Source organism: Hemitrygon akajei, chromosome 2, assembly GCF_048418815.1.
Source record: "Hemitrygon akajei chromosome 2, sHemAka1.3, whole genome shotgun sequence".
Taxonomy (NCBI): domain Eukaryota; kingdom Metazoa; phylum Chordata; class Chondrichthyes; order Myliobatiformes; family Dasyatidae; genus Hemitrygon; species Hemitrygon akajei.
Window position 1 is genome coordinate 40340154 of NC_133125.1, and position 288358 is coordinate 40628511.

Here is a 288358-nt window from a genome sequence, read left to right on the forward strand (position 1 = left end):
TTCCCTCCACCAAAAACTTCCCACAGTCCTCCGAAACCTCCTATCATCTTATCTGAAGGGCTGTGAGTCCTCAGTTAATGCAGGTCTCCGTGATTCTGCAAGGGGTGAATGGTCTCGGCTGCTACCGAAGGTGAATTACAAACCAGGGGCGCTTTCCGACTTTTGTGTTGCGATCTCATTAGATTTCCCTCCGGGGTGACGTGCCGATGACGTTTCGCAGGGGGCGGGCCTCCCGGCGCGCACAAGTCTCGCGAGATCTCGGGGTGCCGGAGATGATGCTGGTGCTGATGGGCGTGAGTGGCTGCGGGAAGTGAGTGAGACCGGGTTGGAGGAGGGAGGGACCGGGACCGGGAGCGGGAGAGGGCAGGGGTTGGGGTTCGTCGGAAAAGGCCCGTCATACCCACCTGCACCAGCCCCACTGGCCTGCCTTCATTCCTTATCCCTCTGCGTCCTGTTTATGTCCCTGCCCCCTCTGACAGCCCATTCCAGATATCACACACTATGTGAAAAACTTAGCCTTCAACTCCATTTCACTGTCTCAGACATCCCTACCATGGGAAAACAGACACTCGCTGTGACCACATCACTTTCATCATTATTAGTTTATTTGTGCCAGCAGTGATGACTCCTGTGTGCATTTGCGTAAAGAGCCTTTGATTTGATCTTTTTGCATTCTCTTTGTTTCTGATGGAAGTATACGTTTACATTCGCGTGCACTGACTGTCCCTTTCTGCCAGATTCTGGTTATCATTACCTATTTTGCTGTCCTGTCACCTATTTGCAGTACTATCTTCTGCTCTAACCTTAAAAATGGCCCTCTTGCCGAAAAGCTTTGTTTACCTCTGATCTAAAAGAAGAGGTTATTTATTATAGCATTTATGGAGGAAGTCTGTATTTGGTATAACTTTCTTGTGACCAGCTTTTAAAGAAAGAATTTTAATAATGACCTGCATTGATTAAAAATCTGGTCCTATTGGTTATTAAATAGTATTCTGTGTTAACAGTGTGTTAAAATATTAATATCTATTAGAAATAAGTACACAGCATGAAAGTTGAAATCACAAATTATTATCAATTTATTACCATATAATTGATCAAATTGAGTTGGATTCATATCACTGTATGCACTGGTCCCATGCTTACACTCTGGCAGGTTCAGAAGGCCAATTAAGCTGGGCAGTTGGACCCAGGAGGTAGCCAATGAAAAATAACTATCTATACTTCAGTGGCAAGTAGACCACAGTGACCACAGGTGCAGCCTCATCCTTCAAAACTGTCCAGACTCTTCATAAAAAAAAATTACTAACGTTCAAAATGTTTAAAATCTATTAATATCGGCCTGAATAATTAAGTAAAATATTTTAAACATATTCAAACACATTTAAAATAAATAACTTGCCTTTTTTATCCTGGCCTTGGAGGCCTACAATTACTGTTCAGATGAATGACGACCTCCAGTCTTGTACAAGGTTTGGCAATAGAAGATGTGGGAGCTGGGCTTAGGTTTACCATGAGGAGTCCAGTGACATCAATCACATTAGAGGGCCTGGGTGGAAGTTGTTTCACATAAGTATGGTACTTGCTAAACACAGAATCCTTTTAGAATCATCACCCACAGTTTGCGCAGTTTAGCCAAATATATATTTCAAGCAAAGAGTTGTAGACATTCTTAACCTGATGGACCTGATCATTATTTCTTGCATTTCCTCAAAAAACAGAAAATACAAGGCATAATCATCAGATCTGTTAGCATTCGAGGAGGAAGAAAACAGCATTAACATTTCAGGCCAGTGATCTTCCATCATAATGGCTGTGATCAAAAATAATCCATATAAAACTCTATGTTTGTCTTCACAAATGCTGCCTGAGCTGCTGATTGTCTCGAGGAATTGCATTTCACAAGAGTTGTAATGCCAAAGCCAACTTTGTTTTGCAAAACCATTAAACAAGATTGCTTACACTTTACTGGCTGGACTGGTCTGTATCATTGGGTGTGAAAACATGATAATGTCCATCTGGCATCACCTGGTGAACTGTACACTGAGTAAAACACAGCTTGGTGTATGGGCAATATGTTCAACTAACTGTCTACCAAATTTTAAAAAAATGTTTTTCAACAATAACTGTTGTGACAGGCTCTTGAAAGGAGATTTGAATGAGCCATTGGAACATTTTGTAGTAAAACAAGATTTCAACTACAGATGTACCATTCGTTCCATTCACAACCATGTTACTATAAGTTTTTATGGAATTCTCTACACTCTGAATGAACAGAAAAATGCTGAAAGTATTGTATAGATCTCTTACAGAAAGAGAAACGAAATCAACATTTCAGATTGATAATTCCTCAAGTGAACTGGAAAAATGATAGGACAAGCATATTTTAAATTCCAGGCCAGCAGGAATGGTGGGGGGAACAAAGGGAATATCTGAGACAAAGTAGAGAACAAGAGAATCCAAGTGACAGGCACCTACCTCAGTGCTGGTGAAGACTTGTTCATCACTGCTGATGCCTCTGGATGAAGTATAAATGGATGGATATGAACTAGGGCAGAGGAGAGGAAGAGAAACAACTGAAATGTGAAATGTGCCGGTTGTTTGATATCTGCAATAAAAGGAAATACTGGGAATAATCAGCAGATTGGGGGTATCTTGAAGAGAAAGCTGTTTCAGGTGCAGGATCTTGCACCAGTTGTGATATAGACAGGAAAGGTTAGTTATCAAAAATTGTTGTATTTATTATTGACTCCTTAAAACTACCACACCTTTAAAATAAAAGTGAAATGTTTTCCCTTGAGCTTTCACGGGGCTTCGTTTGGAATGCTGTGGGAGGCCAGAGACATAGTAGGAGTGGAATGAAAAGTTAAGGTGATGAGGAACTTGAAGATCAAGGTCACATTGTGGGCTAGACAGCAGTCACCCAACTTGCATTTGGTTTCTTAGAAACAGAAGAGATCCCATTGTGGGTAACCAATGCAGCTCAGTAAATTGGAATGTACAAGTCCATTGCTAGTTCACCTGGCATGACAGTTTGGATTTTTGGATGGTGGGACAGAAAGGAGTCAGCTGAATCAGCTCCAAGTGCATGGGAAAATATCATGAGAAAGAGATAATGGAAAACAAATGGTGAATGTTCCCTTAAGAATGCTGAGAAGAGTGTATGTCTGCTTGTAATTGTCAGGATTTAGAGGATGAACAGCGGAATGTAGAGATGGTTGGGATGGAAGATGAAGAATAAAAGACTTGTAACCAGTTATGAACAAGGAGCCTTCAAAGTCTTCTCTCAGACCATGATTATAGCTGCACTTGTGCTCTAGTCTAGCAGACACTCCCTATATTCTCCCCACCTCTTCCTCCTTTGCAACTTAGAGCATGCTGTTTCGTCACTTTTCAGTTCTGATGAAAAGTTATCAACCTTCTCTCTCTTCACAGATCCTGCTTTTCCTGCACTTTTTCAGCTTGCACAATATTTTTGTGAATCACATCACTAAGAACTTTCCATCAGTTTCTGAGTTTTATGCTATTGGAATGTTACACATGAATCAGAATCAGTATCAGGTTTATTATCACCGGCATGTGGCGTGAAATTCGTTAACAGCAGCAGCAGTTCAATGCAATACATAATCTAGAAGAAAGGAAAAAAATAATAATAAATAAGTAAATCAATTACAGTATACATATATTGAATAGATTAAAAATTGTGCAAAAAATAATCCATATTTAAAAAATGAGTTAGTGTTCAAGGGTTCAATGTCCATTTAGGAATTGGATGGCGGAGGGAATGAAGCTGTTCCTGAATCACTGAGTGTGTGCCTTCAGGCATCTGTATCTCCTACCTGATGGTAACAGTGAGAAAAAGGCATGCCCTGGGGGCTGCCTTTCTGAGACACCACTCCTTGAAGATATAACCATATAACAATTACAGCATGGAAACAGGCCATCTCGGCCCTTCTAGTCCGTGCCGACGCTTACACTCACCTAGTCCCACTGGCTCGCACTCAGCCCATAACCCTCCATTCCTATCCTGTCCATATACCTATCCAATTTTACTTTAAATGACAATATCGAACCTGTCTCTACCACTTCTACTGGAAGCTCATTCCACACAGCAACCACTCTCTAAGTAAAGAAATTCCCCCTCGTGTTACCCTTAAACTTTTGCCCCCTAACTCTCAACTCATGTCCTCTTGTTTGAATCTCCCCTATTCTCAATAGAAAAAGCTTATCCACGTCAACTCGATTCTTCCCCCTCATTATTTTAAATACCTCTATCAAGTCCCCCCTCAACCTTCTACGCTCCAAAGAATAAAGACCTGGGTACTTTGTAGGCTAGCACCCAAGATGGAATGGACTTAATTTACAACCTTCTGCAGCTTCTGTTTGTCCTGTGCAGTAGCCCCCTCATACCAGACAGTGATACAACCTGTCAGAATGCTCTCCACGGTACATTTAAAAATCCACTTAATTTGAAATTTATGAAATAGGACTGACAAGAGTTGTAATTTAATAAATTATATTTTGCAAAAATTTTAGCAAACTTGATTGTCATAGCTTTGTTTATTTCAAAAGGTTTTCAATAGCCTTTAGCTTGCAGGATTAAAATGGCAGTAATATTCCCATGACAGGGTTGCAGTATTGAAATGACAACTAATACTATGGTAGTCTGTATGACAAACAAAATATTTCTAAGTTGCATTTTAAATTTGTCTTTCAGACTTTGTACACAGGTATTATTAGCATTTTAAAATCAGCTTACAGAATTGACAAACTTTTTGCTGAATGATTCTGAAAGTTATGCTTATTGTCATATAGTATCTAATAAAGATATTAAATTTAATTCAGTTGGATTCATTGTTTTACACTGGGAGTAGAGGATTTTTGTTTGGTTCGCTTGAGCTTGATATTAAAGAATAAGCTTTTCAAGGGAAAATGTGGTGGATTAAATCAAACAAAGTCAAATAAATTTAAACACAAATACAGTAAATCAAATACATCAAACTATTTATAACAATTAGGAAGGAAAGAGCAAATGCCAAAAGATGAAACAAATTTATAAATTCATATTTTTGAAACTGTAAAGATGTCATAATGTCAAATAAGTGAATGACCTATTTCCTAATAGGCCCAATACTTGGAGGAAAAGTTAACAATATTCCAACTTTTTTCTCCAGTCTCTCACAATTTTCACAGGGGTATACATTTCAGGATAAAGGAATAATACAGAGTATTTAGGGCAGATGCAGAGAAAGAACCAACCTCATTTACAACAAAACAAAGGCATTGTTTAAATTAGTTCATTTTCTTATTGGAGCAATGATGGTCCTGGTGCAGGTGGATGGGAGTAAGCAGTTTAAAAGGTTTAGCATGGACTAGATGAGCCAAAAGGCCTGTTTTTGCTCTACTTCTCTATGACTCTATTGTAGGACATTTTATTAACCTGCTATGTTAGGCCATGCCACAATACATTGGGGTTTTAATATATAATGACACACTTAAGGAAATTTGTAATTTTTGGAATTCCACATTTTATAACATACTTTTGTTTATTATTAACATACGTATTGAGTAAGAATTTAAGCACCAACATATTTTTGATATTAGGTTTATTTAATTTTATCCTCTTTCTTCTAGGACCACAGTGTCTTCATCTCTTGCTGAAAAGGTATGTGTCAATTCTGAGAACTATTGGAAAAACATTAACTTTTGTTTAATTTCATTTACTTTTGATTTTTCTTTTTCAATGGACAAGTCTGTTAGATTTTAATCTACTAAAGATGATATACACAAATGAACACAAAGAGTTTTTCAAAATTGAGAGATTAGATCAAGGTTAGAATATTATTTTGTGGGAAACATGAAGGTTTTAAACACTGGGGCAATACAGGAGCAGAACAAATAATACTGTTGCCATCTCTGAGTTTGGTCCTGACCTTGGGTTCACTCTGTAGAGTTTGCATGTTCTTCTGTGGGGTTCCCCTGGATGCTATGACTTCTTACCACATCACAAAAACTTCCTGGTAGGTCAGATTACTCCAGGTATAGTTAGGTGTCTGTAGAGTAAGATGAGGACTTGATTATCACAGGAGATTAAATTAATTACAGGAATGTAAACGAGGAAATGGGAGTGATGGGACATTCTGAGGGACAGCTTAGAATCAATGGGCTGAAAGGCCCTTTTTGTAAGGACGTATAAACAGTAAAAGTAAGAATTAAGCTTCTTACATAAAAAAGCAGCATCCATCATCAAAGATCCTCACCACACGCGCCATGCTGTATTCTCACTGGTGCCTCAGGTAGAAGGTACAGCAGCTTCAGGACTCATACACCAGGTTCAAGAGCAGTTACTACCCCTCAACATCAGGCTCTTGAACACTCATTTAAGAACTCTATTATTTTGTTATTTCATGCTGATTATTTATTGCCATTTATTTATATCCGCATTTGCATAGTTTGTTTACAGTTTACAGACCCTGTTTACAGTTACCATTCTATAGATCTGCTAAGTATGCCCGTGATTGAGAATCTCAGAGTTGCATGTGGTGACATATATGCACTCTGATAATAACTTTGATCTTTTTGAATTGGATGACATGAAGCTTGGCTTTTTGATGTTTGGAAATTGTTCCAAGCAGAGCACAGAGATTTTGATTAACTCTGCCATCTCAATTTGGTGGATGAGAAGTGGTCTGTGATCTAGTGACATATCTTGCACAAAGATTTCACTCAGATAAATTTACGTAAGAGGGTATGCCACAATGCCAGACATTGGCTCTAAAATATAAGGAGGTTTTTTTTTATAGTTTAGATGATATTCTTGGAGCACAGACTTTTCCTCCAAAAATAGTCAGATTTCCTGTCTCTCTCTGTGACCATGGGAGAGGGGGAGGGTTTGCTGACTGTTTGGGTCTGCAAAATTAACTGCAGACTCAGTCTAGGGTTTGAGGGATGGGTGAAAAATGGTCCAGTGAGTCAGGTGCTTTGAAGTATTCAGTTCCCCACAACTGTTTACATAAATGGACTTGCTGTTCATGGAACTTTACGAGTATAGACATTGAGGGATTACACGCAGGGGTGTCAAACTCATTTTAGGTCACGGGCCGGATTGAGCAAAATGCAGCTTCATGCGGGCCGGATCAGTCGGACGCGTGCGAACGCAGCTTTCGTTGCCTCCGTTTTTTCAGCCTGCTCTCATGTGTCTCAGTCTCTGCTATAACTACAAAGTGTTTCACTTTACAAATTCCGTTTCATATGAAGAAGACTACCGAGCAAGACTGCCGAATAAACACTAAAAACCCTGAAAACCTGGTACCTGAATAAACTCAGCATTAGCCATATCATACGCCATAGGCGCTTCGATTACTGGGGCCAGCTTCAATAGTAATTAGATATTATCTCGCGGGCCTTGAGTTTGACATATATGGATTACAGCAAGTATACAGTGTCTATAAAAAGTATTCACCCCTCCCCCCCCCCCCCCCGGACATTTTCATTTTTTATTGTTTTACAACATTGAATCAGTGGATTTGATTTGGCTTCTTTGACACTGATCAACAGAAAAAGATTCTTTCATGTCAATGTGAAAACAAACCTCTTCAAAGTGATCTAACTTAATTAGTAAAATACAAAATAATTGATTGAGAAGTATTCAGTCCCTTCAAGTCAGTATTTAGTGGATGCACCTTTGGTAACAATTACAATAGAAGCAGCAATTCTGTCAGATTGCTTGGGGATTGTAGGTGAACAGCCCTTTTCAAGTCCAGCCACAAATTCTCAGTTGAATTGAGACGTGGACTTTGACTTGGTCACTCCCAAGTTTTTTAAGCCACTCCTGTGTTGCTTTGGCTGAATGTTTGGTGTCATTGTCCTGCTGGAAAACAAATCTTCTCCCAAGTCACAGTTCTCTTCCAGACTGCATTAGGTTTTTCTCCAGGATTTCCCTGTATTTTGCTGCATTCATTTTATCCTCTACCTTCCAGGGTCTGCTGCAGAGAAGCATCCCCACAACATGAAGCAGCTGCCACCGTGCTTCATGGGAGGATCGTGTGTTTTTGATTATGTGCAGTGTTTGGCTTAGGCCAAACATAGCTTTTAGTCTGATGGCCAAACAGCCCAATTTTGATTTCATCAGACATAGAACTTTCTTCCAGCTGACTTCAGAGTCTCCCACATGCCTTCTGGCAAACCCTAGCCAGGATTTCATGTGTGTGTTTTTTTTTCCCAACTGTGGGTTTCTCTTTGACACTCTCCCATAAAGCTGTGACTGGAGAAGCACCCAGGCAACAGTTGTATGTGCAGTCTCTCCCATCTCAGCCACTGAAGCTTGTAACTCCTCCAGAGTTGTCGTAGGTCTCTTGGTGGCCTCCCTCACTAGTCCCCTTCTTGCACAGCCACTTAATTTTTGAGGACGGCCTGCTCTAGGCAGATTTACAGCTGTGCCATATTCTTTTCATTTCTTGATAATTGACTTAATTGTACTCCAAGGGATAGTCAGTGACTTGGAAATTTTCTTATATGCATCATCTGACTTGTCCTTTTCAACAACCTTTTCACAGAGTTGCTTGGAGTGTTCTTTTGTCTTCATGGTGTGATGTAGTTTTTGCCAGGATACTGACGCACCAGCAGTTGGACCTTCCAGATACAGGCATATTTTACTACAAACAATTGAAACACCTTGACTGCACATTGTGATCTCCATTTAAATAATTATGAGGCTTCTAAAACCAATTGGCTGCACCAGTGATGATTTGGTGTGTCATATTAAAGGGGGTGAATACTTCAGCAATCAATTATTTTGTGTTTTATATTTGTAATTAATTTAGATCACTTTGTAGAGATCTGTTTTCACCTTAACACAAAAGTGTCTTTTTCTGTTGCTCAGTGTTAAAAAAGCCAAATTAAACCCAGTGTGATTCAATGTTGTAAAACAATAAAACATGAAAACTTACAGGGGGGCAGTGAGATGAATAATTTTTATAGGCACTATAGATTCAACTATTTAATGCAGAGTAGTCAGAGAGTCACCACCTACATTTTGTGCAGCAGTAGAATCCAAAGTTGCTGTAGTTCTTCAGCATTTACACTGGATAGACTAAGGATGAGTGCTAATTAATTGTAAATTTTTTGAATTATTTTAGTTTGCTTCATTGTTTTCAATTGTTTATACATTTTATTTTTGTATAATGTCACATTGACAAGACATTCAAAAAGCCTTTAAAATTGGCATTCAGAACATTCATGACCATTGAAAGTCCTTAGAAAATATATGTAATTAGGCTGAAATTGTAAAAGTGCAACAATGATTCTGGGTTGATAGAGATTGCAAGGGTGAAGTGGGAGCATGTAGTGGTTTAGATTCATGAAGCCATAATGCATGGGAATAGGCCATTTGGCCCAACTCATCCATGCCAGTCCAGATGATTAATCTTATTTGCCTGCCTCTGGTCCACATGCTTTTAAACCTTTCCTATCCAAAGTAAACATTGTATTTTACTACTGCTTTTACTACCTTTCTGGCAGCTCGTTCCATATAAATGTCCACAACTTTCAGTGTGGAAGAACATATCTCTCAGATCTCCTTTTAAGTGGAAAGGAAATGGTAATGTCAATGGAAAGAATTTTTGAAATGCATTCATTAGCGGGGAAAAAGGATGGGAGAACTGTAGATGATGGCATGAAAAGACAGACATGCGAAGTAAATGGGACAAGGAATAGGATGTAGATGGTAAAATTTAGTTAATACAGAGTTAGTAAAGGAAAAAATGAACAGAGAAGATGACAGGAGATGACAACGGCAAAAAAGTTTCAGTTGTGATAGGGTGAAGTAAGTTTATCAATACATGATCCTCTCTCAAGATTTAAAAAGATGTGCAACCTGAAAATATATTTAATAAATTTTAATAGCTGGGCTGGAAATTCTATGATGCAGATGACTACCATTCTGAAGAAAATAAAGAAAAAATGGCTAAAGGAATACCACTAAATGATGAGGTAATACTTTTTAAGATTATGCTTACCCATCTTTTTTGTCTGAAATGCTTTCAGTAAATGTAATAAAATTTTTATCCTGACAAAATGAGGAAAGTATTTAACACAAAAAGATAAAATCTACACTTTTGTCTCTTTTTAAAAGCCTTTTACAAGTAGCTGTCCTGTCTAATGTTACTGTTCAATGTTCCTTCTAACTAGCTATACAAGGTGGTTTAAGATGCTTTAACAGCTGTATAGTAAATCTGGCTATGTAACTCACCTGTCAGCAAATCCAGTTGAATCTGGAGATCCAGAATTTTGAATGATCAATGAAGAAGAATTAGCAATATCATTCAAATCAGGATGGTGTGTGACATGTAAATACAAACCCCATTTCCAGAAAAGTTGGGATATTTTCCAAAATGCAATAAAAGCAAAAATCTGTGATATGTTAATTCACGTGAACCTTTATTTAACTGACAAAAGTACAAAGAAAAGATTTTCAATAGTTTTACTGACCAACTTAATTGTATTTTGTAAATATACACAAATTTAGAATTTGATGGCTGCAACACACTCAACAAAAGTTGGGACAGAGTTAAAATAAGATTGAAAAGTGAACAGAATATTCAAGTAACACTGGTTTGGAAGACTCCACATTAAGCAGGCTAATTGGTAGCAGGTGAGGTATCATGACTGGGTATAAAAGTAGCATCCATCAAAGGCTCAGTCTTTGCAAGCAAGGATGGGTTGTGGTTCACCCCTTTGTGCCAAAATTTGTGACAGAATTGTTAGTCAGTTCAAAAGGAACATTTCCCAACGTAAGATTGCAGAGAAATTAGGTCTTTCAACATCTACAGTACATAATATTGTGAAAAGGTTCAGAGAATTCAGAGACATCTCAGTGCGTAAAGGGCAAGGTCGGAAACCACTGTTGAATGCGCGTGATCTTCGAGCCCTGAGGCGGCACTGCCTAAGAAACAGTCATGCTACTGTGACAATTATAGCCACCTGGGCTCGAGAGTACTTCGGAAAACCATTGTCACTTAACACAGTCCGTCGCTGCATCCAGAAATGCAACTTGAAACTGTATTACGCAAGGAGGAAGCCATACATCAACTCTATGCAGAAACGCCGGCGAGTTCTCTTGGCCCGAGCTCATCTCAGATGGACTGAAAGACTGTGGAACCGTGTGCTGTGGTCAGATGAGTCCACATTTCAGCTAGTTTTCGGAAAAAACGGGCGTCGAGTTCTCCATGCCAAAGATGAAAATTACCATCCTGATTGTTATCAGCGAAAGGTGCAAAAGCCAGCATCTGTGATGGTATGAGGGTGCATCAGTGCCCACGGCATGGGTGAGTTACATGTATGTGAAGGTACCATTGACTCTGAGGCATATATTAGGATTTTAGAGAGACATCTGTTGCCATCAAAGCGATGTCTCTTCCCGGGACGTCCATGCTTATTTCAGCAGGACAATGCCAGACCACATTCTGCACGGGCTACAACAGCTTGGCTTTGTAGACACAGAATGCGTGTGCTTGACTGGCCTGCTGCCAGTCCAGATCTATCTCCTATTGAAAATGTATGGCGCATCATGAAGAGGAGAATCAGACAACGGACTGTTGAGCAGCTGAAGTCTTATATCAAGCAAGAATGGACAAAATTTCCAATTGCAAATCTACTACAATTAGTATCCTCAGTTCCAAAACTATTAAAAAGTGTTATTAAAAGGAAAGCTGATGTAACACAACGGTAAACATGCCTCTGTCCCAACTTTTGTTGAGTGTGTTGCAGCCATCAAATTCTAAATATGTGTATATTTACAAAATACAATTAAATTGGTCAGTAGAACTATTGAAAATCTTTTCTTTGTACTTTTGTCAGTTAAATAAAGGTTCACGTGAATTAACATATCACAGATTTTTGTTTTTATTGCATTTTGGAAAATATCCCAACTTTTCTGGAAATGGGGTTTGTAGTTCTGCTGCATATTGGAGTTATAATTTGTGGTTTTGAGAGGTGCTGTGATGAATCCCAGCACCCGAGAAGGAAACTAGATTATCCACTCAACACTTCTAGCTAAAGGTAATTGCAATGGTTTTGTTGAGAATGGGGATGTTCTTGAACCACCACCAGTTAGTTGCTTAATTTTTTTAAACACTGATGTGCTTCACGAAGAGCTGATCTGTTGATTGTGTATGTACAGACGGCCTCCACACCCTGTGTTACAAAGAGTGCATTCCTGCAAAATGTATTGCAGTATTCCATAACAGGAAGCTGCATCATCTGTGCTTGCGTCAAAAAGCATGAGCTGAATATAAACATAAACCTAGACATTTTTAATCTCTCCCTCTCCCAGTGTAGAGTGCCCTCTTGCTTCAAATCATCCACTACTGGTCCTGTACCCAAAAAAGACCAAGGTAACATGCCTGAACAATTGGTGTCCTATCGCACTCACCTCAATAATAAGCAAATGCTTTGAGAGGCTGGTCAAGGATTACATCTGCAGCTTGCTACTACCCAAACTGGACCCCCTACAATTCGCCTACCTATACAACCAATTGACAGATGACGCAATAGCCACTCTACGTACCGACCTTACACATCTGGAGGAGAAGGATGTTTATGTGAGAATGCTGTTCTTGGACTACAGTTCAGCATTCAACACCATCATTTCATTCAGGCTCAACAAGAAACTCAGAGACCTGGGCCTTGTGCAGCTGGATCCTGGACTTCCTGTCAGATCGCTGGCTCCCTCACCTCCACGCCTCTGACTTTCAACCCAGGAGCCCCTTGGGGCTGTGTATTAAGTCCCCTCCTTTACTCTCTGTATACCCATGACTGTGTCGTCACCCACAGCTCTAATCTGCTAATTAAATTTGCCGACGACACTACATTGATTGGCCTGATCTCAAACAATAACAAGGTGACCTACAGGGATGAAATCATCTCCCTGGTGTCAAGAAAACAACCTCTCCCTCAATGTCGCAAAAACAAAGGAGCTGGTTGTGGATTACAGGAGGAATGGAGTCCGGCTAACCCCTATTGACATCAATGGATCTGGAGTTGAGAGGATAAACAGTTTTAAGTTTCTCAGCATCCACATCACTGAGGAACTCACGTGGTCTGTACACACCAGCCGTGTGGTGAAAAAGGCACAACACCTCTTTCACCTCAGATGGTTGAGGAAGTTTGGTATGGGCCTGCAAATCCTAAGGACTTCCTACAGGGACACAATTGAGAGCATCCTGACTGGCTGCATCACTGCCTGGTATGGGAACTGTACCTCCCTTAATCGCAGGATTCTGCAGAGAGTGTTGTAGACAGCCCAGCATATCTGTAATTGTGAACTTCCCATGATTCAGGACATTTACAAAGACAGGTGTGAAAAAAGGGCCCGAAGAATCATTGGGGATCCAAGTCACCCCAACCACAATCTATTCCAGCTGCTGTCATCCGGGAAATGGTACCGCAGCATAATAGCCAGGACCAATAGGCTCCGGGACAGTTTCTTCCACCAGGTCATCAGACTGATTAACTCATGGTGATTTGAGTGTATTTCTATGTTATGTTGACTGTTATCCACTTACAAGGATAAGTGCCAGGAGGGAGATCGGTGGGAAGGGAAGGGATCTCTCCCATTTTCCGCACAACTGCCCTCACCCCATCCGCCCGCCACCCCACTCGGGATAGGGTTCCCCTTATCCTCACCTACCACCCCACTCAGGATAGGGTTCCCCTTATCCTCACCTACCACCCCACCAGCCTCCAGGTCCAACGTATAATTCTCCATAACTTCCGCCACCTCCAATGGGATCCCACTACCAAGCACATCTTTCCCTCCCCCCCTCTTTCTGCTTTCCGCAGGGATCGCTCCCTACGTGACTTCCTTGTCCACTCATATCCCCCCCCCCCCCATCCCTTCCCACCTGTCTCCCTCCTGGCACTTATCCTTGTAAGCAGAACAGGTGCTACACCTGCCCTTACACTTCCTCCCTCACCACCATTCAGGGCCCCAGACAGTCCTTCCAGGTGAGGTGACACTTCACCTGTGAGTCGGCTGGTGTGGTACACTGCGTCCGGTGCTCCCAGTGTGGCCTTTTATATATTGGTGAGACCCAACGCAGACTGGGAGACCGTTTTGCTGAACACCTACGCTCAATCCGCCAGAGAAAGCAGGATCTCCCAGTGGCCACACATTTTAATTCCACATCCCATTCCCATTCTGATATGTCTATCCATGACCTCCTCTACTGTCAAGATGAATCCACACTCAGGTTGGAGGAACAACACCTTATATACCGGCTGGGTAGCCTCCAACCTGATGGCATGAACATTGACTTCTCTAACTTCCGTTAATGCCCCTCCTCCCCTTCTTACCCCATCCCCGACATATTTAGTTGTTTTTTTTTCTCTCTCTCTGCCCATCACCCTGCCTGTTCTCCATCTCCCTCTGGTGCTCCCCCTCCCCCTTTCTCCTGAGGCCTCTCGTCCCATGCTCCTTTCCCTTCTCCAGCTCTGTATCACTTTCGCCAATCACCTTTCCAGCTCTTAGCTTCAGCCCACCCCCTCCGGTCTTCTATCATTTCGCATTTCCCCCTCCCCCCACTACTTTCAAATCTCTTAGTATCTCTCCTTTCAGTTAGTCCTGACGCAGGGTCTTGGCCCGAAACGTCGACAGTGCTTCTCCCTATAGATGCTGCCTAGCCTGCTGTGTTCCACTAGCATTTTGTGTGTGTCATTAGTGAGCAAGCTCACTCTTCATACTACTTATTCATTGCTTTGAACAGATAGCCGTGAATCAGATTTTATATAGAAATTCCAAGCTGTGTAGTTCTAATGTCAAAACATAATGGCTTTTCTTATAGCTGTTATTCTATCTATAAACTGGATTGATTAATACTCCTGGCCTTCTGTCAGTTGTGAAACATTAGGCTAGGAGCAACAGGAAATTTGGACATGTATGGAATATAGTCAGTAATCCTGTATGTGGGTTGGTAAACTTGGTCTGATGATGGGTATGAGCTAGAGTAAGTGTAGAGGATCAGGAGACGACACTCTCATCCATCAGGCCCACAAGCAGTTCTATAAACCTGCTTCTGAAAAGCAATTACACCTCTCAGTCTGGAGCATAGACCATGGCTTGAAAAACATCAGAAGCAATGTCTGAAGGATGGGTTCAATGTGAGTTGTGAAACTAGTATGACATTCGAATAGGTGTCCTGCTTCTTGAGAGCAGCCTATTCTACACCCTTCTCTCTTTCTCCTTCCCTATACTACCTATTAAAACCAGAGTGGCTTGATTTTGATCAGGCTTGATTTCTTAAAAAGTCATTTTCACATATGCATATTTATCTAGAACCCCTGAATTTTTGAAACATCTCAAAAATTACAATGGAAACATTAAATAAGGCTAATCTTTGTATTAGTTGAAGTTGTTATATTCAAGTTTATTTAAAACAGTGGCCAAAACACATTTTTTGGTGGGAGATCTCACCTAGAATTGCCATTCCTGGAGATCACTCCCAGTATTTCCATATTCCAGTAATTCTAAACATACTTAGTAATATCTTTTGGAAACATATCATATCTGCTGTAATCCGTCTCAATTTTTGTCCACTAATGCTGCCAAAAATGCTGGGCACTTCCTGCAGTATTGATGTGCATGTCTTAGTTTTTAACATATTCTTCTTTCTCTTATCCTTGAATCTCTGCTGAGCTGCAGAGTTATTTCCAGCGATTTCTATTTTTTATTGCTTATTGCCTCAAACTGCTTTATAGTCAATGAAGTACTGTCTGAAGAGTGGTCCCAGTTGTAATTTAGGAAATGGAACAACAAATCAGAGTACTGCCATTTCCCACGTAATAAAGAAGGATAATTTAGTGATAGATGTACAAGTAAAGGCCCGGATACCACTGGCAGTTCCCCTGGTCTTTTTGGTACCATCATCAGCTCACCTGCATCCTTCTCCTGAGGTTGCAGACAGGCCTTTATCTCCATCAAATACAAGACAAATCTTTCAAATAGTTTCATCCTCAGTGTTGCACCAGAGCAGCAGTCCAGATTTAAGAATCTTGAGGAATCTGAAATAATTCTCCATAATTTAAAACTTCCTTGGATAAGACTAATCGGAAATAACATTTCAAGTTACAATTTCTTTTTCTTCTGAAATGTACAAAACATAAACCTTAAAATCAAGTATTAGGATGGGCGCAAAACAGAATTAGCTAAACTAGATAAAGATGGCTTTTCAGTTTTGTTTGGTAACTAAGATCAATTGTTGAGAGGCACTTGGGCTTTCAAGAACTCAACTGGCTGTTAAAGGATGACAATGAGCGAAGAATCCTCTCAGGTGAGTAAAGGCAAGAATAAATTGACTTAGCAAGCTCCATGTACTTTATATAGCACGATTTATATAGTGTGTTGTCTTTAGCTACAAGCTCAAGATGCTACTACAAGCAAGGTTTTCATTGTACTTTATGTAATTGTGCACATGACAATAAACTCAACTAAGTTTTTCAGCTAAAAGTGTATTTTGTTCACAGGAGAGAATACCATGGCTATGCACTTTGCAAGAAATATTGTTGAGGTAAATTGAAATTAAATGCATCTTACATTGTTTAATATTAAAGATAGCCAAAATTCAGATCAGATATACCCTGAGGGGTAGTTAAAATTATTATTTTACTATGCCATCACCCCATCCTTTTAGAAAGTAAATAAATACTTGGCAAATGATGAATGTTTGTAGTTTTCAAAATCTTGTACATCACTTGCAATTGTTCTATTTCCTTGGGTCCACAGTCTCCTTATTCTCACCTCATTGTTGGCCTACAGTGAATTTTCTCTTTATAGACAATAGATAATAGGTGCAGGAGTGGGCCATTCGGCCCTTCTAGCCAGCACCGCCATTCACTGTGATCATGGCTGATCATACACAATCAGTACCCCGTTCCTGCCCTCTCCCCATATCCCTTGACCCCACTATCTATAAGAGCTCTATCTAACTCTCTCTTGAATGCATCCAGATACTTGGCCTCCACTGCCTTCTGGGGCAGAGCATTCCACATATCCACCATTCTCTGAGTGAAAAAGTTTTTCCGCATCTCAGTTCTAAATGGCCTACCCCTTATTCTTAAACTGTGGCCTCTAGTTCTGGACTCACCCATCAGCGGGAACATGCTTCCTGCCTCCAGCGTGTCCAATCCCTTAATAATCTTATATGTCTCAATCAGATCCCCTCTCATCCTTCTAAATTCCAGTGTATACAAGCCCAGTCGCTCCAATCTTTCAACATATGACAGTCCCGCCATTCTGGGAATTAACCTTGTGAACCTACGCTGCACTCCCTCAATAGCAAGAATGTCCTTCCTCAAATTTGGAGACCAAAACTGCACACAGTACTCCAGGTGGGGTCTCACCAGGGCCCTGTACAGCTGCAGAAGGACCTCTTTACTCCTATACTCAATTCCTCTTGTTATAAAGGCCAGCATGCCATTAGCTTTCTTCAATGCCTGCTGTACCTGCATGCTTGCTTTCATTGACTGATGTATAAGAACACCTAGATCTCGTTGTACTTCCCCTTTTCCTAACTTGACTCCATTTAGATAGTAATCTGCCTTCCTGTTCTTGCCACCAAAGTGGATAACCTCACATTTATCCACATTAAACTGCATCTGCCATACATTTGCCCACTCACCCAACCTGTCCAAGTCACCCTGCATTCTCATAACATCTTCCTGACATTTCACACTGCCACCCAGCTTTGCGTCATCAGCAAATTTGCTAATGTTACTTTTAATCCCTTCATCTAAATCATTAATGTATATTGTAAACAGCTGCAGTCCCAGCACCGAACCTTGCGGTACCCCACTGGTCACAGCCTGCCATTCCGAAAGGGACCCGTTAATCGCTACTCTTTGTTTCCTGTCAGCCAGCCAATTTTCAATCCATGTCAGTACTCTGCTCCCAATACCATGTGCCCTAATTTTGCCCACTGATCTCCTATGTGGGACTTCATCAAAAGCTTTCTGGAAGTCCAGGTACACTACATCCACTGGCTCTCCCTTGTCCATTTTCATAGTTACATCCTCAAAAAACTCCAGAAGATTAGTCAAGCATGATTTTCCCTTCATAAATCCATGCTGACTTGGACTGATCCTTCTACTGCTATCCAAATGTGTCATAATTTCATCTTTTATAATTGACCCCAGCATCTTTCCCACCACTGACGTCAGGCTAACCGGTCTATAATTCCCTGTTTTCTCTCTCCCTCCTTTCTCGAAAAGTGGGACAACATTAGCCACCCTCCAGTCAGCAGGAACTGTTCCTGAATCTATAGAACATTGGAAAATGATTACCAATGAGTCCACGATTTCTAGAGCCACCTCTTTAAGTAACCTGGGATGCAGACCATCAGGTCCCGGGGACTTATCAGCCTTCAGTCTATCCAACACCGTTTCTTGCCTAATATAAATTTCCTTCAGTTCATCCTTTACCCTAGTTCCTTTGACCACTATTACATCTGGGAGATTGTTTGTGTCTTCCCTAGTGAAGACAGATCCAAAGCACTTGTTCAACTCATCTGCCATTTCCTTGTTCCCCATAATAAATTCACCTGTTTCTGTCTTCAATGGTCCAATTTTGGTCTTAACTATTTTTTTTCTATTCACATACCTAAATAAGCTTTTATTATCCTCCTTTATATTCTTGGCTAGTTTACCTTTGTACCTCATTTTTTTTGGCATAATACCTTTTTTGTTATCTTCCGTTGCTCTTTAAAAGCTTCCCAGTCCTCTGGTTTCCCGCTCATCTTTGCTATGTTATACTTCTCTTTTATTTTTATACTGCCCTTTACTTCCCTCGTCAGCCACGGCTGCCTTTTACTCCCCTTAGGATCTTTCTTCCTCTTTGGAATGAGCCAATCCTGCACCTTCTGCATTATTCCCAGAAATACCTACCATTGTTGTTCCACTGTCTTCCCTGCTAGGGTATTGTTCCATTGAACTTTGGCCAGCTCCTCCTTCATAGCTCCATAGTTCCCTTTGTTCAACTGTAATACTGACACATCCGATCTTCCCTTCTCCTTCTCAAATTGTAGGTTAAAACATATCATATTATGGTCACGACCTCCAAATGGTTCCTTTACCTCCAGGTCCCTGATCAAATCCGGTTCATTCCACACTAAATCTAGAATTCCCTTCTCCCTGGTAGGCTCCAGTACAAGCTGTTCTAAGAATCCATCTCGGAGGCACTCCACAAACTCTCTTTCTTGGGGTCCAGTACCATTCTGATTCTCCCAGTCTACCTGCATGTTGAAATCCCCCATGACAACTGTATCATTACCTTTGCGACATGCCAATTTTAACTCTTCATTCACCTTACACCCTACATCCAGACTGTTGTTTGGGGGCCTGTAGGTAACTCCCATTAGGGTCTTTCTACCCTTAGAATTTCTCAGTTCTATCCATACTGACTCTACATCCCGATTCTATGTCCCCCCCTCGCAAGGGACTGAATATCATTCCTCACCAACAGAGCCACCCCACCCCCTCTGCCAGTCAGTCTGTCCTTTCGATAAGATGTATATCCTTGAATATTCATTTCGCAGGCCCTGTCCACTTGAAGCCATGTCTCTGTTATTCCCACAACATCGTACTTGCCAATTTCCAACTGAGCCTCAAGCTCATCTACTTTATTCCTTATACTTCGTGCATTCATATATAATACTTTTAATTCATTACTCCCCTCTCCTTTCATATCAATTCCTATTTCACTTGGCCATACTGTATGATCTCTTCTTGAGCTTTCTACTCCATTGATTCTGTTGTCCTTATTAACTTTTCTTATTTTCACTTTCCCTTTAACTCCATCCTTATATTTCCAGTTCATCCCCTCCCCCCACTACTTAGTTTAAACGCATCTGTGTTGCAGTGAACATTTTCCACTACATGTGATAATCCAATTTACTAAGTTCTTTGTTTTTCATTCCAATTAGAATTGCACAAGACTCATTTCCATTATTTGTGTAATTAGTACCTTCTGTATAATCTGTCAGCAGTCATATCTTTGTGGTTCTGATATTGGCAGTAATTATTGGATGAGTTTTTCTTTAGAATCTGTAACTTTTTGGTCACAAAATTTCCATTATATTGTTGGCTATATACCTTATTTCTTGGTTTTCAGTCCATTTTAAATTGATTTTTTTTTTCAAAAATGTGAGCAAAAATTAATGCTATTGAATGAACTCCATCAAACTTTGAGGAAAATATGCAAGTTATTTGAAAATATCTCTACTTTTTTTGTTCAAACACAGAGAATACTTACTTGGTGCAAATGTAATCCTAGCATGTTCTTCCCTGAAGAGAATGTATCGAAGAATTCTAATGGGCGAGCACAGCATAATCAAGAGAAAACTGATAAACCTCGAAGAGCAGAAATACTCACAATTTGACTTTAACAAGGACATTTTGTTTGTCTATCTTCATGGTTCCATAGAACTGATCATTAAAAGGTTAGAAACCAGAAAAGGACATTTCATGTCAGCTTCTTTGCTGCAGTCTCAATTTGATACCCTGGAACCACCTGAAGACACTGAAAATTTCATTAGGATAAATATTGAGAAAAGCATTCCAGAGATAATGGCTGAGATTGGAAAGTATCTGGGTATAAATCTTTAAATTTTAACAGGGCATCTGAAGGAATGGTTGTAACTTAACTGTCTGAATTTGTAATTAATGGAAGCAAAACTATTAGCTTTTACATCATAACACTACAAACTTGTCTGTTCCTTCAGTGTTTCTGCAGCTGTATCATTTAATATAAATGCCAAAGTTGCTCTCTTTAGTTTTGCAAATTTCTCCAATACAAAAATGGAAATTCAGTCAAATTGATGCAAGGATCAGAAATTTAACTACTTTCTGTAAAATGCCTTTATGTTATTTATATAAAACACTTAGTAATCTCTGACCTTATGTTGGTATATAGTTGATCGTGAATTCCAATTTTCATTTGAACCTCAAATATTAAAACTAGATAAACTGGGTTTTGTCATTCCTGCTGTGCATTGAGAATTCTTTAATCCCATTTGTTGTTAGACACTAAAAGACCAATGGTAATCCTCGACTAATGAAACAAACTCAGGAGGATTCCATGAACTCAAAACACCATTTGTATAATAGCTCCAGGCTTTCTTAACAAAAAAGTCCTCATAATGAATTAACCAGTGGTTCTTGTAGGTGTCTTTCAAAATAAGAGAACAATTTATTTTTCATTTGTTTAATGATCTATGTGCATAACTAATTACTACTGATAAAAATTGACAGGTTAAATATTTTGTACAAGGCAGTTCAGAGAAATTAGATTAATATCACATGACACTAAAAAGAAACAACATCCCAAATTATAATGCACAAATGCACATACAGTATGCAAGAATTTTACTGGCCAAAGCCTATCTGCTGTAGTCAAAGCACACTGTTTAGATTAAGGTGCTCATTAAAGCTGCACAAAGATTTGATGTCATCCAGGATTAGGAAGCTCAAAACCACTGCAATTGCACTCAACAAGATCACTAGAAAGGTTACTGAATATTTTCTGGTGAAATAATATGTAATGCACTACATTTCTAGGCATTATTTGCATTTAAAGCAAAATAAATATTAGATTCAGTGGTAGTCTGTATTTAATCTTTTTGATGTTATTTGCCATAATACATGCTTCGTTCACAATACACAAGTCGGTCAGACATTGCAGCTTTTGATCACTTTCTAATGCATCTCTTGCACGTCTTTTTTTCTATACACATTGCTATCAAGAATTACTGGTTAAACAGCAAGGCTTGATTTCAACAGATTTTCAGGGCAGACCAAAGAAATATATTCACATGAACTGAAATCCAGTACTTGGTTGCTTAAAAATTACAAACTCAAAATTGTTACGCATGCAACATCTTCCATCAAATCCTAAGGCTCATGTACTGTACAAATGCCTCTGAATTCACTTATAATAATGCATCAATTATCTCAAGTCTCCAACTACAACCCAATCTTAAAAGTCAAGCTGGAAAGAGTTTAAGATTTAACTGCTGTTATATCAAAAATAAATTACAATTTCTTTGCAAGCTGCAAAAAGATCGCTAAGATGGTTGGGAACCCAGTAGCCTCTCAATGGCAGCATTGACATCTCCACCAGTCGCTATAAGGGCTTGAAGATTGGCTTCACGGTTCAGAAATCCCATTGCACTGAGCTGATCAAGTTGTTGCTGAAACTGAACTTCAGGGTTTGTAGTCATAGTCTATTCAACAGACACATGCAAAAAAAAACATATAGAGAGGCAAAAATTCAACAGGTGTTCTCTGGTAGAAATAAAACTTATCTTCAAGTGACCATTATCATGGCAATGAGTGTTAATAAACAGGTTTAGAGAGAATTACAGTGAAACCCCGATTTTACGCACCCCAATTTAACGTGAATTCGGATATAATGCGATGAGTCATTGGACTCCATGTTAATCCATACTCCCCCTTCTCCAGCCTTGTATCCCTTTTGCCAATCAACTTCCCAGCTCTTAGCTTCATCCCTCCCCCTCCTGTCTTCTCCTATCATTTCAGGTCTCTCCCTCCCCCTCCCACTTTCAAATATCTTACTATCTCCTTTTTCCGTTAGTCCTGACTAAGTCCAGATGCTGCCTGGTCTGTTGTATTCCACCAGCATTTTGTGTGAGTCACTGGACCTTTTTTTTTTGCTCAAAATGGAACAAACTGCTAGAAGAAGAAAATCTTTTTCTGTGAAAAACAGGTCAAATAGGGTGAAAATAGGGGTGTTTTAGGTCAACATTGGGTCAGTTTGAATGCTGATTTTTTTGAACCCTGATTTAGCACGACCCCGCTTTTTTCGCAATGACATTTTATGGACCCAAACGATCGCGTTATAATGGGATTTCACTGTACAACTGAGGTAATTTGATCCTTAGCCACTAATAGATAGAGATGTATACATGGACATTTTTGATTCATAAGTGAACAAGGCTGTTGCTTACAATACCAGCATTTAATGATGTCCAAATTCAAGTGATATGCTATCAGAAAATTCATGATCTTGACCAAGCAATGAAAAATCAGCAATATTTCCAAATCAGAAGAACTTGTAAACAGCAGTACTCCAAAAGCACTTGTTGCCCATGTCCTAACTGGTGGTAAAGGCCACAGAATATGGAGTTGCTGCCAAATATGCTTTGTCAGCTTGCGTAAGTGCATCATGTGGCTGGCACATACCTCTAGCCAAAATAACTTTATGGAGCATGTATTGTGTACCAATCAACTGACCTTTAGTATTAAGTCTGAGAGTTATTCGAGTTGCACATATTCAGGAAAGTAAAGAAAAACACTCCCAAAAGATCCATTAACAGAGGCACAGAACAGCACAGCACACAATATCTTCCAACCATTTAACCTACTCCAAGATTTAATGTAACCCTTCCCCACCTACATAGCCTTGCAGTTTTCTTTCATCCTTGTGCCTATCTCTCTTAAATGACCCTAATGCACGTGCCGCTACCATCATCCCCGACAGTGTTTTTTACGGACCTACCACTGTATAAAGAAACCTGGTTCTGATATCCCCACTGTACTTTCCTCCAATCACCTTAAAAGTATGCCTCCCCTATTAGCCATTACCACTCTGGGAAAAAGGCACTCACTGCCACTCTATTCTATCAAAATAAATACAATATATCTATGCCCCATCATTTTGCATATCTCTATCATGTTACCTCTCATTCTCCTCCATTCCAAAGAGAGAAGTCATAATTCAGTCAACCTTTCCTCATAAGGCATGCTCTCTAATCCAGGCTACATCCTGTTAACACTGTTCTGCACCCTCTTCTAAAGCTTCCTATAATGAGGTGACCAGAATTGAATACAATACTCCAAATGTGGTCTAACCAGAGTTTTGTAGAGCTGCAACATTACCTTGAGGCTCACTTGCCTCACAACTTCCTGAATGAGCCTACCACAGGGAACTTTTTTTAATAAAATTTGTACACAGCAGATCCACCGCTCTACCTTTATCAATTTGTTTTATTTCTTCCTCGAAAAAGTCAATCAGGCTCATGAGGCATGCATTAGGGTTCACAAAACCCTAATCAGATCATGCTTCTCCAAACGCTTGTAAATCCTGTCGCTAAGAACTCATTCCTGTAGTTTGCCCATCACTGATGCAAATCTCACTGGTCTATAATTCCCAGGGTTATCCCTTTTACCTTTCTTGAAGAAAGGAATAATATTTGCTATCCTCCAATCTTCTGGTGCTGATCCTGTAGCCAGTTAGGTCACAAAGATAATTGCCAACAGTGCAGCAATCTCTTGCTTTGCTTCCCTTAATGACCTAGGATACAGTACTGTGCAAAAGTATTGGGTGTGGATGTGTGGGGACATGTCACCACCAACATCCTTTGCTCCCACTAGATTTACAAACTTGTTCTCCACTCCACATTGACAAATACAGTATTTGTGCAAAGTACTGTATATCCTGTCTAGCTCTAGGGGTTTAACTATCCTGACATTTTTCAAAGGTTCCAAAACATCCTCTTTCTTAATCTCACACATTAACCTGTCCTGTGCCGACCCTGCATCAAGGCACCTCTCAATAGTGAATATTGAAGTGAAGTAGCCATTAAGGACCTCCCCTACCTTCTCCAACTCCAGGCACATTTCTTCTTTAAGGCCTGATTGATGCTACTCTAGTTATTGTGCTATTCCTCACGTACGTATAGAATGCCTTGTGTTTTCCTCAATCCTCACCAAGGCCTTTTCATGTCCCCTTCTTGCTCTCCTGCCTCCCTTCTTAAGCCAGCAGCAGTTTGATAAGCTTGTTTAGTAACCAGCTGACTTTTCCTTTTGTGCCTCCAGCAGTCTTTGTTTTACTCCAAGAATATCTTTTTACAAAAATAAATTAATAGTTTTCTCACCATAGCTACGACCAGTTACGTGATTTGGCCAAGTTTTGTATATTCATTAGATAGGAATATAATGTTAAATATTATTATATAATTAACATTGGAATGTTTAGAATTTAACTACATTTTAATTGTACTTTAAAATGGTGGGAATTATTTATCTGCAAAATTTACCTTACTGACAACTAGATTTTCACAGGGAAGTTAGCTCAGCTGGATTTTATACAACACCACAATGACAATAACCCCTCAGTCTGGTGTCCTTGTTGGATTAGAATAACATACTAAATTTATACTACCTGTGTGTTTGTTCCAGCCAACGCCTGCAACATCTGCTGCACAAAATACTGTTGTCCAGCGTCAGTTCCCCCTGCACCGCCTGTGCTTTCATTGGTACTGGGGGGAGTACTGCCAATTCCTCCAATACCACTGCCATATCTTTAAACATAAATATGAAAGATTTGAATGTAAAGATTGCTGACAACATTGACAGAAGGATATTTATACTCATTTCACAGTACCAGTTAAATTTCCAACAATTGAGTTAGAAGCAGTCTGTCTAAAATTTTGTCCGAGCATATTGGTTATATTTTCATTAATCATAATTTTCATGAAAAACAGACACTTAAATTTTCTGAGCAATTTATATATAGAATAGATTGCTGAAGAAATAGTTACAGTTTAAGTGTTTAACTCAACAGTTTAACCAGCAGTTTAACTCAAGTGATTTGATAAGTTCTAAGCACAAAAGCTGCAAAGGACTGTCTTGCAAAAACATCAGCTGGATGATATTCAAGTAACCATTAAGAAATTCAGGCTCAAGTTCTCTGAAACAACACAGCAATGGATGAACATCCAGGCCACTTTGAAAAGGAAATGAACAATCATGGTCTCTCAAGAAATAACACCTACAAATGGTGATGGCTTGGGGTTGAGGGAATTGCGGGGAGGAATACAGAACCTAATCCTGTTCTAATGTTCTTCTATATTAAAGATGGCTAGCTTTCCACTGATATTAGTAGAAGTATATCAGAAGGAACTGAATATAAATTTAGAAGAGGTTAGATGGAGATCAGCAGGCTTCTGTGGAGCATAATCACTGGCATGCACTTTCTAAGCCAAATGCTCTACTTCTCTGTTATAGATGAACTGAAATGTCACATGTAACTCAGTTCTAATCTAAGCGGCATAAAACCAGTTTGGGAATTAAACTCTTACCCTGGTAGGAGCCCTGGAGCCTCAGTAGACAAGGTTTGCAGACCCTGCTGAATCTGTAACAAAGCCTGCATAGCTCTTGGGTTTGACATGGCAGACAATGTTTCAGGGTTCTGCATCTGCAATGACAAGAAAATGGTCCTCATGTTTCATTTACTTATTAGATCATGTTCTTCTGGAAACTATAGAACAATAAAATACCTGCAATTATGAGCAAGAATAGAAGTGGAATCAACAGCTGAGATTCTCTGCACAAGAACCTGGGTTTGCAGTATTCTATCAAAATCCAAGGATAAAACATCGGTCTCCACAAACTGCAACATGCATCCCACTTTCCCAGCCACCATTATCCCTACTGTGCCACACTGTAACTTCAAAGGGAGAATTGAGAGAAGTTCACAAAGATGAAATTTGGATCTTAAAAATTCATGCCAGAATCAGGAAGTGGAAATGGACAGAGCTTGGATTTAAAGATATACCACAGGTGTGGCATAAAGGAAGCTGCTGAAATGAATGTGGCCAGAGAATTGCTGAGGAATGGGAAGAACTGGCAGCTCCACAGAAGCTACAGATGTGGTAGAGGTGAAGGTAAAAGAGGAAGAGGAAGTTTTTTTTTGACTAGGAGCTCATCATGGTAGTACTTAGGATATTCCTGAGGGATAGTCCAGTGAGGGTAGAACTTAGAAATAAGGGTTGATCACTTTGATGGGATTGTACAGGAATTTGAGGAGCAAATATTTAGGGAGATTATATGAATAACAGAGTTGAAAAGGAGGAAATTTAAGTGTGTCCAAGAAATTCTTCTCATGCAATAGATGCCTCTATTAGAGAGGCATTCAACCTGCTGTTGGGAAATGAGGGAAGGAAACTGACTGAAATGTTGGTGGGGGGGGGGGGGGGGAAGAAGAGCACTTTGGGATCAGTGGACCTTAATTTCATTAATTTTAAAATAGTTAAGAAAGAACAAGTCCACAAGTTAAGATTCCTAAATGAGGCAGATTTAATTTTGATCCTATTAGACAGGAACTTGCAAATGTTGATTGGGAAAGGCTGTTTGCAGGTAAAGGGGTGTCTTTCAAGTGGGAGGCTTTTAAAAATGAGATAAGGGGAGTTCAGTGCCAACATGTTCCTGTCAGAATGACAGGCAAGGCTGGCAACATGAAGGAAATTTGGCTAATGAGAGAGATTGGCTCTGGTCAGGACAGACATTGAAGCAACTGTGAAATGTAGGCAGCAGGGATCAGGAAAATTCATTCAAGTATAATGGATATAGGAGTAATTTAAGAGGGAAATCTGAGAGGGAAATCTGAAAGGCAAATCTGGAAAGAAATAGCTTTGGTAGCTGAGGTAAAGAAGAACCCTATGAGCTTTTGTAAGTATATTAAATGGGTAGCTAAGGAGAGAATAGGTTTCCCTAAGAATCAATGTGGTCATTTTTATGTGAAGCTACAGAAATGGGCAAAGTCTTAAATGAGTATTTCCTGTTTGTATTTACTATGGAAAAGGTCAAGGAAGCCTGGGATTTCAGGGAAGAGAATACTATGTCTTGAAAATATCCACATTAGAAATAGATGCTGGTAGTCTTGTAGTGCATAAAGATGAACCAAATATATAGTTTTGTGTGTGGGAAAACTGTGTCTCATGAATATAGTGAGTGTCTTTTTGAAGACATGACCAAGACTGTTGAAGTTGGATGATGGAGGCTGTCAACATAATCTTTAGCATAATCCCACATGGCAGGCTGGTCTGAAAGGTTAAATCACATAGGGGCCATGATAAGCTGTCCAACTGAATACAAAATAGGCTTAGTAGTGGGAGTCAGAGTGCAACAGTAGAGGGTTCTTTTTCAGGTTGCTGGCCTATGACAGGAATTAGTGCTAGACCCACCATTGTTTGTCATTGATATTAACAGGTATCTGGCATGGTTAGTAAGCTTGTGAATGACACCAAAAGTGGTGGTATAGTGGATATTGAAGGTAATTAATTAAGATTACAACAGGATCTAGATCAACTTTGAGAAAGCAGGTCAAGGAATTTAACTTGAACAAGAGCAAAGTTTTTGGGAACTTAAGCCAGGACAAGTCTTGCACTGTAAATGGTATGGCTCAGGACAGTGTTGTAGAACAGGGACCTGGGGGTATAAGTACATAGATCCTGGGAAGTGGGAACATGGGTAAGACAGGGTGGTAAAGAAAACATCTGAAACACTTGCCTTCATCGGTCAGAGCACTGAGTATAAGAGTCGGATGATACGTTCAACTGTACAAGACATGGATAAGACCACACACCTGCAGTAATATATGCCATTCTGGCTGCCTGGCTATAGGAAGGATTACATTAAGCTGGGTAGGGTGCAGAAAAGATTCGCAAGGATGTTACTGGGATTGAAAAGCTTGTGTTACAAGGAGAGAGGGGATAGATCGGGGCCTTTTATCCCCTGAAGTTCAGGAGGATGAGGGGCGACATTAGAGATATACAAAATCATGAGCAGCATAGGCAATGTGAATTATCAGTCATTTTTCCCTCAAGGCAGGGGAGTCTAAAACTAGAGGGTGCATGGTTAATTAAGATGGGAAAATGTTGAGGAGTACCTGAGGGGCAGGTTTTTCCACACAGAGGGTGATGGGCATATGGAACAAGCCACCAGAGAAAGTACTAAAGCTGGGTAGAATTAGAATGTTTAAATGACAGGCACACAGACAGCAAATGTTTAGAGGAATAAATAGCAAACGAGTCACTATGGGCAAGTTGGGCCAAAGGGCCAATTTTTGTACCATATAATCTCTGGTCAAGTGTTCTTAAAACAATGCATAATACAAAAACTACAGACAACAGCAGCTTTAATTCCCATCGAAGATTAATTCACATTGGGGTAGCTCCTGATCTAAATTATGTTACAACAGATTTTATCTTACAGAATTTATATTATGTATTTCAGCTCAACAAAACTGCTATTCATAGAGAGAACATTTGTCCCTCCCAGTTTCTCTTTCAAGCAGCAATCCTTTTAAAAGGCGTAAAAGCAAAAATACTCACTTGCTGCAGAAAGTTTGGAATCTGCTGTCTCATTTGATCTTGCAGCTGAGGGTTTCCCGCAAACAAAGGATTGTTCAGCATGATCTGAAATATACAAGAGCTTCTATTGGTTGGTTTTTGAAGGAATGGATGCTAGTGTTATCATTTCAAAATATACTTTAGTTATAAAATGTTGAAGTGCTCTGTAGTTTGTACATTTCAGTCACTTTCAACTGTTCTTTGTATTAAGTTTTTAATACTCCCATCACTATTACAATAGAACTTTGATAGTATTTTGGCAAATTTTCCCTTCAACTTTGCTTGCACTTATTATAAAAATATAATTGTTCAGCTATAATATTTAAATTTATAACATAAATAATACTTCCTGTTGAAGATAGTAAGAAAAAAAATCTCAAGGTTGTCTAAGGTGACATATACATATTTTGATAACAAGTTAACTTTTAACTTTTGAATAGCTGACCAATTGTATTTTATAGCATGTCATTAAACGTTAATCCCTCACAATGAACACCACCGAAGTTTTGAACTGCCAAATTAAAATGCCTCGTATATAAACATAAATTAGGAGCATGGGTAGGTCACTTGGCCACTAATAGTGATCTGAGCTGATCTATTCCCAATTCTACTTTAAATTCTGCTTGCAGTAATCATTCAACTGTGCATCGAAAATCTCCACCTTCTTCAAAGAACGTAATTTCCCTTCCTCTGCCACTGATGCTGCCCTCACCAGCATGTCCTTCATTTCCTGGACAACTGTGCCCAATCCATCTTCTCGCCACCTTAACAAGGATACAGTTCCTCCTGTCCTCAACTAGCACCCCACAAATCTCCACGTACAACACATCATTCTCTGCAACTTCTGCCACCTTCAACAGGAGCCTACCACCAAACACACCTTTACCTATCCCCCACTTTCCACTATCTGCACAGACTGTTCCCTCCGTCATTTCCTACTAATCTCCCTCCTGGCACTTTTACGTACAAGTTGCCAAAGTGCTACAACTGCCTATTCGCCTCACCCTCACCTTCACTCGGGGCCACAAACAGTCCTTACAGGTGAGGCAACACTTCACATGTGAATTTGCAGTTGTCCACTGTTTCCGAATACTCACAATGCTGCCTCCTCTATGCTGGAGAGATCCAACATAAATTGGGAAGACTACTTTTTTGAGCCCCCCCCCCCCCCCCAAAATCCATCTGCACAAAATGGAATTACTTGGTGGCCAACCATTTCAATTCCTGTCCCCATCCCTATCCTGACATGTCGGTTTATTGCTTCTTCTGCCACGATGAAGCCACTCTCACACTGGAGCAGCAACACCTCATATTCTGTCTGAGTAGCCTCGATCTTGATGGAATGAACATCGATTTCTCCAACTTTTGGTAATTTTTCCCCTCCCCCTTCATCTCCCAACTCTGCCCTTACCTCTTCTCCTCACCTGCCTGTCACTTCCACTTGTTTTCCCTTCTCCTTCCCTTTCTCCCATTATCCACTCTACTCTGTCATATTCCTTCTTCTGCAGCCTTTGCCTTTTCCATTTAACACCTCCCAGCTTCTTACTTCATTCCCCCCGCCACCCACCTGGTTTCACCTATCCTCTTCTTCTGGCTTCCTCCCTCTTTCTTTTCAGTCCTGAAAAAGGGTCTTGGCCTGAGACATGTACTGTTAACACATTTCCATAGATGCTGCCTGACCTGCTGTGTTTTGCCATCATTTTGTGTGTTTCAACTGAATTTACCCATTTTCACCCTTTGAGGAAGTGTTCAATATGCCTCAAAGTATTTGACCCCATTTAGAACATAGAACATAGAACATCAAGATTTACAGCACTTTACAGGTCCTTCGGCCCACAATGTTGTGCCGACCGTGTAACCTACTCTAGAGACTGCCTGGAATTTCCCTAGCACATAGCCCTCTATTTTTCAAAACTCTATGTACCTATCTAAGAGTGTCTTAAAAGACCCTGCCTTAAATTCAAGTTTGATGCAAATTATATGAAATATCAGATTTGTACCTGTGCTGCGAGGTCAGGATTCTGACTCAGAGACTGCATTATACTCCTCATATAAGGTGCTGAGAGCATGTTCTGCATTAGCTGAGGGTTCTCTGTGATCTGTTGTAAAAGACTTTGCATACCCGGTGTGTTGAACATACCAGATCCTGCTGTGGAAAAATTATCATTTAATTAGAACAAGATTTCAAAAGCACAAATTGGAGATCAACACTGTAGTGAGTTTCCCATGGCAGTAAGGTTGTATTTACCTTCTACCACAGGAAGAGTTATATGAAGGTAAAGCAAAAAGGAAAATAAGATGGATTAAAGAAAGACAAACAAGAAAAGAGGAAGGGTAAAGGGAAAAGAAAATTAAAAAAACATTGCCTTACTAGGGAATACAGGAAAGGTAACTGACAGTGGAAGCACTTTACCACATCTCTTCACAATATACCAGGCTTCCACTCAATACCTACTGTTGCCTATCAATTTGCAGCAACGATACAAGTCAATTTGTTAAAAAACTACAATATTTTATGTCAGCATGTCTTCTTCCAGTACGTTTTGGTCTAATTAAGCGGCTGCCCCAATTAGCTGAAGTTTCCTGGAAATAAGTTAAAAAGGTATAAAAAAAAGACAAACTAATTTTAACTCAGTGACAAATTATGTATTTAACTGAAATACAGAATAGATTAGACCACCAATACTACTTCAGAATTATAAAACTGTGTTTTAGTTCCCAATAGTTATCAACAGAGGAATTAATCTAGTGTACGCTGCCATATTCTTTTGAATAACTATAAATGAACAAAACTTGGAATAGGCCCTTCCCACCCTTCAAGCCACACCACCCACCAATTCCCCAATTTAATCCAAGCCGAATCACAGGACAATTTGCAATGACCAATTAACCTATCTACCGGAACATGAACATCTTTGGACTGAGCAGGGGAAACTGGAGCATCTGGAAAAAAACCCACGTAAGTCACGGGGAGAATGTACAAATTCCTTACAGACAGCAGCAGGAATTGAACCTGGGTCACCCTTACTGTAAATCATTGTGCTAACCACTACACTACCATGCCACTTCAAATAGAATGTCTTCATCAATATCTTTAAATTCTTTGTAGTTCCCAATTTGTTGACACAGTGAAATCATTTCACTTTCACTCCTGGCCATTTCTGGCATTACCAAGCCCGAATGCTTGAAGCCACAGTGAGCAAAACAGTTCTGAATTGTCTTATTACTTATTTCTCGCTAACTATCAGTGACAAAAGTCACTGTTTTTGGAATACAAACACGTGCAACTGACGCTATTTAAAAACTGTTCGCTCTAAGCAAGGTATAATGTATAATGGTATACAAGTGCGTGTGGCTGACGCTAGTTAGAAACTGTATGGCAACAGTCTCTTTGTACCAATTAAGCAGTGTCCCAAATAAATGAAGGGAATGCCAGCTATTTTCTTGATTTTTTTTCCTTTAAGAATTGTCCCAAATAAGTGGCTGCTTCAATTAACTGATGGCCCAAATCGACCAGAATCTACTGTACTGAATTTAAGACATTGTTCATGCTGATCAAGTATTTCTTTCCCAAACACAAACATTTAACCAAAACATTAATTCTACTATTTTACCAGACGTATCTCCACCTAGCACCTGACCTTCAGAAGCTAAATCTAGCAATGAGAAAAGATATTTTTGGTGCAACTGAATTAAGTGACATTTATATTCTGCAAAGCTCTTAAACCATGACCATAGGGATCCTTACCTCCCAAACCAACTCCCAGACCTGACGTTGTGAACTGAGTAGTACTTCCACTTGAGGTTGTACTTGTAGTACTTGAAGGCGGAGCCCATGGATTGGGCAGGGGGTCTCTATTCTCCATCCGTGATGGCTGATTGCCTGCATCAGGACTATTCACCAAAGTTGCAAAGGGGTTGCCTCCAAACTGCAGTGAAAATGAAACACTAGCACAGAATATTCAAGAGCTCCCATTGATAGAAACAATTTGTGCCCCCTATTCCTTAATGATCTGAGATTCTTCTAACAATTATAGATCAAGTGTATGAAGTATGTAGCTGTTTATAAAGTGAAAACTAAGCTTAAATATTTTATTTAAATTCTCAAAACCTATACTAAAATTTGAATATCTTAAAGAACATCTGAGAATGTTTTTACTAAACTTGTATTGGCAACAGCATTTCCTTCTTCAGTCAATTCTTTAAAATAAAGCCAAAGAACTCTAGAGGTTTTTTTTTATTAATTCAAGGACACAAAATGGCAAAACTTTTGTTTTCTTCTTTGGAATAGGTTCCTAACTCTGTGAAAAGACTTGTGATAAAATGCAGATTTTGTAATTTTAAGAAAAATTAAAGTCATGAAGGAGAAAGATGGTTGAAATTGATTATGTACCCCTTTATATTTCAAAAAACAGTGTCAAGACGTCCCTGGTAGATGCACTACACCTAGTACAGATTTCTCCAAGTTCCCCACAAAGAATGCTTCCTAATGAGATGCTATTTTTGGGATAGCATTATGTTAAGACCATAGTTAAGGTGACCTAAACATGATACAAAAGACTATTACAACACAGGTGAAAGCTAATGTTTAAGTACTATACAAGTTTACACCCATGATCTGCTGCCATTGGGAAAGAGGTATCCAGGAGCCTTGGGTCTTACGCCAGCAGGTTCAGGAACAGTTATCACTCCTCAACCATCAGGCTCATGAACCAGTGTGGATAACTTTACTCAACTCAACACTGAACATATTCCACAACCTATGGACTCATTTTCTCAATATTTATTATTATTACTACTACTTATTTTTGTGTACTCGCAATGTGTCTTCTTTTGTTCTCTGTCTTTGTGTGTAGTTTTTCACTGATTCAATTGTATTGCTTTGCAATCTATTGAGAGTACTGACAAGAAAATGTATCTCAGGGTAGTGTATGGTGACTAAAACTTCGATAATTAAGTTACTTTGAACAACCTGTCTTTAGACTACTATGAACCAGTGTTCAGGAAATAGAATGCACAAATAGAATACACTAGACATACACAAGTATTGTGGGTAGAAAGGGGTTACCAGTGCCAGTATTACATGAGAGAATAACTAAACAGGCACTACTAAGAGAAACTAAATGCAACAAAACCAGGGATTTTAGTAAAATTTATTCATCAGAGTCAATTATAATGAATGATTAGTTTTTAGACATGTTCCACGCCACTACATTTGCTCACACTACTGTTAACATCAATGCGATTTTATTAATAACAGCAAATATGACATCACCAATGCAGATCCCATTTTGGTAAGGTACCCTGCCATGCCTCAACATCATTCATTCCTACCTGAAATAGTTGAAATTGAGCCACTGAATTATACAGTCCACTCACCATCACTCTTTGGGCAAGCCAAGCAAAGCTTCATTGATGTGCATCTAATAATGAGTGCCTATGACAAACTAGTATCTTTTTTTTTTGCATGTTCATGTCAGGCAGGGCTTAAAAGTGACGCCTGAAACATTTACTTCCACAGTTACACCACAACTTATGGGAAAACTGATCTTGGGAGTTTACATAATACTATGATCCAACTAGCTTTTACTAATCTTCTTAATCAGTCACTCGGAGCAAGGATGACTTACTTCCAATCAATGGGCTCAGAGAAGGCTGAAGCAAAAGTCAGAGCTAGAGAATCTAGCACAGTCAAGGCAAGCGGATGGGTTATTTGAGTGGTGATGCACTTCTTCCATCGTTTATGCTGACTTTCAGCATTCTTCTGATGAAGGGAATCAAGATTTTCAGTACCATCCTAAACATTCTTTCTCCATTTAGAAGAGTCATGGACCAAGGACTCCTACAAATCAGTGAGGGAATGTCTACTCAACTCCCACCCCTCCAAAAGAAGCTGCCAGAACATTGTTTATTTTACATCTTGGAATACAGTGTCTGTTACAGGAGATAATTGTCAGGTATGTGAATGATATGGCTGCCTCAATAAAACCAACCTTGTGATCGAATGGTGCATATTAGCCACGTAGAGGATGCTGGTGTGGATTAGTTTACCTAGCTTTTAATAGGGCAAAGGGCAAATCAGATTAATGGAAAAGCAATGTGGTTACTAAAGAATCTCAAATCTTAAGGCCAATGGTAAAGGAAATTCAGAAATGGCAAATATAGATTGAGAATTCAGGTTAAGTTTGTTCACTCTGAAGGGTAAATTCATCTTTCATTTAATCATAAAGCATGAAATCTCTGAATGTCACCAAAACTACATCTTATCCACCACAGTTTACAATGGTCTGGTGACTATGTAAATTGTCTTTTGCTGGAACATAATATCAGTTTATGAACGTCAATCAATGGAACTGGAGACAACATTCACGTCAGAAGATAAATAACAAGGAACAAAGATATGTAAATAATTAAAATTAAGATATGATATTGATTATTAACAGGTTTAGGTTTAAAACCTAAACCTGTAATTAAAATAATTAGAATTGAAAAGAGTTATTTTTAAAAAATAATTTATATTGTAATGAACAAATCAGGGGCTCCCATATTCCACAGTAAATCCTTTAATCCATTCTATACACAAGTATTGTAAAACTTCTAAAAATCTGTTTAGTTTCCAATAGGAGGAGGAAATATGTCTGACAGCAAATGTCTTTACAAAACTACAATGTTCTCCACTGAAGTTGTGGAATTATACAAGAGTTAGTGCTGTTGTTTATAGTGAGGAGAGCAGTCATAAAATACACTATGATGGTAAATCAGAAACAGGTTTATTATCACCTTTATATGCTGTGAAATTTACAGCAGTGCAAAGACAAAATTACTATAAATTACAAATAAATGGTGCAAATATGAATAATGAGGTAGTGTTCATGGATCATTCAGAAATCTGATTACTGGGAAGAAAAGCCATCTCTGAATTGTCTTCTTCGGACTTTTGTACGTTCTCCCTAATGGTAGTGACAAGAAGAGGGCATATCTCAAATGGCAAGGGTCCTTAGTGATCAACCCCTCTTTGTTGAGGTACTCAACGGTGGGGAAGGTTGTGCCCATAATGGAGCTGACTGACTTTACAACCCTCTGCAGACTCTTGCAATCAGGCAAGAAGGACAGAGCAATGACAAAATTGAATCAAATGCTCATAATACATGTAGTGATGCACTCTGAGAGGATTAATAAGGATTGGACATGCACACTGAATGGCAGGATCTTAAGAGAGTTCTGAGACCTTGATGTACAACCAAGGATTCTGAAGGTAACAGCATGGGGAGATAAGGTGTTACAGGAAACTTACCTTAACTAAATGGGGTATTGAATATAAGAGCAAGTTGGTAATGGTACCACATTGATCAGGCCATAGCTGGAATACTGTGTAGAGTTTGGTCACCATATTATATGAAGGGTATGACTGCATGAGAAAGGGTGCAGAAAAGATTCACTAGAATGTTGCCTAGGACAGGGAATTTCAATTATTGGAAAAGATTGGATTGGCTGAAGTTGTTCTCTTTGGATAGGGTGTGGTTGGTGGGGGTGGGGGGGAGGAAGAGAAGGGAAGAAGCAGACAAGATTGAGGTATACAAAATTATGAGGGACAAAGACAGTAGATCATAAAAAACTTGTTCCTCCCACAGCGGTTCCAAAACTAGGGGATAGTTTGGAGTAAGAGGCAAGGTATTTAGAGGGGATCTGAAAAGAAATATTTTTAACCAGAGAATGGTTAGTACTTAGAGCACACTGTTTGAGGAGGTGATGGACGCTGTTATTCTTGTAACAGTAAATATTCACACAAGTACTGAATTGCCAAGGCGTGTAAGGCTACGGACCAATTGCTGGTAAAAGCAATTAGTACAGATGGGCATTTGATGTTCAGCATGAACACGTTAGGCAGAAGGATATGTGCTATATGATTCTGTAATTTATTACTGCCTACTTACCTGTTCTTGGGCAGCGTTCAACATTGGCTCCTGAATGTCCGTGTACATGCGTCTCAAGGCATTGTAACCACCTGGTATACTTTCCAGGTTGCTTAGAGCCCGATCTTGATTCCGCATCATTTCTTGCATCATTGCTGGGTTTCGAGCAAGCTCCAGTGTCTAGTTTTAAAATATTAATATATTTATTTTAAATTAACCAGGCAGACAACAATAATGCACCCAATACCATTCAATTCGGAAAATGTGACAACATTCCAAAAAGAAAGATGTGAAGCTCTTTACCACAATATTTTGGTTTAGTCTAATATTAATTTGATACTAAATAATTATTAAATAAAACACTAATTTAGAAGGTTTAGGCTGCATGTCCCTTCCTGAACAGAACCTTTATACTACCAAACCTACCAAAGTCAAAAAGCATTTGAAAACAAGTAATCAAATAGGAACCATTGCATTAAACAATAGACTTTAAAACAGGAAAACAGAAAGGTACAAATTCAGCTATCAAGCCTGCCCATCTGCCCCCAACTTTCTCTCCCTACCCCAATGGCTACAAGTAGTTTTCGATACAGCCTAATGTCACAGGTAAAGCCCTCTCCACCACTGAGCACATCGACAAGGAGAATTGATGCAGAAAAGCAACATCAATCATCAAGGAACCCCACCATTCAGGCCATGTTCTCTTCTCACAGCTAGCATGATGGTACAGGAGCTTCAGGCTCCCATACCACCAGGTTCAGAAAGTTATTTCCCCTCAACCATCAAGCTCTTGAAGCAGAGGGGATAACTTCACTCACCCCAACACTAGACTGATTCCACAACCTATCAACTTACTTTCCAGTACTTTGCAACTCATGTTCTTGATATTTATTGCTTAAGATCAGAACACTTAGGAGCAGAAATAGGCCACTACGCCCATCAAGTCTGCTCTGCCATTCCATCATGGCTGAGATGATATCCCTCTCAACCCCATTCTGTCTTCTCCCCACACCTTTGACACCCTGACTAACCAAGAACCTATCAACCTAGTCTTTAAATTTACTCAATGGCTTGGCCTACACAGCTGTCCATGGCAAAGAATTTCACAGATTCTATGCCCTCTGGCTGAAGAAATTCCCTCTCATTCCCTATTATAAATAGATGTCCCATTATTTGAAGCTATGCCCTCTGGCCCTAGACTCACCACTACAGGAAACATCCACTTTACCCAAGCCTTTCAATAGGTTTCAATGAGATTCCCCTACCCCACCTCATTCTTCAAGTGCAGGCCCAGAACCATCAAACACTCCTTTTACATTAACTTTCATTCCTGGAATCATTCCCATCAACCTCCTCTGGACACACTCCAATGCCAACACATCTTTTCTTCGATATGGGACCAAAAACAGCACACAGTACAGTCTGACCAATGCCTTATAAAGCTTTAGCATGACATCCTTGATTTTATATTCTAGTCCTCTCAAAATTAATACATTTTGCTTCCTTACCAGCAAGTTAAACTTTAGGGAATCCTGCATGAGGACTCCCAAGTCCATTTGCACCTATTATTTTTGAATGTTCTCCCCATTTAGAAAATAACTTATGCTTTTATTGCTTCTGTTAAACAGCATAACCATACAATTCCCTACAATATTTTACCTGCCACTTCTTTGCCCTTTCCCTGCCCCTCCACCTATCTGTATCATCTGCAAAAGTGACCATAAAGCCATGAATTCCTTCATCCAAATCATTAATATATAACATAAAAAGAAACGGTCCCAGTATCAACCTTTGCGTAACACCACTTGTCACCAGCAGCCAATCAGAATAGGCCCCCTTTATTCCCACTCTTTGCCTCCTGCCAGCCAATCTCAATCAATGCTAGTATCTGTCCTGCAATACCATGGGCTCCTACCTTGTTAAGCAACCTCATGAGTGGCACCATGTCAAAGGCCTTCTAAAAATCTCAGTAAACAACAGCCACCAATTTACTTTTGTCTATTCTACTTGCTATTTCCTCAAAAAATTCAAAGAGATCTGCCAATTTAGCTTGAACCCTCCCCAACAGCTCTAACAAACCCTGCCCAGAAGGATACTGTTCCCCTCGGGTTGAGGTGCACCCATCCTTTTTGTATAGATCATAGCTTCCGCAGAAGAGATCCCAATAATCCAGAAATCTGAAACCCTGCCCCGTGCACCACTTCCTCAGCCACTCGTTCATCACCCTATTCCTGCCCCAACCAACCCATTGCACTGGGAGCAATCCAAAGACTACTACCCTGAAGGTGCTGCTCTCCAGCCTCTTCCCTAACTCTCTACACTCACTGTGCAGGACCTCTTCCCCTTTTTACCCATGTCATTGGTGCCAATGTGCACCGTGACCTCTGACTGCTCGCCCTCCCTCTTTTGAGAATGTTCTACAGCTGTTCTGTGACATCCTGGGCCCTAGCACCTGGAAGACAACACAGCATCCTGGCTTCCCTTTTGCAGCAGCAGAACCTATTGTCTGTCCCTCTATCAGGTCTCCTTTCAGTATTGCTCTACCTGACTTTACCCTTTCCTGCTGAGCCTCAGAGCCGCTGGTCTGGCTGATGCAGCAGTGCTCTGATAGGTTATCCCTCCAGCAGTATCTAAAGGGGTATACTTGTTACTTATGGGAATAGCCACAGGGGAACCCTGCACACTAGGTGCGACTACCTCAGTAAAAAATCTCCTCTATGACGTTTTCAGCCTCCCAAATGGTACTGAGTGCATCCAGCTACAGCTCTTTGACCTTGTCAGTCAGAAGCTGAAGGTGGGTGTACTTCCTGCAGATGTAGTCATCAGGGACACTGTACTTATTTATTATTATTTTGTTTAGTTCCTATTTTTTGTATTTGCAGTTTGTTGTCATTTGCACATTAGCTGTTTTCCCCTCTTTGTTTTGTGCTGTTTTACATTGATTCTGTTGTGTATCTTTGTATTTATTGTGTATAGCCACAAGAAAATGAATCTCAGGTACTATATGGTGACAAACATGTATTTTGACAATAAATGTATTTTGAACTTTGAACTATAGCAGTGCTAGACTCAATATCTTGAGAACAGAATTTCCATCACTTCCCACGTGCCACCATACACCACTTCAGATTCCCACACCCAAAGGACCTATTTAAATAAATGGGAGAGAGATCCCACCTCAACTTACTTGTCTCATAATATCTGGATTATTGAGCATGTGACTGATCTCCGGGTTTCGCTGGATCAACTGCTGCATTTGTGGGTTTGTCACAATTAACTGTCTCATCATCTCTGGGTTTGACAGCATATTCTGAACAAATGGGTTTTCCATGATCTGAGCCATCATTTCTGGATTGGACATTAGTTGCCGTTGCATCTGATTTTGTAACTCCATGAAATTGGATGAATTTAATCCCAAACTGCTCAAACCTGCAAGTCCTCCTAATCCACCTGTAGCACAAGATAGGATTACTGGATTACAACATATCAAATGCTTCATGGAAGTCATAACAAAATAATTTATTTTATAGCCTCCCTGTTTTAAATATTATAAGCACTATCTTATGCCTCAGATCTGCAGAATTGAAAGGAAACTGTTTTTAAGTTTATTTCTTCACTGGAAGCTCCTGGATGTAACAGCACCAGGCAAAAGTGATTTCACCTGATGTCCAAATGCAATCATTACACCAGATTAATATGCAAAGAATAAACACATTCACAATTTTCCTGTAGCAAAATCTTCTGGAAAGATAGGCAATTCAACACATGAGAACAGGAGGAATGAAACAGAATGAAAGCAAACAAGCATTTAAACCATAGTGTAGTTAAGTATTCAACTCCTTGCTCCAATTAATATTCCATTCTGCAAAAATTTTTAACTGGATTAGCCACTGATTAGCTAAATAAGTGGTCAGAGGTCTACTCGCAAAACTTGCTGCACTATCACTTCACTGTTTATGAAAAGCTATTATTATTCCTCTGTGATTGTGAGGGAGCTATAGATCTTACTGGGACAAGCTTCCTGTGGTGTACATGTATGTGCATGTGTGTGGAGGAGAAACAGGAAGGAAATTTAAGCAAACTGCTGTGGCTGTGACCATATGCTGTTGTCAATAAATCACTGCAATTAGTTAAATAATACATACTCTTTAGCGCTTTTGGGGAACGTGGTAAATAGTACATTTCATTTTATAAAGTAGTGAACCTCAGTCGTTTTGACTAAAAAGCATCAACTTTGGAGTGATGGAAATTATGACTTTATAAAGGATTAACAACAGCTCATCTGTGCATCACCTTAACTGATACCCATGCAATACACCACCTTGGACATACATCCTTTTCATTCTGAAAGAGAGAGCAATTGCACCAACATTTGCCTATTAACTAGTCAGCCCTGGTCTGGGTCAGAAGGTTATCAGCTACTCTCCTGTACACTGGTTGTGGAGAATAGGCTGAGAGAGATCAATCTCTGATATGCCTTTTAGACTTACCTACCAGCTACTCACACTTCGTATAACCCTAATACAAATACTATACTAGCTTGTTCCTTAATGTGGCAATACATTTAGCCAACATGGAGTGTCTAGAAATGCAAATCCGAGCTCTCGTACTAAATGAATTCTCAGTACAGTCGGCCCTCCTTATCCGCGAGGGATTGGTTTCGGGACCCCTCATGGATACCAAAATTCGCAGATGCTCAAGTCCCTTATTCAACCTGTCTCAATGCGGTGGATCTTAGGACCCAGCGGAACCCCAGACCTTATTCAACCTATCTCAGTGCAGTGGACATTAGGACCCAGCGCAGAGATCTGAATCCGCAGTGTTTCTGTTCATGAAAATAATCACAATCGCGATTGAAAATAAAGTGGAAATAATAAAGCAATCAGAAAGAGGTGAATCGTCTTCGATCATTGGAAAAGCATTAGGCTACAGTTGGTCAACGATCGGAACAATTTTAATGGATAAAGTGAGAAAGGCTGTGCCCCGATGAAAGCTACAATTATTACTAAGCAATGCAGTGGTTTAATTATTTGGGTTTTGGGGCTTTGGGTTTTTGATTCTCAACCCAGCACAGTGGAGAGCGCACTCAATAGCGGTCTGTCACTGGATCGAACTCGGAAAGAAGTTCCCAAGCCTGGCACTGAGACATACGTTCTTAAGTGTTTTATATGCATAGAAAGGTAAAATATATACTAAATACTAAGACAAACGTTTGACTAACTGACACTAAATACCGGATGTACCTGTTCCGACTTACTGAGTAAGAGAACTCCCGATTTTTTTCGATCCTGATCCATGATAACCCACGCACATCCTCCCGCATACTTTAAATCATCTCTAGATTACTTATAATACCTAATACAATGTAAATGCTATGTAAAATAGTTGTTATACTGCATTGTTTAGGGAATAATGACAAGGAAAAAAAGTCTGTACATGCTCGAACAACAAGTGCTGGAAGAGAACTTCCGGGTTTTTGCAATTCGCGAATGCGGAATTCTCGGATAAGGAGGGCCGACTGTACTCAAGTGATAGACAAGTATCCCAGCTCTTACCAAGGGTGTTGGTAGTTGAGCCTGTGCTGTTTGAAGTTGCTGAAGTGGTAGCAGTGTTCCTTTGGCTATCTGATTGACTCTGCTGCTCTGCAGGTCTGTACAACAAAAAAAGATAAAGTTTTACAGCAATATTTAAGTTTTTTTTGAGGTAGTGATACAATTTTTTTTAAAATGTTGGTTAGAGTGCAATATCGGTATACAAAAGTAACTCAAGTACCTGATCTTAATATTAGGCATACCAGGTCAAGTAAAATACGCCTCTCTTGATTCTGCTTCTCTACAGGTACATTTTAGCCCATTGTACCTGTACTTGCATTGGGAGCTTTCCAGTTGGTCACAAATTTCCTGTTCGTACTACCACCCTCACCCCATTCTTCATCAAGTCCTGCAAAGTTTTCCCTTCAATTATTTGTCAGCTTCCTTTCTGCAGCATTGTTGAATCTCATTTCACCACTTTAGATTATCATAGCATTTGTCCCCTCTGAATCTGGTCTTTCAGTTTTTTTCATTGTTATCTTAAAGCAGCTGATGCTGTCCATTCGTCCCCCAGTATTTATTTTAAATCCAGGGGATGAATAAATAGCCAGGGTACATAGTTGTTTATGATATGGTAATGTTTAATCCCACACGAGGCTACATCTCATTGATAACGGAAACTGAAAAAAATTAAGTCTCCTCCTGGTATGAGAGTTACAATTCTGATAAAAGGTCTGACACAGTGGATGTAGCGATGGTGTTGTGGAAGAACCCAACAATAAGGAATTAACATTTTAAAAAATATATTGGTTTTAAGACTGGTGAGATAACCAAGCTAACTATCCCACCCCCCAAAGGGTTGTCAATCTTTGGTACTTTGCTTTCATTAGCCTTTGACGAGTCTTCAACTGTTTTTAGAATTAATAGATTATTATAGTTTACTTATGGAGTACTTGGTGACACAAGATAGGACAAAGTCAGCATTGTTTCCTTCAGGGAAAATCTTGCCTGACGAACTTGTTGGAATTCTTTGAGGAGACTGCAGGTAGGATAAAGGGGATGAAGTGGATGTTATATATTTGGACTTTCAGAAGGCCTTTGACAAGGTGCCCACATGAGGGTGCTTGCCAAGTTAAGGGCCCAAGGTATTATAGGAAAGTTACTGGCACGTGAGGCAGCGAGTGGGAATAAAAGGATCCTTTTCTGATTGGCTGCCAGTGACTATTGGTGCTCCACAGGGGTCAGTGTTGGGACCACTTCTCTTTGTGCTCTATATATCAGTGATTTAGATGATAGAATAGATTACTTTGTTCCCAAGTTTGTAGAGGATACTTGGTGGAGGGGCAGGTAGTGTTGAAGAAACAGGTAGGCTGCAGAAGGACTTGGACAGATTAGGAGAATGGGTAAGAAAGTGGTAAATGAAATACAATGTTGGAAAATACATGGCCATGCACTTTTGTAAAAAAAAATAAATGTGCAGACTATTTTCTAAATGGGAAGAAAATCCAAAAATCTGAGATGCAAAGGGGCTTGGGGGGAGTCCTTGTGCAGAATATTCTAAAGGTTAACTTACAGGTAGAGTCAGTGGTGAGGACGGCAAATGCAATGTTAGCATTCATTTCAAGAGGTCTAGAATACAAGAGAAGGGATGTGATGCTGAGGCTTTACAAGGCACTAGTTGAGTCCTCACCTTGAGATATTGTGAACAGTTTTGGGCTCCTCATCCAAAAAAAAAATTTGCTGGCATTGGAGAAGGTTCAGAAGAGGTTCATGAGGATGATTCTGGGAATGAAAGGGTTATCATACAAGGAACATTTGATGGCGCTGGGTCCATACTTACTGGAATTTAAAAGGATGAGGGGGTGGGGGGGATCTCATTAAGACCTCTCGAATGTTGAAAGGTCTAGACAGAGTCGATGTGGAAAGGATGTTTCCCATGGTGGGAGAGTCTAGGACAAGAGGGCACAGCCTCAGGATAGAGGGGTGTCCATTTAAAAAAGATGTGGAGAAATTTCTTCAGCCAGAGGGTGGTGAATTTGTTACTATGCAGCTGTGGAGGTTAGGTCGTTGGGGGTATTTAAGGCAGAGCTTGACAGGTTCTTGATTAGTCATGGCATCAAAGGTTACGGGGAGAAGGCTGGGAAGTGGGGCTGAGGAGAGGAAAAAGGGATCAGCCTTGATTGAATGGTGGAGCACACTTGATGGACCAAATGGCCTAATTCTGTTCCTATGTCTTATGGTCTTATAATTGACAAGCAAATACATGAAAAATTATCAGTGTATTTAAGAATATAGAGCAGAGAATACTACAAGGACAGCCATTATATTAGAATGACAGAGCAGGCCAAAGGAACCAAAATGGTCTATTTAAATGTACATAAATTGTATATTTGTATTAGATTATATCATGCAAAGAAAATTTATTAGGAATTAGCTTCACTATCTAGAGCCTGCTAAGTAATAATTAACATTCCTTCTAAAACCCACTTTAGCACACTTTGATTTGGCAATTCCTTTATTACAACGCAGGGAAGGAAAAATGCAGATGCTTGAAATCTAAAACAGAAAATGCTGCAAATATTCAATGTCAGGGGACACCTATACAGAAATAAACAGAGTTAAAGGTTAATAACTTCCTCAGTAAATACCAGTCACTGAAAAACTGTCACTTTCTACAAAGATGCTCTATGGCCCTTTTACTTGAAACATTTCTGTTTTAGTTGGCTTACTACAGTCCTTATTGGTTTCGTTTTTCAAATACGCATTACCTGCTTTGAGTTTTGATTACCAGGTGAACTGTGAGCCCATCTTGTATTCCATGTTGCGCAAGTGTATCTGGGTCTTTAAGGATTTTTCCAGCAAAAATCAGTACAAGCTGCTCTGGCTGTGTCTTGAAGCGTTTGGCTATATCTCCCTTGAACTGTTTATTGAAAAAAAGAAAGTTATTGTAATACTCTCAGATTGTATCTGGTTAATTTCACACTGAGGAAACAAAAGTGTAGTAAGACCGTTAACATAGATTCAGATGTTTTAACACCAGATAAGGTATTTGTAGTCTTTCTTCAGTTATAAACTTCATCCATGGGGACCCTACAGGAAATGTGTGTTCTAAATTAACCCACTTGTTGCCACACTATTGGTAAACCATTTACAGAAGCTTGGAGATACTGTTGGTCTTGCTTCTCCAATAATTCCCCAAATAGCACATCCCTGCGTATACACCTTTCAATCAGGCAGCAGGAGCATGGCAAGGAAACACTATAATGATGCATGCAAGTGAGACACATAGGCATTTAGAACTGATCCTGAACAATGTTAACCCAGGTAAATGATCTGAACAAATAGCATTGCTGATACACTGGTAGACACAAAGTCCATAATGGGAACTTGCTCCAAAAATGAGAGAAGGGGGCCTGAAATAAGCATGTGGATTACAGACACACTCACTTGCCACCACTTTTGCATATACCATTTAACACTGCATGCATTGTGTAGCCAAAAGTAAGAGTACATCTGTTTGATTTTAGAACTGCTATGTCCACCATATTCTACAGATATCAACATCAATTTAACGGGGAGGTGGGAACTGGAATGATAGGGCTGAGGATGGAGTGGCTGAAGATGCAGTATATAGTGAGACTGTGAGGAAGGACAGGCAGACGATAGGACAAAATTGCAGACAGTGGGATGAGTTGAAGTAGAAGATGGGGGCAAAATGGAAAATGATTATGAATACAGAACTGGAGGTGTTATTTGAATGTGTGCAGTATACAAAATAAGGTAGATTATCTTATAGCACATTTAGTGACTGGTAGGTATGACGCGGTGAGCATCAGCAAATCTTGGCTGAATAAAGATCATAGTTGGGAGCTTAACATCCAAGGATACACCTTGTATTGAATGGACAAGCAGAGGGGGTGGGGTGTTGGTAAAAATTGAAATCAAATCCTTAGAAAGAGGTGACACAGATGTCACATAAGGAAGATGTAGAATCCTTATGGTAGGAGTTCAGAAACTGCAAGGATAAAAATACATTGATGGTAGTTATATACAGCCTCCCTCGAGTAGCCAGGATGTAGGATACAAATCACAATGGGAGATAGAAAAGGCATGTAACAGGGGCAATGTTACAATAGTGTTGGCAGATTTCAATATGCAGGTAGATTAAGAGAACAGGTTGGTGCTGGATCCCAGGGGAGAATCTGTAGAATGCCCTGAAATCTACAGCTTGTGGATGAGCCCACTGGGGGAAAGGCAATTCTGGATTGGGTATTGTGTAATGAACCAGATTTGATCTGGAAGCTTAAGGTAAAGGAATCCTGAGGAGACAGTGATCAAAATATGACAGAATTCACACTGCAGTTTGAGGGGAACAAGATAAAGTCAGATGTATTAGTATTACAGTAGAGTAAAAATAATTACAGAGGCATGAATGGGGGGTTGGCCAAATTTGATTGGAAGGGGTCACTAGTAGGGATGATGGCAGAACAGAAATAGGGGACAAACTTAAATATTTTGTGTTAGTCTTCAGCGTGGAAGACACTGGCAGAATGCCAGTAATTCAAGAGTGTTGGGGGAAGAAGAGAGTGTAGATTCTATTACTAAGGAGAAAGTGCTTGGGAAGCCTCCAAGGTCTAAAGATAGATAAATCACCTGGACCAAATGGATTACATCCCAGGGTAGCTGAAGAGGTTGTGGAGGCACTAACAGTAATCCTTCAATAATCACTATAATTTTGAATGGATCCAGAGGACTGAAAAATTGCAAATGTCACTCTACTTCTTAAGAAGGGAGGGAGGTAGAAAAGAGGAAATTACAGGTCAGTTAGTCTGCCTTCAGTGACAGTGAAGATGTTCAAGTCCATTATTAAGGATATGATATCAAGGTACTTGGAGGCACATAATAAAAAAAAGACAAAGTCAGCATAGTTTCCGTAAGGGGAAACCTTGCCCAACAAATTTGTTGGAATTCTTTGAAAAACATAGGTATATTAACTATTTAACATACATATATAAACTTACTGTAATTGGTTTACTTTTTTCCTATATTATCATGTATTGCATTGTACTGCTCACATTTCATCAAGTCTACTTTTATTGTCATTTCGACCATAACTGCTGGTACAGTACATAGTAAAAATGAGACGTTTTTCAGGACCATGGTTTACATGACACAGTACAAAAACTAGACTGAACTACGTAAAAAACAAAAACAACACAGAGAAAGCTATACTAGACTACAGACCTACACTGGACTGCATAAAGTGCACAAAAACAGTACCGGCATTACAATAAATAATAAACAGGACAGTAGGGCACGGTGTCAGTCCAGGCTTTGAGTATTGAGGAGTCTGATAGCTTGGGGGAAAAAACTGTTATATAGTCTGGTCGTAAGAGCCCGAATGCTTCGGAGCCTTTTCCCAGACGGCAGGAGGGAGAAGAAATTTTATGACGGGTGCATGGGGTCCTTCATAATGCTGTTTCCTTTGCGGATGCAGCGTGTAGTGTAAATGTCCGTGATGGCGGGAAGAGAGACCCCGATGATCTTCTCAGCTGACCTCACTATCCGCTGCAGGGTCTTGTGATCCGAGATGGTACAATTTCCGAACCAGGCGGTGATGCAGTTGCTCAGGACGCTCTCAACGCAACCCCTGTGGAATGTGATGAGGATGTGGGGTGGGAGAGGGACTTTCCTCAGCTTTTGCAAAAAGTAGAGACACTGCTGGGCTTTCTTTGCTATGGAGCTAGTGTTGAGGGACCAAGTGAGATTCTCCGTCAGGTGAACTCCAAGAAATTTGGTGCTCTTTACGATCTCTACCAAGGAGCCGTTGATGTTCAGCAGGGAGTGGTCGCTCCGTGCCCTCCTGGAGTCAACAACCATCTCTTTTGTTTTGTTCACGTTAAGAGACAGGTTGTTGGCTCTGCACCAGTCCGTTAGCCGCTGCACCTCCTCTCTGTAAGCTGACTCGTCATTCTTGCTGATGAGACCCACCATGGTCGTGTCATCGGTGAACTTGATGATATGGTTCGAGCTGTGTTGCAGCACAGTCGCGGGTCAGCAGAGTGAACAGCAGTGGACTGAGCACACAACCCTGGGAAGCCCCCATGCTCAGTGTGATGGTGTTGGAGATGCTGCTCCCGATCCGGACTGACTGAGGTTTCCCAGTCAGGAAGTCTAGGATCCAGTTGCAGAGGGAGGTGTTCAGGCCCAGTAGGCTCAGCTTTCCAATCAGTTTCTGAGGGATGATTGTGTTGAATGCTGAACTGAAGTCTATGAACAGCATCCGAACATACGTGTCTTTTTTGTCCAGGTGGGTTAGGGCCAGATGGAGAGTGGTGGCAATGGCATCATCTGTTGAGCGGTTGGGACGGTACGCAAACTGCAGGGGGTCCAGTGAGGGGGGCAGCAGGGTCTTGATATGCCTCATGATGAGCCTCTCGAAACACTTCATGATGATGGATGCAAGTTCATGATTCTGATTCACAAATAACAGGCTGAATAGACAAAGGAGGGTCAGTGGATGTTGTTTACTTGGATTTGTCATAAAGCCTTTGACAAGGTGCTGCAAGAGGCTGCTTAACAAGATTAGAGTTCATGGTATTACAGGAAAGATACTAGCATGGATGGAAGATTGGCAGAATGGCAGGAGGCAAAGAGTGGGAATAAAGGGGACTGCTGCTGCTGATTAGTGGTGTTCCACAAGGGTCAGTGTTGGGACTGCTTCCTTTATGTGTCTTTAATGTTATGTGTCAATGATTTGAATGATGAAATTGATGGCCTCGTAGCCAAGTTTGCCGCAGATTGGGGGAATGTGCAAAGAAGCGGCAGATGGAATAGAGTGTAAGGAAGTGTATGGTCATGCACGTTGGTAGAAGGAATAAAGCTTTAGACTATTTTCTAAACGGAGAAAATTTAAAAAAAAAGAGATGCAAGGGGCTTGGTAACCTATGTGCAGAATTCCCTAAAGGTTATCTTGCAGGTTGGGTCAGTGCTAGGGAAGGCAAATGCAAAATCTAGCAGAAACTTTAAGATGTCTTCCAGAGAAACCAGAACAGGGCAGAAATACAATTACAGTACAAATATGCTTGCATTTTCATGCAACAACATTCCTTAAGAAATAGGAAGTCATTCAATCCATTGAGTCTATGCTGGTTCTCAGAGCAATTCCAACCCTCACTAATCTTTCCTGTAACCTCTTCTTCCCACTTCTCAAATACACCTAGATTCTGCCACTCAACAGGGCAAATTTACCGTGGCCAATTAAGCTATCAACAGCACAGATTTGGGAAGTGAGAGGAAATGGGCGGAATGGATGGGGTGGGGGGGGGGGGCTGGGGAATTTGTAGATTTGGGGAGGATGCCCAAGTGCCCAAGTGGACACAGAGGGAATGTGTAAACTCTACATAGACATAGCTGAATTGAACTACAGTCACTGGAACTGGAAGTTGCAGTTCTTTCAACTGTATCACCTGTAACATAAAGCATTTTATTGTAAATGTTAAAGTGTTCTGATCGTAATTTCAAAACATTAAAGGTTCAAATTGACTATTTAATTACTGTTAATATTTCATTCAGAACACCAGCACCTTTTTACAACTAACATAATTTAGAGTCTAAAGCGTTGGCATAATAGGACCACTCTTTGCACAGGTTTAATCCTGACCTCCAGTCTTGTTTCTAAGGAGTTTGCACATTCTCCCTGTGATGGAATTCACCTAGCTGCTCTGGTTTTATCCAATATCCCAATGATGTACTGCTAAGGTAACTTAACACTATTATTTACCTCAGTGTAAATAAATGACAATTAATAATAAAAGGGAAGTTTACAGCCACAAGAGAGTCGCAGAGGCATGAGACTCATGGACGACTTCTGGGAGCTGGCATTTTCACATTTCCTTGACGTAGGAGGACAACATTACAGCCCACTGAGCCCATGCCTGTTCACAGAGCAATCCCATTCTCTATTAATTCTATGAACTATTCCTCCCATCAACTACTACTAAACTCTAGAGATTTGGGGGAAGTTACAGATTCCTAAAACGATATATTTTTTAAAAAACACATCAGGCCTATACTCCCTTGGAGTTTAGAAGAACCAAAAGATATCTTGAACCAAGAAGCATTTCAGGGGGAGGGGTAATTGGGAAAGAGTACATATTGACAGAGTAGATGCCAAAAAACGAGTATCCTCACCCTCCTTGTGAGAATCTAGGCTTAGTTTCAGAGTAAGGGGTCACCACTGAAGATGAAATAATTCTCTAGAAAGCAATGGAGATTTCCATTTATAAACCTACGGCAGTTTCATTAACAAACTGATGCTCATCCAAGTAACTGTGAATAAAGTTGTACTTGATTAGTTTTTCTAAAAGCTTTCTGCCAGAAATAGGAGTTGAATGGACAGATCTGTAATTGCTGGGTTTATTCTTAACACAATTTCTTGGACAAGCTGTAACACTTACAATTCGCTAGCCTGCTCACTCCATTGCCTGGAAATATGATTGGACCCATTTTAATGTGCTAATATACCAGTTCCAGTACTCACTCATTGTTCAATAGTGCAGAAAGACATCTGAATATTTCCTATTTTAATTATGAGGTGTGCTTTTCCAGCAGGTGCACAAGAAGCTCATAATTGCTGCTTTTTGCCTTGTCACAGAGCTTCATCAAACCTTACAAGGTTTCTGCTTGCGGATCGTAGAAACCAGCTATACAAAAGGCTTGCCATGGCAGTGAAGGAAAATGAAGGAAATGAGTGCATGATTTCTTCTTTCAAATAATACTTCCACTACTAATCTGTATGTGATTGGAGGCTGTAATTTACATTTTGATAATGTGTTTTTGGGCTGACTGAGCGACCTGGTGATTTTGCTGTCTCTGAGGGAATTCAGTGTGGTTGAGAACAGAGTGTGCAGCCTAATGGCAGAGCACAAACTCACAATCTGCTTCAATTCTCGACCAACTTGGCGATTAAGGTGTCAAGCAAGATTGAAATAAACAGAGGGAGTCAGCAGGAGACGCTCATGGAGTGAGCACTGTTTTCAGATTCGCTCCATAACCTTTACTTTTTTTAACCTATGATCACCCTTATTTAACTTATTTTTACCTACACCAAAAGATTCTTGCTACTTTTTTGGACTTATCCTTAAGAGGTTATTGTGAATTTTTGAAGAAATGGCTCTTAGATCTAAAGCGCGAGAAACTGGGAAAAATCCTAACGGAAACGGGAAAAAGCAAATTGATCCTAAACGTACGGAATTAACATGAATTGTTATTGGAGGTCTTAAATGAAAAATTTGAAGAACAACGACTAATCTTTAAACAAGATATAAAGGCTTTTCAAGATTATATGGATAAGACGGATTCAGTCGTTAACCAGCAGCAAGCTTTAATCGCAACTCTGCAAGAAGACGCTCGGAAGCGAGATTTGATAATTGAAAAACTGGAGCAGAACTTACTTTCGGTGATTAAACAAGTGGAAACACTTAAAGCCAAGAGTGTTGACTTTGAGAATCTGTCCAGAAGACAGAACCTACGCATACTTGGTCTCTCGGAAGGTACTGAACAAGGGGACCCCTCGAAGTACTTTGCCCAACTTTTAAAGGATGCGTTCCCTTCCGTTTTTCCAGATAGCCCGCCGCTACTCGACTGCGCTCACAGAATTATTCATCGATCACCAAGTACTCCAGCTAAACCACCTTGTAATTGTCCGATTTCACTACGTGCATGTTAAAGAGCAACTTATTCGTGTGGCTCGGCGTGTAGGGATGGTCAAATTTCAAGATCACAGTTTCCGTTTGGTAGAAGATTTTAGTCCAGAGGTAATGAAGAAAAGGCTTCTTTTTAAACCTCTGATGTCTGAATGTTATGAGAAAAATCTAAAGCCTGTGCTCTTATACCCTGTGAAGCTCAGAATATCGCCTCCGAATGCACCACGGCAGGTCTTTCTTTCAACTTCTGATGCAAGAAGTTTTCTGAATGAGAACTTCCCTACTACTACGGATCCTCATTCCTAATAAATGAGTGATTTTGATCATGCAAGATGGTTTTTATTTCCAAAAACAGTTTTGTTTTTGGCTATTGGTGTAGGTTTACTTTATATTTTATACTCTAGTTAAAGTTTTTTTTTGACTTACTCATTTTGTTATTTTACTTACATTAATCACTGTACTTTATCTTTGGTTATTATTATTAATCCTTTGAAGGTCAGTTATTTTTTTTACTAAGATGGCGGTTTCTTCTCAAATATTTTTGGGTTTTTTTTATTTCGCCATTTTTTTGTCTCTCGTCTTCTTCCTATAATGCACCTCTTATCACAGTTTAAATTTGTTTTGGTGTTTGTGTTTTTAACCCGATTTACAAGTTATTAGTGATTATATTCTTTTTGGCTTTTTTTTTTACGATTAATTATATTAAGAAGTTTGGTTTTAGTATAGTGATTTTTTTTTTTAAGAGTTTGGGTGGATCTTTTTTTTTATCCTTTATATCCGGAGTTATCTTCTACTGACATGGGGGTAGAGTTAGTTTTATTTTTACTTTTTCTCGGCCTATCTCTGGCTGAGATGGTCTTTCTTTTTCTTCTTGGGCGGGGGGGGGGGGGGGGGTGGGAGGTCTTTTTCCAAATCTTATGGTTTTTATTCTAGTTTTTTTCAGTTTTTTCACTTGGGCTGATTTTGAACTACAATAATGTCCGCTATGTCGTCACTTCCTGGTCCGCCCCTTATTTTTGTTCCTCTTCCGGGTACATGAGTTCATAATTTGGTTAACCCTTTATATATCAAAGGGTTGATTTCAGTAATATGGCTCAAAATATTAATTTTGTCTCTTGGAATACTAATGGTTTAAACCATCCGATTAAATGGAAAAAGATTTTCAAAGTATTCCAAAGACTTAATGCTCATATTATTTTTGTACAAGAAACTCATGTGAGGAAAGAGGACAAATATCGCTTTTTTAGGTTTTGGAGGGATCAACAGTATCATTCGAATTCGAATGCCAAAGTTAAGGGAGTTTCAATTTTTATTGATTCCTCTATTGCATTTGTCCAACATGATACCTTTTCGGATCCGAATGGTAGATTTTTGTTAATTACTGGTTTACTTTTCAACAAGAAGGTTGCTATGGTTAATGTTTATGCTCCAAATGTTGATTGTCCCGATTTTTTAAAGTCCTTATTTACTTCCTTACCTAATCTAAATGAATATAAGTTAATAATGGGTGGTGACTTTAATTGTTGTTTAAATCCTTTGATGGACAAATCTTTATCTACTCAGACTTTACCTAATAAGTCGGCTACTTGTATTAACTCCTTTTTGACTGATAATGGAATTTTTGATACTTGGAGATTTCGGCATTCTAAGGACAAAGAGTTTTCATTTTTCTCACGTTTATCATTCATACTCGAGAATTGATTTTTTTTATTGACTCTTGTTTTATTCCATCGGTAATTGGTTGTAATTATGATATTATAGACATCTGACCATGCTCCATTAAAATTTTCTATTAAATTTACGGATACAGTTTCTAGTGCTAGACAATGGCGATTTGACTCTACCTTATTGCAAGATCCGGATTTTATTAAACTTATGAAGGAACAGATTGATTTCTTCTTTTCAACTAATTCCATGGATGATATTTCTTGCGGAACACTTTGGGACACTTTTAAAGCATATATACGTGGACAGATTATCTCCTATTCTGTTGGTCTGAGAAAACGCATCAGGATGGAAACTCTTTTATTGGTTGATAAAATTAAAGAAATTGACAAGAAATATTCGATTACTCCTAGCAAGGAGCTTTACAAACAAAGGGTTGAACTTCAAACAGAACATAGTTTATTACTTACATCTTCAATTGAAAATCAATTAATGAAAACCAGATCTGATTTTTATATACATAGTGATAAATCGGGTAAACTGTTAGCTAGTCAATTGAAGAATGCTTTGGTTAAACGTCAAATTACTAAGATCCGTCAGCAGAATGGGGATCTGACAGTTAACCATGATGAGATAAATAAATCATTTCAAGATTTTTATACCTCCCTGTATCATTCCTAATTCCCTAATGATCGTAATACCATGTGTGATTTTCTTGGGAAATTGAATTTTCCAAAATTATCATCAGATGATCTTTCAATATTAGAAACTCCTGTTACGGATGCAGAAATTAAAGGGGTTATTTCTTCTATGAATTCTGGGAAAGCACCAAGTCCAGATGGGTATACAGTAGAATTTTAAAAATGTTTTTCCGCTACTCTTTCTCCTTGGCTATGCAGGGTTTTTGAAGAAGCAATTAGTTTGGGCAATCTGCCACAATCTTTTTATAGAGCTTCCATTTCTTTAATACTGAAGAAAGAAAAAGACCCTACCGACTGTGCATCCTATAGACCAATATCTTTATTGAATGTAGATTCCAAGATCTTTTCCAAGTTACTGGCATCCAGGTTGGAGAAAGTATTACCCCAAATTATTTCGGAAGATCAAACCGGTTTTATTAAAAATCGCTATTCTTTTTTTAATGTTAGGAGGTTATTGAATATTGTTTATACTCCTTCACATAGCACTTCAGAATGTGTTATTTCATTAGATGCGGAGAAAGCATTTGATAGAGTTGAATGGCCATACTTATCTTATGTGCTTGAGAAGTTTAATTTTAGTCTGACATTCATTTCCTGGATTAAACTGATATATCATACTCCAGTAGCCTCGGTGCTTACTAACAATCTAAGATCTCCCTTTTTTCGTTTATTTTGGGGTACTAGACAAGGTTGTCCTCTTAGTCCATTATTATTTGATATTGCTTTAGAACCCTTGGCTATTGCTATCAGAGAATCACAGAACATTTTTGGCATTAAGCATGGGACAGATATACATAAGTTATCTTTATATGCAGATGATCTATTATTATTTATTTCTGATCCTGAGAAATCCATTCCTGCAGTTTTATCACCGTTGGTTCAATTTAGTGATTTTTCCAGGTACAAATTAAATCTTAATAAGAGCGAATTGTTTCCTTTAAATAGACAGGTTCCAATTTATGGAAATTTACCTTTTAAATTAGTTAATGACTTTTATTTATTTAGGGATTAAAATCACAAAAAACTATAAAGACTTATTTAAGGTTAATTTTTTACCCTTAATTGATCAAATTAAATGTTTGTTTACTAAGTGGTCACCATTATCTTTATCTTTGATAGGTTGGATTAATGCCATTAAGATGGTTATTTTACCCAAGTTTTTATATATATTTCAAGCGGTACCAATTTTTATTCCGAAATCTTTTTTTTCTAATGTTGATTCAAAAATTTCCTTATACATATGGCAGAATAAAAATCCTAGGTTAGGTAAAATACATTTACAGAAGGCAAAGAAGGAAGGTGGATTGGCATTGCCTAATTTTAGATTTTATTATTGGGCAGTTAATATCCGATATTTGATATGTTGGTTAAAGGATTGGGATATATCTTTTGGTCCCCATTGGGTGAACTTGGAAATTAATTCTGTACAAGGATTTGCATTGGGTTCTATTTTAGTTTAGGGACTTCTCTTCCCTTTGCTCTTTCTAAATTGCCGAAACGAATTGACAACCCGATAGTTAAACATACTTTACGTATATGGTTTCAATTTCGGAAATTTTTTGGGTTGACTCAGTTTGTTTTAAATATTCCTATTGTATCCAATTGCTTTTTTTTATCCTTCTACTATAGACCAGGCTTATTCAGCTTGGAGGACTAAAGGATTATTACGTTTTTCCAATTTATTTTTAGATAATTGTTTTATGTCTTTTGAGCAATTATCTAATAAATATAATTTGCCTAGATCTCATTTTTTTTTTAGATATTTACAGATTAGAAATTTCTTAAATACTGTACTTCCTACTTTTCCAAATTTTGTGTCTTCAGGTATTTTGGAAAATTTGTTTGAACCAAATCCTTTTCAGAAAGGGCTAATATCAAAACTTTACAATATAATTATGAAGATACATTCAAAGCCCTTTCATAAGACTAAAAATGATTGGGAAAGAGAACTTAACCTTATTATCCCTATTGAGAATTGGGATAAAATTCTTCAATTAGTTAATACATCATCTATATGTGCTAAACATTCATTAATACAGTTTAAAGTTGTGCATAGGGCTCATATGTCCAAGGATAAATTGGCTCGCTTTTATTCCTATCTAAATCCTATTTGTGACAGATGTCATTCTGAGATAGCGTCTTTAACTCATATGTTTTGGTCGTGTCCGTTTTTGAAAAAATATTGGAAAGATATTTTTGATATTATTTCTGCGGTATTGAACATTGATTTACAACCTCATCCTATTACTGTAATTTTTGGTTTACCAATGATGGAGTCACTCCATTTATCCCCTTCCGCTTGTCGAATGATTGCATTTCTCACATTAATGGCTAGAAGATCTATTTTGTTGAATTGGAAAGAAATTAATCCTCCTACCGTATTTCATTGGCTTTCTCAAACAATGTTATGTTTAAATTTAGAAAAAATTAGAAGTGTGGTATTTGATACTTCTATTAAATTTGATAAGATATGGAGACCTTTTATTCAATATTTTCATATGATGTAAAATGACCCTGTTCCAAGCCTATTTGTTTTTCCAGTTTTGATTGTATATATGTTGAGAGGATCGGAGTTGACGACATTGATGATTTTCTACTGTTGTGAGATATTATAAACAGCCCTTTTTTTTTCTTTTTCTCTTTTTTCTTTTTTGTTTTTTTTCTCTATTAGCTATTAGATTATTAGATTAGTTTTTTTTGCATAATTTCTTTTCTTTTTTTTCAATAATATATATTATGATATACCTAGGTTTGACTTGTTTATTTCTATATTGTATTGTTTATGATTTGGGAATACTCATTTATATTGTAATCATTGCTTAAGTATTCTCTTATGTTTAGTTTGTAAGTGTATGTTTGTAATCCCATTGTCTATGTAATACTTTATTTTGCTGATATTAATAACAATAATAAAAAGATTGAGAAAGAAAAAAAAGAAATAAACAAGGACGAAAGCGGAAGGCAAGCGGGTGTTCAGCACCCTCTGCCTGAATTTGACTGGTCTCACTCTAGTTCGCTGCTGTTGGAAAGGTGCAGGAGTCTTAGGTCTTGAACAAGGTTTGATCAGGATTGAACTGATTTTTAGAGGACTCTGCATTTCATGTTATGTGTGTTTCCAGTTACTCTTTTTAAAAACTTGATATTTTGCACAATTTTGATTAGGAGCGGGCAGGTTCTGGTGCAGTCAACAAATGATACAGTGCTAAACTGAACTACACTGAACATTCCTGGTCTATTTCAAGGACTCTGCAGTTTCATGTTTAATATTCTGTGTGTTAGTCACTCGTTTTTTGCCATTAGTTGCAAAAAAAGTTGCAACTTTTTTTGAGCATTGGGTGTTTGGTGCTTTCTTCGAACGGGTTTCATGATGTTTGTTTCGTGGCTGTCTGTGGGAAAATGAATCTCAGGGTTATATACTACACACATACATTAATAATAAATATACTTTTGAGTCTCTGAACTTGGAATGTCTGACCACCCCCCACACCATTTGATTACTTGCTTGAAGGAGTCCTGCACCCACACACAGCAAGATGCAGGATGATCACATTGCTCAAAAATAGTCAATGGTTGCAAATAAGCATTGGAGAATGAGGCTGGCAAATGTTCCTCACAATAGAGTACTATCACAACGTAGAGTCTTTAAATCTCAGAAGTTATAGATACTGAAAATCTGAAACAAAAACAGGAAATGTTGAAGATTTATAGATCAGGCAAAGCCTGTGGTTAAATGCTATCTGTCCTGCAGAATATAACCAGCATTTTTTGCTGTCATTTCAGCCTGAACTTCATATCTCATTAGAGAGATTAACAGATTTCTGTTGCTTTTTTATGACCAACATTCTGTCAATACAAAAGGCAAAATTTTAGTCAGGAGGGGACCCACTGGTGTACTGCTGCCATTATTATATCATTAAATGTGGCTGATGCTGTGTAGTCAAATCTCCTAGCAGAAATGCCCAGTCCAATTTTGAGATTTTGTCTAGAAATCATTACCAAATCAATTTTTGTCTAATTCATACCTGAAAAAGCAGGTATTAATTAATCCAACATTTAGACCTAAGATTATGGCCTGTAACAAACCTATCTCCATACAGACTTTCCTCTCTATACTACTATGACTCCTACACAGATGTAGCAATTTGAACTACATTAAGTAATGCTCCCTCTACTTCAAGTACAATCCAGCAAAGTAATTGGTCGGAAGACCCATTTTTAACTGCACATTTGTATAAATATAGTCAGTGGTTATAAAATTTGAAGCAGAGGATTAGATTGCTGCAAGGTGTATGTTTTCCTCTTCTGTTTTGTTGGTACCCTAAAAACATGGTGATAATAATGGTTCCTGAAAACTGAATATCTGCCCTTAGGAGGATGACAATATGTACTACATGTAACAACAATAATCCCAGTCATTTTTACAAATTGTTTATGGAAGCTCTTCTGCCTTACCAAGTACAGCTAAAATGAATAAACATTCCAGACTGGAAGTAAACTACAAAGTCTGCAGTAGACCTTGGCTTCAATCCCTCCTTGTGCAATTGGATCCTCAATTTCCTCACTTGCAGACCCCAGTCAGTTCAGATTGGCAGCATCTTCTCCACAATCTCTATCAGCACAGGTGCACCACAAGGTTGTGTGCTTAGCCCCTTGCTCTACTCGCTTTATACTTATGACTGTGCGGCTAAGCAGAGCTCCAATACCACATTCAATTTGCTGACGACACCATTGCCGTAGGCTGAACCAAAGTGGTGATGAATCAGCATATAGTAAGGAGACAGAAAATCTGGCTTTCTGGTGCCACAACAACTCTTACTCAATGTCAGCAAGACCGAGGAGCTGATTATTGACTTCAGGAGGAGGAAACCAGAGATCTGTGAGCCAGTCCTCATCAGGGGCTCAGAGGTGGAGGGGGAGGGAAAACAACTTTAAATTCCTTGGTGTTTTCATTTCAGAGGACCTGTCCTGGGCCCAGCACACATGTGCAATTACAATGAAAGCACGGCAGCTCCTTCACTTCTTTGAGAGTTTGTAAAGATTCAGCATGACATCTAAAACTTTGAAAAACTTCCTTTGCTGTGTAGTGGAGAGTATATTGACGAGCTACATCACAGCCTGGTATGGAAATACCAATGCCCTTAAATGGAAAATTCTAAAAAACTAAGTAGTGGCTATGACCCAGTCCATTACGGATAAAGCCCTCCCACCAACAAGTACATCTACACAGAGCATTGTCGCAGGAAAGCAGCATCCATTATTAGGGACCCCCATTACCCAGGTCATACTCTCTTCTCACTGCTGCCATCAGGAAAGTGGTATAGCAGCCTCAGGACTCACACCAGCAGATTCAGGAACAGTTATTAAATCTCAACCATCAAGCTCTTGAACAAAAGAGGATAACTTCACTCGCCCTATCACTGAAATGTTCCCACAACCTATGGACTCACTTTCAAGGACTGTTCATCTCACGTTCGATATTTATTGGTTATTTATTATGTCCTTCTTTTCATACTTGCAGTTTGTTCTCTTGCACACTGTGTTGTACGTCCAGTTGGTACAGTCTTTCATTGATTCTATTATGATTATTGAATGTATTATGCCCATACGAAAATGAATCTCGATTGTGTATGGTGACATATGTGTACTTTGATAATAAATGATTAAACTTAGAAATGATGCAAATAATGCTCCTTAGTTCATCACTTACATTTCTAAAAATGAAATATAGGTTTAAAAAGTTTATCACACATTTCCCCTCAACCAAAGCAAAACAAACCCACTTCAACTAGATTATGCCTCTGCATCACAAAACAACTCATGCATCCTCCAACCTTCACAGCAGATCAATCACTAAATGCCAATTTTTAAAAATCCTTGTTTTAAAAAGTTATAACTAGCATGAAGTATTTTGTCCTAACTTCCACTAAAATACTGTATTTTAAACTTTTACCAAATGGAGTGAACTAAAATGGAGTTGAATACAAAAGAATCCTGTTTCATTGTATTACATACTTCCCTTCAACAGACATGTCCAGCACTTTCTTTGAAATAATACAATTCTTCCCTACAGCAAATTTTGTACTATTGTTTGCACTTAGAGGAAAACAGTTGTTTCCAAATCCACAACACCATGGAAAACAGATACTGCAACTTTTACTACCTTCCTCGCAAGCAACTAAAACTGTGACTTTCATTAAAGCAATATAAGCATTATAAATCAAAAAAACAAAACGTAAGTGTTGGAAACCTACAATTTTTAATACAATTAAAAGCAAAAAAAGTGTTGAAAATACTCAGCAGGCCAGAGAAATAAGAATTAATGTTTCTGGTCTACCACCCTTTGAGAGAATTGTGAAGCAGGGCAGCACAGTAGCACAGTGGTTAGCAGAACACTTCACAGTACCAGTGACCCCGGTTCAATTCCTGCCACTGCCTGCAGGGAGCTTGGAGGAAACCCTGTGGGTTTCCCCCCAGGGTTGGGGGGGGGGGGAGGTGTGTGTGTGTGTGTGTGTGTGTGTGTGTGTGTATAGATATAGATAAATAAATAAATAGAAAGAAAGAAAAACCATTAAACTACAGGGTGGGTGGAGATGCCTCCAAAACTTCAGTAACATGCGTATCAACTGTGTACAAGGTTATCCAGTGAATGCATGGGAATAGTTAGAGAGGAAGAACATAGAAATAAAGAATGTGGGAGCTGCAAAATGCATAGCAGAAAGATGTGGCAGGAAGTTATGTTTGGAACATCCTTCCATTTCCAGAAGAGAAGAGGAAAAATAACTAAACAAGTTGAGCCAAAATTCACAGACAGACTACTGATAACAGACAGAGAAATCAAATTACTCAAAAGTCATAGAATTCAATATTGTGGCCTGACCTGCTGAATATTTCTAGTGTAAATGCATCACTTTAAGACAACTGGTAAATACAGACAAGAGGCACCAAAATTAATTATCTGGAACTATTTTCTTACAGTTGCACAAAAGGAAAATGTCAGCCAAGCAAAGTTTTACCAAACAGGATCCAAACCAGTGAATTAGGCAGAAGGAAATTAGATGGATGTTGTTGCAGTGTAACTCTCATTCCAAGTTGCATCCTGTAAAGTGAAGCTCCAATGCTACACAGTCCAATTTAGAGGAGACTGTGACCAACTGAGCCAAACTCATACAGAACAAAACACTAACTGACATGTACTGTTACATCAGATACAAAAGCTATCCAGAATAAACTGATTCAAACTGGAAAACCTACATTGGGTTTTAGCCTTCGTCCCGTATTTCATTACGCAAAAAAGAAACTGTTGATATGCTGTTGACATATTTGTGAGGTCAAGCTCTAAGATTATCTACCAGATGACTTTCAAAACGTTAATTCCTAACATTTTAAAGCTATGAAAAGAGGAATTTTATACTCTGAAACCCTTTTTATATATTAAAAAAAATCCTACTTTTGGGTTTCTAGTTTTACATTAGTTTCTGATTACTGACAGAAGAAAAAGTGGACAGAATAAGTGAACTAGCATTCTCAGGATATCTCAAACTATTTCACACCAAAACATTTTTTGAAGTTCTTACAACATGTTAAGCAAAAACCTCTGCCTACCATTCTCCATACAGAAAGCATTATGTGCATTATAAATGCTGGCCAGAATCAGACTTGCTATCACTGACAATACATGAAATTTGTTGCAGCAGCAATGCAGTGTAAAGACAAAATTAAACTATAAAAGTAAAAGTTAAAGAAAGAAATATCAAAGTAGTGATCATGGGTTCGAGGACTGTTCTGGGTCATTGAGTGTAGGTCTTCAGGCTCATGTACCTCCTCCCCAATGGTAATAACGATCAGTGGGAAATCTCCCTGCTTGCGTTCAAATAGTGCAATGACCCTTGCATTCATTTACATGTACCCGGTATTCTTTTCCAATGAGGACTTTGACCTCAAAGTGAATTAGTTTCTTTTCTACAGATAACATGTACACTGCAAATCATTTCCAGCATTTTCTGTTAAATGTCACAAGGCCTTCATTCTAACATCTTACTTGAAATCCAGGAACTCAGCACTTTAAGTGCTGACACACCAATGAATTGAAGTACTGGAGTGAGACATGAGCCTAGATCAGTAAATGAAGAGTGGTCAACCTACCACAAACACAAGTGCTTGGTACTGAGTCTATCTGATTATCAATATTAAGTCATTCTAATGAAATATTACCCTTAATTTTACATCAATGACTTTTACAAACTCCAGATCAATTTCACAAATTTTAACTTAGGAACAACTAGTGAACCCAATACAAAATTCATCAGATCATGTCTCACAGGATTCAAACAAATGTTCCAAAAACATTCCAATGCAACACATTGGACTTGTTTTTCAATCCTTATCTAACTTAAATAGTTTAGAAATATTATTCACATCACGCACAAAAACATCAAAAGTGGGAGGCAAAAGCTAGAATAGAATCAGACTTTCAAAACCATTAAGTGTGTAGAAATAGAAGAAAACAAGAACTAGGTTGGACTAAAAAGAAATTTACAGAGTTAAAAGCCGGGGGGGGATAAAATCTTAAAGATCACTGACTACCAGTACAATACATTAAAGTGAAGTATTAAAAAAGAGACAGGTTGATGTAGATTGAAGAATATTAGCTAAAGGCTTTGCTCTGGTTGGTTTGCCATTAAACAACACTATTTATTTAGAAATACAGCACAAAATGGGCCCTTCAAGGCTGCACCACTCAGTGGCACCCGACAACCCTGACTTAATTACAGGACAACTTACAATGACCAATTAACCCACCCGATACATCTTTAGTCTGTGGAAGGAAACCAGAATAACCAGAGAAAAGCCACGCATTCCAAAGGCACAACATACAGAGACACCTTATAGAGGACACCAGGATTAAACTCTGCACCCCGAGCTGTAAGTGTCATGCTAACCAATGTTTAATGAGCCAAAAATAAAAAAGGTTCCAGTAATATTAAAAAAATACAAGTCTGCACACTGCCTCAATCAAGGAAATGCTGGAAACTGCCTTCTATACCTTAACAAATTCTAATTATTCATACATCATCCTCCCCCAACCATAAGCAGCATAACACAAAATTGAAGGATACATCACAATTAAGTACTACCCTAAAGTAGCAAAAGACATCTAAAAACCAATTAGTTTAGTCTTCATTCTTAATTACATTGTAGAAAACTATCATTCTATGTATATTATATCCATTTAGAAACTTAAATGAAAATTTCTCAAACATACACACACAAAACCCTAACCCAATTTTCAGATCTTAAGTAACTCTTCTGTTCTGAACTCTGAAAATGAATCCTCTAATTTGAACCAACAGTTTTAAAAAGCTTCAACATCAGAATCAGCTTTATTATCACTGTCATATATGATGTGAAATTTGTTTTGCATATAAAGTTGCAAAAATAAATAAACCATACAAAGCAAATGGAATAATAAATCTGATGGTAGAGAGGAGGCAGCCATCACTGAAGGGGATCTTCAGGCTCCTGTACCAGCTCCCTGATGAGAGTAAGAAAAGGGCATGTCGTAGATGGTGAGGGTCCTTAATGAAGGACACTGCCTTCCTGAGACACTACCTCTTGAAGATGTCTTTGATGGTGGGGAAGAATCTGCACATGAAGCTGGCTGAGTCTACAACCCTATGAAGCTCTTTGCAATCCTGTACACTGGAGCCTCCATACAAGGCTGTGATATTAATAGTCAGAATTCTCTCCACATCATACATCTATAGAGATTTGCAAGATTTTTTGTAACATAATCTTCTCAAACTCTTTTAGTACAGCCACCAGCATGTCATTTTCATAACTTCCTCAATGTGTTGCACCCAGGATAGATTCTGAGATGTCGACAACCAAGAACTTAAAGCTGTTCAACCTTTTCACCTTTGACGCCTCTGTGAAGACTGGTGCATATTTTCCCCGACTTCCCCCTCCTGAAGTCCACAATGAATTTCTTAGTCTTGCTGACATCAAGTGCAAGGTTGTTGATGCAATTCCACTCAACCAACCAATCTATTGCACTCCCATACACTCCCTCGTTGCCATCTGGGACTTTAACAACAGCAGCGGAGCTGAGGGGAATATAATGGGTCACAGGTGACAAATATTGTTCATAATAGAAACTGTTCTACATAATTGGAAAACATTGTCATTGAGTTGTTGTGTTCACTTTAAGGGAAGGTGTCTGACTTAATGACGTCAAGGTAAGTGACTGCTTTTGGCTTGCTCGTAATGGAAAAGCTGTAAAATGACTTGCAAGCTTTAGTCACAAAGTTCTACAGTGTTATCTGTGAATTTATAGACGATGTTTGAGCTGCACTTAGCCGCACAGTCACAAATGTAGAGTAGTGGGCTTAATGCAGTAATTAGCAGAATAGGCTTGAGGTGGTGAACAGTAAAACCACAAAAGCTACAAATAGTTAATAGTTAAATAGTATCCATGGTGAAACTAACAGAGTAGATCTTTTAGCTAATAACTTTTCATCAGACCTTTTATTTATTTTTCACCTGTACAAACATTTAAAACTTTCACACAAATCCTGGATGAACATAATCAAGTTAATCCAAGGTCAAGAAGCAAAACCTGTAAATACTTAAAATTTGAGGACAGGTTAAATTTTTAATGAGAAGGGAACACATTAACTATAAACGCATAGATTTCTTAACTTCCAAGGATAACAACTGAATTTTTTGAAGAGGCATGCAGAATCAAATGGAGGTTACATGGATTTAAAAACCATTTTACAATGTCACTCATGGCACACTGCCCAGAAAAGTGGCAGACTGGTTGAAAAATAGGAACGGTAACAGGAAGGTAATGGCTGATGGAACTTTAACCAGTGAGGGTTGTTTGCCATTGAAATCTGTATATCTCAAAGAAAAATCCCTTGTTTTGAGTACAAAGGTAAAGGAAACAACTGATTCAAAAATTGGCCATACGATTGACAATGAAAAAGAAGTTTGTTGACCAGGAAGACCCCCGTAAATGGGATCAATGGATACCAAATTGGGAAGTAGAATTCAGTATTGAGAAATGAGGTTAATGCACTTAAAGGGCAAACCAGGCAAGCAAATACATTATCAATGGTAGGATACTGTAAAGGAATGGAAATATCTGTTCCTTCCTACTAGCTTTGTATAGGTCTCTTTATACTTTTTATGCCATAATTGACCTTGCTGCTTGGCTCCAAAGAAAACAAAACACAGCCTAATTGATCTTTCCTCTTAACTAAACTGCTATAGTCTGGCAGCATTCTGGTTCAACACCTATGCATATTCTCTAGTGCTGTTAATCTAATATGACTAGAACAGTATCAAGTACTGCTATCACAGCCACTATTCTAGCGTGATCTTGCATTTCTTAAGTTTCATCTAGGCCAATAAATATTAGCAATCCACAAGTTTTTAAGAGCACATTATCTACTTGTCTGACCTCAGGAACCTGGAGTTTTGGAGTTTTCACCCACCATAAATGACTGATGGTGACGGATTGATGGATGGTAACCCATGGTTCCAGAAAACTTCTGACACCCGATCATGCTATGGAAGAACTGTATACATCTCTCATCATTATAAAATCATGAGTACAGGCCCAATTGGCTTTTCTCTCCTTAGAAAACAAACTTGCCATTTCAGGACTCCATCTGCTGATCCTCAAATGCAATCTCTCCACTACAATAATCCTTCTTGGGTAGAGAGACTAGACTTGTCCATAATATCGAGTAATACTTCACTTTCAAATCCTTTTCTTTAGTAAAGGCCAAAATACCACTTGCCTTCCTAACTACATAACTCATCTACAATTTTTAATGATCTGTGTACTAGGTCCCTCTGAATACCGACACCTCAATATTAAAAAGTTAAAAAGCCCGAAACATCGACAGTGCTTCTCCTTATAGATGCTGCCTGGCCTGCTGTGTTCCACCAGCATTTTGTGTGTGTTGTTTGAATTTCCAGCATCTGCAGATTTCCTCGTGTTTGCTCTAAAGCTCCAATGTGTTTTTCTTTTTTGTCCTCTCCCTCCCTCCCCCCAACTCCTTTCTTAAAGAGTGTTGTATTTGTTACCGTTTAATCAGTGAAAACCTTTAAGAATCAATAAAATTTTAGAAAATGATAACTACTGCATCCAGTATGTGCTATGCTTCATTCTTCCAAACTTTGGCAAACAGGTCAGCAGGTATTCAGCTCCACTAATTCTTCCCTTTTTACTGAATGCTAATCTTTTTCAGTGCATTATCTCTCGACCTGTGGTTCACCACAATTTCTCAAAGATATTTTGTGTCTTCTGAGAAATCACTCTTTTCAGGCACAAGCAACTGGCCTCTTATCCTGAGACCACGTCCACTTGTTCTCAATTTGCACATCATGGATAGGTTTTCACAGCTGTCATACCCTCTCTATCTTCCGTTAAGCTTTCCAATCATAATTTTGTAGCTTAACTCATTAAAAACACAGACAATGTTAGGTTACAAATACTATCTTGGAATTATTCCAATCATAATTAATAAGAGAATCAAATTATTGTGATCCACTGGGAACTCATTAAAATTAAGTATACCATTCTATCAATAATATATATACTTTTGTGGAGTTTGAGTCTTCATTGAACATTTTCCTCTGCTTTACAAGCTGCAAAGACTAGAATTATAATTAAGTTAGATGTACAGGACAGAAACAATATACCAAAATTTACACAAATCCCTTTTAAACACATTCAAGTACTTGCCTAGGTGCATCTAAAATATCTTGAGAGCATCTGCCTCCAATGCCTTCTCAATCATTGCATCATCAGACTCCAACCGTCCTCTATGTGGAAATAATTCTGCCTCAGAAAATATTAGTCTCTTGTCTTAAACACATGTCCTTTGTCCATGGGAAAATATTTTCTATATCTACCTTAACTATCCTCCTCACAAACGTCCTCTTCTGCTTCAGCGAAAACAAGTTCAGCCTATCCAGTCTTATAACTGAATGAGCAAACAAATGGCAAAAGTGATGTCTGAGATATATTCTATACGAGACTGAAAATTTCAACATTAAACAGTATCACTTTTAGAAACGTTTTGGAGGTTTATTTGTGGGATGAATCTACATAACATCAGGAATATTTGGAAGAAGATGGTGCCAGCAAATAACATGAGGGCGACATCCTCCGGATGGTTCACAAACTGTTTCTTTCACTTCTTTTATGTCTTTTCCTTTCAAATGTGATTCTGCTACTGTTGGAGCCTGTGATCTACATTTTTGTGGTGTGTTTTTGGGGCGATTGAGCGATCTGGCAGTTTGCTGTCTCCAAGGGTGTTTGGTGGAGGTTTCAAGTGAAATGTGTGGCCTCAAGGCCAAGAAGCCAGTAGATGGGATGTGAGCCCATGATCAACTCCATTTCTCACTAATTACAATGCCGAAGAAGACTAAAACCATCAAGGTAGGAACGGAAAGTGAGCTGGTGTTCAATGCCATTTACCAGCCTCCCACTCACTGCTGCCGGAGGAAGGTGTCTGTGTGTGCTGTGTTGTTTTTCTCTCTCTCTCTCGCTGCTGGTCCCAGAGGAAGATCCCTGCATTCAAATGGTCTCTCTCCCATTTAATGTTGCCAGAGTCCTGGGTCTTGGGCACAGCTTAAATGATGTGGTCTGTAGATTGGACTCCTTAGTTCACTCTATAATGTGCTTCTGGTTGCTCCTTTTTTCTGTTGCTATTTTGGGCGATTTCAATCAGGGTGGTCTGCTGATAACAAATGACACAGTGCTAGATTGAACTGAAGTAAATATGCCTGGACTCTTTCATTTTTGTGTTTTATGTTCTCTGTTTTTTGCTCTTTTTTTGCCTTTTGCACAATTTTTGTGTGTGTGCTAGGGGGCAGGGTTTTGTTTGTTTCGTGGCTGTCTGTGGGTAGATGAGTCTCACAGTTGTATGCTGCATACATACTTTGAATCTTTGAAGTTACTTGAAAATAAATCAAAGCTAATTCTGTACACATCTAGTAAACAATAGCCCTTATGATAACAGCAATTCACTGGATTTGATATTTGCTGAAGAGTTAGGAATGTATCAAAATCAACTTTCAATTTGTTTTATCAGCAAAACTTTTAAAACAATTTGGAACATATTTTAAATTTACTTACTGAAATTATGAACCATGGAAGAGAAGATTAAATGAAACTGAACAATTTGTCCCATCAACCTACACTGCACAGTACCAATCAACTGTAAATATAATTTAGCAGCCCTCAAAGCTTCGGATGCATTTACAAGTAAATCAAATGTTCCGCTGTGCAAATATACCACAGTAGCTCAGCTAGTCAAGCAGCTATCTCAAAGCCTGAGGCCTGAACCTGACCTTCTGTGCTGTCTGTGTAGTTTTCATGTTCCACTGTACTTATGTATGTTTCCTCTGGTGACTCTGCTTCTCCCACATCTCGAAGATGTACGGGTTGGTGGGTGAATCAGCTGCTTCAAGTGTGTAGGCAAGAGATGAACTCCAAGGACAGCTGATAAGCATGACGGGAGGAAGAAAGGGCATTAGCGTAAATAGATGTCTGATGGTCAGCATGAACTTCATGGACCAATGACCCTGTTTCCTTGCCAAACGGCAAACACAGAATTCAGAATTAGCTTGACAGCACACATGGCTTTTCAGGTATCTTCACCAATGGTGTTTTGACAGTGAGCCTACAAGGATTTAACATGCTTTCCATCTGTTTGATGATAAAATGGCAAGTACTAATGAAGAGCTAAGCAAATTATTCTGACCAGGAATACAAGATGATCACTTGAACACTAAACTACATACAAGCCCAACTACCTAACCTGAACCCTGTGGCACACCACCAAATATGTCAGATATTATTCTGATAAATAATTCAGGTTTGGTGTATGGCCTGACCTCACGCCAAGTGAGGACAAGTTATGCCAGAAATGCTTAGCAATTTTCCTGGTCAGAATGATTTGCTTAGCTCTTCATTAGACAATACATGACTGATTTTCATTTGCAACAGTTCACAGAATTAAACTTTTACACTCAGCCAATAATACAACATTGAATAATGCTAAACTAACAATGATGAATGCAACTGCAAGGTATATCAAAATATTTCTATGGGAATACTAAGAATCTTGCTGAATAGTAAATTTATAAAAATTTGTTCAAATATTGGCATATCGTCAGAAGCCTTTTAAACCAGTAATTTTCTTAAGAGAAATACCTCTTCAAAAGAAAATGAGAAATAACTTTAAGAAATCAATAATTTTAATTAATTAACAAAAATAGTCTTGATGATCTCGAGCATCCTGTTAAGATTCCCAGGATCCTAGAACCAGTTTCAAAATACATTCCTTAAAATTTTGATAACAAATAAAAACGAACACATCTCCTGATTCTGAAAGCACCCAGTGTTTTCTTATATTAGCTATGCCACAAATCCCTTTTCATACCAGCTTCAAAGAAAACTCAGACCATTATTGACTGATTAATAACTGCAGAGATATAACACAAACTCTACTTAAATCAAAATAGGGTCTACATATGCTTTTGATTGTCAAGAACATTAAAAGAAAATCTTTACAACCAAGGATTCTAAAACGGATATTAATTATATTGTTTTGTGAACCAAATCAAAAATTGCAACTATCTGCAATGAAGATTCCATATTGCATCAGCTTCCCCCAAACTGATGAAGTTTGATGACATGATAATCCCTCAAATTCTCTTTGGACTCCCGTTTTAACTTTCTATTTACCTGTTACAACATATTAACAAATAAATTCATTTCAACACCTGAGGACAACTCCAAACAATATTTTTACACTTATTTTTCAGTTTTACCTAGTACCATCTCATTTTTGGACAACACAGACACATAATTATCCTGTCCTGACAAGGATGGATTTCCTTGCCTACTCTTTTAGTCATTAAATACTTACCTTCTGTAAGTCTCTACCTAACTCAGACATTTTCCATAAAACTACTCAAAAATTGTGCAGCTAATACATGACTCTCAGCTTTCCATCTGCTTCTTTCATCAGATTTTGAGATACAACCATACCAGAGACCCAGTATGGAAATAAAATGAACGTGCCAATTAGTGACTTCTACTACACAGATTATGGCTCAGAAAAAAAACTAACAATTAATGTATGCGGACCAAAAATAATTTACTAAAATCGCTGTAACTACGCCATAACCTCGCTTTGGTCTGTTTTTTCGGGAAATATTAACATTGCAGTACAGTGTTAGATAACTGCCTCGCCAAAATGCGCTTACAATGTTACTAAATCTTCCTAAACATTATGAATATGTGGAAAGTTAACTATTAGGTATAAACTGTTTTCTGTTATAATGTTTCTTAATTATTTACTGCTAAGCAGCTCGGGAAGGCGGACTGTCATGATGACGATGTTTAAAGTCTGGGATGACACAGCGTGACTGGGAGATCCTGGCGTTGTATTACCGAGGCTTCGCAGAAGAAAACGCAAGCGATTTACTAGCAAGGAGACCGAGCGCGGCTGCCCGCCAGCACAGCCATCTGCCGCGGCTGCTGACAAGGGCCGGGGTCCATCCCAGGCCGGCACTGAGCTGCTGCCCAGACCCATCCCCAGTGACTACCCTCCCCCCGGGGCAGCAGTGCCAAGCCACTTGCCTCTTTGATGGTGCAGTCCTGCGCCAGCTCGAATTCCTCCTTATCCTTCGGGGTCTTGACGGTAACCCTGATGGTTCTGGTTGAAGCCGCCGGGCCTGGCCCACCGCCAGCCGCCCTCTCCGCCATCCCGGAGCCTCCTGTCAACAAGCAGCCAGCTTCCTCATTGCACCGCGGCACCACGGGAAACGCACGGGTGGGCGGGGAACGTCCTCACAAAAACCGCAGGAAAAATCAAACGAATGCACAGGGAAGTCAGCGGGCAGTCGCACCGCTGCTGAAATAATATTTCTGCCTCACGGGTCGACACCGACCGCTGGCGACGTTACCGGAGCTCCGCTTGTGGCGATGACGCAATGTGCGGGGCAATAGCCAGAACCGGAAAGTGGAACTTAGGATGCCGGGAGAGGGAGGCCATGGAGACAGGAAGTGACGTTGACTGGCTACTCAGCTGTTCTGGGGTTAGGGAATAACGGGGGGTTGCCGAAGGTGTTTAAATTCTGGAAACATTATTATCATATCTTGACCCATCTAGGGTTGGATCAGATGAAATGTTAAATTGGAATTGATGCTGAATTGTATACTAATCCAGTTTGATGATTGATTTAGAATCTGCTATAATTTTTCAATTATCAGAATTGATTTTCAATACCTTACAAGTAAATGCTCATAAACTGATAAAAAAAAACTTGATTCTCCCTCTCTATTAAAATGCAAAGCGTGGGACACTGAGAGAAGTTGACAATTGATTTTATTGACTCAGCAAACTGAACACATACATTTGAATGCAACCACCAGCCAATTTTAACCAAATGCATTTTCTCCTCGAATGTATAGTACATTTTAGGCAAATAGCATTGAATCATATTCCATCTGGTACCTCTGGCCAATGGTGACTTGGAGCTTAGACTTGAGCAGCAGCAAAAACAAAGCATTGTCTGCATTCTGAAATCTGGATAGCCTTAGTTTTGGGAGAGCTGCCATAGATTGACTGGTTTACCCTTAGGGCTGAAGATAGTTGCAGTCCTATGGGAATTTTGATGGGAGTGGGCTGGGGAGATGCAACATCAATGATAGCCTTCACAGAGAATGATTTTGTAGTAGGTAATGTTAAATAGCACAGCTTGCATGCCATCATGCAGCATGTAAGATGGGGGTGATTTTGTGAGCATCTGTAGAAGAATTTGAAGAGGGTGGTCCAAAGTCTTTCCTGACTGTTGGTATCAAAAACTTCGGTTACATTTTTTAAAAAGGCTGTATATTGTGGTTCGTGCTGCTCAAAGCATTTTTCTTGGAGCTGTGCAGTGAAGATCATGTCCATTAGGTCTTTGGATTGGGGACTGGGGATTTGCTCTTTGCCCACTGAGCGCACCTTCCCATCTTCTCATAATTCCTACTGATTCATCAGTGCCTCATTTTTGAAATCAGGCCAGTTTTACTCTCAAAGGACAATCTCATCATGCCCAAAATTAGAACAATTGCAGGTGTTCAGGTAAAGTATATTCTTCCTTAGGTGCAGAGGTTAAAGCTCCATGGTATTTCAAAAAAATGCCTCATCAAATTCCTGTACTATCTCCCCAAGTCTCTTGCATACCAACCATCTTCCAAATAAAGGCCAAAATGCCATTTCCTTTCCTATCTTTTTGCACTTCATGAACCAACACGACATTTACTTCTCTGTGGATTGTCACCTTGTCATGGTGGAGAAGCTTGTGTGGTCCTGAGATCCCAATAGCGATGGGGTCTCCAACCAAGACCTCAACGGTGGAACAGGCAGACGAAGTTACTTCAAACTCAACAGCTGTGAAGGCAGGTGAAGTCTGCAACAAATCCATCAGCTCCAACTGCCGTGGTTTCCATGTCATTGTAATTAGTTAGTTGATTTGTGAAGTATCGTGTGCTTCTTGGAGTGCAACATCAAGTACACGTTAAACAAGTACATGCACAGTCGTCTTCACTCTGTGATAGATCAACAGAACGAAGACCATCATCTTCGACCTTGAGGGATAGCTACGATGACATTTAAGTTCCCAATGTATTTCATTTTCATTAGAGACAGAGTTACACAGCAATAAATGGACCCCAAGCTCAACTCATCCATACTGACCCAAGTGTCTTCCTGAGCTGGTCCCTTTTCGTCCCCATTTGGCTTCTATCCCTTTAAACCTTTTCCATATACTGTGCAAGTCCTGCCCTGGTTTAACTTCCCAAAGTGTCTCTCTTTGTAATTGTCTGAGTTAAATTCTATCTCCCATTCCTTTGCCCATTTTCCCAGTTGATCCAGATCCTGTTTCCATTTTCACTGTCCAACACACCGGCAATTTTGGCGTAATCCTCAAATTTACATTCTCGTCAAAATATGTAGCTAACTATAGTGGATCCAGCACTAATCCTATCTGAGTGCAAGGCTTAATGTTTTCCTGTCTCCTTGTTACCCACTCACTAAATCCGTCTTCCCCTTTGGAGACTTTGATCTTCCTCACAATTCACTTTCCCTCCATTATGAGCTGGAGCTGCACATGTCCTTCTCTGAAGGATATCAGGAAAGCAGATATGTTTTAAAATCATTCAAGAGTTTCATGGCCTCATTATTAACTCTAGGATTTTAGAAGTCCACTCTGCTCTGAAGCACCTAGAAAACACGGAGTCATCTGAAAGATGAATGGAAGCCAAGTCACGCAATGTAGTGGTCAGAGATAGACTAGTACATGAAAGTAGCAACAAAGCTAAATTCCAGCCGTGGTTTTACCAGGTGGCATATCTGGCATGAAGGGTCAAATGGCCTATTCCTGCTTCCATTCCTTTTGTTCAAATGATAAATTGTTAAGAACACAACCTCGACATTACCAATACCTCGTCTGGTCTTACAGATACATGGCCACACCTTTAATTACTGTTCTGAAACCCATTGTCATCATCCGAGTGAAAGACCAGAAAGAAGTGTGCATCTCTGGACCACAACTGATGCCAACAGTTACTAATCTATTACTCAAAATAGATGCCACCCAAAATGCCACCCTGGGCCACGCCATCTCCATCACTCTAGTTACAAAATGGCTGATAACAGGAATATCATTATAAGAAAATCAAATCACAAACCTTACAGAGATGGTTCTTGTTCCACATTTGACAGCTAATGTGAAAAATCACAAACAACAAGAGCCAAAGAGCATGCACTAGCTTTTATCTGCTGGTCTCTGAAACAATTAGTGCCTAATTTTAGATTCTTGGCTTTTCTGCTAGAAAACTGGGTTGAAGAAAGTAACTGGGAGCAAATTGGCTTTCCAGGCTTGGGTAATTCCTTCAAGCCTCAGAGAGAAAAACAGCTTTACAGGCATCTGAAATTAGAGCTTCAACAAAAGACTCAAACCAATGAACAAACCGTGAGAGGAAAACAGCTGAGACAGAAAAGTAATTTGTGGACAACCACGTCTAACTTCTTCAATGCAGTGAAGACCATCTATGGCCAAAACATCTGACAATAAACAAATTCACCAATTGTTCATTCTGTAAAGAGCCAAGACAAAAAAGGAGAGCTCTTCAAGGAGAGGCAACCAACACTTCAGGGAAAAACTCCTCAAGCAAGACTGAGGTTCAAGTTCTCTGTTTTGCTGTGCTCTGTCCAGTCCAATCTTGATGCCACCCTGGGCCAACAAACTGAAAAGGTTAAACATAAAATGAAAAAAAAAATTTATTAACCCAGCTGTTTTCAGTCTACCAGGAAACAGAATTCAAAATTTTTTATCAGTTCTGCTGTTAAATTTGACAGGACCAGAGAAAACCCTTTTCCTAAAAAAAAAAGGCAACTTGAACCAGTCTGGCCATTCTCTGCTGACGTCTCTTATTAATAAGTCATTGTCACCTACAGAACTGCCACTCACTGGATGTTTTTTTTTTGTTTTTCGCACCATTCTCTGTAAACTCTAGAGACTGTTATGTGTGAAAATCCCACAGGAGATCAGCAGTTTATGAAATACTCAGACCACCGTCTGGCACCAACAATCATTCTGCCGTCAAAGTCACTTAGATTACATTTCTTTCCCATTCTGATGTTTGGTCAGAACAATGACTGAACCTCTTGACCATGTCTGTATGCCGCTATACATTGAGTTGCTGCCAAATGATTGGCTGATTTGATATTTGCATTACCAAGGTGTACAGGTGCACCTAATAAAGTGGCCACTATGTGTATGTGCAAGATCCTCTTGGGTTTGGTTTGGGAAGCCAAGGTATTGGTTGGAAAGAAAGGTGCATGTTCAAAGTAGAGGTTGAGGTGGTCATTGGTGGGGAGAGGAAGCACATCAGTGTAAATTAGGAAGGAACACTAACTTCAGAGTAAGTAAATTACATAAATACACATCAATTTCTCTGTAGTAATTTAGACCTAAGACTTGCACTATTCTAAAGAAAAACACAAAATTACTTTACTTGATTGCATGGATAAACAAGTACCCTCAAGAACTTGCAGTGTTGGTAAATGTGGTGAACGTAGTGGTGAGCAAGTGAATACTCAAGAGCATCAAGAATAATTAGTGTACCACCACATACTCATCAGAGACCAAATATCACAGTCCGTTCTCACTCAGCCAAAACTAAATAAATGCTTGAGATAAATGGGGAGCTTATGTCTTCTTCAGTACAAAAAGCTATTACTGTTTACATAAGCCACTGTACAATTTTCTTTAAATTACCAGGCAGTGTATAAAACCAATAACTTTTTTGTTGCTTTTGATTTCCAGATAGATTAAAATTAGTTCTAAAAATATAAAATTCACATCTTTTTCATTCGGAAGAGGGATATTTTTGTTACATTTAAGATAACATGTCACTTCCTGCATGCATAATTAAGTCAACAAGGTCGCTGCACAGTGTTTCAAAGAGAGCGTGTTTCAGTTGCCAAAAGGTCCTGGACGAAAGAATGTGAGAGTTTTTCTACAATTACAGAATGTTCAGTTTTATTTTTCAAATTTCCAGCATGGTTTAGTCACAATTAATAATCTGCAATCTAAAACTAACTTTAAAATGAAATCAGAGTTTAGAGTTCAGAAGCACAAAATGCCTTAACACAATTAGAAAAGTATACACATATAAAAAAAATGCCAGGTCCAATTGATTTAAATTTTATTGCAAGTCATTGGAAAGTAAGAAAAGTTTGGCATTTTTGTGATTCAATGCTGATCAAAGTGGAAACGATCTGTATTTCAAAAACAACTCTGGGTTATTTACAAATATTATTATTAGTACATCTTCATAAAGCTAATAGCTGGTAAACAATATTTTAACCCAGGGTCAAATATATAAAGGACCAAAGAAGCAGATAGTGAAAATATTGCTTTCATTCACTTGATGAGCACACCTTTCCATTCATTTTGCACTGAGGATCCCAAATAGGAACTCAACTGAAGCCTCACAAACTAATTTGTTGGCAATTACTTCTTTCAATTCCATCTCAATGCGGCCCAAACTCTTCCACTCTCCTCACTTTTGTTGAGACCAGTCCTTGAGGTTCAGAATGAAAAAGAATCACCTTACTCTTTATAACCACAAGTTCATTTTTTCATTTCCATAAAGTGAAAAAATGTATTTCCATACATTTGCAACTAAAACAAGATGGTGTAATTCTTCACTTAACAAGTTATAGCATGTCATTGATTACAAATCAAAATTAACTTCTGGGAGAGAAAAGATATTACGTTTAGGTTTCTGAAGCCTAAAGGGAAAGCTTTGAATTGTCATTCATCACGACATTACAGTCTTCAGTACCTAGTCCATTCCATCAAAAGTGCAAAATTAAATTTCCCAACCAACTCTTCCTGGGAGGAAGTGATATGGAGGAGAAAAGCCTTCACTAAAGTTTTATAGAGTTGCAGAACGAATCAATTGCGAAATCCAACTATGCAATAACAAGTGTCTACAATGGCACCCTGAAGAAAGGATTCCTGTGGGGTTTTCTTTTTTTGCCATGGGCTTCATAGTATGTAAATGGTGCAATCTTCAATGATCAGATTCAGATACTTTCTTTCCTTTCTTGCCTCCCTGCAAATTCGATGAGAAAGAAAGTGAAGACAATTAATTTTTTCACCTAAGAAAAACTAAAAAACAAGTCTTCTGTTACACTTAGCAGAGTAATTCCACCCCTCTACAAAATTCAGCTTGAAGAACTAACATATAATTTGCTTTGCTGCTCACTTTTTTGATCATCTCTTGCTGGTTTGAGACAATTGAGGACAAAGGTTATAATGCTTAGAGAATAATTTAATGTCATTCCCTTTCCCTAGTACTTAGTATTTTTGGTATGGAGAGAAAACCTTGCCTAGCACATGAATCTAGATTTGAAATGAGTACAACTTGGAATTTTTCCGGCAGTTTGATTTTCTTTCCCAGAGTCATTTGCAAAAGCAGCATTTATTCCTTATTCATAGTCACTCTATTTAATGGTAAGCTGTAATCCTCCTGGTAAATGTACTCCCACAGTGCTGTTGAGTGGGAGTTTTGGGATTTATACAGTGAGAATAAAGAATCAGCCATTTAGAACCAAGTTAGAGCCTCATGCACCTGCTGCTCTTGTCTTTGAAGGTGCAGGTCACGGGTTTGGGAGTGCCCAAGTGAGCCCAGAGTCTATTTTGTAGACTGTATGCTCTACAGCCACTGTGGATGAGCGAATGAATACTGATGGTGGAGGGATGCCATTCAAGTGGAATGCTCTGAACCAAATCATTTTAAGCTTCTTGGGAGTCACTACAGTGGTGCTCATTCAGGGAAGTAGAGAACATTTCATGATGGTCCTGACTTGTGCCTTGTCGTGGGCTACAAGTCACTTACTGCATAATACCCAGTCTCTGACAGGCTTTTGTAGCCACAACTTTCCATTCCAGTCTCAATAGACAGCAAGTTGTTTAACGCGGTAAGATACCATCATAGACAGATTTCTCCCGAGCATAAGACACGCCCGCAGAACAATCCGAGCATCTAGGACACTGCTGGAATATGTTAAAAGCCTGCTGGATGATTCGAAGAGTTGAATGAGATCACACCTCAAACCTGGACTGTTATCCTAAGCCTAAACTGAAAACATAGTTCCCTTAGCCACTTAACTGTCCCTTCTCTTGAAAGAGTTGGTCAAAGTAAGATTGGTATAGGGCAAATGACAATAAAGTATAATGTACACCATTGTAATTCAGTGGGTACAGAAAGAAGTGAAAACTGCTTAAATTGGCAACAATCACAATATTTCTGCATAATATACAGAAAAATATTTATACTTAAATTGCAAGGATGCCATCTTTAGGAGTGTAGATTAACTTAATATTCACCAAGTTCCTGCTTGGTTTAAAACATACATAACTGTTAACTATTTGATCTATATGTACAATATCTAAAAGACAATCTATTTTAAATGAACATTTTACCTGGAATTTTGTTAACTCAGCCTGTAGAGTTTTGACTTTTGACTTTTCTTGTTCCAGCTCTGCATGTAAACCAGTAACCTAGGCAAAGATAATTATAATCTTCAGCACTGCACAACAGTTAAAACATGGTCTGTATTTAGATAACAACAGTTCACTGACTGGAACTTTAACAAGCAAATTCTGATTGCCAAGGCAAATCATCATTGCCATCATTTAGTGCATCAAATTTTGTTGTGATATTTTCCTATTTCTTGTTCTGTTTCCACATGCTCAACTTCAACTCTGATTGTTATTTAACCCCCAATTATGGTGTTTTGACTGAAGAGATAAAAACTAAATCTAATTTTATCCTCACCAATCTTCTGCAAATCTGGGCCAGAAATTATCAGAGAAAGATGGGTTGTCTATTTATGCTAGCTACTCCAGTAATCTGAAAACCAATTATAGCCTGGAGATTATCCTTTACCTGTTCATCCTTTACCTGAATCACCACTCTCCCACATCTGCACACCCTCCCATGCTATGATCTGAATCTTAACTAAATACAAGTTACGTAATTTAACTCAAGTTGCTTTTGTACATTCCTTTGTTTTCAAGTAACAGGTATACTGGTTTAATAAGCCTTGTAAATACAAAAAGATATTATCATTAGTATCACACACAAAATGCTGGTGGAACGCAGCAGACCAGGCAGCATCTATAGGAAGAAGCACTGTCGACGTTTCGGGCTGAGACCCTTCATCAGGACTAACTGAAAGGAAAGATAGTAAGAGATTTGAAAGTGGGGGGGGGGGGGGGGGGGGAGAAATGCGAAATGATAGGAGTAGACCGGAGGGGGTGGGGTGAAGCTGAGAGCTGGAAAGGTGATTGGCAAAAGGGATACAGAGCTGGAGAAGGGAAGGGATCATGGGATGGGAGAAAGAAAGGGGGAGGGGAGCACCAGAGGGAGATGGAGAACAGGCAGAGTGATGGGCAGAGAGAAAAAAAAGGGAGGAAAAAAACTAAATATATCAGGGATGGGGTAGGAAGGGGAGGAGGGGCACTAACGGAAGTTAGAGAAGTCAATGTTCATGCCATCAGGTTGGAGGCTACCCAGACGGAATATAAGGTGTTGTTCCTCCAACCTGAGTGTGGCTTCATCTTGACAGTAGAGGAGGCCATGGATATGGGACGTGGAATTAAAATGTGTGGCCACTGGGAGATCCTGCTTTCTCTGGCGGACACAGCGTATTTCCAGCATCTGGAGATTTCCTCGTGTTTGCTTATCATTAGTATTGCAGTTTCTTGAAAACAAACCAAAACTGCTGAGAGACTGAGTATGAGGGGTTGACACTCTAAGATGTGCTTCCAAAATATTTAAGCATCAAGTCAATAAAGGTACATTCGCTCCTTTATTATGAAACCAGCAAAGACAAACTATCTAATAGTGATAGAAAACTAATGCAACTAAAGTTAGCAACATAACAATCTTAGCATTCAAACTAGTGTAACTAGTGGTAAAAAAAAATCATCCCCCGCTCACTGCCTGGCTCTAACTAGAATAAACTGAACTAACCAGGACAAAGTTTGAAGAAGTAAATATACTCATCTGCTTCGACCACACCCCAACCCAAGTGACAAATTACTGACAGCACACAAGACAAAATACAATACATACAGAAAATAGATACTGTACATGGATCCAACATCCCAGCCCACAATTACACAATAATAATTACAACTACATACCACAAAAAAACGACATTTTCAAGCATAAACATATTAACATTTATGCAAATATAACCATATAACAATTAACAGTATGGAAACAGGCCATCTCGGCCCTTCTAGTCCATGCCAAATGCTTACTCTCACCTAGCCCCACCGACCTGCACTCAGCTCATAACCCTCCATTCCTTTCCTGTCCATATACCTATCCAATTTTTTTTAAATGACAATATCAAACCTGCCTCTACCACTTCTACTGGAAGCTTGTTCCACACAGCTACCACTCTCGGAGTAAAGAAGTTCCCCCTCGTGTTACCCCTAAACTTTTGCCCCTTAACTCTCAACTCATGTCCTCTTGTTTGAATCTCCCCTACTCTCAATGGAAAAAGCCTATCCACGTCAACTCTATCTATCCCCCTCATTATTTTAAATACCTCTATCAAGTCCCCCCTCAACCTTCTACGCTCCAAAGAATAAAGACCTAACTTGTTCAACCTTTTTCCATAACTTAGGTGCTGAAACTCAGGTAACATTCTAGTAAATCTCCTCTGTACTCTCTCTATTTTGTTGACATCTTTCCTATAATTCGGTGACCAGAACTGTATACAATACTCCAAATTTGGCTTTACCAGTGCCTTGTACAATTTTAACATTACATCCCAACTCCTATACTCAATGCTCTGATTTATAAAGGCCAGCATACCAAAAGCTTTCTTCACCACCCTACCCACCTTCGGGGAACTATGCACTATTATTCCTAGGTCACTCTGTTTTACTGCCCTACCATTTACCATGTATGTCCTATTTTGATTAGTCCTACCAAAATGTAGCACCACACACTTATCAGCATTAAACTCCATCTGCCATCTTTCAGCCCACTCTTCTAACTGGCCTAAATCTCTCTGCAAGCTTTGAAAACCTACTTCATTATCCACAACGCCACCTATCTTAGTATCATCTGCATACTTACTAATCCAATTTATCACCCCATCATCCAGATCATTTCCACACACAAATCAAATGTCCTCTTTCTTCTTCCAGTCAAGTCATGTAACAGTCACTTAGGCCAGAGGTTACCAGCACTTCGCCCAGTGCAGAGTAATCTTTACACCACTCTCTGTCAAGTCAGAAAGCCAAGTCGAAGACATGAAGCTTCTCAAGCTGTAGCTGTGTATTTGCTGCACAAATTCTCTTCTGTCTGGAAAGTCTTGAATGACTCTTCCCAAGATCTATGAGTTTTGAGATGCTGTGTCATTGACTATAAGCATAAAGTTTCCTGGGAGGAAATTGCACCTTTTCCAGACTATTTCTGATGTTCCTGTAATGGTGATGAAGATTTCTTGACCCACCGTTTCCAAAACAAGTTTGACATGCATTGGACTGCTTCCACCTACAACGAGCATAAATGTCTTCCTTTCGTAACTCTCCTGGTGGTAAGGATGATGTGATCTTCAGAACCAACAGATGGTTAGATGTAGGTGCTTCCAAAACGCTGAGATTGGAGGATACTTTAGTAATTAGACAACCACTGATAAATAGGCCCTACTTCACAAAGGATTGTGTGAAAACCCTCTTTGTTAAGATTCTGTACCTTCATGGTGGAATTGAGGACCTTTCACACAGACATGATCAATCTCTCCCACATTCCTCCATGATGTGAATCAGCCGGGGGGGGTTAAAGATCCACTTAATTCCTTCTTGAAGTAGGACATCACTAATCCGTAAATGATACCACTTCTCAATGGCTTCTTGCAACTCATGTTCAGCCCCAAAGCTTGTTGAACTATCAGCACGCAGTTCACGAACCTGTCCTCATCTTGCTACAAAATGACAAGGTCCATTAACAAAGGAATCTGTATCTAAAGAAGATGCCACTTCGATGAGAACACCTGGTACAGCTAGACAGGTAAACATGACCCATACCTCTGCACTGAACTCCTTCCGCTCCACAACAAAAGGTCCAAAGTAGACCACTCCTACATGTATAGTTGGGGTTCATCTGGAGAGACCCTGTCCAGAGATAGATCTGCAATATGCTGGCATCCAGGAGCTGCGTGCACCCGTCGACGAACACCACACTCAGACAGGATTCTCCTTACAGCCGTACTAGCACTGGGAATCCGATACTTTTGGTGCAACCAGGATAACGTGGTTACAGACACCATGTCCCACATCTTGATGTACATGCCTCAGAATGATGTCTGAGATATGAAGATCCTTAGCCAGCATAACAGGATGTTTACACTCTACAGGCATGGCTGCCCTACTAAGCCATCCACCAACTCTCAGGACACCATTTTCAAGTACTGGATTGAGCTTGAAAATATGGCTGTTCTTTTTCACACTTTCTCCCTTTGGCAAACTTGAGAATTCATCTGAAAATCTTCTCTGTCAAAACCCAATGATCTCCATTTCAGCCTTTCTGTGCTCCTCCAATAAAAAAAACTTAGACCGATCTGACCTTTGCCCTTCTCAATCTCTGTCTCTCTCAAAATAATACACTTTTTGTTCTTTATCCAAGTCAGAGCAAGCAAGAGCAATATTCAATAGCTTCCTCTTCCGACTAAGAAACAAGAGCAGGTTCTTAAATCTGAGAATCCAGGCCATTCTCTTCCTCAAATGTGTCCAAGACAAGAAGTGATTGATTCTGTGTGTTACTACATCCACCTCCTCTTCAATCTGCATGGCATTCATTGTAACACTTCTCTCAACTTCTGGATTATCGAGCAATACAATCAGGATTCACAGACCATATGCCTTCAGGCTGAAGAAGATACTGAGGCCCTGACACACATGTCTCATCCTTCAGGAATACTTTCACTTCAACTCTCTAGAGGCCTCATTGGCCAGGTTGTTTTAAGTGTTTAGACTTGCAACTGCTCCAATGCTTTTGGCACAGTTCTCCCTATCAGCATCTCGGTTTCTGAATCCATCTCTGGCAAATGGACATGCAGGTGAGAGCAGCCCTGGAAATCGCTCTGTTGTGGAATGTTCCCTTTGTGGACAGGCATATTTTCCTGCATATAGACGTTAGGTAGTCCACAATAGTTTTCACCATGTAAGCCGGCCACTTCCAATCCTGAAATGAAGTAGCTGCTCATGATATTCTCTTGACCCATGGTGTGTAAGGGAACCTGTGTCCTTTTCCTGCAAGGCTGAGCTTATTCATGAGGCCCACTGTACTTTCTTGATCTTGGAAAGCACAAGTAAACACTGCCTTGTTGTTAGGCCTCACTGGTACTGGAACTATGGGAAGTTTACAATTATGATCGCCAGCCCCCGTAAGACCATTAGATACCAGAGCACCACTTGCTGCTGTGTCTGATTCTTTCACAGCTTATTTTCTTTCTGCTCCCTTTTTGTTAGAGTGAATATCAAGTATGCTGGGGTGCTTGCCACTGCATACCTTGCTGATATGTCCTGTACACAAACAGCCAAAGCCACCATTTTCTTTTAGGAAGGCAATCTTCTCACTATGAGCCCTTTTCTCCAGCTGAGGTTACAAATCCAACGTATGTTCACATTCGCAGGGCAGACAAACCCCTATGGCTGATGAAACCATTTCTTTTCCATTAGTTCCAGGTTCAGTTTTAGCTTTACTTCTCACAGTGGCCCCGGTAGTCACAAAGCAGTTTCCTTTAGCCTTAGATAAACTGTGACTTAATTTTGTTTACACCTTTGTTTACGGCAGGTAATGTAGCATCCCAAACACCGGGTGTGTAGCAATCAGTACTTGCCTTTCAATAAAATCAACAATGTCAGCAAAAGTAGCCTTACGGTTGTGCCTTTCTTGCCGTTCAGACCACTGTTCTCCAATCATCCCTAAGCATATAGGGCAATTTCTTTATGATGATTAACATACTGGCAGGCATGTCCAGCTCCCACATGTACTGCACTTCTTCCGCGACACTGCAACAGCCTCTAAGAAGACTAGCCTTGAAGAACTTCCACAACTTCAAATTTGATAGGCAACCAAGAAAGCCTTTGGCATGTAGAGACACAATTTTCTGTTCATTACCAAAATGTTCCTGTAGTAAAGCCTTAATCTTTACATATCCTTTCTTAGGGTCAACATTTTGGCAACTTCTGACAAGTTCTCTAGGGCAACCCCTAGGGTATTGTTCAAGGAAACAGAGGCAGTCACTATGGCTGTCAGTCTTGCCTTCATTACTTTTCTTTCCAAAAGCCCTAATGACTGTATGTCACTGCAATGGATCTCCAAAGTTCCTGCTAGGGTTGCCAATATGCAGGCTTCTCAGTGTTGTGATTCCAATTTCACCAAGGCAATCCTTTGCCATAGACTAGCCTTTGTTTGGTATTATAATTTTTGTTTGTTGACAAAGGTAGCAGTTACTTGAAAACAAACCAAAACCACTGAGAGACTGACTCCGGGGGCTGATACTGTATGACACACTTCCAAAGTGATCAAGTTCCAAGTTGAAAAACATATGTTCGATCCTTTATTACAAAACCAGCAAAAACGAATTTTATGACAATAAAAAGATTAATTAAACTGAAATTCGCAATATAATGACCTTAGCTTTCAAATTAGCGAAACTAGCAGTTTAAAAAAAAACACCCCTGGCTCTAACTAACTAAGACAAAGCATGAATACGTAATTATACTCCTTTGCTTCTAACATGCCCTAACCCATGTGACAAATAATCCATAATAAACACGCAACACAATATACAATCGACAAAATATAGATACATGGCTCCTACAATTGGTTTGCACTTACTGGCTCTTACCTGTAAAGTTAATTCATTCTTAATACTCAAGAGTTCATCAACTTGCAAAAGTATATCTGCTTTATCCTTCACTGAAATACAAAATAAAACTGTATAACTAGGAGCAGCAACATCAACAAAACTGGATAAGTTTAAGAAGCACTCAAGGCAGTTCAAACCTTCCTTCTATGTCTCATTTAGATATACAGACCGAAAATACCATTATGTAGATATTGAACACAAACTGCCCACTGGAAAAGTATAATGATCAGATAGGCTGGTTGCTTTAAGTACTATACAATGGAAACTAAATCAATGGATGAGTTAGGTTAAAATTAATATAAATTTTAGCACACCAGAGACAGTGAGTCTGTTTTACTATGTAACAAAGATTGCATTGCATTTCAACAATTAGTTAAAACACAGGCATATTTTAAGAGGATTAGAATTTAAGAGATTGCATCCAGAGACTTAAAATAAATCAGATCATACTCTCCAGAAGCGACATGCATTGAGCCCCTATAGAACCAACCAAAATTAAAGAAAATGAGAAAACTGTAACAAATTTACTTATAATAAAAGTGTTCTGGCAAAACATTAAGTCACTTCATTATTAAAGCTCTCACTGAGCAACATTATGACATATTGGAGTGGAAATTTAGAAGCGTGGGTAAAGCAACTGAGGCACCGATGCCAAATGGTGGTTTGATTAGAATCTGTGCTCAAGCCAGAGCTGGACAAATGCTGATTAGAAAGAGAGGTAAAGGATATGGAGGATTATGAAACTAAAGATAACACATTGTTTTATCAGATGTCAGTGTAAGTCAAGCAAAGACATAACAACTGAATAGGACCTGATCGGAGTTAGGCAACATGCACAGGTGAGAGAAGTGGGCCAAAGATGCAAAAGGCGAGGTTGACAGCCTATGTAGAAAAGAAACTGAGGTAGGGGATGGGCTGGCTGGTGGAGTAGTGGCATCAGCACTGGACCTCAAGGCAGATGGTCCGGAGATCAAACCCAGCCAGTCCCAACCTGAGCAGCAGCAGTATCTGTGGGGAAAGATACTGGCAATCTGAAAGGCCTGGCAATCTACTTCTGTATCATGCCATGGAAACCCTATGGACCCTATGGTCTATGAGGTCACAAAGAGTTGGACTTGACTTAATGACTGAATAAGAACAAAGGGATGAAGTTATGGAAGCAAAGTGATGCAGTGTTACATAAACACAAAAGTAAATAAAAATTCACCTTGGTGCAAAGTTTCAGTAGCAGACTGATAAAGTTGTTGGCTGGGAACGATTTACAACAGGAACAATGAAGGTGGTTTTGTCCTCAAAGCCAACATTGAACATTCAGTACTGCAGCACCTGATAAACTGGGCATAATTTAGAGAGGATGCAGAGGTCAAAGCAGCAAGGTGAAGACTTATGACCATTCAAAAAGGAGAAGCAGCAGTCAGGATGGCATCAAGAAGATTCCATTTGTCAGAAACACTCTGCTTTGCAGCACCTAGACAACCACAAGACGAACATCAGGCTACTGTTTATCAACTACAACAGTGTTCAACACCATCATTACCACGTACTAATCAACAAGCTCGAAAACCTGGATCTCCGTTCCTCTCCCTGCAAGTAGATCTTCAACTTCCCTATCCGGAGATAACAGTCAGTGCAGATCAGTTGAGTGGTGTCACAACAACTTCATACATAACATCAGCAATACCAAGGGACTGAACGTGGACTTCAGGAAGAGGAAGTCAGGAGAACATGCTGGGGGAGGGGGTAAAAGATGAAGCGGGTGAGCACCTTCAAGTTCCTGGGTGAGAACATCTCATAGGATCTAACCTGGCTCCAACACATTGATGCAGTCATGAAGAATGCACTCCAGCAGCTCCAGATGTAAGGAGTTTTGAGATTTGGTATGTTACCAAAAACTCTTGCAAATGAACAGTAGAAAGTTTTCTGACTGGTTGCATCAAACCATGTTATGGAGCTTCCAATACATAGGATCATGGGAGTCTGCAAACGGCTGTAGACTCAACCAGCTCCATTAAAGGCACAACCTTCCTCACCAACAAGGTCATCTTCAAGAGGCAGTGTCTCAGCAAGGCAACATCAATCATCAAGGACCAGGACATACCCTCTTCTCATTACTATGAACCCATGAATACCCTACGTCAGTATTCCTGCTATGCACTATTTTTGTAAATCAGAGATTTTTATGTGTTTGCACTGTATTGCTTTATGTCAAACTTTGTCATGTCAGTATTAATAAATTTTGTCATGTCAGTATTAATAAATCTGATTGTAATTCTTAGCATGTAAAAAACAATCATAAACAATAGAAGCTGTCCACTACCTCCCAAAGCACTGACCTACCTACATCTCAGTCCCCTCCTGCTTCATTTGTGGCAGAGCTATTGTGGGTCTCACATCAGTCTCCTTAACCACAAAAACAACTCAATTGGAATATCATGAGGAAAGGCAAGATAGATTGGGTTTTGTCATTGCCCATGTGGATATGACACTGCTTTTGGAAGTTGCCAAGAAGCAATATGTGAATGAGAAATACAGAAGGACAAAAAGATCCTTGAGAGAGTGGGAGGAGGATGAGGAGGTGAGGTGGGGGGAGATAAATCCCCAGAGGTAATAGTGCAATAAAGCAAAAAGAAACCAACACAGGCAATTCTACAATTAGAAATGGTTTGATACAGATGTAACTAAGCAAATGTAATTTCATCCAGTGGGCATCATTGAAGAGACATCACAAAGACTTATTTGGGAAGGGCAAGCACCAATTATTTAATACGAAACTCAGCGAAGCATTTGATTCAGTAAGGGAAGAAAATAGCTGATACAATAGGAAAATGGCGGGGGGGATGAGTGAATGGTATATGGTAGAATAAAAAGTACACAAGACAAAACATACAAATCCTCTAACTGGTATACTTGAAGACAGCACTTAGCATTTGGCATCAGGCTAACTACTATTGAATTGTATTACAGGAGTAATTTTCATACTCTAACCTGTTCTGGTGTTCTAAATTTCCTTAGATTTTGATTACAAATACCTACCCACAAAGTCGCCAAATGTAGTGGAAAATGGAAAACTGGAAAATCTTTAAAAAGTAACCATTAGGCAAGCAGTAAGGGAAAACAGATTATGAAAGTGAACCAGCAGAAAAATAAAAACAGAATTTAAAAGTCATTATAATTATATAAAGCAGAAAAGATTGGCTGATGTAAATATAGTTTCCTTGGAAGATGAGGAGGGTAATGTGAAAAAGACAAAAGCTTTAAATAATTTTTTATGTTGGTCATCACAGCAGAGGACACATCTAATATGCTAAAAAGAAATTTTCTGGATGTGATAGGAGGTGAGCACTAAAGAGGAAGTGCTTAGCAAAGGTAGTGGGCCACAAAGTAGCTGAGTCCCCTAGTCCTGATGGAATGCATCCCAGGGTACTGAAAGAAACGGGAGAAGTTATAGTAGGGACATTTGTGATAATTTACCAAAATTCTCTGAACTCAGCAGGTCCCAGCAAATGGGACGACAGTGAATGTCATGACACTGTTTAAAAAAAGATCTGGCGAAATGCAGTTAACTATAAAAATCAATTTATAGAGCACTTTTCATACCGGTGACATAGTTCAAAGTGCTTTACTATGGGATAAAAGTATAAAGATGACAATAAAATAGAAAATAAAAAATAAACATGAAAATAAAAGACAAAAAAGATGTTAGTTAAACACAAGGTTAAATAAATAGTGTTTGAGCTGGTGTTTAAAAGTGTTGACTGAGTCTGCATCCCTTACAATTTTAGGTATTGAATTCTACAGCTTAGAAGTCTAGTTCAAAACAGCTGACCTGATAATTATCTTTTGAGAGAAATTGTTTAAATTTAAGAGAGTGGCAGAAGATGATATAAGAGCTTGAGCAGGATTATAAAACAAAAATGATTCTGTTATGTACTCCAGTACCAAAACATTTATAGCTTTAAAAACAAGTAAGCGAACTTTAAAATCAATTCTAAAAGATACAGGAAACCAATGCAGAGTAGTTAGTACAAGAGTGATAAATTCCCTCATCCTGTTTTTGGTTAAAAGTCTAGCAGTAGTATTCTGAACAAGTTGAAGTTTGTCAATATTGCTTTCAAAGACCAATGAAAAGTGCATTGCAGTAATTTAAGTAACACACACAAAATGCTGGTGGAACGCAGCAGACCAGGCAGCATCTACAGGAAGATCTGACAAAGGGTCTCGGCCTGAAACGTCGACTATGCTTCTTTCTATAGATGCTTCCTGGCCTGCTGCATTCCACCAGCATTTTGTGTGTGCTGCTTGAATTTCCAGCATCTGCAAATTTCCTCATGATTGCAGAAATTTAGTCTATTTGATACAAAGATATAATTTAGTTTTTCAACATCATTATGTGACAGAAACAAACATGCCTTTGCAACATTTCTTAAGTGTAGAAATGCGGCTCTGGTCACTTTATTTGTGAGATTTAAAATTCAAATCTGAATCAAGGATAGCACCCAATTAAAATACCAATAAATTCTGTTAAAATGAAGGCACAGGGAACTATACAGTAAAGACAGCAAAGGTGTACTCATTAACCGTCACCCAGCGGATATACAAGCAACCAGTCTACCTGCAAAATATTAATACAATACTTACTTTCACCTTCTTGTAGCATCTTCAAAAGCTGAGCATTTCTAGCCTTCACTTCTTTATATTTTGTCTATTAAAAAGAAAACTAAAAAATGTCAGTTAAAAATAAATTCTTATTCAGAATCGCAGAAGGCATAATCTCAAGACTTACTTCCCACTCAGCAACTATTTGTTTCAACTGAAGAATTTTGAGTTCTTTCTTTTCCAGTTGATCTTTTAAATGTTCGGTTATTGCATTACTGGAAGTAACCTCCTGCAAGAAAAATTTAAAAATATCTTTTATATATAGTGAGTCATATTAGAGGTGCTGTTGTACCATATTCTTCTTAACCAATATGTAGAACTTGGCATTTTTCAGTATCAAATTCTGTCTGTTGTCTATCCACACCTTCCAACTTTTCTTTATCTCCTTGAAGTCTATTGTTATCCTCATGGTTGATAAGCTTTATGTAACTGGCACAATTAGAAATCATGCTGTCTACATCCAGGTCCAAATCATTTATATTGGGAGAAGCATTGGGTCTAGAACTGATCCTTGAGTGACTCCACAAAATGTCAATAAAGTGGTGGATACAGCCCAGTCGGTCACAGGCAAAGTCCTCCCCACCACTGAGCACGATTATATGGAGTGCTGCCACAAGAAAGCAGCATTGCTCACAAGACAATAAGATACAAGAGCAGAATTAGGCCATTTAGCCCATCAAGTCTGCTCCACCATTTCACCATGGTTGACCCAATTTTCCCCTCAGCCCCAATCTCCTGCCTTCTCCCCATATCCCTTCATGCTCTGACCAATCAAGAATCTATCAACCTCTGCCTTAAATATACATAAAGACCTGGCCTCCACAGCTGATTTTGGCAAAGAATTCCACGGATTCACCACCCTCTGGCTAAAGAAATTCCTCATCTTTGTTCAAAAAGGATGCCCCTTTATTCTGAGGCTGTGTCCTCTGATCTTACGACTCTCGCACCATAGGAAACATCCTCTCCACATCCACTCTATAAAGGCTTTTCACCATTCAACAGGTTTCAATGAGGTCACCCTTCATTCTTCTGAATTCTAGTGAATACAGACCCAGAGCAATCAGATACTCTTCATATGAAAAGCCATTCAATCCTGGAATAATTTTGCCCAACCTCCTTTGAACCCTCCCGTTTCAGCACATTTTTTCTAAAGCGCCCAAACTTGCTCACAATACTCCAAGTGAGTCCTCATCAGTGTTTTATAAAGTTTCAGTATTACATCCTTGCTGTTATATTCTAGTCCTCTTGAAATGAATGCTAATATTGTATTTGCCTTCTGCACCAGATTCAACCTACAAATTAACCTTTAGGGAATCCTCCATTCAGAAAATAGCTAACCCTTTCATTTTTTCAACCAAAGTGCATGACCATACACTTCTCGGCACTGTATTCCATCTGCAATTTCCTAACTCTGTCTCAGTCCTTCTGCAGCCCCTCTACTTCCTCAAAACTTACCTGCCCCTCCACCTATCTTCATATCGTATGCCAACTTTGCAACAAAGCCATCAATTCCATCATCCAAATCACTGACATATAATGTAAAAAGACTCGGTCCCAACACAGACCCCCAAGGAACACCACTAGTCACCAGCAGCCAGTCAGAAAAGGCTCCCTTTATTCCCACTCTTTGCCTCCTGCCAATCAGCCACTGCTTTATCCATGCTAGAATCTTTACAGTAATACCATGGGCTCATAGCTTGTTAAGCAGCCTCATATGGCATCTTGTTAAAGGCCTTGTGAAAATCCAAGTACACAACATCAACTGATTATCCTTTATATATCCTGCTTATTGCTTTTTCAAAGAATTCCAACAGATTAGTCAGGCAAGATTTTTCCCTTGAGGAAACCATGCTGACTACGGCCTATTTTATCATGTGCCTCTAAGTACCCTGAGACCTCATCCTTAGTAAAATCAATTCCAACATCTTCCCAATCACTGATAGCAGACGAACTGCCCTATAGTTTCAAGTGGAGTGACACTTGCAATTTTCCAGTCTTCCAGAACCTAGTGTTTGTTCAAAGATAATTAGTAATGCCTCCACGATCTCTTCAGCTACCTCTTTCAGAACCCTGGGGTGTACACCATCTGGTCCAGGTGCCTTATCTACTTTCAGACCTTTCAGTTTCCAAGTCTTCTCTATAGTTATGGTAACTTCACACACTTCATGCCCCCTGATGCCTGGAACTTCCACCATACTGCTGGGATCTTCCACAGTGAAGACTGATGCAAAAGTACCTTCATCATCTTGTTCCTCCACCATCCAAGCCATGCTCTTTTTTGCTGCTACCCATCGGGCAGGAAGTTCAGAAGCCTTAGGTCCTACACCACTAGGTTCAACAACAATTATTACCCTACAACCATCAGGTTCCTGAACTAGCGTGGATAACTTCGCTCATCACAACTTTGAACAGGTTTCAAACCTCCAGACTCACTTTCAAAGCCACTACAACTCATGTTCTTAGTATTATTTATTTTCATTTGCACATTGGTTGTTTGCCAGTATTAGTGTTTGTGTAGTTTCTCAAAAATTCTATTGTATTTCCTTAGTTCCTATAAATGCCTGCAAGAAAATGGATCTCAAGGCAGTATATGGTGACATGTATAAACTTTGATAATAAATTTACTTTGACATGAATGAAAGTAAACTGGGAAGTATATGTATATCAAACCAATGTACGTCACAGCTAGTTTGGCACAACATAGTGGGTCGAAGGGCCATTCTGTGCTGTACTATTATATTTTCTAAAACAAAGTGCTGACAGCATCTCTGTACAGAAACAGAGCTAACAACGCAGACTAATGGCCTGTCATTGGGATTGAGAAAATAAACATTTTAAATTGAAGAGAAGGGGAGGATTGGAAAGAACAAAAGGGAATGCCTATTATAGAGTGAAAATTAAGGCAGCCCCAGTTCTTGCTTACACTAACCCCACTCATCTGCTCTCACCCCATAATCCTGCAAATTCTTTTCATACTGATACTCACATAACTCCTTACAGAGTATTTCAAGCATGTTCTGTTTGTAGGATTTCTGGCACCTGGATTGTTTCTCCCTCTCTCCCCCCCCCCCCCCCCCACCCCGCAATTTAAGTGTATGTGAATAGTTTGCTGAAAGTGCCAGGTCACATTGAGGAAATTGTTGAAAATGCATTTGAGCCCTTGGGCTCAATAAATAGGTGTATAGAGTGCAAAAGGGAGGATAACACGAAGAACCTTCATAAAACACTGGCTCAGCCATAACTGGAATGTTGTGTCTCGTCCTGTGAGCCACACTTGATGAAGATGCAATGACTTTGGAAAAGGTGCAGAAGTGATTGACGGAATTTGTGTGGATAGATTGGTGAAGTCGGGTCTGAATTCCTTGGAGAAAAGAGTTTGCAAGACTTGGCAGAGGTACTTAAAGCATAAAATGCTTGAAAGGATGGATAGATAGAACCCCTTTCCATCAGATGAAGACACTGAAACGCCGGTTGTTAAATTTGCTGATACAAAGATAGCCTGGAAATTAAGCTCTTAAGAGAACGTAACAGAGTGATAGAAGGATACAGACACATTTAAGTTAGCAGGCAAAGACCCAGTGAACAGTGTACAACATGCAAACTTGTGACATTGCCTATTTTGTTGAGGAAAAAAAACAAAATTAAAAATTCTAGCTGGCAAGAGGTTACAGAATTGAGATGGGAAGAGATCTGGGTATCCGATGTTATGATTTACAATACAAATAAGAAGGAAAGTTAGTGAAATACACCATTTATTGTTTGGGGAAATTATTACAAAATTAGAGAGGTAATGCTTAATTTTGTACCTGGGATTTACTCTAGATTTGCTCTCACCCATGTATAGTAATTGTCTTATTAAAGGAATAATGTTAAAGTAACCTGCCCATTCCGTCATGAGGAAAGGCTGGGCAGACCCAGTTTGAACTGCTGGAGTGTTGCAGAGTAGAAGTTGACTTGACTGATACAAAGAAAACTCTCAGGGGTCTTGATAGGGTACACGTGGAGAGAATGTTTCGTCTTATGAGAGGATGCAGAGCTAGGGCCACAGGAGGGTGAAAGGAGAATAGGACCAGCTCGATTTTTAAATCTTGTCTGTTTATTAAGATATCAGCTGCAGTAATAGATCAATTCCCAAATTCACGATAGAGTTTGGAAACCTGCAATGCTGTAATGATGTCCAGCAGGGTCATACTTACGAGTTGGAGATAAACATCCATCTCTTTCTGCTGTTTCTCAATGATCCATGCTCCACTACCCCAGTACTCAACACATGATGCTATTGCTCAAATTTCATAAGTATCAAATCACCAGTTGCAGCCACATCTGCTGTCTGCTATTCGCTTTCCAGTCATTACTTTTAGAAAACAAATAGAGACCCTACAAACTCAAATTCTATTTACAAAATGTTTAAGCAGTTGTGATGACACTGGAAAATCTATTTGTTTTAACAGTGTTAGGGAGTTAAAGCATCAATTAAACTAAAAGCACATCCTTAGTTGATTCAGTCCCACATACCTATCGGCAATATTTTTTTAAATGTTCTCCTCCTACTCAGATCATTAGCAACAGCTGTGAAAATATTGGAAACATAAAATAAATGAAAGCTCCAACAGTTTTAAATTTAATCTTGGATTTATGAATATGCAAGTACGTTAATCTGAGAACATTCCTTAAACTGCAATTAAACAATCTGTAACGTGATTCAAAACTTTTCACAAAGCAACAGATAACATTCAAGCTGAACAGAGGCATAGGTAGTAAGGCTGCTGCCTAACCACTCCCATAATCCAGGTTCTATCCAAATCACCAGTGGTGTTTGTGTGGAACGTGCACATTCTCCCTGCACGTGGACTTCCTCCAACACTGACTTCCTTCCAAATCCCAAAGATGTGTAGGTTGGATGCTCGATTAGCCATTGCAAACTGCACCTGTGTGTAGTTAAGTGGTAGAATCTGGGGCGAAAGGAAAGGGAGGAAGGAGATGATTGAGTGTGGCAAGACTGAAGTGGATTTAGCGTGGGATTTATGCAAACAGGGTTTTGATGGTCATCGTGACATTAATGAGCCAGAGCGACTGTTTCCACGTTACATAGGTCATGTCTCTAAATGGTTAAATCTCTTCCAAGCCCCAGACCACCCACGCGCAACACAGACAAATCAATTAAGGTTTGCAAATTTATTTTCGGAAATACATACTTGGCTCTCTTGTGAAATACTGTCCAATCCATTGGAACTTGATAATTGCTTTCTCCTCTCCATTGATAGTATTTTACTTGCAGCTTCTTCTAGTTTAATAAAGAAGCTATTCTCTTCTGTGGCTGCATGTAATGATGTTGGCTCCTGGAAACAGCACAAAATTTCTGAATTCAGTTCAAGGCTAGAACTGAAAGGTATACAAGAAGCAAAACATTAAGTTATGACTTAAAAAAAAAGTTTTGAGCCTTGTGCAGACAGATTGAAGAATCAAGCCATCTGGCCCACTCCACTACTTTCTCAGATGTATGGAAATTCTCTTTTCAAAACAGATGGACAAATTATTATTTGTTTCTTACACAATGCAAATCCAGAACATAGTTTATTATATTCAGAAAGGCTCATTGTCATCTTACTCTTCTGCTGAGTTTTAACTTCATCCATTATTTTACTGGAAATCTATTTTAAATCTGAATTTCAAGTTCCAGGCCATATTGTAAACATACAACTCACTCGGTTATTAAAAAAGATCGTAAACACTAATTCCAAAATATAAATTAAGTTGTCATAAAGATTAAAGTAGCATACCTCAGATTTCCTATTTGTCTGATCTAATGAAAGAGAATGAAAAAAATTAATATGGTGTAAAATACTGGCAACATATTTCACTCACAAAATTGTGGCTACTCAAATAGAGAACAATGGGCAAAATATGCAGATTTAAAAACCCTAATACTACTGTTTCTCAATATTGAATTTAACCAGTGCAAAGTTGAAAATATGGTACTTTTAAACATTTATAGGACTTAGATTTAATGAGGAACATAAATTGTTCCTTCCTGTTCCAAAAATTGGGCATATGAGTTTCAGGGCTCTCAAGATATGACCAATAGCAATTGGCAGTAAGCTTCTGGATGACTGCGCAAGGAGATGAGAAAATAACATCTTCTTCCCGTCATCATTACTGTACTTTACACAGGAGAGAATGTATGCATGGGCTGGAGGATTACAGTAGCCCCACAAGGCATTACACAAATTTAGAAGCAGGGGAACAAGCCACTGTACTGCTGGATCCAGTTCAAACCGAATCATCAAGTTCACTGATGACACAACAACATACTTAAGTATAGATCGTTGGAAGAATGAAATTTTCAGCTGCATTCCACTTGAAAAAATTACTTATAATTTAAGAAATAAATATATTTCTGAAAATTTGGCGCCCTTATTTACAAAAGATAGGATTAAATATATAGGTGCTCTGAAGATAAAATTATTGGTCATCTGGAGAAAGAAATAAATATATATATTAAAGTTATTTTGAACTCCATGGAGCATGTGGGGATCTTCCGATATCCAGGCACTCTTTCTTTCTTTTTTTTCCCCTCTTTTTCATATATATAGGGATATGTTAGGGGGGAGGGGTTAAGGGGAGGGGGGAGGGCTGATATTATATTTTTTCTTTCTATTCTGTAACCCATTTGAACATTCAATGAAATTAAAAAAAAAAAAAACTGATGACACAACAGTAGCTGGCCTCGTCAACAGCAACCTTAAGGAAGGTGCAGGCTGACCACTCCACAATGCACATAGACAGCTCCTCCATGGAGAAAGTTACAAGCACTGAGTTTTTGGGAGTGCACATAATGGACAACCTCACCTCCACCATTTTAGTCAAGAATGTACAGCAACATCTCCACTTCCTGAGACTGAGGTGAGCAAGGACATCCCCCCTCCCCAATTCTAACCAATTTTTAACAGGAGCCCCCATTGAGAATGTCATAAGCATTTTGTGGTCAGATGCAAGCCAAATGACCACACGATCCTCCTTTGTGAGAACTGCTCAGGGGATCATCAGGATCTCTTTACCACCCATCTGAGATATCTCTCAGGAGTATAGAGCATGCTGGACCCTTAACATTGTCAATGATCCCTCCCATCCATCCAACAATCTCTTCATTTGGCAGTATACACGTTTATTGCTCAAATGACAATAACCTTGAACTTGAAAGACTGCTTTTGAAAAATTTAAATCATGTGTTTAAAATGAGCTGATGTGCAAAGATGATGCAGTTTCCACCCTCCAAATAAGTCTATAAAGTCCAGAATCCAATTTAATCAGAAAATGCTGCAAATTACATAATTTTCACCTCCATAATTTTACCATCTCTACCTGCTGCTGAACCTCGTGCTTTTCTCCACATTCAATGACCGTACACTCTTTGTGAAGAGATTATCTCCACCCTCCTTTCCTCATGTAGAATGGGGCTCCGGTCAGCTGCCTCAGGATCAGTGGTCAATCTCTTATTTTGTGTAAATCAAAATCACACAGATTTCTAGGCACTTGACTCTACTGTCATCTGGTGGCTACTGTGCACACGAAAATCAAACCAACAACCCAGAATTTGTTATAAAGCAATCATACAGCTCAAAATAAGACACTGACACAACTCCAATACTACCTGTACTTCCGTCAGTCTGAAAATCTTTCAATGAAACTGTGGCTGGTTTATCTTTTCCCTGAAGGTGTTTTCGTTTCTCCTTTCTACTTGGTCCTTTTGTTTTAGGAGAAGTATTATCTGCATCTAAACTCTGTAAAAGATGTTTCAAAGTTTAAGATGAAGCGCAATGAACATTTTCATTCAAGGATTATTCCATTTTTACAAAATCTAAAAAAGACAAAGCAAGATGAAAGAATATGCATTTTGTTTCTAAACTGCAGATGTAACTCATACACTGATATCTCATTTAGCTCTCCCTGAAGAAGTGTGCTAAAATGGGGTCAATATAAGCATTATTTGTGTAAATACTTTATATTTTAGTTTGTTTGGAGATAAAGGGTAGAGCAGGCCTTTCCGGCACAATGAGCTGCATCACCCAGCAAACCCACCTGTTTAACACTAACCTAATCACAGGACAATTTACAAAGACCAATTAACTTGTTAACTGATATGCCTCTGGACTGTGGGAGGAAACAGGGGCATCCAGAGGGAACCCATGCAGATCATGGGAAGAATATATAAGCTCCTTACAGAAGGCAGTGGAACTGAACTCCGAGCTCTGGAACACTCAGATGGAACACTACACTACTGTGGCACCCAGTATATATTATTGACATCTTTGCTATGCCAGAAATCTGATGCAAACCCTTGACTTTCTTGCGGCTGTCACAGTGAGCTATGGTGCAGGGAAGCTGGTACAAATCCAGCAATAAATAGCTTTCAGCTCAGGGAACAGCTGCCTGAAAATGTGTAGCTGCTCAGCACTAAAATGTGGTGCTCAGGCTTTGCCTTGGCCTGATGAGCCAGTTCTGGGGACTATCAGAGAGAACCAAGGGTCACTCTCATCACCTTCTGTTGGATACAATGGAAGCTTCTGTCTCCACAGTGCTTCATTATCTTCACAACCTTCCCCAGTCTAGAAACAATGCTCAATGTTCTTTATTAGGCTTTGGAGTTGTTACCATGGAGAAGGCTCTGGGTTGGGAAGAATTGTGTAAGTGAAGAACATCTTCCAGCACTTCCAACAGGAAGATCCAGGCAGTCTGTCAACACACAAAGCAGGTGCTGCCAACTTCCACCAAAGTCCGCACTTACTGTGCCAGGCAGGGTGCAGCCTTAAAACCCACAATTCAGCACCAGGCAGCCAGTTTGGCCCACTCACTTCTCAGCCCTCTCCACACTGTGCCACTCATCCATGCGAGCACCAAAAGGGGACAACACATAGCTGAGCATTCGGCTACAAAATACAGGAGCTACATATCCGCCAAAGTTCAAACCGGAGAAGGAAATTCTTATAATGAACCAGCAACCTCCAGACTGGCGCTAAATGCAGAGCCAGTGAATTCGTAAAGTGAGTGGGGGAATTCCTAGTAACAAACAGTAACTTAAAATACTAGAACATCAGGATTATAGCGACTGAGCACTTGCATAAATATGAAATGATTAAAGGGAACTGGTAGGGTTCATTAGGAGTCAGTCGCATCAAACTCATCGACACGATAAACTGTCTTTGCCTGGAATGGAAGGGCAGAAAAGAGATGTTTGCCCGAGCTATTGGGAACAACGGATGAGATTATTGGCAAAATGGAGGCAATATTATCACAGAGACACAAGAGAATATAGATGCCAGAATCTGCAGCAACAAGCAATCTGCCAGAGGAACGCAGCAGGTTGAGACACATCAGTGGGACATAAAGAATTGCTAATGTTGTGGATCAAAACACTGCATCAGGACTGAAATGTCTTTCCTCCAGCAGATTATCTTTCTTGGAAATGAGGCACGACAGAGCAAGAAATTACAGCATGTAACAAAAATTGTTCCCAAGGGAACATGTATTCCGGTCTCATTGATAAACCCGATAGAAAAAATACTCGCAGAAAGAGTTCTATGTCCATTTTTGGCACATGACTTTGTGTGAACAGAAACAGGAATTTACAATTTTAAAAAATGGTTAACCAGCTGTTGCGAGGGATGGAGAAAAAGGGGAAGTGGGCACGTGCTCCAGACTCACTGAAACTCTTACGTTAGAAGATATTACATAAACATGGCCTTTATTCTCGTTCAAGAACCAGTGAATGCTAAATTAACATCTTTAAGATGATAAAGGGGTCCATTTAAACCATTTCATTTGGATCAAATAGATAGAACGATAGATACTTTATTGACCCCAAAGGAAATTATAGTGTCACAGTGGCATTACAAGTACACAGATATACAAATATTAAAAGAGAAGAAAGAATAAAAAATAAGTTACCTCAAGCAGTCTAACAGGAGAAGGTCATCATTTCCATGGCTATAAGTTAACTCATTATACAGCCTAATGGCCGAGGGCAAGAATGACCTCATATAGCACTCCTTGAAGCAGCACAGTTGTCTTAGTCTATTACTAAAAGTGCTCCTCTGTTCAGTCAAGGTGACATGCAGAGGGTGAGAAACTCCCCAATATTTCACCCTAAAGCCACTTCCTGCATCAATCCCACAGTCCTAGATTTCGTTGCTATCTATAAATTTAGCAATTTCTATCTGCAATATCATTGGAAACTGAACTTCCACAGACACTGTGGGTGGCACATACGCCTCAGGCGAGGAAGTTTCTTGTCATTTCTATTTTGAATGGGTGACCTTATTCAGAGACTGCGACACCAGGTTGGAGATATCCTAGTTAGGGGAAGCATTATCACCAATTCTATGCCGTCAATTTCAGTCCTTGTACATTTCACGGAGATCACCTCGTCGTTTTCTAAATTCAAATAGCTTAAGCCTCTCAACCCCATCCCTCTTCACCATCCCCAGATACAATCTGCAGTCTCACCATCCTCAGGTAATATTAAAAGTAGTTTTATAAAGATCCTACATGATTGGAACAAGACCTCCCTAGTCTTGGACTCAGATGGTCTTGCAATAAAGGTCAACATCCTGTTAAGCTTTTTAAACTCCTTGCTGTACCTACACATTAACTTTTAGCAACTTATGTACAAGAACGTCCAGGTTCCTCTGAACACCACCACCTTTCAAACTCCCACTATTTAAAATAAATCCAGTTTTCTTTCTGCCTAGGCTGGGAAGGGAAGAAGTGTTAAAATGCACTCATTCCTATAGTTCTTAATCAGACACAAAAAAAGGAAAATGATGGTAAGATGGTTCTTAAATTAAAGAAACATTTTTGATAAAATATTTGTTTGTGAAAAATCAAAGCCCATGAATTTACTTACTTATTTTTGTAACAAAATACACAAGTGAAGTACAGTATTAATATTTGATCAGAGTTTGACCAGAGAGAAAAAACAAAAATGAAGTGTCATTTTGGAATGATACAGACGTGTTTAGATTTGGATTCACCCTGAAGTGGGCAAGATGACCAGACACCATCCTGGGTGGTGGGGGGGGAGGGGGGGAGAGGTGTGGAAGAATTGAAATAACTTGAGCAGCAAATGCTGGAAGCCTAAGATAAAAAGAAAATACTGGAATAATACTTAGCGGATAAGGCAGCATCACTACAGGTGATGCATAACCTGTTGAGTATTTCTCATGTTTTCTGTTGTTACAAAGATTTTGTTAGTTGCAGGGTCACCATTTCATTACAGACGATGGACATATGTACCACACATTTCATGCAACACCTTCATGGAACTCTGTGCATTGGAACTGTCAGATTTCCTGCTGTACAGCTTGCCTTTTTAAAAAAAACATGTTGAGTTTAAGTTTCAAATGTATACGTACACTTTTATGCTCCTCGTATTCCAACTTGCTAATCAGCAAAGCCTTCTGGAGATCTGCTTCATACAATTTGTTGGTCAGCTATATTTAGAACAAAACAAATCGGTCAGAGAAGTTCCATCAAAGGTTCCAAAAATACTTTGCAACATTATAGGACCTATTGAATGATCTACTTTGAATGTTGCTGAGAAAACATACTCAGAATACATGTTCTGCAAAGCATTGAGATTGAATGTGTCAGCATTGAGTACTCACAACCTAAAAATGGGTGGCAGTATTTTTCAGTTCACTGCATTTGGAGAAATTTTGGAAGTGGCAGGTAATATTGGAAACATAAAGCACAAGAACAAGATATTATGGTCACTGTTTGATATTACACTCCTCCCTCCCTCTCCATACCTAATCTTCTCTTAAAATAAATAATTTCTTATTGGCAACAATTCCATTCTCCTGGCTTAGATTCTCAATCCTAGAAAACTGCATTGACGAATAACCATGGACAAATAGAGCTACACAACTAAAAAAAACGTTAGTCAGGCCCTTGTGTGTTTTAAACTGAACCCATGAAGCCACATTCAATATTGACAGCAATTTAAAGAGGCAGTTAAAGGGCTTTTTTTTCAGCTCTCTCACACACAGGTTCAGCTGGATTGTCAAGAGCATTTCAATGATATTTTAACATTGTATCTACGTGCACTCTATCTGCTTCCAAACCTGTGATGGTAGAGAAACAATGACTTGTGTAACACCATGACAAAAAGACTTCCAGTTGAAGAACATTTGCTCCTGCCAAGAATGAGTTATTCACGTTGAATAATAGAGCGAGCATGTTTATTTGCACATATACCTAAAATAACCCTAGCTACAAGACTAAACTAACACAGAGCTTGTATCTGTTCATTTAAATATAACCACACAAATTCTTTCTTGTAAAAAAAAAATCATTAGGTTAACTTATCGCGATGGGTTCCAGACTTTTCCCAGCCCAAATGATATTGAACACATTTGGTGATGCAAATTTCTGACCTTGTTTTAATACAAAAAAGCTTTGCACAGTGAAACTGGGTATTGTGAAAGGACATAATGGTAATTAAAATGTTAGAAAAGATTTGTAGCTCGGGTTGAGGATGTTGTTGAATGAAACTTTCGTTCGAAGTTGCATTGATGATATTGCCTAGCTGGGTAATGAAATATCTGTGAGCTAACAATCCAGCTCAGTGAGCCACTCAACAACAACATAACCGTAACAAATGGTTCTTTAATACCACTTGGCAGTAAAAAATTCTGAAATGATAGATCTGCATAGATTTGTGGTTAGTGACGTAATTAACGGCCAATGGTTCACATGGCCTGTAGATATTCAATTTTGTAACATTTTAAACAATACCATCTCTCACCTGTTCATCCTTTTCTCTCCATTGCTCCCACTTCTCACCCTCTGCCACTGGTGGATTCTGCCAGTTCAGGAATTGTTCTGACTGACACGACCCAGCATTCACTCCAACTACGCCAGGAGAACAAGACTTTGATATACTTTTTCCAAAAGCCAGACTTCGTAGCTTTAAATTAAGAACCAAAAACAGTCAAAATTACAAAAAACCGAATACACATTTTGTCCTCAATTAAAACTGCATCCTGATGATTAAACCAATCACTTGATGGTTTGATCGCTTAAATGTTAAGTTGGAGTTGTGTTTCAAAGATTACTAAATACTTCATGGGTTAAAGTAAAACATTTAGGCAATTTTCAAAATAGAAAACCATATAAATTTTATGTGATCAAATCAAAACTTAAATTTACACAAATCGCATATTGAAATTTTTTTGTGTGCACTAAAGGACAAAAGGAATCTACACATTTAAGTTCAAACACCTGTTGCCATAGTAATAGATTTATCAATTAAAGCAGTTCACTTTCTAAAATCCTTGCTGGATTTTTAAAGGATAATTTACTTTATGGGATATTTGAATATGCATACAGCTCTCAATACAAGTTCAACGTATGTCTGTAGCAACATTAATAATAGGGATAAATAGCTGAATCCAATAAATGCCAGCAATACTCGGGTCAGGCAGCGCCTGCAAAGAGAAATACCAACCAAAAGTATTTCTCTCTCTTTAACAGTGCTGTCTGAGCTGTCGTGTATTTCTAGCATTTTTTGCAGAAAAATAGGTAATGCTATTGTGGGATTTTGTATTTCAGATATGATGCTAAACTGAAGATCTAATTTTTAATTTTGTGTAAGAGGGTGTATGCATTTTGAAAGGGATTCCTTGATACCTTATTTGGTCTTATTTCCTAAAACTATTTATTTTTGTCTTCATGTGAGACCCTGTGCACTGTACTTGCCTATATTTCAACAATCATACACATTTATTATTTAGCGAAGCAGCGAGGAGGCCTTCTGGCCCTTCGAGCCAATGCTAACAATGCAGAATTGCATCAGTCATGCACTAAGTCTGCAGAAACGTGGCTTTCCGGCAGAGCCCTCAGGTTTTTGATGTGTTTAATAGTTGTGAAAGTTTAATGTCTTGCCCTCTCAGCAATCGGGACGTTGGGATTCTGGTCTCCAAAACAAGAAACGTTTTGGCGGATGTTGACAGAGGAATGTAGACTTGGTCAGGGGAAGCTCCAGATCGACAGCAAATAACGCCAGCTGGCCGGAAAACCTCCGATGAATATGCCATCCAAGAGATAAAACTAAACAAAACAAATGTTTAAGTAACGGGCATGCGGTGGGTGGTAACGGGAAACCTTTGCGCCAATGGTATAAATCCAATTTTAAAAGGGACGTTTTAAAAAGTCAAAGTAGAAGTAAAGATGTGTTTCTGTAAAATGCAGAGTACCGCACGTTATAATTCAGATTCTTCAAAGTGACTTGCTCAATTTCAATTGAATTGTAAATCTTAATGCATTTCTATGACAGCAACGGCTTCCCCCGTAAAATCATACAAAAATACACAGAACTTTCCTTATACAAGGACCTTCCTTTCAGTGGGTAAAAGTATCGTGTGCGAGCACTGAACAGCTCTTGTGTTTATCGTTCCGACTGAAAGTGGCTCCGGCCTCCGACCGACTCCCCGGCTCGTACCTCATTCGCTTCACTCTGCAGCTGCTCTTTCTTCTTCCTCCTTTTCTGTTTCTTTTTCTCATTGCTGCCGCCACCGCCCGCCGCCCCGGACTGTGCGTTGCTGTTTTTCTTAGCTGCTCCGACACGGCCACCTTTCCCCATTCGATTACTGCCGTTAATCCGCCCGGAGTCCGAGTCGGAATCGGACGAATCGCCCTCCACCCTCAGCAACGCAAAGCGAGAGGCGGTCGTGCGAATCGAGGCCGAGCCGACTGCCGCCGCCATGCCGACGACTTGAGTTAAACTGCAAGAAAGGGTCGGGGCGAGAGGAATTGGCTGAACGGTGTTGGGAGTAAGAAATGCTACAAGCGACCGGCCGGCAGCCGGGGCGAAATTTGCAAGCTGCTGCAGAACTGGTCCGCGACCGAAACGCGAAGCGCCACCAATCGAGTCCTAATGGAACGGACACGGGACGCTCGTGTACGCGCACCAGCCGTGCTCCCGAGCGAGAGCGCGCACCGCGCGGAGACTGCCCCGCAACTTAACTTCACCGCAGTGCTCTCGCGTGTCTCGGGGCTAATAACGTGTAGTGTGGCAAAGCTGAAGCCCCAGGATAGCCCACCTTCGATGCAAAATACCATCTTGGTAAGCGATTTGAAGGACATGCCAGGTTGGGTTATCTCTGATCACTTGGCCAGTCGCTCCTTAACGGGGACCGATGTCATTAAAATTAATAATCTGTTCACTTTGTGGCAGACGGGGAAATAAATAAGTCAGTGGCAAGAATTGTGCGTCGATTTAAAGCTTTCCCCCCCCCTCTATTCATGTGCTGATTGAAATCTAGACTATTCTCTGCTTAAGGAGGACTTTTAATTTCCGTCATGAGACTCTCCGCAATATTTTATCGAGACTTTAAAGGTCCATCAACAACTTTTGTTTGGAAGCAGAAGGTTTCACCTAAAATAAACTTGGAAATATATAGTCCAATCATGTCCCTGTACTTTATTAGAGACTATCTCGGGCTCACCAGTATAAATGGTGTCTGGTTACTGGAAATTAAAAAAAACACAAAATGCTGGCAGAACTCAGCATCTATGGCAGGAGGTAGTGACGACGCTTCGGGCCGAAACCCTTCATCAGGAGTGAAGTAACTTGGGATGGTCGGGGGGAGGGACAAAGTAAGAGCTAGGAAGTGACAGGCTGGAGGGAAATGGGCTAGGGGGAAGGTGGAGAATTATGGGAAATAAAAGAGAACGAAAGGTAGGGCTGGGGGGAGAAAAAAGAGAGAGAAAGAGAACCAGACTAAAATAATAGATAGGTGGCCACACACATCAATTCCACAGACCATTCCCACTCTGACATGTCTGTCTGTGGCCTCCTCTACCGTCAAGATGAGGCCACACGCAGGTCAATGGAGCAATACCTTATCTCCCGCCTAGGTAGCCTCCTACCTGCTGGCATGAACATTCAACTCACTGACCTCCGTTGATAACCCTGCCCCCCCCCCCTCACTATCTATTATTTTAGTCTGGTTCTCTTTCTCTCTCTTTTTCCCCCCTCACTATAATCTCCCCCCAGCTCTAACTTTCTTTCTCTTTTATTTCCCATAATTCTCCACCTTCCCCCTAGCCCATTTCCCTCTACCCTATCACTTCCTAGCTCTCTACTTTGTCCCTCCCCCCACTTCTTATCCCCCCTCGACCATCCCATGTTACTTCACTCCTGATGAAGGGTTTCGGTCCGAAACGTCGTCACTACCTCCTCCCATAGATGCTGTCTGGCCTGCTGAGTTCTGCCAGCATTTTGTGTTTTGTTTATTTCCAGCATCTGCAGATTCACTCGTGTTGCCTCTGGTTACTGGAACCTTGCTTTGTGGTTGGAGGCAATGAGGTATTGGAATCGCAGAAGAGTGGTGGACCTCCCCACCTGGGGACTTCAGATACTGCAATATTCACATTATCCATGGACGGTGCTTGAGAAAATTGCACTGTACCAAACAGGTTGTTGCAGAGAATTGAGGGCTTCTGGAAGGAAGAAATGAATCTTGGGGCAAAGCTAAAGCTGTATTGCTTGTGACAGGTAAGTTAAGAAAAACTTTTATAATCATACAGCCTCCTACACTGCCACTGTGAAATGTCTCACATCATACAGCAATGCATATTCTTCTTAATTAAGTCAGAGAGCGATGCAACATGGGAACAGACCCTTCAGCCCACTGAGTCCATGCTATCATGCATGTACGGTACTTTTATACTAACAGAGTCATACAGTACAAAGTAGACCCCCCAGCCCAAATAGTCAGTTGACTATGGTGTCCATCCCAGCTAGTCCTATCTGCCAGCATTTGTCCCATAACCGTATAAACCTTTCTGATCCATGCACTTATCTTTTAAAAGTTGTTCTTGTTCCTAGCTCAACCATTTCCTCTGGCAGCTCATTTCACGTACGTACCACCCTTTGTGTAAAATAAGTTTCCTCCCTGTGTCCTCTGGTTCCTGATTCCCCACTTTGGGGAAAAAAAGACTTGAGTGCATTCACACTATCTGTGTCCCTCTTGATCTTATACAGTTCTATAGAATTACCTCTGAGTCTCCTGTGCTCTAAGGAGTAAAGTCCCAGCCTGTACAATCTCTCCATGACTCCTTCCCTCAAGTCCTGGCAACATCGTTTCAAATCTTTTCTGCACTCTTTCCACATTAATAACATCTTTCCTTTCACAGGTATCTGACCCTAACTTATTTCATTCTCTCCAAATCCACAACTAAGTACCCCTGCAGGTTCTGTCACCCGCCTATACACTAGGGAAACTTTGCAGTGCCTAGTTAACCATCTTTCATGGTTTGGGAAGTGGAGGAATCAGGAGCATCCAGAGGAAAACTACATGATCACAAGAGAATTTGCAAATTCATGGAGACAATCCCTCAACCTAAACCTCAGGTAATGAAGACAGCAGTTTCCAGTTTTGGTTAACCTGTGCCCCTTGTGTTACTTTCCCATATCGAGTCCAACAATGCTCTCTCTCCCTTTATTCACCTTTCTCATCACATTCCCCCTCCCACCATCATCTAGACTCATTATCCTTCCCATCTGCCTATTACCCACCTGCTTTTTTCTCCTTTGGTTCACCCCTGCTATCCCATCTCCTCCCCCTTCCAATTCCATCTGCCCGTCATCCTTCCCTTATCTGCTTACCGGCCTCTGCCTCTATTCCCTCACGTGCTTCTGCTTCCTCCCTGTAAGTGATTCTACCTCTGTCTCTGTCCCTCCCCCTCCTAGATCCACAAGCCTATCACATCTACCCTCCCCCTCACCTGGTTCCACCCATTCTTGTGTTTTGTAACTCCAGAAGCTAATTGAAAGAAAAATCAGGAGTCAGGATAACTGTCTACTTAGTTTCTCTTTTCCTTTTTTTTGATCACTGTGGAGGACTTCTTACTCTTGTGGGATAAAGTCGTTACTGACAAGGGGTTGGGGGGGGGGGTCACTCTGCTTGGCAGATGAGACTTCAGGCTGCGAAACAACCTCAGGTTCTGGGGCCTCCTCCATGATGGTTGTAGGAGTTGACTCTGGGACTGCAGGAAGTGGTTCTGACAGCTCTGGACACCTTCTCTAACAACTGACTCTGTTCTCCTCAAAAGATCTATGTGTTATCTCCAGATGACATCAGATGCAATCTCCACTGTGTAGGAGATTGGTCCAGTTCTGTCCTCAACCTCCCAATTTTGATAATCTCTGTAGTCCTTCTACAGAAACGCTTGTCTAGGAGTGAAAGATCAGCCTCCTTGTTTGAGGTGCCCTCAATTTGTCTCAGCTGTTTGTCCTATATACTCCTTCTGAGCTCGGGTTTGAGGACATCTGAGCTTGAGTGCAAGGGATGACCCTTGAACCACACAGCTGGTGAGTTGTTGTTTGTGGAATGTGCTGCATTATGATATGCAAGGAAGAAATAGATGGGCTTTGGGTTCAGTTTTAGTGTAGTATGTTCCGTTGACATTGCTCGTAGAGTCTAAAGAGACTCTGGACAAATCTTTCCACCAAGCTACCTATATGGTACATTTGATATGGTTCAAGTGTAATATGTCTTATTCCTTTCATTTTCAGGAATGACTGAAGCTGCTCCACAACAAACTGTGGTCCATTGTCACTGCCTAAGTGTTCTGGAACACCAGTCCTTGAGAAGAGGCTTCTCAACACGTCAACAGTGTGCGAGGCTGTAGTGGAGGCTGTTGGGAAGACTTCTGACCACTTTGCAGCTGCATCGGCAACTACCAAGAAACTTGTGCCCCTGAATGGTCTGGCAAAATCCACATGAATCCTCACCTGAGGGCAATGCAGGCAATTCCCAAGGGTGGAGAGGTGCTGCTCTTGTCATCTGGACATGTTGGCATCCCAAACAGTGGCAAACTTCTCGATCTACTGATCTATCCCAGGCCACCAGACAAAGCTTTGAGCCAATGCTTTCATTTTGACCATGCCTATATGACTGGCATGTAGCTCCTCCAACACTTAGGCTATCATCTTGATGGTATAACAACTCAATCCCAAAATAAGGGAACTCTGTCAAGGGTAAGTTCATCCTGGCGCTGGTAAAAATGAAGGAATTGGAACTTCTGTTGCACATTCCAGCAATGTTGGGTTGCCACGTTGATTTTGGACAGTTTGGGGTCTTTTCTTATTTTTCTTTCAATCATCTCCACTGTAATAGGGATTTGCATTATGGAAAATACGTCAGGAGGAGTGTCCGCTTCTGTAAATTTTTCAGGTATTTCCTTTTCCAAGGGTAAATGAGTCAATTTATCAACATTTCCATGATAAGTTCTCCTCTTGAATTCGATCTTGTAATTGTGTTCTCCAAGACACAGAGCCCATCTCTATGTTGGTGATGCTGCTGTTAGTGGAACACCCTTCTGATGATTGAAAATGGACTCTAGTAGTTGATGATCTATAACGAGGTTAAACTCTCTCCCATACAAGTACTGGTTGAAACGTTTTACACTCCAAACCAGACTCAAGGCCTCTCTGTCAATCTGTGCATTATTTTTCTCTGCAGTGCTCAACGAATATGATGCAAAGTCTATGGGGTGTTCACTTGCATCACTCATAACATGACTTGTCTGCACCTGTACCACAAGGCTAGGCAACACAAGCAAGCTTCTCTGGACCATGTGGATCATCTAACATCACCATTTCCTTTGGAAAGCCACCTCACACTGCTTTGTCCATTGCTATTTCTTCCCGATCTGCAGCAATGAGTTCCAAGGGTAGAGCACAGTAGTCAGATTTGGCAGGAACTTGTTATAGTAATTGACAAATCCTAAAAAGAACCACAATTGTAACACATTCTTTGGCCTTGTGGCATCCACCATTGTTTGAATTCTCTCAGCACACTTCTGTAATCCTTGTGCATTAATGGTGTGACCACAGTAAGTGCAGAAGTTATGTATCTATTTCTGTCCATGGTAACCATGTATCCATTTTCTGTCTGTATTATACTTTGTGGCTTGTATATTATCGTCATCTGTCATATGGGTTGGGGCGAGATGGAAGCTAATTAGTATAGTTACATATTCACCGTTAGTTGTTTAGTTAGTCTAGTTGAGGGGGAGTGAGACGGAATGATTTTTTGTTGACAGTTAATTGGAACATTATTAGAGTGCTTAAGTAGGTATAGAACACAAATTCTGATATTGCTTAAATATGCTAACTTCACTTATTGGAATGCTAATTTAGTTCGACTGCTAATTACGTTTAGAATCACTTACTTATAACACTAATTAGAATGCTTAAATACATTGATTTGAATGCTAAGATTGCTATATCACTAATTTAGTTTCATTCATTTTTTTATTGATACAAGATTGTTCATCTTTGCTGGTTTTGTAAAAAAGGATCTAACATAGCTTTGGCAATTTGGAAGCATATCATACAGTATCGATTACCTTGGTTTAGTCTCTCGGTGGTTTTGGTCTGCTTTTGTTATGGAAAAACTAACTAAGAACACCAGAGCGACTTCGAGTTTTGTTTTAAGAGTTTATTAACATGGTATCATGGAGTGCAGAGTCTTCAGCAGTCTCCACTGCCACCAGAACTCTGAATTCTAGGTTATACAGAGTTCATATTTATGCAGCAAAACAAACAACTTCACATAACTTTGTTTGGCATCCCACAGTCAGTACAATATCAATTGCTTAAAAGACATGTCAATTATTCTCTCAGTGCGAGTTCTCTTTGTTCCCTGTTATCAGGGCTCATAATTTATCCCTAGACATATCCTCTCTCCTGGTTCCAGGGGCCTAATATCTTAATATCTTAATTATTGATGTTCCTGGTACTGTGTTTATCATCCGAGGTTATTCTTGACTCGCATCAGCAGTCTTAAGCCCAGCTGTTCTAGAACGGTCAAGTATCCCATCAGACATTAGTTTTAACCAAGTAGCTCCTACAGCAAGTGATGCTTAAAGAAATCAAACTTGTTGTGTTGTGCTCTAAGCCCGTAATCTTTTAATCTGTTTAACACTGTTGTGAGATTTTGGAGATGTTCCTCATCATCCTCACCAGTAACAATTATGTCTTCCAGGTAACACTGAGTTCCTGGGCAGCCTTACAGCACCTGATCCATAGCTTTCTGCCTGAGTGCAGGTGCAGATGCTACTCCAAAAATAAGCCTATTAAAGTGATAAAGCCCTTGTGAGTGTTTATGATGAAAAACATGTTGGACTCTTCTTCCTCAAATCAACACATCCTTCTTGGCTACATGGTGAACATCACATCTACTGTAACGTGTAATGGATGGAATATCCACAGTGACTCGGGACAATCCTATGGTATTTGAGAGGCTATGATTGGGAAGGATCTTTATGGCAGACAGCAAGGAGATTCCTCTTAGTTACTGCATTGGAATTTGACTCTTCACTCACTGAAGAACAATTAACAATAGTGCCTGATGGATGATGCTCTGGAAACAAAGAAGGAAGACAAAGACATCTTCCTAATGACCTGTATTTTGTAATTTGTTTCCTGATTTGATTTGATTCTCCTTGGGTAATGACTCCTGTTCGTATTTTCAACAACCTTCACAAAAATACAGATCCTTTCATCCCTGCAAATTACTATCATATTTTTCACCCATCATTGTCTGCCAATTCACTTTGGGTGTTTATCTCCCTCAATTCTTATCTTCCCAAATTTCTTATCAAAACCCATCACATCAGGTTTTGACTACTGCCAAACTGAAACATATCTGATAGAAAACATCAACACCATAATTTATAAAAAGGGGAGTCATCCCTCCTATTTGTTAGATGTCATAGTCTTGGAGATTATTTGTGATTACCATCCAGCTGGTTAGGACAGCACAAATCTCATTTAGTTTTCACCTATTTAATTAAAGCAAGAGAATCATTATCAACAGTTTATCTTGCTGCTTTTGATGACCCCAGAGATGTCTTCGGTCTGAGCCAACATTACCCATGAAGCAGGAATCAGATTCCACATGTACATCAGTTTTGCCTAATTTCTCGATTTCATTGTTTTAAACTTTTAGATTTTTGATTTACAAAAGACAATGAACAGAAATTTCATTCAACTAAATATTGGAAAGTCCTAATCTATAGGGTGGAGATCCATTACTAACTCTGTTACCTAGCATTGAATTCCAAACTATCCACACAGTATGTAAATGTGAATTATTTCAGATCTCATATTTGTGCCATCATGAAGATGACCTATTTCAACCACACTAACACCATTGCTGTTCAGTTCATTGACTGCTGAAACCCTCACTTGTATGTTATTTACCTCTACATTGAACTCGTAGCTTGTCTCTAGCATTTCAGTCAATATAAATTTGAGGGTATTCAAACTTTACCTGTGTTCTAACTCAAACAAATCCTCAATAACCAAGTCATATCTCTGTTTGCTGACATGCATTGATTCCACATTGAGCAGCATCACTATTTTGAAATTCACAATCTTCCAATCACTCCCTGATCTCCCTTCCTATTTCTGTAATCACTCTCACAACTACAACCAAAATAATTGCACGTGTCCAACCTCTAAAATTGGACTTGAGTATCTAGAAACTTTACCCACTCAAACAATACAGAATCTTCAACTGCCAAATCTGTATGATTCTCCCCATAAAGCTTTCTCCCTCTCTATTCTTTTTGATAATTTTAAGACATATATATTTGCCCAAGTTTATCCACCATATGCTCAAGTATCTCCTTATGTGGGTTATTTTGTTTTCTTTTAAATGCTCCCATGAAGCATATTGTTCAATTAATGACACTGAAAGTTGTGGTTTCTATTTGGATTCAGAATAACTCTGGCTGCTCTTCTCTTTACAGGCTCGCAATCTTGGCTGTATTTCTGCCTGTTTCTTGTTCAGGGTCCTAACAGGATTGTGTTTGTATCAGGGCTGCAGGCAGGCCTTGCAAAGTCAGTTATAAAACCCAAGTTGATTAACTACTCGGGAAGTCCCAAGCAAATAATTTCCATGGTTATTTATAAACAAAGCTGTGACAGATTAACTTCTTTTACAATATAAGGTCAGCCACAGTGCAGAGGCAAAACATACAATATTGCTCAATATTAATACATTTTATTAGCCCCCAATAAGACAATGAATTGCCTTAGATGAGAAAGAGATACAACCTCCTTTAATGTTGAATAAGGATGGTGTTACAAATGAAATTGGACACATGGAAGACATTGTTAAACTAACAAGAAAGGGATAATTCACCCAAGGATATAATTTGTTACTTTGGATATGGCTGTTTTAATCTTGTGATTAAATAGAAGACAAATTGAAGAGGGTTTAAAACAGAATATGTAAGTATTGGGACTTCAGACAAAAAAGGGAAACTGGAGAAGATGGACGGATTCGGGGTAGGTTTCCTCAAAGTTGGAAATGGCGAAAGGACTGTGCCTGGGGAATAAATTGTTGATATTAATGGCTGGGGTCAAACCAGAAAGGGAAATTGAGCAGAGGAGATAATGAAAGGAAGAGGTGTGTTTTGTGGCTAAAATAAAGTAGGAAATATGATGGGATTGCAAAAAAATGAGATTGTAACATGAGACCTTGTAAATGAAAGAATATTTGTGGTAGATGCTATGATTAAGTTGATTTTAGAATTTGATGATGAAAAGAAAGATTGCTGGGGGATTATCAACAATGAAATTGGAGAAAATGGGGCTGGTAAAGTTTATGTTTTCTTAGTTACAGCATGGTAACAGGCCATTTGGCCCAACGAGCCTGCGCCACCCATGTGACCAATTAACGTGTAAACCCGTACATCTTTGGAATGTGGGAGTGAATTGCATCACCTGAGGAAACCCACGCCTTCTGCTTGCAATGTTAAGATAAACTTTATATTCTGTTTACCTTCATATAATTATAGTACAATTTCTTTTAGACAGAGAGCTAGATTTTCAGCAGTCCTAAAATTACTCAGCATTTAGTGTAAAATGAAGGGAATAAAAATAGCAGATTCATCTTAGTTTACTGGAATTATTAACAACCAACATACCTAAGGAGGTAAAGAGAAAAATTTTGCAATAAAGTTAGTTTGGCACAATTGCATTATGAGTACTCTTACATAATAATTTTTTATGAAGAACTACCTTTTCATTTCTAAATTGTCATAGTCAGACAAAATAAAAAAGTCAGATGTTACATCTAGCCATAAATAATTATTAATATTTTAAGGTTCCTGGCACTATATTTCCTTAAAATTTTGAGTCAATTCAGAAAAAAAGTCCTGCATTACAATTATTTCTATAGAAATACAAAAAGCTTTATTAAAATAAAATTAACAAGTGCAATCAAAAATATTTAACCAACTATTAAAATGATATACTAAGACACTTGTTAAAATACAAAAGTGAACAAAATATTCAGAATACTGAATAACTGACTGTGACACAATAAAGTCTAAATGTGTGCTCCATTTGAAACATAATGAATATTATATTCACTGTACACCTGGGAAATAACACCACTCCTAATTGGTTTTGGACGCTTGCTGACCTAAGAAACTTTATTCCTACAAGCATGATTATATTTTCTGGTGTTGCATTTGTTGCTTTAGCTGTATGAGAAATTTCATATTGTTAGCAAAATGAATGTTCCACAATTTACAAAAAAAATTAGCATTAAATAGAATGTTTTCCAATGACACTTTCAAGCATTCCCAGGGTCAGATATGGTACTGTACCACAAATGCAGGTTGCTTCAACAATCTGCTTCAGTCCTAAACTCATAACAACATTTTCTGCTGCTACAGGTTTTCTAAGTATACAGCAATTTAAGACCAAAATGCTGGAGATTTTGGCTAAGTGAAGCTGAAATTATTTACCAAAGCATATTCCATGAAGGTCCCTAACACACTAGTAGAGAGCATAATATAATTTCACTTGTTTGGGGTGAATTCATACATACATGAAAATATTTACTAATCCCAACATATTGTTCCTTTCACTTTATTTTGGCTACACCAGAAATGGAGAGAGAACCAAATAAAAGAAAATTCAGTTATATGATCTCTTTCAGCTAACATTATTTAAAGCCTTCACAGTCAATGAATTCATTTTGAAATGTAATCAGTCAAGCAAGCAAATACAAAAGCAATTTACACCAGAACAAGATATATGGCCTGTCAAATAATTTTTGGTGCTGTTTATAGAAGAAGAGAAGGAAAATGGCCAACATAACAGGAGAATACTGCTAACCTTCAATAAATAGTGGCATGGGATCTTTTATCTCCACCTGAACAAACAGATGAGTCTTTATTTTAACGCCTTATTAGATCAACAATAAGCAGTACAGCATTAGTGGCTGCTTTATAGAGGGGACTGCTGGAATGAGGCTTGAATCACAAGCACAGCAGCTGAACATTATTTTATCACCTGGAAGCATACTACAAATTGAGTCAGGATAATACAATTACTAAGTATAAAACTTCCTAATTCTTACATCAATTTTGTTGAAAATGATATTAAAAGTCATTTTGTTGCCTGTGGTATTAATTTCAAAACTCATCTTGAAAGAAGAAACCGATTGAAAAGTGATGTTCACTATCCAAATAAGTGCATTAATTCAGCTACCGGTTGTGAACAGCTGATTAAATTTAACCCAAGTAAGTTCAGATTCTATTTTCCAACAATGGTGAAAAGTTGGATTTTAAGAGTTATTTATTAAGTTTGTTTCAGTTTTTCAGAATAGGATTTTTCAGTTAGCCCTTTAAATAGTGCATTGTCATTCTTTTATTCCCACCATGTGGTCTTGCTCCACATAACATCAATTAGTCTTCTGTCAGTACACTCTTTGTTGAATGTGCAGATAACTATCGTACAGTAATCTTCAGCTGCTATTTGCTGAAAACACAGAAACCTTGAGAGGTTATTACTGCATAAAGTATTTTTGACTGTGCTAGTTATCCTATTTCAGTTCTGACTCCTATCATATGAAAATTGGAATGATATATGTTGCTCACCAAATTATTAGTTTGAGCCATACCAAAACAAAAACAGTGCAAGGTATATAATTAGAAAATACTTTGCTATGTATTTAAGTCCAGGGATTTTCTGGTTATCTCAATAGAGTCTATTGGGACAGAGTTTACACTGCTACTGAAACTTGAACGCCTCATGGACACTTGTGTTGTAGTAATCTGCCTCAATTCCTTGCGAGATAATCTGACAGGAGTAATAATATGTGAAGGTTTTTCAACAATTTGAGTAGATTTGGATGAGCATTTTGATTGTTGAGCATCATCTATTACTTCTAAACCAAGGGAATCTTCTTCTTCAGAAGTCTTTCTTGTAGAGCCTTGAATGGTTTCTGAAATTTCTTCCCACAAGTTTTGGTTTCTGTTTGCTCCAGATATTGCAAGAGTACTATTATATTCATCAATACTTTTAGATGGTCTCAAGGCCCACTTTTGATCCTTTGTGCAAATATCACCTATTGGATTTAATGTAGCATCACCAGTACCATTGCCTGCAATTAAAATATTTTATATATTACTTGTCTTGTAACATTTTTATCCATAATCAATCAAAAGAATAATGATGATGGTTTTCTGCTTCTTATATAAACCATGTCAAAGAAAGATATTTAAAAAGGCCATAAAGTTCTAGCTACTCATAGCATGTTTTGTTTATTATTCCTTTTCTGTCTTCTCTCCTTTCTTTCATTTTGATAATGTCCTGCACTATGGATCTTGTTTCTCAATAATATGAATATAAAAGCTATTGAGAAATATTAAAATTAGGAAATCTAGCTATCTTTTAAAAACCATCACACCTATGAGTTTTAGCACAATTTTTCCCTCTTTATCTTGACTGAAATTCAATCAAATGAGGTGTTTCCTTATTGGTAACATTATTTCAAACAAGACAAAAGTGATGCTAACATGATTAGAATATAGCAGAGAAAATCTAATTTGAATGAATGGTTTAAAATTATAAGATTGGATAGCAGGTAGAAGAAGATTGCATTTAGCAAATAAATGGTTTATAATGAAAGGACATAAATATACGATCAAATGTAAGTAATTCAAAGCTAGCAGGAAATTTTTTGTTTAAAAAAGTCTACATAGAATTCTATGAAACAGTAGAATCTATTATACACCAATAATTATCACCAACCATACCAATATTTAAGGATTGGTCAACTAGATTGTGGAGGGTTGAATAAAGTTTTTATTCTATTATGAATTTTTTGAATATGCCCACAAGAAAATTAATCTCAGGATTGTATATGGTACATATATGTACTTCGATAATAAATTCACTTTGAACTTTAAAGTGATGTGAGAGCTGGGTATCTAACTGGAATTAGGGTACAGAGTGGATAAACGCTTTGTGGACTAATTAGGCCAATTTAAATAATTGTCAATATTTTAAAATTGATGCTTAATTTTCTTTTAAAATCCACACCCTATAAGAACTTCAATATGGCACTGTGAAAATATAAAATGGTCATAAACCTCTGATTGGTGCTAAGTTACCATGCAGAATCACCCCAAGCAAAATCTAAACACCACAATAAGGTGGTGAAAATTGGAGAGATAAGCATTCGCTGAAGATTTTTACTCATCTCCAGCACAGCAATCAAAGGGAAAGACAATAAATCAGTGACTCACTCAAATGGGTGAAAATACATGAAGGAAAGGTATCTTGGTGAACATAAGAAAAGTAAAGAACTTATAAGGAAACAATTTAAATACTAATAGAAAGCACTTCAGTTAATTACTTCGTGATGCTGCCACTTTCTGATTCTGTGATTCAGCCAATTCACGCAATTTCTTTTTCAGTTCTCTGCTTGTTTTTTTATAAAAGTACAGGTCCTTCTCCAGCTCTTGGATCTTTGATTCATATCCTTTAATACCATCTGCAAAGCCTTCACCACTTTTCTCTGGAAAAAAAAAATTCCTAATTATTTTGATACCACCTTCAAAAATTTTTGAATACATGACATCAACAATAACTCTTTATATTCCCCCTTTAATGCAAAATGTCTCAAAGCAGTCCAGAGGAACCACAAACAAATTTAATAATGGGTCACAATAGGTTTTAGAACAAATTATCAAAAGATTGGTCGAAGTGTTAAATAAGAAGTGTGGGGGAAGCAGAGAGAAACAGGGAGATAATTTCAAAGCTTCATGCTGAGATAATTAACATTTGGCATATTCATTTTAAGACCACAGGTTATATAAAAATGCTGTGAGACAGAATTTTATCAGAAAACCAATTCAGAAAGTGATTAGACATTAACTGTGTTAAAAAAAAAAACACAGAAGTTGCTTCCAGGTCTTCCCTGGATATAATATCTGGAAAAGCACACAATGACCTCCGATGCGTGATGCACCTTTGGATGCCACCTCTGGTAACTGCAAAAGCACGAGTAGTCTGCAGACAGCATTAGTCACTCATTCAGAAGCACATGGGTAGTCTACAGACAGCATTAGTCGCTCATTCAGAAGCACATGGGTAGTCTACAGACAGCATTAGTCACTCATTCAGAAGCACATGGGTAGTCTACAGACAGCATTAGTCGCTCATTCAGAAGTTCTTAATAATGAGTAAGGTTTCCTTTGTTAAATCTCAAAGCAGGTGCTAGTTTATAGAGATCATGCTTGAAAATCTTTTTGTTAAAATATTCCCCTCTGGTGTCTAAAACTAGCATCCAATAGGTTATGGGTCTTCTATAGAAAATAAGCTTAGAGGGGATAAGAAAGTATGAGAAAAGTTAAAGAAAAATGCAATTTTAGTGTGACGGCGGAGGCGAACACCATATCTTCTATCAAAATGTAAAAGCTATACTATTGCTGGGATGATGTCATCTAAAATATTGAATATTCAACCAGTAAATCAGGAATTATAAAAACAGAAATTAGAGGGCCAACAGTACCACAAAAATGCAGGTATAAGTTTTGTTTACTTAAGGGTCTGAAGATTCACATTGTTTGTTCCATTAAGAGTGGTGAAACAAGCTTCAAGTCAGTATGAGATGCAAGGCCTTGGACCATTTCAGATTAGAGATTGGGGCCATCTAATATGAGGTCCGTACACCTTCTCTCTTACCACCATTCAGGGCCCCAAACAGTCCTTCCAGGTAAGGCAACACTTCACTTGTGAGTCTGTTGGGGTAATCTATTGCATCTGGTGCTGCTGGCACGGCCTCCTCTACATCGGTGAGATCTGACGCAGATTGGGGGACCGCTTCGTCGAGCACCTCCGCTCCGTCCGCCACAACAGACAGGATCTCCTGGTTGACACCCACTTCAACTCTGCTTCACATTCCCATTTGGATATGTCCATACATGGCCTCCTCTACTGCCATGATGAGGCCAAACTCAGGTTGGAGGAGCAACACCTCACATACCATCTGGGTAGTCTCCAGCCCCTTGGCATGAACATTGAATTCTCCAACTTCCAGTAATTTCCTCCCTCTCCCTTCCCCCATCCCACTTTCACTCTGCCTCCTCCTCCAGCTGCCTATCATCTCTCTCATGATTCTGCCTTCTTCTACTACACATAGTGCTTTCCCCTTACATTCCTTCTTCACCTTTCCTGCCTATCCCCTACCTCACCCCTTGATCTTTCCTCTGATTGGTTTTTCACCTGGCACCCACCAGCCTTCTCCTTCCTACCCTCCTCCCACCTTCTTTATAGGGCCCCTGCCCCCTCCCTCTTCAGTCCTGATGAAGAGTCTCTGCCCGAAACATTGACTGCTCATTTCCACAGATGCTGCCCGACCTGCTGAGTTCCTCCAGCGTGTTGTACGTGTTCCATTGTGCATAGCTTATTTACAAATCCACACAGATCGGATGGATAACAATGACAACACTTGAACAGCATACAATTGATTACCTTTAAAATACTGTAACAACAATTGCATTTTCTGTTCATGCTCCTTCTGTTGCATTGTCAGTCGTCGGTCTATCTCCATTGATAGACGCTCCAGTGCAGATTCTAATTCATGTACCATATTCTCATGTTCAGTTACTTTCTCAGACATTTCTGCACATTGAACCTGCAAGTTGCGTTCAACTTCACGCAGGCTAATCACCTGACAAAATTAAAACATAAATAAATGTTATCTAGGCTTCAATGTTAAAAGTTTAATAAATACTGACAACATTATTGAGTGTCATATTTTGGTATTGATACCACTGGGAGAAAGTCCAGAAGCAAATTTGCTCAGAAGAAATCTCAAATGGAAGGAGGACCATTTTTCTCTATGCTGTTGTTAGGCAAGATTAATTTTGATTGTTCACATGGAAAACTTCCTACTCATCTTCTTAATATGCTCATGATCTTGAGCATTCACTTGAACTGGGAAAATAGCAGATAAAATCTCAGTTTAACATGCCAATCTACAAGGTTCCTCTTTTGACAATGTACATTTGACCAATATTGCATTATAAAGTCACCTTTGAACCCCAGTAGTGCAGTTAGTATCAACAATAAAACCATAACTACAATGTCGTGAGGATGAACTATTCCAGTGATATGAACACCTCTAGTTTCAAAATCTGCTAAGAAATCAGCATAATTTTACACTGATAAATATAGATTGCTAAATTATATATTTTTATCAGTTAGGAGAAGTATGCTACACTGAGTTTGCTTGGTGCTACTTTTCATGACCTATTTACATTCTACATTTTCATCACATGATACAAAGTGATTTATTAAATTTTGTTCATGATGAGTGAATCACATTATATACAAACTAAATTTTAGGGCTAAGTATTATAGAAAGAAGAACTCTACCTTATTAAAATATCTGCAGAGAAGAACTCTTGTCTCAGCAGCTGATAAAGCACCCAATCTAAACATCACAGTCTCCTCATTCTGGGCAAGGCTACTGTCCGAGGTTTTCAATGAATGCTGGCGACTGTGAATTGTTTCATTTTTGTATTCTATAGCAGCATCCAGAGCTTCAATACCTTCCTCTAATTGGAGTAGTATTCGCTCTTCCTGAGAAACAACATAGGTGTGATTAACACATTTATGTACAGTATGCTGGCCTCACTTCTGGTGGATTACCTTGCTCTCCAAACCTGAGCATAAAATGGAAGCCTTTTATTGCACCTTTCAAAGGAAATTATATATTGATGGAAGGGTGAAAAAAATCCAGTAATATGAAGCTTAGGGGTGTGGGATTAATTAGATAGTTTATTTACAGAGCCAGCACAATCAACAAACCTGAATCAGTACTGTTACATTTTATGACTTCATCTTCAATTTATTGCGATAAATGACTATTACTAAAATGCAATTTTGTTTGAATTTCATCTACAATCTTTGAACTATTTAAGATTATTTGCACTAAGTCCAATGTAATGTTAGGATTCTTAAATTATGGCAACAGCTATTTCTTGCACCTAATACAATAACAGAACAACTTCATATGTGCTCAAGTACAGGATGTCTTTTATAACTGTTTTCTATATTACAAGAGAACAAGCAATGACATCCTTTCTCATAATAGTAATTTCATATTGTGTTTGGAAAGTTCATGATTTATAATATAAAAATGGCTAGCTAATCTTGTATTAAAATCCAGATTAAAAATCTATCATCTCTAAATATTTGGTCACTTTTAATGGTCAACTTCTTTGTTCATATCATAACAAAAAAATGTCAATGCTACATAGAGTGGGTAGTGATAATTATGGTGTAAAAAGTTTACATTTGGAATTCTCACTATAAATGAAAGCACAGAGCAACACACACAGAAGTTTATGAAGATGTTTTAGAAATTAAAGAAGGTGGTAAAATGAAGACTGAATAATGCTTTTATATTTTGATCAAAATATATGCCTTTAATTGCATTTTACTTGAAAATTACAATGGATTGTGGCTCCCTTTAAGCAAAATCTTGGGACATTAATTAATAAAAAATAAAAAGAAAACAATTCAAATGCTTTGCATATTAAGGAATTGCACATGGCTACATCAATTGAATCTCCAATTCTGTTACTGGCTTTAACAGTAATTTCTATTAATTCAGATCTAAGCAATAACTGTAAATTGTCAAAAAATAAATAAGTAATTATACCTCAGGTGACAGAACATTTCCTAGCTCTAGCTTCTCATCCAAACATTGCCTTCTTTTTAGAAGCTGAGTTCGTTCCTGTTGAAGTACTTGTATCTCTTCTGAGATTATTTTACTTTCTTCCAAGGTACTAGTTTGAAGTTGAGTGCTCTTGTCTGATAATTCTTTTTCTATTGTTTTTAAACGAGTGGATAAATTCAAAATATCTTTGTTCAGAGCCTGAAAAGAAATGATCAATTATTAATTTCTTGTAGTGTTTTAAGTACAAGACTCAACCTCTAACCACTCAAACAAATGATTCATATTATGCAACTTACTTTAGAATTTATCAAATGCAATACACTGTATTGATATAAAATAATGATTAGTATTTATTTCAGAGCTATGGTTTTTCAAAGTAATGATTTCAAAATTAATCCTGAACTACTGTTCAAAGCAAATGTTTAAATTTTCTTGGCCCATTTGCTTTATGAGATATATTATCTAATATCATCTGTTGAAATAATGTCTTTCTCCAAATTTCAAAGATCTTACTTTACTATACCAAGAATTACAAGGTGTTTCCTGATACCTATCATAGACTGAAGGCGCATTTCAGACCAAACATGGTTAGGTGTATGGTGACATATATGTACTTTGATAATAGATTTACTTTGAACCTCATGGTAATAGTAGAGCGCAAGTCAAATCTCCACATAGATGTCCTTGCAATATTGGATAAAAAATGCTGCAGTATTCAACAGTGAGAACACAGGGAAAGAACATCAAAGCTATAAGGTTTTTATACCACTCTTCTATCACTTTCTACCTGTACAGATCCTCCCCAGGTTACCACAGGGTTCCATTCCTGATAACTCTTTCTAATCTATCCTACAGGTCTCCCAAACGCTCATTTGTGCACACCGCTACGCATATTTCAGGTGTTTGCAAGTAGGGGAGGACCTGTATCTATAAATCTGAACTGTATTGCCTGAGATGGAAGTGAGATTTTCTCTAGATTGTCTTATTATTTACTCAAGAAATTTAGCATGTATTTCTCACCAAGATTTTATCTTGTAAGATCCGAAATGAAGCAACATACATTCTTACCTGGCTGGAACGCAACTTCTTGATTTCCAATTGGCTTTTCTCCTGCAATAGTGTCTCCTTTTTCTCAACAATAACTTCCCTTTTTTTCAAATCCTCTTCCAGCTCAGCTAGAGCTTGTCTTTGGTGCAGAACCTTTTCCACCTCTTCATCCAACCATTTACGTTGCTCATCAATTCTCTTAAAAAAAAATAGAAACACATATAAGTAATAAAAATAATAATCATGCAAAAGAAAATGTTAGTGATAACAAAAACTATAGAATGCATTTTCTTTGTACATTGTGTGTATATATGTGCGCGTACTATGTATATATAGTACTATGCATACTATATGTGCCATACTAGATCTAGTATTAGGTAACGAACTGGGTCAGGTCACAGATCTCTCAGCGGGTGAGCATCTGGGGGACAATGACCACCGCTTCCTGGCCTTTAACATTATCATGGGAAAGGATAGAATCAGAGAGGACAGGAACATTTTTAATTGGGGAAGGGCAAATTATGAGGCTATAAGGCTAGAACTTGTGGGTGTGAATTGGGATGATGTTTTTGCAGGAAAATGTACTATGGACATGTGGTCGATGTTTAGGGATCTCTTGCAGGATGTTAGAGATAAATTTGTCCCAGGGAGGAAGATAAAGAATGGTAGGGTGAAGGACCCATGGGGGACAAGTGAGGTGGAGAATCTAGTCAGATGGAAGAAGACAGCATATGTGAGGTTTAGGTAGCAAGGATTAGATGAATCTATTGAGGAATATAGGGTAGCAAGAAAGGAGCTTAAAGAAGGGGCTGAGGAGAGCAAGAAGGGGACATGAGAAGGCCTTGGCAAGTAGGGTAAAGGAAAACCCCAAGGCATTCTTCAATTATGTGAAGAACAAAAGATTGACAGGAGTGAAGATAGGACCAATTAGAGATAAAGGTGGGAAGATGTGCCTGGAGGCTGTGGAAGTGAGCGAGGTCCTCAATGAATACTTCTCTTCGGTATTCACCAATGAAAGAGAACCTGATGATGGTGAGGACAATATGAGTGAGGTTGATGTTCTGGAGCATGTTGATATTAAGGGAGAAGAGGTGTTGGAGTTGTTAAAATACATTAGGGCAGATAAGTCCCCGGGGCCTGACTGAATATTCCCCAGGCTGCTCCACGAGGCGAGGGAAGGGATTGCTGAGCCTCTGGCTAGGATCTTAATGTCCTCGTTGTCCACGGGAATGGTACCAGAGGATTGGAGGGTGGCGAATGTTGTCCCCTTGTTCAAAAAAGGTAGTAAGGGTAGTCCAGGTAATTATAAACCAGTGTGCCTTACGTCTGTGGTGGGAAAGCTGTTGGAAAAGATTCTTAGAGATAGAATCTATGGGTATTTAGAGAATCATGGTCTGATCAGGGACAGTCAGCATGGCTTTGTGAAGGCCGATCGTGTCTAACAAGCCTGATACAGTTCTTTGAGGCGGTGACCAGGCATATAGATGAGGGTAGTGCAGTGGATGTGATCTACATGGATTTTAGTAAGGCATTGGATCCAGGGAACTTTGGCCAGGTGGATTCAGAATTGGCTTGCCTGCAGAAAGCAGAGGGTTGTGGTGGAGGGAGTACATTCGGATTGGAGGGTTGTCCCACAAGGATTGGTTCTGGGACCTCTACTTTTTGTGATTTTTATTAATGACCTGGATGTGGGGGTAGAAGGGTGTGTTGGCAAGTTTGCAGATGACACAAAGGTTGGTGGTGCTGTGGATAGTGTTGAGGATTGTTGAAGATTGCAGAGAGACATTGATAGGATGCAGAAGTGGGCTAAGAAGTGGCAGATGGAGTTCAATCCAGAGAAGTGTGAGGTGGTACACTTTGGAAGGACAAACTCCAAGGCAGAGTACAAAGTAAATGGCAGGATACCTGGAATTGTAGAGGATCAGAAGGATCTGGGGGTACATGTCCACAGATCCCTGAAAGTTGCCTCACAGGTAGATAGGGTAGTTAAGAAAGCTTATGGAATGTTAGCTTTCATAAGTCGAGGGATAGAGTTTAAGAGTCATGGGTAATGATGCAGCTCTATAAAACTCTAGTTAGGCCACACTTGGAGTACTGTGTCTAGTTCTGGTCGCTTCACTATAGGAAGGATGTGGAAGCATTGGAAAGGGTACAGAGGAGATTTACCAGGATGCTGCCTGGTTTAGAGAGTATGCATTATGATCAGAGATTAAGGGAGCTAGGGCTTTACTCTTTGGAGAGAAGGAGGATGAGAGAAGACATGATAGAGGTATACAAGATATTAAGAGTAATAGATAGAGTGGGCAGCCAGCTCCTCTTCCTCAGGGCACCACTGCTCAATACAAGAGGACATAGCTTTAAGGTAAGGATTGGAAAGTTTAAGGGGGATATTGGAGGAAGGTTTTTTACTTAGAGAGTGGTTGGTGCGTGAAATGCACTGCCTGAGTCAGTGGTGGAGGCAGATACACTAGTGAAATTTAAGAGACTATTAGACAGGTATATGGAGGAATTTAAAGTGGGGGGGGGGCTATATGGGAGGCAGGGTTTAAGGGTTGGCACAATATTGTGGGCCAAAGGACCTGTACTGTGCTGTATTGTTCTATGTATCTGTGGATATATGTCCATGGGTTTCCGTATTTTTGACTAAACAACTGGACGATTACTAGTAGTTTTGAAACAATTAGGAAGCCTCATTTAATATATTAGTTTAATGGTAATGCAACTTAAATAACTCCAAATTAGGAGCTTATTTTGTTACATTGGTAAAGTAAAAATATTGTCAAGAAGAAACATAATATTGCAAAGCACACCTGCTGCTCCTGTGAAATAACAGGTGAGTAATTCATTTTCTTCAGATGAGTAATTTCCTCAGTTTTTCTTTTCAGAATTTTCTGCTGATGTTCACGCTTTAATTCCAGCTCCTAGCAAAATTAAACATGGAAATCTTGAAATTCTTATGATTTCAGGAGATAAACCAGTTTACAATTAGAAGTCTCATAAAATAGCTTCTTAATTTGGGTTAAAAGTTCAAAATATTTTGACACATTTCCTTTCATATCCTGAATCACTACAAAGTATTGATTTTGTTAGCTAAAATTTCAGTGGAGTTGGTTGCTATTCAACATGGGTTTTTCAAAATTTGTTATGAAGCCATAGATGTTTGAAATTGAGGCTGAGTCCAGGTTTGTGGAGACCTGCATTATTTTTCTTGAACCTTAAATGCATGAAGAAAGAAGAGGATAATTAAAAATGAGATGGTCTCTATGTCCATGTATCAAGGCCTGCCAATTACAACCAGAAATGACTGAACATGCATAATTTTGTAAAACGTTCAGTGCATGTAGGAGCTTTAATTCTGAAAGCAGGCTGTGACCTCCGGCACCATGCAGAACCCATGGAAAGAGATAAAGTTAGAGGTCAATTCACCAGAGCTAACTTTACCTTTGTTTTCTCTGTCCCATCACCTATCCCACACCCACCCACCTACACACATATTTTCTCTACAATTTGACTTTTACTTATTGTCCCCAATCTCACATTTCCATGCTTGATATCTTCTACATTAAAGAGACATGCTTAGGCGATTATCAGATAGCCAAGATTGCACCATCGAAATGGAGACTTGTTCCATCACATGTTCAAAGATTCAAAATGATCCACTATGTTTGCATTAACTTCTTTTTGTCCATTCATCAGAATATATTATGATTTGATTAATGTTACTCTTAACTGTTCAGAATTCAGTATGAATTTATATCTACAGATAGAAATTCACCCATTTTCCTGTAAATGCTAGCTCACCATATGTGTGTTCAATCAATGGAATAAAAATTACAAATTTTACAAATACTGCTTCAAATACCAGCAAGAAAATATTGGAAATTCTATCCAAACATGGCTGGTATTTCTAACTGAATACCATAGATCATATTACCAATTTAAATATTTAAATCATTGAACACACCATCCATTCTTTTAAATACTAGTCCTTTTAGTTGTCTTTAGAGTTTTGATCCGTTTTCGTACAATATTACAATGTGTCTAATTCTTCCCACATGAAACAATATGAAACAAATAACTTAATGATCACCTTATTCCACATTGTCACATGCTGTGGGTTAAGAACAATGGTTATACAATTACATTGAGAAGCATTATCAGAAGTGAAAATAAATAATACATTCAAGAACTGGCTCAATGCAAATTTACTTTAGGTTCAATCCCTAGTCTGTTTCAGTCTCTTTAAAGCACCACCTACATACAACTCAGAATTCCCTGATGACAAACCCATATTACCGTTATTGCTTTTAAAAATTTGATTTAGACACAAAATGAAAGGTTCACTTTTTTCAACCCTTGTGCTGTATCTAGTGATGAAGATTGTCTTTTTGATGTATATTACCATAGTCTGTGAGTACTAATGTGCTTTTTTATGGGAGTGTTGAAAATAGTTATTATAATATGAATTATATAGATCTTGGAAACAACAAAAGGCTACATTAAAATTACAATGCATCTCACATGTTTAAAAACTTAAATATATATTTTACCAACGTAACTTAACACATATGTCTTACTTTGATTCGTTGTTGATCTTTTTGAATCTCATTTTCCAGTTTTCGTTTTTTTTCACTCTCTTCTTGCAATTTTTTCTGGAGTAGTAGTTGTTGTTGTTTCATATTTTCCACATTCTGGCTCAATTGGACCAATCGTTTCTCACTCTGTGCTGACATAGAAAACAGCTTCTTCGTTTCTTGCTGTTTCTTCTGCAAGGTCTAAGAAGGTAACAAAATTTTCAATGTGTTTTTGTTGGCAGCAGTATCCTAGTTACCACCAAATTTCCCTTTGAAATATAAAGTATATTAAGCTTTTTCATGCAATAAGATGGACATTCTTTTTCATTCACACTGAGATTCCCTCTTTTTTCTGGTGCTTTAATGACTATTTCCTATTCTTTGCTCAGTACAGAAATTTCATGAAGTCTTCTTCAGATCTGTTCACCAACCACACCTTAAAGCAGGGTTGTCAAACTCATTTTAGGTCACGGGCCGGATTGAGCAAAATGCAGCTTCCTGCAGGCCGGATCAGTCGGACGCGTGTGAACGCAGCTAACGCAGCTTTCGTTGCCTCCGTTTTTTCAGCCTGCTCTCATGTGTCTCAGTCTCTGCTATAACTACAAAGTGTTTCACTTTACAAATTCCGTTTCTTATGAAGAAGACTGCCGAGCAAGACTGCCAAATAAACACTAAAAACCCTGAAAACCTGGTACCTGAATAAACTCAGCATTAGCCATATCATACGCCATAGGCGCTTCGATTACTGGGGCCAGCTGTAATAGTAATTAGATATTATCTTGCGGGCCAAAGATAATTCCACCGCGGGCCGGATTTGGCCCGCGGGCCTTGAGTTTGACATATATGCCTTAAAGTAATCAATTTCTGATTATTGTTTCCCCTTCCTTGAGCTCTCAATCTTCAGTACTACAAAGAGCTGTAAACAAATAACTATTTTAAGCATACTTCCTCCCAGTTACTTGATTATATTTTTCCTACTATATTTTCTGCAGAAACATTTGTCCAGTTTCTCATTTTTGTTGCATCTACTCTAATGATCCATCCTTCTACACTTCTCTCTTTTTCTATGCATATTGAGTGTTGGTCTTCATTTACTGGATTCTTTCAGGTTTCTTGCTTTGTGACTGTAAGCAAACAAATCTCAAGGTTGTATAATTCATACATTCTTTGATATTAAATGGACATTGAATACTTGTGCTTCTGATATTTCCTATTTCCTTAACTGAGAATTTGCATGACCTTCAATTATAACAGAAGATGCTAGAAACACTCAGCACATCTATAATCATTGATCGTTGGGGTTGTTACTCCCAATGAAAGTCTGATGATAGGTTGTTAACCTAGCCCTTCACCAAGGTTGACTTTTCACTGCCACTCCCTGTTCTATGGAGTATTCCCAGCATATTCTGTTTTATTGTAGATCTCAATCATCCAGTTTTTTTTTGTCTTTTATTCCTTTCCCTTTCTGCTTATTTATCTCATCATTCCCCCACGTTCTTAGGAACTTATTTTTACAACTATTGTCCAACATATAAAATTATTTTTATTTATTTATATTGAATGTATTTTGAATGATTTAATACTTCAGCAATCAATATACCTGAACTTTAACTTTGGCAGAATCCATCTTCTTGCGGAATTCCTTTTGCAATTTTACTTTTTCTGCAACATCCCTGAGCTCTTTGTTCTCCAGTTCCTGCAGTTGTTTCTGAGCTTCAGTCAGCTCAGTCTTAGCCTGCTCTGCTTCTTTTTCTAACTGAGTAATCTTTTGGTAATATTGTCGGTTCACAGCCTGAGCATCTTGACCTAATTAAATTAAATAAAATAAGCAAATAAATATAAATTGTAAAATAGGCAACAAAGGAGAATTTTAGAAAGACGCATGCGCACGGCCAGCCTTAGCAGCAACGCAAGCGGAGCAAAAGGGCAAGGCAGGGTAGCTCTATTTCGATTCTCTCAAAGTGTGCCCCAACGGGTCACCCTGTTGTCTAGTCTAAGAAATATCGAAATATTGACTTCTTGACTAGTGGGCTGACTGCATCCTCCATGCCTATGTTTCCTTATCCCCATTCTGTATAAATGTTTTAGCTATCGATTGCTTTTAAATCAAAGTCTATGTATAATGAACAACTAGTGAAGAAGAATTAACAACTCTGCATCAACTATTCTAGTGTTCTATGGTTCTAAGTAGTTTTCTATTTGATTCAACCATATTCAATTGGGTTACTCAAAAATACAGCACTAAATATTTAACATGACTTAACAGAAATATTTAGAAACAATGCTCCCAATTAATTCATTTTCTTTTCTAAGAAAAATATGGAATATGAATGAGAATTAATCAATACTTATGTTAATAAAAAGATATAACAAATTATAAACTTAAGAGACTCTGCAGTTGCTGGAAATCATGAGGAACACACACAAAATGCTGGAGGAACTCAGCAGGCCAGACAGTATCTGTGGAAATGAATAAACAGTCGATGTTTTGGGCCGAGATCCTTTATCAGGTTTGGAGAGGAAGGGAGCAGAGGCCAGAATAAGAAGTTTGAGGAAGGAGAATGAGTACAAGCTGGTAGGTAACAAGTGGAACAAGGTCGGTAGGTGGGGTGGGTGGAGGAAGGGGGATGAAGTAAGTAGCTGGGAGGTTATGGATGGAAGAGGTAAAGGGCTGAAGAAGGAGGAATCTGATGGGAGAGAACAGTGGCACATGAGTGAATGGGAAGGAGGCCACCAGAGGGAGATAATGGACAGTTAAGAAGAGAAAAAGTTAAGAGGGAGCCACAATGGGGAATGGACAAAACAAGAGAAGGGGAATGGGGAAGAATTTACCAGAAGCAATAGAAATATAACAAAGGGTTATTTTGGATACATCAATATTAATGCATGGATGGTTATTCAGACAATCTACTATCTGTATATTTTGATCAACTCTAACCTGTTTTAACCAGTTCTTTGATGAGCTCTTCCTTCATGCGAATGTTGATAGCAAGCTCTCTTATTTTCTGCTTAGAATGAGCCACATCCATGTCTACAGACTTCAATTTCTTCATGTTTAATACTTGACTTTGACGCAAGCGCTCAGTCTCAGAGGAGGAATTCTTCTGTGAGACTGCACATTCACATAAAAACAGAAACATGAAATTGGACTATAATTTACACCAAACATAACTGGCAAAGTTAATTCAATGCTAGAACAATTCTCACGTACAATATTCGAACCTCAACTAAGCTGTGTGGAGGAAGGTACTTTGGCACTTCCCTTGAAATAAAGAGAATATGGGGAAGAGGCGTAATCTTCTACCTTTGCACACTTCAGTCAACAACAAAAACATTTCATGACAAAAATCTGGGAATTTGCTGCTTGGAACATAACATCAGAAATGTGAGGCAATTCAGCTTTCAAAGCTGTTTCACCATTCAATTCATGATGATCTGTATATAGCTCCATTTATTAATATTTGTGGTATGTATTCCTTGATTTCCTTATCTAATAAATATTTATTATTTTCATTGCTGAAAAATTGACCTGTTGTAGTACAGTAGCCATCTCAGAATTTACAAAACTGGAGTGGAAGCAAATCATTCTGGTCTCCAACGTATTGCCCAATAAGAAAAAGAAAGAAATCATTCCCTGAACCATAAAGTTCAAATACTAAAGAACGCAGACATAAAATAATGAGGATGCAAGGTAAATTTTTTATTATATTTCGCAAAGAGTGATTATCATCAAAATCGCACTGTCTATGAGTGAGGTAAAACATAATCAATCAGGGCTTTCAAAAAGATAAATACTCCAGGAAGAAAATCATTTGCAGGACTACGGGGAAAGGTAAGGAAATGAGAATAGTATAATACAATGGGCGAATGGCCTCTTGAGTTGTAACAAGTCTAAGATTCTGTTAAAGATTTGATTACTGTTTTACCTATGCATTAGGTAGACGGCTAAAGAGCATTATTTTACGTCACCCACAAGTATCTTTAAATACATTTTCAAACTTTATGCTATCTCCCTACCCTTTTAGCTAACAAAGTTTAACACTACAATTCTGTATTTTAGGGCTAAAGTGTATCAATATAAATTACACAAAAAATGATTCAAATGAATAACTGTACTCAGCATCATAAATTACACAAAATACCAAATCTTTAAATATGGTGTTGCTGACTATCAGTCTAAAACTAACTGTCCTTGTATTTATAAGTAAAATAACTTGAAGTGTCTATTTTCATTTAAAAGAACACAAAAGCTTGCCAATTGCAAAATAATTCTGAATGCATAAACATCAAGTAAATAAGAGATTCCTGTATATTTCCTTTATTGCTTCCCTATTCTTGATATTGAATTAACATTAGAACAGTCAACAAATAAAAACATGGCAAAAAAAAAAAGCTGGTGCAGCAAAGTAAGCAGAAATTCATTCTGTTACTAAATTTTAATAATGATATAATTAATTTTTTCTAGCTCAAATTGTATTTCTTTTGTTATTCCATTTTTCACTTGCAATTTTTTGAAATTCCTCATTAATAAATGCACTAATTTTTTCCGCCGACTATCCATATACCTTTCTGTGACTCAAAGTCAGTTCCATTGTCATCTTGTCCTAGACTGGTCACATGGAAGTCTTTTTTAAATGACTTCATGTCACTCATCATACAGGCTTGCTTCTGAGTCCAAGTCTGATTTATTGAATGTCTAAAATGGAAGAAAATATCAATATAATAGAATTAAAATTCAAACAGAATTATTTTAGGTATAAGCACAAATCAGTTTTATTTCCCGATCATTTTTGTTATGGTATGGTATAAGTGAACAACTGTATTAGTTAATTCTATACCACAGAAAGATGTGTAAAGTTCAGAAAATTTATGTGCCTTGTTTTAGTGGAAATCAAATTGCCGATTGAGCAAACTGTTCCATTTTGACAACAAAAGATCTCAATTGATGAGTTGTGAGAAAGGAGTGACAATTAGAGACTGATGAGGAAACTTATTTCTGAGTTAAATTCACTTCAATCCTTTCCATTTCTATTCATTTTAAGTATTAATCCTTTTTGTCTCCAAGGAAATGAACACTGCTCTCAAGCTAAAGCCAGGTGGACCGTTACATTCCAGCATAACACTCACCTTGTCATCATATGCTAAAATTCTTTCCTTGAGAAGAACAAATGCACATTGTAAACACGAATTTGTTAAAAAATTATGTCCACCAATGTTCAAAGATTATAATAAAAATATCTATTAAAGCAATACACAATGGAAACCCTGAAGGAGAAGTTTATGTTCGAAGCATAAAGTAAATTTGGTCCAAACTATATTCATTTTAAGTTTCTGCAGTCCCCCCACCCCGCCCAACCTCAATGGGTTTCTGCTCAAATTCATTTCCATATAGCCAGACACAGAATACAACCTGAAAGAGTTTAATCAGACAATTTTAAAACAATTGCTGGCAAGTGTTCAATGTGAAAATATAGGAATTAGCACAGGATTTTTAAGTACTACAAAGTTCTAATGTGCATGGCATTCAAAGCAGGTTAGAATTAGCAATTCTTGGCTTTGTATGTAAATTCCCTCAAAACAAATCAATAAGCTTCAAGACCTTGGCCTCTATACCTGTTGTGCAGTTGGATCCTCAATTTCCTAACTTGCAGACCCCAGTCAGTTTGGATTGGCAACAACATCTCTTCCACAAACTTAATTAGCACAGGTGCATCACAAGGCTGCATGCTTAACACCCTGCTCTACTCGCTTTGTACCTGTGACTGTGAGGTTATGCACAGCTCCGATGCCTTATTTAATGACACCACTGTCATTAATTGAATCAAAGGTAAAGATGAATCAGCATGTAGGAAAGAAATTGAAAATCTGGCAGAGTGGTGCCCCAACAAAGACTTGTTCATTAATGTCAGCAAAACCAAGAAGCTCATTATTGACTTCAGGAGGAGGAAACAAGAAGTCCATTAGCCAGTCTCATTGGGGGAAATCAGAGGTGGAGAGGGTCAGCAACTTTAAATTCCTCGTTGTTACCATTTCAGAAGATCTGTTCTGGGAACAGCATGTAAGTACCATTACAAACAAAACACGACAGAGCCTCTACTTAGAAGTTTGCAAAGGTTTGGCAACATCTAAAACACTGACAAACTTCTATAGATGTGAGGTGGGGAGTCTATTGACTGATTGCATCACAGCCTAGTATGGAAACAACAAACCCTTGAATAGAAATTCTACAAAAAGTAGTGGATAAGGCCCAGTCCATCATGGGTAAAGACTTCCCCACTATTGAACACATCTACAAGAAATGCTGATACCAGAAAGTAATATCCATCATTAAGGACCCCCATCATCCAGAGTATGCTCTCTTCTCATTACTTCCATTAGGAAGCAGTTAGAGGAACCTCAGGACCCATACCACCAAGTTCAGGAATAGTTAATACCCCTCAACTATCAGGCTTTTGAACCAGAGGAGATAACTCTATTCAACTGTACTCGTCTCATCAATGAATTGTTCACACAACCTATGGACTCATTTTCAAGGACTCTTCATCTCATGTTCTTGATATTTTCTGTTTGTTTGCTTGTTTATTTATTTACTTATTCAGTATTTGCACAGTTTGTTGTCTTTTGCATATTAGTCGTTTGGCTGTCCTGTTGGGTGAGGTCTTTCTTTGATTCTATTATGTTTCTTGAATATACTGTCATTGCCCGCAAGAAAATGTATCTTAGGGTCATAAGTAGTGATATCTACTTTGACAATAAATTTACTTTGAACTTTGATATATGTCCACAAAATACATGCCAGTGCTTTCCACTCCAATTTCCATTACTACAGACAGGAAAATAGAATCAGTGAGTTCTGAGCACGAGTATGAAGGATAATAGTGAAAGGACAATGGAGAAAAGTGGGGAAAAGACTATGACATGAGAGAGCTGATACAGAAAAGATTAGTAAGGTGGGGAAAGGACCATGGGGAGAGATGATCATTGAACAAGGAGCGAATTGGGCTTTAAAGAAAAGTTCTGGTAGCTGGGTAAAGATCACTGCAAAAAATATGTTAATGGATTGGGTGGAGAGGGTTTCAGAACAGATCCAAGTTACTCTAAATGCAGGAGAAGGGTATGCAGTTGGTGGGAAAGAAGTCATGAATTTTGGAACTCTCTTCCGCAAAGAGGAATGGAAGTGATTTTGACATATCTTACAGGTAGTGCAATAGATTCTTGATAAGCCAAAGATGTGGTAGGTGATTGGAAAATAGACAAAACTATGGAATATGAACAAGAATATGAGGTTCTTTACCATAAATTAACAGAAGAAGAAGAAGAAGAAGAAGAAGAAGAAGAAGAAGAAGAAGAAGAAAGAAGAAGAAGAGAAGAAGAAGAAGAAGAAGAAGAAGAAGAAGAAGAAGAAGAAAGAAGAAGAAGAAGAAGAAGAAGAAGAAGAAGAAGAAGAAGAAGAAGAAGAAGAAGAAGAAGAAGAAGAAGAAGAAGAAGAAGAAGAAGAAGAAGAAGAAGAAGAAGAAGAAGAAGAAGAAGAAGAAGAAGAAGAAGAAGAAGAAGAAGAAGAAGAAGAAGAAGAAGAAGAAGAAGAAGAAGAAGAAGAAGAAGAAGAAGAAGAAGAAGAAGAAGAAGAAGAAGAAGAAGAAGAAGAAGAAGAAGAAGAAGAAGAAGAAGAAGAAGAAGAAGAAGAAGAAGAAGAAGAAGAAGAAGAAGAAGAGAAGAAGAAGAGAGAAGAAGAAGAAGAAGAAAAGAAGAAGAAGAAGAAGAAGAAGAAGAAGAAGAAGAAGAAGAAGAAGAAGAAGAAGAAGAAGAAGAAGAAGAAGAAGAAGAAGAAGAAGAAAAATGCTAATGCAGATCATATTAAATGCCAGTGCAGGATCAAGGAACTGATTAGCCGGCATCCGTTTCCTGATTTGTATGTTTCCTATGTAATATTGTGAAGAACATTAACAACACATTGGAAAACAGAAATATCTTAAGGAAATGTATTCCATCCTGCTGGAATCTTTACTGCAGAGCTCCCCAGTAGGTTCAAGTGCTTTAAGAAAACAGGGCCAACTTCAATCTGCAGGAAAAAGTCTGTTGTTACAGCTGAAACTCATGACAATCAAGTACCACATAATCCAAGTCTGATAAAAAAAACAGAATTTTTGGAAGCACATAACGTGGACGAGGATTTCCTGACTGCTTTAAGTGATCAGATTTAAGGTAAATTTCAATTCCATAGCATAAAAAACATAATTTCTAGTAAATCTTTAGAAAAATTCTTAACATAAAAATTTATTGAATGTACTTAAGATTGTTAACTGTGTATAATTTAAATATTACATTTCAAAATTTACCACAAAAATTAAGCTTTAAAAAAAATGCTGTTAATTCCTCATCCAAAGTAACTCAATCTTAAATGTTGAGAGCATAAACAGAACTATTCTCTCTATACATTGGGATTGGGTGATTGGGTGTTCATCAATTTTTATATAATGCATCAAAAGGTTTAAAATTTAAAATTTATCACATTTTCTAGTTCTTAATTAAGGCTATCAAAGATTATGGGGTGAAGGCACGTTAGGAGGGATAATATATAAGCGATAGTGGACTATTGCTTTTGAAAATTCCTTCCTTCAAGAATGCCACGAACAAAATCTTTGAATATTTCGAAGCCAAAATAGATACATTCAATGATAAAGGGGTGAATGTTCTCAGTATTTATTGTTTATTTATTATTATTATTACCCTTTGTGTTTCTTTTTGTATTTGTACATTTTGATGTCTTTTGCACATTGGTTGTTTGTCCATGTGACATCTAGAGAAGAGGAATGCTAGTGTGAGAATGCTGTTCTTGGACTACAGTTCAGCATTCAACACCATAATTCCCTCCAGGCTCAACAAGAAGCTCAGAGACCTCAGCCTTCACCCTGCCTTGTGTAGCTGGATCCTGGAATTCCTGTCAGATTGCCAGCAGGTGGTAAGAGTGGGCTCCCTCACCTCTGCCCCTCAATACAGGAGCCCCTCAGGGCTGTGCACTAGGCCCCCTCCTTTATTCTCTATTTGCCCATGACTGTGTCTCCACCCATAGCTCCAATCTGCTAATTAAATTTGCAGATGATACTGCATTGATTGGCCTTATCACAAATAATAATGAGGCAGCCTACAGAGAAGAAGACATCATCCCAACACAATGGTTTCAAGAAAACAACCTATCCCTCAATGTCGCAAAAAAATGGAGCTGGTTGTGGACTACAGGAGGAATGAAGAAAGGCTAACCCCTATTGACATCAATGGATCTGGGGTTGAGAGGGTGAACAGCTTTAAGTTTCTTGGCATAAACATCACCGAGGATCTCATGTGGTCTGTACATACCGGCTGCGCGATGAAAAAGCCACAATAGCACCTCTTTCATCTCAGACGGTTGAAAAAGTTTGGTGTGGACCCCCAAATCCTAAGAACTTTCTATAGGGGCACAATTGAGAGCATCCTGACTGGCTGCATCACTAGCTGGTATGGGAACTGTACTTTCCTCAATCACAGGACTCTGCAGAGAATGGTGCAGACAACCTAGTGCATCTGTAAATGTGAACTTTCCACTATTCAGGACATTTACAAAGACAGTTATTTAAAAAGGGCCTGAAGGATCATTGGGGACCTGAGTCACCCCAACCACAAACTATTCCAGCTGCTACCATCTGGGAAATGGTACCACAGCATAAAAGCTAGGACCAACAGACTGCGGGACAGCTTCTTCCACCAGGCCATCAGATTGCTTAACTCATGCTGACACAACTGTATTTTTATGTTATAATGACTATCCTGTTGTACATACTATTTAATATAAATTACTATAAATCGCATATTGCACATTTAGACGGAGATGTAACGTAAAGATTTTTACTCCTCATGTATATGAAGGATGTATTTAATAAAGTCAATTCAATTCAATCCACTTCATTCTGTTGGGTGCAATCTTTCATTGATTCTATTGTGTTTTTTGTATTTACTGTGAATGCGCCAAGTAAATTAATCCCAGGGTTGTATATAGTGACATATTTGAACTTTGATAATACATTTAATTTGAAATTTGAATTTTGAATGATTATTAAGAGTATTGAGGTGAAGTTGAGGCTTCTATCAGATCAGCCATGATCTTGTTGAATAGCAAAGGCATGAAGCAAATGAAAACCATGCACAAAAGGAAGGAAAGTTACTTCAATTGCAAGATCAATCCCTGACAGTTTTGTACCTGGAGTGTTGTGCATTAGCATTTTCTTTCTTCTTTTCTTCCTTATTGCCATTATCAACAGGTAATTTATGGTGGAGGACCTCATCCTGCTCTTCAAATTTCTCCATTAACTTCTGAGTGCGTGTTCGAAACTCTGCCATCACCCTTTCAAGAGCATATGAAGGTGGGCTTGTGTGCACCTGTCCAACAATAATCATCTTTTCAGCTACATTTCTTTGCAAATTGTATTTATTTTGCAAGTTCTAAAGCCTAAAATGCCTCTCAAAAGTAAATTAAAAATAATAACTAGCCTTTTAACTCTTTCCCATTGACTAGGGTTCTAAAAACTCCATCCTTGTGAAGTTAACAATTGTACCGTGAATTCTATATTTCTGCAAATACTCTTTACTACACTAGGAAAATCCAAGTGATTGGATACTGCTTGACAGAACCCCCTAATTAACAGGCAAAGGTGACCTCAAAGTCCAGTTGCTTGCCATTTTAATTCATCATTCTTCCACACTAATCTCTTTAGCCTTTGATCAAATTCCAACAAAGCTCAATACAAGTTAAAGAAATAGCTTATCTTCCAATACATACATTACAGACTTCAAGATTCAAAACACAGAATTTCAGATCATTAGCAGTTCCAGAATTAAACATAAGGCACAGTTTTGTTTTTGCTCTTTTCTCATTTGTTATCCATATTTCATTTCATTTATGTCCTTCTATCTACACCTCTTCCAGACTTCTGATGAAGAATCTCTAACCTAAACTGTTCCCTATGTTTCTCTTCTCACAGATGCACCCTGACCTTCTGAGTATTCCAGCATTTTGACAGACAGACAGACATACTTCATTGATCTCGAGGGAAATTGGGTTTCGTTACAGTTGCACCAACCAAGAATAGTGTAGAAATATAGCAATATAAAACCATAAATAATTAAATAATAATAAGTAAAGTATGCCAAGTGGAAATTCATGTTTTTGTTATTCATTAGCCTTTACCACTCTCTTTCAGCTGGCACCACAATCTCATGTCATTCATTCCACCCTGTTTGCCACCGTATCATAAATCTTTTTCTTCTATCCCTTCCCTTTTCTCTGCAACTTTAAACTTTTCAACATTGGTTGATTGCATGCTGATAGTGCAGAATACTTATGCTTTCTAACCAAAATACAAACAAGATATGATCTCCATAAAACTATCAGACGACACTAAGAGACAGCACCTGTCCAAAATAGAGTCCCAGTCCTGCCGTCAATTATGGCAGGGCTTACTTACTGTAATGGGTTACAAAATGTGCTCAAACAACATGTCTGACAACAGCACATCCCATCCTGAAGGGTTTAACATATTTGAAACAGAAGGGAACAGGTGAGTCACCACCTATCCCTGACAGTCTCCAGTGCACCGAATCTACAATCATGGTCGTGGACTTAAGATCAGTCTTCCAGAGGGAGAACCTGCATAAAGCATCAGGCCTGGATGGTGCTCCTGTTTGTGTACTTTGATCCTGTGCAGATCAGCTGGCAGGGATACTTGCAGACATTTTTAACTTCCCCCTGCTTCAGGCTGTGGTTCCCTCTTGCTGTAAGAAGACCACTATCATCCCAAGAAAAACAAAGTAACATGCCTTAATGACTACTACCAAGTGGCTCTGACATCTACCATCATGAAGTGCTTTCAGAGGCTGGTCAGAGCATGTATCAGTTCCAGCCTTCCAGAAAACCTTGACCCACAGCAATGTGCCATGGCCCTACATTCATTCCTGGAGCATCTGAACAGACTACTGTTTATTGACTCAATTCTGCCTTCAATACTATTATTCAAAGAAACTCACTACCAAACTCCTGACCCTGGGAGTCAATGCCTCCCTCTGCAACTGGATCCTTGACTTTCTGACCAACAGATTGCAATCAGTAAGGACAGGCAGCAACACCCACGCCATGATTGTTCTAAACACTGCAGCTCCACACTCATGACCGCATGGCAGATTCTGTTCTAACTCCATCTACAAGTTGCAGATGGTACCACCGTAGTGGGCCTCATCTCAAATAATAATGAGTTAGAGTACAGGAAAGAGATAGGGCGCTTAATGGTGGTGTGGTAACAACCTTTCCCTCAATGTCAACAAAACCTGATACTTGACTATAGAAAGGAGGGCATGCTCCTGTATACATCAACTGTGTTGTAGTTGAGAGGGGCTGAGAGTTTCAAATTCCTAACTGTGAACATCACCTAAAGCCAATTACGTAGATATCACAACCAAGAAAGTTCACTAGTGCCTCTACTTCCTTATGAAGCTAAAGCAATTTAGCATGCCCCCATCAACTCTTACCCATTTTTATTTCTGCACATTGAAAGCATTCTATGTGGATGCATAATAGCTTGGTGTGGCAACTGTTCTGCACGTGACCACAAGAAACTGCAGAGAGTTCTGGATGCAGTTCAGCCCATGATGGGAACCAGCATCCTCTCTGTGGACTTTGTCTACACTTCTTGTTACCCTTGTATTATCAAAGACCCCAGCCACACAGAACATTCTCCCTTCTCTCTCCCATTGGGCAGAAGATACAAAAGCCTGAAAACACATAAGGCCAGGCTCAAGGACAGCTTCTATCCTACTATTATCAGATTCCTGAATGGACCTCAATGTATGATAAGATGGACGCCTGACTTAGAATCTACTCATGATCTGTATAAACTGTATGCAAGACATGCTTTTCACTGCATCTTGCTACATGTGACAATAATAAGCCAGTAGCAATACCAATATCAAGCACCTATTGATGAAGCATATTTCTCTATTGACTTATCAGTCTGGTAGATTACTAGGGCAACATTTCAGTTTTGTTGTACATAATGAGAATTACAACAGTGGCATGACTGGAGGATAGTGAACTTTTTTCTTAACATACCAACATGAAGCTGCTTTGTATTAGCATTATTTGCAACTTGTGATGTGAACCTCCACCCAGTTTTTCCAGTAACCTAACTGACAGTTCTTTAAAGAACAGCTCGAGGTTGCAGAAAAAAAAACTTTTAGACACGTAACATTACATAGAGAAACAGAATTTATTCTCAGGATTCTGGGGAACAATGCCAATCTAAGATTACAATATTTTCCTTTCTATTCCATTCTCTGGATTTGAACTCCCGTCAACTGCCCCCATCTCCACCCATCTCTATTCAATATTTACAAAACTAAATAGCAATTTGGTCAGGTATTCACCAAGGTTTAGTAATGAGGTCCAGCAATATCTCTAAGTTTAGCCAATTGTCAAGTTTATCAGAGATTATGAATATTTCTGAATGCTCTTTCCTCTGAGAAAATCTCTATATTGCAGTATTCCCAACAGTTCAAATCTGTCCATTATTAAAATACAGACATGGGACTAATTTTCACTTGTAACAGGGTTAGCTAATAGTTAACAACAAATCAGCCTTTCATCGTCTCATTTTCCTGGTTTTTTTACCCCATTGGAATTCATTTAAAGAAACACTGATTAAGATTAAATAACAATTGACAGATGGTGCATAGCTATCAGATTATCAACACAAATGTATGAAAGTGATTAACAAATCTTTGTATTTTGTATCATATTTGAATAACATTATCAGACAAAATCATATGAAAATCCTGAAATATTATTTTATGAATAAATATTACCTTTCTGGAGCGCGCAATCGATTCAGTTTGATGAGACTGCATTATACTGAAAGACTTCATATGAATATTTGATAATGGCACAGTATGAGGTCTTCTTGCTGCAGTCACAGCTAAAGATGTTTCATTTGAATAGCTGCTATGATGTGAAAACTTGTCAGATTTAAGGACCTGTAATTCTTTCTGGAGTTGATCAATAATAAGCTGTTGTTCAACCATTTTATCATTCTGTAAAGTGAAATTTAAAAAGTGAAACATTCATGTCCCAAGATTTCATGATTAATATTTTTGCTAAGCTTTTAGGTATCTACACCAAATATTGTTTCTTAATTGATATATCAGATGTTCTCATACATTGTATAGGCACTTCTTTCTCATTTATAGCTAAGTAGGAAATTACTTGTTCTCTACTCACTTTGTCACCCTTTCACTTATATATGCTTAATAACAACATGTCCTAAATAGAGCAATTTGGGTACAATACATAAATTATTAATTTCTGTTAGCCTATAAGTAAAGCATGCACATGAAAATGTTAACATATTGTAAGTGCAGAATATTGAACACTGGCCAGAAAATTGGGAAACAGGCAACAAATGATTGCCGGCACTCTTCTTTGACTTGGGTGGCAAATACATATTTACCAATATAGATCAATTTTTGTTGACTTGCTGGTAACAACAATCTTAAATGTTGAGGACCTTGTAGGACAACAGGTATTTCTATGAAATGATACTATCACATAGGAGAGCAAGAACAACCCTTGTTCATGCAACAACTAAAAAATAACTTGATACTAAACTAGCCAGGCTCTTTGGCTTAGCTGATTATCAAAACAATGCTAAATTATGCATGTTTCTGGATGTTTATTTTATTGAGAATCATTCAGAACATTGGCGCAATTAAAACATTGAAAAAATAAACATTTGATTAATCTCAGTGAATTTTAAACTGTTTTGTCCCTTGCAGACATTCTTCCAAATCTCTCAGACATCTATTGGACAGATTTGCAGCAGACTGACACATTTGCACTGGACACCCATGAAGTGTTCAATTGGGAGTGTAGGCAGAAAATCATTAGTGAAGAATCCCAGTTGATTTGAGGCTTCCATGCTCTCTTAGGAGTCCTAAGCTGGTGGGACTCAGGATGGTAAATTTAAATAATTTGCTGACATTGAGTCATACTGCACAGAAACAGGCTCTTTGGACCTTCTAATCCATGACAAAAACATTTAAACTGCCTACTCCCAATGACCTGCACTGGGACCATAGCCCTCCATATCCATACTATCCACGTACCTATCAAACTTCTCTTAAATGTTGAAATTGAGCACGCATGGACCACTTGTGTTGGCAGCTCATTCCACACTCTCATGATCCTCTGAATGAAGAAGTTTCCCCTTATACTCCCCTTAAACCATGACCTCTGGTTGTAGTTCTACCCAACCTCAGTGGAAAAAGACTTCTTGCATTTACCCTATCTATACCCCTCATAATTTTGTATATATTTCTCATTGACTTCATGCCTTTCCTTTATTCTTAATACTTTTCCTTGACTCTAATTAACTGGCTGTAAATAACAATGTTAATTAATCATATGCCAATTAATTTGTTGCAGTTTTAATTGTTGGCTATAAAGGTACTGTATAAATGTATACAGTTTTGATCTTTCTCGAATATTTTTTAATACACAATGTAACAAAGAGCAATACTGTACTGAAGTCCCTTTGCAGTTTTCCAAAACAGATGTTGCTCTCTTAGGCAAAGAAATAATGATCTGTATCAATATGTATTTGGCCCATTTGGCCCTTGAAAGCCACCTGCAGTTGTAATTACCTTTTGCGGTCACACAGTTCCAAGTGCCCTCAAAGCCTTACTGCTGTGGCCAAGCTATGAGATATGGCAATCCATATGTAGGTTCTAAGTCACCGACATAGAAAACAAAGACACTACTTTCAGACTATCTTGAAGACCTTCTGATAAATCATGCTATCAAGTTGGTCTGCTCTACAATATCTAAATGTCTCTGACATAGTACAGAACAGTATAGCACAGAATCAGAGTTTTCAGCCCACAATGTAGTGGCAAACTAATTAAACTAATGATGCCTAATTAAACTAATCCCTTCTGCCTGCACATGGTCCATATTGTTCCATTCTCTGCATATTCATACACCTACCAGTCTTTGTGTAAAATAACTTGCCTCACACATCTCCTTTGAATTATTTACCTCTCAGTGACCTCTACTATTAGACATTTTGACCCTCGGAAAAATATACTGGCTGTCTACTCCATCTATGCCTCTCATGATTTTATGAATTTCTATCAGGTCTTGTCCTAGTCTCCACTGCTCTAATTATGGCATGCTTTTAAAAATATTCATAAATCCTATCCCCAAGAATCCTCTCCAACAGCTGGTCTGGAATTTGGAGAATTATCCCCATTCCCCTATTAGCTAGTTAACAGTCCTCCAGGGCCCTGCCTGTTCCTAGAATGGACATGAAGAACTTGGCCAAGGCCCAGCAGTCTCATCTCTTGCCATTCCCAATAACCTGAGGTGTAAGTTTATCAGGCTCTATTCTTCTAGAAACCCAACACCATATCTTTCTTAATCTCAAAATACCCTAACATGTTATCATGCTCCACAATGATCTCGCTATCTTTCATGTCCTTTTCCTTTGCGAATACTGATGCAAAGTATCAATACCAATGCAAAGTAAAGTACTGGTGATAGATATTTGCAAAACACCTACATTCTTAAAAATTCAAGTTACTGTACATGTAACATGCAAATTACTGTAAATTCAAGTTATTGTACATGTAAACAATTTACATTATTCCTATTAATGTAAATTAATAGAAATAGCTCAGCACATCACAGTGATTCTGAGCTTAATGATACATCTAAAATTAGTGGTGAGAGAGATTGCGAAGCTTTTTAAAAGCTACAGAGAGCAACAAGAAGAATCATAGGGAGGGAAAGGATGAAATATGAAAGCAAACTAGCAAATTATATTAAAGTGGATAGTAAAACTTTTTCAAGTATGTGAAAAATGAAAGAGAGATGAGAGTGGGTATAAGACCACTAGAAAATGAGGCTGGAGAAAAAATAACAGAGGACAAGGAGATGGCAGTTGAACTAAATGAGTATTTTGCATCAATTTTAACTGTGGAAGACACTAGTAGTGTGCCAGATGTTGAAGGGTGCGAGGGAAGAGAAGTGAGTGCAGTTACTATTACAAGGGAGAAGGTGCTCAAAAAGCTGAAAGACCTAAGGGTACATAAGTCATCTGAACCAGATGAACTGTACCCTAGGGTTCTGAGAGAGGTAGTGGTAAAGACTGCGGAGCCATTAGTAATGAACTTTCAAAAATCATTAGACTCTGGCATGGTACAAGAGAACTGGAAAATTGCAAATGTCACTCCACTCCTTAAGAAAGGAGGAAATTATAGACCAGCTAGCCTCACCTCAGTGGTTGGAAAGATGTTGGAGTCAATTGTTAAGGGTGATGCTATAGAGTACTTAGTGACACAGTACAAGATAGGACAAAGTCAGCATGGTTTTCTTAAGGAAAAATCTTGCCGGAAAAACCTGTTGGTATTCTTTGAGATTACAAGTTGGACAGATAAAGGGGATGCAATGGATGTTGTATATTTGAATTTTCATAAGTCCTTTGACAAGGTGCCACAAATGAGGCTGCTTACCAAGTTAAGAGTCCATGGTATTATAGGAAAGTTACTGGCATGTTTAGAGCATTGGCAGATTGGTAGGAGGCAGTGAGTGGTGTTATGCCCGCAGCCCCCTCCTTTGTGAGAATCGCAAGAGCACTAGTGGGTTGGGTCAGTGGACCCAGGAAATGAGAGAGAGACGTGCTGAATGCCTTGTTCCCCGGCGATGCAAAATAACGCGACATTGGCCATTGTCTCTCGGAGACACTTTTGTGGATTGGGGACTATGCTACGTGCAAGCCCTCGGGCAAAGTGGGCTGGGTGACGGGGAGAGATCGCATCATCATCTCAACCTGATTGACATCTACAACCCTGCAAGTCAGGATAAAAGAGGGGCTGTAGGAACAGCCCCCTCAGACGCACCAAAAGAAACGCTAGCGATCCCATAATCCCGAAGCCATTTGAAGGAAGCCACGTGCGTTCGGTTCCTTTGCCTGGGAACCAGTGGCTGGTACCACGGAAAATGATTTTTGAACTAACAACGGGGAACCAACTCCCCCGACTCAACAGATTGGCCTCATCAAAAGACCCGGGCAAGTTTAAGACTGTCTCTCTCTACAACCCAAAAAGCTGCATCTTGAATGACAATTGACTTTTAGTTTTCCATCGGACAATACAGTAACCCCTAGACAAACGATAGAGCTATTTCTTATGGATGATTATGATTATACCCGCGCGTTTAGATTGAGTATTGACGACGTATATTATCTGAATGTTTGTATTAATCTTATTTTTGTGCCCCTTTATAAATAAAGACTTTTAAAAATAGTACCATCAGACTTCAACGGACCTCTCTATCTTTGCTGGTAAGTGACCCAGTTACGGGGTACGTAACAGTGGGAATAAAAAGATCCTTTTCAGAATGGCTGCCAGTGACTAGTAGTGTTCCACAGTGGTCAGTGTTGGGACTGCTTCTTTTTATGCTATATATCAATGATTTAGATGAAGGAACAGATGGCTTTGTTGCCAAGTTTCCAGATGATACAAAGATTGGTGGAGGGGCAGGTAGTATTGAGGAAACAGATAGGCTGCAGAAGGATTTAGACAGATTAGGAGAATAGGTAAGAAAGTGGCAAAGGAAATACAATGTTGGAAAATGCATGGTCACGCATTTTGGTAGTAGAAATAAATGTACAGACTATTTTCTAAATGGGGTGAAAATCCAAATATCAGAGTTGCAAGGGGACTTGGGGGTCCTTGTGCAGAACACCCTAAAGGTCAACTTGCAGGTAGAGTCAGTGGTGAGGAAGGCAAATGCAATATTTGTGTTCATTTCAAGAGGTCTAGAATACAAGAGCAAGGATGTGATGCTAAGGTTTTATAAGGCACTGATGAGTCCTTACTTTGAGTATTGTGAACAGTTTTGGGCTCTTCATCTAAGAAAAAATATGTTGGCATAGGAAAGGGTTCAGAGAAGATTCACAAGGATGATTCTGGGAATGAAAGGGTTATCATACGAGGAACATTTGTTAGCTTTGGGTCTGTACTAGCTAGAATTTAGAAGGATGAGGGGGGGATTCGATTGAAACCTTTTGAATGTCGGAAGGCCTAGACAGAGTAGGTGTGGAAAGGATCTTTCCCATGCTGGGGGAGTCTAGGACAAATGGAAACAGCCTCAGGTTAGAGGGGTGTCCATTTAAATCAGAGATGTGAAGAAATTTCTTTAGCTAGAGGGTGGTGAATTTGTGGAATTTGTTACCACAGGCAGCTGCAGACGCTAGGTCGTTGGATATTTAAGGCAGAGATGGATAGGTTCTTGATTGAACATGGCATCAAAGGTTACAGGGAGAAGGCCGGGGGTGAGGTTGAGGAGGGGGGAAAGGAATCAGCCATGATTGAATGGTAGAACAGACTTGATGGGCCAAATTGCCTAATTCTGCTCCTATGTCTTATGGTCTTGAATAGGGATGAAGTCTAAGGTTTGAAAGATATAACAGCATCACACCTCTAGCATATTCTCTACTTGTGCACTGCAGCCAGCACAAGTTAAATAACAAAGAAAACTACTTAACAACAAAATACAGTTGAGGAAGAAATCTACAGCTACAATGGAACTTTATTTCTGCAGTCTTTCGTCAATGATTTTTAACATCATGCTCATATTCTGGTATAAATACTTGAAGTATAGGATCTTTGGATATGAAATATCTGCTAAAAAGGCCCTCCAATCAATTTTGTTTGTTTTATTGCTTTAATGTTATAATGCAAGCCAATTTTTTGCATAATGTCATATTTGGACATGCAATTTTAATTGCATATTTATTTGGGGGAAAGTGGTGGTTACAATCATAATGATAAATTTGGACTGGAATGTTTCAATTACAAAATGTTAACATTAGTTTAAATATATATATGGAGTGATATTAATCCTAGTGCAACATTTGCTTAGAGCATTGCTGAAAAAACTACTTTACTTTACCTTATTGTCATCAAACAATTGATACTAGAGCGTACAACCATCACAGCAAAATTTGATTCTGCGCTTCGCGCTCCCTGAAGTACAAATCAAAGTAAATATAATAAAAAATTAAATTATAAATCATAATTAGAAAATAGAAAAGGGAAAGTAAGGTAGTGCAAGTCAGGAACAGATATTTGAAAGGTACGGCCCAGATCCGGGTCAGGATCCGTTCAGCAGTCTTATCACAGTTGGAGAGAAGCTGTTCCCAAATCTGGCCGTACGAATCTTCAAGCTCTTGAACCTTCTCCCAGATGGAAGAGGGACAAAAAGTGTGTTGGCTGGGTGGATCATGTCCTTGATTATCCTGGCAGCACTGCTCCGACAGCATGCGGTGTAAAGTGAGTCCAAGGATGGAAGATTGGTTTGTGTGATGTGTTGGGCTATGTTCACGATCTTCTGCAGCTTCTTCTGGTCTTGGACAGGACAACTTCCATACCAGGTTGTAATGCACCCTAGAGGAATGCTTTCTACGGTGCATCTATAAAAATTAGTGAGGGTTTTAGGGGACAGGCCAAATTTCTTCAGCTTTCTCAGGAAGTAAAGGCGCTGATTGGCCTTTTTGGCAGTGGACTCTGCTTGGTTGGACCAAGTCAGGTCATTTGTGATATTCACCCGGAGGAACTTAAAGCTTTTGACCTGTTCCACCTGCGCACCACCGATGTAGATGGGGTCATGTGGTCCGCTACTCCTTCTGAAGTCAACAACCAATTCCTTCGTCTTGCTGACGTTGAGGGATAGGTTATTGTCTTTGCACCATGCCACTAGGTTCTTAATTTCCTCTCTGTACTCAGACTCATCATTACCCAAGATACGGCCTACAATTGTGGTGTCATCAGCAAACTTATATATTGAGTTCGATGGAAACTTGGCTACACAATCATGGGTGTACAGTGAGTACAGCAGGGAGCTGAGTGCACAGCCTTGTGGGGCACCGGTGCTCAGAGTGATTGTAGAGGAGAGCTTGTCCCCTATTTTTACAGCCTGGGTCCTGTCTGTGAGGAAGTTGAAGATCCAGCTGCAGATCTGAGTGCTAAGACCCAGATTCTGGAGCTTAGCAATCAGTTTATTTGGAATGATGGTATTAAAGACAGAGCTGTAGTCAATGAAAAGGAGCTTTACATATGCGTCTTTATTCTCCAGGTGTTCTAAGGAGGAATGTAGTGCCAGAGAGATGGCATCTGCCGTTGACCTGTTGCTCCGGTAGGCGAATTGCAAAGCATCGAGGTTGACCGGTAGGTTATGGTTGATTTGTGCCATAACCAATCACTCGAAGCACTTCATAGCAATTGATGTCAGAGCCACAGGTCAATAGTCATTCAGGCATGCCACCTTGCTTTTCTTCAGCACCGGGATTATCGTTGCCTTCTTAAAACATGAGGGGAGCTTAGACTGAAGCAGGGTTGAAGATGTCAGCAAACACGCTACAGCTAACTTGCTTGCACAGGCCCGGAGAACCCGTCCCGGGACGCCATCTGGGCCTGTCGCCTTCCTTGGATTTATCTTCAGGAAGGCTCTTCTAACGTCTTCCTCGGTGACAATGAATCTCGATGCAACCAGGTCCGGTTCATCCAAAGGGGGCGGGACGCTTCTCTCTGTTTGAATGTTGTGTAGAACTAGGTCACCTATTTCATTTCAAATTGCTGTTCACTCAAGATAGAAGCAAGTTTTCCAAACACTCCATTCCTACAAAAAAAAATGAGACACATAGATGGAGTAGACAGATGGAATCTTTCTCCCAAAGTCGAAATGTCTAATACTAGAGGTTGTACATTTAAGGTGAAAGGGGGAAAGTTCAAAGGAGAACAGTGGATGGCTGGAATGCTGTGCCAGGGTAGTGGTAAAGGCAAATACAATTAAGGCATTTATAAGGTTCTTAGACATGAATACGAGTATGCAGAGAACAGAGCAATATGAACCACATGCAGGCAGAAGAGATTCAATTAATAAGAGGTCATTCGCTGAATTAGTTCAGCACAATATTGCGTACTAAAGGGCCAGTTCCTCTGGTGTACTGTCAGATGTTCAACGTAAACAGCAGGATTCAAATGACTAAACAGAGTTTCCATTATGTGCTAGGGAACTCATATGTTTCTTATATCCCATTGTCTGCAGTAACTATGGGTGAGGTACAGAGCTATTTTTATATACTTATAAGCTCCTTACGAAGGACTTTCTCAGTGATGGTCCTGCTGAATGTGCTGTATAAGCTGCAGCTGATGGGTATGTGTCAGAGGTAGGGCAGACATTCTCCCTTACTCTGATAAGATTGATTCTGATCCATAGACTTTGTTCTCCACTGTAGTATAGAGAATCATGTTTCTATTTTGACATTAATGAAGAGCAAAATATCAGCAGGCTAAGGTTTTTCCATGCAGGAGAAGACAAATACATAACTTTCTGCAGGCTCTGCTCCAGTATGCATTGATGCTTGGGCAGCACAGATCAAGGATCATTTAAGATCGATGACACCCTGAAATCTTAGATTCTAGAATTGTGAACCACTAGGGTTATTGCTCACCCAATGTTCAAATCGTGGTTGATCTTTACAAGAAATTTCTCATTATCATGATGTATTTAGGAATAATAATTAATACTGCTCCTTGTATTTCTCTTGGGAGTTGATATGTGGTGAAGATCACATCCACTTGTCTCTAGAGGACAAGAATCCACAATGTATTTCTGGAGAAGTACTTTGACCACTAGGAAAAGGCAATAAAGGAGAACCCTGGTAATAACTTCCCTTATAGCAGACAAAAGGGACATACTGTAGTTGGATTTGCCTCCTTTTGAGAAGATAGCTTCATAACAGAATCCTGAGGTATTTTAGTACATCCTTTTCTTCCCATACATTTATGATTGAAGCTTTAGAACTTCAGCAGTGTCAACTTTACTTTTTATTGGCCTCTGTTGGTAAGGGACGAAGGCAAATAATTTTTAGAATGGAATGAAAGATATTCATGTTATGGACAAAGTCACAGTGAGGATTTCTTTGAAATGCTCTTTCCATCAGATGCTGATTGCTTTCCTTTGTAGATAAGTTCACTTTCATCTTGGATGTTTGAGCCATAAATGGCCTTGACAGTGCTGAAGGATCTGTACATATGATTATCGATGAGTTGATGTACTACTTGTGCTCTGGCCATGCCCCACTTGTTATTTTTCAGTCACAATATTTCTGTTGTACCTCAGGTTTGAGGTCCATTTAGAGTTGTTGTTTTTCTCTAGATGTTTAGTAGAATCCATTGTGTTTGCAATTAATTAGTGTTTGGATCTCCAGGTTATTCTCATCAAACCAACCCTAATGCTCTCTGAGCACAAGTCTCTTCATACATGTTAACTATTTGAGCAATCCAGATATTATGGGCTCTGCAGCTCCTTAATGGGTTGAAGGCATTAGCTAAAGTACAATTTGAGTGTTTGTCACATGGTAGCATGTTAAGATCTTGTCTGTGAGTAAATATGAACTGCCATTTTGAGAAGCAATTTAAAAATTCACTCCTGATTATTCTTGACATAATTTGGCAGAGTTTTACTCATGAAAAAGTACTAGCAAGGAAGTAACACCAACAAAAAAATAAGGAGATCTATTTCCTTAGGATTGCTAAAGTACACAGAAATGAGCTCAAGATATTCTACTCTGGGTTATTTCAATAGCACTATACAATTTCTTTTGAAGTTGGATGAACAATCTCCAGTTTATTATCTCTAAAAGGAACGAAATATTAGTTGTTAGTTTCAGAGTTGAAATGATGATCTCTACACTGAAATTAAAGTTGAAAGTTCATTTTGAAGCAATGTTTAAACTTTGATGGGTGTATTTTAGCTTCAAGAACATAATGTTTGTAAGAAGGGAAGAATGATAGACAAGGAATAATTATTATATTAGTTCACTTCAACATTGATGATATAAGCTGCATGAGATTGCTCACAGAGAGAGAACATCTTCCTTGTTATATCTTAAATTAGCTCAGCTTCTATTTCAAAGCATAGAATTCAAGTCCTGGACCTATCCAAATGAACAAAACACCTAGCTTCACAACTCATTATAAAATTAATTGAGTTATACAGCATGGAAACCTGGCCCTCAGGCTCAATCTGTCATGTCAACCAAACTTCCTACCAAAGCCTTCATTTGGCCCATATCCCTCTAAAGTTCTCCTATCCATGTACCTGTTTAAATGCCTTTTAAATATTGTAAACATACCCACTTTGAGCACTCAGCTTCTTGCAGCTCGTTTCAAATACTCAACACTGTCCATGTGAAAAAGTTGCTCGGAAGGTGCCCTTTAAATCTTTTCCCTTCACCTTACATCTATGCCTCCTAGCTTTAGATGCCTAACACTGGAAAAAGTCTGTGAGCATTCACCTTATCTATGTCCTTCATGATTTTATACACTTTGATATGCACAGCCTTCAGTCCCTCTTCTCTCCAGGGGAAAAAAGCCCCAGCCTGTCAAGCCCTTATAACTCAAGTCTTTTAGTCTCGGTAACAACCATGTGAACCAGAAATGCACATAATTGTCCAAGTGCAGTCTCACCAATGTCTTACACACTTGTAACATGATATCTTAACTCTACTCAATATCCTAACTGATGGAGACAAGTGTGCCAAATGATTTTTCACTACTTTGTCATCTATGTTGCTGCTTTCAAGGAACTATGTACAGTATTTCATTATATACTTTTACTACCAGGTCTCTGTTCCACAGCATTCTCCAGGACCCTACTGTTTACTGTGCAAGTCCTGCCCACAATTAACTTACCAAAATGCAGTACTTTCAACTTGTCTGAGTAAATTCCATTTGCCATTTCTTGACCCACTTTCCCTGTTGAAATAGACCCTGTTGTAATCTTAGATAACCTTCTTTACTGTACACCATGTCTGTCACCACTTTTGGTGTCATCTACAAACTTTCTAAACATGCGAACAACTTTCTCATTCACACTGTTAATAATGATAAAAAAACAAAAGTTCTCCAGCATGGATCCCTCTGACACACTGCTGGTCACAACCCTCCAATCTGAAAACAAATCATCCAGTATCATCCTCTGACACCCACCACCAAGTCAATTTTGTATCTAATTGGCTAGCTCACGCTGGATCCCATGTGATCTAACCTTCCAGACCCAGGCACGTGGGACTTTATTAAAGGCCTGGCTAAAATCCATGTGAACAATGTCTACTACTGTGCCCTCATCCATTATCTTAGTCACTTCTTCAAATAAACTCAACCAAATTTCTAATACATGTTTTTCTATGCATGAAGCCACACTGATATCCTTAATCAACTCTTTGCCTCTCCAAATGCTGATAATTCCTGTCTCTCAGAATTCCCTCCAGTAACTTTCCCACCAGTGATGTTAAGTTCAGTGGCCCACTGTTTTCTTGTTTATCCTTGCATCTCTTCTTAAACAAAGGTGTGATATTTGGCATCTTCTTTTCCAGAATCTCATCCATGGTTAATGATGAACCAAAGATCTCTGTCAGGCCCCATCGATTTCTTTCCTACTTTTCCACAACTCCCCAGGATACACTTGGACGGTCCTTGGATATTTATCTACTTTTGTGCACTTAAGACTGCTATCACCTCCTCTTTTGTAATGAGGATATTTCAAGGTATCACTATTCTCTTACCTGAATCTCCTAGCTTCTATGACCTTCTCCACAGCAAGAAGAGACTTGAAATATTCATTTAAGACCTTGCCCATTTCTTGTGATTCCACCTATAGATGACCCCATTGATCTTTAAAGGGCCTTATCCTGTTGCTAGTTAATCTTTTGCTCATAGTGTACTTATTGAATCTCTTAAGATGCTCCTTTGCCATATGTACCAAAGCTAATTCATGTTATTTTTTGCCGACAAGAGATTCTGCCGATGCTGGAAATCTTGAGAAGATGCTGGAGGAAGTCAGCAAGTCGGACAGCATCTATGGAGGGGAGTAAACAGTCAATGTTTCAGGCATAGACTCTTCATCAGGACTGGAAAGGGATGGGACAAAAGCCAGAATTAGAAGGTGGGGGAGGGGAAGGAGTGCAAACTGGCAGGTGATAGATGAGACCAGGTGAGGGGGTAGGTGACTGGGTGGCAGAGGGGATGAGATAAGAAGCTGGGAGGGGATAAATGGAAGAGGTAAAGGTTGAAGAGGAGAAGACAGTGGACCATGGAAGAAAAGGAAGAAGGGGAGCCAGAGGGAGGAGATGGACAGGTGAGAAGAAGAGAAGGAGTGAATGGGTAACCATAATGAAGAATGAAAAAAGGAGGGAGGGGGAGAAATTACTTGTAGAGAAATCGATGTTCATAGTTTGGTTCATTGATGGTTGGAGGTTACTTGGACAGAATACGAGGTGTTGCTTCCACCAATCTGAGTATGGCCTCACCATGGCAGTTAAGGAGGTCATGGACAACATGTCAGAATGGCCACTCTTCCCACTCTCCAGACCTCTGCTATTCCTACCCACCTGGCTTCACCTATTACCTTCTAACTACACTCCATCCCCTCCCCCACCTTTTTATTCTGGCATCTTCCCCCTTCCTTTCCAGTCCTGAATGAGGGTCTTGGCCCTAAATGTCAGCTGTTTATTACACTTTCATAGATGCTGCCTGACCTGCTGACTTCCTCCAGCATTTTGTGTGTGCTCCTCATCTCTCTAGCTAGAAGATACTGGAACCAAATTCCATTATCTAAGTCTCCCAACCTGCCAGACATACCTCTCCAAATCAACCTTTGAAAGCTCCTGCCTAATGCCATCAAAATTAGCCCAGCCCAAAATTACAACCGGTCCATTTTTTCCATAACTGTTTTAAAACTGATAGAATTATGGTCACTGATCTTAAAGTGTCTCCCTTTCAACACATCAATCATTTGTCTTGCCTCATTTAGCAATAGGATATGCAGAATTGGCCTCTCTTTAATAGGAATTAATTAAATATGATTTAAAAAATTATTACATAAATTAATAATTTGATTAAAACAGAATAGGGATGGACTAACCTGAATACGGCATCTTTCCTGCGATTCTGTTAAAATTTCCAAAAGTTCCACTTTTTCCCGCTCTAATGCAAGTATTTGCCCCTGCAATTCCTTTATCTCCATAGCTTTTTGACTGAATAACTCTTCATCTGTAGCCAAACTATCCTAAGGAAGGTAACAGCAATACTTACGCACAAAACAAATTTCATTTAAATGTTGTTTCCTAAAGAAATATTTAAAAGTTATTCAGGTAAATTCCCATTCAGAATTCAGAATATTTACCAAGCCTTTATGGTATAATTATTGTTAATTTTACTTTAGAGAATATCATTAAATTTACACAGATCTCAAAGTAAATCAATGTGACTATAGTTGCCTGTTTGGTTTAGTTATATTTATTAAATCACAGCAAACCATTTGCAGTCTCCTGGCACTGTTGACAAGTTCATAAAAATAATTTTCAATGCCTCTTGTTTCAACAACTCCTCTCGCATTTTCTGAGAATTTTGGTTAATGCCAATTATTTTATGCTATAATAATTCTAAGACTATAGTCTTAATTACAGAATGTGTACTTATGACAAAACTCATTTTACTGTACCTGGCATTTCTTCAACTCCCTTTTCAATTGAAATATTGTAATATGATGAGAATCTTGTCCTCCACTTCCAACTACACCCTCGATACCACTTGTGTCAGTCAATTTATTTTGCAGTTCCTCTACCAGGTTGAACCACTCCTTCATTTTTTGTTGTTGGTTTGTTTTCAAATTGTTTGTATCTCTAACTTCTGACAGCAAGTATGAGGCTTCATCTATGCAATGTTTATAATGATAGCTTTCCTCTTGTAGGTGGGCCACCTGCTCTTCCAAAGAATGGATCCGTTTTTTGTCTTGACTTAACAAGTCTTGTGATGACTGGTTGGCCTGTATGAGTAGACTTGTCCGTTGATTCTGTAGTGCTTCCCTAAGTGTTTTAATTTCTAGTTCCATTTCATCTATGCGATCCCAGTCCGGGTCATAATTTACAATAGGTTTGTTTCTTATGTCTCTGGCTCTGTTAGCATACTTCAGAGTGTTAAGGGATTCATCAAAGGAGGATGAAGAAGGGCTAATGCAGGCAATCATTGTAGTTTTGGCATTCCCTCCAAGAGAGTCTTTAAGCAAACGCGTTATCTTAGTATCTCTATATGGAATGTGTATACTTTTTCTCTTTGGGTCTCCGAGGGCACTGATCACATTTCCAAGTGCCAAGAGACCACTGTTTATTTGAATTGATTCTTTAAATCGTTCACCAGTGTTCCCTGTTTTTGTAACTCTTTCAGAACCAGCAAGATCAACAAAGCAAAATTTGGAAGAGATCAACTGAAATGATATCTGTGATTCTTCTATAAGTCTGTCATTATGTTTATTTGATTCTGATTCATTTTTAGGCCGTTTTTGGTTGAGGTACATTGTGAAAATGGCATGTGATCGGCTGGAATGTTCATTCATCTGGGTGGTACCTGTGTGTCGGGCTGCATTTCCAGCCTCCAAAAGGCTTATCATTTCATCTGGTGTCTCAATTTCACACTCCTTGGCGCCAATGATTACTAGAATAAACAAGGGATACAGAAAGGAAAGTTCACTATATGTTAACAAGCCTTTCAATTGAAACATAAAACAATTTGGTTTGATGCTACTTTACATTGAGCAACCTTGTGCGTTAATTTTGTGGAGTAGTATGACAAAGCATTCAGTTTGTATTTTTACAAAGTTTCCATGGAAAACAGCAACAATGAAGGCATTCATGAAACTTCAATCTAACTTGATTCTATTTTCAAATGAATAGCATATTCTTCCCCCTAGAGTTAAGAAGGCCAAGCTATGCAAAGGGATATGGATAAGTCAAAATCAAAAAAAGCTGCAGATGCTATAAATCTGAAATATACACAGAAAATGATGATAGCTCAGCAGGATCAGGCAGCAATTGTGGAAAGTGAAAGAGTTCCTGCTTCAAGTTGTTCTGACCAAGGATCTTCAAACCGAAACGTTAACTGTTTCTCTTTCCACAAATCCACCTGATCCGATGAGTGTTTCCAGCATTTTTTTGTTTCGCTATGTATAAGTCAGAGGACAGGAAAGGTAATGTGGAAAATATGAGGTTATGCACTTCATTACTAGCAGATTAGAAATACCATTATTTTTAAAAAGTGAGAAAATGTTAACGTGCAGAAAGATTTTGATATGATGGTGCATGAAACACAGAAAAATGCAGGTAGAGCAAGTAATTTGGAAGGTAAAATTAAATAGATTTCTTTGGAAGGTGGTTGTAGTACAAATTAAGTAGGTCTTGTTAATATCTTACACAACTATGGCAACACTGCAGTTGAAATATCATTTGAGTTTTGGAATGTACCGAATGAAAATAATCCATTTATTCTTCTCTTGTTTTCTGTCCTTTAACCACTCTGCTATTGTTAGAGTAGATTCGCTGAAGTTGGATGAAGACAAATTTGAGTAAGATTGGCCAATACTCATGGAATTTGGAAGAATAAAAGATCATCTGATTGTGCTGTTCAAGATTCTGCAAGAGATTTCCAGGGTAAACCTTATTAGGTTGTCTTGCCTAGTTGGAGAAAAAAGAACTAAGGGAAACAGTTTCAGGATAAGGGTCACCACTTAAGTGCAAGAAGTTTCTTTTATGAATATGTTTGTAAATCTCAAGCATTCTGTAGCTCAGAGGGTTGTAACCATTCAGTCATTGGGAATATAATGACATACTGATTAAGTTACGGGACTAGTATCCAAAGGAATAAACCACTGGCCTTCTTAGTTCAAATGTCACTAAAATTGCTAGGAAGCCTCAATTCATAAAAGCTGGAAATAAAAAAGATTGTATCAATAATGGTGACAGTAAATCTACAAGATTGTTTGAAAACCAGGCTTATTTATTAACATGCCACAGGGAAAAAAATCTACCACCTGTTCTCCCCTAATATGACCCGGAACAGCAATAACTGATTCTTAACTGGTCTAACAAAGCACTTAATTCAGGTCTCTAATGCCAGCCTTGCCAGTAATGGCTATTTCACTGAGAAAGAATAATTTTTAAAAAAGACAAGGATGTGATTGAAAGATTTTTAGACACAAAAGGTAACTAATAAGCTATGGATTTGGCAAAAGAGGAAACAAAGTAAAAGATCAATTGTAAATTGTGAAATAGTCCCTCAGGACTGTTCGGCCTAATCCAGCTTTTTAAAAAACTTTCTTTATATTTTTCATATCTCACAATAATTACAATGCCCACCTAGCACATTGGTCCCATGCTAAACTTCCTCCACTCTCCCTCAAACAACCCTGATTAATCAGGGCTGTAGCCCAACATTATCTGTCCAAAAAAATTCCATCCAATTACCGCAAGTGCAAGCGTCATACTCACATCCTACTATGGTAGGCACATCACTTAAATATAAAAGGGAGAGCTCACAATATTCTTATCAATTCTTCCTACAAAGTTGGCACAAGATGCAACACCAGAAGCAGTGATATACAAGAGATCAAAGAGTACTTTGATCTGTGTCGTTACAGTAGAGGACAGAATGCTGGCTATAACTGGATTAGTTGTCGCAAAGCTAATTGAAAGTGAAGATGCAACCTACACATTCTTCTGATACAGATGCTGCAGATGGTGATATCTCTCACTTGCACCATAGAGCCCACTCCTTGTGCCATTCTCCTTTCAAGAATCCACAGTTTGGTAATAACACAGGAAATTATATTAAAAATACTTAGTCATTCATTCTGAGCCTCAGATATTGACTATTTCACACATGGAGTTTTCAGAAGGAATCTGCAGGTACTAAGCCACTGGGCATGAGTGACCTGCAGGATGAAAGGGTACTCTAATGCCAGTTTATTAATTCTATCTTGTAGTGTGATTGATACTCTTTTGAAGCTGTGGACAATAACTAATATAGTTAAAACTTATAGTTTATCATTAGTATTATAAACATACCCCTACATTTGTGCCCAGCAAGGGTTCAGTTACAGATTTTTTTGCTAGTTTTAATCAATCAATTCTGGAATTTATAACCCAAAATGTGATGTGATAATATTTATTCTTTTAAACACAAGAAATTCTGGAGATTTTGAGCAACAGACATAAAATGCTGGAGGAACTGAGCAAGTCAGGTAGCATCTATGGAGAGGAATAAACAGCTGACGTTTTGGGTAAAGACCCATCATTAGGAGTGGAAAGGAAAGGAAGACTATAAACACAAGAAAGTCTGTAGATGCTGAAAATCCAGAGTAACCCACACAAAATGCTGGAAGAACTCAGAACATCAGGCAGTAATCTATGGAAAAGAATAAACAGTTATTGTTTTGGGCTGAAGCCTTTCATCAGGACTGAAAAGGAAGGGGGAAGAAGCCAGAATAAGAAGCTTGTGGGGAAGGGAAGGAGTACAAACTAGAAGGTGATAGGTGGAAAAGGTAAAGGGCTGAAATTCAAAGACATACCAGTTAATAGCTTAATTGGTCATTGCAAATTGTTTCAAGATTAGGGATTAGGCTAGTGTTAAATCAATGGGTTGCTAGGTGGCGCAGCTTGAAGGACCAAGAGGGCCTATCTCTAAATAGGAGCTGTATCTCTAAGCAAAAATAAATAACTAAATAAATATTTCACTGCTTGAATTAACCTCACAAGGAATGGAATTACCTGTGTTTCCTTTTTCATCTTCTCGAATATGAATGTCTTTGTTGGTGCTCTGTATCTCCAAAAGGTCCCGAAGCTCTTCTTTATACACTTCTATGTAGGATACTTTCACATTGAAGTCATTATTATGTTTTTCCGCAATATTTTGGAAGATCTCATTAATAGCACGTGGAATAATCCCTTTCAACTCATCAGAAATTGAAGCTTTAAGTCACAAAAAACAGAACTCTATTAAAATATCTAGCATGCTTTTATATCACAATTGTAATTGTAGTTTTATAAACTATAAATAACATAATAATCATGTTTTAGAAACTATAAATAACTTTATTGGTGCTGATTAAGTTAAGGTTAACATGCTGATGCAATAAATATACAGAATTGTTAAACTTTAGACAGGCATTACAGAATATGCATTCTGAGAGTAAATCCACGACCTAACGTTTGCAGGTGGGTATATTGAGAAACTGCATGTGCACAGTCCATGATTTACTTAAATGGAAAATCACAGATTGTGAACCTGTCATTTCCCAAAATCCTAAAATGCAAATTAAAAGAATCAGATTGGTAACAACAGAATATTATTTGGCTCATTGTGTCCTTGTTAATCAAAAGACAGCAACTCAGCCTTTTTTCACCTTTCAGTAGTTACTAAATAGCCCTAAAGGTATTGGCTATTTAAGTATACATCCAGAGATTTATCTGTGTCCGCCACCCTTTTAAGCAATAAGTTCCAGACCCCTACCAGCCTCCAAGCTAAAATGCTGTCTTTGTCTCCTGTCTTATCATTCTCAATTACTTTAAATGACCTTTTATCACCAATACTTACTTTCTATTTGCATGATTGAGGATGGCAAAATGTGTGTGTGTGTGTGTGTGTGTGTGTGTGTGTGTGTGTGTGTGTGTGTGTGTGTGTGTGTGTGTGTGTGTGTGTGTGTGTGTACACACACACACACACACACACACACACATATATATATATATATATATATATATATAGACACACACACACACACACACACACACACACACACACACACTTACTGGCAACAATTTCTTTTATATGGCTGGCAGTGTGCTTTAAATTCTAAAATGAAAATGAATAGTATGTAGGATCTATTAAAACCATCCCTGCAATATAGGATAAGGTTCCAAATGAAAGTAACTCTTAAAATGCTTAATCCATCCATGATGAAAATGAAAATGCTATTATGGTAACATGATTGCAATATCTTTAAATTAATTTAACATAATGCAATCAAAATACGCATTTGGCAAGTGTTAGTGATTCTATTAAAATCACTAAACTTCTAATTGCCTTTGGTTACTTAATTTATTAATAAAATGAAAATCATAGGGGATTCCCAGCAACAGATACATATGTTTTTCAAAATTCTTTTATTTCCTTCTTCCCTGCAGAACTCACTAGACATGTGAAAGTCCAGTGTACAATGTCTTTCAACCATTTGGTTCTTGAACGAACCAGTTAAACCCTGATCACCACTGTTCAGCAAAACTATAACCACATTGACCATCTTGCACTAAAATGGATGTGTATTTTGTTTTTTATTTAATTGTGTTTTCTTTTAAAAATTTGTGTATAATTTATGATCAATTTACATTTTTATAGTGAATGCCACTTGTATGATGCCATGTGCCTGCGAAGCTGTTGCAAGTCAGTTTTTAACTCCTTGAACTTGTACATATTGTTACTTTGCAATACATGCACATTGTTATCTGTGTAGCTGTATATGATATATATTAACAAGTTGCAAGAGAGGACCAAGTGTAACATTATCTAAGTTTGCTGATGACAGTAAATTGAGTGGAAAAACAAATTGTGCATAGGTTGTGGAGAGTCTGCAGAAATACATAATGGGCAAGGATCTGGCAGATGGAGAACAATGCTGGTAAATGCAAGGTCATTCACATTGGAAGCAAAAATAGAATATCAGAATATTACTTACATGGTGAAAGGAAGCATGAGAGGCTTATGTCATTAAATATATTTAAGGTACAGATAATTTTTTTTGTACAGTAGGGGGATTAGGATTATGGGGAAAACAGAAGAACATCATAAGAAATAGAAGCAGGAAGAGGCCATCCGGCACATCGAGCATGCTCCGCCATTCAATAAGATCATGGCTGATGTGGCCATGGACTCATCTCCACCTACCTGCCTTTTCCCCATTACCCTTAATTCCTCCACTATGCAAAAATCTATCCAACCTTGCCTTAAATATATTTACTGAGGTAGCCTCCACTGCTTCACTGGGCAGAGAATTCCACAGATTCACCACTCTTTGGAAAAACAGTTCCTCCTCATCTCCATCCTAAATTTACTTCCCCGAATTTAGAGGCTATGTTTCCTAGTTCTAGTCTCACCTATCAGTGGAAACAACTTTCCTGCCTCTATCTTATTTATCCCTTTCATAATTTTATATGTTTGTATAGGATCTCCTCTCATCCTTCTATACTCTGCGAGTATAGTCCCAGATGACTCAATCTTCATAGTCTAACCCCCTCATCTCTGGAATCGACCTGATTGATTCTCCGCACCGCCTCCATAGCCAGTATATCCTTCCTCAAGTAAGGAGACCAGAACTGCAAACAGTATTCCAGATGTGGCCTCAACTATACGGTTGTAGCATAACCTCTTTGCTCTTAAAATTCAATCCCTCTAGCAATGAAGGCCAACATTCCATTTGCCTTCTTGATAGCCTGCTGAACTTGCAAACCAACCTTTTGCGATTCATGCATATGCAATCCTATGTCCTTCTACACAGCAGCCCGCAGTAATCTTTTACCTTTTAAATAATAATCTGATCTTCAATTTTACTTTCCAAAGTAAATGACCTTGCATTTACCAACATTGTACTCCATCTGCCAAACCCTCAACTACTCAATTAAACTTTTTATATCTCTCTGCAGACTCTGCGTATCCTCTGCACAATTTGCTTTTCCACTCAATTTAGTGTCATCGGCAAACTTAGATACACTACAATATTTCAACAATGAGATAGGTCGGGAACTTACCAGCGCATTCCTTTATTTCATTAGTTATCCATGACTGGCTCTCCTCATCCTTACTATCCTTGCTTTTAACTGGAATAGACTTTTGTTAAACACCATGAAAAATCTTTCTGAAAGTCTTCCACTGTTCTTGAACCATCCCATAATATAGCCTGTGTTCCCAGTCTATGCCCTATCCAATTCCTCCCTCATCCTGTTGTAATCTCCCTTGTTTAGTAATAATAAACTGGTTTTAGATCGAACTATTGCACCCTCCATTTGTATGAGAAACTCAGTCATGCTGTGATCACACTTTCCAAGAGGATCCTTAACTACAAGATTGCTCATTTTACCTGTCTTATTGCACAGGACCAGATCCAAGATGGCACGTTCCCTTGTAGGTTCAGTAACATGCTGTTCTAGAAAGCTATCACATATACACTCTATGAAGTCTTCCTCAAGACTGCTTTGACCAACTTGATTCACCCAATCTATGTGTAGCTTAAAGTCCCCACAATAACTGCTGTTCCATTCTTTAATGCCTCAGATATTTCTCGGTTTATTGCCTGTGCCATTGTAATATTATTATTTGGAGGCCTATAGACCACTTTCACCAGTGATTTTTTTTCCTTTTCTATTCCTAATCTCTACCCAAATGGATTCAACATTCTGCTGCTTAGACCTTATATTGTTTCTCACTATCACCCTGATCTCATCCTTAATTAAGAGCGCTACCCCACCTCCCTTACCTTCTTGCCTATCCTTCCATTATACCTGATATCCTTGGATATTTAATTCCCAATCCTCTCCACCCAGCAATTATGTTTCTGTAATGGCCACTAAATTATATCTCTTTACACTGGTTTGTGCCACAAGTTCACTGACCTTGTTATGAATACTACAGGCATTAAGATAAAGTGCCCTTATACTCATTGTGCCTTTAGAATCTAGTAACCTTTGTCTCTTATGCACTTGACTTTTCTGTACTCCATCCTTACTTTTCTCTTTTTTAACTTTTGCTTTTGATTTATCTTTATCTACTATTTTCTCTTTTACTTTAACCATACTTCTCCAATCTGTTGAACCCACCCTCCTGCTATTTAGTTTAAAGCCCTATCCACTACCTTAGTTACGTGATTCGCCAGGATCCAGGTCCCCTCATGGTTCAGATGGAGCCTGTCCCAATGGAACAGCTCCCTCCTTCCCCAAAACTGGTCCCAGTTTTCATGAATTTAAACCCACTTCTCCCACACCAATCCTTGAGACACACATTTAACTTTCTAATCTTCTTAGCTCTGTGCCAATTGGCACGTGGCTCAAGATAGTAATCCAGAGATTATCACCTTTTTGGTTCTGCTTTTTAAATTTAGTCCCTAGCTGCTCAAATTCCCTCATCAGAACCTCTTTCTTTGCTCTACCTATGTTGTTGATTCCCATATGGACCACAACAACTAAATCTTTCCCCTCCCACTGCAGGTCAGATAAGATGTCCTGAACCTGGGCACCAGACAGGTAATACAGCATTTAGGACACTCTATACCTGCGACAGAGAAATCTGTCTATTCCCCTAACTATATTACCCCAATTAGCACTACATTTCTCTTCTCTTCCCCCCTCCTGAATGGCTCTCTGAATCACAGTGCCCTAGTTAGGTTGCTCATCCTTCTTACAGCCCCCACTCTCATCCACACAGGGAGCAAGAATCTCAGATCTGATGGATAAGCTCAAGGGCTGAGGCTCCTCCAGCACTGTCTCGTGGATCCCACTACCTGCCTCACTCACAGCCACACCCTCTTGTTCCTCAGCACAGACTGAATTTGAGACAGCTAATCTAATGGGTATCCTGAAACAAGAGCATCTAGGTAACTCTCTCCTTCTCTGATGCGTCACAGCGTTTGAAGCTCAGATTACAGTTCATCAACTTTGAGCCCGAGTTTCTTGAGCAGCCAACACTTGCTGCAGATGTGGTCACCAGGAACCACAATGGGGTTCACTAGCTGCCACATCATGCTACTACAGCACATCACCTGATCCTGCATCTTCCTTCATTTAATTAGTTGTAGTTTGGCGACTTTTTATTCAACCAGTACGTTTTGCTTGCTACTCAACTGTGCCTTCTCACTGAAGCCTCTTGAGCCAAAGTCAGTAAACTCTGCTCTCTCTGCCAGTAAACTCTACAGTGAAGTGACTTTTAGTCCCGCCTTGTTAGGCCTACAACAACTTCGCTACTATTCTAATTATTAGTTCAATTTTTTCTCTGAAAAACATACTAATCGCCTCTATTACTGCTAGCGCTAGTGAACTGCTTATGCAAAGGTGGAAAAACTAGCTGCCCAAAATAAAGGATAGACCAGAAAAATATTCCTTTGTGTCCCCTGTAAAGCGACCAAACACAAGTTAGAAACATAGAAAACCTACAGCACAATACAGGCCCTTCGGCCCACAAAGTTGTGCCAAACATGTCCCTACCGTAGAAATTACAAGGCTTACCTATATTTTACTAAGCTCCATGTACCTATCTCAAAGCTTCTTAAAAGACCCTATTGTATCTGCCTCCACCATCTTTGCCGGAAGCCCATTCCATGCATTCACCACTCTCTGAGTAAAAAACATACCCCTGACATCTCCTCTGCACCTACTCCCCAGCACCTTAAACTTGTGTCCTCTTGTGGCAACCATTTCAGCCCTGAGAAAAAGCCTCTGACTATCCACAACATCAATGCCTCCCATCATCTTATACACCTCTATCAGGTCATCTCACATCCTCCTTCGCTCCAAGGAGAAAAGACCGAGTTCACTCAACCTATTCTCATAAGGCATGCTCCCCAATCCAGGCAAGATCCTTGTAAATCTCCTCTGCACCCTTTCTATGGCTTCCACATCCTTCCTGTAGTAAGGTGACCAGAACTGAGCATAGTAGTCCAAGTGGGGTCTGACCAGCATCCTATATAGCTGCAACATTACCTCTTGGCTCCTAAATTCAATTCCACGATTGATGAAGGTAGATACACCATACACCTTCTTAACCACAGAGTCAACCTGCGCAGCTGCTTTGAGCGTCCTATGAACTCAGACCCCAAGATTCCTCTGATCCTCCACACTGCCAAGAGTCTTACATTAATACTATATTCTGTCATCATATTTGACCTACCAAAATGAACCACCTCACACTTATCTGGGTCGAACTCCATCTGCCACTTCTCAGCCCAGTTTTGCATCCTATCAATGTCCCGCTGTAACCTCTGATAGCCCTCCACACTATCCACAACACTCCCAACCTTTATGTCATCAGCAAACTTACTAACCCATCCCTCCACTTCCTCATCCAGGTCATTTATAAAAATCATGAAGAGTAAGGGTCCCAGAACAGATCCCTGAGGCACGCCACTGGTCACCGACCTCCATGCAGAATATGGCCCGTCTATAACCACTCTTTGCCTTCTGTGGGCAAGCCATTTCTGGATCCACAAAGCGATGTCCCCTTGGATCCCATGCCTCTTTACTTTCTCAATAAGCCTTGCATGGGTTACCTTATCAAATGCCTTGCTGAAATCCATATACACTACATCTACTGCTCTTCCTTCATCAATGTGTTTAGTCACATCCTCAAAAAATTCAATAAGGCTCGTAAGGCTCGACCTGCCCTCTACAAAGCCATGCTGACTACTTCTAATCATATTATACCTCTCCAAGTGTTCATAAATCCTGCCTCTCAGGATCTTCTCCATCAACTTACCAACCACTGAGGTAAGACCCACAGGCCTATAATTTCCTGGGCTATCTCTACTCCTTTTCTTGAATAAAGGAACAACATCTGCAACCCTCCAATCCTCGGAAACCTCTCTCATCCCCATTGATGATGCAAAGATCATCGCCAGAGGCTCAGCAATCTCCTCCCTCGCCTCCCACAGTAGCCTGGGGTACATCTCATCCGGTCCCGGCGACTTACCCAACTTGATGTTTTCCAAAAGCTCCAGTACATCCTCTTTCTCAATATCTACATGCTCAAGCTTTTCAGTCTGCTGCAAGTCATCACTACAATCACTAAGATCCTTTTCCATAGTGAATACTGAAGTAAGTTATTCATTAAGTACCTCTGCTATTTCCTTTGGTTACATACACACTTTCCCACAGTCGCATTTGATAGGTCCTATTCTTTCACGTCTTATCCTCTTGCTCTTCACATCCTTATAGAATGCCTTGGGGTATTCCTTAATTCTGCCCGCCAAGGCTTTCTCATGGCCCCTTCTGGCTCTCCTAATTTCCTTCTTAAGCTCCTTCCTAGTAGCCTTATAATCTTCTAGATCTCTAACATTACCTAGCTCTCTGAAGCTTTTGTGAGCTTTTCTTTTCTTCTTGACTAGATTTATTATAGCCTTTGTACACCATGGTATCTGTGCCCTACCATAACTTCCCTGTCTCATTGGAATATACCTATACAGAGCTCTACACAAATATGCCCTGAATATTTGCTAAATTTCTTCCATACTTTTATAAGCAGCTGTGACATAGCTAAGTGGAGGTGAGTCCATAGTCAGATCAGCCATAATCTTATTGAATGACGAAGCAGGTTTGATGGCCCAGATGGTGTACTCTTGCTCCTATTTCTGATGTTCTTATGATCTTATAGACTTAATTTTGACTAATGTTTCTCCATCATCATAGATCTGTAAAGGACATACCACATTAACAATCTCATCTCTAAGGAAGCTCTTGAATGTTAATTATTCATGCAGTTGGCTGCAGTGACAAAACTATGAACGTGAAGATTTAACATTTGGTTTAACCGCACTTGTAGTTCATTAGCTTGTGCTAACTCTAATCATGACATACAGTACATTAGCATCAGACTAATGTTTAAGTGTATAGAGTACTTCAAGTTAATGTAATTTAACAAAACTGCAACACACACAAAATGCTGGTGAAACGCAGTAGGCCAGGCAGCATCTATATGAAGAAGTACAATCAACGTTTCAGGCCGAGACCCTTCGTCAGGACTAACTGAAAGAAAAGATAGTAAGAGATTTGAAAGTGGGAGGGGGAGGGGGAAATCCGAAATGATAGGAGGAGACAGGGGGGGAAGAGCTGGAAAGTTGATTGGCAAAAGGGATGCACAGCTGGAGAAGGGAAAGGATCATGGGATGGGAGGCCTAGGGAGAACGAAAGGGGGAGAGGAGCACCAGTGGGAGATGGAGAACAAGCAAGGAGGGGTTGTGAGAGGGGCAGAGAGAGGGAAAAAAAAGAAAAGAAAAAAAAGGAGAGAAAAGGGGGGAATAATAAATAAATAAGGGATGGGGTAAGAAGGGGAGGAGGGGCATTAACGGAAGTTAGAGAAATCAATGTTCATGCCATCGGGTTGGAGGCTATCCAGACGGAATATAAGGTGTTGTTCCTCCAACCTGAGTGTGGCTTCATCTTGACAGTAGAGGAGGCCATGGATAGACATATCAGAATGGGAATGGGATGTAGAATTAAAATGTGTGGCCACTGGGAGATCCTGCTTTCTCTGGCGGACAGAGCGTAGGTGTTCAGCAAAACAGTCTTCCAGTCTGCGTTGGGTCTCACCAATATATAGAAGGCCGCACCGGGAGCACTGGACACAATATGTCACACCAGCCGATTCACAGGTGAATTGCATGAACATTGATTTCTCTAACTTCTGTTAATGCCCCTCCTCCCCTTCTTACCCCATCCCTTATTTATTTATTATTCCCCCCCTTTCTCTTCTTTTTTCTCTTTTCTTTTTTTTTCCTCTCTCTGCCCCCCTCACAATCACTCCTTGCCTGTTCTCCATCTCCCTCTGGTGTTCCTCTCCCCCTTTCTTTCTCCTGTGCCATGATCCTTTCCCTTCTCCAGCTGTGTATCCCTTTTGCCAATCAACTTTCCAGCTCTTCCCCCTCCTGTCTTCTCCTATCATTTCAGATTTCTCCCTCCCCCTCCCACTTTCAAATCTCTTACTATAATTTCTTTCAGTTAGTCCTGACGAAGGGTCTTGGCCCGAAACGTCAACAGTCCTTCTTCCTATAGATGCTGCCTGACCTGCTGCGTTCCACCAGCATTTTGTGTGTGTTGCTTGGATTTCCAGCACCTACAGATTTCCTCATGTTTGCGTTAATATAACAGCACATTGGTTTATACTATTTATGATACACAAAAGGAAAGATTTGTTAAAAGACTTACCCACATGTCCACCTCCAATGGTATATGTTTTTCCAGATCCTGTTTGTCCATAAGCAAATACAGTGGCATTGTAACCTTCGATTGCTGATGTCACTAAAGGCTTTACACAAGCTAAGTATACATCTTCTTGTGATGATTTTTGACCAAATACAAGATCAAATGTAAAAGCACGATCTTTCCCAATTACAACCTGTTGTGTGTTTGGAACAACTCGAACACAAACTTGATGGTTGTGAAGGATCTCCTTTGGAAGGAGAGGCCGAATCCTCACAGCAACTTTCACTGCAATCTCTTCCATCGTAGATGTTTGGAAATTTTGATGTTTAAAACAACTCTTTTACTTCTATGCAAGCATTTTGAAGGTTATTTTTCTTCCACATTCGGATATGTGTAGACTTAAAAGAAAAAAGTATGCATGTTAAAACCTTATGAATGTGATCGATTAGTTAACTGGACTACAAAAATGAACGAACAACAAAAACAACAGTTACATTTTTAGATTTTAAAAAATGATGGATCGAGTAGGGAGCTGAAAGAGTGTATTTTCTAAAAGCCTTTTAAAAAGTATCACACAAGAAACTAATAGGGCAAAGACTCTTGCACAGTACTGTAATAATTTAATGTATTGCACTGTACTGCTGCCACATATGTGAGTGATGATAAACTTGATTTTGATATGGGTCTCTTGTGGACTGAGAGTGGGAAGGGGACAGGGAGACGGTAATCATGGTTGGGAAAGGGTGGAAGGAGATGGGAGGGAGTGGGAACCACCAGAGAGACATTCTATAATCATTAATAAACCAATTGTTCGGAATCAAATGACCTTGCCTGATGTCTCAGAGCTGCGTGTATCTGCACCTATGCCACCCCCAGCCCTGGCACTCCTCTGCCAAATGTCCCACACCCCTCCCAAAGTGCTCCACCCTCCCCATTCCCAACATCCTTATGCTCTCACCAGATTTACAATCTCACTCTCTGCTCCACATTGATAAATACAGTACTGTGCAAAAGTCTTAGGCACCCTAGCTATATATTCTGTATGTATGTGCCTAAGACTTTTGCACAATACTGTAAATAATTGCTAAATGTATTTGGCATCATGCACATAAAAGCTAGTGTGTGATAGGTGGTGACAGATAAGAACAAAAAAATGACAAAGAGCAGATGGAGCCAGATGAGAGAAGGGGAGAGGGAAAGTAAAGAGGCTGTAAGATGATAACAGGAATTAGTTAAAGGAGAGATAATGGACAGATAGAAGCAGATGGGGGAAGGAATGAGGAGGGTAGGCCAGAGAAAAAGAAACCAGGGTGGACAGGTGTGTGGATGATGGGCAGATGGAAATAGGACAGGATTACAAGGAGAGAACCTAGATGAAGCAATGAGAGTAGGAAAGGAAAATGAAGGAGTGGGCTACATGAAACTGGAAAATGTTCAGACCATTGGGTTGTAGGCTACCCAAGTGGAATATGAGATTCTGTTCTTCAGTTGGTGTTTGGCTTCACCAAGACCATAGAAAAGGCCATAGTCAGACAGGATGGTGTGGGAATGAGAAGAGGAATTGAAATGACATGCAATCGGAAACTCAAGATGATAGTATTTGTTGACAAATATTGGTGATATACAAAATGGTCTCCTAGTCTATGCTTGGTGTTGCCAAGCCTGAATACCTACCTCACATGGAAGAGTTGTTTAGCTCTCTGGATAGTGGTGAGGGAAGTGGCGTAGAGCAAATGTTGCTCCTCCTATGTTTGCAGGAAAAAGTGACAGATATAATCTCAAAAAGTTGAAATAGATATGTCAAAAATCAATGTTGAATCAGATTCAGATCAATTCACTATACAAACTTTTTTAGCCCACCATATCCATGCTGACTATCAGATACACATCTATGATAATTCTGTTTTCCAGCACTTGGCCCATATCCTTATGTGACTTTGTGATTCAAAGTGCTCATCCAGATACTCTTTCAATATTGCATGAGTATCTACCTCCATCATTTCTTCAGGCAATGCACAACATATTTCAACTAAACTCTGAGAGAAAAAAATCTTCTTGCTGTAAAACTATGCCCTTTGGTTTTAGACACCGCTGCTATGAGGCAAAGTTTTATTACTGTCTACCTTATTAATGCCCCTCACAATTTTATAGTGTCATAGAGACATACAACATGAAAACAGGCTTTTTAGCCATCCAAGTCTGCGTCAACCATCAACAACACTAATCCTACATTAATCCCATTTTTTTATTCTCTTCTTCACTCAGGTCCCTTTAAACTTGCTGTACTCGAAGGAAAACAAATCTAGCCTATCCAGTCTCTCCTTAAAATGAAACACTCCATTCCAGACAATATCCTGGTCAATGACCTCTGCACCCTTTCCAATGTAATCACTTTCTTCCTATAGTGTGGCAGCCACAACTGCACAGAGTCCCTCAGCTGTGGCCTAAATACTGTTTTACATTCTGTGCACTAGCTATTGAAGGTATGTATCTTTAGGCCTTATCCATGTTCTGCCCCCTTCAAAGCCTCTTGGGCTTTATTCTAAGGTCTCAATGTTCCTCAGTTCTCCCTGGAACCCAAGCATTTATCTTTACATGTCCTAATCATACAAATGCTCCCAAAATGCATTGCCTCACACTTACCAGAAATAAGATCTTTCTGCTTTTATTTCACCAATCTGACCAAGTCACCAATATCATTCTGTAAACTAACATTACCTCTTCACTATACAACATCACAGTCAATTTTTGTATCTCCTGTGAATATACTGATTATGCCTTCTCCATTTTCATCCAAATTATTAATGTACATTACAATCACTAAGGATGCGAGCACCAATCACTATTGTCATTGTTTTTAATTTTGCCTTTTTATCATGTTTGCTGCTGGCTATAATTGGTGATAAGACGGTGATAAGACTCACATGTTTGTATATTCCGTTTCTTTCACATCAGTCTTTCTCCTAACAAGGCATATTTCCATCTGGCCGAGGATTTCAATCCTGAAAGTATTAACTTTATGGTTCTTTTAATCTGATCCTCTTTCAGCCGATCCCTTTTCTTTGTCCTATCTACATCATTGGCTCCAGTGAAGATGACAACTTGATTTTCCTCTGTCACACCAAATTTCTGTCCAGACTTAAGGAGACATCTTTAACTCTGGGGTGCAACATAGCCTTTAGGTCACATGTTCGGACATCCACAGAACAGTACCCAGTTTTTTAACAACACTATTCACTTGAAAATTCCCTTCCACTCCCAATATTTGAAGGACACTTGTACACAATTTTGTGTTCAGTTCCTTCATGGACAGATCCCGGTTCTAAGGCACCTCCAAACTTATCTTCTATAAAGGAACAGTCGATATTTCAGGAACCCTGTATCAGAACTCAATCCATGTTATGCGATTCTAAATCCAAAATAAACTACGAAACTCCCCATACTCTAGCCCCCGTCTCTGCCTTACAACATCCTCACTCTAGCAACAGAGCGGCGATAATCTCCCAATTGTTGCCGACACCAGGAGCGTTTCTGGAATCACTGGACCGAGCCTCGGGGTTGCGGTCACTCATTGTCAAATAGCCACTGGTAGCCCGGCCAGGGCAGTTCTTTACCGCAGTGCTTCGGCCGGAGCCCCTCGTTTCGCTTTATCGTTGAGTTGCTGCTGAGACATTTCACTTAGCTATTCGCCAAGGAGTTGCTCCGTGTCCCGGGCTTACCTGCCGCCCGACTCCATTAAGCCGAGCCTCCGCCGCCAGCTTTCTGTTTACCGTTGTCACCTAGCAACGTGGCTCGAGCTCCGCGCGGTCGTCCGCTCGGCGGCGGGAGCAGTGCGCGGACCGGAAGCGGAGATGCGCGCTGCCGAGGGACATTCGCGCATGCGCCCGGGACTGAAGTCGGTTCTGGAGAGCTGGAGACATCGGGTTTGTGACCATAACGTTGTGAGTCGGCCTGATTACACTTGGCAGGTGAGACTAAGACGACTACGCTTTCGCATTTTTGAGCAAAGCCAGCTGCAACGAACCTGTAGGTTGTTTGTCGTTGTTTCGGGAAGGGAAACTGCGCCTCCAGGAAATCCCTTATCGCCACGGTTTCCAGATTGGTTCAGGAGTGCACAGCCCCGGTTTTCAGAGCATCAATCATAAGTGAATCTCTGGAATGTATGTGGTGAAATATACGTACTTTGATAATAAATTAACTTTGAACTTTGAAATCGCTCATTACTGCTCCATACTGCACTGGGCTATAAACGTGCAGTCCCTCATGCATGCAGTTGTAATTTAAATTGCTGTGTTTAAGAGCAACGACTTGAAATGTTTCACTGTCAGCGGCAGATTTAATGCGTGGCGGCGGGGAGTTCCAAACTGGAATGGTCCTAGGGTACAGTGAGTAGCGGTAGCCGTCCTCGTTGGTCTGGATGGTCTTGTAGTTATGGGGTTGGTTTTGTCGGGTTGCTGGTCTGTTATTCTGGTTACACAAAAAGTGACTAATGTTGGATGGAGTTAATGAACACTACTGGCCTTTCTATCATCACTGGTTACAAACCTGGCAGCTCTTCTCTGGGCTTTCTCAAGGTTATTGATGTGAATGGTTTGGTAGAGATCCCAACTGGCACTACAGTATTCAAGTCTTGGACGGACGAGAGTTTTATAAACAATTTCTTTTGTGGTTTTTGAGTAATTTCAAAAGTTACGCCGTAGAAGGCCAAGAATTTTGATGGAACTTGAAATGGTTTGGTTGATGTGTTTTGTCCAGCTAAGGTTATCTGACAGTTCAATGCCCAAGTAGGGGTGATGTTTTACTTTCTGGAGTGAAGTGGTTGCAGGTTCCAGTGTAGTTCAGTTCTGCATAACTCGGGTTTTCGGAGGATTATAGCATCAGTCTTAAATTTGTATCTTCGACATATTTACGAAAATAAAATAATGATTAGCTATATACTATGTTCAGTAACCTGAAATAAAATCAAAATAACTGCTGAAACCGCTTAGCACGAGACCCTGTGGAAAGAGAGCTTTTTGCCAGTTGTTATTCTGATTCTTTTGACAATACTGCTGCATTCTCCTGGATATTTTAATTGTGGTTGATGAATCTTAAATAAAGCCTGAAAGCGAATTGTTTCAGGGCAATCCTGAGTTGATTTGTACTAGTCTGAATTGAGTATTGTCAAAAATGATTATCTTTAAATAACCAAAATGCTCAATTAGTCTCGTTTAATTGCAGAAATGCAAGTCTGAAATGAACTATTCCCAAAATATAATTTGCAGTTCTTATTTTCGATCATCCAATTAATATACTGTATAACAGTTTCTAGATGGCTACATCTAGGCAGTGATATAATAAAATGGTTGCTAAATATGCTGAAATATCTAAATGGCTGTCTCCCAAAGCTACTGTTCCAATTTTTTCTAAATTAGATGTTCAGTAAAGTGAGTGGTATGCGAGAAATCTAACACCCAAATGCTGGAGGAACTCCATGGAAAAGTTCAGTCAATGTTTCGGGCCTGATGAAGGGTCTTGGCCCGAAATGTCAACTGTACTTTCCATAGATGCTGACTCGCCTGCTGAATTCCATTAGCATTTTGAGTGTGCTGCATGGGTTTATAGCATCTACAGATTTTTTCTTGTTTGTGAGAAATACGGTTCTGATTTTGCAATTGCTGCAGAGCTTTTTGCATATTTTGTGTTATTTGATGACGCAGCACCGATTTATTATTTATTTACACCCCTGTCAGCGTATAATTCTTATGAAATTGAGATCTATTGTTTTCCATGGTTAGGTTTACAGTGTGTGAGATAGCCGAGCCTCAAAGGTTGAACTAGTTGCAACCCTTCAAGTTACAACTATGGTTCAGTTTTTTTCCCTTGTTAGTTACCATGATAGGACAGCAGGGCAGCTTGCATAGTAGACTGTTCCAGGAGTTGAGGTTAATGTTTAACAAAACTGAAGTCAAAATGCTTACTATTACCGGTAGTTGATGGTTGTATATGTAGGATATTAAATCTCTTTAGTGTGGCAGTATTCCAGGAGGTAAGGTTAATGTTCAACAGGACCTAAGTCAAACTGCTTACTATTAGTTGATGGTTATGTATGTAGGATATGAATATTAAATCTCTTAAGTCTGGTTTTGTTGTAACATGTAATGGTTGTCAAAGATTTGTTTGGTTATTGCATTTCACCTTCCACTTTCCCCTCAAGATTTAACAAAGAAATGGAGTCGAAACTGCTGCCTAAGGAAGCTGGAAAATTTATAGCTGAAAACAGTAAAGATGTCTATACTGTAGAAGATGGAGTCAAAAAGGTTGCAGAAATGCTCTTGGAAAAGAGGAATACAAAGGAATTTGATCCAACAGGATGGAAGGTGCTTCATGATCTGAATCCACAAACAATGAATGAGGAGTCCATTAACTGGGTATTTGTTACAGACACCCTCAATTTTTCATTTTGGTCTGAAAATGATGATGACAAGTGTTTGGTTAAGTACAAAGGCAAACTGCATAGTGGCTTTTGGTCACTTTGTGCTGCTATTAACAGAGCATTAGATGAAGGTTAGTTCCATGTCAAATTTATTCTTTTATCTTTATTGGGGCAGATTGATAAACCACTGTTTCAGAGTCCACCATTTCTTCTAAGAGATCTAATCATAAAATTTATGGCGCTATTATTGATGTAGGTCTTAAAGTGCAGATAGGGAAATTGAATATTAACACAATTGATGTTTAAATTTCCTGTCAAAGTAATTCAAGAATTACTTTGTCAAAGTAATTCAAGAATGAGAGAATTTCCATTATACAATGCTTTCACAATTTCAGTATCTAAAATCACATTATAGCAATCGAAATATTTTGTATCTTAGAAGCTACTGCAGCTATCTTTACAGGTATGTTTTAGTGATATTTAAAGAATAAATTCTACTGGAATAACATTCAATAATACTTATAGAGCCAATATTTTTTTCAGTCTAGTAACAAAGTATATATGTGAAATTAATTTTCTTTTGTTGAGAAAATGTAAGTAAGGGGATAATGAGAGAATATCATTAAGCTGGATGTAGATTTTATTATGTGGTGAACTATATGTTCCATTCTAAATCAATGGCTGTACTAGAAACTCTGGATAATTTACACTCTCAATCACTCTAATTTTGCCTGTGGTTGGTCTGACATTAAGAGTTGTTATAAATAAAGTTCATCCGGGTAGATTTTTCAACATTGATGACTGGATAACCATGAAATGCTATACAGTGAATAAAAATTAAACTCTGCAGATGTTGAGAACTGAAATAAAAATAGATAGATAGATGATAGATAGATAGATACTTTATTCATCCCCATGGGGAAATTCAACTTTTTTTTTCCCAATGTCCCATACACTTGTTGTAGCAAAACTAATTACATACAATACTTAACTCAGTAAAAAATTTGATATGCATCTAAATCACTATCTCTAAAAGCATTCATAATAGCTTTTAAAAAGTTCTTAAGTCCTGGCGGTTGAATTGTAAAGCCTAATGGCATTGGGGAGTATTGACCTCTTCATCCTGTCTGAGGAGCATTGCATCGATAGTAACCTGTCGCTGAAACTGCTTCTCTGTCTCTGGATGGTGCTATGTAGAGGATGTTCAGAGTTTTCCATAATTGACCGTAGCCTACTCAGCGCCCTTCGCTCAGCTACCAATGTTAAACTCTCCAGCACTTTGCCCACGACAGAGCCCGCCTTCCTTACCAGCTTATTAAGACGTGAGGCGTCCCTCTTCTTAATGCTTCCTCCCCAACACGCCACCACAAAGAAGACCTATAGAACATCTTCAGCATCTCACTACAGACATTGAATGACGCCAACCTTCTAAGGAAGTACAGTCGACTCTGTGCCTTCCTGCACAAGGCATCTGTGTTGGCAGTCCAGTCTAGCTTCTCGTCTAACTGTACTCCCAGATACTTGTAGGTCTTAACCTGCTCCACACATTCTCCATTAATGATCACTGGCTCCATATGAGGCCTAGATCTCCTAAAGTCCACCACCATCTCCTTGTAAATAGAAAATGCTGGAAACATTTAACAGGCCTAGCAGCATCTGTGGGAAGAGAAACAAAATTAACCTTTCAGGTCAAAGCCCCTTCATCAAAACAGTCCTAAATCTTATTTTGACCTGGATTGTCAACTCTGTCTTTCCATAGACACTGCCTAACCTTCAGAGTGCTTCAGCATTTTTTTCTGTTACATGCTTATAATTAGCATGCACTTTGAATTATGTAGATCAAGACATGAACTTTTCTTAGTAGCAGAATTAGTTGATAATTTTTGTTGGTGTCTTTTTATTCAATATCAAGCAATTCCGATCACCAGTGCATCATATTTTGCTAACATAACCCTTCAGCAACTGAAGTATGTGTTGCGTTCGGATACTGATACACCAATGCCAATGATTGAAGAGCGTCTCAGAGTGCTTAAGGAAGCTGGAAGCATTTTGCTGGAGAAGTTTGATGGTTCCTTCCTTAACTGCATTAAGAAGAGTGAGAATAATGCCCAGAAGCTGCTACAGCTTGTGGTGGAGAACTTCCCTTCATACAGAGATGAGGCCATGTTTCAGGTGAGTCTTTTGTGGTTGATCCTTTCTTTTGTCAAAGACTTCACTTTAGCCAAGATATTGAAGAATTCTATTGCAAAGACATAAACAGAATTGGAATTATAGCTGTTTAAGAACATGAACCCTATATCATAACGGGGAGCAATAAAATCTTTAGGAATTTGTGCAGCAACTTTTTTGCATCATAACATTCCCAGTGTCAGAAATGTGTTGCTTGTTATAACTATTTGGTATTTGGTTTGGCAACAACATCTCCACAATCTCCGTCAGCACAGGTGCATCACAAAGCTGTGTGCTTAGCTCCCTATTCAACACTTTTTACACTTATGACAATTCATGCCGTATTTAAGTTTGCTGATGACACCACTGTCGTAGGCCAAATCAAAGGTGGTAATGAATCAGCAGAGGGGAGGGAGATTGAAAATCAGAATGAATGGTGCCATAACAACAACCTCACTCAATGTCAGCAAGAACAAGGAACTCGTTATTGACTTCAGGAGGAGGAAACTGGGGGTACTTGACCTCATCAGGGCATCAGAGATGGAGAGGGTCAGCAACTTTAAATTCATCAGTTTTATTATTTCAAAGGTTCTGTCTTGGGCCCAGCGCATAAGTGCAATTACAAAGAAAGCATGGCAGTACCTCTAATTCCTTAGGAGTTTGTGAAGCATTGGCATATGACATTTAAAAACTTTGTCAAACTTCTAGAGATGGATGGTGGAGAGTATATTGACCGGCTGCATCACAGCCTGGTATGAAAACGTAAATGCTCATGAATGGAAAATCCTACAAAAAGTAGTGGATACAGCCCAGGCCGTCAGGGGTAAATCCCTTCTGCCATTGAGCATTCTCACAGGAAAGCAACGTGCATCATCAAGGCCATGCTCTTTTCTTGCTGTTACAGTCAGGAACAAGGTACAGGAGCTTTAGGATTCTCACAACCAGGTTCAGGAACATTTATTACCCTTCAATCATCAGGCTCTTGAACTAAAGGGGATAATTTCACTTGCCCAATACTGAACTGTTCCCACAACTTATGGACTAAGTTTCAAGGACTTCATCTTATGTTCTCAATACTTATTGCTTATTTATTATTGTTATTTCTTTTTTTAAGACTGATTAGGATCAAAGAGCACTGGCATCAAGGCTCATGGTCATTGAGGCAGGTAGATTAAATGGATACATGGGTGCAAGACATTTTTCTGAGAGAGAGGTGGTGGGGAGAAAGAGTAAGGTGATAGTCCAAAGCCCAGAGGAGCATTGGCCATAGCTGGAATGGAATTTCTGTGATGGTTGTGGGCCAATGTGGTGATGGAGTTCAGGTTACGTACAGTGCTTGTAAAAAAGTTTTCACCCCCGCCTTGGAAGTTTTCAAGTTTTATAGTTTTACATTTTTTTGACACTCAACATCAAAAAAAGATTCTTTCATGTCAAAGTGAAAACTCTACAAAGTGATCAAAATTAATTACAAATATAAAACATAAAATAATTGATTGCAGAAGTATTCACCCCTTCAAGACAGTATTTAGTAGATGCATCTTTGGCAGCAGCTTGGGTCTGTGGGGATAGGTTTCTATCACCTTTGCACAACTGGACACTGCAATTTTTCCCCATTCTTCTTTACAAAACTGTTCAAGCTCTGTCAGATTGCATGGGGATCATGAGTGACAACCCTTTTCAATTTCAGCCACAAATTCTCAATTGGATTGAGGTCTGGACTCTGATTTGGCCACTCCAGGATATTAACTTTGTTGTTTTTAATCCATTCCTGTGAAGCTTTGGCTTTATGCTTGGGGTCATCGTCTTGCTGAAAAACAACTCTTCTCCCAAGATACAGTTCTCTTGCAGCCTGCAGCAGGTTTTCCTCCAGGATTTCCCTGTATTTTGCTGCATTCATTTTACCCTTTTCTTTCACAAGCCATCCAGGGCCTACTGCAATGAAGCATCCCCACAGCATGATGCAGCTACCACCATGCTTCATGGTAGGGATGGGGCATTTTTCATGATGTGCATAGCGTTTAATCTGATGGCAAAGGCCTTAATTTTGATTTCATCAGACAATAGAACCTTCTAGCTGACTTCAGAGTCTCCCACATGCCTTCTGACAAACTAGCCGAGATTTCATGTGAGTTTCTTCAATAGTGGCTTTCTCTATGCCACTATCCCATAAAGCTGCAACTGGTGAAGCACCCAGGCAACAGTTGTTGTATGCACAGTTTCTTCTATCTCAACCACTGAAGCTTGTAACTCCTCCAGGGTTGTCATAGGTCTCTTGGTAGCCTCTCTCACTTATCCTTTTCTTGCATGGTCACTCTGTTTTTGAGGACTGCCTGTTCTAGGCAGATTTACAACTGTTCCATATTTTTACATTTCTTGATGATTGACTTAACTGTACTCTATGGGATATTTAGTGACTTGGACATTTTCTTGAATCCATCCTCTGACATGTGCTTTTGGTGGAGTTGCTTGGAGTGCTCTTTTGTCTTCATGATGTAATTTTTGTCAGGGTACTGACTAAGCAGCAATTGGACCATCCAGATACAGGTGTATTTTTACTACAATCAATTGAAACACCTTGACTGCACAGAGGTCTCCAAAAACAGATCTCCATTTAACTAATTAATGGGGAGATTCTTCACAGTGTGGATTAACAAGGGGATCTTAGGGTCGAAGTAAATAGATCCCTCAAAGTTACTGTGCTAGTTGATGCAGTGGTTAAGAAGGCATATGGTGTTTTGGCCTTCATTAATCAGGGTATTGAGTTTAAGAGCCATGAGGTATAATGTTGCAGCTCTATAAAACTCCAGTTAGACCACACTTGGAGTATTGTGTTCAGTTCTGGTCGCCTCATATTAGGAAGAATGTGGAAGATTTAGAGAGGGTGGAGAGGAGGTTTATGAGGAAGCTGCTTGGATTAGCGAACCAATCTTATGTGCAAAGTTGAGCAAGCTCTTTGGAGTGGAGGAGGATGAGAAGTGACTTGACAGTGGTATATAGATTATAAGAGGCATAGATAGAGCGTCAATACCAGAGGACATTCTTTTAAGCTGAGATGTCAGAGGTGGTTTTTTTATACAGAGAGTTCTAAGTCCCTGAAATGCACTGCCACGGCAGTGTTTAAGGCTGATACATTAGGGACATATAATAGACTTTTAGATAAGCACATAGATAAAAGAAAAAATGGAAGATTATGGGATACGTTATGGGGAGGGTATAGATTGATCATGGAGTAGTTTTATGTATAGTACGTCAGCACAAGATTGTGGGCTGAAGGAGTCAAACTGTGCTGTACTGTTCTCTGTTCAATTTGCTACTCAATGTAGCTAATGGAATGGTGCACACAAAACTTTGAAGTGTAAGAGTGAAATGTGACCAGAAGTACTTGATGGAATTTCTGACCAAGCATTAAACTGATTTAAAAAAATTGTAGCTTCTATTTTGTGATGCATTGATCCATAATGACTCCTTTGTGCTGAAAAATTGCCATCACATGATCTAGTATTGAGGTTTGTGTAGTAGTGAAATGAAATGGAAACATACTGCAGATTTGTTAGAAATTTTGAAGGACAGGTTTTCAATTTTTACTCATGATGTCAGCATATCGCATCAGTAGGATTTTTTTCTGAAATTTTTATTCTTTGTTACCAGGACCAAGTACAAGCAATTTATAATCTTTTTCAGAGCTCCATTGGGATAAAGCAATTAATTCAGTTTGGTTTGTGCTGAAATGTAATGAAATCTTGAAATAGCATTCAACATTGCAGACCAGTTCAGATACTGGTCATGTTTCATTTTAAGATATTTTTTCTTGCATGAAGTAATCAGGATTAAATGTATAATAATCTGGATTTCACTATTTAAATTTTTGCTCAAGCTTGATTTAATTTCATCATGTTGACACTTCATTGTAGGGTATGTCTGCTGCTACTTCTGACATATTCTGTGGTCCTCGTTAGATTGGGTTAGTTGGCTAGTTTAGAAAAAACGTAGATTGTGTGACATAGTGAGCACTGAGAACCTACAAGATCATGCTTTCACTTATTGTCCAATATATGGTGGACTACCTCCCACCCCTCAAGTTACGAGGAGGCTAAAATATTTTATTTATTTAGAGATACAGCGCAGAACAAGCCCTTCTGACCCATTGATTCGTGCTGCCTAGCAACTCACAGACTTAGTCCGAGCCTAATCACAGAGTAAATTATAGTGACCAATTAACCTTCTGACCAGTACATCTTTGGACTGTAGGAGGAAGCTGGAGTACCCAGAGGAAACCCACGTACACTCAAGAAGAACATACAAGTTTTCTTACAGAGTATGCCAGAATTGCGTTCGAACTTCGACACCCCAAGCTGTTATAGCATTGCACTACCCTCTACTACAGGAAGAAGTGTTCTTTGTTTATGTAGAATGATATCAGCCCAGAAAGCTTTTGCTGGCTCTTTGATTGAGAATCAATCAGTCTTTTCTTTGTATACTGTATTTCACATGCTATTTCTTAGATACCTACATTCCTTTTTCTCAGAATTTAATAAGTCAGATGGTAGACTGCTTTTTCTTCTAAAACTGATCTTTAATATGCTTTTTCCCTCCGTAATGTGCTGCAGCCTATTCGTGAACTGCGTTTTGATCATACAAACCTCATTTACAGCAAAGTATGGCACAGGGTTAAGATTTTATAATGTACCTAGAAATAATTTTGTTTTACTGTCACAGGGAAGGTAGAATTTTCTAAATTTTACCAGAAATAGGGATTATTCATTAAGATTGATCTTACTAAATGTAACAAATATCTTGGTATCATAACAAATATTTTGTATCTTAACTATTTTCCTTCATCACTTAGGGGAAAAAAGTTGCATTTTATAAAAGAGCACAGATCCTCGTAGCAGACATCTGGGGTCTTCTAGAAGGAAAGGGGTATGGTTTATTTCATGACATTGCCAGTCTGTCAATGTTTGCAGACTACCGAATCCCTCAGGCACTTGTCTATTTTGGAGCAATGAAGTATTCACAAGAACTCATGGAAAAACTCAAACAAGGTTTGTAATCAATTTAGTACCAATGGTGAATAATTGTGAGAAGGGAGTAACACTGTGCATTTGTTAACAGAAGTCATGAACAAGAAATTTATTCACTTTTTCAGATGTTATGTATGATACCTGCAAAGTCTGTGGACAAAATTAATCAGCTAATGCCCAGTGATCAGTGCTGATTTATTTAAGATAAAGAAATGGCTGGAACGTGTTACGATGTATCAAGGTGTATTGAGGAGTCCATCTAAATGCAATGTTCACTGTTTGACAAATTAGGAGTATTTTATGTAAACAAAGGCTCCTAGCAAGCATTAAAAAGCAGAATTTTGCTAGATAAATAAGGATTTTGTAATATTGAACAAGATAGAATTGTGTTTCAGGACAATAGTTTTAAAAGCAATACAAAATTTATTGTAATCATTTCAAAAAGTAACTTCCATTTTTGACTTCATCTTGAAAGTACCTTAGCTAAAACTTAAGTCCCTGTAATAAAATATACTGTACTGAATAGAATAGTTTATTTTTTTAAATCCAGACAATGTAAGTTCAATTGGTTTTGGGGTCTTTGGAATCAATGTCAGCCTATCAGGATCTGATATGAGCCCATTTAAATTATTGCTTAGATATTCTCTGAAAATACATAGCTGTACAGAATAACCTGTGTTATTCTGGATGACTTCAAGTATCTTTACTTGATCTCCCACTGCAATGAGATGGAGGAAAAAATCTTAAAGATAGAATTGGTGCTCTTGATACATTCTTCTTGTTTTATTGTAATAAGACCACATGCAGAATTAGGCCATTTGGCCCATAGAGTTCACTTTGCCAGTTCATCATGGTTGATTTATTATCCCTCTCAATCCCATTCCCCTACCTTCTCCCCGTAAACTTGGACACCTTGACTAAACAGTATATCTCACTATACAAACTACTTACTACAAATTACTATAATTTGCACATTATACATTCGGACGGAGATGTAACGTCAAGATTTTTACTCTTCACATATGTGAAGGATGTTAGAAATAAAGTCCAATTCAACCTATCTACCTCCGTTTAAAATATACTCAATGACTTGGGCTCCCTTTTGTGAATGCTGCGGACCCAATCTTAGACATCCCTGACACTGGCACCTGGGAGGCAAAATACCATTGGGTGTTTTTTTACCCCACATCTACAGAATCTCCTGTCTGCTCCTCTAACTTTGAAATCTCCTATCACTACTGCACTCCTCTTCTCCCTCCTTCCCTTCTGAGCCATAGAACCAGAATAAGTGCCGGAGAGCCAGTCACTGTAGTTTCCCACAGTATGTTGTGCTCTTCAACAGAATCCAAAGCTGTATACTTGTTATTGAGGGGACCGGTCACAAGGGTACTCTGCACTGGCTGCCTATTCCCTTTCCTGACAGTCACTCAGGCACCTGCCTTCTGCTACCTTGGAGTGACTACCTTCCTATGTGGCGTGGTGTTTTTTTGACAAAGAAGACTGAAGACTCAACATGGCAATACAAGCAAAAGGTTTTGAATAGATTGGAGTTACCAAAGATAATTGGTCTGGTAGTGATATGAATCTCATCCTGCTGTTCTAGTTAATTGAGAGCTTACTCTTTGTTGATGGACCTTATGACTACTTCCTACTGTCCCATTTTTTAAAAAATCTGTCTTATTCACTGTCCCCTCTGCATGTACACTTTCATCTCTCCTGATGGCAGTTCTGTTTATATAGGGATCAATTCATACCAGTTTCTACTGCTAATTGTTCTTCGGTCACTAAACTGTGGAATAAGAAAACATAACTACGTTATGGGGAAAGTAACTAGAACCTGTGAGTTCAGTATGGGAATAGAAATATAAATTGGGATGGTTTGGGTTAAAATTTATCGAACATTTCCAGTTAAATTTTCCAAGTTAACTGAATGTCCATCTTGATTATTGCTAACTAAATAGTTTTGTTACCCAATCATTTTTTTTGTTGCTTTCTGCTCATTTTTACATTCTTCATTGAGAAAAAAGGTTTCTTCTAGAAAAAAGGGCAATTTGTTGGATATATAATACAAATCACAGGTTGTTAGCTACTCTGAAAATGTTTTCTGTAGGTAGAGGAAAGGTTACATTCTGATCAGAATGGAAACAATTAATTTATCCATTAACAAAATCTGACATTGGTGATAACATGGCAAACATCTGGCTAATCATCATAAAATGGATAACTCTATTGTGGTAATTCTAAGTACATGAATGGGGAGGATACATAGGGCTATATCCAAGTGTGGGTCAATGGGACTAGGCAGAATAACAGTTTGGCATGGACCAGATGGGCCAAAGTGCTTGTTTCTTTGCTGTTGCACTCTATGAGCAGGTTAAAACGGAAGATGATTTTGTAAAATTTGATTCGTGCCTTATTATCTAATAGGAAGAAAATCCATCTTGATATTTATTATTTCATTTCTCAAATATTGCAGACTTGAGAATGTAAATTGAAATGTCATTATTTGATATTTTACTCGGAATCTATTTATTTTGTTCCAATTGTTTTATCACTAGTCTAACCAAATTTACTGAAATTAGAAATGCCATTTCAATTTGTCTCCTAGGTGTGCTCTTCCACTCCGGGGACAGAGAGGAGGTGGAAATCAGAGGTTGCTCTATTTGGTGCATTGAGTTAATAATGCATCACATCCGAGAACTTGGAGCACAAAAGAAATGTGTGGATAAAGAGATCAATTCTGTTCTCGTTGATTACTACCTGTGGGATTATGCAAGAGATCACCGAAAAGATATGGCAGATATTCCTATCCATCGTGTCCGATGCATCTACTACTAGTTAGATTCTACACAATTTCTGCAAAGCAAAGAAACATTTTGTTATGGGTGGTATGGTTGAATTGCTCATTTATATTAAATTGCCAACATTTAACTATTTTTGTACACCTCCAAAGTTGTGATTTTAGAATTATGGTATTTTATAAAATTGTTCGAGTAGGTAATACGGGTTTTAAAAAAACACAAACTGTGGGGGAACTCAGCAGGTCAAGTAGCACTGATGGAGGTGCAGAGATGGTGAACATTTTGGGCTATGATCCTCCATCACAACTGAAAATGTAGAGAAAAGATAGCCAGTATAAAGAGATGAGAGGGAGGCTGGTAGGTGATATATGGAATCAGGTGAGTTGGAGGATAATGGGCAGATGAAGCCAGGTAAGGGAGAGGGAGGAGAACATTTGGACAGGGTGGGGTGGGGGTGGGCTGCTGGGCAGATGCAGCCGGATGAGAGAAGGAGGAAGATGGAGGCTGGAGGGTGATGGGATAAGAGCAATAATGGGCAGATGGAACCAGGTGGGGACTGGTAGGAAACACAACCAAGAAAAAAGAAATCCAGGTGGATAGATGTGTAGATGATGAGCAGATAGAACCAGGTGGGGAAGTTCAGAGATCTAGGTAATGGGTGGGGGTTGGGAAAGCAAAACAGATGTGAGTTACCTGAAATTGGAAAATTCTATGTAAGTCATTGTATTGTAATCTACTGTGTGGAATGTACAGTGTTGTTTTTCTAGTTTATGTTTGATCTCCCCATTGAAGAAAGTGGTAGACAGACAGATTGGTGTGGGAATAGGAAGGGGAGTTGGAAATGATACAACTGGAAGCTCAAAGTGACTGTTGCAGGCAGTGTACAGATGCTCAGCAAAACGGTTGTTTGGTTTTGTCAAAGTAAAGGAAGTTATGCCATGAATACTGGATGCTATAGACAAAGGGTAGAAAAATGTATGTGAATCTTTGCCTCAACTGAGTGTTTAGGTCCCTGAACAGTGGTGGGTTTGGGGGGAGAAAAGATCCAGGGACAAATGAGAGGTGTCAGAAATGGACCAAATGAATTTCAGGGCAGGGTGGAAGTTGGAAGCAAAGTTGATGAAATTAACAAGCTCAGCATGGGTGCATGAAGCAGCACCAATGCGTCACCAATATAGTGCAGAAAGAGTTGGGGAGCAGTACCAGGAAAAGCTTTCATGTAGCCAACGAAAAGGCAGGGACACATGGCTACCCCTTGAATTTGGAGTAAGTGGAAGGAGCAGAAGGAGAAATTGTTGAAGGTGAGGACCAGATCTGCCATATGGATGGAACTGGTTGGGTCTGTTATTGAGAAAGAAGCAGAGAGCGGAGCACTTTAAGAACTTCTTGATGGGGATAGAAGTGTATGTGGCATTGGACATTCATGGTAAAAATGAGGTGGTCAGCGCTGGAGAATTGAGCATTAAGATCGAGAGCTTGTGAAGTGTCATGGATGTAGATGTGAAGGGACTGAACCAAGGGAGATTGAATGGAGTTGAACTATGCGGACACAATTTCAGTGGGGTAGGAGCAAGCAGAGAAAGTGGGCCTACCTGGACAGTGGGTTTTGTGGATCTTGGGTAGGAAGTAGAAATGATCAGTGCAAGGTAGAGTATTATGAAGTTGGTGTCAGTGGATGGGAAATCTCCAGAATTGATGAAGTTAGTGATGCTGGGGAAGATAGTGGCCTGGTGGTGCAAAGATTCTTTGTGAAGGGGTCTTTTACAAGGGGTCAGTAAGAGGAGGGGTATGTCAGATGTGAGAAGGGGGGCAAATTGAAAGACACTGGGGTTCTCCAAGGAATTTACTTAAAATGACTGCTTAAAAAGGAGAGTGGGGTAAAGAGACAAGACTGAAGTAGCTAAAACACCTAAAGGTGTGTTCTACTTGCATTGACAGAGCATCAGCCAGCTCAACAAGAGTACAATTACATATTTTACTGTTTACTGTTATTTCATAAGCTATAGGCCTGTAGTTTGATCTCAAATTGTCTGGAACTAAGTCAGGAAGTGATAGTGTAGGCAACGCATCAAAACTGTTAAGAAATCACATCACTTTCGATGTCAGTCTGCAGAAGCTGGATTGATGTGGGTATCTTCTGCTCCAGAGAAATGCATTATGAAAGGAAATGGCAGGCAAGGCAGCTAACCCCAGCTGAGACTTAAACAATGGAAGAGTTGCTACATGGCCCATCTTCCTAGTTTGAGAATTGATTTTTGTCAACACATAAATATATTAGTTATATTAATTATAATTGTTTATTTACAATTTAATATATAACATTGCAACACCCCATGTTTACCTTCGCTGAAACACTCATTTACTGTTCATATGTACAATTATAATGCTGTCAGTAACAGAGCTCCATTCATCTAATTATAATGACTCCTTTTAGAGTTAATGCAATTAGGATTCTCATTCTTGGGAAAACGTTGTGACTGCTAAGGCAACTGTACATTTGCTGAGGAAACCAAACAAAATTAAACATCCTGCAATCATCAATAGTTATCCCCACTTGCGATCTTCTTATCACAACCTGTTTTAGGATTGTTTCTGTGAATTCCAACAATGACTTTAGAATATTAGAAATAACATCCAAAATAAGTCTCTTTGGAAATGGTTCCAAAGTGATCAGGATTGTTATTTTGATTTACTTTTATTGTTAATGGCCATTAGAAACACCTGTTACTGTTTGCCCTTGTGATTTTATTTTAACGGTTTTAATATCAAGGTTATAATGCGCAACCTCTTTTAGAAGACATAGTGTGCTCACGGGGTGGGGGGGGAGTGTGAATTGGCCATGTTTCACACTAATCTCAGTGTCCTGCTGCAGAGTAAATGGTACAAAGGCACCTTTGGATTTTACAGCGTAGTTTACGATAATCCTTCAGCAAAATCAGTATTATGATGATGGATTAAACAGACATCAAAAATTTAAATTATAACAATTACTTCCCCAACCCTATCTAAATCTTACACTCAAGAAATCAATGGACATTTCTTTTACTGCGTAACTTCAATCTGTAAACACAAACATTATTTGGCCTTCCTGTTCTTCTTACAAAATTATATCACTTCATATTTAGCATTATTGAAATTCATTCTCCAATTGTAGACCATATTTTCTAGTTTAGTAATGTCTCCTGAATGTTATCAGTCTCCCTTTGTACTAATTACACTGCCCAATGTCGTGTCATCAAAGTTTGGAATAGTACTTATTACTTTTGTATCCATATCAATCACATGAACAATACTGAACTCCCAGCACTGTTCACTTTTTCTCAGGCTTTGCCAGTCTCAATAGCTACTTTTAATTTGTATTGTCGTCTTTTTTTGCAGTCAGCTTGGTATCCATTCTACTACTTGTCCCCATTTCAAATGCTTTGATCCTGTTGGTGGGGATCATTGGAACTGGGCACATTGATTCAACCATTTTGTACAGTTGAGTTCCTACTCTGAAATGGCTGTGACTCTTTGGAATTCTCCACTACAGAAAGTCATTGAATATATTCAAGGTGGGGATTGGCAGTCACTTGAAGTACAGGAATGTCAAGGGGCATTGAGGCCAAGATTGGAGATGCAAAAATTTGAGGGAGGAGATTTCAGGGACTTCTACTCTTGTTTCTAATGCTGTTAGATGAGTATATCGTTTGGTTATTTTGTAAGACATTTAAAAAAATTCAAATGATATTACAACTATTGTCTGCTCTTCCCATAAGCCTAAGCTAATGAGAGAAGGTGGCATGTGGTATACAGTATATGTTGGAATAGATGAGACTGGTTCAATGGTGTTTATTATTAACAGAAAATTTTATGTAATTGTTATAAAATCAATAATTGGCTTATTATTGTCACATATAATAAGGTACAGTTAACATAATCTTGTTTTACATGCCATCCATACAGATTATTTCAGTACGTCAAGTAGTACAAGGGAAAAACAATAACAATGCAGAAAATGGTGTTATAGTTGCAGAGAAAGTGCCGCACATTCAATAAGATGCATGCCATGACAGGGTAAATTGTAATGTCAGGAGTTCATCTTATACAAGATCTGCATTCAGTATTCTTATAAGTCAGATAGAAGCTGTTCTTAAGCCTGGAGGTACATGCTTTCAGGCTTTTGTACATTCTGCCTGATAGAAGGAGGAAGAAAGAATATCTGGGATTGTGTTGTCTGCTTTCCCAAGGCAGTGTTTCTTATGGAAGAAAAGTTGCACTTGTAGTCTTGAGCAGAGTCGTTGGCAAATGAGGCCATAATGTATCTGGATAGGTTGCTTTCTGTGGTAGATCTACAAAATTGGACAGTGCCTATTTCCTTGGCCTCCTGAGGAAGGAGAGGAAATGGTAATATAATAGTATCAGTGGGTCTAGAATTGATCCTTCGGCAATGTCTGCTGTAACATTGCTCCAGTCTGGTAAGCAATCTTTCATTACTGCTACTTTGTTGATTTTCTATCCATATTGCTAATGTAATAGACAATTCTACATTTTTCAATTTCCTCCTTCAAATGGAATTCATATTTCAAGAACAAATGAATGATTTTGAACTTTTGCTCATATGATGTGTAATGTATTCTTCCTCAATACCAACATGTTGGAGTTCATCCTAGACATAGATGCTACAGAATCTTTTTAAGCATTTAGTAATTGCCCAAGTAACAAATGTCTTTTATGATATTTATTGTTTTGTCAGGATCTGGGCATTGCTTGCATAGCTCTTATGGCCCATTCTTAATTGCCTTTAAATGTGAATTACTTTCTTGAGCCACAGTCCGTCAGTGTTGATGTAAAAAGCACTCACTGTTGCTGCTTCAGGGTTTAGCCGCTGGGACCATGAATCAGTGGTGTTGATATATTTCTAATATGGGGTTGTATATGACTTGGAGGGGAAAATGTAGATGAGATGCTCTCTTGTCCTCAGTAGTAGAATTTCCTGATTTGGGTGACCGTGCAGAAGTAGTCCAGGTACACAACAGTAGTGCATTTTTGTATGATATACACAGCAACAGCATTGGTGGTGCTCGTCACCTCTTCGCCTTAATGTTCTCTTCCTGCATGCAGGTTTGGACTTCATTATGAACAAGGAATTGAACAATGTGCTATAATTTGGGGAACACCTTTAGAAGGAAGGCCATTGGTAAAGCTACTAAATATAATTGAGCCCAGAACATTTTCCTGAGGAAATGATAGGTCCTGGAGCTACAAACAATCTGCTGGAGGAGCTCACTAGTTCAGGCAGCATTTGTAGGAACCGTTGATATTCCAAGTCAGAACTCTATATCATGACTGAGGTGAGATGGCAGTATAAAGAGAAGGGGCTGGTGAGAAATGGGTCTGAAGTAATTGGTGGACCAAGAAGGGATGTAAAAAGACAGGCAGTTTGTGCCAAGTAGACACATACAAAATGCCTCCTGACCTGAGTTCCTCCAGCATTTTATGTGTTAACTCTGGATTTCCAGATTCTGCAGAACCTCTTGTGTTTTTGCTGTACCAGGTAGAGATGGAGTCAGAGAGAGAGAGAAAATATATTGAGAAACAGAAGTAAGGTCTGCTGAAGGAGGATAAGCAGGAACGCAGGAATTACCAGTGCTGGATGCTGATGTACTGGGACTGGGATGATTAGCCTCCAGTAATCATAAACATCTCCATGAAGTATTTTTCCCTTGATTTCCACATGATGTGTTGATGTCAAGTGCAATCATTCTCTTCTCATCTTTGGAATCCATTTGGTGCAACTAGATGCTATAAAGATCAAAAGCAATGCACAAAAAATGCTGGAGGAACTCAGCAGGCCAGGCAGCATCTATGGAAAAAAGTAAGCAGTTGATGTTTCAGACCAAGACCCTTCATCTGAGTCCTGATGAAGGGTCTTGACCCAAAACGTCAATTGTATACTCTTTTCCATAGATGTTGGCAGACATACTGAGCTCCTTGAGCATTTTGTGTGTTCCTTTTGATTGCCAGCATTTGAAAATTTTCTCATGTTTGCTATAAAGATCAATTTGTGTAGGCTTTTATTATTAGAGAAATTGGGAGGTGGTCTGCAACCAATTACAGACATTCCCCCTTTTCTCTCCATGCTCCCTATCTCAGCACGTTACAGTCTACTCACTTTTGTAAGATTTTCTAGTTAAGAAACGCCCTTAACTTGAAATGGCATCTCTCTTTACAGAGTCTGATTGATTTACATAAGAACATAAGAAATAGGAGCAGGAATAGGCTATCTGGCCCATCGAGCCTGCCCCACCATTCAATAAGATCATGGCTGATCTGTCCGTAAACTCAGCTCCATCTACCTGCCTTTTCCCCATAACCTTTAATTCCCTTACTATGTTAAAAAACCTATCTAACTATCTTAAATATATTTAGTGAAGAAGCCTCAACTGCTTCCCTGGGCAGAGAATTCCACAGATTCACCACTCTGGGACAAACAGATTCTCCTCATCTCCGTCCTAAATCTTCTCCCCTTAATCTTGAGGCAATGTCCCCTAGTTCTAGTCTCACCTACCAATGGAAACAACTTTCCCAGTTCTCTCTTATCTATCCCTTTCAAAATTTATGTTTCTATAAGATCCCCTCTATTCTTCTGAATTTCAGAGAGTATAGTCCCAGGCGACTCAATCGCTCCTCATAATTTAACCCCTTCATCCCTGGAATCAAACTGGTGAGCCTCCTCTGCACTGCCTTCAAAGCCAGTATATCCTTCAAGTGTGGAAACCACAACTGTACACAGTACTCCAGGTGCAGCCTCACCAGTACCCTGTATAGTTGCAGCATGACCTCTAGCAATGAAGGCCAGCATTCCGTTTGCCTTCTTAATAACCTGTGTACCTGCAAGCCAACTTTCTGTGATTCATGAACAAGCACTACCAAAACCCTCTGTCCAACAGCATGCTATGATCTTTCACTATTTAAATAATAATCTGCTCTTCTATTATTCCTTCCAAAGTGGATGATCTAGCATTTACCAACGTTGTATTCCATCTGCCAGACCTTGGTCCACTCACTTAACCTATCTATATCCCTCTGCAGACTCTCCACATCCTCTGTACAATTTGCTTTTCCACTCAGTTTAGTGTCACCAGCAGATTTTGCTATGCTACACTCAGTCCCCCTCTTACAAATCATCAATATAAATGGTAAACAGCTGTGGCACCCCACTCACCACTGACTGCCAACCAGAGATACACCCATTTATACCAACTCTCTGCCTTCTATCGGTTAACCAATCCACTATCCATGCTAATACAGTTCTTCCAACTCCATGCATCCCTATCTTATTTATAAGTCTCTTGTGCACCTTATCGAACGCCTTCTGGAAATCCAAGTATACGACATCCACCTGTTCCCCTCTATCCATTGCACTCATCATGTCCTCAAAGAACTCCAGTAAGTTTGTCAAACAGGACCTGCCCTTTCTGAATCCATGCTGCATCTGTCTAATGGAAGCACTCCTTTCTAAATGTTTCACTATTTTTTCCTTAATGACAGCTTCAAGCATTTTCCCGACTACAGATGTTAAGCTAACTGGCCTATAGTTGCCCGCCTTTTGACTACAGCCTCTTTTAAAAAGTGGCATGAAATTTGTTGTCTTCCAGTCTGCTGGGACCTGCCCAGAGTCTAGAGAGTTTTGATATATGATTACCAACGCATCTACTATAACCTCCGCCAATTCCTTCAGCACTCTGGGATGCATCCCATCAGGACCAGGGGACTTATCTACCTTCAGGCCCTCTAGTTTGGTTTAGTGACAGAGATTTTATCGAGGTCCTCACCTCCCATTTCGTCCATAACATCTTTCTTTGGCATATTAGACGTGTCCTCCACCGTGAAGACCGACATAAAATAGTCGTTCAACGCCTCAGCCATTTATTTATCACCCAATATCAATTTCCCCTTCTCGTCTTCCAAGGGCCCTTTGTTGACTTTAGTCACCCTCTTCCACTTATATTTATAAAATCTTTTGCTATCTGTTTTTATATTTTGTGCTAATTTGCTGAACTATTCCAATATTTTCTGCTTTTATTTCTGATTTCCAACAACCTTTTGCTCCAATTACACTTTAGCTTGTTCATTTTTTTAAATTTCCATTTTATGGTAGCTTTTGAGATGTGATGCAACCTTACAACCACATGGTGTCACCACCACATTATCAAGTTATGTATTGCTCAAGTTTGAGTTTATTGTTATCTGTCTGTACCTGTATACAACCAAATGAAACAACATTCCTCCAGACCCAAAATACATGTATCACTTACAGCACATAAAATAAAATATTACCACAAATAAGTAAATAAAGTGGATACAGCAAAGATTAAATAATTTTAAATCAGGGTGTTGTGCCATTCTTGACACTGAGAAAAAAAAAATTCTAATTGATTAAACTGCATTGTCTAAACTACACGATTGCATTGATATTGGAATATGCAATAAGGAATAACAACCAGATACATAAGCTGTTGAATGGTACCCATTTGTCTTGATATTTATGGCTCATCTGAAATACTATAAATAGCTATCAGGTTAATAAAGTAATCATAAAAAAGTCAGTAAATCACATACCATTGGTGTTGATACATATTTCCAAAAGTTATTTTTCTCTAAGTAGAATAAAGTACCTACATTTACAATTTAAAAATAAATAAAATGCTGGGATATACAGCAGTCCAGGCAGCATCTGTGGAGGAAGAAAGAATTAATGTTTCAAGGTAATAATCTCTTATAGGAACCCTAAAATATGGATATGTAATGGACCAAGATGTAGCCAGGTGCATCCACATGAGACCCAGCTGTGCCAGCCTTTTTGTTGGCTACGTGAAACAATTAATATTCCAAGTCTTCGCTGGTAAAGCTCCCTTACTCTCTCTCTGCTACTTACTGAATGTGAAGTGTCATGTATGTAAGTTGCTTCATGAACCTATGCTAAGCTCGTCAAATACATCATCTTTACCTCTAACTTCCATGCTGCCTTTCAATTCACTTAGTCCATTTCTAAAACTCTCCCCTTCCTCAATCTCTGTCTCCATCTTGGGGGGGAACTGTCTATGGATTTTCTTTATAAACCTACCAACTCCCATTGTCTCCTGTGAAAATGCCATTCCTGTTTCTCAGTTCCATTGTCTGCAGAATCTGTTCCCAAAATGAGGACATCAGCAATGTCTCCTTCAAAACACAGGATTGCCTTTCCTGCAATATTGATGCTGTCCTCACCCCCATATCCATTTTCTGGACATCTGTCATCACCCCATCTTCTCATCGCCTTAACAGGCACAGAGTTCTTGTCCTCACTATCAGCCCACGAGCCTTGGCATCCAACACATCATTCTCTGCAACTTCTACCAATGCGATCCTACACGCCCCCCCAAAAAAAACCTCTCCATTTTCTTCAGGGATCACTACATCCATGATTTTCTTATGCATTTGTTTCTTCTCAATAAAATCCCTCCTGGAACTCAATTCCTAAAAGCAGAAATGCTACATGTGCCCATTCACTTTCTCCCTCGCTTCTGTTCCAGGCCCTGACAGTCCTTCCACGGAACCCAATACAGATTACCTTCACTCCATCCACAAAAAGCAGAGCTTCCCATTGGCCAACTATTTTAATTCCTATCCCACTCCTGTTCTGACATATTGGTTCATGCTCTCCCTATTGATAAGGCCACTTTCAAGGTTGGGGGAGCAACACCTCATTTGTCTAGGTAGTCTCTAACTTGATGGCATGATTTTTTCTCTAATACCCAGTACTTTTCCACTCCCCATTCCATTACTCTGTCTCCCCTCTTACCACTTCTCACCCGCTTATCTCCTCTCACCAAGTATCCCTCATCCCCTTTCTCCCATGGTCCACTCTCTTCTAACAGATTCTTTCTTCAGCCCTTTATCTTTTCCACTCCCAGCTTCTCTTCATCCTCTTCCCCCACCCACCTGATTTCACATACCACATTCTTGCATGTACTCGTCCCATCCCCTTTCCTTTCCAGTTGACTCTTTATTTCTGTTGATGCTGCTTGGTCAGCTGAATTCGTCCAGCATTTTGTATCTTACTCTAATGTTTACATGAACTTTTTTTCTAGTTTACCAGTTCATTTTTTTTTTTGCTTACTGACTCAGGCCTTTCACGATCTCCTAAGCACTTTACACTCAATGACAATAATCATAAGGACACAAAAAATAGGATCATAGGATTCAGGACAAATCTAATCCAACTAATTTATCATTGACCTCACTTTCAATCATTAGCAAAGTGGTAGGATTTGTGGGAACAGATCTATCGTGGAAATATTTGGAAATAACCTTTTCAGTGATGTCAATTATTGAATATATGTTAATGACCTTCTCACTGATATCCTTTTGAGGCTTGACAACAGGAAGAAACCAAAGGCCCATGAGTCAGTCCACATCAGGGACTCAGAGGTAAAGAGGATCAACAATTTTATATTCCTTGGCCTGATCATTTCAGAGGATCTGTTCTGGGTCTAGCATACAAGTGCTGTTACAAAGAAAGCACGGCAGCCCCATGTGCAAAGGCTCAGCACATCATCTAAAACTGACAGATTTCTATTGATGTGCAGCAGAAAGTATACTGCTTGCATCATGACCTGGTGTGAAAACAGCAATGCCACCGAACAGAAAAAAACTACAGAAAGTAGTGGATACAACTTAGTCCATCACAGTGAAGTCCTCCCCGCCACTGAGCACATCTGTCACAGGTAAGTAAGCAGCATCCATCAAGGACCCCAACCATCCAAACCACATTCTCTCCTCACTGCTACCATCAGGAAGGAGGTACAGGAGCCTCAAGACCCACACCACCAGTATTTTAAAATTTCATTTTCTATTTGCAACTTGCCTTTTACAATGTTTATCTGGTGTGCGTTCTTTCATGGATTCTATTTTCTTGGTATTTATTCTAAATGCTTGCCAGAAAATGGATCTCAGCGTTGCATATGGTGATGTATAATATAGGTACTTTGAACTTGGCTCCACATCTCACTCAGCAACCCTTTATTGAGCTGAATTCTAAAATGAGATAGGAAAATTGCCTTAGGCCCAACCATCTTCAGCTGCTTCATTATTTACCATCCTTGATGTCTACACAAATTTAGATTAATAAAGCACAGAAACAAGCTCAGGCACAATTCATCCTTGCGATCAGAGGTGCCCAAGTAAACTGGCACAAGGAAATCAGCAGATGCTGGAAATTCAAGCAACACACACAAAATGCTAGTGGAACACAGCAGGCCAGGCAGCATCTATAGGGAGAAGCACTATCAACATTTTGGGCTGAGACCCTTCATCAGGACTAACTTGTCCTTCCATCTATTGCCCTTCACCATTGTATGAACCTCTCTCGTCATCCTTCGGCCTTCTCTACTCCATTAAAACCAGTCCCACCCTATTCGGTCCATCGTAACTCAAGCCCTCCAGACCTGGTGGCATTCTTTTGAATCTTTTCCACTCTAGCTTTATCACAACCAGAAATGCATAGTATTCCAAGTATCATCTCACAAATGAATTATATTTAATTTATGGTAATACTGCATAAACAAAATGCATACATTTGCTTACTGAGGCTGCACTGACAAGCATCTCAATTTTGCGATCTCTACCACCACAATGTTGCCATTATATGAGACACTTGCAGATTATTCCTTGGAAATAAGACTGCCATTCCCTTGGTTTAAATCTACCTTCAGTAGGATTACAGTACATAAGTGACTCAGCTGTACCTTCTCATTAACAGCTAGATATCAAGTTTTAGCTGTAACACCCCCCACCATCTTTATTCTCACCACCGAAGACAAGTCTATTAAACAGCTGAGTTCTGAATTATCTTGTTCTAAACAAGAGGTAAAACTGACCAGTGTTCTACAATTCAATGTGAAAATTGGAAGTTAATTCTAGGGAATTGTTGAGAACTAGAGCCATGACAGAGGTCAGTTGGTGGAACAGAAATAAACAGGATAAGAATTGAAATAAAGCTGGGACAGTAAGTCCAGAATAGAGATACATCAGGAATAGAATTTAGTAAAATCAGGAATAGGACTAAAGTAAATAGAATATGACAATGAGTACAGCATGCTTACCTACATCTACAAGGCATAGCGTATAAAGATGGAAGTCATATTGCAGCAGTATAAAATTTTGGCCAGGCCACATTCAGGGTATTGTATGCAGTTTTAGTTATACAGGTTCTGGAGAAGGCACAGAAGTTAAACCAAGATGTCCAGATTGAAAAGTATGAGCTACAAGGGGTGATTGATAAGTTTGTGCCTTAAGGTAGGAGCGAATTTTAGGAAACCTAGCGCATATACTTTTCAACATAGTCCCCTCCTACATTTACACACTTAGTCCCGTAGTCCTGGAGCATATGGATCTTGGACCTCCAGAAAGTGTCCACAGCAGGGGTGACTGATAAGTTCATGGCCCAAGGTAGGAGATGAGTTATACAGCTTTTGTTACATGCACATGCAATTCAACTCAGTGATTGTGCAGAAAGTTTGCAGTTAACGCATCCGGGTGACTGATAAGTTCATGGCCTAAGGTAGATGAGTCATTAACTGCAAATTTCTGCATAGTTAACCTGCACTTGCATGTAACGAGAGCTGTATAACTCATCTCCTACCTTGGGCCACAAACTTATCTATCACCCTTGCTGTGGTCACTTTCTGGAGGTCCAAGATCCATATGCTCCAGGACTACGGGACTAAGTGTGTAAATGTAGGAGGGGACTATGTTGAAAAGTATATGCGCTAGGTTTCCTAAAATTGACTCCTCCTACATTAGGCCACCAACTTATCAATCACTCCTCATACATGGGAGTTTGTACGAACATTGCTTTCTCTGGAATGTTGAAGGGTAGATAAGCGACTGAAGTGTCACGGTACTTAAAGTAAGTAATTCAGCTCGAGCTGAATCCAGATGGGTTAAATGTCAGGCTCATGCTGTTCCTACATGCTTGATAGCCATGTGGAGTGGTTTAAAATTCTCCCGTTCTACTAAATCTAGTTACTGGCAGTGGATGGCAACTGCCAAAGTACCATCTGCAACATTACACCCAGGTAGTAAATTGACCTCTAAAACTAGTCAGCCCATTCCCTGTTCATTATGTAGCTTTAGCAATTTACCCAAGCCTTAACATTTCCTGTGGGTGTGGGAGGAAGGGTAAATGAATGCTCAACTGTGTAAATTTGTCACTTATCAAATCTACCAAAAAGATGACTGACCCATCAGGGAAACTTTAAGGTGGTGCTGTGCTGAGCATACATGCACATAAATGGCCAAATTTGCATTCAACCAGTACACATCTCCATAACTGCTCAGACTCTGCCTTATGTATTCAGTAATTCTATTCTCCACGCTACCTTTTCAAATCCATTATCTAACAGAGGACATGGTCTTCACAAATGCACACTTAACTATTACTTTGGCTAGCATGTTAGGTAAACAGAATCTCCTATTTATAGATGCAGGCCCTTCCAGACCAATGAGCCTAATCACAGGACAAATTACAATGACCAATTTACCTAAGCAGCAGGTCTTTGAACTGTGAGCAACAAAGCACTTGGGAAAACCCATGCACCCCTGGGGAATATGTTCTTAAAAGACAGCACTGGAATTAAACTTCAAACTACAGAATGCCGAGCCATAATTGTGTTGTGCTAACCTCATATGAAGAGGAATTTAACAGCCACTATTTAGGATAACTTAAATTGCAAATACACTATAGCTTGTGTTGATTGGCCAATGGAAAACTGTTGACATCTCAGCCATGAACTCTGTAGGAAGTGCTGCAATCCTATCAATCACAACAGGATCTTACCTTTTAATGTAAATAGTTTAACTTGCTGCATTTCAACCTTACTGTCGCATTTAATTATAAAACAGATTAGTCCAAGTATGTTAATACTCAATAAATGAAACATTTTATAAACCATTGGTTATAGTGATTAAAAGGACCTCAATGGTGACACCAGGTTCTTGAGCAAGCTAGCATAACATTTAATAATGAATCATTAGTGGAAGACAAATCTTGTGAGCAGAAGCAATTTTATATCATTCCAATTAAAAACAGCTAAACAGAGACAGATGTTTGTCTAGTTTAATTACTAACCAGTCAACTTTTGCTGTCAGTTTCTCAGCTGGCAAAAGTATAAGGAATCTATCCTCAAGCAAAATATACACGAGTTTAGTTTACCTAGTTTATTTTAAAAACCATAAAATGTTCCTTACAAAACAAGATTGCATTCTGCACATGTACTGAATGGATCTGGCACATTTAAACTACCAGTACTATTGTCCATAAACAGTGTACATCTTATGTTACCATAGATACAGGAAATACAATAAACCACTGAAACATTTAGAACAAAACAAAACCCAGAATCCACTCCACTTTTGGAAAATTCAAACTGTCTAAGCTGTAAGGTTCACTAATTAAAACATTACAAATGATCAAAAGCTGAATATAATCATTGCTTCCAGTGTGATCTAAGTAAGCAGAGGAATGTTGGCTCTTCAAACAAAAGCAGTGACAAAAAAAGCAGCGATCCTTCAATCTTCTCCGCTTTGTTTTACAAGAACTGCCCAGAGTACTGCCTCACACTGTGAAAGAAAAGACAGAATTAAGATTTTTGAAGCCATTTATGAAGTCCCTCAGCTTACTTTGACCCACACTAACTTAAATGCAAAAGATAAGCCATCAGCCCTTGGTTTAAAGTTTACATCTCCTTACAATCTACTGGTGTAAGGAACTTCATGATAACAGGTCCATACTACACTCAAATTATACCTAGTCTTGGCCAGAAAACACTATCTGACATTAAAAATAAACTGTGCTCTCACAACATGCATTTAAAACAATTCACTAGTGCTGGGTCGAAATTTTGATATACTGAACTTCTAAAGGAAATATTTGCCTTCAGAGGTCAATAGCAATATTGCACACCCAATTGTTCACAAATTCAATTCCCCAAAACTGACCCTTTCCACCACCAAAACAAAAACGTTCCCGCTACCAAACTGACCTTTTCTCGTGTGGAGCTGCGGTATCTGAACGCACGGGTCAGCTTAAGGGCGCAAAGCGGCTGCTGTAGCTGCACTGGGGAGAAACCAGGTAAAAAAAAATAAACTAATTTGACCAAACATTTTTGTTTTCAATGAATGTTCGGATGCGAGTGCAGATCAATTCGACCCAGCACTAAAATTTCAGTTAACCAAAGCTTGTGTATATGAAAGGACAGCACAGCAAGATGAACAGAAAATGGTAGTTTGCTGTTGCAGAACTTTTGAGAATTAAAACTTATTGGAACAAAAGTTCTTGAGAGGTATGATCTGCGCTATATGGCAGACTGTGATTTGTTGTCAATCCAACTGTCCAAAACAACAAAATCACTAGTCTTCCACACAGAACCAGACCAAATTCCAAGTTGATTTATCTTCTATGCTTACATAGCACAGGCAATGAAATCTTAGTGAACATTAACTAGTGATAGCAAATACAATGGGATTCACAAAAAGGCACTTTTACCGTTAAAACAGCAGATACCATTTGTGGAGTTTGTTGCATTAAAGCAGGTCAAATTTAACATTAAAAGCAGAACAAGGAAGGTTCAGAAATTTGAAAAATGCACAAGTCAGAATGCAGCATGTTAAGGGCAGAGCACATCATTACTGTTAAACAAACCATTCAATGTTATTAGTTACCTGTTTTGCAGCAGATATTGTGCATTCTGGATCTGGTCCTGTGTGCCTGTAATGGTGATTATGCGATCCTCAGAGCCTTCAAGTGGCTCATCAATCTTGATGGATGCTCCTGATTCATGACGAATCTGTTTAATTCTCTGACCTCCTTTGCCAATTATAGAACCAGCCAACTATTAAAAGTACAAATGAAGTTTTTATTATGCACTTTCAGGTCACAACTGTATATAGCAACAAATTCAATTTTGAGATGTTATCACAATGTTGAGAAAAATCTCACAAAACACCAAGTACTATCAAAATCCAGTACCAATATACAAACAATTTTGATCACTCATTGCAGTGGAACCGGAGTCCATTGCTTTGAGTCGTTAAGACTCACTACCACTGGATTTATTCATCCTCTGCAAGTACATAATACATTTTGAACAATGAACACCCCAGACTACCAATGATACTGAGCTCACACCTAAAATGAAGAACATGCAGGGGCTACACAAACTATTTTTCTCTCTTCCAACCTCTCAGTTAATATTAACCAAACACTATCAATTGGGTTGGGGTAGGAGTGCACAGGAGTAATCTGTGGAATATGACCATCGCTACAATGTATCATATATATTTGAACTTTATCAAAGCTAATTTTGCCTCTTAGCCAAAACAGATTTCAAACCATGAACACTTTTTCAAATAATGGAACAGTAGAAAGATATAACAATCTTACATCTTTGGGAATTGTGACTTGTGTAGTGATGATTGGCCCTCCCAAATCTCCATATCCGCCACGGCCACCTGAAGAAAGACAAAGGTCACCTAAATATTGAACGCTTCCTCAAAAAAAATAAATCTAAAATTGAAATCAAACTTACCATATCCGGAACCACCCTGTGCAAGCCCGAGTTTTTTTTTGGGGGGGGGGGGGGTGGGGTGGGGGGAAGAAAATAGAAAATTAAGGAATGTTAAGATCTCAGATTTTACAAACAAGGCACTCAAGCTGCATGACAGAATTTTGATTAACCAACTGATTACTCTATCAAGAAACTCATTTAATAATTATGTACTTGTTAATTGGCAGTTCAGACAGCTCTTACAAAATTTTTAAGTACATACACTACAACCCAATTGGTATTCCCATTTCCCTTGTTAAATCTGGTTCAAAACTAGAGAACTGTTTAGTCATTCACATCTTCTGCCCAACTACACTGTCAAATCTTAGATAATTATAAAAATTGAGATTGTTACAACTTACCATGCCATCATATCGGTCAGCCATTCTGTTCCTGCCATAGAGAGCAAGGTCACTACAATGAAATAGGAGCTATTTGTAAACACAGTAACTGCCCCAGATCCAGACTACTTTGGCAAGCCAGGATGGATGGTACAGTCTGGTGCTCAAGAAATCTTGCAGACAGATGTATTTAATTTACTTCAAGCCAAGTAATTCTTAGCAAATTTTACTCAATTGAGCTTTTGGACAAAATTTACACCTTGACTGAACTAGACAACTACATGATGCACAACAGTGCTCAAAGATAGTTTGTACAGACCCTCCAATAGTTTGGTGGAGAACAGAATTAACTGCAAGCAGATATCTCAGCCCCAAGCTATACATTTCAACTAGCAAGAACCCAGTAATTTTAACTGATGCCAAGTATACATCCTGAAAGCAATATTCATTCAATGCAACTCCGCTATTCTTCATGCATATGCTTTGTACTGAATTATTAATTAAGTATGAACATCACAGAATTTAAATCAATTACCTTTCACACTAGGGTCCATACCTTGACAACTCAATTCCTCACTTACCCTCTGGGTGGAGGTGGAGGTGGGAGGACACGGCCCCCACCTCTGCCACCTCTTCCTGTGCGTGGCATAGGTGGAGGTCCCCTACGGGTTGGTGGACTCATGTCATCATAAGCATCTCTTCTGGGTGGGGGCATGGGCCTACCACCCCTGTTTGGCATTCCCATGGGACCCCTACGCTCATATCCAGGCGAAGGAGGATGGGGTCCACCCCTGCCACGCATTTGAAAAGGCATTGGACGCCTTCCTCTGTCATCAAACATCATTGTAAAGCCACCATAATCATAGGTTTCATCATAGAAATTTGGATCATATGGCTGAGCACGTCCTTTGACAGGAGACTTAAAATTAAAAAGAAATTATTGTGAATCACATGTAAAGCTTTAAATATATTTCATTAATCTGTCATGTTGCTAATAAAATTCCAAGTAACATTTTAAATGTACAAAATAAGTCAAATCTGTTACACTAAAAACCCACTTTCCCTTGCTGCAACCAAAAGGAACAGATGGTTAACCAAATCATTAAATTTAAACTTTGCCCTGAAGCAAATGCAAAATGGAATAGCACCCACCTCTGCCAATAAGCCCAGTATAATCTTGATGCATTCAACCACTCTATCAGGCTTTCCACCAAGGAGAACTACTCTATCAGTTGAATGAGGACAACATTCTTGAAACAATTTAATTGTTGTCTGTGTGCTCTGAAATGAAGGAAATATTCAGTATGAAGACTTGTTTAAAAAAACAGACAGGATACCAATGACTGTTAATTTAAATACTTACAATAGCAATTATTGAAACTGGGAAACAAAAACATCCTAGCTGTTCTTCACAAACCATGGATTATCAGTCATGGCCCTTCACCCTGAAAATCTACTTTCAGAGTAATAAAAACTAGAGTTAAATGCAACTTACTTCTCTGAGTTCCTTTATCTTTACTCCTTTGACACCAATAATGCTTCCAGCTTGGCTTTGATGAACCAACATCCTCAGTTCACAGTCAAAGTCTTTTCCTTTATAGTGCTGGTACTGTAAGGTCAAAAGTTTGACAACAGAGCATAAAATTCTTGATCTATTATAACATCAATTATATTAAAATTAGAACACATGGCTCATCTAGCTTAAGGAGCAAAACAAAGCCATGTCCATTTAAACGGGCCGATGCATTTATTAATGAACACAACTCACCTCTTCCAAAGTTGGGATGATCTTCGATAATATGTCACCAATTGTCTCAATATCTGCATTTATACTCAATATGCTGCCAATTATTTTTTGAAACCATTAACGATTTAAGGAGGAAGGAAAATAAACAAGTGAGTAAGCCATTCAAAGCACATGGAAACAACAATTTCAATAATTACTTTAAAATTTATTTTATACAATATTTAGTAAACCCCATTATAAATATTTACTAATAAACATGCAATAATTAACTAATTAACATTTCAAATTAAATCTTTGTAAAAAAAATGGGTAATTGGAAGGGCTCAGATTAAGTGGGCAAGAAAAACGACGAATAGCTGAGAGCAGAAAGTGGAAAATTCATTTTCCCCACCACCAGTAATTTGAGAAACCCCTGAAAATATTAGCAATTTTGGCACACCTTCTCATAGGCAAAAGCAGAAGAGGTATGTGAGTATCATGGAGAACAGTATTAAAAAAGGTATTTGACAGAAATTTGGAGAAAAGTTAAGAAACTAGTTGTGGAAACAGCACTACTATGCCCCTGTAAGAAATTAATACAAAACAAAAGACAAAACAATGAGACAGAACAAATGAAAGTTGGGAGTGGGTGACAGAAGTTAGCTTGGAAAACTATGAGAGGTAATGGGTGTGGGGTGGGGTGGAAGGGAGGGAGCAAGGTGGGCCACAAGGACAGTGCAAGATAGGCAGATTTAACAAATGATTAACAATGCAGCAAAAATGCAACACTTGAAGCTGTGCTCCTTCCATTAAAATGAATTAGTGGATTGCTCTGGGTGGGCAACTCACGTAATAAAGACCAGCCACAAAAGACTTAATGGGGAAAATAGACAGAAAAATAACTTGAACAGTACACTTTTCTATAAGGGGCTACTAATTAATAACAACAAATTCAGGTTATAAAAGATACAATTCCTTGTTCTAATCAGGCAGTGAGTCATAAACTGTTGGGACATACCGCTCGGGGCCACTGCTGTCTGGGACTGATACACTGGCATTGTACTGCATTGGTCACAAAGGCGTTCGTGGTTGTTGGCATTGGGCAAGGGCATTCAATGACGTTCAGGTATTGGTGCCCATTTGGCATTTGAGCACATTATGGGCATAGCCAACCAGGGTATTCAGATGGGTGTTCAAGGGACAGATGGGTCAACGTCATGATGGGCAACGCAGGGAACAAGTCGATCCAGTACAAGGGCAACGGAGATAAATGGCCAAAAAAACAAGGAGAGGGAAGAGGGGGGAAAAGGAGTAAATTTTAATTGAATAATATTATAAAATCTATTCTCATCACTCTATATATAATTAAATATATATATATATCCTTTGAACAGATTTCTGAAGACTCTACACAACAACGGAAGCACTTCATAACTGCACTTTTATAAGTTAACAATATTCCTCATAAATGAGAAATAACTATATTGAGTAATCAATTCAACAAGACTTTAACATTAAACCTAGCAGCTAATGGGCATCTAATTGCTCTAGTTACTCAAATTCTGTTTAGCTTCATTTTTACAAAACATTGCCTCCCATTATCTATGGAAACAGTTAACACTGTTCTATACCCAATTTCATATCAAGCATTCTTCTTTACATAAAGCAGTCTTTGTCCTTCACGTACATCTGAATAGCTGTTGAAGCAAGAACAGATGGACATCTTTAAAAAAAATTAAGTTCTGACTCTGGGATACTCCGGGTTACACCAACCACCTGCAATGTTTCTCCATTTAATATTTTAGTGCATAAAATTAGGAAATGCTACAATTAAGGAATACTACACAGTTATGGACACCTTACAAAATACTCATCTATGATAAAATTTAAAACTGCACCCTAGTTTAAAAATGTTCACATATCCTCAATCAGCCCAGACATTGTTAAGAAAACTGTATGGTTCACACACAATATTACAAATGGCTTTCATAAACCTCCCAGAACATTAACAACTCATTTTAAAATATCTCCAAAATTTCTTTGGCTATCTAGCAGCACATTTATGACTTATAACTTGTAGACTTCCACATAATGTATCTAAAAGTATTAGCCTATACTATAGATATATACTCACGTCTGTGCGCAATGACTTGATATTTTTGCCACCTTTCCCAATCACAGCTCCAGCATTCTTTTAAAAACAAAAATAATAGTATCAGCAAATATGGGCACCAATGCACTGCTCTAGTACGATCATTAAGCCTACTATAAACAGAAAGATTAAATGTACTAGTGACAGGATAAAGCTCATCTTACCTTGCTCTGCAAGAGAAGTCGAAGTTCCACACATTGGTCATTATTCCGAGACCTCTTAAAAGCTTGCTCTCCATCATGGTCCTCAGCAGGACGCTTGCCTGAAAGTTGTGTGTGTTTTTTTAAAAATATCAAGCTTTACTGAAAGTTTCTGGCACACTTAACTTCTTTAGTTTCTGAATTAACTTTCCTAGTTAACAGTTGGCAATTCAGTTAATCACCAGTCTTATCAGTACAACTGCAAACTTCAGTAACTAAGCCTTGCTACTTACCTTTCATACAAATAAATTAAGCCAAGTTATCTCTAAACAATAAATTATTACAAGTTTCAATTTACAACCAAATTGCAGAACTATATAGTACAAAGTGGTGACTTCAGTTATTCACTTTGAACTCTACGTAACAAAGCATCTATGCAATAAAAGTTAGGGCACAAAAGACAGGATCAACATCTGTGCAGAGCAGAAAAATCAACAAGTTTGAACTGCTCTATAGAAGCTATTAAATCAATTTTATTCAGATTCTGAAAATTGTACCCTCTTGAAATTTACATTACTTAACACCCATCAATAATATATAATTCTCAGAAAAAAATATCAGGATATACAACTTCTTACACAAGAACAGAGACCAAGCCTTCTGATATGAACCATACACTTATTCGAAAATCTGCTGTATCCTAATGAGTTTAAAAAAACTATCTCCCTGGTAGGGTTGGCAGGCATAGTGGAAAATGTTGAGGTAAAAAGCAACAACACAGCCAAGGGATTTTAAAACAATGACTAGTAAACACGTGGATTTCTTGAACCACTAACCAATTCAAATATAAATGGGCAAGCAGATATACAGGAATTTTGATAAACTGAAAACTGGGTTGTTGGCACTGGTGTACAAGGACAAGCACAAAGGATTTAATGGCTGAGGTACAAATCTCAGGTGGAAGGAACTCAGTTATCACATGCGTGTGGGTAACAGCAGTGTTTTTATATTCCAGGTCATATATGTTAGACAAAAACTATAATCAAAGAAAAATATGCTTGGATAGGGGATGGAAAATGACTAAGGATGAATAATGCAGATCACTCAGATGTTACTTGCAAATTGGCCCTGAATGAAGCAGAAACTTCATTGGAGAATACAAGGGCAATTATAGGATGCACGTGAGACATTCAAGCACCCCAAAGACAGGATGAAGTTGTTATTAATGGGATGGGGAAGCCAACTGTCCAAAATCAGAATGAGATGCAAGGAAAGTTTTGTGATCACAGGGAAAACTTGTTACCAATACGGCAGCTTCTACTTCATCCATTATAAGCTACCCAATTTCCTCTTACACTGGAGCATGGCGATGCCATTCCTAGCCTCGGCTTTCAGTTAGGTTTTCATTTTAAGAATGGTCTGTAAAACACTGATTAGACTGTACATTTCATCAATCCATTAAAACATACAACATTAAGCACACAATATATAGGACTGATAGAAAACACAAGCAATATTCAAATGCTAGTTTTTAAATCAGCCCTTAGATCAATAGCTATATAATAAAAAAATGGAAGAAAAGCAAAACATACAAGAACCAGGGCTAAGACTACTACCGTTGGTCTCTGGGCTGTTATACTTGATATCTTGCTGATCAGTCTCCATTTTAAATGGCAAGAAATGTGATGAATATGCAAGAATGCAGCTAGCCTGTAAGACAAGATGTTTTCCTTCAAGTTATTTTGTAAAACCACAATCCTCATATCAACACTCCTTCACCATTAAGCTTTAAAATCACACCACTATTTAAAATAAAACTCCATGAACGGTCCAAGCCCAGTTGTGAAAGGAGGTTTGGGCATGGGACTAGCAATCCCGCTCCATAAAAACCCACAGGCACAAAGAAACGTCAACAGAAGCTCTAAAGACCTTATGTCTGGGAGAGGAAGGATCATCAAAAAACGTGCTACATCCGGGGACAATTTGTAAGACTAGTCCATGATAGACAACTCCAGCGAGCAGCTGTCAGTGGCCTATCTATGCCCCAGTGCGATTGATGGTCTTTAGTCAGCAATTTGAAAACTACCTTTTCCCAAAGTAGCAAACCCATGGAATTCTATGCCCTGGGAAGCAATAGAGACATTTAAGATTTTTACAGAACTGGGGAATATGGGAAGATTTGTAACACCGAATCCACAGCCAAATCAGTCATCACCTTATTGAAAAGAGCAACAGGCTCAACAGACCACATCGCCGATTTCTGCTCATTTGTTTTTTTTAATACGTCAAATTGCTCACAATTTTAGATTCAATTCAACGAATGCTACAACTACCATGTGGAAAATCATTCTGAACACGTGCTTTTGGAAATGATGGCTAAATTCTTGAATTGAATGTATTAATGTTAAGACAAATCAGCTAACCCAAATACCTTATCTAGTATGTGCTGTTCAACACACTATGTGTGAAACAGATTAAACACTCAAGTAGCTGAACTTCTATTATCCGTCTGATGCACAAAATAGCTGAGCAGCTTTACCATGTTCCAACAGGATCCCACCAAGCACATCTCCCCCCCACTTTCTGCAGGGATCACTCCCTACGTGACTCCCTTGTCTATTCGTCCCCCCCATTGCCTCCCACTGATCTCCCTCCCAGCACTTATCCTTGTAAGCAGAACAAGTGCTACACCTGCCCTTACACTTCCTCCCTCAGTACCATTCAGGGTCCCAGACAGTCCTTCCAGGTGAGGCAACACTTCACCTGAGAGTCAACTGGTGTGATAAACTGCATCTGGTGCTCCTGGTGTGGCCTTCTATATATTGGCGAGACCTGACACAGACTGGGAGACCGTTCGCTGAACACCTACGCTCTATCTGCCAGAGAAAGCAGGATCTCCCAGTGGCCACACATTTTAATTCCACATCCCATTCTGATATGTCTATCCATGGCCTCCTCTACTGTCAAGATGAAGCCACACTCAGGTTGGAGCAGCAACACTTATATTCCATCTGGGTAGCCTCCAACCTGATGGCATGAACATTGATTTCTCTAACTTCCATTATTGCCCCCCTCCCATTCTTTATTATTCCCCTCCCCCCTTCTCTCTCTGCCCCTCTCACAATTACTCCTTACCTGCTCTCCATCTCCCTTTCTTTCTCCCTAGGCCTCCTGTCCAATGATCCTCTATCTTCCCCAGCCATGTATCCCTTTTGCCAATCAACTTTCCAGCTGTTAGCTTCATCCCGCCCGTCCTGTCATTTCCGATCTCCCCTCCCCCCTTTCAAATCTCTATCTTTTCTTTCAGTCAGTCCTGACGAAGGGTCTTGGCCCAAAACGTTGACTGTAGTTTTCTATAGATGCTGCCTGGCTCTGCTGCATTCCACCAGCATTTTGTGTATGTTGGTTGAATTTCCAGCATCTGCAGATTTCCTCGTGTTTGAGCTTTACCAAGTTCATATGTTTTTACTGTGAATATTATCCAAAAAGGGAGGGCTGACAAATTAAAATATGCTCAGAATTACATGTCACTGTTACAAGGGACACTACAAAAATAAATTCACTACCAAATACTGGATACTTAACAATCCACAAAGCCATTTAGATTGTGGGATGATAATGCAAAGACACTGCTCTACACAAAAAATCTACTTGAGCTGGAAACCTCTCAAACTAATGAAAAAATACGTCACTATAAATTGGAGCACTGCAATCCCATTAATAGGCAATGAAACCAGTGCATGATGCAAGTATATCCTTACAATGTAAAGGTCGTTAGGGTTCTTTCGTTGACCTAAGTATCAACCGACCTGATAGGACATATTGCTACTACATTAAGATTCATCTTTTAGAACAAGGCCGTGGACTAAAGCTTAGCATACAGCGTCAATAAGAACATTACGAGGACAGTCACTGACGTCATATACCTAAATTATTCTCTACAGCAACTTAAAACGCGGTAACATCCATACAGCCTTTAATCCTGCCCTTGAGATGTCACGCATTTGTTCTAATGTCTTTTATAAAATATCACTGCACGGAATCCACTACTGATATGAAACTTATGCTAATTTACATAGGCCATCCGTATGCTACTATTGCAATACCAAGGGTGAAAATGGAGAGGATTAAAAACAGACTACAGGACACTGGATGTTGAAATTTCTGAAAATCTGAAGAAGCACGTGGGCAAAACAAACGTGATGGAGAGGAGGGTGACGGGTTAAATCAGGCCACTCGTGCGACACTCCGAAGGGCAAGCGGCGTTATCTCAGAACCTGAAATACACTAGGGCCGTCGTTAGAGGCAAGCAACGAACGATCCCTCCGAGGGCGGGTTTTTACCATAATGGACACGGGAGGAACAACTCTACGTCCCGCTGAAGATCGCCGTGCGCTACGATGAAAACACACGCGCCATCTCCGGCCACACCAGCCTCAACGTGTGTAACGTACCGTCTTAAAATGGCGGCGACTATGAGACAGCGAAATGTGCCGAGCGAGGGATCACTTCCGGCCCGCAAAGACACCGCCACCTCGCCGTCAACCCGGAGTCGAGCCCTCTCTCCCTCACCCGGCCCCCTACAACCGCCGGACACCCCGAAGCGGAGAGGCTGCACAACTCTCCAACCACCCGAACAACCGCCGCTTCTCAAAATGGCGGCGAGGCACTCACACCAGGAGGCTGGCAATCGATTGCCTTTGCCTTGCCCCGGGAGGGCCGATAAACACGCCTGTCGCCATTTACCCCGTGACTTGACAAAGAGGAAGAGTCTAGCAACGATGACGACGGCAAGAGTTTTTTTTAAACCGAGGCTGTAGTCAGCAGCCGCTCCAGGCCCGCAGTCCAGGAGACTCTATTGTTCCAAAAGGCATAGAGGGGGGACTGGATAATTTATAATTGGTCTTTTTTCAATCCACATCTCCACCTTTTATGAGGTAGTAGGTATTAGCACAAGCGCTCGCTAGAACTAAAATGTCTGCCACACCGCCCCCAACTTCTGCATTACCGCGCGTGCCATTCAACAGAACTTGGCAATAAAATCGCTCTAAATTACAGCACGGCTCGCTTCGTTGAGAGCTTTAAAACGGATCTGTGAGGAAAAATTATAGCGAACGATTTGTGTTAGCACGCGGATCGGCGCCCTTACTTACCAAAGCTAAATGCTGCGAGACGCACCAGAGCTCAGCTTTAAACACAGGCGAAGCAAAATGGATCGCTTCGGTGTGGTGGCGAGCGTTTTACCCAGAAGCCCCGGCAGCCGCGCACTGATTGGTCCGGATACAAAGCTTTTTCTTAAACCGATGACGTAACTCAGGACATGGCTCGCTGCTATTCGTTTAGGCGCACGCCAATCAAAGCCGTCATCTAGCCCGCACTCTCGTCTCTCTCCCTTTATGAAGTTATTATATAAAATACATGATGTGTGTGCTTTCTTCTGTAATTCTTTACACTGTTTACTTCTAAAAAATGTTTATAGCCACGGTCGTATTGGTAATTGCCTGATGTAAATTCTGGTTCGCATATTTTTGGAAAAGAGCGTACGGTGAAAGCGCCTACGGATGGTAAAGAAAGTGAAGCATCGCGATATTTGGCGGTGCCGCGCGTTTGGCGCGCAATTCGGGGCGTTGCGGTGTGATGGCGGGCGGCTGCTGCAGCCGAAGTAGCAAGCGGAGGACGTGTTGTGGGCATTGGTTGGTAGCAACCTTTGTATCTGCTTATTGCTGGTCCTTGTCGCGCTAATGCTTTTATCTAACGGCCCTTAATAAGTAGATATGTTCCCATAGACTTACATCACTGCTTTGGTTTAAATACAATGGCAACGAATTTCAAACTCAGGCTGTTTAGGTTTGGTATATTTTGTGCCCCGTATCTTCAGCTGTTCCTGATTTTCCCTTTGAAACAATATAAAAATAACTTATAGAGAGCAAATGGCAACGTGGCGGAGTCAGCGGAGAGAGAAATTAATACATAAGGTGTCAGCTCTTTGACCTTCCACCAGAACCATCGACCTGAAACTTTCCTACTCCAGAGATAATGTGACAGACCCGATGATTTACAGCATATTTTATCTTTATTGATATTGGAATGTTGAGTTTATAATTGTACACTAGATGAAACAATTAATTATCTTCAAAGAACGAGGGAAATGTATTGAAATGTCACTTGTCTAGCTAGAAAACAAACGGCAATCTTAGTTATGGGGAAAGTTTTGAGGATTTTGCAATGCATATAATGGTTTGCATTGAATGCATCAGGGTAATCTAGGGCTAATCTTTGCATCAATTAAATCCAGTGTATAGAAAATTAATAAAATAAATAAAAAATATTGAGGGTATGGTAGATCAGTACAGAAATGACATCTTCATGCCATGTGGATGTGTTGGTAAGTCCAACAAAAATTAGTTGTATTAGTATTACGTTGGAGTAAAGGCATGAGGGAGGAGTTCGCTGAAGTTGATTGGAAGGGGATACTAGTAGGGATGATGGCAAAACAGCAATGGCTGGAGTTTCTGGAAGCAATTTGGAAGGCATGAAATAGATACATCCCAAAACAAGCAGTCCTGCTGAAGGCTCTTGGTCTGAAACATGCTCTTTTTCATAGATGCTACCTGTGTTGCTTGAAGTATTCTAAAGGCAGGATGTGGCTAACAAGGGAAGTCAAAGACAACATAAAAGCAAAAGAGGATATATGATTGAGCAAAAATTAATGGGATATTAGGGGATTAGGATGTTTTTAAGAAACTAACGGAAGGCAACTAAAAAAGCCAAAAGGAAGGAGAAGATGAAAGAAAGGTAAACTAGCCAATAATGTCAAAAACGATACCAAATCTTATATTAAGAGTAAAAGAAAAGTGAGATATCAGGTGGCTGGAAAATAATGCTGGAGAGGTAACAACGGGGAAAAGGAAATGGAGGACGAACTGAATAAGTACTTTGCATCATTCTTCACGGTGGAAGACACTATACCGGAAGTTCAAGAGTGTCGGGCAGAAGTAAGTGCAGTAGCCCTTGCTATGGAGAAGGTGCTTGAGAAGCTGAAAGGTCTGGGGTAGATAAGTCACCTGGATCAGATGAACTACATCACAGGGCACTGAACAGAGTAGCTGAAGAGATTGTGGAGGCATTAATAATGATCTTTCAAGAATCACTAGATTCTGGTACGGTTCTTGAGGACTGGAAAATTACAAATATCACTCCACTCTTGAGGGAGGCTGAAGAAAAGGAATTACAGGCCAGTTAGCCTGACCTCACTGGTTGGAAAGATGTTGGAATCAATTGTTAAGTATGAGGTCTTAGGGTATTTGGAGGCTCATGATAAAATGGACCAAAGCCAGCATTGTTTCTTTAAGGGATCTAGGATTCCTTGTGTGCACTTTCCTAAAGGTTAATTTGCAACTTGAGTTGATGGTGAGGAAGGAAATGTTAGCATTCATTTCAAGAGGACTAGAATGTAAAAGCAAGGCTGTAATACTGAGGCTTTCTAATGCATTGGCAAGCTCTTTCTTGGAGTATCCTGAGCAGTTTTGGGCCCTTGATCTAAGAAAGGATGTGGTGACTGACACTGGAGAGGGTTTATAGGAGGTTCACAAGAATGATTCCTGGAATGAAAGGGTTATCACATGACGAGTGTTTGATGTTTCTACGTCTTCTCACTGGAATTTGGAAGGAGGGTATCTCATTGAAACCTATCGAAGAGGAGGAATTTCTTTAGACAGATGGCAGTGAATCTAAAATTCATTGCCACAGTTGGCTTGGGGGCCAGGTTATTAGGTGTATTTAAGGTGGAAGTTGATAAGTTCTTGATTAGTCAAGGTGTGAAAGGTTATGGGGAGAAGGCAGGAGAATGGGGTTGAGAGAGAAAATGGATCAGCCATGAAATAGCAGAGCAGAGATGATGGGCCGTATGTTGTTTGGTTGTATTAAATGTAATGTTAAATTGATAGCTTTTCTGCGGTGAATGTCAAAACGGTTCTGCAAATAAAGTGTGATCTTATTGCCACTTAAGTGATGTTTATTTTTGTCCTGGCAATCACTAATCTACAAAGAAAATACATACACAGGTGATGGCTGTGATCTGCTTTTCATGAGGATAACTTGATTCTTCCCATAAATTCAGTTATCAAATGTGTTTGGAGTGAAGAGGGAGAGGATGTCATATAATGGCAATAAATTAGCAAGAATATGAGAATAGGTTAAATATTCTAGTAGGCATCAGGATGTTCTCATGTGCGAGTGGAAAATGTTAATAATAATTGGTGCACTAACAATTACACCACGTGTGGCAAAAGTCACCAAAAGTTTTGGGAGAAATTGTAAACAAAATACTACTGAATCAAACAAAGGAAACTTTGAAGGATGATGATGGAAATAATAAATTTACCAAAATATCATAAACTTAGAAAAAGTACAAAAATTGTGATGTTAATAAGAAGGAATTTAAATCTGTGCTGTATTTGTATAACCAAAGTGAGGCCATCAATATGGTGCTGGTGAGTAAGTAGTTATTATAAACTATACTTTCTTTAGATGGGTGGGAGAAGAATTGGGAATATGTCTGTGGGCTGTAGGGAAGTCAATACAGGAATGGGATTGCTCTACAATATGGAGTGGACTAAAATGGCTACCTTCTATATAATAAGAATGCAATAAAAATTTGTATTAGTGTTTATTTTTAACTTCAGTGCTCCAAAACAATTTATAAAATACTTTTGAAATACAATCTCTATTTCATTTTGAATATGTTTCCACTTTGAACTGTCAAATGTTATTTTGTGTAATGTGGCTCGAATGAGCAACACAATGAACATCAATTTTATAAACCACACTGTACTAGTGACTTATTAAGCTATTAAAGTGCAGTTACTAGTAGTAATATCAATAAAGTTTCTTGTGATTCTTTAGGTCTCCTGGATTTTAAGAACATGAAGTTCAAGATAGGAAATTGAAATGACTTCTGCAAGAGTAGAAACATGGCTGGAAGCAACGTGGCATGTCAAAGTTCCTTCACATTGGCTTCAAGCATGTTTAGATTGGATCCAACAAGAGAACCAAGGTACTACTTTAACACAAGCCCTTATCAATAAACAAGTATTTGAGCAATGGCTTCTTACTGACCTTAGGGATCTGGACTACCAAATTTTGCCAGATGGAATCTCGGAAATGCACAAAAGTGAGCTCAGAGGATTTTACTGTTTGCAAGTTGATTCGTTGGTTGATGTCAGTCAACCTGCATACAGCCAGCTGCAAAAAGTTAGGGGTAAGGACATCACTAATGAACAAGTAACTTCAAAGGAAATAGCTCAGAGATCTTGGGAAGCCAAACCAACTCGAATGTTAATGCTACAATTAACTGATGGAGTCCAGGGGCTCCAAGCCATGGAATACCAACCTATAACTGCTCTTCATTGCAACCTATCACCGGGCACAAAAATCTTGTTGCTGGGTAATATTGCTTGCCGATTAGGAGTCCTGCTGCTGAAACCTGAAAATGTGAGGGTCCTTGGGGGTGAAGTGGAGACCCTTGTGGAAGAAAACTCCCAAGCGAGAATACTTGCAAGGTTAATTGGAGAATCAGATGATGCTGCTGTAACAAAAATGAATAGTAATGATCAACCTATTATTGAAAGGACTAATGGTATGCCACTGCTGCTGGAAACTTCAGACGATGAGCTATTAGCTGGCTTTGATGATGATGATGATCTGTTTTTGGACCCAAATTTGGATTCTGAAAGTGGATATGGTAGTAAGACAGGCAATTCGAGCAGTATCTCACATAGTATACAGCATCTAACCGGTGCTCTGGATGATCAAGGGCAACACAGGGAGTGCCAGTCATCACAAATATCCAGAGGATTTCAAAGTGAAGATTTACAAGACAACAATGATGAAGATTTTGATGAGTTTCCCTTGGATGAACTGGATGATGATTTGTTTAATGCGGAAATGGAGCCGACTGGAGAAATAAATAAATCCCCTAAATCTCACACATTGTTAGCAGAGGAATTGCAGAGAAGTAATAAAAGATCCATTGAACTTGTGGGAGAAAATAGCAAATCTAGCCTATGTCGAGAGCCAAGTGTAAAAGATGTTGATATTGGTTCTGACCAGAGGTTACAAAGCCATCTTAAACATTTTACAAGCAGTAGATATACTGAAAATGCAGAGGAATGTTCCATGCTAAGTAATTTAAGTACTAAAAATTCACACAGTTTACTAAGAAAATCAGACATTAACTCTGTAGATAGAAATATAAATATTGCCACTATGGAACAAGAATATAAACAGCATGTGGTATGTGACCTCTCTGACAAGAGACTATTTCATGTTACTAATTCTAAAAATGTGTATGTTACATCTGAATTAATAGGCAACTCAAAAGGAACAAGATATCACAGTGGTTCAGTAGAATTGAAATCTCCACCATTTACATATCTAAAAATTCTGTTGGATAAGAAGCCTGATGTAATAACTGTGGTACAAATTAAAGGCTTCATTGTTACATTAATTGACAAACTTACAAGTAATAGTGGCCTTTGGAGCATCAGAGCTAAAATATCAGATGGTACCGCCTACATGGATGTAGAGCTTAAGGATGACATTTTAAGAAATCTAATTGGTTTCTCAGTAGATGAAATGAGAGTCTCAATAAAATGCCCCAGCAAACAGAAAGAAGTGACTGCAGGGTTGCAGAAATGCCAACAAGAGTTAGTGGACCTTTGTTGTCTGATGACCATTGAATTTAATCCAGCTCTTACTACTGCTAGAGTTGTGACTCTCCATGAAGTAAGCGTAGATGATCTGCAGGCATTGAAACACCGTGTACACGAAGAAAGGATTGTGTTAGATAGTTAACTAAATGGCAATATTGCCATATGTTCTCTCATGACATGTTTAATCAAATGAAAATTAAATGTTTTTGTTATTTGTGAAACTTGCTATAAGGAATAAACTTTTCTAAAAATGCTTCAAATTTCTTCAGTTTTAAACTTCTAACAATGAATTATCTACGTGTTGTAGATATTTTGCCAAACATAAGAAGATTAAAGTAATAGAAATTTTCAAATTATACAAAGAGAATTCTGTTTGTTAAGAGTAATAAAGCACGGAAACAGGCTTTTTGGCCTGACTGATCCGTAGTGACCACAGCTCCTCCCTCGTAGTCCCAGTGGCCTGCATTCTGCCTATAACCCTACAAGCCCCTCCCCTCCATATATCTATGCAAATGCCTCTTAAATGTTGTAATTGTACCTGCTCGACTGCTTCCTCTGGCATCTCATTTTGGTACTGTCTGTCCTCTGTGTAAAGATATCACCTCTCAGGTTTCTTAAATCTTTCCCTTCTTACCTTGTATCTGTGCCATTTAGTTTTGAATTTCCCCAATTCTGGTGGAAAGATTATGACCACCTTATCAATATTCCTCATGATTACATAAACTTCTTTGAGATCAACTCTTGTTCTGCATTCCAGGAACTAAAGATCTAGTGTGGCCAACCTCTCCCTACAACTCAGACCCTCTTGTCCAGGGCAACATCCTCGTAAATCCCTTCTGCACCCTCTCCAGCTTGACAGTGTCTTTAATTGGGTGACCAAAACTACACAATCTCCAAGTGTGTCCTTACCAAAGGCTTTATAGCTGCAACAAAAGGTCTCAGTCTAAAACTTGATGCCTTGACTGATGAAGGCCAGCATACTAAATGCCTTCTGAATACTTCTGTGGCCACTTGCAGTGAACTATACACTTGTACTGCCAGGTACCTCTGTTCCATTACATTTGTCACTGCCCTGCCATTTAATCAGGTGCTACTTTATTAGGTATACCTACTTTGTCATTCAAATATCTAATCAATTGTGGCATCAACTCAGTGCATGTAAACATGCAGACATGGTCAAGAGGTTCAGTTGTTCAGTCCAAATATTAGAATAGTGAAGAAATGTGATCCAAGTGACTGACCGTGGGAAGATTGTTGGTGCTAGACGTGGTGGCTTGAGTATCTCAGAATCTGCTGATCTGGAATTTCCACGCACAGTAGTCTCGAGAATTTACAGAAAAGGGTGTGAAAAGCTATGCAGGAGGGGCAGGAGATTGTTTTAGACATAGTAGAGTGGGAGGGATTAAAGGGGAGGAGGGTGGTGTTACTAATCAGGGAAACTTACATGGCAGTGCTCAGACTGAAGAGCTCATCTGAGGTTATGTGAAAGTGATAACCATGTTAATGGGATTACAATATAGACCACCTTATAATCAGCAAGATTCAGTGGAGAGATTGCAGACTGTTGCAAGACATATTAGGTCGTGATAGTAGGTGATTTTAACTTTCCACACTTCATTGGGACTCCCGTGCTACAAAAGGCCAGAATGTGATAGAAGCAACACGTACAACACACTGGAGGAACTCAGCAGGTCGGGCAGCATCTGTGGAAACGAACAGTCAATGTTTCAGGCCGAGACCCTTCATCAGAACTGAAGAGGGAGGGGGCAGGGGCCCTATAAAGAAGGTGGGGGGAGGGTGGGAAGGAGAAGGCTGGTAGGTGCCTGGTGAAAAACTAGTAGGGGGAAAGATCAAGGGGTGGGGGAGGGGATAGGCAGGGAAGGTGAAGAAGGAATGTAAGGGGAAAGCAGTATGGGTAGTAGAAGGAGGCGGAACCATGAGGAAGGTGATAAGCAACTGGAGGAGGAGGCAGAGTGAAACTGGGATGGGGGAAGGGAGGGAATTACTGGAAGTTGGAGAATTCAATGTTCATGCCAAGGGGCTGGAGACTACCCAGATGGTATATGAGGTGTTGCTCCTCCAGTCTGAGTTTGGCCTCATTATGGCAGTAGAGGAGGCCGTGTATGGACATATCCGAATGGGAATGTAAAGTTGAAATGGGTGGCAACCGGGAGATCCTGTCTGTTGTGGCGGATAGCGTGGAGGTGATTAACGAGGCGGTCCCCCAATCTGCGTTGGATCTCACTGATGTAGAGGAGGCTGCACCGGGAGCACCAGATGCAATAGATGACCCCAACAGACTCACAAATGAAGTGTTGCCTCACCTGGAAGGACTGTTTGGGGCCCTGAATGGTGGTAAGAGAGGAGGAGTAGGGACAGGTGTAGCACTTACGCTTGCAGGGATAAGTGCCAAGTGGGAGATCTGTGGGGAGGGACGTGTGGACCAGGAAGTTGCAGAGGGAACGATCCCTGTGGAAAGCGGAGAGGGATAGAGAGGGAAAGATGTGCTTAGTGGTGGGGCCCTCTTGAAGGTGGCGGAAGTTGCGGAGGATAGTGTGCTGGATCCGGAAGCTGGTGGGGTGATAGATGAGGTGAGAACGTGATAGAGTTTGTCAAATGTGTTCAGGTAAGTTTCTCTAATCAATAGGGATCCCAACCAGAGGGAGCGCGATACCAGATCTATTAGGGTTAGGATCAGAATAAAACTCTTGGAAATGACAGCTTACCAGCTGAGTTGTACTCAGCACTGGGCCCAGACCTGCTGGTAGTATACAATGCATGTTGGACTCCATGAGGAAGAGCATCATTATTCTCACCTACAGCTAGAAGGGCAAAAGAGGTGACAACAGTGATTGGAGGCCCATTTCCCTGATGAATGTAGCTATAAGTTCGTGTCCAAGGCCATTGCCAGCAGGGTCAAGTCTGTTCTGGGAGAGGTAATCCATCCAGATAAAACCTGTGCTGTACCTGGCAGGAAGATCTTTGGCAGCTTCGTGCTGCTGAGGGTCACCGTCTCCTAAATACAGGATGGGGGTGGGGGGGGGGGTGGATGCTTGCCTGGTGAGCTTGAACCCAGTGAAGTTCTTTGTTAGGGTATCACACACAATTGGTTGGAGCAGACAGGGAAGGCAAAACAGAAATTGGGATTATGGGGAGGGTGTTCCCTATCAATAACCAGGAAGAACCTGGTCATCAGGTGTATGGTGCTCTCAGGACTGCTGTATGCGGTGCATGTTTAGCCCCCGCTCCTCTCCCCCCACCTGAGCTGTCTTTAGGTTCATCTGGGGATCCAAGATGGAGCAGTTAGAGGGGCCACAATGCACAAGTCCCTGGAAAATGGGCAAAAACATACCCAATGTTGGCCTCACCCTGATGACTACCCTGCAGTGTGACTGCATCAGGCTGTGCATAGAGCCTAAATACTATAGCACAAAGTACCACTATGTCCCTGGTGCTGTAAAGGATGGGTCTGGCCCCATTGCTGTGCAATGTCCCAGTCAGCTGGATTATGCTGCACTACCTGTCTTTTATGGAAGAGACCAACACCTTTGACTAAAAGTCCATCAGGCAGTGATCAGCAAGGAACATCCTGCCAACACTGCAGGAGAAGGACTTGATGAACACGGGTGGTTTCTTGAGCAGACTGTCCAGACCATCTGGCAGAATGCCTCATCGCCAGGCCACACCAAAAGGCACCAAGACCTTTCCTGGCTGGCAGTGAGAGGGGTTCGAGTCATATCCTTCCTGCATACCCGGAGCATCGTTCCCACAGCGTGCTGCCAGCGGGATGACTATGGTGGGGAAGAAACAGTCGCTCACCTCTTTGTAGACTGGATTTACGAAGAAGGTGTGGTGAAAGGTGAAAGGCCCTGTGTCGCAGTTTATCCTGAGCAGCTGTGTGACAGATCTATGGGTTGTTTCCATGGATGCACACAGAAGCAAACATCAGGTGCTGCTTGCTGGTTGATCATCAATTTGGTGAAAGACACTCTTTAGTTTTCCCAAAACCTGTTGGTCTGCCAGCACATTGAGACGTCCGTGGAGGAATGCTTCGGACTGGCACATTCTAGGCTGCAGGTATACATGCTGGGGGACACATTGCAGCTTGGTACGACCACTACAAGGCTTCGCTGGGGAAGGGCCACAGTCCTCCCACTGGAGAGGGAGGGACTGGGTTGGGGAATAGAACCACCTAATTATTATGGTGGCAGTGTACCACTGCAGAGTGCCACTCAAGTGGCAGCAGTGTGCTCATGTACATGGCCCATAAAAAATATTCACCCGCCTCTTGGAAGTTTTCATGTTTATTGTTTAACAATACTGAATCACAGTGGATTCAACATCGATCAACAGAAACAGACTCTTTTGTGTCAAAGTGAAGATAGATCTCTATAAAGTGATATAAATTAATTACAAATATAAAACACAAACTTGATTTAGTATTTAGTAGATGCATCTTTGGCAGCAATTTCAGCCTTGAGTCTGTGTGGATAGGTCTCTATTAGCTTTGTACATCTGGACACTGCAATTTTTCCCTATTGTTCTTTCTCCCAAGTTGCAGTTGTCTTGCGGACTGCATCAGATTTTCCTCCAGGATTTCCCTGTATTTTGCTGCATTTATTTTACCCTCTCCCTTCACAAGCCTTTCAGGGCCTGCTGCAGAGAAACATCCCCACAACATGATGCAGCCACCATCATGCTTCATGGTAGGGATGGTGTGTTTTGATGATGTGTAGTGTTTGGTGTAGCGTTTAGTCTGATGACCAAAAAAGCTCAACTTTGGTTTCATCAGACCATAGAAACTTCTTCCAGCTGACTTCAGAGTCTCTCACATGCCTTCTGGCCTCCCTCACTAATCCCCTTCTTCACGGTCATTCAGTTTTTGAGGTCATCCTGCTCTAAGCAGATTTAAGCCATATTCTTTCCATTTCTTGATGATTGATATAACTGTACTCCAAGGGATATTCAGTGACTTGGAAATTTTCCTGACTTGTGCTTTACAATAACCTTTTTGCAGAGTTAATTGGATGTTCTTTTGTCTTCATGGTGTAGTTTTTGCCAGGATACTGACTCACCAGCAATTGGACCTTCCAGATACGGGTGTATTCTTACAACAATCTTGACTGCACATGGTGATCTCCATTTAACTAATTGTGTGATTTCTAAAATGATTTGGCTGCACCATTGATGATTTGGTGTGTCACATTAAAGCGGGTGAATACTTATCTTGTGCAATCAATTATTTTGTGTTTTATATTTGTAATTAATTTAGATCACTTTGTAGAGATCTGTTTTCACTTTGATATGAAAGAGTTTTTCTGTTGATCAGTGTAAAAAAAACAAATTAAATCCACTGTGATTCAATGTTGTAAAACAATAAAATATGAAAACTTCCAAGGGGGTGAATACTTTTTATAGGCACTGTATATGAAAGCAATAGAACAGCACAGAAAGCATTGACCACGTAAGTAAAGAATGAAAAGTAACTGAACAGTTTATTCTTGTAAATGTTCTTAATTATCAGTTTGTTTTTATGAAAATATAGCTAGATACTACATCACAAATATGAGAAATTCTGCAGATACTGGAAATCAAAAGCAACGCAACACGCACACACACACACACACACACACCCTTTTTGTGTCTCCTTGCAGTGCCCCATCCCAAAGGGCACCATGTGGTTCAAAGTAAATTTATTATCAGAGTACATGGTGAGATAGGAATCTGATAGGACAGGAGAGTCGACCACAGGAGAAAGAGGGGAAGCAGCAGCAGGAGGAGGTGCTATGCAGGTGAGAAGAGGTTAAAGACCAGACTGGTGAATAGAAGAAGGGGGGGAGGAGGGATTTTTTTTTTAAACCGAAAGAAATTGATATTCATGCCATCAGGTTGGAGGCTACCCAAATGAAATTTGAGTTGTTGCTCTTCCATTGTAGCTCAAGAGGAGGCCATGCTCCGACATGTCGGAATGGGAATTGGAATTAAAATGTTTGGCCACCAGGAAATTTCACTTTTAGTAGATGGAGCAGGGATACTCGATGAAACAGTGCCCCAGTTTATGACAGGTCTCACCAAACTAGAGGCCACATCGGGAGCATTGAACAACATAGAGGACCCCAGCAGATCTGCACGTGAAGTGTTGCCTCAAGACTGTTTGGAGCCCTGAATGGAGGTGGGAGACAAGGTGAATGGGCAGGTGTAACACTTTGTCCGCTTGTAGGGTAAATGCCGGGGGGGGGGGGGGGGATATTAGTGAGGAGGATGAATGGACAAGGGAATCACGGAGGGAGTGATCCCTTGGAAAGTGGAGAGAGGGGTGGAGGTAAATCTGTGTTTGGATCCTTTGAGATGGCAGAGGTTGCAGAGAATGATGTGTTGGTTGCGTATGTTCCCTCAGACTTTATGGGAGGCTAGTGCGTAAATTGCAGGCGTGTTAGCAGAGATATTTAAAACACTCTTAGCAATGGGTAAAGTGCCTGAAAATTGGAGGATAGCTATTGTTGTTCTGTTGTTTAAAAAAAGGTTCTAAAAATAAGATGGTAAACTACAGGCTGATGAGCCTGACATCAGTAGTGGTAAGTTATTGGAAGGTATACTAAGGGACAGGATATCTAAGTATTTGGATAGACAGGGACTGATTAGGGATAGTCAACATGGCTTTGTGCATGGTAGATCATGTATAACCAATCTTATAGAATACTTTGAGGAAGTTATTAGGAAAGTTGATGAGGGCAAGGCAGTGGATAATGTCAAATGGACTTTAGAAATGCCTTCAACAAGGTCCTGCATGGGAGGTTGGTCAAGAAGCTTTAATCACCTGTCATTCAGAATGAGGTAGAAAATTGGATTAGACACATTGGCTTCATGGGAGAAGCCAGAGAGTAGTCGTAGATGCTTGCCTCTCTGACTGGAGGTCTATGACAAATACATGCTGCAGGGATCAGAGCTGCTTCTTTTGTTGTTTGTCGTCTATATCAATGATCTAGATAATAATGTGGTAAACTGGATCAGCAAATTTGCAGATGAGACCAAGATTGGAGGAGGGTGGGGGTAGTAGTTGACAGTGAGTAAGGCTATCAGAGTTTGCAGTAGGATCTGGATCAGCTGGAAGAATGAGTTAATAAATGACAGATGGAATTTAACATAGACAATTGTGTGGTGTTAAACTTTGGAAGGACAAACCAGACTTACACGGTGAGCGGCAGATCTCTGAACTCTGCGGTAGAACAAAGGGATCTGGGAATGCAGGTTCATAATTCCTTGAAAGATACATCACGAGTAGATAGGGTTTGGAAGAGAGCTTTTGACACAAAAGCTTTGGCCTTCATAAATCAAAGTATTAAGTACTAGAGTTGGGGTGTTATATTGAAGTTGTAAAGGATGTTGGTGAGCCCTAATTTGGAGGATTGTGTGCAGTTCTGGTCACCTATCTACAGGAAAGATATTAATAAGATTGAAAGAGTGCAGAGAAAATTTACAAGGATGTTACCAGGACTTGAGGACCTCAGTTATAAGGGAAGGTTGAAGAATTAGAACTTTATTTCCTAGAGCTTGGAGAATAAGGGGAGATTTGATAGAGGTATAGAAAATGATGAGGGGTACAGATAGGGTAAATGCAAGCAGGTTTTTCCCACTCAGGTTGGGTGAGACTGGAACTAGAGGTCATGGGTTAATGGTGAAATGTAAATTGTTTATGGAGAACATGAGGGGGAACTCCTTTATTCAGAGGGTATGGAATGAGCTGCCAGCGGAAGTGGTGGATTTGGGTTTGATTTCAAAATTTAAGACAAATTTGGGTAAATATGTGGATAGGAGGGGTACAGAGAGCAATGGACTAGGTGCAGGTTGATGGGATGAGGCTGCTTAATGGACTAGATGGGCTGAAGTGCCTGTTTCTGTGCAGCAGTGATCTAAGACTCCATGACTCTAAAACAAAAGGCATCCAGTGAGCAGCAGTTCCTTGGGTGAAAACGACGTGTTAATGTGAGAGGTCAGAGGAGAATGGCCAGACTGGTTCAAGATGACAGGAAGGCAATAGTTACTCAAATAACCACGTATTACAACAGTGGTGCTCAGAAGAGCAACTCTGCGTAACATGTCATACCTTGAAGTGGATGGGCTGCAGCAGGGGAAGGCCACACTGGGTTCAGTTCATGTACCTAACAAAGTGGCCATTGAGCTGAATGGCATTTGTCCTTACTCAGCCCAGTCCCCTAACTGATCAGCCTCTCTTTGCAGTTCATTGCAACCTGCAATGAACTGTCAACAGATTCCCCTAATCTGGTATCACTGGCAAACTCGCTCATCGTACATTCATATCCAACATTTACCTAAACAATGAATGACTGAGACCTGAGTGACCCTCTAGTCCCTGGCTTCCAGTCAAAGAATCCATCTTTGGCCATTGCTCTGTGCTTTCTATAATCCAACCAAGTCTGAATTCACCTCACAAGCTCCCCCAGAATCCCAAGCAGCTATTTCAGAACAACCTGCCAAATGAGACCTTGTCAAAGACCTTACTAGAGTCCACATAGACAATATCCACTGCCCTACATTCATCTAACCCCCTTAGTTACCTTCTTGAAAAATCCCAAAAGATCTGTCAAACATGTCCTCTCATGTACAAATCCATGACTGACTCTTCCTGGTCAGCCTCGACTATCCAAGATAGTAGATCTTGTCCCTCAGAACTCCCTCCAGTAACTTCGCTACCACTGAAGTAGAGCTCACTGGCCTATAGTTCCCTGGTCTTCCCAGCCATCTGTTTTTAAGGGGATGAAGTGAAGTTATGTTGTAGGGGACTTGTTCCTAACATGTCTCCCAAATAATCTCATGGAATTTGTACATTTAAGTATTTTAGTTTGTGTCAACCTTAAGCAGTTGAGGGGGCAGAGCTGTACTGTTTCCTACTGCAGCACAGGAAGCTGTGCTTGTTAATTGTCATCTCCCTTTAAAGCTTGTGCTCAATTGTATTGTGAAATAAACAATTCACTTTTTAAACTGGATCTTGCCATGTGTTGGAGTCCTGATATAATAGCAGTAGAGAACTGTAGGAGGTGGGATAACTGTTGAGCTCCATGGATGGGAATACCCACATGGATTACACCAAGTTGCTGCCTGAGTCACAAGAAGTTCCATCCATTTCTTAGGGCAAATCAATCTCTCTAAAGCAATAGCTTACTGGCCAAATTCTACCAGTTCCATGGGACTGGATGGGACCACATGTTCAGGAATTGTACAGCACTATAAGCCAAAGTATCAGCACTATCATACCCAGGCAGAATGCAGTGAGAAAGGACAAGAGGAATTGGAGACCTACCTTGTGGATTACATACAGTAATTCTGTCCAAGGCTGTCGGCAGTTGAGTCAACTCTGTTCATGATACAGGTGATCCATTCAGACCAGGCCTGCAATGCGCCGGCAGAAAAATCTGTCACAGCCAAATGCTGTTCCAGGATACCATCACTTATGTGTAGGACAATGGAGCACACATGTAACTTGTCAGCTGGGATTAGGAAAAGGCTTTTGACAATATTGCACCCATACACATGTACTGTATCTTGACCTCAAAGTGCACTTAGACAAATTCAAGGTCAAATTTATTTGTCATTTAACCAATGTAAATATTCACGATACAGCCACATGAAACAGTATTAATCTGGCGCCAAGGTGCAAAACAAAGTAGCAACAGTCACACTCAGCACAAGGCACATATAGCACCTGTAAGATATCAGTAAAATACTGTCACATGAAAAAATATAGGCAGGACCCTGAGTGCATGAATGTTGCTACAGTTTGAACATTGTACAGCTTGCCTTCTGCCGAGCAAACACTGGGGGGCAGCACTGACTCCAGCTTGGACACTGCACCACACCTCTTCCAGTGGAGCACAACTCCGAAACCACTCTCCCAGGCAGATCAAGGTGTAAGAGGAGTGACGATGCAGGAAATGCACACACTCAGGTCAAAGCATCCCTGTGCATAGACAACTTTGGATCTACAGATTGATCAAGTTCAAGTCTAATTATCATTCAACCATAGATGAATATAACCAAATGAAACAGCATTCCTCCGTAACTAAGGTGCAAAACACACTACCATCAGCACACAGCACAAATAGCACATTTGGTTATGATTTCATAAAAACATCCATCAACAAAAAATATATACAGCTCAAATGCCTGAGTGCAATGACTTGATTTATGGTAAGTTGGCCTGGTCTAGCTTGTTCTTTCACTGAGTAAACACTGGAGGGCAGCACTGAGAGGGGGAGCCAGCCCCCGGCCCAGTACCAATTTCAGAATACTCCACAGAGGCTCTCCCACACCGTCTCGGCACCTCCTCGGCATTTGCTACTGATTTTAACGTGTCTTGGGGCCAGAGTCAATTGTGGTGAGGGTAGGGCTTGTCATTTGGTAACAGGCCTGGTGGATCTTTTGTGGTATTTGAGAGTTATACAGCGCAGAACTTGGCATTTGGCCAGCTAAAATGTCCCATCCGAGATAGTCCCATTCGCCAGCATTTGGCCCATAACCTTCTGAACCTTTCAAGTCTGGGCTTTCACCAACAAATCTAACTACATGGTAGTACTAGATAGTTGGATTGGAGGAGCCAGGGCATGTTGTAGGAAATTGGTTGGAGTGGATAGACAAGATGAAGAATTGGGAATGCGGGAGTGGTGCTCCCTCTCAACGGCAGCAAGAACCTAGTGATCAGGTGTGATGTGCTCTTGTTGCTGATGTCTGCGGCACGTGTGGTTCACATCCCACTCCAGTGCTACAGCAGTCACTTGAAGCATCTTCAAGATATCCAAAATGGATCATGTTAATTGGGTCATGATGTACAGGTCGCCAGCCAAAGAGGTGAAGAGCCTACCCAACCCAGCTCTCATCGTGGTAGCCAGCATTGCATGTAGCTGCATCAAACTTTGCATAGAACTGGAGAGTGCAAACATCAAGTTTTATGACACACCAAGCTTCTATTTGACCTTGATGTAGGGAAGGATGTGCCTCACAATGAGTTTGAAGCGATTTGGTATGTCAACAAATACACTCAAAAACTTCTATAGTTGTACCACGGAGAGCATTCTGACAGGCTGCATCACTGTCTGGTATGGAGGGGCTACTGCACAGGACCGAAGGAAGCTGCAGAAGGTTGTAAATCTAGTCAGCTCCATCTTGGGCACTAGCCTACAAAATGCTCTGGACATATTTAGGGAGTGGTGTCTCAGAAAGGCAGTGTCCATTATTAAAGACCTCCAGCACCCAGGACATGCCCTTTTCTCACTGTTACCATCAAGAAGGAGGTACAGAAGCCTGAAGGCACGCACTCAGCGATTCAGGAACAGCTTCTTCCCCTCTGCTATCAGATTCCTGAATGGACTTTGAAGCTTTGGACACTACCTCACTTTTAAAAAATATTTTTAAATTAAATTTGATTTGCATATTTTTAGATAGTCTATTCAATATATATAATTGATTTACATGTTTATTTATTATGTTTTATTTTACTTATCATTTTTTAATCTCTCTGCTACATTATGTATCGTATTGAACTGCTGCTGGTAAGTTAACAAATTTCACATGCCGGTGATAATAAACCTGATTCTGATTCTGACAATGCTACATTCATTTGGGCCTTGCTGCAAATCCTGTCCTCAGTAGAAAGCTTTTGTGTACAAACACCATTGACTACATCCATCAGGCAGTGGTCAGCATGGAATATATGGAGACACTGCAAGAGAAGGAGCTGTTGGTTCCTGTGGGACAGTTATCTCAGCAAACTGGCAAAATCACGAGGCAAAATACCTTGTCACCATAACTCATAAACAGGCAGCCAGACCTTGTTTGGCTGGGGGCAAGAAGAACCGTCCCAGTAAAATATTTCATTTTGGAGCCTACAACCCATTGCATGTTGCCCTCACTTTGCTGCAGAGTACCTCTCTTGCACAAGTACAAGGAGAAACTGACACATTATATCAGAAGCAAATAACGTGATATAAGCAGCATTCACAAAAAAATCGCAAATGTAAATTATATACAATTTTTACAAGGAAACCAAAGCAGAAGTTATAATAAAACAACAAAATTCCATTTAGTGCAAAGTGATCAGAGGGGCTATGGGTGTTGTAAATTGTATTGCTGATTAGGATTTTGCCAGCTGGTTCAAGAACTGAGTGGTACTGAGAAATATACCTGATATAATCATTATATATACCTGAACTATAATCACTATGTATTAGCTATTTACTATACTATGTAATCACTTCTAGGTACCGAATATTAATATGTATTATTTTACTAGGCACATTTTGTTATGTGTTGTTTTCACTAGATACTTTGTACTCTCATAGCTGCATGTTATGGCACTTACAGTACACCTGTTTGTTTTGCAACACTATTAGCTGCGATGTATCCCATGTATTACACTCAGCCTTTGTTTAGTACGAGATAACGGTGGCGGACAGGATGCTGCGAGCAGGAATGTAATGTGAGGGAGGTTGTCTGAAAAACATAATCTTGGCCACGAATAAGGCCCCAATGCGAACGGGTGAAAAACAATGGTGACATACCGCGGGCTAGGCAAGAGCGATTGATTAGTTAATGTATAGATGATATGCAACTAAAACTTGATTGGGTATGCTGATAAAACCGAAATGTAACTGAGATAAGAAATTACTATAAAGAATGCTGTACACCGGAGCTGGGGGGGCTTTCAGTGACAAGTTCATTGATTGCCTCAGCCTTTGTTTGCAAATAAAGGTTTAATTTTCTTGAAGAATTGTCTGTGTCTCCAGGTCATTTCAAGTAACCACGACAATTGTTAAAGGGAAGTAGCTGGTCTTGAATCTGGTGGAATGGGATTTCAGGCTTCTGTACTTCCTGGCGGAGGATTGCTGCATAAAGACAGTGTGGCCCCGATGGCAAGGACCTGTGATGTTAGATGTTACCTTCTTACAGTAGTACCTCCTCTAGATACTGCCAATGGTGGAGAAGGATATACTTATGATATATTAGGGGTAGTCATCTACTGCCTGCAGTTTTGTAATGTTCCTGTGCATTTGAATTGCTGTACCAGACTGTAACGCAACCAGTCAGGATACTTTCAACAGCACATGTGTAGAAGTTTGTTCGAGTGCTCAGTGAACCACCATTGGTGGGCTTTCTTTGTGATGGCATCTACAGGTCATTTGACATGTCAATGCATAGGAATCCAATGCTCCTGATTCTGCACTGCCAATCTCCCCGTGTAGACTGGTACACGTTTACCCTCCTGCCCCTTCCTGAGGTTAACGATCCGCTGAGGTTGCTGCAGCACCACCCATCTCAGGTAAGCCGACCCATGTGACTCATCCAACAATAGTAGTGTGGCTGATGAATTTGTAGATGGCGTTGCAGCTCTGCTTAACCTCAGTCACGTAGAGTAGAGTGGGGGCTAAGCACCCAGCCTTTAGGTGCACCTGTGTTGATGGTCAACGACGAGGAAACGTTGTTACCAATTCTCAGTGAAGCATACAACTGGATACTCAGTACAGTGCGACGTTGAGGTTTGTCCCAAGCATTGCTCTGTGGATTATTGTCTCTGTTGACTGTGTTGCCTAGCAAGCTAGTCCCATATGCTGTATGGCCCATTAGCCTGTAAACCACTCCTATTCATGTACTTTACTAGATAACTTCTAAGTGTGCTAATGTAGCTGCCTGAACCACTTCCCCTTTCAAACTCTTGCGCCTGACCTTAAACCTATGCCTTCTTGCTTTTAGCAGCCCCATCCTTGGGAAATAGGAAATATGCCTTTACCCTGTCTAAGCTGATTATATTCTTCTATAATATTATTGGTCAATCTCCTGCACTCCAGGGATTTACGTCCTAATTGAGGCAACTTCTCCTTGTAACTCAGTGTCCTAAGTTCAGGCAGCATCTTGGTAAATCTTTTCGGCACTCTTTCTAGCTTAATAACTTGTTTAGTTTTATGGTTTGGAGTTACAAAACATATCAAAAGAAAACAATGGGGCTGGGGGGGGGGTGTAACTCTTATATGCTCATTTTTACTTTTAGTGAGGCACACACATATGACGCGGTGGCGTGATGACATGTGTCATTCACGTACTTTTACATATGACCTGTAATGAATTATGTAAACAAAGAAAACCTAATAAAAATATATTTACAATATTACTCAAATATTAAATACACAACAATAACATCTTTCATTTAATAGGGTGACAAAAGTGGTAAACAATATTCAAAGTGCAGTCTCATTAATATTTCATATAACTGCATCATTACTTCCAAACTGCTAAATTCAGCATACCAAACACCTTCACCACCCTATCTACCTGTGACACCGCTTCCAGTGAACTGCATACTTGCACTCTCAAGTTCCACTGTTTCATAACACGCCCCAAATTCTACCATTTACTGCGCAAGTTCTATCCTAGTTTGATCTCCCAAAAATGTAATACCTTGTAGCGATACTACATACAGAGCTAGAGACGACACGCAGTCGGTAAGTCGTTTCGAGACTAGTTTATTCAAACTTCGCGGCGCTGGCATTTAATCCCTAGCGCCCGCCCTCTCCGGGCGGAAATGACATCAGAGGTGCATTACCAAAGTCTCTCCCCGCGTGCTGGCTATTTGTGAGCTGGTTCGCCTGCGCAAAAAGTGGGTCACCACATAACCCCCCACCCAGAGCTGACGATACACCCCCCAATGTCCACAGTCTGGATCAGCCTCTGTTTGGGAGGTCTGCCTCTGCGCCGTGGTGCCTGAACCTCGACCGGCTGCACCGTCCACATGGGCTGGTTTGAGTCAGTCCACCGTGAAAACCTTCTCTTTACCCCCAATGTCCAGAACGTATGTGGACCTGACCTTGAACAGCCCCTCGTACGGCCGCTGTAGTGGAGCCCAGTGTCCGCCCCTTCGTACAAACACAAGCTTACAGTTCTGCAGGTCTTTGGGTACATGGGTTGGGGTCCGTCCGTGCTGTGAAGTCGGTACGGGGGCCAGGTTGCCGAGCCTTTCGCGTAGTCTGTCCAGGACTGCTGCGGGTTCTTCCTCTTGCCCCCTTGGGGCTGGTATGAACTCTCCCGGGATGGCCAGGGGCGCGCTGTACACCAACTCGGCCGACAAGGCGTGCAGATCCTCTTTGGGCACTGTGCGAATTCCAAGCAGGACCCAGGGAAGCTCGTCCACCCAGTTAGGTCCTCTCAGGTGGGCCGTGAGAGCCGACTTCGAGTGACGGTGGAAGCGTTCCACTAGTCCGTTCGACTGTGGGTGGTAGGCAGTTGTGTGGTGTAGCCAACCACAGGCTGGAGGTGAACTGGGCGCCTCTGTCGGAGGTAATGTGGGCCGGTACCCCGAAGCGGGCTACCCAGGTTACGATCAGTGCTTGGGCGCAGGAATCGGCACATGTGTCGGTGAGCTACCTGGCCACATCGTGAACCGGTCTACCACTGTTAGGAGGTACTGCACTCCTCGGGACACTGGTAGGGGACCCACGATATCCACATGAATGTGGTCGAACCTCCGGTGGGTGGGTTCGAACTGCTGCGGCGGGGGTTTAGTGTGCCGCTGCACCTTGGCTGTTTGGCACTGCGTGCACATTCTGGCCCATTCACTGACCTGCTTGCGAAGTCCGTGCCACGCGAACTTGCTGGAGACCAGCCGGACGATTGTCCTGATAGATGGGTGCGCCAAACCGTGTATGGAGTTGAAAACCCGCCGCTTCCAGGCTGCCGGGATGATGGGGCGAGGTTGGCCGGTAGCCACGTCACACAGGAGGGTCCTCTCACCTGGGCCTACGAGAAAGTCCTGCAGCTGCAAACCCGAGACTGCGGTCCTGTAGCTGGGCATCTCGTCGTCTGCCTGCTGCACCTCCGCCAGTGCTGCATAGTCCACCCCCAGGGACAGGGCCTGGACAGCTGGTCTGGAGAGTGTGTCCGCCACGACGTTGTCCTTTCCCGAGACATGCTGGATGTCCGTCGTGTACTCAGATGTAGGACAGATGTCGCTGCTGGTGAGCCGACCAGGGATCGGACACCTTCGTGAACGCAAAGGTCAACGGTTTGTGGCCCGTGAACACGGTGAACGGCCTGCCTTCTAAGAGGTACCTGAAATGCCGGATTGCCAGATACAGTGCCAACAGCTTCCGGTTGAAAGCACTGTACTTGAGTTTGGGTGGTCGTAGGTGCTTGCTGAAGAATGCCAGGGGTTGCCAGCGCCCCTCGATGAGTTGCTCCAGTACCCCACCGACTGCTGTGTCGGATGTGTCCACCGTGAGTGCAGTCAGAACGTCCGTTCTTGGGTGCACCAGCATCGCAGCATCTGCCAAGGCTTCCTTGGCTTTAACAAAACCGGCCGCGGCCTCCTCATCCCAAGTAATGTCCTTGCCTTTACCCGACATCAGGGTGTACAAAGGGCGCACGATACAGGCTGCTGAGGGGAGGAAACGGTGGTAGAAGTTCACCATACCAACAAACTCCTGCAGGCCTTTGACCATGTTGGGCCGGGCAAAGTGGCAGATTGCGTCTTCCTTGGCAGGCAGAGGTGTTGCCCCGTCTTTGGTAATCCTGTGGCCCAGGAAGTCGATGGTATCGAGACCGAACTGGCATTTGGCCGGGTTGATCGTGAGGCTGAAATCACTCAGGCAGGAGTAGAGCTGGCGGAGGTGGGACAGATGCTCCTGACGACTACCGCTGGCTATAAGGATGTCGTCCAAATAGATGAACGCAAAGTCCAGGTCGCGTCCCACCGCATCCATTAGCCGCTGGAACGTCTGTGTGGCATTCTTCAGGCCGAACGGCATTCGGAGGAACTCGAACAGGCCGAATGGGGTGATGACTGCTGTTTTGGGGATGTCTTCAGGGTGCACCGGGATTTGATGGTATCCCCGGACGAGGCCTACTTTGGAAAAGATTCTTGCCCCATGCAGGTTTGCTGCAAAGTCCTGTATGTGCGGCACGGGGTAGCGGTCTGGAGTTGTAGCCTCGTTCAGTCTGCGGTAGTTGCCGTATGGTCTCCAACCCCCGGCTGCTTTGGGCACTATGTGCAGGGGGGAGGCCCATGGGCTGTCGGACCTCCGTATGATCCCCAATTCCTTCATCCTCTTGAACTCCTCCTTCACCAGGTGGAGATTTTCCGGGGGGAGCCTTTGTGTGCGGGCGTGGAGGGGTGGTCCCTGGGTCGGAATGTGGTGCTGTACCCCATGTCTGGGCATGGCTGCCGTGAACTGCGGTGCCAGAATCGATGGAAAGTCCGCCAGGATTCTGGTGAATTTGTTGTCCAACAGCGTGATGGAGTCCAGGTGTGGGGCCGGCAACTTGGCTTCACCCAGGGAGAACGTCTGGAAAGTCTTGGCATGTACCAGTCTTTTCCCTTGCAAGTCAACCAGCAGGCTGTGAGCTCACAAGATGTCCGCCCCCAGGAGTGATTGGGCCACGGCGGCCAGTGTGAAGTCCCACGTGAACCGGCTGGCGCCAAACTGCAGCTGCACTGTGCGGGTGCCGTAGGTCCGTATTGTGCTGCCGTTTGTGGCCCTCAGGGTGGGTCCTGGCTTCCTGTTGCGGGTGTCATACCCCATCGGGGGCAAGACGCTGATCTCCGCTCCAGTGTCGACCAAGAAGCAGCGTCCCGACTGTTTGTCCCAGACGTACAAGAGGCTGTCCTGGTGGCCAGCAGCCATAGTCATTAGCGGCAGCTGGCCCTGGCCCGTGCAGGGCGGGCGACAACGGCGGGCTTCTGTGCCCCACCGCTGGTGGTAGAAACACCACTGTTTACTGTCCTCCTCACTCCTGCCTCTGTGTTGTGTGCGCCCCCCTGCCGGGCCTGGTCTGGTCTGCTGTTGGGCGCATGGCCTGGTAATCTGACTGATGGACGCCACGCTCTCCCTCTTGGCTTTCCACAGCACGTCAGCCCGGGCCACCACCTTCCGGGGGTTGCTGAAATCTGCGACGGCCAGCAGCAGATGTATGTCCTCGGGCAGTTGCTCTAGGAATGCTTGCTCAAACATGAGGCAGGGCTTGTGTCCGTCAGCCAGGGCTAGCATCTCGTTCATCAATGCTGACGGCAGTCTGCCTCCCAAACCGTCCAGGTGAAGCAGGCGGGCACCCCGCTCACGCCCTGTGAGGCCAAAGTTTCCAATGAGCAGCGCTTTGAATGCTTCATATTTGCCTTCTTCCGGGGGCAACTGTATGAAATCCGCAACCTGGGCGGCCGTCTCCTGGTCAAGGGCACTCACCACGTGGTAGTAACCACGTGGTAGTAACGCGTGGAATCAGAGGATATCTGCCGAATCTGGAACTGGGCTTCTGCTTGGCTAAACCACACGTGTGGTCGCAGCGTCCAGAAAGTTGGCAGTTTTAGCGAAACTGCGTGAACAGATGAAGAGTCGGTCATCTTTGGTCCAAATCCCGTTTTGACCATTGGGGTCACCAATGTAGCGATGTACTACATACAGAGCTAGAGACGACACACAGTCGGTAAGTCGTTTAGAGACCAGTTTATTCAAACTTCGCGACGCTGGCATTTAATCCCTAGCACCCGCCCCCTCCGGACGGAAATGACGTCAGAGGTGCATTACCAAAGTCTCTCCCCGCGCGCTGGCTATTTGTGAGCCGGTTCGCCTGCGCAGGAAGTGGGTTGCCACAACCTCACACTTACAATACTGTCCTTAGTCCTGCTGAAGTGTCTCGGCCCAAAATGGCAACTGTACACTTTTTCCATAGATGTTGCCTGGCCTGCTGAGTTCCTCCAGCATTTTGAGTGTTGCTTGGATTTCCAGCATCTGCAAATTTTCTCTTGTTTGCGATACCTCACATTTATCTGGGTTGAAAGCCATTTGCCAGTTCTCAGCCTGCATACCTAGCTGATCAAGATCTCCCTCTAATTTTTCACAACCTTTAATACTATTTACAACACCACCTATTTTAGTATCTTTGACAGTCTTACTATCAACATCCTGTACATTCACATCCGAAGCATTTATATAAAATGCAAATGAGCTCTGTGGCACACCACTAGTCACAAGCCTTCCTGTCTGAGAAGGAAACCTTTGACCGTCACCGTCTGCTACTATCACTGCAGCAATTAGGAATTCAATCTGTGGACTTCCCCTGGATTCCGTGTTGTGGAATGCTCCAGATTAGCCTGCCCTGAGGGACCTTATCAAAGGCTTCTCGAAGTCCATATTCAGATTCATTTATTTAGTACATCTACGTCAACCCATCACACTCATGTTAACAACCAACACAGCTTGAAGAATGTGCTGGGGACAGCCCATAAATATTGCCACAGTTCTCAGCAGAACAGCAACAAACAGCAGCAAATCAAGCCCTTTCCTTCCATCCAATCCATCCACTCACACAGAGCCAGTCCTTCAACCACAGGATAGGCTGCCTCATAGAGACAACATCCTCTGCTCTCCCCTTATCTACCCTCTTGGCGAACTCCAAGACACTTGTCAAGCATGACTTTTCATGCCAAAGCTCTGCTGACTATCCTGAATTAATGCTGTCTTTCCAGATGCTGATAGATCCTTCCTCTCAGAATCCCCTCCAGCTAGTTACCTACCACCAATGTCAACCTCACTGGCCTGTTTTTACTACACCTCTTCTCCCCAGTAAAAACTGAAGAGAAATAGTCATTACAAATCTCATTCATTTCCTTTGGTTCCACACATAGACAACCGTGAGAATAGGGGCCTGTTCTCTCCCCAGCCATCCTTGTACACTCTACATACCTATAGAATCTCTGGATTTTGCTTCACTTTGCCAGCCAGATGCTTCTCATGTCCTCTTTCTGCTCTCCTGACTTCTCTCTTAAGTGTACTCCACTTCTTGCAGTCATCAAGAGATTCACTTGTTCCCAGCTGCTGATGCATTTTTAAACAAGAGCTTCAATATCTTTCATCAGCCAGGGCTCCCTAATACCTGCCATCCTTGTCCTTCTCCCCATCAGGAGCACACAGACCCTTGGCATCATACTTTTAAAGGCTCCCACTTGGCAGGTGCTCATTTACTCATCAACGATCTTGCCCACACAACCACTGAAAGATCTCAAAACCTGGCTCCAAAATCTCCTCCATCCCAGTTCAGGACCTTTACCTATGGAATGGCTACATCCTTCTCTATAACAATGTCAGGACACTGAAGCAGGGACCTAATCGCAGACCAAGTACTGTGATATTTCTTCAGTAGCAAATCCAGAGTAACAACAAAGTCAGCATCAACATTCAGGCAGAGATCAAAAGTTCCAGAGAAATCCAAAAACTAGAATCAGGAAACAGGCGGAGCCAATATTCAGACAGATGGAGTTCAGATACAAATGTTGGAAAGACTCAGGAAAACTCACTGGCACAATCTGGCAACAAACAGGTGAAAACACAGGAGTGAAATACAATGAGCAATAAACAGAGAGGCAGATGATAGGAGGAGCACAATGAGACACAGGTGGCAGCAATACAGGTAATAATGAGAAGCAGATGAGAGATGGAGTACTCAGTAATACAGGGGCCGGAGTAGAGCAGGAGCACATGGCAATACAAAAGCACAGACTGACAGGTAGGGAGAAACAGACAAAAAGACAGAGTTCAACTGGAGGTACTGACAAACTATTATAAAACAAGAAGAATTATGGTCACTGGACCCAAAGTGCTCACTAACGGATGTTTCATCCATTTACCCTACATCATTCCTCAGGAGGTAACCCAAGATGAGAGGAATGTTGGGTGAGTCTATCAGGATAAGTTGGATGGACTTGAGATCTTGCCAATATTCATGTGTACGAGCCCTGCGTGCTTTTGTATCATCCCAGACCTCAAAGGACATCCATTGATGACCATGATGCAATGGCCTACCCTGAGGGGAAGGCTTGGTCGGGAGTCCAAGCTGCACATGCAGAGTCTGGTCCAGAAAGTTGCCCGCTGCACAGAGTCCACCAGAGCCGTCAGGTATGGAGGAGGACAGAGAGAGTGAGTCAGGCTCTGCTGCTGGAATGAGAAGCCGGGAGATAGAAAGCCCTTTGTCTCTACGTGCTGGTGCCGTTTACTGGATATAGTGGGCATTTCATGTGTAGGTGACCAATGGCAAATACAGTAAGTGCACAGGTTGTTCCTCCGCTGACACTCATGCTGGGGGAGGGGGATTAAGGGAGCTCTCCTTAACTGTATGGGTACTGGAGGCATTGTTGTTGAGGGTCCTGCAGCCTGAAGTGGTTCTGGGAATGGAAATAGGGTTCTGGCCAATGGTCTTGAGAGTTGTTCCATAGGACGCTTGTCAATTCAGAAGGCCAGAGGGATAACACTTCTGAGGTCGGTAGGCAGGTAGACAGCTCAGCTTTTAAGTGCTCCGAGAGACCGTGATGGTCATGAGCCAGCAGCACTTCTGCATTCCAGCTGCACACCACCATGAATTCCATGGTGTAATCCAGCACCGAGCATCAGGCTTGATGCAGGCAAAGTATCTGATTCTTTGCCCCCTTCCACTTCCTGGACGGTTAAAAACCCAGCACACCTCTGCAGTAAATTCCTCATATTTATTGCAAATGGTGGTTTTGTTCTACCATTTAGCAGCGATCAAGGTCAGAGCTTGCTCAGTCAGGAGAGCGATAATGAAGACAAGTTTGGCTTGTCCTGTAGAATACAGAGATGACTGGAGCTCATCCAGGGTTAGACACACTGGAACAGGAATCGGGTTGTGGGATCCCTCAAAGCATTCGGGCACTGGAATCTGGGGCTCCAAGGGAGGAGGTTGATTGGTGCAGGGTTGCTGCATCGAGACAGGGATCTGGTTGGGAATGGCCAATGGTTTTCTTCCGCTTCAGGATTGTGTGCTCCAGTTGACAGGTGACATCCTTTAGGCAAATGTATTCTGCTTGGTCAGTTGTGGGTTCACTTATCCTGTCAGGAATGGAGAGGAGGCTTGACCCATGAGCAGAGCAGAGGAGAAGATTTAGCAGTAAACAATAAACTGCATAATAGCAAGACATGAGAGGCCAGAAAACTGGAGAGAACAGACACTTAAGGCAACAAGTTAACTGAAAGCTAGGGGAAACTGGTTGAGGCTGGCTTGGTTTGTACAAGTGAGCAAAGTGCTATGGATTAGATCTGGGTTTAAATAGGCTGCAGGTAATGAGTTGGAAACCAGTGGCAAGTGAGTCCTGTTAGCTGGGTGGAGATTGGAAAATGTCTGCCTGCGTAGGCCTCACATCTCTAGATGATTCCCTGAAGACTATCCTTTATCAGGACCATTGTTATGTCCTCTTTCATCAATCAGTTGGTCATCCAAATACCTTAGAAATCTGTTAATGGTTTCTGTCAAAGCTATCCATCCACAATTGGAATTCAAGCCCCCGTCATTAGGGGTAGAAAACAATTCTAAATCCATGCTTTCCACATATTGTCTTCTCTGGCAAAGGAAATGAATCATTCCTATTGTTTTGTTTAGGATCCTTAACACCTTGATTAAATCTACCAGTGAAAGGATGAGTATTCTGAGCAGACCCCCTGCAATCTCCCCAATTTCTTCCAGTATTCTATGATGCATTATATCTTGCAATCAACTTCCACTGGACTTCCGGCCTTTATGTGACATGACAAAAACCAGGCTTCTAAGTCATACTGACTTATCAGAAGTTACTTCTGGAACATGAGTGGCACTGACAGAATCTTACTAAGAAGTATTAAAATACACCTGGATCAGTCATTAAACAACGGACACAGATTAAATGTATCCATACTGAACACTTACACAAATAGCAATCTATTCAGCTCAGACTGATGCTTTCACAGTTCGGAGTGTTTGGGGTCTGGAGTTCAGTCTTGTGCTGTCTGTAAGAAGTCTGTGTATTCCTCATGGTGATGGCGTTGGTTTCCTCCCAGTGTTCTGGTTTCCTCCCACATTCCAGGGACGTACCAGTTAGTAAGTCATTGTACATTGTCCTGAAATTAGGCTCGGGTTAAATAGGTGAGTTGCTGCGAGGTGAGGCTCTTTGGGCCTCACTAAATCTCTAAATAAATCTCTAAATAAAATAAAAATCGTCATCAATCCTGAAACCTACTTTTTCATTGTGATATCATGGTAAAGATCTCATCACTGAATGTGAAAATGATCCACGCAGGTCCTGCAAGGCTAAACTTAACTGTTTTACAGGAAAGGGGAGCTAATTACTTTCCATTAGTTTTGTTTTTATTTAGTGTATCCTGCAAGGCAGAAAGCTATTTACCTTCTGGTCAACATCTCAGAAGTAAGCCAAGTTGTATTTGACACTGTTAGGTCATGCATTAGCTAGGTATTAATCAAATGTATAAATGCAGCAGTGTCATGGAAACTATAAGCATATGGTTTGTGAACATTCAGCATGGCATCTAAACCTTTGACACGCTTCTATAGATGTGCAGTGGAGAGTATACCAACTGATTGCATCATGGCGAGGCATGGAAACACCAATTCCTTTGAAAGGAAAAGCCTACAGAAAGTAGTGGATACAGCTCAGTCCTACCCACCAGGAAAGTAGCATCTACCAACACGACCGCCATAACTCAGGCCATGCTCTCTTCTCGCTGCTGCCATCAGGAAAGAGATATGGGAGTATCAGGTCTCACACCACCAGGCTCAGGAACAGTTAATTCCCCTCAATTACCAGGCTCCTGGATCAGCATGGATAACTTCACTCAGCCCAATACTGAACTGATTTCCCAACCTATGGGATCACTTTTAAGGATTCTTCAACTTATGTTCTTGCTGTTTATTGCTTAATTATTTATTATTCTTATTTTGTTCTTTCCCATTTTCTACCTGTACAGTTTGTTACCTTTGCACATTGATTGTTTGTCCAGCTTTGTTGTGTGTGGTTCTTCAATGATTCTATTGTATTTCTTAGTATTTACTGCAAATGCCCACAAAAATGAATCTCAGGGTTGGATATGTTGACGTATATGTACTTATGTAATACATTTATTTTGAACTTTGAACTTCGCTATGATTATTTTTTTCATTTGCAATAAATTTAATTAGTGCTTCGGGGATGTGATAGAGAAAGAAAAGACTTGTCTTTTATGTGGTGCCATTCTTGACCTTGGCAAACTGAAGTACTTTGGGAACTGTAGGGAGTTATAGCAGTCAATCTGTACACAAGGTTTCTGAGAAATGGATTGAAGCCATAGCTTAGAAAATACAATTGAATCACCTAAGTCCATTCCAATGGTTTCTTTGTACAAGAACAAAACTGTCAAGGTTAGGCATCAGTACACCACAAAATAACAGTGAAATTACTATCAACTTCGGACTCCATAATCAGCATGAAGTGGTTACATAATGGATATTAAAAAAATATAATATATTTTAGAGGATAGAAATTTTTAATACTTTAGCTTCTCTTTTATATCTTGTGAAGAAAATTTTGGTAAGTTGATATTGGCAAACATTTGCCGTAAGACTAATCTAAAGTGTGGATTGCTCTAGAACTGAAGGAATTAGTTGGTAGAGGCCTTTAACAAGAGTCTGTAATTGAACACTATGACTAAGCACTTTACTAGTCAACTGATGGGCAGGAATGGATCAGAATTAAGACCTCACTCTTCTCTCTAGAGAAGATAGGAAGTGTAGTGTATTTAATATTTCAGCAATATTTGAGTAAAGTTGTAAATATATTGTTTGATTAAACATTTTCTATTAGTTTAAATAATTCATTACAGGTTATATGTAAAAGTATGTGAATGGCATACATCACTGCATCACCACGTCATTCTGTACGTGCAAGTTTCATAAAAGTAAAAATAGTATACACGTTTATCCCAGTCTCCGATGTTACTTACAAAACATAACAGTGGAGATGAGGAAATTTAAAATGAGCCCAAGGCTACAATCAATCTGTTGAAGTACAGCAAGTTCTGAATTCACAAGGGAGAGACAGAGACAGTCGAGTTTAAAAAAAAGGATGAGGTGACGTCACGGGTTCCTAAACAGTGAGTACCAGGTGAGAAGAATCATAAATTTAAAGAATATCAGAAATAGCTGGTTCCGTCTGAAAGATATACACGTTTGATTGTATCAATGGTAATTGGGTGATGTACACTAAGCAAATTAAGCAGTATTTTAAAACAAATGGTGTGAGTGGCAGTTTTGCTAAGTGTATTTAATGAAAGAGCATACAGTTTGTTTAGAAGTTTAACTGCTCCAACCAAACCTGCTGAAATAAGCTTTGCTGATATCGTGAAAGTAATGCAGGAACATTTAGAACTGAAACCATTGTTGATTGCAGAATGCTTTAGGTTTCATAGGCAGAATGAAAAGGATAAGGGAGTCCATTTCAGACCGCGTGGCTGAATGGAAGAGATTGTCTGAGCGCTGTCAGTTTACTGATGGGCTTAATGATACACCGAGAGATCATTTAGTTTGTGGAATCTTGCAAGAAAGCATTCAAAAACAGCTTCTAACTGAAGCACAACTCACTTTAATAAGAGCAGGTGAAATCACTGTACCAATGGAAACAGCAGATAGGGACACATTAAATTGCAATCAGATATGACAGTGAGCGTGAACAAAACAGAAACCTGCCTGGCCAAACAAATCATTTTACCGTTGTGGCAGAGGCTCACATACATCAGACCAATGTAGATTTAATGGCAAAACTTGCAGAAAGTGCAACAAAGTAGGGCACATACAAAGAGCATGTTGGGCAGACAAAAATAAATGAACTGTACAGGGAACCTAGAAAAAGACAAAAAGTCATGTTGCAATTTCAAAAAGAGCATCAATCTGCATGCTATTGATGAAAAATTGGATAATGATGAGAGTGACATAGGACTGAGTAGCCTCAAGATTTACAATGTGAAAGCTAACAATAGATAAGTAATATGGCTTACATCAGAAGTGATTGGCAAATAAATTAAAATGGAATTGGACACTGGCTCGGCAAAATGAGCTTGGGTGGCATTCCAAAGATACTGAACTCTGAACTGAATCCTACAGATATTCTACTTATAATGTAGAAAAGATAACTTCTGTGGGGATGACATACATAGCATCGAACCACAGCAACCAACAATTCACATCAGGCTTGTATTTGATAAAGACAGGAGGGGCCACAATTGGCAGAGAAAACCACAACTTGATTGGAGATCCATCCACCATTTGCATACCGCAACCTCTGTAATAGTCAGCTGAAAGCGAATTAAGAGAAGCACTGGATGATGCCACAGTAATGTTCAAGGATGGCACTGGAAAACACAAACATATCAAGGGTAAAATAGTGTTAAATGAAAATGCCACACCCAAGTTTTACAAAGCCCATCCGGTTCCTTATACCATCTGTGATAAAGTAGCCAGTGAGCTGGATCGCATAGAGGGCGAAGGAATTCATTTCAAGTCGTGTGGAGCTGATGGACAACACCAGTGGTCTCAGTAGCCGAGAAGAGTGGTTCTGTCAGGATTTGTGGTGATTTTAAGGTCACCATCAACCCAGTACTAAAAGTAGATCAACCTCCTCTGCCTATGATAGAGGATAACTCTGCAGGCCGTTCTGGGGGGATATACTTCATCAAAATGGACTTAGCTGAGGTCCACCTACAGATGGAGATGGAAGAAGAGTCCAAAGAGTTTCTCGCCATAAACACTCACAAATTGCTTTATCACTATAATAGGCTTATTTTTGGAGTAGCATCTGCACCTAGACTCAAGCAGAAATCTGAGAACCCGGTGCTGCAAGGCTGCCCAGCAGTCAGTTTTCCTGGATGACATCATTGTTACTAATAAAGTTGACAAGGAATGTCTCCATAACCTCACGACATGGTTAAAAAGATTCGAAGATTATGGGCTCACAGCATGATGCAACAAGTGTGAATTATTTAAACCAAGCACATAATTACTGTAGTCACACCATCAATGAATAAAAATTACACAAGTGTGCTGAGAAAATTCAAGCAGTGGTGGATGCCTTAGGGCCAAAGGATGTATCACAGTTGTGGTCCTTTTTTTAGGATTTGTCAACTACTGTGATAGATTCCTACCAAACCTGGCTACTGCACTGTACACCTTGAAGTCATTACGACAGATTGGGAAAAAATAGGAATAGACAAAGCAATGTGAGGTGGCTTTCTAAAAGGTAAAGGAAATGGTGACGTCATACCTTTTACTCACACATTATGATCCACATAGTGCAGTGAAGCTTGACTGTGACACCTTGCTTTATGTATAACTGTGGTCATATCACATGAATGCTCCATGTTCCCTTACTGCTGCAGAGATATATTACGCAGAGATTGACAGAGAGGCCTTGAGTCTAGTTTGAGGTGTACAATGTTTCAACCAGTCTCGTATGGGATAGAGTTTAGCCTTACTACTGATCATCAACCACTAGTGTCCATTTTCAATCCACAGAAGGGTGTTCCACTAACACCAGCAGCACGAATACCGATAGGGCTCCGTTTCTTGGAGGGCACAATTACAAGATCAAATTCAAGAGGACGACTTATCATAGAAATGCTGATGGATTGTCCTATTTATTCTTGGAAAAGGAAATACCTGAAAAATTTACAAAAGAGGAAACTTCTCTTGAAATATCCTCTCTAATGCAAATCGCAAGTGTCCCCATTACAGCAGAGATGATTCAAATGGAAAACAGAAAAGGCCCCACACTGTCTCAGGTCTACATGGCCACCCAAAATGGCTGGTATGTGCAGCAGCAGAAATTCTAGTTCCCTCTTTTTTTTTTACCAGTGCCAGACTGAATTTTCCCGTGACAAGGTTGCCTTACGTCAGGATTGAGAGTTATACCATCGACGCTAAGACCTAAAGTGTTGGAGGAGCTGCCTGCTGGTCACCTAGGTATGGTCAAAATGTCCTCAAGTGTTGGCAGGAAGCCTTGGTGGTCTGGGACACATCAGCAGACTGAGTAGCTTGCCATGGTCTGTTTGGGATGCCAACACGTCCAGAAGGTGCCAGGAGCAGCACTTCTGCATTATGGGAATGGCTGGCATTGCCCTGGTAAAGGATTTGTGTGGTTTTTGCTGGACCTTTCATGGGCGCTAATGTCTTGGTAGTAGTGGATGCAGCTATAAAGAGGCCAGAAGTGTTCTCAATATCCCCCACTACAGCCTTGCACTCTGTTGATGTGTTGAGAAGCCTTTTTTCAAGGACTGGTGCTCCAGAACACTGGGTCAGTGACAATGGACCACAGTTTGTTGTGGTACAGTTTCAGTGATTCTTGAAAATGAATGGACAAACACATATAACATCTGCATTGTACCATCCAGCTACAAACGGCTTGGCAGAAAGGTTTGTCCAACATCTAACAAACTCACTGCAATCAATGTCAGCAGAACACACTACACTGACACTGAATCAGAAGCTCGCCAATTTCCTCCTGGCATATTGCAATATAGCACCCTCCACAACCAACAACTCACCAGCTCTGCTGTTCCTGGGTCGACACTTGCACTCACACTTGGATCTCCTCAGACCCAACCTTTGCAGGAGTTTGCAGGACAAACAGCTGAGACACATTGAGGGCTCCTCAAACAAGGAGTTACAATGTTCCACTCCTAGGCAAGCAGTCCTGGTGAGGGACTATAGAGGAGATCGAAAGTGGGCTCTTGGAAAGTTTACAGACAGAACTGGACCACTCCCCTACACTCCCCTATTATGTCTGATGTCATCTGGAGACAACTCATTGATCTGCTGAGGGGAGCAGAATCAATTGTTAGAGAAGAAAGTTGTTCAGAGCTGTCAGAACCACTTCCTGCAGTCCTAGACTCAACTCCTACAATCATCGTGCAGGAAGCCAGAAAGCAATGAGGGAGGAGAGTTGTATATTTAATATTTCAGTAGTATTGGAATAATATTGTTCATATATTATTTGATTAAGCATTCCTTACTTGTTTAATTAACTCTTAATGGGTTATAATACGTGAATGGCATACGTCAATACGTCATCACATTGTATGTGTCATCCTCATGAAAGTAAGAGCAAAGAGTACACATTTATCCCATTCTCCCGGGCTTTTCTTTCAATTGGTGCTTCCGCTTGGTCAACTCAACTTCGTTATTGTGGATTGGCTCAGTGGTGTTGCAGTTGGCAGAATCATTTTACCGTGACAGAGAGCGATCGACCACTGGGGTTCAACTCCCGCCGCTGCCCGAGAGGAGTTTATGCATTCTCCCCGCCATAGCGTGGGTTTCCTCCGGGTGCTCCGTTTTCCTCCCACGTTCCAAAGACGTACAGTTAGAGCTAGCAAGTTGTGGGCTTGCTATGTTGGCGCTGGAAACATGGCAACGCTTGACATGGCTGTCCAGCACAAACCTTGCTGATCTGATATAATGCAAGCAACGAATTTTACTGTATGTTTCGATGTACACGACAAGCAAAATCACTAATCTTGTAATCTTATATAAATTAAAAAGAAAGGTGTCTGGGATATACTCTGCATCTATCTGGAGTAGATATTAAAGTAATAGTGCAGTTCAGAGTTATTAGGGGGCTGAGAACTCTCTATACTTTTTACAATTGCCTTTAACTGCTGTATTTTTGCCTACTTACCTTCAGTAAGCTGGGACTAAGTGTAATTACATTTCTGCGGTTGAAATGTACTCAATTAGAGGAGCAAAATTTGAACCTGCAGCTTTTTGGTTTGTGTGAGTTATTACTTCACATTGTTAAATATGTAGTAAGCCATTAAGTGTGCATAAAACATTGTAATTTTAATCTATAATTCAATTTAATTCAAAGAAGCCAAACACCCTTAGCTTCTACCGGGATAGTTGCTTTCAGCACAGCTAAGGTTGTCATTGAATTAGGGAAGGGAAGGGAAATAAAGTCCTCATTGTTACTCTGCAGCCTTTCCTGGTAACGTCCAGTTATAGATGTAAATGGAAAGTGGGATTGTGCTTTACTCTGAGTACTGATCAGGGTGTCTGGTATTATTTTGAACAGCAGCAGAGTGACTGCAATCGTGATGCACAATCTTGACCAATCCAGAGATGTTGTGTAACCCAGTGAATTTCTCCCAGAACTTTTTTTTTAACATCGGCAGTTGCCATGACTGCAATTGCCTGCAGGTGAGAAAAGAGGAACTAGCAGAAAATAAAAGGGAGGAAAAATTCCCTTAACTTCCATTGTCTTTTGAGAAAATACATCTGTTAATAGATTATTTAATACTTCCCATTACACTTTATGACTTTTTGATATATAGGTTTCATTACCTTTTATAAGTAAGATACCTAATTTTGTCTTACAATGATTTTGTGATTATTAAATTGGAAATTGAGCCTATTCTGTGCTTGTTTGACTAATTTAAAGCAAGCGAACATTTCCATTAGAAATTGGCAGTGATATACCTCCCTTTTTATTTGGCATTTCAGATGAATGACTTAACTCCACGTGGAATTTATGGGTTCTGAGATGGCTATTGGAGACCTGTAGAATCATCCATAGGTCAGGCTGGAGCTGCCTGACAATGTGGACAATTTGTGAAGAGTTGTATTCCTTCTGCTATTTACATTGGGCCCTGTGTACTCCTGAAGATTCTCAACACTATCCCAACTTCTCCTTTGCTTTGAGGATTCATATGCCAGTTTCCCACATGGTCGGAATATTACATTTTTTTTTACAGGGTAAGTACTGTTGAATTGTTTTCTTCATCCATTTGGCAATTTCTTGTCATGATGAAATTCGAACTCAGAGTCTGGAGTCAGACTTGAAGGCGATGTGGTGTGTCAAATCAGAGCTGACCGAATGTTTCATTAGAATCCCATTGTTTGGTGTCTGACCTGTGAGAGGGTGATGAAGTTGATTTATCTACTCTTCCAGCGTAAACACAAAAAATTCTGCAGATGCTGGAGTTGCAGAGCATCCCACACAAAATGATAGAGGAACTCAGCAGGTCAGTCAGCATCCGTGGAGTGGAATAAAGAGTTAACGTTTTGGGTTGAGACTTGATTCTTTTCCATAAATGCTGCTTAAACTGCCGAGTTCTTCCAGTGTAAGTTAAGGATTTTATAGAGATAGTTTTGCTGGCACCTCTCTTGTGTGTTGAAGTGTCTGTTGTAACTAAACTATGTCTTAAATGCAAACATAAGGGCAAGGAGCACTTCAAAGAGCACTCTGTGTGAATGTAAGGCTTTGTGAGGGTTGCGAAGTCATCATCTTATCACTCTTCCTCGGATTGCCAATTTCTGTTCTGACACTCTGAAGCCAATGGTGAATTTTATCATCAATGATTTCCTTCACTGAGAGCTGGGCCCTGAGGCACATGAAGGTAGTTGGCGAGATATGGTTCACATTTTACAGTCAAGTTGAGTTTATTGTCATATCCACAAGTACAGTTAGCCACAGGGACATCTTGTCTGCAGCAGCATGAAGGTTCAGACAACACACAGAATATAAATTATTCATAAATAACAAAAAGACTGTGGAAAACATGATATTAGTGAAACCCCCCCACAAATTAGAGACAAGACCATGGTATTACAAGAGGCAATCCATAGTGTTCCACTGCTAAGTTAGGATTGGAGTTGTGCAGGTCACTTCAAGAACCTGATGGTTATCAGGAAGTAACTGTTCCTGAACCTGGTTATGTGCACACTTCTGAACTACTTGGAGTCCAGTCTCGACTGATGGCAGCAGTGTGAATAGGGTATGTCCTGAGTGGTAGAGATACTTGATGTTAGATGCTAACTGCTTGAGGCAGTACCTCCTGTAGATGCTGTCCTTGGTGGGGAGGTCTGTGTTTATAATGGGCTGCCCTGAGCCTTGGAATTGCAGTACCAGGCCATGATGCAACCAGTCATGATACTTCCAACAGTGAACTGCAGAAATTTGTTAGAGTATTTGGTGATATGGTGAATTTCTAAGAAAGGAGACCATGCTTTCTTTGTGATTGCATCTAAATGGTGGGCCCAGGACGTATCTTCCAAGATGTTAATGCCTAGGAATTTGATCAATGAGAACTGGTGTGTGGTCTTGACTTCCAATGTTTAGCTCTTCAATTTTGTTGATGATGGGTGTGAAGTTGTTCTGCGGCACCATTCAACCTCTCATTCTTGTACTCTACGCATCATCTCCTGTGATTTGACAACAGCAGTGTCATTAGTGAATTTACAGATGTCATTGGAGCTGTGATTAGCCACTCAGTGTGAGGTCTAAGGAGAGCAGAGCTGGGGCTAAACACTTTGCATTTGATGCACTTGTGTCAAAGGTCAGTGGGGAGATGTAATGGATCCATATTGTGGCTGATGGTTGACTAAGATTCAGGATTGGTTTCAATGATGTTCTTGGTTGAGTAACTTTCTAATATAGTTCACTTCCTGCTACCTAATAGTAGATTTGGGTGAGCTACCCAGATGGTGTGTTCAAATTGTACCATCAAAGAACCAGCATCAGCAGTGAGGTAGGTGAGAAATCATATAAAATAACCCAATAATTGGAAAATGTCATGTATTTGAATCATGAAAGTACATATAAAATACAGAAATCAATAATAAATTTTGAGTTGGAACTACTACTTATGTTGGTCCAGAAGTAGCATGATTTGCAAAAAATTCCAGCAGAAACAACGGGCTCAGCTCAGGTAGGAAGAGTAAATGGTGAACTGTGAGGTGAAGCAGCATCTAATAACTGTGGTGGCCGTTAAAATATTCTTATTCTTAACATTTTATTGGGGGTAATTACTATGAGCTAAGCATATCTTTGTACAAGTCAGCAGAGAAAATGGAGGAAAATCTAAAGCATGATTTTTTATTTTAAGTACTCTGCATATTTGAGATGTCAGTGATGTGAATTGGAATGGTCTGCTGTTTTAATTGTATGTACAAAGGAGAAAGAAACTCTTATTTGACTTATCTCAAAAATATTACTGTGCATTCGCAATGTGGAAGACAGTTTATTCAGCAAACTATTGGGATATTATTTTGAATAATTCACTTCTTTTTTGGAATCCATAAAGTAATTTTAAAAATCAGGAATGAGATTGGGATAACCCACCAAATTAATTGTTAATCTTCACGTCGTGTTGCCTACATTACAAGCTGATGTCAGGTCAGTGCCTGACATGCCTTTAGGCTAAATCGTTTTCTCTGTTGTGCAATCGGTAACAACAGTTGCGATAGCTACTACAGTGATCTTGAATAGCCAGTGACCTCAACATTAGCAGGGTGTCTACTGTTCCTGAAATGACAGTGCAGCTCTTCCCCAGCTGATGTATAGCTTGCACATAGGAATGAACATTTGGGAACCAGTGAAATGGACTTGTTGGCTGCTGTAGGGCTGCCTGGAGATGCCATTCAGGGCTGCATTTCCAATATGCAAGCTATCTTGGTTATAAATAGCTCACAGGAATAGAACCATCCCATAATCTGGGGAGAACCATGCAAATCTTTGACAATGAAAACTACATGCAGAAGACCTGTGCTATCATTATGCAAGTGAACAAATAAAATTATCATCTATCAAGACATTTAAATACAGCACTGAATAGCTGGATATAAAAAAAATCAACCACCTGTTAAATATTGTTTGTTTAAATGTTTTGATTTAAAGCACCACTTTCTTTCTGCTGTGACAAGAATGAGATATTTTAAAGTCTCATTCTTTTCTGGTCAACAGCTCTAGGAATGATATGGTTTGGCAAGAGAAGGAGCAAAAAAGTCTTGCAAGGATGTTTCTGGCACTGTATGTCCTGTTATAAAGAGACTGAATAGGCTGGGACTGTTTTTGCTGGAGACTGAAGGTGATAGAAACATAGAAAATCTATAGCACAATACTGGCCCTTCGGCCCACAAAGCTGTGCCGAACATGTCCTTACCTTAGAAATTACCTTGGGATACCCATAGCCCTCTATTTTTCTGAGCTCCATGTACCTGTCCAGGAGTCTCTTAAAAGACCCAATCGTATCCGCCTCCACCACCGTCGCCGGCAGCCCATTCCACACACTCACCACTCCCTGCTTAAAAAATTACCCCGACATCTCCTCTGTACCTAATTCCAAGCACCTTAAAACTGTGCCATCTCATGCTAGCCATTTCAGCCCTGGGAAAAAACCTCTGACTATCCACACGATCAATGCCTCTCATTATCTTGTACATCTCTATCAGGTCACCTCTCATTCTCCGTCGCTCCAAGGAAAAAAGGCCGAGTTCATTGAACCTCTTCTCATAAGGCATGCTCCCCCAATACAGGCAGAATCCTTCTATGTCTCCTCTGCACCCTTTCTATGGTTTCCACATCCTTCCTATAGTAAGGTGACCAAAACTGAGCAAAGTATTCTAAGTGAGGGCTGACCAAGGTCCAATATAGCTGCAACATTACCTCTTGGCTCCTAAATTCAATCCCATGATTGATGAAGGCCAATGCACCGTATGCTTTCTTAACCACAGAGTCAACCTGCGCAGCAGCTTTGAGTGTCCTGTGGACTCCGACCCTAAGATTCCTCTGATCCTCCACACTGCCAAGAGTCTTACCATTAATACTATATTCTGCCATCATATTTGACCTACCAAAATGAACCACCTCACACTTATCTGGGTTGAACTCCATCTGCCACTTCTCAGCCCAGTTTTGCATCCTATCAATGTCCCACTGTAACCTCTGACAGCCCTCCACACTATCCACAACACTCCCAACCTTTGTGTCATCAGCAAATTTACTAACACACCCTTCCACTTCTTCATCCAGGTCATTTTTAAAGATCACGAAGAGTAGGGGTCACAGAACAGATCCCTGAGGCACACCACTGGTCACCAACCTCCATGCAGAATATGACTTGTCTACAACCACTCTTTGCCTTTTGAGGGCAAGCCAGTTCTGGATCCACAAATGGATCCCATGCCTCCTTACTTTTTCAATAAGCCTTGCGTGGGGTACCTTGTCAAATGTCTTGCTGAAATCCATATACACTACATCTCTTGCTCTACCTTCATCAATGTGTTTAGTTACATCCTCAAAAAATTCAATCAGACTCATAAGGCACGGCTTGCCTTTCACAAAGCCATGCTGACTATTGCCAACGTTTGTGGTCTGCTGCATGCATTGCTGTGTTATTGCCTAGTCCGATTGGCTGCATCATTAGGTTTAGGAAAAACAAGGTTCTTTGAACGGGTAGAGTGCCCAATGCATGATATAAGTGAACAGTCAGACTGTGCTTATCTCAGTTCCAGTTTGTGAAGTCTATGAACTATTTTATGTGTTTAGATTCTTATCGGTGCCTAAAGTGAGGCAGGAGAGAAAAAAAGATCCTGTTGCCACTTCATTATTTTGCACTGTTGCGTTTACTAGAAAAATTGAGATCTTGATTTTACTTGGCCATGAAGAATCGCTATGGCTACAAGCAGAAATGTTTGTTTCACTATAGAGCTCTATATCTATTTTTATAGGAAATTTATAGAAGATATTTAATCAATAAGACTGGGAGCTTCAATAATAAACTAAATTCTCATCAGTTTTTCATTTCAAAATAAACTTTATTCATAAAAATTAAACAGAATGTACAGTACAATTAATGCATCTCTAATTTTACATTGATATTGTCATCAAGTTAGCACTTGTGGTCCTTATTTGTGAAGAAGGTCTGGGAAAGGTTGCAATACTCCTTGTCGAATTTCATTTTTGAACAACTGCAGAACCAGGGGCTCGCTGCTCCGTGGTGTGTCCTAGGGATTCATATTGAGAGAAACATCAATATTGGCTGGAAGATCTTCAGCTAGGTGAAAGACACACGTTGCTCTGCCTGAAACTTGTTGGTCTTCCAATGTAATAAGATGTCCGTGACTGAATGGTTCCAACAAGCACATTCCAAACTGCAGGAATAGGTATTGAGGGGAACAATTGAGCCAATACAAATATTGCAGCAATTCCTGCTTCCAAGCTTGGTCCTGTGTAACATCAAAATTCCCACCAATTCCTAAATCGTGTCTCCATGCTGCTATCGTTGCCAGTTCTGCTGCCATCTGGAATTTCATTACCAGTTATCAGTGTCATCTTAGTTTTCTCTGCATGTGAAGGCTTTGGATTTGAATTTCATACCCGAAGTTCAAATGTCAGAATTGGTACTCTGTTCAACAGTGGATGTAGGTTGAGGAGCGGTGGTGTGGTAAGTGAAGGTGATGTGATAATTGCAATTTAAATATTTGGCTGAGATGCTCAGTAGAGTGGAAATTGTAGGATGGTATTTTGACGGAAGAGATTAATTGGTCTGAAGTCCCTGATATGAAATTAATTTGATGATCTTGACTATAATATTGTTTTTAAGTAAACATTCTGGATTTTGCTGAAGTGTTAAAATTCAGCCTGTAAAATACCTGAATTTGTGTTTCATTGTACTCCTATGGAGATAGTTTTAAGCATGAGTAAACCCATTTCCAGTTAGTCACCAAATCATAACCTTGGCCTGCCTTCTGCATTACTGATCTGCCATTTTGTTTACTAGCTGCAGTTGGAGCACCTTGATATTTTAATTGCTATGTTTTTTTGCTGGGTATTACAGAGGGGTGGCACAGTAGTGAAAAGGGTAGTGTAATGTTATTACAGCGCCAGCAATCCAGTTCAATTGCCACTGCTGTTAGTAAAGAGTTTGTACGTTCTCCCCATGACCCCATGAGTTTCCTCTGGGTGCTCCGGTTTCTTCCCGCATTCCGCGGATGTACAGGTTAGTAGGTTAATTGGTCACACAGGAATAATTGGGCAGTGCGGGCTCCTTGGGCCAGAAAGACTGGTTACAGTGCTGTATCTGTAAAGTTAGAAAATAACAAGAACAGAACAGCACAGCTCAGGAACAGGCTTTTCATGTCTATGTTGACCATGATGTTAATCTAACTCATCCTATCTGCTTGCACATGGTCTATAACCTTCTATTCCCTGCTTATTCAGGTGTTTAACTAAATGTCTCCTCAACATTGCTATTCTAGTTACTTCTATCGCATCTTGTGGCAGTGCATTCTGGGTACCTAGCATATTCTACATTAAAAACTAACCTTGTATATCTCCTTTAGACTTTCTCCCTCTCACTTGAAACCTACACCCTTAGGTATTTAACATATCCATCCCGGGAAAAGGACTCAATTCTACCTATGACTTATAATTTTCGACACTTCTGTCAGAATGCCCCTCAGTCTCGATCGCTCAGTCCAAGGTTGTCCAACCCGTTCTTGTGGTTCATACACTGCAGTCAGCTATTGGTGAACTATCATGCTCAGTATGTTCTTCCGGATTTTAATTACTGGGTGTGGATACATCACAAAATTTTAGTATAGTCATGGCAAGGTTTCCTGCAGGCTTCACAATTTCTACAGTTCTTTTTTGTTGGTCATATTTCATTGTATGGATTTTTGAAATTTGAAAGTAGACCAAGATCACTTAAAACAAAAGCTTCATTGAGATTGATCACATGAAATCACATTCAGGCCAGACTTCACTTTGCAGTATTATAAATATATTTGGAATTTAGCATCACTTTGTCAGGAGCCTTATTGCGTGAGTATTTTAAATTGGTAATCCAAATTAGAGGTTAGATTTATTTTTAACTGAACATCTCTAGGATTTCCTATAGCTAAGCAACAATTGATCACTTATCTGTAAAATAAGCTTTTAAAACACTTGACCTTTAAGAAAACATTGAACTTTGTTTTTCTCAATAAAATGTTGCCAAGTATAATATATAAATTCTAGGTTTTTAAGAAAGGGAACAATGTGAAATAAAGATTGTGCTAATGAGTTGATGAAAATTATAAAAATATTTAAATTTGTTAACAGCAGAGTGCAGAACAAAGTAAAAGCAAAGCTCCACACATTTTTGATAATTGAATGTTCATTAAGTTAACAAATATCAGTATTATCAAATGACACACCATTTATCAAAAGTAAGCACCCCTGGGTCACCCATTTAGTAATGTAATGTCTCATATGTATCTAGCACCAAGATCTGAATCCTTTCTCTACATCCAGTAATAATCAATTTTACGGGCATAAAAATACCTAATTCCAGACTTGCCGCTTGTGGTCTCTATCTACTCATTCTTATCTGAAACGAATGTGCAGGAACAATTAAGTGAACCTTCACAACCCCAGGTGCAGTGAGGCTTTAGTGATGTTACATTCCAAATGGATTTATCATTACTCAATCTGAAGTTTGGCCTAATGCTGTCCTCAAAGAACTCAAAGACTCGAACAAATTTCTCAAAATATTTTTGAATTTTATTTTATTTAGAGATACAGTGTGGAACAGGCCCTTCTGGCCTAGTGTAATGTATGGATCTATTTCTTTGAGAAAAATGACTCCCTTAGTACTACGTATATGTAAAATGTACGTAGTACATATGTAAATATGTAAAAAAATGACTCCCTTAGTACTACGTATATATACCAGTTAAAGCCATCTCCTGCATGTGTGCTTTTATTTATTTGATATGTAGTTGTACAGACACAACAAATTGGCGATGAGTACAAACCTGCAAATCAGTGAACACCAGCAGTGGCAACGACAGTTACAGAACGACAGAATTCAGAGGAAGAGGCAGAAAGCGGAAAAAATTAACAGTATGGAGAAGGTGGTTATGGATCCTAACAAAAGGACACATGAGTAACTGCATGGTAGAGTGAAAGATACACAACTACCAAAGTTAAAATGAAAATTATATGACGATGGCCTTTGTAGGGAAGTTGACAAATTTGATAGTGTTAATGAGGACTGGGAATCGTATATCAAGAGGGTTGAACTGTATTGTAACGTGAACGGTGTGGATGAGGAAAAGAATGTATCTACGCTTCTGAGCTTAATGGGTGCTAAAATGTACAGGCTTTTACACAACCTAGTGACTCCTGAAAAGCCCGCAAGCAAGATGTTCGACAAAATTGTTACAATTTTACAAAATCACTTAAGCCATAAACTGTTAGTAATAGCTGAAGATTTTGATTTAACAAAAGGAACCTGTCAAAGGATGAAAGCATTGATGAATATATTCCAGAATAGTGCAAACTTTCCTAATACTGTGACTTTAGAGATGGACTTTCTGATGCATTAACGGACAGGTTTGTGTGTGGCATGCATAGGCAAAGCACTCAAAAAAGGCCTTTGTCAGAAAGAGACCTAACCTTAAAACGGGCATTGACCGTAGCAATATTGTTAGAGACTGCAGAAAAGAATGTGGCAGAACTACAGAAAAAGAGTTCAGAATGTATAATTTACAAAATATCCCTGAATGGTGCCAAAAATGTTAGCGATTTGGCACATCTTCCCACAATGTTTCCAAGAGATCAGCCTGAGTTTCCTAGATACCTGGTGTGAAATATGTTGAGTCATCAGTTGTAAGTCCTGAGTTATTTTCTGATTCCTCAGAACTGGATTCCAAGTCAACGGAGTTGATTAAAGTACCTCCAGAATATTCAGACTTGATGGATGTACTTAACAAGAAGAGAGCAACAGTGCTTCCTCCACATAAAGACTACGATTGTGCTATCAATTTGCTACCAGGTACTTGTCCCCCCGAGGAAGCCTTTATACTTTATCCGCTCTTGAGAGACAAGCCATGGAGAAGTATATTCAGGAGGTTTTGGAATCTGGGTTTATTTAATGGTCCACTTCGCCTACTGGAGCGGGATTCTTTTTCAAATCCAGGAAGGACGGAGGACTGAGACCTTGTATTGATTACAGATGTCTGAATAAGTTTACTAATAAGAACCAATTTCTACTCATTCGAACTATTGCAGAGAACAACAATCTTCACAAAACTTGACCTCCAGAAGGCCTCCAATCTTATTTGGATTTGCGAAGGAGATGAATGGAAAGTGGCCTTCAAACCTCCCACCAAACATAATGAGTCTCTGCTTAGAGAACACTCCAGCTGTCCTTCAGGATCTTATCAATGACACACTCTGAGAAATGCTCAATGCTTTGTGTTTGTTTACTTGGACGCTGCTCTTATTTTTTCCTCAACTGTTTCAAGAACCTGTACGAAGTTTTCTTCAACATCATTTGAAAATCAAGCTTTTGTAAAACTTTAGTTGAGCGAGTTTCACGTCTCCAGAGATTCTTTCCTACGATTTGTCATTTCCAGTGGGAATCAACAGATGGGTCCTCTTGTTGTGTGAACGAAGTCACCAGAGCAAATTACTGGTAGATACAAAGCAGCTTCTTTATTCGACAAAACAAGGTACAGCAGGCATCATATGGAGACATTTTTGGTGGGAACGTCTGCTGGCCCAACGTGCGGCTTCATATTTTGTGCCAAACATCAAAGGACAACTCCATATTTATGATGTATTTACAATGCTTTCTTTGAAACTATATACAACTTCATACCTCCTGATTCACATCCACACCACAGACACCCAAATGGATTTTAATCAGCATTGTCTGGACTGGGATTCACGACTTTTAGGAACCCATTGTTCAGAGCTACACTCAAAATTAAATGCACAATACAGTTTCAGACGAGAAGACCGGTAGCCAAAGTCAATTGCTAAATGTATATGTCCTAAACCCAAAAATCACTCTAACAGACCCTGAGCAGACCCAAGTGGCACAGAATTGGTCACAACCTACATTTTAGGGTTTGCCAATTTCTATCGTTGCTTTGTTTGCAACTACAGTTCTATCGCAGCTCCACTTATCAACCTCACTAAAAGGTTTGCAGGGCCTTTATGTTGGACTACAGAGGTAGAAGCCACTTTCTGCAACCTTAAAAACAGATTTACCACAACACCTGTACCTGCTCCCCCTGATCCGGACCTACCTTTTGTAGTGGAGGCTGACATCTTGGACATTGGAGTAGGAGCTATGCTTGCCCAACAAACCACCTCTGACTAGAAGTTACATCTGTGTGCGTTCTTTTCCAGATGTCCCTCTCCCACTGAGATGAGCTATGACATTGGCTTCATGGAGTTGCTTGCAGTTAAGATGAGGCTTGAAAAAATGGAGACATTGGTTGGAGGGGACCTAACATCCCATTGTGGTTTGGACTGATCATAAAAACTTAGCTTATATCCAAGATATAAAGAGGTTGAACTCCTGATAGACACGTTGGTCATTGGTTTTCAATGGGTTTAATTTTATTTTAACTTACAGACTTGCTCCTAAGAACCAGAAACCAGGTGCTCTCTTTAGACAGTGTGATACACTTGACAAGGAAAAGTGCCAAAGACCATTCTTCCTAGTTCAAGGTTGGTGGCTCTCATTAGCTGGGAGATTGATACTATTGTGTGAAAGGCCCAGGAACAAGATGAGGCCAATCCAGGCAATGGGCCTCCCATGGTATCTTCATACCTGATATGGTTTGCTCCAAGGAATTGAATTGGTGGCATCCCTTTAACAAGGTCAGGCACCCAGGAGTTCTGCATATGTTAAAGTTCATTAAGAGGTGATTCTTTCTGGTGGCTAGGCATAACCCAGGATGTCGAGGACTATGTTTCAGCGTGCAATGTATGTGCCCAAAGTAAGGAACTTAAATCACTACCCTAGGGTCTCTTACAACCTTTGCCTATTCCCACTCGTTCCTACTCACATATTTTGATGGACTTTATCACTGGTCTTCCTCCATCCCAGAGGAATACTGTTATTATGGTTGTGGTGGACTGACTCTTGAAGGCATGTCACTTTGTCCCTCTTCTCAAACTTCACACAGCTTTGGAGATGGCAATCATATGTTACAAAATACTTCCAGATACACGGCTTTCCCCAGGATATCATCTTGGACCATGGTCCGCAATTCATTTCTAAATTTGGGAAGGTCTTTCGTCAACTAATTGGGACTACTGTTAGCCTGTCCTCTGGGTTCCATCCACAAACCAATATGTAAATAGAAAGTGAAACAGGATTTAAAAAGAGCCCTTAGGTGTTTGGCTTCAGGAAACCCAACTACGTGGAGTGACCAACTTATTTGGGCAGAGTTCGCACATAATAGCCTTTCACATTCCCCCATTAGTATGCCGTCCTTTGAATGTCAGTTTGGTCACAGTATTCCTCTGTTCCTGGAGTAAGGGTCTGAAGTGGATGTTCTTGCAGCCGATAAATTGGTTAAGAGGTGCAGACAGACATGATCAAAGGCCAGATCAATTTTAATGGTCAACTCCCAACAGCAGCAGCATCAGGGTAATCATTGAAGGTGATCGGGTCCTTCATTCTGTTCAGATCAGTGGGTTTGGCTTTCCAATCGAGACCTTCCTATGAGAGTGGAATCTCAGAAACTGGCTCCTAAATATATTGGTCTTTTTGATGTTCTACAGAAAATTAATCCAGTGTCATACTACCTACAATTACCAAGAATTCTGCATATTCACCCTACCTTTCATGTTTCTCACCTTAAATCTGCACTTTCTAATCTCTTGGCTCCTGTTTCAAAGTCTCCTCCAGTCCCTCGTTTTGTTAACAATAGCTTGTCCTGGTCATACCATGTAGATGTCATAGCTACGGAAGCATACCAGTGCCTCTATTACCGCAGGAGGCTAACGAAATTCAGAAGGTGCCTGTTGACCCTCACTTATTTTTGTAGATGCATTATAGAAAGCATAGGCACATTATGGTTAGGTAGGTAATTGCCTAACCCTAGTCTGCAAGAAACAACTGCGGACATAGCTGAGCAAATCCCTAAAACCAGCTTCCCCTCCATGGGGTCTGTGTGCACTTCTCATTGCCTTGGTGAAGTAGCCACAGAATCGAAGACCCTTCCCATCCCAGACATTCTGTCTTCTCGCCCCTCCTACTGGGCAAAAGATACGAATGTCTGAAAGCATGTACTACCAGGCTGAAGGGCAGCTTCTATCCTGCTGTTGTAAATTATTATACAGAGCTCTTGTACAATAAATTTACCTCTTGCCCTCACATCTATCTTATTATGGGCTTGCACCTTAATGTCTGTCTTCACTACACTTTCTCTGTAACTGTAACACTAAATTCTGCACTCTGTTATTGCAGTTCCTTTGTACTAGCCTGACGTACTGATGAGATGAAGTGTTCTCTGTGCAAAGTTTTTCACTGTACTTCAATACATGTGACAATAATAAAAAACCAAATTACCAAATTTGACCTCTTGGTGGACAAGGGCAATAGGTACAAGGGAATAGTGCCACACTCAAGTTCCTTGTCATGTTGTACACCATCTTAAACTGGAAATGTATTGCAGTATCTTTGTCATCACTTCAGTAGGTTCTTGGAAATCTTCACTTCTCTTCATTTCTAGAGGCACAAGGTTCCCAATCTGGGGTTCACGGACTCCTTGCTTAATGGTATTGGTCCATGGCATAACAAGAGGTTACGAGCTCCTGTTCTAGAATGAGATTTAAATCTACAGGATGTTATGCACAATGCATATGAAATATGGTGTTAATAAAGTCAAAAATACTGTTATAAAATTATTTTATTTTCATCTGACAGGAAAAGAAGTATGGATGTATACTATGGAACTAAAGAACTTTCAACAAAACATTGCCTTGACAGAGTATTGTTGCAGAGAAGCTAACCAGTTGATAGTACAGTCACTGAAATCTGGCACATAAGAAGAGTAGTCAATTATAAACCAAACCGTTATTGAAGTAATATTCGTCGAGAAGACTTGTATTTATAAATTCAGCTTATAGTCATAGTCTATGTGTTAAATCAATAATACAATTCCTATTCCCTCATATGAAGAATGACCTGCACACATTTTGGTTTAGAATTTAAGTAATTTAATAATTACGATAATATTGTCATTGTGTTTGTGTTGTTGTTTTAAACAATGCTCCTAATCGTGTCAGGTGTTGAGAACATTGTTAGTAAATAGTATCAATGAAACTGAAGGAGCTAATAGAGATGTGATAAATGTACATGACAAGTGTTGCCTTTGGAAAGCTGACAGTTCCTATTTAAGTTATAATATTAACAGTTCTGGAAGGAAATTTTACATGTAGCATTTTTTTGATATATAAACATGTCAAGGATAAATGTATGGCTACAAGTATCATTATTATGAACAGATTATGACTAAAAAGCAAAAAAAAACCTGCATTTGCAGGGATTTCAAAATATAAACAGGAAGTGTTGGAATTATTCAGCAGGTAGGCAGTATCTGCAGAGGGAGAAACAGAGTGAACATTTTGGATCGATAATCTTTCTTCAGACCAGACGAAATGTTAGAAATCAAATGTTTTAATTTGCAGAGAAGGATGAGGGTTGTTCTGTCCCATTTTCCTGTCTTTTTAAAAGAATGCCGACTAGACACTAAACAGACACTACCTCTCTCCATGATGCTTTTCATTCTTATGTGTTAAAGTGGTGAAAATTTGCCTATTAAATCTTCAAATTCAAGCACCATTAAGATTGTGCTCTAATATCCCTGATACTTAATGTACTGATTCCCCCAAAAGAATTAAAGAAACCAAAAGAGATGCCTATAGCTTTTTGCACTCTGTCCTCTAGATATGTGCATATCAATTGCCCTCCACATCAAAGTCCCTCACTCATCAAGCCCATACTCTATATCGGTGCACTCTGGGATCCATTAGGGAAAATCTAGGAGATTAGCTAAGATCTTATTGAATAGTGGAGCATGTTATGTTTTATACATCCAGAAGCTAATCAAAAATATACAGGAGCCAGAAAGTTTGTGTAGTTTTTCTTTCCTTTTCTTTTAGTGAGGCACTCACATATCCCGCAATAGTGTAATGTGTAATAGTGTAATAATGTCTGCCATTCACGTACTTGTTACAGCTTCACTGAACGACATGGACTATAACGTGAGTACACTGTCTGATGCCCCCATTCCCTTTGTCTTTTGGAAAGCCACCTCACACTGCTTTGTCCATTGCCATTTCTTCCCTTGAGTTCAAGGGGTGGGGTTACTCTAACAGGTTTGGCAGGAACCCGTTAGAGTAATTGACAAATCCTGAAAAGGACCACAAATGTGACACAACCTTTGGCCTTGGAACATCCACCGCTTCTTGAATTTTCTCAGCACACTTGTGTAATTCTTGTGCATCAATGGTGTGACCACAGTAAGTGATGCTTGGTTTAAAGGATTCACACTTGTTGCATTGTGCTCTGAATCCAAAATCTTCTAATCTTTTTAACACAGTCTTGAGATTTTGGAGCTGTTCCTTGTCGTCCTAACCAGTAACAATGATGTCATCCAGGTAACACTGAGTACCTGGGCAGCTTTGCAGCACCTAGTCCGTGGCTTTCTGCCAGAGTACAGGTGCAGATGCTACTCCAAAAATAAGCCTACTACAGCAATAAAGCCCTTTGTGAGTGTTAATGGTGAGAAACATGTCACAATCTTCTTCCATCTCCATCTGTAGGTGAGCCTCACCTAAGTCTGCTTTACTGAAGTGTTTCTCTCCAGTAAGGTTTGCAAAAATGTCCTCTATCCTGGGCAGAGGGTGTTGATCTACTATCAATACTGAGTTGATGGTGACCTTAAAATCACAACAGATCCTGACAGACCCATCCTTCTTGCCTGGAGGGACCATTGGCATTCCCCATGGGGTCCAATCAACCTTGGAAAGAATTCCTTCAGTTTCCATGCCATCTAGCCCACTGGCTACATTATTACAGATGGTATAAGGAACTGTGCAGGCTTTGTAAAACCAATATAGTTATCATTTCTCCAATATATGTTCTTAATTGGATATCTGCAAGGTACAGTTCAGAATTTTCAAAATGCCATTCAAACTCATTTTGTGGAATGTGACTGTCACAGTGAAGAACTGCTACCCTCTTCCCCTGCTTGCCTCTGCATTTGAATGTCTCCAGCAACCATATTTTCCAAGATAGATCTGTGTAATGATTATAACCTGGCTCCCATCCGAGAAGAGGATGAGCAGAAGATGGCATTCAACACCTCCACTGGTCACAATGAGTACCTTGTGAAGCCCTTTGGTCTGAACAATACCCCTGCTGTTTTTCAGGATCTGGTCAATGATGTGCTCAGGGACATGTTGAGTCAATTTGATTTTGTGTATTCGGATGACGTTCTAATCTATTCCTGCCCTCGCCAGGGCCATGCCCAGCATGTCCAGAGGGTTCTCAGACGACTCCTCGAGAATAAACTTTACGCCAAGCCAGAGTAGTGTGAGTTCCACGAGGGACAGGTGTCATTCTTGGACAATATTTTCACAGTGTTCAAACAGACTGTCCGTTCCCCTAACTAATGAACCCCCTGTCACCACAGCGTGTGAGATGTAGTCAGATCAAAAAGGATGTGTTGTGTATAAATTGTTTGTAGTATGTCAAAATGCTTATTATTTAAACATGTGGATCGGAACAGGCACCAACAAAGCATGCCAATTTGAAACTTCCATCAAAAAAGAAAGAAGAGATAGTATAATGTAACCATAATTGAATAAATCAAACTGCTTACTGAATGACCCAAGCTCATGAAGTGTTCAAGCATTGGTTTAAGCCCAGAATTTCTTTCAGTGAGAGGTTCTGTGTTGCATTTATCTCCCCACCAGAAGACGACAAACATTGGACGATGAATCATCATGGAAACAAAAATTCAGACTTCATGCTGATCAAGAAATATATCTTTGAAACATGTCTATTGGTTGTTACAGTGTGTGTAAATAATGAAAACTGCATTTAAAAAGCCTGGTGTTATTATTTCTTCTGGATATTGAGTATCAGACAGAGAATAATTGTAATTTTTAAGTAACATTTTTACTGATTTAAAATTGGACTACAAAAGGTAACAATTTAGAAGGTAAAGAAAATATGATATTTAACCTTCATCAGAGACATTGAATAGAAATAAATGCTTTGAACAATTCTGATTCTTTCTATGTATCCCACCACGCTAAGTTATCCAATAAATTTAAAAGTGTGGGCCTACTCTAGACAAATCCAGATTCCTACCAGCTGTTGATCTCTCCATGCTTTTAGAAAGGGAACTCCAAAACAATTTTTGTTACAGCATTTTCTTCACATCAGAATGAGAATCTGGTTTAATACCACTGGCTTGCACATAGTACAGTGCAAAAACACAATATTACTATAAATTACTAAATAAGTAGTGCAAAAAAAGGAATAATAAAGAGGTGTTCATACATTCATGGAGCATTCAGAAATCTAACGGTGGAGGGGAAGAAGCTGTTCTTAAATCATTCAGTATGGGTCTTCAGCTCCTGTGTCTCCTTCCCGATGGTAGTAACAAGAAGAGGGCATGTCGCAGATGAAGGTAATTAATGATGGATTCTGCTTTCTTAAGGCATGGCCTCTTGAAGATGCCCTCAATGGTGGTGAGAGTTGTGCCTGTGATGGAACTGACTGAGTTTACAACCCTCTGCTGACTTTGGCAATCCTGTGTATTAGCACTGGTTGGATCAGGATGCGATACAACCAGTCAGAATACTCCCCACTACACATCTGTGGAAATTTGCTAGTCCTCAGTAACATAACAAATCTCCTCAAAATCCCAATGAAGGATAGCCACTGGTAAGCTTTCATTGTGACTGCGCCATCATGGTGGGTCCAGAATAGATCATCCGAGATGTTGATCCAAGTACTCGGAACTGCTCACTCTTTCCACCTCCGACCCTTCAGTGACCTCAGGCATGCATTCTCCTGACTTCCCCTTCCTGAAGTCCACAATCAATTTCTTGGCCTCGCCGATGCTGGGTGTGAGGTTGTTTTGACATCACTCGAAACAGCTATACTATCTCATTCCTATATGCCCCCTCCTCGCATTCTGAGATTTACCAGCAACAGTCAAGTCACCTTTTATTGCCATTTTGACCATAACTGCTGGTACAGTACATAGTAAAAATGAGACAACATTTTTTCAGGACCATGGTGTTACATGACACAGTACAAAAACTAGACTGAACTACGTAAAAAAAAAACACAGAAAAAGACGACACTAGACTACAGACCTACCCAGGACTGCATAAATGCACAAAACAGCGCAGGCATTACAATAAATAATAAACAAGCCAACAGGGAAGTAAGTTGGTGTCAGTCCAGGCTCTGGGTATTGAGGAGTCTGATAGCTTGGGGGAAGAAATTGTTCCATAGTGTCACCTGAAGGTTTATAGATGGCATTTGAGCTGAGCTTGGTTACACTGTCATGGGTGTAGAGAGAGTGGAACAGTAAACTAAACACACATTCTTGAGGTGGGCCTGAGTTAATTTCAGTCAGGGGGAGATGTTATTACCGATCCACACTGGCTGTAATCTCCCAATAAGGAAGTTGTGGGTCCAGTTGCAGAGGGAGGTACAGAGGCCCAGGTTTTGATGCTTGTTGCTATGTCCTGAGGACATTATGGTGTAGAACACTGAGCTGTAATTGATAAACAGCAGCCTGATATACTGTATGTTTTGCTGTCGTGTAGGGGCTCCAGAACTGATGGACAGTCAATGAGATTGCATCCTGTGGCTTGGAATAAAAAAAAGAAAATTCTGGAAATGATCAGGCAGCATTTGTAGAGTGAGAAAATGCAGTCAACATTTCAGGCTGTTGACATTTCATTAGAACAGAGAGATAAACTGCTATGAAATGCAGAGAGAGGTGAATGAGGAGCAGAGATCAAAAGGGAAGGACTTTGACAAGATGAAAGGGAGGAGAAATTCAATGACAAAAGAGATAATGGTACAAGGTGGAAGAGGATGGTAACAGCACAAATTAGGGAGTAAAAAGGATAGGCTGGAACAAGTATAAATGAGGGAGGCAGAATGTTTATCTGAAAGCAAATCATAAATACAAGAAATTTTGCAGCTGCTGGAAATCCAAAGCAACATACACAAAATTCTGGAGGAACTCAGCAGGTCAAGAAACATCCATGGAAATGAACAGTTGATGTTTCTGGTCGATATCCTTCTTCAGGACTGGAAAGGGAGGGAGAAGACTCCAGAATGAAAAGGTGGGGGGAGTGGCAGAAGAATAGCTGGAAGGTGATAGTGAATTGTTCTGATCCAGCTTGTTCTTCCACTGAGTGAACACTGGAGGGCAGCACCAATAGGAGGGGGAAATCCCCAACCCAGTGTGGGTTCCAATATGCTCCGCAGAAGCCCTCCCACACCGTCTTGGTGCCTCCTTTCCTCGTCAGTGTTTGCAACTGATTTTACAGTAATTGGTCTTAGGGCTCGAGTCAGTTGTGGTGAGGGTAAGGCCTGCCATTTGCCAACTGGCCTGGTGCATCTTCTGTGGCCTTTGAGAGTCATACAGCATAGAAACTAGCATTTGGCCCAGCTGTTCCATGCCAACTAAAATGTCCCTTCTGAGATAGCCCCATTCGCCAGAATTTGGCCCATAACCTTCTAAACCTTTCCAATCTAAGCTTTCACCATCAGATCTGACTACTTGGAGGGACTAGCAAGAGGAGGCCATGAACTCACACGTTGAAATGGGAATGGGAATTAAAATGTTGGGCTACCAGGAATTTCCACTGACCCGTCGTAAACTGGGGTCTGCTTTATCGGGCACCTCCACTCAATCCACCAAAAGCAGAACTTCCCGGAGGCCCAATGGTTTAATTCCCAACAAGAAGATTGCACCAGCGAACTATGCTACCAGGGGTGATATCCTCTAGAAGGGATGCACAAGTACTTCAAATGCACACCAGGACCAGAAAACAATTTGGTGTTCCATATATAGTAAGTGCCGGATTGAATTTATCTTTCTTTGAATGGTATACAAAGACTCTTCATTACATGAAAGTATTTCTAGGCCATTGGTTGTTCGATAGTGTTGCTGAAGGCAATATTTGAATCAGAAATAGAAACGTGGCAAGGTCTGATGACAAAAGACACTGCAGTTGCTGGAATCTGGAACAATAAAGCAGGGCATTCATGTTTACTTTTATGCCAAGGATTGATAGCTGTGTCTACCAGAGACATTTTATTTATAATTAAAGATTTTATTTGCAGAACTTAATCTCCTTATGTAACACTTTAATTATTGTTTGCATAGACATGATGGCCAAATACCACCTTTACATGTGCTTTAAATTTCTATGATTTCATTATCACACTTCTGTTGCTACTGTTCTATTATAAATGACAATTCTCCATTTATATAAACTATTATTCTAAATTAATTATCTTGTGCATGCACAAGGTCTTTATCATTTAAAATGCACACAGATTTTATCTGGCCTATTATTCCAACACAGCTGAATCCATATGGCACAATTGTGGTGTTGTATGCTCGTACTTCTCTGTATCTGGTCTACGGTAAGGAGGATTAAGGGGTAGATCAAGAATGCAGATATTGTACAGCTGGAGAAAACATCACTTGACATTGGAAAATTTATTCTTGGACTGTGGAAGCAAAGCAGTTTATGTTAAGACTAATACAAGATAAACAACAAAAAAAAAACAGTTTTTCTTAACCATTGTTTGATTTGTAGTTAATGGAACATGCTTGTCAGACATCTGTATTTCCAAATATTATGACCAAGATTTGTAATGTTCTTGTTTGAATTACAAACAAATCAGATAAAGAGTTAAAATCATAAACTATTTCAACCTTGAGGCTCATGGTGTAACTCTCTGTAAATCAGTTGTATTGATGAAGTTTTTGACTGGAGGATTCTATATTCCTCTTGCCTGGATATTGCAGTACATCTTACTGTAAGTTGTAGGATACCATCCTTCTCACGAGTTTGGTTTGAACACCACTAGTAGATGTTTTCACCTTCTAACCAAAATGAAATTAGAATAGTTGACCCCATTAGTGTTTTTAAAAAAATGCTCATATCTGCAATGTTAGCAATGATGCACAAGCATGCATAAAAATGAGAGAACACATATGAGTGTTAGCCAGATTCTGAATATTTAATGTCTGTAATGTGGGGTTTGCAAAATAAATGCCAGTTGGTGGCTGCCTCTCCAACAAATCACTTGAGCAAAAATGAAGTAGTGTTCTTCTATTTACATTAGGAGTATAAGAACTGCAAATATCACAGCATTAGGAAGAAGCAAATTATCACCATAACCTGGCTGCAAAAAACACCATGAATATGTCAAAAACTTCATCAATACAACTGATTTACAGAGAGTTACACCATGAGCCTCAAGGATGAAATAGTTTATGATTTTAACTCTTTGTCTAATTTGCTTGCAATAAAATTCTTTGAGCAAGGCACTGATGCCTGGGGAAGCAGTCAATCATTTGGGGCTAATTGGATCCATTACTTTCCTTACAATTCCTGAAGGGGGACTAACTAGATTTTATTGAAATTGATGGAATACTAACAATATCTTTGATATTTACCATAGCACCATGTAATTTATTCATTTATACAGCAGGGAAACAGCTCATCATGTTCATGCCAATTCGAATCAGAATAAGGTTTATTATCATTGAATATGGCTTGAAATTTGCTGCTTTGCGACAGGAGTAGAATGCAATACATAAAAATAATACTCTTAGTTACAGTAAGAAATACATAAAAGATAAATAATGCAAAAAGAGAGCAAAATTGTGAGGTGGTGTTATATGGGTTCATGGACCATTCATAAATCTGATGATGGAGGGGAAGAGGCTGTTCTTCAAACATTGAGTGTGCGTCTTCAGGCTCTTGTACCTCCTCCCTGATGGCAATAAGAGAAGAGGCGTGGCCTGGATTCTGAGGCTCCTTAATGGTGAATACTACCTTCTTGCTCAGCCATTTTTGAAGTTGTCTTTGACTGTGGAGAGCTGGTGTCCATGATGGAGTTGGCTGAGTTTGGAGTCCTGGGAAGCTTTAATTGATCCTCCGCTTTGGAGGCTCTATATCAGGCAATGATGCAACCAGTCAGAATGCTCTCTGTGGTACATCTGTAATAACTTAAAGAATACGATTAAAGATGAAAGAATAGTTTTATTTGTCACACAGAGTTTTGCATTGGAAAATGGACCATTGCAATGGTATAAATCTGAAGGGAAATCTGACAAAGTTCTCACGATTTGCTTCACTGAAATATGGATCTGATTAAAACATTATTAATACTGCAGTTATGGAAATGAAGATTGTTTTGCTAGCTACTTGAAAAACTTGGATTGTTCATTGAGTGAATTACTGATTCAAAAACACCATAGAGGTAAATTTTTAGATCGAAAACCTTCAGATCATCTAACATGCCAGATTAAAGAAGTATTAATGGTCAGGCACGTTGGTCGTACTAAATCGGTTAGATTCAGTAAAGTACCGGAAAAGGACGAGGATAAAGATGAAGTTTCTGAAACGAGATAAACTAATTTGAATAGAGAAATTACTTAACATAAGTAGCAAGGAGACAGTTACTAGAAGGCAAATCACTCTCGAAGCAATGGAAGGCATCTTGAAAGAAAATTAAGGATTTCAGAGTAAATATGTTTCTATAATGACGAGGCTTGAGACTGGCCAATCCAAAACCACTGGGATGACAAGATACATAAACCAGAGGATAAGGTGAAAACGGGACGCTCAAGTCAAACACTGAGAATTTAAAGAACAGAAACAATGGAACAGAATGTGTTGGAGTGAAAGTTAAAGTGAATTTAAGAAAAGAAAGAGAGTGGTATGAAAAAATTCTGTCTAGTAAAATCAATGAAGGTCCAAATATATCTAAATACATTGGACTTAATAGAAAGCATAGGACTTAATAGAAAGAAAAATGGTAAATGTGTCTGTGGAGGTGGAGGAGTGGCTTAGATACTTCATAACTACTTTATGATTGTCTTCACAAGAAAGGAAAATGACGAATAAAGCATTGAAAGGGATAAGCTCAAAAAAGAGGAAGTATGGATATATTGTCAGGCCTGGATGAAACATATTCCAGGCTGTAATACAAATTCCATGGGATTCAAGGAAAAGTAGCTTTTGAATCCAAGTTTATTGACAGATTCAAAATTGGCTGTGTGGCTGATATAGAGGAGAAAAGCTTTTGACAGGAGAATATTAATGTTATGGTATATTAGATAGAAAAATAGCAAAAATGGAGCTTAATCCAGGCAAGTGTGAGGTAAAGCATTTTCAGAAAAGCAGAAATACAATGTATAATAAACACACGACTACTAAGAAGTAGAGAGGAACAACATAACAGTATATGTCTACAAATCTTTAATTGTAGCATAACAGATCTGCAAGGCGATCAAAAAGTATAGGATAGTGTAGAGGGTAGTTTGCTCAGGAGAGCACGCGTGGAGTCGCCAGATATCGGCGCCATCTTAATAACGTAGAAGGGCTTCTTTTCTTATTAGCAAAGGTGTAACAGGTAAGAGCAGAGAAGTTATGCTGCAATTGTGTACAGCATTTGTTAGTTCACAGTTAAAGTATTACGTATAAGCATGATGTCATTGCATCAGAGAAAGCACAGAGGAGATGTTTTCTTTGGTACAGAAGTTGCTGAGGGGAGAGACCTAGATGGAGGACCTACTTCTCTTAGCTGAGTGGTCAAAAACAGAACAGCATATATGTAAAGTACTTAGTAGAAAATAATGAAGCAAATTTTTTCACCTAGGGGATGGTTGGGATCTAGAACTCACTACTTGAAAATGGAATAGAGGCAGAAAAACTCATAACAGTTAAACAGAACATGGTCTTTTACTCCATGGTCTTAAGACGCAAGGCAGGACATCTCTGCTTTGGAGTATACTGCCGAAAGATCTCCAGTGTTACAAACTTTCTATTATTCTGTAATTTCAATATTAATTCTTTTTCCTTTTCCATAGATGCTACCTTGCCTGCTAAGGATTTACAGATCTTTTAATTTCAGATCTCCAGCATATAACGTATTTTATTTTTGTAGCTAACACCATACAAAATTTTGAGGAAAAGAAACCAACTGATTTAAATCAGAAAGATTGCAAAGAATATCCAGTGTGATTAGTTGAAAGCTTCTCCACCTAAAACAGAATTTTAATATCAAATTGCTGCAGCATAATATTTATCCAAACAGTAAGGCAATAGAATCAGATCAAATTATCCAAGACATTAACATTAAATGAATCAATTTGGTAGAGACTTGGAGTACTTAATGACCTAAATAGTATGCATTTTATTAAAGAATGTTTGATTCAGGTAGTAACATTATTTTACACAGAAGATACACACTATTGAACAGCAATCTAAACAAAATCAAATTATTTCGAGCAATTCCTGCATATTTCACGTATCACCATTATTATATGTCAGAAAATAGATCAGGTATACATTTTAAGTACTTTAGTTAAATCCCTTCATGTGAAAGAAAAGCTTGTTTAAATCAAATGATATCTGAATTAAATATAGCTGATATGTTTTTCAAAATATCTCCATAAATACATAAAAGACAATATAATTTTTTCAAGTTTATTCCTGGAATATGAGAATGGCTGTTAAGGCCAGCACTTATTGCCCATTGGGAAAATGGTGGTGATCTGCTTTCTTGACCTAATACGGTACATGCCATGCTGATTCTTGTAGTGTCAGGACTTTGACCCACCCACGAGGAATGATCATGTATTTGGCAGACAGCATGACCTTTTTCCAGTTGCAGTGCCCCTTGCCACTGCTTCACTTGTTCACTGAGATGGTAAGAAGTTTTTGATTTGGGAGATACTAATGATGAAGCCTCAAGAAGCTGTTGAATTTCATTTCGTAGACGGTACTTACTGACTTCACATGAGATGACAGCTCTATTCACAATCTGTTTGTCCCCATGGACAAGCAACTGTGAAACATTTTCCAATTAAACCAAATAATAATATGTTCCTTTGATTGAAAAAGCTCAATCTTCTCTGAGTTCACAAATGGAAATGTTGCTATAGCAACATTGTGATGAAAGAAAAATATATTGCCTGTGTAGTACAGGTTTAATCAGGTTTTGTGACTCACAAGATATTGATAAGAACTGCAATTAACAAGGACTGCATTGGTCTCTTCTTATTTCCTATTATGCAAAAATTGAGAAACATTGATTTATGTGTGGTAACCCTGTCATCTGCTGAATTTTTGTGGAAAATATCCTCTGGTTTTCAACAGCAACGCTTTGTAATTCAGCAAAGCAGGTGCCTCTTTAAACCATTGAAATAAATACATAAACCTGCTGAAGACACGTGCAATGCCTGGATGTCATCCAGTTAAGATTGCCTATTGCAGAGGTTAAACACAGGGGCTTTAGCTCTGCCATGATCCTGCCTGTCATTACCAATTGAGCCATTAGAAGAATTAACATTGGTTTACTTTAGATCAAAACATAATGTCCACAGAAAAGGTTGAATGGAAATTATCATTCCACTCATCCTTCCACATAAATGGAAAATCACCCCATGAATGCAGATGTCTCATGCCAAATCCATAACTACAGAGACGTTCAGTAGGATTTGGTAGTGGGAATAATGGCCTGGGTTCTGATATTTACGTTGCTTCTCATGCAGAAAATGCTTTTAATAAATATTCCTGCATTGTGTTTCCTTACAATCAAGTCAGGTGTGTCTCAGGCTCTTGCATGTGGGTGCTGAAATACAAAAGTTCAGAATATCCTGAAAGTTTGACTTGGTGGTCCACTGTTGTGACTAAAACAGATACCTGAAATACTTCGTATCCGGGGAGGGCGAATGTCAGAACGGCAACCTAGTCAATTGAAGGGAAAGAGTTAAGTGGAGCTGAGTACTTTGGTTATTTTATATATTATTATATTATTTTGATACTTTTAATTATTTGTTAGTATTGTAATGTGCTTTAACTAAAATTATGATGCTGATGTGACTTTAATTTTAATCATTGAAGTCAATATGCTCAAAATCAATATACTGCTGATGCTGGAAATGTGAAATAACAAAAAGTAAAGAGTTAAGTTCTTATGATGATGAACCCTTCATTAGAGCTGAGAAGAATAATTGAATTGCATGTACCATGGAGTGCATTCCAACTGGTTGCATCGCTGTTTTGGTATGGAGGGGCCACAGCACAGAATCAGAAAAACCTGCATTAAGTTGCAAACTCAGTGAGGTCCATCATGGGGCACTTACATCCCCAGCATCAAGGACATCTTCAAAATGTGATGCCTCAAAAAGGCAGCATCCATCATTAAGGATGCCCATCACCCATGATATGCCCTGTTCTCATTGGCATCATCAAAGAAGGAGGTATAGGTACATGAAAACACAGCACTCAACCTTTTAGTTACAGCTTCTTCCTCAACACCATCAGATGTCTGAATGGACAATGAACCCCTGGGGACTATCTCATGAATATTTTTGCTCTCTTTTTGCACTAATTACTCTGAGCACTGCTGCCCCACAAGGCTGTGTACTCAGCCCTCTGCTGTACTCACTGTACACCCATGATTGTGTAGCCAAGTTTCCATCGAACTCAATATATAAGTTTGCTGATGACACCACAATTGTAGGCCGTATCTTGGGTAATGACGAGTCTGAGTACAGAGAGGAAATTAAGAACCTGGTGGCATGGTGCGAAGACAATAACCTATCCCTCAACATCAGGAAGATGAAGGAATTGGTTGTTGACTTCAGAAGGAGTAGCGGACCACACAACCCCATCTACATCGGTGGTGCACAGGTGGAACAGGTCAAAAGCTTTAAGTTCCTCAGGGTGAATATCACAAATGACCTGACTTGGTCTAACCAAGCAGAGTCCACTGCCAAGAAGGCCCACCAGCGCCTTTACTTCCTGAGAAAGCTGAAGAAATTTGGCCTGTCCCCTAAATCCCTCACTAATTTTTATAGGTGCACCGTAGAAAGCATTCTTCTAGGATGCATCACAACCTGGTATGGAAGTTGTCCTGTCCAAGACGGGAAGAAGCTGCAGACGATTGTGAACATAGCCCAGCACATCACACAAACCAATCTTCCATTCTTGGACTCACTTTACACCGCACGCTATCGGAGTGCTGCCAGGATAATCAAGGACACGACCCACCCAGCCAACACACTTTTTGTCCCTCTTCCCTCCGGGAGAAGATTCAGGAGCTTGAAGATTCGTATGGCCAAATTTGGGAACAGCTTCTTTCCAACTGTGATAAGACTGCTGAATGGATCCTGACCCAGATCTGGGCCATACCTTCCAAATATCCGGACCTGACTTGCATTTATAATTATGATTTATCATTATAATATATAATTTAAATTTTTATTATATTTACTTCGATTTGTATTTCAGTGAGTGCGAAGCATAGAATCAAATATCGTTGTGATGATTGTATGCTCTAGTATCAATTGTTTGGTGACAATAAAAGTAAATTAATTTAACTTTGATACATATCTATTATTTTAATTTATAGTTTTTAATGTATTGTAATGTACTGCTGCCACAAAACAACATAATTCACAACATTTTGGTAAGATGATGGTGTGCTGGGATGCAGTGGCCACTCTGGATCTAATCAAAGCTGTATTTGTTTGTCTTGTAAGTTATTTTTATGATTACAAATCACTTTTGAATACTAAAAACATCAGACATTAAGAACTGCAGGACTATCCCATCAGCGAGTTACTAGATATGGAGCTGGACTTGCTGCATACTATTGTGTTGTCAACTGGACTTGTGTAACATTGGACGGTGATTGCCTTGGGCATTTTTATGGTGATCACAAGACTGTTGTACATTGATAACTTAGTCCATGCAAGTCCAGTTCACTGGTTCATTGGTGAGACTGATGTTAGAGGAGCTGCAGTGTCTGGGTTGTGGTGAGGACTAGGCCCAGACTGTGGGGTAGTCTGTTGCAGCCTACCAGTTTAGGAGATGCTGAGGTGGTGTGGGAGAGTCTCTGTGGGACATGTTGGAATCAGCACTGAGTTGTGGTCCTTCTCATCAGTGCTGCCCTCTAGTGTTCACTCATTGGAAGAACAAGCTGGACTAGCACAACTTACCATCAATTCTGCAGTCATACAACTCAGGGACTTGGGCTATTTTTTTCTCTTTGTGACTCTATGTTTTGCTGAAATTGTAACCATATGTGCTGTGTGCAATTGACAATGTGTTTTGCACTATGGCCCGAAGAAACGCTGTTTCGTTTGGCTATATTCATGTATGGTTGAATGATAATTGAACTTGACCTATGCCGATGATGTTAAACCTGGCTTGGAGCAGTGGCAGTGGCAGTGACAGTAACGTAGCGTTACCAGAAGGATGAACCTGCATGTTGGAAGTGTGAAATACTTGGATGGAACGACTGACTCTTCGAAGTCCATCAATTTATTGTTGAGCTTGGAAGGCTGCACTTGGTTTAGTTAGGAGATGAGATGCTTTTCCCCGAGCGAATGGTGAGCATTATTAGAACAGTGTAGGGGGGAAACAACAGATAGAACAGGAATGAGCAACCAGGAATGGGCATCAATGATACACTGCGGGAAGGCATTCTGCAGAGTCGTCACTAAATCTGCATTTGTCTTCCCCAGTGTGGAGTCGACTAAACACAGTGCACTAAATTTTATAGTGGTGCCATAATCATACTAATGGGTACAGAACCAGAACAATTCGGGCAATTCATAGCTGTGCATCCAGAAAGAGTCATTAGCAACACCAGAAATGTACGCCACAACAATCTGTAACCTCATAGCTCGAAATATCCCTCACTCTACCATCTGTAATATGGCTATGGTTGTGGATAAAGTTCATCCCAATCCTTCAACAAAACTTGCTTGGATGGGGGGTGGGGATGGGGAATAGAATCCATGGGTATTGAGTTCAGACAGTGGGCTGGAAGATTGGCCCAATTAATGGTAAATATGTTTTAATTAATATATTGAGAGCATCCAGTTTCATAGGAAAAAAATGAAATAAAGGGATAGATTGTGCAGCCCAATACATTAATCCATCTGGTCATGCAATCTCATTCAAAAATCCAATGATTCTGTTCTTAAAAAAGGTGGAACTTTCTCTGGCTGTATTTGCAAATGGGAACAGTGAAAGTGGCTGAAATAACTGCTTCAGACCTCATTAACAAGAGAAGGTCTTCAGATGCTGGAAATCCAAGCAAAGCACACAAAATGCTGGAGGAACTCAGCAGAACAGTCAGCGTCTATGGAAAAAGTGCAGTTAATGTTTCGAGCCCAAAATGTCAAACCTAATCTTTCTGCCTGGCCTGCTGAGTTACTCTAGCATTTTGTGTGTGTTGCTCAGACCTTATTAACCCTGTTTGGTCACACTGCTGATGTTATGCCCCCACAAACATGTTGATTGTTACGAGAAGATGACATTCGGAGACAATACCTTGAAGTGAGGAAGGCAGCTCTGAGGAGTTTGAATAGGTGGAATCTAAAGAATATCCACAGTCTTTTTCCAATCCTGCTTCTAACCTCCCACCAGCGCACCAGTTCTATTCGACAATTCTGCTGGCAAAACCTGGTCCAACCGTAATGAACTTGCAATTGTTTCTACTTTCTTAGTTTTAGTTTGTCTGCAGTAAATAACTATAAGGCACAATCACATTTCAAGTTCTAATTCAAGTTTGTCCTTCAACCTTGTATGAATAACCCTGAATCCAGCCAAATGAAGCAGCATTACTCCGGGGCCAGTATTAACAGTCATACGCAGCACAAGGATCCTATGTAATGTATATAGAATAGCAAGCAGATATAAGCTATCAGTAAAATGCAGTCACACGAAAAAATATAGTCCAAGACCCTGAATCCATGGATGTTGCAGAAGTCTGCAGTCGAACACAACACGGGTTGTCTCCTGCTGCGTGAACACTGGGGGACCCCACTTCCAGTGAAGCACACTGAGTGACGTTTCTCTCCTGGGCAGCTGTAAACTGGTGACACAGTGGCTCGAGGCCACGTAACTCCCCCGTCCACCAATAAATCAGTGAATCGGACTTGCAGCATTCCACATTAATAATGCCCAAGAGGGTCTGGCGATCACAAGAAAAACGACTAAGATGATAACTCGCAGTTAGACTGCACACCGCCTTCACTCTCCATCTCCTCCGAAGCCTCTCTGATGCAGGCAGCAGCACGGTCCACACAAAGTCCAGCTTCTTCGGTTTCACTGCCAACGAGCAACTCGCTGATGGGGTATACCTGCAGTACTTTAAGCACTTTAAATTGTAAACAATTGTAAACTCTTGCAATTGTAAACAACATGTTTAAGAAGGACAATAACACATTTGGTTGGCCCTGTAGAAGATGCTATGATTGAACACATCGCCAACCACACATTATCACCCATGCATGCAGTCAGAGCATAATGAAGTCTTGCTGAGAAAAATTGTGAAATTAGATCATACAAGCTGTGATTTGAGAATTCCCATGAAGCCAATAGTGAGCTCGCCTTTCAGCCCCCGTATTCTATATATAAACACAACATCATTTAAGACCTGCGTTCTGAGTGATATTTTAATGATCAAGATCAAAAGTCTTCACACCATAAAGTGAACTTCTGTAAGTCAAATGTCATGTACTGTAAGTATGTCACCAGAGTTATGTTTTAACACTTTGTGTCTGCAAATTATTACTTTCCTAAATTAGTGATTGCATGGTCTCTTTGCTTTGCTTTCTGTTGGTCACTTGAAGGGACGATCAAGCAGGAAGTATGATGGGCACTATAAGAAAAACAAAAAAATGCTTTAAATACTCAGCAGGTCAGGCTGCTACTATAGGAGTAGCAGTAGGCTTAATATTGACAACCTTATCATTAGCTCTGTTTCTCTTCCAATAGACAGCCTGACCTGTGCGTTATTTCCAGTACTTTTCTGGTAATATTTTAGATTTCCAGGCATTTGTGTTTTTTTTCAAATTTTCATGTGACCACAATGGTTCATTATGCAGCAAGTGGAACATCTTAAATGATCATGTTCCATGGGTCCACGGTCCTTTGGATCTAGGTCCATTAGCTCCATAAATTGTCTTTTCAGTCAGTTGGATGACAACTCTTTCGAAGGCTTCAAAGTACATTTATTATCAAAGTGTGTATGCAGTATACAACCCTGAGAATTGCCTTCTCCACAGGCAGCCACAGAATAAAGAAAACCCATGGAACCGCTTCAAAGACAAACATTAAACACTCCCCCAGCAAAAAGAGAGCAAATTGTGCAAACGGCAACAAGAACGTCAACCCCCCATGCACAAAATAATCATGCAAATAGCAACAAGAAAGAATGAGCAAAAACACAGAATATAAAACATAAAATCATCCATATTCAATTCAGCTCATCATCTGCATGCTGCCTCAATTCAAAGTCAAACCCACAAACCACAGTACCGTCATTCAACAGCTTCGAGGGACAGAGAGACAATTCGAGCGCCGGGTCCTTCCCTCGGGAGCAGTGAGCGAGAGGAAGAGAGAGAGAGAGTGTCACAGGAAGACAACTTCCTCCCACAGCAGCGAGTGAGAGACTGGTAGACTTTGCTGAACATTTGCTTGCCTTCTGCACTCGCCTCGATGTTTGATTAAGCATTATTGTTCTTTTAAATAATTCATTACAGGTTATATGTAAAAACACGTGAATTGCATACGTCATCACTCTATCTCTCGGCTCTCTTATGAATGAGTATATCTCTCTTATTACTCTCTTTGAATGAGTATAATGTTTGGATGTTACAAAATGTAACATCTTTGCCTCCTCAGATGCTGCTCGACTTGCTGAGTTTCTCCAGCAGTTTAATTTTTGCTCTACATTCCAGCATCTGCTGTCTCGTGTGTTACTAAGCCCAACATGTTTTGGCATTGCAAGCAGAAATAGGAGTTTTTTGTGTGACCTTCAACTTGTGTTGACAATTCTCAAAAGTAAAATTATTAACCCTATTATAAATTATAAACCTAATGTTTATTATAGGGTCTGTAACATGACATAAGTAGGCTTTCTGACAATAGTGAGGATTACAGAAGCTGCAGCCCCTTTGTTGTTGGCAGTCTTTGGATGAAATCGGTTCTGATAAGCATCAGCAATCACAGTCCTTTCAATCACTCTGCATCTAACAGTGGTATGGAACCATTTGTAGTACAGGGTTTGAAAGGACAGAATATCATGCAGGGGTGCAGAAATACATTGCACTGTCACTCTTCTCCCATGTTCCCCAAACCGACATAGCAGCCTATCAGCTGCTGTTCTGTGTTTGCAATTGCTAGACTCTCTTTGATGCTGACTTGCCTCCCTGTAATGAGTAAAGATATGATGCGACAATTGCAAGCTCTTCATTCAGCTCCTGACAAGGCGCGGTCCTGTTTTAAGTGCAATGATAAAACATAGTTGCAATGGCTTTAAGAATTTTAGCTCATCATGTCTTAATGTGGATCTGAGTAGCCAGGGCATATTTATCTCAATATAACAGAGCAAAACTCAATCTCTGGCAGTATTGTTTTGTACATTTCTTTGAGAGACCTGTGAGGAATTATTCCTTTCAAACGCAAGCTTTGGTTTAATATTTTATCCAAAAGTCAGCAAAGCCTGTCCACCATTTACAAGGCTCAGGTCAGGGATGTAATGGAATTCTCACCACTCACCTGGATGAGTGCAGCTCCATCAACACTCAGAAAGCTTGACACCATCCAGTACAAGGCAGCCCACTTGATTGGTACCCCCTCCACAAACATCCAATCCCTCCACTATTGTCAAACAGTTGCAGCAGGGTGTACTATCTACAAGATGCACTGCGACAGCACACTGAAGTTCCTGCGGCAGCACCTTCCAGACCCACGACCACTACCATCCAGAAGGACCAGAACAGTAGATACCTGGGAACACCACCACTTGGAAATCCCCCTCCAAGTCACTCAGCATCTTGACTTGGAAACATATCACCGTTCTTTCATTGTCGCAGGGTCAAAACCATGGAATTCCCTCCCTACAGCACTGTAGATGTACCTACACCTCAGGGACGGCAGCGGTTCACCACATTCTCAAGGGCAACAATGAATGGCCAATAAATGCTGGCTTATTTAACAATGCTGACATCCTGTAAATGAGTAAGTATATAAAAAAAGGAGATTTGTGCTGTTGTCTTGGTATGTAGAGGGCCTTCTAAAGGCTCTCTGTGCTTATGGTTCCCTAATGAAGACCATGTACCATTTCTTAGCCAAACGGAAAATAAAATTAGCATTCCCTCTATTTTTAAAGCAACATCTGCAGACTTAAGAAATCAAATATTATCTAGAAATGCACACCAGAGATTATTTTTCAATGGTGCACCATGTCAATGCTGAAATATTGAAATGTATTAGGATGCGAATTTATGGAACTGAATTTTATTCAAAAGGACAGAAAGAAAACCAGGATAATCTTCTTTCTACACCAGGTGGAGATGAAGCTTACACATATAGAATTAAGTGAATGCTGTACAGAAAAGTGAATTGAGAACAGATCAGTAAATTTGAAGATCAGATCTCTGAATTATGTAACAAAATTTCAGAGTGTGACCTCAAAATCTAAAAATGAATGTTAGCTGTTCACAAAAGCAATCAAATCAGCCAAACAAAAGCCCTTGGAGCTGGAAATTTCTCTTTTATTGACATGTGGAAATGCTTCTGTGGTTACTTGTAATTAGTAACTTGTGAGAGAAATCTGATTCTTAGAAATCGCATGCCTCAGAGCCTGGCTTTCAAAATCTCTATGTATGAGTGAATTAAGTGCTGTGAATCTATTAAGTGAATCTATGTGCTGTGATATGAATTTTGGGGGAGATATACAATACCTATAAAAAGTATTCACTCCCCCCCTGGAAGTTTCATCTTTTATTATTTTACGACACTGAATCACAGTGGATTTAATTTGGCTTTTTGACACTGTTAAAGTGAAAAAAAATTCATGTGTTAAAGTGAAAATAAATTTCTATGAATTGGCCTAAATTAGTTACAAATATAAAACACAAAATAACTGATTGCAGAAGTATACATCCCCTTTAAGTCAGTATTTAGTAGATGCACCTTTGGCAGCAATTTCAGCCTTGAGTCTGTGTGGATAGGTCTCTATCAGCTTTGTACATCTGGACACTGCAATTTTCCCCCATTCTTCTTTACAAAGCTGCTCAAGCTCAGTCAGATTGCATGGGGATCATGAGTGAACAGCCCTTTTCAAATCCAGCTACAGATTCTCAATTGGATTGAGGTCTGGACTCTGACTTGATCACTCCAGGACAATAACTTTGTTGTTTTAAGCCATTCCCGTGTAGCTTTAGTTTTATGCATGGGTTCATTGTCTCGCTGGAAAATGAATCTTCTCCCAAGTCACAGTTGTCTTGCAGACTGCATCAAGTTTTTCTGATGCAGGTAGGGATGGTGTGTTTTTGATGATCTGCGGTGTTTGGCTTACATCAAACATAACGTTTAGTCTGATGGCCAAAAAGTTCAATTTTGGTTTCATCAAACCGTAGAACCTTCTTCCAGCTGACTTTAGAGTCTCCCACAATGCCTCTGGCAAACTCTATCTTGGATTTCATGTGAGTTTTTTTCAACAGTGACTTTCTCTTTGCCATTCTCCTATAAAGCTGTGATTGGTGAAGCACCCGGGCAACAGCTATATGCATAGTCTCCCCCATCTTAGCTACTGAAGCTTGTAACTCCTCCAGAGTTGTCATAGATAGGTCTCTTGGTGGTCTCTCTCCCCTTCTTACGTGGTCACTCAGTTTTTGAGGACGGCCTGCTCTAGGCAGATTTACAGCTGTGCCATATTCTTTCCATTTCTTAATAATTGGCTTAACTGTACTACGAGGGATATACAGTGATATGGAAATTTTGTTGTATCCTCCTGACTTGTGCTTTTCAATTACATTTTTGGGGAGTTGGTTGGAGTGTTCTTTTGTCTTCATGGTGTAGTTTTTGCCAGGATACTGTCTCAGCAGCAATTGGACCTTCCAGATACAGGTGTGTTTTTACTACAATTGATTGAAACACCTTGACTGTACACAGAGATCCCCATTTAACTAATTATGTGACTTCTAAAACCAATTGGCTGCACCAGTGATAACTTGGCATGTCATATTAAAGGGGTGTGAATACTTCTGCAATCAATTATTTTCTGTTTTACATGTGTAATTAATTTGGATCTCGTTGTAGAGATCTGTTTTCACTTTAACACAAAAGAGTCTTTTTCTGTTGATCAGTGTCAAAATAGCCAAATTAAATCCACCATGATTCAATGTTGTAAAACAATAAAACATGAAAACTTCCAAGTGGGGGGTGAATACTTTTTATAGGCTCTGTAAGCTGCAGGCAGGAAGGATGCCTTTTATGGTTAGGTATGTATCATTACTTGGATTCTCAATCCAATTGATCCTGATTGTTTAGTTGGTTTTGTCTCTCACTTAAAGACTCTGAGCACAAGTTCCACTCCAGTGAGTCAGGGATAAAAATATTTGCTGCAGTACAGAGCTACGTAGATGTGCTGACTTTTGGATAAGATATTGTAACCTTTGGGTTGGGCTAGCGGCTTAATTTAGGGGAAGACAGCCTCCGACCCGGCCAAACTTGAGAAATCTTGTTTGGGTGGATGCTGCGTGATGTGTTCCCCTGTTACAAATCAGTACCCCATAATAACAAACGGTACACAATATGCAATTAAACGATTGAGCTTTATAATTCTTAATTTGACTATAGGTTAGTAAAGAAAGAAGAAGGAAAAGGGCCCATTCACATGAAACAGTTTAATGTGCACGTTGGAGCTCACGGTTCCATCCATTGACCTCCTCTGAGCATCGCGGACCCTCGGACCCTCACTCCAAGTCCACTCTGTCCGGTGGTCCAGCAACTCTCTCCACTCGTGTCTTCTCTCTTCATCTCTCACCAACAAAAGACCGCAAAATCTCTTCTCTCAGACCCACAAGCAAGAACAACATGCTTCTCACTGGATGGCACACATTCCAAAGCCCCGTTATCTCTAGTCATAACCCAAACATTGCTGCTACAGAGAAACCATTACGTCAGCAGTGAAACATTACAGCACGTTACAATATTAAACCCTTGTGTTTCCCTTGTTTGCTTTCTAAGATGGGCGAGAGGCCCTTTGGTATTACCTTGAAGACAAGCAAGCAACTTATTCCTTGCATTCTAAATAATTTTTATCCCTCGTTTGATAACCTACAAACAGATTATGTGGGCATTATTTTGTGGGGACAAATGAGCTGCCTCATTCCTTACATTACAATAGCAACTAAACTTTTAGATGATGTAAAAGTTCTGTGAAAGGCTTTTAAATGTAGTACAATATTCCCTGTTGTGTTTGTTTATGGAACATAGGACATAGACCATTAAGGTCCATGATGCCTGTGATAACTATGATGTCAATATAAACTAATTCCATCTGCCTGCACAGTGTTGTATCCTTCCAATCCATGGGCAACCCAGTAGTGTTATAGTTAGCACAATGCTTTATAGGCCTGGCTGTAAGATAGGGTTCATTTCCTGCCGCTGTCTATAAGGAATTTGTATATTCTCCCCACTACGGCATGTGTGCTCCAGTTTCCTCCACCTTCAAACATGTATGTTTAAGGTTATTGCATTGTGGGCATTTTATGTTGGCACTGAAAACGTGGCAACATTTGTGGGCTGCCTGGCACAGTCCTTGCTGACTTGATTTGGTACAAACCACGCCATGCACTGTACCATATGTTTCAACATACACGTGATAATTAAATTAATCTTTAATCCCCTGCCTATCTAAATGCCAAAAATATGCTGTCCATAAAAACCAGGACGAAACTAACTCAGCTAATTATTATCTCACTGGTCCATTTCAAAACAAAGAAACTTAGCAGAGCAATAGAACAAAGGGTTGCTTTGAGCTGGGTTAGGTTTGAATGGCCTAATGGTTTCTTTCCCTGTCATAAGAAAATGTAAAATATAAACATGAGAAACTGCACCAAGACAATGAAAGGTATTGTTAGTAATGCTATCAAGTGGCACCACTGAGCTGTTTACAGTTGCTATGTCTGTGTGTTACTCAATCTCTAGACCACTTACTTGGCAGCTTTGGAACAAACTTGATTGAAAGAGCTGAATCCTATAACTGAGTTTGTGCCTATTTTCTTTTAATGAGGAAATCTTTGACCGTACTGCATGCGCAAAAGTAAACAAACTATTACTCACAGATCATTGAATATGTTTTTTATTTAACTTGTAGCATATAACTAACAGAAAACAAGCACCAAGTAGAGGGATTAGTCCATATATGGGTCTATTCCTCTGACCTGCTGACTCAGAATCCTGCCTTAAGTGTTGGTCCTAGATCCTTGCTCTCCCGAGTTCTGTTCTCCAGGTTCTCAACCTCAGCCCTAACTTTCTTCACCATAAAAACCCTTAGAAATGCTGCTTACTCATTCTTTTGCTTGCAGAAGGCTGATGGCAATTGTTTATCTTTATCTCTGTTAGACAAACATGCATTTTTAAATACCTGATGGACCATTCTTACCCCGTTTTGATGAGATCTGAATTAACTACACAGATACTTTAAACACTAGAGATTCTGTAGATGCTGGAAATCCAGAGCTGCACACAGAAAAATGCTGGAGGAACTCAACACTCAGGCAGCATCTATGGAGAGAAATGAACGGTCAGCGTTTTGAGCCAAGACCCTTCAGCTGGACTACAACCTCCTGTCTGAATATTCTGCTTATTGCTATACCTTTCTGAGTTTGTCACACCTTCCTCTCTCACAGTACCTATGTCATAGTTTGATGAGCTTAAATTGCCACTAGCTTGTAATTATGCTATATGGACCTAAATTACTGAATACATTTAGCATGACACTAACATGCCGAAATGTGGTACATTTATGCCTGGCCCAGCTAAGCAACGTTCGTCAATTTCTCAGGCCTACAATTTTAGAAAAAAAACCATGAGGAAAACCTTCACTTTCAAGGCAGGATTTGACTAGTATTTCTGGAAAATGAAATCTGAGGGCAAGCTTGCAGAGAACATGAAACTGGCTATAAAGGCTTCTATAGAACAAAAAAAAAGACTGGTGAAAGTAAATGTCTTTACAGTAAAAATAGACCAGGAAACTGAGGGATATTAAAACAATTATCTCCATTTTTTGGCTCTGTCTTCACAAATGAAGATGCAAATAACCTCAAATGTTGGGGAACTTATTTCTCCTTAGGTGGAGAGATGTTGCCCCACCCACTCATGCTCAATGGCTTAATGATATTATGTCCTGTTTAGACCTTGAAAAAATTCATTACTCACTTCTCAATTCGGACATAAAATTTCAAAATGTGTGGGGACCTTTTCTTAAATATTTTCATAACTCCTCTTTAGATTAAGCTTATTCTTTTTAATCTCTTACTTCCAGCGTTTTTTTCTCTCTGTAAGTTTAATGGTTTCTTTTTGGTGGAAATTACATTACAGTTTTGGTAGTAGGCATTATTATTCTTTTTTTTATTTATATTTACAGTTTTGGGGGTTTGACTGCTCTGATTATTTTTTTACATGTTGTAATGGTTGGCCTGGTGTTCTTCAGTGGGAGGGTGGGGAGGATACTAACTTTATATGATTTTATTTTGGGTGCTGTTTCCTTATTGTTATGAATTATACAATTGATATGTTTATTCCGCACTGTATTAATCTTCACTTTGCTGTTGGTTTTTTTTTTGTTTGTAGTTGGTTTGTAGAAATGCATAAAAAATTATTAAAAAAATGTTGGGGAATAGAGGGCCCAGGGAAAAGTCGGAACTGAATGAAATTAATGTTAGTTCGGAAATTGAAGGATCAATAAATCCTCTGGTGCCAATGGTTTGCATTCCAGAATGAGGAAGGAAGTAGATCTATAAATAATGGATCTATTAATGTTAACTTTACAACACTTTATTTAGATTGGACAGCTCTAGTGGCCTGGAGGGAAGCTAATATAACCCTACCATTTGAGAAAAGAGAGGTGGAGAAAAGAATAGGAAATTATAGACCAGTTAGCCTGACGCTGGTGGATGGAAAAATGCTAGAGTCAATTATAAACGATGTAATAGGATAGTGCTTGAGAAAAGTGCAAGGATCAGTTAAAGTCAACACGGATTTATGAATGGAAGTTATGTTTGGCAAAGGGTAGTCAGATTTTGGTATGACCTCCCAGGGGAAGTAGTCGTGCAGGAACATTAACAATATTTAAAAGGAACTTGGATGGATACAAGGATAGGAAAGGTTTAGAGAGATATGGGGACAAACATGAGCAAATGCGCTTAGATTGGTCAGCATGACCAGTTAGATCAAAGGGTTTGCTATATAGACTCTACTGGAGCATTTTGTGGATTTAACATGCATAATAGATGAGGAAGAACCATTAGATGCAGTGTACTGGGAATACCAAAAGACTTCAATATGGTCCCACATAAGAGATTAGCATGAAAAAATAGAAGAGCACTTCTTTCACATCTTCTTTTTCGTTCAGATGTGTTTCTGCTACTGCTGGAGCCAATGATCTGCATTTTGGTGGTGTGTTCTTGGGCCAATTGAGTGATCTGGCATTTTGCTGTCTCCGAGGGTTTCCCATGAAGCTTCAAGTGGATCGTGCAGCCTCGAGGCCAAGAAGCCCGGAGACCGGGTGCAAGCCCACGATCAAATCCATTTCTCACTGATTAAAGCACCTAGGAAGATTGAAATCATCAAGGTGAGTTCGGAAGGAGAAACAGGTGTTCAATGCCATCTGTCAGTCTCTCGCTCACCCCTGCTGGACGAAGGTGTCTGCGTGTAACGGTATCTCTCTCTCCCTCACACTCGCTGCTCCCAAGGGAAGATCAAAGGTTCATTTACTATTATCAAAAGTACTTGCATTTAAATGATCTCTCTCTCCCTTGATGCTGTTGGAGGATGGTGCCGGAGAAAGGTTTAATTGACGCAAGTTGTGGATTGGACACTATAGTTCAGGTTATGATAGGTTTCTAGTTTCAGGTCGCACTTTTTTTGTTGCTACTTCGGGCGATTTTGAATCGGGACAGTCTGCAGATAACAAACACTGCGCTGAACTGTAAATGCCTGGATCTTTTTGATTTTGTGTTTTATATTCTGTGTTTTTTGCTTGTTGTTCTTCTGTTGTTGCTGTTTGCGTGATTCGTTTCTTTTAGGTGTGTGTGTGTGGGGGGGGGGGGGCTGTGATGTTTTTCTTTGAACGGGTTCCATGTCCTTTCTGTGTTTCGTGGCAGTCTGTGGGGAAGATGAAATTCAGGATTGTGTATGGCATACATACTTTGGTAATAAACGTACTTTGAATCTTGAAGAGGTGAACTGAATAGAGAGCTGGTTGGCTGACAAGAAATAAAGAATAAGAATAAATGTTGTTTTTCAAGCGATGGACATTGACACCACTAAGACTCATGATTAGATGGCAGAATAAAATGTAATATCTCTAGTTTTGTAGGTGTCATTAAGCTGGGTGGGTGTATGAGCTGTGACAAGCAGAGAAGTTATAGTGAGATCCGAACAGGAGTGAGAGTGTGCAAGTTCATGGCAGGTGCAATATGATGAAAGTAATAGACAGAGGTATTTGATAGAGGTATTTAAAATTATGAGGGGATAGATAGAGTTGACATGGATAGGCTTTTTCCATTGACAGTAGGGGAGATTCAAACAAGAGGACGAGTTGAGAGTTAAGGGGCAATAGTTTAGGGGTAAAACGAGGAGGAACTTCTTTACTCAGAGAGTGGTAGCTGTGTGGAATGAGTTTCCAATAGAAGTGGTTCAGGCAGGTTCGATTTTGTCATTTAAAAAAAAATTGGATAGGTATATGGACAGGAAAGGAATGGAGGGTTATGGGCTGAGTGCAGGTAGGTGGGACTAGGTGAGAGTAAGCATTCGGCACAGACTAGAAGGGCCAAGATGGCCAGTTTCCGTGCTGTAATTATTATATGGTTATATGGTTATAAATGTGACAGATACAGGAAGGCAGGTTATTATTTGCACAATAATTAGTATGCTAAAATCTGGGTGTCCTTGTGCATGAATATATACAATAAAGCATGCAGATATGGCAGGCGATTAAGAAAGCAAATGACATGTTCGCCTTCATGTTATATCCAGAGGATTTGAATAAGGATGCCTTGCTGAGATCGAACAAGGCCTTAGTGAGATCACATTTTAAGTATTGTATGTATTCCTGATCTTCTTATTTGAGGAAGGACTCCACTTACTGATCTAGAAGTACAGCAATGAAGGTCATCAGAACTGGGTTGGTAATTCTGACATATGAACAGAGATTGGATCAATTGGCCCTATATTCACCCAAGTTTAGAGGAATGAGGAGGGATCAGAAGTCATGTGTAAAATTCTAACAAGGTTGGACATACTAAATATAAGATCATGTGACAATAGAGCAGAATTAGATCATTTGGCCCATCAAGTGTACTCCACCATTTGATCATGGCTGATCCATTCCCTCCTCAACCCCATTCTACTGCCTTCTCCCCATAACCTTTCACACCCTGACTAATCAAGAACCTATCAACCTCTGCCTTCAATGCACCCAGTGAACCGGCCTCAGCAAATTCCACTGATTCACCTCCCTCTGACTAAAGAAATTCCTCCTCATCTCTGCTCTAAATAGATGTCCCGCTAGGAAACATTCTCTTCACATCCATTGTGTCTGGGCCTTTCAACATTTGATATGTTTCAATGAGGTCCTCCCTCATTTCTCTAAATTTTAGCGAGCATAGGCCCAGAGTCTTCATTTGTTACTCGTATGATAACCCTTTTATTCCCGGAATCAACCTTGTGAATCTCCTCTGATCCTTCTCCAATATCAACACACCCTTTCTTAGATAAGGGGCCCAAAGCTTCTTACAATACTCCACGTGAAGCCTCACCAGTGACTTATAAAGCCTCAGAATTATAACCTTTCTTTTTATATTCTAGTCCTCTCGAAATGAATGCTAATATTGCCTTTGCCTGCCTCACCACTGACCCAAACTGCAAGTTAACCTTTTGGGAATCCTGCTCCCAAGT

The 288358-nt window shown here is 39.8% G+C and overlaps 7 protein-coding genes and 1 long non-coding RNA gene across 23 annotated transcripts; 4 read left to right on the top strand and 4 right to left on the bottom strand.

Moving 5' to 3' along the window:
* The first annotated feature begins 207 nt into the window (after window positions 1-207).
* Window positions 208-21022, top strand: LOC140741044 (probable gluconokinase). 2 transcript variants are annotated; one of them, XM_073070708.1, is made up of 5 exons: window positions 208-310; window positions 5632-5662; window positions 9901-9987; window positions 16516-16559; window positions 20286-21022. In XM_073070708.1, exons 1-5 carry the CDS (start codon window positions 273-275, stop codon window positions 20647-20649), a joined length of 564 nt encoding a protein of 187 aa, XP_072926809.1. In that variant the 5' UTR covers window positions 208-272; the 3' UTR covers window positions 20650-21022. The 2 variants fall into 2 exon arrangements, with proteins under 2 accessions (XP_072926809.1, XP_072926818.1); XM_073070717.1 differs by lacking the exon at window positions 9901-9987 and having other exon boundaries at window positions 242-310.
* Window positions 21023-21231: 209 nt separating this feature from the next.
* On the bottom strand, window positions 21232-71759 carry LOC140741034 (ubiquilin-1-like). Of its 3 annotated transcripts, XM_073070695.1 has the most exons (12): window positions 71382-71505; window positions 69083-69233; window positions 45408-45559; window positions 42664-42758; window positions 40296-40558; window positions 37130-37288; window positions 32944-33124; window positions 31196-31344; window positions 29178-29261; window positions 26145-26260; window positions 25226-25364; window positions 21232-22265 (listed from the first exon to the last, which is right to left on the bottom strand). In XM_073070695.1, the coding sequence occupies exons 2-12, from the start codon at window positions 69107-69109 to the stop codon at window positions 22107-22109; spliced, it is 1524 nt and encodes a 507-aa protein (XP_072926796.1). In that variant the 5' UTR covers window positions 69110-69233; window positions 71382-71505; the 3' UTR covers window positions 21232-22106. The 3 variants fall into 3 exon arrangements, with proteins under 3 accessions (XP_072926796.1, XP_072926786.1, XP_072926777.1); XM_073070685.1 differs by lacking the exon at window positions 69083-69233 and having other exon boundaries at window positions 31196-31341; window positions 71382-71759; XM_073070676.1 differs by lacking the exon at window positions 69083-69233 and having other exon boundaries at window positions 71382-71757.
* Window positions 71760-76305: 4546 nt separating this feature from the next.
* Window positions 76306-104686, bottom strand: gkap1 (G kinase anchoring protein 1). Its single transcript, XM_073070761.1, has 11 exons — window positions 104423-104686; window positions 102728-102889; window positions 101334-101411; window positions 97574-97703; window positions 95703-95725; window positions 95118-95261; window positions 90050-90151; window positions 89905-89968; window positions 85246-85316; window positions 78788-78865; window positions 76306-77414 (listed from the first exon to the last, which is right to left on the bottom strand). Exons 1-11 carry the CDS (start codon window positions 104684-104686, stop codon window positions 77373-77375), a joined length of 1158 nt encoding a protein of 385 aa, XP_072926862.1. The 3' UTR covers window positions 76306-77372.
* A 205-nt stretch (window positions 104687-104891) lies between these two features.
* Window positions 104892-116428, top strand: LOC140741088 (uncharacterized). 2 transcript variants are annotated; one of them, XR_012102006.1, is made up of 5 exons: window positions 104892-105046; window positions 106402-106480; window positions 107168-107338; window positions 108503-108967; window positions 110979-116428. It is a non-coding gene; the product is annotated as an uncharacterized lncRNA (long non-coding RNA). The 2 variants fall into 2 exon arrangements; XR_012102005.1 differs by lacking the exon at window positions 104892-105046 and having other exon boundaries at window positions 106035-106480.
* Window positions 112891-172382, bottom strand: LOC140741055 (kinesin-like protein KIF27). 3 transcript variants are annotated; one of them, XM_073070732.1, is made up of 19 exons: window positions 172260-172382; window positions 170215-170285; window positions 168544-168938; window positions 159355-159555; window positions 155259-156247; window positions 154680-154823; window positions 141500-141724; window positions 137847-138025; window positions 132181-132311; window positions 130554-130727; window positions 129216-129421; window positions 127619-127816; window positions 125852-125962; window positions 123063-123239; window positions 121977-122192; window positions 120686-120892; window positions 119780-119978; window positions 117660-117821; window positions 112891-116402 (listed from the first exon to the last, which is right to left on the bottom strand). In XM_073070732.1, exons 3-19 carry the CDS (start codon window positions 168839-168841, stop codon window positions 115963-115965), a joined length of 4257 nt encoding a protein of 1418 aa, XP_072926833.1. In that variant the 5' UTR covers window positions 168842-168938; window positions 170215-170285; window positions 172260-172382; the 3' UTR covers window positions 112891-115962. The 3 variants fall into 3 exon arrangements, with proteins under 3 accessions (XP_072926833.1, XP_072926843.1, XP_072926850.1); XM_073070742.1 differs by lacking the exon at window positions 172260-172382 and adding an exon at window positions 171465-172250; XM_073070749.1 differs by lacking the exons at window positions 170215-170285; window positions 172260-172382 and adding an exon at window positions 171465-172250.
* Window positions 172382-185081, top strand: qng1 (Q-nucleotide N-glycosylase 1). 4 transcript variants are annotated; one of them, XM_073070774.1, is made up of 5 exons: window positions 172382-172508; window positions 174737-175086; window positions 176868-177127; window positions 181971-182166; window positions 184754-185081. In XM_073070774.1, exons 2-5 carry the CDS (start codon window positions 174750-174752, stop codon window positions 184981-184983), a joined length of 1023 nt encoding a protein of 340 aa, XP_072926875.1. In that variant the 5' UTR covers window positions 172382-172508; window positions 174737-174749; the 3' UTR covers window positions 184984-185081. The 4 variants fall into 4 exon arrangements, with proteins under 4 accessions (XP_072926875.1, XP_072926885.1, XP_072926895.1 ...); XM_073070784.1 differs by lacking the exon at window positions 172382-172508 and adding an exon at window positions 172518-172700; XM_073070794.1 differs by lacking the exon at window positions 172382-172508 and adding an exon at window positions 172797-172925.
* A 13939-nt stretch (window positions 185082-199020) lies between these two features.
* hnrnpk (heterogeneous nuclear ribonucleoprotein K) lies at window positions 199021-211227 on the bottom strand. Of its 5 annotated transcripts, none has more exons than XM_073070902.1 (15): window positions 211090-211227; window positions 207553-207646; window positions 205961-206058; window positions 205779-205835; window positions 204663-204706; window positions 203687-203759; window positions 203414-203527; window positions 203071-203199; window positions 202500-202837; window positions 201940-201991; window positions 201560-201575; window positions 201415-201482; window positions 200694-200863; window positions 200015-200088; window positions 199021-199592 (listed from the first exon to the last, which is right to left on the bottom strand). In XM_073070902.1, exons 2-14 carry the CDS (start codon window positions 207599-207601, stop codon window positions 200058-200060), a joined length of 1239 nt encoding a protein of 412 aa, XP_072927003.1. In that variant the 5' UTR covers window positions 207602-207646; window positions 211090-211227; the 3' UTR covers window positions 199021-199592; window positions 200015-200057. The 5 variants fall into 5 exon arrangements, with proteins under 5 accessions (XP_072927003.1, XP_072926993.1, XP_072926974.1 ...); XM_073070892.1 differs by having other exon boundaries at window positions 203414-203536; XM_073070873.1 differs by having other exon boundaries at window positions 207529-207646.
* Window positions 211228-211285: 58 nt separating this feature from the next.
* On the top strand, window positions 211286-216901 carry rmi1 (RMI1, RecQ mediated genome instability 1, homolog (S. cerevisiae)). 3 transcript variants are annotated; one of them, XM_073070848.1, is made up of 2 exons: window positions 211286-211359; window positions 214841-216901. In XM_073070848.1, exon 2 carries the CDS (start codon window positions 214886-214888, stop codon window positions 216788-216790), a length of 1905 nt encoding a protein of 634 aa, XP_072926949.1. In that variant the 5' UTR covers window positions 211286-211359; window positions 214841-214885; the 3' UTR covers window positions 216791-216901. The 3 variants fall into 3 exon arrangements, with proteins under 3 accessions (XP_072926949.1, XP_072926931.1, XP_072926940.1); XM_073070830.1 differs by having other exon boundaries at window positions 211348-211629; XM_073070839.1 differs by lacking the exon at window positions 211286-211359 and adding an exon at window positions 212799-212931.
* Window positions 216902-288358: the final 71457 nt, after the last annotated feature.

Coding starts and splice junctions, on each gene's coding strand:
- qng1 (XM_073070774.1), top strand. CDS start 174,750: ATGGAGTCGAAACTGCTGCCTAAGGAAGCTGGAAAATTTATAGCTGAA. Junction 175,087..176,867: donor TAACAGAGCATTAGATGAAG/GTTAGTTCCATG, acceptor TTCAATATCAAG/CAATTCCGATCACCAGTGCA. Junction 182,167..184,753: donor CATGGAAAAACTCAAACAAG/GTTTGTAATCAA, acceptor TTTGTCTCCTAG/GTGTGCTCTTCCACTCCGGG.
- LOC140741055 (XM_073070732.1), bottom strand. CDS start 168,841: ATGGAAGAGATTGCAGTGAAAGTTGCTGTGAGGATTCGGCCTCTCCTT. Junction 130,728..132,180: donor TGACTTTGAGTCACAGAAAG/GTATATGGATAG, acceptor GTGAATGTGCAG/TCTCACAGAAGAATTCCTCC. Junction 127,817..129,215: donor CTGCCAAAGTTAAAGTTCAG/GTATATTGATTG, acceptor TTACCTTCTTAG/ACCTTGCAGAAGAAACAGCA.
- hnrnpk (XM_073070863.1), bottom strand. CDS start 207,601: ATGGAGACTGATCAGCAAGATATCAAGTATAACAGCCCAGAGACCAAC. Junction 203,537..203,686: donor TCATCCCAACTTTGGAAGAG/GTGAGTTGTGTT, acceptor GTCAAACTTTTG/ACCTTACAGTACCAGCACTA. Junction 200,864..201,414: donor AAGTCACAATTCCCAAAGAT/GTAAGATTGTTA, acceptor TACTTTTAATAG/TTGGCTGGTTCTATAATTGG.
- LOC140741044 (XM_073070708.1), top strand. CDS start 273: ATGATGCTGGTGCTGATGGGCGTGAGTGGCTGCGGGAA. Junction 311..5,631: donor GGCGTGAGTGGCTGCGGGAA/GTGAGTGAGACC, acceptor TCTTTCTTCTAG/GACCACAGTGTCTTCATCTC. Junction 16,560..20,285: donor TTGCAAGAAATATTGTTGAG/GTAAATTGAAAT, acceptor GTTCAAACACAG/AGAATACTTACTTGGTGCAA.
- gkap1 (XM_073070761.1), bottom strand. CDS start 104,686: ATGGCGGCGGCAGTCGGCTCGGCCTCGATTCGCACGACCGCCTCTCGC. Junction 95,726..97,573: donor TCAGACTGACGGAAGTACAG/GTAGTATTGGAG, acceptor CTCTTTCATTAG/ATCAGACAAATAGGAAATCT. Junction 89,969..90,049: donor AAATAGTTGCTGAGTGGGAA/GTAAGTCTTGAG, acceptor TCTTTTTAATAG/ACAAAATATAAAGAAGTGAA.
- rmi1 (XM_073070848.1), top strand. CDS start 214,886: ATGACTTCTGCAAGAGTAGAAACATGGCTGGAAGCAACGTGGCATGTC.
- LOC140741034 (XM_073070676.1), bottom strand. CDS start 71,507: ATGGCGGAGAGGGCGGCTGGCGGTGGGCCAGGCCCGGCGGCTTCAACC. Junction 45,560..71,381: donor AGGACTGCACCATCAAAGAG/GCAAGTGGCTTG, acceptor TTCAATAAACAG/TTCAAGGGAGATATAGCCAA. Junction 37,289..40,295: donor ATCCAGATATTATGAGACAA/GTAAGTTGAGGT, acceptor TTTTAAAACTAG/ACACTGGAGCTTGCTCGAAA.